The following is a 288358-nucleotide window of genomic DNA, read 5'->3' as shown; positions in this document are numbered from 1 at the left end:
ACAGGCCCCAAGAAGCTGAGGCCTCTGTGCCGATAGAAATGGGGCCAGAGCCAGGATCACCTCACCCTCCACCCAGCGCTCCTTCTCTCCAGGACCGGGATCCTGGGTGGGACGATAGTGGGGTGTGGGCTGCAGCTGTGGCTACCCAGGCTTTGCATACAGGGAGGAAATGCCCCAGTGCCCTCACCTGGGCCCATTTGTTTGAGGGGCTGTATCTGCAGACATATACACTGCAAATCTCGGATAGTGTGGACACACAGGCGGAGAGGGGTGCTGAGGAAAGGACAGCGAGCTAGACATGAGGCACCCCGGATGCCTGGCCCATTAATTCAGACCTCTAAGCCCTGGAAAGTTCCCAAACTGCCGCAGACACCATGTTTACATCAAACCCCAGTCTCCTTCCTCCTCCTGATCCTACAGCAAATGGGGGTCTCCCGGGGCCTCCCTAGTCCAGGGCTGGAAAGAGATCAGAAAGAGGAAATGAAATTAGGCAGTACACATATTAGCCTTGGGATTAACATGGGACCTTCTCAGCCTCTCATTACTGAGTGCTAAATTCTGTGAGTCTTCAGCAGTGTTGGGCTGCTCAGTGTTTAACTGACTCTCTGGGGGGGCAAAAAAAAGAAAAGAAAAAAGAAGAAGAAGAAAAAGCCCGGCTTTGCAGTATTTGCCAATTTTCATGGTGTAAATTTTTCACCAAGGTCCATTTTTCACTATCAACATAAGGTCAATTGGCTCTCAAAATTTCTGAAAATTTAGCAGTTAGGGGAGCTGGCTCCTGCAGGAAGTCCTGGTGAGGGGAACTGGGCCTTTAACACTCCACACGCTAGTAGGTCTGGGAATCTGTCTACAGGGCCATCAGAAAACGTGCGGTGGTGGCAGGATGACAGCCTCTTAGGTCCTAGGGCAGTTGGTGGCCCCTTTGCTTCCAGCGCATTTTTGCTAGTTTTGCCTGAAGTATGAAGGAGTTGCCAGTAGGAAGGACCTGAGAGCGTGGAATATGCTTGTTGAGAAAAAATGCCAGCAGAATTAGAAACCCAAAGGAAACTTAGTGCTTATCCTGTTATAAGCATGTCTTTTCAAGATATTAAGACAGTGATTTTTGTTTTGTTTTGTTTTAAAAAAGGTCTTTCATCCCTTATGTGACAGAATGTATCATAGTCAACAAAGCACTTTCACATGAATAATCTTGTTGGATCCCCATCGAAGCACTGTAGCCTGACTAGTCCCACTTCCCAGGTAACATAGGAAGACCATATCCTTTACCATCCAAACCAGGAGAGTGTTGAGACAGGCAGGGAGGTACTCATTATGCCAGGACAGAGTGAAGTGGATCCTTCCCATCATCCTGAAGGTGGGTTGGGCTGACTTTCTCAAGGTCACCCAGCAGGAAGGATGGGGTGCCACTCTTGGGCCTCACAGAGGCTTCACAAGCTTGGGTCTCTCCCCAAATCTAAGACTCCTCAGCAGTCACTCACAAGGGGTGTGCACACTCTGATCTTTGGAGACTTTCCTGAGAGCCAGTCCTGAGGGGCCATGGCACAGAAAGCCTGTGATGAGGCTGGTAGCATCAGGGTATGGAGGGCTTAGGAAGGAGACTCCTTTCGAACTCTACCAGCTCATTGCACTTTCTCTGCACTGAGCGGTTTCACCCATAAAGTCTGACCCCCAGATGCAAGCCCCAACTTTGGAAAGCTTGCTGGGAGGCAGAGGTTGGGGTGGGAGGGGGCAAGGAGAGGTTGCTTGTGCCTTTCCAGTTCTCTCTATTCCAGCCCCATGGACGCTCTGTCACTACACCCAGCCTGCCGCCTGGTTTGCAATGGGGGAAGCTGCTCCAGAAAGCAGTCTCTACCAAGCCATATTTGCCTCCTGCTTTGTGCTGGGTAGGGAGGGTGGGGTGTCCTTATCAGGGACAGGAATAGACCATCTCTGTCAGATCACTCCGCCCATCCAAGTTTGGAACCCAGTCCTCATCTTGCAGGAACTCATTAGCCAGGAGTCCAGTGCCTCCCCTGGAGGAAGAGTAAAGCCCCCTTCCCTGAGATCTCAAAGCCATGATTGCGCCTTGTGACTGGCCTAGAGTGTGTCCCTGCCTCTTGTGTCCTGCTAGACGACAAACCTCTATGCAGGCAGCCCATCTATCTCACTTAATGCTCCTTCTTCCAAGAGCCCTGTGCAGAGGAGGCTTTCAGCAAGTGTGCAGGAGTCAGACTGGGAGAAGAGCCTAGACTTGGTGTGACACAGACCTGTTATCTGACACTTTTCATAACAGTTAATCTATTCAACGCTTACTATAAGCCAGACATGGCCCTCAGACATGAAAGAAAGTGAAATCACTCAGTTGTGTCCGACTCTTTGTGACCCATGGACTGTAGTCGGCCAGGATCCTCCATCCATGGGATTTTCCAGGCAAGAATACTGGAGTGGGTTGCCATTTTCTTCTCCAGGGGATCTTCCTGACCCAGGGATCGAACCCCGGTCTCCTGCATTACAGGCAGACTCTTTATCATCTAAGCCACCAGGGAATCCCAATGGCCCTCAGACATGCCATGTATTAATTCAATTAATCCTCACTATGACCCTAGGTTTGGCTTCCCTGGTGGCTCAGCTGGTAAAGAACCCACCTGCCAATGTAGGAGACGCAAGAGACGAAGGTTCAATCCCTGAGTCAGGAAGATCCCCTGGAAAAGGAAATGGCAACCCACTCCAGTATTTTTGCCTGAAGAATTCCATGGACAAAGGAAGCCTGGAGAGCTACAGTCCATGGGGTCTCAAAGAGTCAGACATGATTGAGTGTGTACACACGAGGTTTGTCAGAGTATGATGACCCTAAGTCCCTAGGGCAGTGGGTACTATTTTTCTGCCATTTGTCAGATGGGGAAGCTGAGGTTCAAACTGGGGAAAAAATCTAGTGTAAGGGTGTGGGATATAGAGCCAGATGACTTGCAGTTATAGTCTGGCTTTACTGTCTTGGGCAATTAAGCTCCCCATGCCTCAGTTTCCCTATGAGTCAAATGGGACTACTAATAATTCCTTTCCCATTCCCAGAGGAAGTCCTGCCTCTCCCAGGGTTTCTGGGAGGATCAAAGGGGATAATAGATGTGGATGCTCTCTGTAAATCACAGGATGCTGTACAAATGTCAGGCATTAATATGTGTTGACTCGAATGCCCTCTCTCACAGTCCCCCTGCACTTCAGAACCATGGTTCTTCCAAAAACCAATCCCCTGGGATCAAAACTGGCATTTCCTAATCCCCTGCAAGCACAGAGGCAATTTGATGTCCACAAAAGACTTCTTAGGAGAATTCGATGACCTGATTAAAAAGGAAGTTGTGGGGGCAGGTGTCTATCTTGTAAAAAATATTGCCAAGGCCCTGCCTTCAGTAAGGCTGTCCAAGAGGGATTTTTTTTATCCCCTTCTTTCTTTTTGGAAAAGTATTTTAAAATTACTAAATAATGGAGAGATTAAGAAATTCAGATTAGCATAAACATGAAAATTAAAACATCCTATAATCCCACTACCCAGAGAGAATTATTCTGAGTTCCAAGTGAAGTTTCTGGTCTATTATGACACTAGATAGAGCCAGGCATGCAGAAATTCTGAGGTAATGATCCCCTCACCCATGCTCCATGCAGAGTTCCTGACCAAGAAAGTCATGTCTTAGAAACAACAGCTGGATGGGACTTCAACTGCTACTCCATTCATAAATTTATTACTAGATCTGAGACTCTGGTAAGGGTTAGGATGAAAACCTCAGGCCTAGAAGACTTAGAGGGGCTTTCTGCTCCTTCCTTCCAAATTTCTGAGATAGCTGCCACTACAGGTTAGGACCAGCCCACCTTCTGCGCCAGGGCAGGGGTGGAGGAAGCAGAACAAAGGAGGATTCACACACTTGTGGCTTTTCAATGCAATGAACTTGCCCTCTCCTGAGGGTGGCACTTTAAATCCTGGGCTTGGACCATTCCTAGAAGAAACTCCTCTTCCCTTATGGGATGTAAGAGAGGGGAGACAGTGGGAGGAAGGGCCAAAGCATGGGAAAGGGTGAGAGTTCCCTTCCCAGCAATTGCCATGGTTATTATTGTGGATAGCTGTTCAAAGTCTATTTTAATTATTTTCCTGACAAAAAAATACATTTCTACATGATTTTGTCTTTTAAATCTTAATTGATTTTATTTTTAATGGTTAATACATGCACATGATAAATAATTCAAGCAATACAAAAGAAGATTGAATGAAAAATAAATTTCCTGTCCTCCCCAGCCCTCATTCTCCTTCAAAGAGGCCCCCCATTGTTACCAATTTCTTGAGTCTTGTTAAAGATGGCCTAAAGATGTGAACACGTCTATACATCATTCTTCATGGGTCATCGTATTCCAGAGTAGGGAGGTACCGTGATTCATTTGACTAATCCTTTATTGTCACACAACCAGGCATTTATTAATAACTCTTCGACAGCATTTACATAAGCATCCTTAAGGCATCTCTTTGGATAAATACTTAGAAATAGGATTACTAGGTTACAAATTGTGCACATTTTAAAGATTTTCAGATCTTCCTGCTCAATTGTCCTCCAGAAGGATGTGCCAGGTTTCACTCATACCCACAAGGTCCCATCACCGTACCCTTTTTCTGTCATGCAGCCATCATCAGGTTTAGAGACTCTTTGCCAGTTTGCTAGGTGATAAATTGCATCTTATTATTTTTTTAATTTGCATTTCTTGGATTATTAGTGAAGCTGATGATTTCTTTAAATTTCCTTTTAGTCTATTGGCCATCAATCTTTGAATTCTTGGTTTGCTTTTCCCCCATTGATTTGAAGAGCTCTTTGTAAGTAAGACTATTAACTCTTTGTTTCTCATATTTGTTGCAAATGTTTTTTCCCAGTTTGTCATCCGCCTTAAGACTTTGTTATAATGTTCTTGGGAGAATATAATAGGTATTTCTGGATATATAATATTGGATATAAAGTGGTACTTTTTCCTTTTGCTGAGGATTAAACAAGGAAAATGAAATTGAAGGGACACAAAGAAGATTTAATGCTGACTTAGGACAGACTTTTCAATTATAGGACTTTCCAAACTCTAAAGGAAGTGACCCTGGGCCATTCATGTTCTCTCTCTGGATTCATTAAATTAGGGATGATGAGAGGCAGGAGGAAGTAAGGTCAGGGCTCCCAGGCACCCTCACCCCCAGTTTTCACCACCAGCAATGACCTGTCTTTAGATTGTATGTGTAGAACATTTAGCCTCTGGCTCATAACGTGCAGTTAGTAAACAATAGCTGTTTAGTCATTCATTCACGGAACAAATATTTCTTGAGTGACAGGTATGTGCCAGGCATTGTTCTAGGTCCTTAGGACCCTGGAATGTCTTGGCCAAGACAGAAACAAATCCCTGTCCTCTGGTGGAGCTGACACTGTAGAGAAGGGAGAGAACTGCACCTGTTGCTGGTTTTTGAGGGGCCCTGGGTGAGGATGGCTCAACTCTGGAAAGGAATTTAGAAGTTACATAGTTCAATCTCATGAACCAGATGGGAAATCTGAGGCCCAGTGACAAAGTGACTTTCCAAAGTCAAAGAGCCAGTCAGTAGTACAGAAAGAACTGGAGTTGAGGTCAATTTAGGTCAGGAGTAGCTCCCAGGCATCATTCTTCTATAGGAAGGTAAGAGCATTGCTATGAATTAAAGCACCTGACGCCCACTGACCTTGGCAGGGAGTGATAGATGGTCAGCTGGCAGTGGTTGGAGATGAGGGAATGTCCCTGTTCTGGAGGGGTTGTGAGGCAGGAATGAGGGAGAAGGACAAAGGTAGACCCTGGCTTCCATGGAGAGATGTCCGCCCACCATCCTACTTCTGGAAGCCGAGAGAGGGAAGGGGAGGACTAAGCCTGCTGTGTGTGACCAGCTTCCCCCAAGATGGTTGATCTGGGAACCAGTACAGCTCAGCGGCACCTCTCACCACCAAGCTGGAAGTGGCTGCAGTTCTGACCCTTCTCTCTCTGCTTCACTCTCCAGATGGATCTCTGGCCTTTAGTATCATAGGAAGCCACTCTGGTGGAGGTCCTTGGCCTGTCACTCTTTGGGGTGCTCAGGCACCCAGCCTGCCAGGCCTCTATCAGGGGGCATGGGGCTAGATCCCTGTCCAGGCAGACGGGAACTGGGGGGTGTTTGGGCAAAGGTCTCCGACTATGAATCCTCAGCTCACCTGATAAAGCGATAGTCCCTAGCAGGGACTTGATGAATATACAGATTCATTAATTGATAAATGATGATAATGATGTTAAGTGAGGAGTCTCAACTCATGGGGATAGGAACATGAAATGGTTTAATCTTTTTCTCCAGTAACTGACTGTGCTCTCTTACACCCCAGCCCAGAGTAGCGAGCTCCATTAACCGCGCCCTCCTGACTTGATTATTAAACAGTCTCACTCATGTTATTTAAAAGCCAATTCTGTTCATTTGAAACATGTAGCTCCCATTTAATTCAGTATTAGTCTTGTCTGCCTCATCTTTGGCATCTGGGAGGGAAAACACTCCCCTTCTTTTTAGATCCCCATCTCCTCTGACATGGGTGGTAGTAGCAGTGGTAGATCTACTGTCCAGCCATGTCGTGAAAGGCCGTTTGGGAGCTGGTTCCCTGCTGCAGGTTCTGGCCTCAGAATGCGGGCCCTTTCTGATCTCTCTTCTCAACTGCGGGCCTTGGGTACCGTTCTCTGGCCAGCAGGATAGCCCCATCGGCTGTCTCCAACCTGTTATCATGGTAATAGCTATCATTCACTGAGTTCCCGGCACTTTTCATATCTAAGCTTTCCTTTTGGTGACAACCCTGTGAGATAATCGTGTTCATCTCCCTTCACATCTGAGAAGACAGAGACTCTGGGAGTGCAGGAACTTGATCAGGGCTTCTTAGAACCCAGATTTGTACCCTGGTCTGTTGCCCCCAGGGTCCATGCTCCAGGAAGCCTGAGGAGCTGAGTGTGTGGTCAGCTCTGGATGTGTGGCAGAGCTGGCTTTTATCGTGACCTCCGAGAGCCACGCTGTGCCCCCAGTGCCTTTATTTCCCAGGAGCGTCAGGAGGGAAGGATGTGGGGCTAAGATGCATTCTACCCTAATACCCCAGAAAATATCAAATTCCCTGGGTTCGGAGCCAGAGATGTCATGGGCACATTTAGGCTAAAATGAGAAAGAATTTCTCATCCAGTGGTTCATCAGAGTTAAGGAAAGGGGTGTTATGGGATTTCTGGGCCATGCCCAAGATGCCCTAGGATGCTCACTGCTCCCCTCCCCACTAGGAACTCCTAGTGTGGTCCAGGCTGGAAAGAGGCCATGAGTCAGGGGGATGCTGGTGTGGGGAGAGCAAGATGCAGTCCAGGCATCCTCCCTGGGTCCCAGCAGCCCTGAGATCCCTCCTCACAGTGAACTGTGGGCTCGCTCCATTAGAGTAGGTCAATTATGCCAACAGAACAAGTCTGCTTTGGCAGATGGAAAAGCCTTTCTGGGCATCTCCTGGACTCATAGCTGATGTGTGCAGGCCTCACTAGCAGCTCCTGACCAGGTTCCATTCATTATTGTGAGGCAAGTACAAGAGGACCTTTTTTCAAAGGCAGACAGGGGTCCCTCCCCATGGGCTTCACTATTATCCCCTGTGCCTACCCCAGGGTGGGTGCAGACCCTCTGGTCAGCCTCTGGTTATCCTCCCCTACTCTTTAGTAAGTCTTAGGGCTTCTTTGCCTGGAGGTGGCATGGCCACAGTGGGTGGATGGCCCAAGGAAGGCCTGGGGTTTGACTGAGGTTGATGTCAGCCCCTCAGCCTTTGTTTACATTGAAACTGTCTAGTTTGAGTTCTGCCTCCATACCTTGAAACAGGCATCTATGTACACACCTCGATTCACTCAGCCACATTTCTCATTCCAGTCACTGTTGGGGTGATCTGTTTTGCACAGGTTTGGCCAGCTTCCCTCAGGTGCAACCTGCAAAATGACCCCCTTACTCCAGGTATGAGCAATGCCACTCATTATGCATAGGACACCTGCAGAAACCCATGTGGCCCTCCTGCATGTGCAACTGAGTGTGTGTGTGTGTGTGTGTTTAAGGGGAAGTTAACACATGTAGGGAAACCTATGACCAGTGGGAGTTGGGAGCTGATGGATAAATATTCCTTGTGTTTATTGTACTCTGGGACAACTGTGAACAATTTCATAAGGCTTCTCAGATGGAGCCCCAGTTATGTGTAGCAGTTGCCAATTTGATCACATACAATTTATCAGCTCCTTCCTTTGCTGTTTTGCTCATTCTGTTCCTTCCACCTGCTCCCTGGGACCACCTTCCCCCAAATCACCTCCAAGAAAGATTTTCCCTGGGTTCTGTTTCCAGGAGAACCCCAAATGCCAGACTGGCCTTAGAAAGCTAAACAAGACCAAGGAAGTCACCTGGAGCTAGGTCACTCGTCAGTAAGTCAGCCACAGGAGCTCATGGCTAGACAGTGGGGTGGTGAATCCTCTGGCTTGCAGGAGCATCACACGTACTAAGATGCCCAAGAAATTACACAACAAGGTGGCTCACACTTCCATTGCACTAAAAATGCATTTCCCTCAACACAGACTTTTGTTTGAACGTGGTGATTTCTATGACCAGTTGATTGGTAAGAAGAAATCCGGATCAATGCCATAAGTCAGTGCTAGCCCTGCCCTACAGCCCCATTCAGTGGGCCTGAGGGACAGTGTTGAGGGCAAATCCTCCCGCGGACAGATCTGTGTGTGGCGCCGTTGCCCATCTACTTGTGGGAGGGAGACAGGCTGTGATACACATAAACCTGGATTCTTGGGCAGCGGCAAATAGCTTAGCTGGTTGATCAAGGTCATGGAAGGTGCAAGATTGGATGACTGGGTACCAGGAAGTCTGGGGAAAAGGCTCTGGATGGACCTATGTAATGAGTGTGACCCTGTCCCTCTTGACAGTCCTCTCCTAGGCCACATCGTTGAGGAGTGGGGGACAGGAAAGGTGAGGGAAACTGATGTTCCTTCAGGGGACCCTCTATTGTGCAAATGGGGAAACTGCTGCCCCAAAATGGGCAGGTAACATGGCAGCAGAGCTCAGAGGAGGAAAAATCATGGGCCTAGGAGTCAGGAGAGCCAGGTTTGTATCCCAGCCTCTTCACGTGCTGTCTGGGCTTCAACTTCTCCTGTCTCTGAAGTGGATATCACCGTCTCTGATCTCCCTGACATGAGGGGTGTCTGGGGTCTGATGTGGTTTTGCTTGTATGTCTTGACAAGCCTTCAAGTGCTGTGCTGACTGAATTCTGACAGAGGGCATGAAATTAAGGACTCTGGCTGCTCAGAAATTTTCCTTTACCCTGGAGGCCTGGGTCTAGGAGATGAGGAATGGGGTAAGAGAGGAGAAGATAGGAGTTGATGGGAGATGAGCCCAGGACACTTGGCCTCCACAGAAGGTGGCATGGTAACCTGACCTATTTCCCGAGCCAGAGGGGCCTCAGGATGGTGGTCCCCTAGCCCAGGGCAGAGACAGGGGCAGGGAAGCCTGGTGCCTCAGCCACATGCCACAGTAAGACTGATGCACAGGCCTGTCCTCAGCCCCCAGACTCCAGCTCACTAAGTAAACACCTGGAGTCAGCTCATTACTCACCTCCCCTAATTAGCTCATCACTCTCCCAGCTCTCCATCCGTCTTCACCTTGCTGCCATGGGCTCTAGTGTGCAGTTATTTTTGTACTCCCCGTAAGCACACCAGCTGGCTGGTCAGTGGGGACCAGTGCAGCCTGGGCAGAGCTAGAGTTAGGGCTGGGCCATGATTGCCTCCACCTGGAAGTCCATAGCCTGCCTGCGGGCACTTCTGACCACTCGTCTGCCCCACTCGCCAGGGCAGGAGCTCCCGCCCCACCCTTGGGAGCTGAAAGGCTGAGGGTGGGGGCGTTGTAAAGAGCAGTTCAGTTTAGTTCAGTTAGTATTTATTAGGCACAGGCACTGGGGTACCTCCAAAATGCCCTTGGGGGATGTCCCGTTTCCTGGAGCACAGATGTTCAAGGGAAGATTTAGTTCATGTGAGATGTGTCCCAGCATCCGTGGAGGATGGGGCAGAGGCACTTTATCTAGTCTAGGGTCTCAGGAAAGCTCCCCAAGGACAGGCACATGGGGGGAGCCTACAAGGGTAACAGAGCTCTACCAGGCAAAGATTCCAGCAGGGGGAGTCCTGAGACCTGAGTTCCAGGGCCCAGGGGCCGTGGGTAAGCTACTTCTCCCCTCTGGTTTTACTCCTGTGAACACTGAGAAGCATGAGATGGGCTTCTTCCAGATAGATCAGGGCATCTCACCTATGCTCAGCTGGAGTGGGCCTGTGAGGGTCACTTCATCTTTACCCCATCTCATACATGCAGAAAAGCAGGTCAGAGAGGCTCAGACTCATCCTGAGGCTGCACAGCTCAGGCAGCGCCAGAGCTGGGATGTGGCCCTGCTCCGCCTGACTATAGAGTCCCTGCTGTCTGCATCCCCTGCTCCTACTCTTCCAGCCTGGCACCAGGCAGCAGGCTGGGAGAGCGGGAGAACAGTGGCCACCCCTGCCTTAGGAGGCACTCAGCGCCCTGCCTGTTAAGGGGAGGGCCAGCCCTCTGCTCCTTCCTGGCCATTGTTCTTCAGAAAATTAAGTCATTCCACTGGGCCCTTGTAAGCCTTTTTGGAGCTGGCTGTTCCCAAGGTTTGAGCCAGACTGCAGCTGGAAGTCTGTTATTATTCATTGAATCTCTCCAGGGTGGCTGGGAACATGACTTTTAATTGTCTCATCTTTGTCCATCCAAGAAAGAGACTAAGAGGCAAGAATAATCAGTATCTCATTATAGATCAGGGCCTAGAAAAGGAAACTCCTTAGCCAGTGCCCTCTACCCATGGAAGAGGGGCCCCAGCCAGGGGAGGAGCAGGCTTATTTCTTCAACTCCTACAATTCACATGCCGAACTCCACCTGCCTGAATAGGAGGACTGTCCATGGCCATTTGGAGTCCAGATGGCCATAAGCCAGGGGTTGACATATTTGGGAATGGTGGCAGTGGGGTGGGGTAGGGTGCCAAAAGAGAGGTCAGAAGACACTGGTGTGTGGGCCCCAAATCTCTCTCTCTGCCTTTCACTGCCCCAGATAGTACAGAGACCTGGAAATATAATTTAGAGATTATCTTGTCATCTGTCTCATGTCCATGTCCAAACTTATGTCCATCAAGTCGGTGATACCATCCAACCATCTCATCCTCTGTTGTCCCCTTCTCCTCCTGCCTTCAATCTTTCCCAGCATCAGAGTCTTCTCCAATGGGTCAGTTTGAGCAAACTCTGGGAGTTGGTGGAAAACAGGGAAGCCTGGCGTGCTGCCATGCATGGAGTTGGACATGACTGAGCGACTGAACTGAACTGAACTGTCATCTGTCTCTCCATCTATCCATCCACCCACCTATTCAGCAATCCAACCGTCTGTTCATCAATCCATCCATCTATCCATTCAATGAGCTAGAGAGGCACTGGCATTCATCATGCATATCATACTTTTCAAAACAACTTCCTTTCTTCTCTCATCTCATTAGGTCTTCACAACTGTTTAGTCCCACTTGCCAAATGTGGAAGCTGAGGCCAAAGAGAGGCAGCGGCTTGCTCAAGGGCAGACAGAACAGAGTAGTTTCCAGGATGGCAGCTCAGTCCAAAGTCTCCAGGAAGAGTTGTGTACAAAGGCCTGGACCAAGGGGCAAGTGAGGGCTGAAATCCAGTCCACGCTCTGCGCACTAAGTGGGAAGGAGCTATGTCTGCTTGGAGGAAGGGGAATCGTTTTCTTTGCACAAAGGCACCATCATCTTGCCAAGCTCAGACCTCAGCTGAGGAGCCTTTTTGAATTTTCATAAACAGGTTGTATGGACTATTGTCAGCCCCAAGCTCACTGGTCTGTGTCTGGAGGAGCACTCTTGGAGAGGAGGGGACAGAAGACTGGCCCATGAGGAGGGCTTTCTCTCCACCATTGCCCAGGGAGGGGCCTATGCCCCATGGCACCATGTCTTAGCCAGCTCAGAGAGGGCACAGCCCCTCCCTGCCTCTAAGCCAGCCTCCAACCTCATGCCAAATGGTTTGCTTGTATGGGGGTTTCTAGTTGGCAACTCTTTGAGGTCATATGCTCTTTGGGGACTGCCAGCTGTTTGAACTACTCTGGTTGGTAATTTTGTGTTTTGGGGCTTGTGTTTTGTTTTGATTTGGTTTTTGATCATTTTTTTTTTGAAGTGAAATTTATATATAATAAAATACACCCAGAAAAAGGTAGAGTTCTATGAGTTTTGACAAATGCATATACTCATGTAACCATACTGCAGTCCAGGCAGAGAATATTTCTATTTCCCCAGAGAGTCCTCTCTTGCCCTTTGTAGTCTTCTCACCCTAACCTGGCCCCCAAAAGCAACCTCTGATCTACTTTCTGTCACTAGTGACTAGACTTCCCTTTTGTAGGATTCCATGTAAGTAGCATCATGCATATATATTCTTTTGTATCTGAATTCTTTCACTTGGCATAATATCTCTGAGGTTAATCAGTGTTGATTCATATACCGGTAGCTTTGTAGTATTCCAATGCATAGACATACTTCAATGTATTGATCTCTTCACTGTCGGTAGGCATTTGCATTGTTTTTAGGCTTTCGCTGTTATAAGGAAAGTTAGGATAAATGTTTGTGTACAAGTCTCTGTATAGATATGTGCGTTCCTTTCTCCTGTCTAATGCTTAGGGGTGGAATTGCTGGGTCAAGGACAGTTTATGTTTGTACTTAGGAGAAAGCTTCTCTGTCCATGGGATTCTCCAGGCAAGAATACAGGAGTGGGTTGCCATGCCCTCCTCCAGGGGATCTTCCCAACCCAGGGATCGAACCCATGTCTCTTACATCTCTTGCATTGGCAGGTGGGTTCTTTACCACTAGCACCATCTGGGAAGCCCATGTTGTAGTGTACAGTGATGTCTCATTGTGCTTCTCACTTAGGGCCTATTTTGAGGGCCCACTCTTTGCCTCACCTCTCTCTTGATAGTGAGATCCTCTAGAACACAGACTAACTCCCCATTGTCACTGAAGAGCCTAGCAGGCAGCTGAGCCCAAAGCAGGAAGCACACCTTCACTGCCCTGCCTGGTCCGCAGGGCAGTTTTGAGTTAAAGATTCAGTGAACTGAATGGAGCATGATCACTCGTGGGACAGCGGCTCCAATACTAGTGGGGGCTCATGATGCACTGGGGCCTGTGAACTCTTCACAACCCTCCTCACTCTCACCCTTCCTTATCCCATTATGCAAACATGGAAACAGCCGAGGCTCAGCCAGGCAGAGGGACACCAGGTCTTCGTCCTCCCAAAACCTGCACTCCTGGCTGTGATGTGAACCACTGTGATGCAGAGTCACCTGGGACTGGCCAGGGGGTTATCACCCTCATGGTCAGCAGACAGACAATTGCTAGGACGTGCATAGAGCTGTGTTCCTGCCACCCCTCCTGCCAGCTTATCCGGCAGCTCTGGTCCCGGGGGCTCAACGCCACGTCATCTGTTGCTCCATTATCCTAAGAGGCCTCCCCAGATCCCATTACTTCACTGCTGTTATTATTTATTCATCGATGGAGCCCTCACCCTGTGGATGGGCACTTACCTTGATGTCCCTGACAGCAGGTCAGGAGCCCCACTCAGGGTGTATTAATCACCGGCTGCGCCGGCAGGGAGCCTATATCCCCCGAGACAGGAGATCATGTTGCAGACACAGAGGGCCTGTCAGCACGCTCATTTTCCCAGAGAGGAGCCCACTGCCTGGTGTTTCGGAGCTGTAGGAGCCTCAGAGAGCATCTGCGGAGGCAGGGAAACTGAGGCTCAGACAGGGGAGAGCATTCCCTAAGACCCCACATCTCACTGAAACACTATCTGGGACTCTCTCCATACACAAATGCACAGTGATTATAACTCCATGGACTTGACAGTTTCAATCTATTCTCCTATTTGATGATAATGACAATCTCTCGAGATCAATAAGGGCTTTTAATCAGATAGATAGATAGATAGATAGATAGATAGATAGATAGATAGACAGATAGAAATAGATGATAGACGTAGAGATAACATAGATACAGAAACTGAAGCACACAGAAATTAAGCAACCTGCTGAAAGCTACTGAAATCTAGGTCTGAGACCCAGCTACCCAGACTCTGGCTTCAGCCGGGAGATGTATACCTCTGTTCCTCTCTCTTTGCTTCTCATCCCCTGTGAACAAAAGGGGTCTCTGAGTGTCTGGGATAGATCCCCTTGGGAGTTGAGTCTTACGTCTTTCTGGGAGGCTAGAAAGGGGTTTCTGCTCTGCCTTGCCCTGCCCACTGTTGTTGGTCTGTCAGCTCCAGGCTCTTGGGAGGAGGTGGCTCATGGGCTGCTGGCTGGAAACATTCTGGACATACTGGTGTGGCTAGAATTGGAGATGACTCGGTCTTTCACCAGAAAGCAAATACAGACAGAATTTGATACTAAAGATACAGCTGCCTTGGAGCATGAGTCATTGCCAGGGCAACCATTCAGGAGCCATGCCAACATCAGTGAGCTCTGGGTCGCCTCAGACTTTCAAGGAAGTCTCTTCTGGCCCCTGATCACAGGGTTTTGCCCTATCTGAGCCCCTCTATCCCTGAATGAGAGTCTAGTGAAATAACAGATGGAAATGAGGTCAGCCCATGCCCCTGTTCTAAAGCCTTCTGTGGCTCCCTATTGCCCTCTATAAAAGGGGTAGCAGGATCCTGGTAGGTTGAGGCCAGCTTCTACCACTCCCTCTTACATATAGGGAAGGAAATCTGGTATTTTTTTTTAAGTTACACTTTTTACTTTTGGCTGCGCTGGGTCTTCATTGCTTTGTGTGGGCTTTCTCTAGTTGCCATGAGTGGAGGCTACTCTTCACTGCAGAGCACGGGCTTCTCATTGTGGTGGCTTCTCTTGTTGCAGAGCACAGGCTCTGGGTGCACAGGCTTCAGTATTTGTGGCACACAGGCTTAATTACTCTGCAGCATGTGGAATCTTCCTGGTCTAGGGATAAAACCCATGTCCCCTGCACTGGCAGGTGGGTTCCTATCTGCTGTGTCACCAGGGAAGACTAGAAATCTGGTATTGAGGAGCTCCTGGGCCTAGAACATTCTTTGAAGAGTCTTTTGTAAAAATATGCATTTTGTGGGCGATGCACAAAATGCATCTGAGGCTTATTGAGGAAAGATAACTGACTTAAGACCACTCTACTAGGAAGCGTTCAATACAGAAATCATACTCATGCACTAGGGCCCAGATCACAAGCTCTTTACCCAACTGAAGGATGGTGTGTGGGAGAAGGGACAGCTATGTTCAGGGTGGCTCCAAGGGCAAAGCTAAGGGCACAGGATGGAACTGACAAGGAGGCTGGTTTCAGCTTGAGCTAAATAAGACCTCCCATACTGTCTTTGTGTCCAGGATAAAATGGGCTGCTTGTGAGGGCGGTGGGAAGGAATTCCCCATCCTGGGAGGTATGCAAGTAGGTCATCTCCAGACATCTCTGGAAGTGTTGGGCACATTCTCTGCCTTGACATCTGTAGACGGCTTGTCCAGAGAGTTTATTGGGTGACCTTCCCTGGGAAGCAGCCCAGCTGACCACAATCTGTTTCCTAGAATCACCCCACCTACCACTGGGCCCAGAGTTCCCACCATCTGCTCATTCATTTGTGCATTCCTTACTCAACAAATAGCCAGCACATGTGGGAGCTCCCTTATCAGACTTGGGGCAAGGGGGCCTAAGTAGGACTTCCAGAACATTTAGAGGCACAATGCAGACCATGAAAGCAGCACTCACTGTGGGGTCAGACACACAAGCATCGTGCTTGCCCTTTACTTGTTATGTGAGGTGAGGTGAATCATTTTACTTCTCTGAGCATTAAGTTTGTTCTCAGAAAAATAAGGCCAATAATGTACACCTTCTGGTTACTGTGAGGATGAAATGAGACTAGATGACAGCTTCCTGGCTCCAGGAGGGACAGGAAAGGTGTGCCTCCCATTTCAGGCCATGGTCCCCACCCAAGGCACTTCATTCTCTTTGTGTCCCCAGCTCCTGCTGAGTTGAGGGCCTGGGCCCAGGTGGGGCTCAGTGGCTGTGCTTAGGGGACTGGGCAGGCAGTGGCTGGTGAGTTTAGATAATTTTTATTGGAGCGAGATATGGTCTGCTGATCTAGGTCAGCCCAGCCAGGGGGCAGCGTGAGCTATCTTTCAGTCCAGTGGCAAAGAGCAGGTGGCCTGGACCCTTGTGGGACTGAGGTCCTGGCTTGAAACTTTGCATCCTGGCTCCTGGTTGCCCAAAGAGGGGAGATCCAGACAGGACCCTGAGATCATGGTCTCAGAGACAAGAGCCTTTGGGACTCCTGACTCCTGGTGGCCCCAATCCCAGGGCTCTGGCCCAGGCTTGCTGTGTGGCCTTGATGAGTCCCTTCTCCTCCGCGGGGCCTTCAGTGTCTGATTGCCATCATAGTGAAGACTGAGGAAGGCGAAGGGTCAGGGAGATGCACACAAGGTAGACCCCCAGGAATTCAGCCCAACCCCCAGGCCCAATCCCCCTCACCACCCCTACCCCACCTGTGTGAGATGGAGCAAGTCACTTAATCGCTCTGAGCATTAGTTCCACCAACAACATGGGGATAGGATCTGCTTTGTCTTCTTCTCTGAGCTGCTGTGGGGCTCAAATAAACTAAAGAGACATGAGGTCAGCTTTACCTGGAGCCCCTCAGCTGGGCTCAGTCTGGGAGACAGTGGTGAGCCGGACAGGATTCTTGATCTCAAGGGACTCTTGCTGGGTATGAAAGGTGGAGCCATACTCTCAATGGGGGCTGTGGGGACCTGGGGTGGGTGTTAGTGAGGGAAGATTTATCTAAATGAGAGCATCAGGGAAAGCTTCCTGTAAGAGGCATGAGCAGGACAGATGGGCAAGGTCATGGTCAGGCATGTGCAGAGCTGGCAGGGATGCAAATAGGAACAGCAGGATTCACAGAGTGTTGGCACTGAAGCTACACAGTTATGACCCCTGGACCAGCAAGCAATCCAACAAGCAACCCTGTCCCTACCCTGTTGGAGCCTGCAGTGTGACAAGAGACAGGAGAGACAGACATTAATCAAATACTCATCAAACACTAGAGTTTTATCTAAGGGGTCCGGGGACAGTTTTTAAGGGAATAACAATGATTTCTGAGGATTTCCTACGTGCCAGACACTGTGCCAAGCTCTTTGTATGTATTGCCTTGTTTAATCATGCCTATGGCAATCACTGTCCATGTCTCTGTCTATGGAAGAGGAAGCAGAAGACCAGAGAGGTGAAGTAACTTGCCTGAGGTTGCACAGCTGGCAGGCAGCAGAGCAGGATTTGAACCCAGGCCATCTGACTCTAGAACCCCCACTTACTGTAATCACTACGCTATTTATTCTGCCTCTTGTGTGCTTGATATGGCTGATCTCTCCCTCACGTTTTGGGTTTCCCCTTCCCTCCCCATCTTTGACCACCAAGATGATGCAGCAGAACAAAGTCAATTCCTGAAAAGCTTGGGGCAGAAGCAGCAAATTATAGGTGTAGCTGGAGACCTTTGCTAGATGGCACCCCACCCTCTCCCTGGATTCCACCAAGAGTCTCTACGCCTGCTAAGAAGGAGGGGAGGAGAGTGAAAGGGCAAGACAGGAACTGGTGGGTCCCTGAGAAAGGTCCTGCTTCTGCTTTCCTGTCTCTCCTACCCCCACCCCGTGTGGGAACTCACAGGGCAGAGAGGACCTGTACCTACCCTCCCCACCCCCAGCCTCCTGGTGGGACCCCTGAGTCTTCCTCTGCCTGGCATTGCATGGGAGCAGAATAAATGCCTGTATGGAGTCTCTAGCGCAATGTGGGGAGTGGCAGGGGCCTTGCAAGGGTCATGCGGTCTGGCTGCTGTGATGTAACAACCACGGCTGGGATGGCAGAGGCTGAGATGGTACTGGAATCAGGGTGTGACAGGTGGACAGATGACAGTCCTTCTCTGACCCTGGAGCATTGGGGGACCCACCCTCCATTCCCCCATCCCAAGGCCCTTGCTGGATTGTGACAGAACACAAGGGCAAACAAATCATCCTGAACTTCTGTGTTATATTTCAGACTCCTGGCAGAACGGGGGCTTGTAGTAGAAATTAGACTTAGCTACAGAAAAATACAGTCATCTTTTTGTGCCCCTGATTTTATTGACTCAGAATCACTGTGAAAGAGACATATGGGCCACCATGAATCTGACTTCAATGGGGAAGTCAGGGAAGGCTTCCTAGAGGAAATGATTCTTGGGCTGAGTTCTAAAGAAGGAGTAGGAAAAGAGGGTGAAGAGAAGATCAGTCCTGGTGGGGAGAGAAGCATGTGGAAAGGCCCTGTGGCAGGAGGGAACTTGGTGAGAGGGAGGGAATAATGAGGTGCAAACTTTCTATTTACCCTGCTGCAAGCCAGAACTCAGACAGTATAGCTCCTGGCAATTAATGTTGGGATGCAGGAGAATGGGGCTCTCAAAACCCTCCTGTTCATGGTCTTTCATGTACTCAGACTTTGTTTCCCCCAACTCTGGCACTCCTGACACCTGCACCAAACTCAGAATATAAAGCAGCAGGTGAGGAGCCCCAGGTGGCATCCTTATCATCCTGCCGGGGAAACTGAGGCCAGAGATGGCAAGTCACTTGCCAAAAGGAACCAAGCCCATCACCTCAGAACAACTCTCAGCAGAGCTGAAGCTCTGGTCTAGAGGGAAAAGCTTTCTGTTACCAGAGGAGAGGACAGTACCCACCTGTTCCCCAGCCCTTTCCCAGATCTGAGAGGCTTCTAGTGGTCAGAGTCAGGAGGATGTGGTAGCAGTTGCTCTGCAGGGAGGTGGGCCAGCCAGTGCTCACAGCCACTCCCAAGCTGGGCTGGTCACAACCCCACAACCACATGATGACCACTTCAGCAGCCAAGAGGACTGAAAGGGATGGGCAGTCCAGCTGAGTCTGGTGCTGACTTCCCCTGCAGCACCCCAACCGGGCCTGGACCCCATGGATCCCAGCGGACTCCGGCACTCTGGGGTTGTGGGCAGTAGTGAAATGCTTGAGGTCAGTGGGAGGCTAGAAGCTCAGGAGTGCAGACAACAAGAATGGCTCCACTTGTGTGAGTAGAGCCAGCCCTGCCTCCTCCACCTACTCCTCTGCCCTCCTAGGACCCCGGGGAGCAGGTGGTCTGGTCCAGGGGAGAGGAGAGGGGGCTGGGGCCTGAGTATTAGACGCCTGGGCTTGCCAGGTAATTATGCATTAGGAGCTAATACTAATAAAGTTTCCAGAAAAGAGGAAAAGATCTCGCCACCAGGTTATTGCACATGAGGGAAATATCAGGCCCCCAAACTCTCTCCACCCCTCGCCCTTTGTCTCTAAGCAATCTGCTGCTTTTATTAATTCTGACTGGATTTTCCCAAGCTGAGGGCAGTGGGGGCAAGGGGAGATGGTACAGTGAGAGGTAGAGCAGGGCAATTTGGAGCAGACTTTGGGAAGATGGAAACACACACAGGACAAATGCCTTCCACTACTGCTTCCTCGATGCCACTACATGCACAGCCCAAGAGCATCCCTGGGGATGCAGCCCACAGCTCTGCCCAGCTCTGGCTCCTCCCTGGTGCCTCCAGAAATGTGACTGCTCCACCAGCTCTCCCTCCTCTCTCCCCTCCCAGCCCCCTCTCTTTCTCATCCCTTCCTCCTCCAAGAATCACAGTCTGAATTTCCCTCCCATCTGGATCCCACCCCAGTGGCTTGCATTCCTTGAGTTACTTAAAGTGACACTGAGATTCAACTTCTAGAGACTTTTGCAAAAAAATGAACCGAGTAAAAGGAATATTGGAAGAAGTCTAAATCTCCATCAAGAGAGGTTTGTTTGCAAAATTATGGTACAGCCATACACTGGAATGCTCTCTATATAATAAAATGGAATAATCTACATGGTATATTGTTGAGAAAAAATATCAAGGTGCACAACTGCACACATAGCATGCTACCTTCTGTATATGAACACACACATGTCCCTGTACATGCATAGAATAGGACCTAATTCAATTGAAGTTTGTTGTGGAGACAAAGGGAAACAATGTTTGGAGGAAATGCTTGATGGGGTGTCTGTTAGGTGGGAAATGCTCCACTTGTGTTTGCTGTTGCTAACATTGGACAACTAACCCCAAATTTCCTTCCCTTTCTGCCTGGATGCCTCTCTGGAAAGGGCATTTGCGTGGACAACACTTGAGAAGATTATGGGTTGTAAGTGAGAGGAGGCCATTAGAAGTTTTGAGGGGCTGTAGATAGGCTGAGACTGGTAAAGCCCTTCCAGCTCTGGCTGCAACCCTGGATAGTGCCCAGTGGTTCCAGGGCCTTAGGAGGCAGACACAGGAACCAGCACAGGGCCTGGTGCCTAGGAGGTGTTTGCAGCAAAAGGAGGGAATACTGTACATGCTGCTTCTGATAAACTATTTTTATAGCGATGCAAATAGAGGTTTGTCAGGCTGTGTGACTCATTTCCGACTCACCCTGAACCTGGTCGGGCCTGTGGTTCTAGACTAAAAGAGGCCTTCATCTGGCTCTGTCTCCTGGTGTCCTTGTTATATATATATACATATATAAATGAGCCAAAGATGACCTCTGTGGATTGGCCCCTAGGTTATCTACCTCTTCACTGCAGGCTGAGACCTGTTAACTCAAAAGCCTTCCAGCCCAGATCTCAAATTGTTACACATCCAACAGTTTTAAAAAATAGCCCAAATGATCAGATATTTAACTATTTAGGCTCTGCCTAACTAGCTTTGTCCTCACAAAACCTCATACCACAGCTGTTGACCGTTGGTAGAACAGAGCTCTCTGACCCAGAGACTCCCTGTTATGCTACAGAGTGACACATCTAGACACATAAGCCCCTTTCTTGTCTCCCTTTCTTCCCTGGAGTTCCCTTGTTCTCTCCCACTCTGAATGAGGGTCCCCTTGCCACAAACTTTGGTCTCATGCTATGAAGGCTTCCCTTCTTGAGCAGCCCTGTTCAAGTACCTTCAATAGACTTGTGTTACTGCCCTTTGTGGTTATGCACTTATGATACTTAATTTTATGTCAACTTGACTGGGCTAAGAGATGCTCAGAGAGCTGGTGAAACAGTGTTTCTGGGGCATCCCTCTGTGTGTTTACAGAGGAGATTAGCATTTGAATCAGGAGACTGTGTAAAGAAGATCACCCTCTCTAATATGAGCAGACATCATCCAAACTGTTGAGGGCATACATAGAACAAAAAAACGTGGAGAAATTACGAATTTTGTCTCCCTTTCCTTGAGCTGGGATGTCCATCTTTCCTACCCTTGGATATCAAGAGTTCCTGGTTCCCAGGCCTTCAGACTTTGGGACCTACACTAGCATCCCCCCTTCTCATACCTCAGGACTCCAACTGCATCACACCACCAGCTCTCCTGGTTTCCTAATTTTCAGGCAGCAGACTGTGGGATTTCTCGGGCTCCATAACCACATGAGCCAATTCCTCTCTTTTTGTAACCATATCTATGTATCCTATAGGTTCGGTTTCTCTGGAGAACCCCGACCTGACTTTCTCTCTTGCGTGCAAGCTCAGTTGCTCAGTCACGTCTGACTCTTTGTGACCCTTTGGACTGTAACCCGCCAGGCTCTTCTGTCCATGGGATTCCCCAGGCAAGAATACTGGAGTGTGTTGCCATTTCCTCCTCCAGGGTATCTTCCGACCCAGAGATCGACCCATGCCTCCTTCAGCTCCTGCATTGCAGGTGGATTCTTTACCACTGAGACATCAGGAAAGCCCAATTTTTCCTCTTTCCAGCCCCCAAGTCCCTCAAACTCCTGACAGTCCCTCTGCCCGAGGCCAGGCTGGAGTCAGGAAAATCCAGACTTGCCTTGTCCTGAGCTACCTGGGATGCCAAGACAGAAGAGAAGGGAAGAGAAGAGGCAGGGGGTAAAAGATATCCCAGATACCTGACCTCAGGGAAACATGGTGGCCCCAGTGTGGGAAGCAGCAGCTACTGAAGAGGTTCTGCTGTTCTGTTTCCTGGGGAAGAAGGAGGCGGGCATAGAGGAAGAGAAGGCTGTGGGCAGAGGGAGAGGGTAAGTAGGGCATCTGATATTACTGAACAAGCCAGACAGCTGCATATCCTACTGGATATCCAGCATACCCCCTGGCTACCAATCCCACAGAGAAAATCTGGCACAAGTGCACTGGCTGCTGCTGCTGCTGCTGCTAAGTTGCTTCAGTTGTGTCTGACTCTGTGTGACCCCATAGATGGCAGCCCACAAGGCTCCCCCGTCCCTAGGATTCTCCAGGCAAGAACACTGGAGTGGGTTGCCATTTCCTTCTCCAATGCAGGAAAGTGAAAAGTGAGAGTGAAGTAGCTCAGTCGTGTCCGACTCTTAGCGACCCCATGGACTGCAGCCTACCAGGCTCCTCTGTCCATGAGATTTTCCAGGCAAGAGTACTGGATTGGGTTGCCATTGCCTTCTCCACAAGAAATGGCTAAGTATGAGTGTAGGAGCAAACCACAAACCATCCAACAACAACCCCAAATAACCACAACAGGAAACAATCTGGGTGTCCATTTTCAGTATGTGTAGGTGTACTGTGGTGTATTCACACACTGAAGTAGCATACAGCTGTGCACAATAAAGGTGCCTATAGCTACACACAACGTGGACAAATCTAAAACATAGAATGTGAGGCAAAAAAGGCATTGCAGAAGAATATACGCAGAGTGATCTCACGAATATAAAGGACTGAAGCAGGCAAATTAAACATGATGGTTCAGGTGAAACCACAAAAAAGGGGCAGTGGGTAATGAAGCAGACTGGAGACAGTGGTTACCTATGGTGGGGGGAGGGGAGAACAGTTAGGGAAGAGGAGGCAGGGACCATCTAAGGCAGGGATTGTCATATGTTGATGTGCACACAAGGTCACCCGGAAGTCTTACTAACAAGCAGATTCTCATTCAGAGGATTTCTTGTGGGGGCTGAGGGTCTGCATTTCCTACAAGCTCCCAGGGGAGGCTAACGCTGCAGGTAGGGAAGCTAAGCCAAGTAACCATAATGGCCTAGCCCAGGCACACGTGGCCCTGCCACAGTACCAGACTCACTCTGGGGACGGGGGGTGCTTCTCCAAAGCATTGATGTAAATTGGCATAGCCATTATGGAAAATGGCATGGAGTTACCTCAAAACAGTAAAGATAGAGCCACCATATGATCCAGCAATCCTGCTGCTGATTATGTATCCAGAGAAAATACTATCAGGGTCTCCAAGAGATAACTTCACCCCCATGTTCATTGCAGCATTGTCCACAATAGCCAAGGTATGCAAACAGGTGAAGTGTCTATTGACAGGTAAATGGATAAAGAAAGTGCAATCTATAGTATACCTATATGGTGGAATATTATTCAGCTTTAAAAAAAAAAGGAAATCTTGCCATTTGAGACAACAGGGATGAACTTGAAGAACATTATACTAAGTAAAATAAGCCAAACACAGAAAGACAGAATAATGCATGATCTTGTTTACATGTGGAATCTAAAAAAGTTCAACTCATAAAAACAGAGTAGAAGGATGGTTACCAAAGGCTAGGGGGAGAGGGGAACAGGGAGACATTTGTCAAGGGGTACCAAGTTCAGTCACGCAGGATGGACAAGTTCTGAAGGTCTAATGTATTGCATGGTGACTATAGTTAGTACTACTGTATTGTATACTTGAAATTTGCTTAGAGAGTAAATCTTAATGTGTGCTCACCACACACACAAGTGGTAACTATGTTAAGTGATAGAGATGTTAACTGGATTGATTATGATAATTATTTCACAATGTATATATACATCATGTACACCTTGTGCTGTGTACTTAGTTGCTCTGTTGTGTCCGACTCTTGGTGACCCCACGGGACTGTAGCCTGCCAGGCTCCTCTGTCCATGGGATTCTCCAGGCAAGAATGCTGGAGTGGGTTGCCATTTACTTCTCCAGGGGGATCTTCCCCACCCAGGAATCAAACCCAGGTCTCCCGCATGAGCTTCTACACAAAACCTACCAGCTAGGAACCTACGAGGAATGTATTTCAACCATAAGTCTGAACAATGTACACCATCAAGGCTTTGTTATTGGTAAGTTCTGTGGAGGAGAAAAGTAGGGGTGATCCACATCTCTAATGGGTAGCTTAAAATGTACACCTTAAATAGTTACAATTCTTATTTGTCAATTATATCTCAATAAAGCTGAGGGGAAAAAAAAGCAGGGATGCTAGACCAGTTAGCTGAGCATCTCTGGGGGAGCAGCCTAGGCATGGACATTTGACAAAAGCTCCCCAGTAGTTGTGTTTTGCAGCAGGTGGAGGGCCACTGTTCTAACCCTGTGACACACAGATATTCATTTTCTTTTCATTCCTTTGTATGGAATAAAACAGCATAAAAAATAGCCTAAAAAATAAAATTTAAAAAGAATGTGAGGTGAAAAAGCTGAGCTGGGAGATAAGGGGCCAGAGAGGAGAAAGGGCAAGGAACCCAAAAGGATTCCTAAAAATGCCCTACCCCAATAACCAGGAAGCCTGTCAGCCTGTCAGCACAGCAGGCCAGGACTGTGTTGATGATCAACCAGTCAGTTTGCTGTCAGAGCTGGGGTCTGCCAGGCAGCAGCACTGTTGTCAAGCTGTGGGTCAGTCCATCAAGCCAGCGAGTCAGGCTGCTGTCACTGAGTGAGTCTGTTTGCTTTAAAAGTCAGCCAGCGAATCGAGCTTTAGTCGTTGTCATTGCTGTCAGGCAGTCAGTTAGTCATGACTTGGTAAGCCGACTGTCCATCAGTCAGTTGTCTGCTGCCTGTTGTTGTGAAGGTTAGTGTGAAAGGCCCGTAGGGGCATGGAGTGGCCAGGCATCAACATGGCAATTGTTAAATCAGTTAGTTGGTCAATCATAATATCAATGAGTGAGAGTTAGTCAGTGATAAGATGATCAGCCTGGCAAACAGTCTGTCACATAGCCATTCTCTGTCAGCCAGTTAGCTGGGGAGACAGTGTTTAGTCAGGGAATCCCTGAGCCTGTCAGGCAGACTAGTCAGGTGGTCAGTTTGTCAGTGCAGAGAGTCAGTCAGGCAACCCATGAGTCTATCAGTTAGATGCCGTATTAATCAGTCAACTGTTCAGTCACCCAGTCAGTGAGTCCCTGAGACAGGCTTCCATCAATCAATATGTGTGTCCTTCATTCACTATCAGCTAACCCTCGAGTCTGCCAGCCAGACACTCACTGTGCCTGTCCATCACTGCCCATGTTGGTGGGCGGGTGGGGTGACTGTGGATAGGTGGCAGGCCAGCTAGGCCACTGCAGGACAGCTGCTCCTCTCTGCCTCGAGCCGGCAGCACTAAAAGCCATGCAGGCTTGGGAAGAACTCAGAGGCTCTGCCCAAAGGCGAGGTTCTGTTACTATTATTGTCTGAGAAACCTCCCAAGGCTCCGGAAAGTGGAAAAGGCTGTCAATTGCCTACCCTCCTCTTCCCCTCCCCTCCTCTTTCTCCATTAATGAGGTTCCTGCCACAGAGAAGGGGCGCTTCCCGGAGGCCGGAATTGGAGGAGGGGGCAGGAGGTTGGTGAGCTTTTCCAGTCAGCCCTGGGCCTGCAGCTCAGTCATTCCTATTATAATCACCAGATGGGGGGTGGGAGGAGTGAGAGGGGTTGTCCTAACCAGTGGCCCTCTTCCCTTAACCTGGCCCTGCCCTTCCCCTGGGGACTCCACATCCTCCCACCCAGACCCAGAAGTCAGAGCTGCCCCTCTGGGTGAGCAGGGTGGAGCAGGAGCAAGGGATTACAGTAGGTCTGAGGGACCACGGATTTCATGTCAGCTTTTGCTGTTATCTGCTGTGACCCAAAAAGAAAAGAAAAAATATCGTCTCTGAGTCTATGTTTCACTTTCACGGAAGTTTCATGTGCATTGTCTCATGTAACCCTCACAACCATCCTGCACAGCAGCATTATCCCTTTATAGACGCGGGCATGAGGCTGGAAGAAATAAGCATTGACCGGAGGTCGATTCTGACCGGTGTGTCTGGTACCAGAATCCACCTTCTTCCTTTGCCAGACCACCTCCTTGGGGCTGACTGGGGACTTTCTGTTCTAGGCTTCCCTTTCCCCATCTTTTCCATGGAGCTGGAGGGGAGATTTCTCAGTTTCTTGTAATTTTTTTTGCTCTCTTTTAGAAGCTCTGTCCTGGACTTGCATTTGGGATCCCTTGTGCCTGGGGCCAGACTGGGAGAGACAGCAGAAGTTGGAGAGCAGCATTCCTCAGCTCTGGGTCAGCAGCGATTGGCCCACTCTTTTATAAGCTTTTAGATTTGTGAAGCTAAAAGGGAGCTTGGAGATTTCCTGGTCTGCATCCAGTCTCATTGGAGGCAGAATCCCTCCTGTAACCATGCAGTCAGCGTCTGATCTGTGCTTACACACTCTGGGTGATGGGGAGCTCACTACCACTCTAAGAAGCCTTTTCTACTGTGGGACAGTCCCGATCCTTGGCAAATCCCTCTGTGTTTTAAGCCCAATCTTTAGGTCTCAGTTCTGCACTCTGGTGTCACCCAGACCAAGCTCATGCTTCTCAAGAGAGTTGACCCTGCTACCCAGACTTGGAGAAAGACAAGATTCCCTCCTTGTTCAGGGCTTCAGTTCTTTGCAAGGGAAAGGGCAGAATGCTGGAAAATTGTGGAGAGTGCAGCATTCTTGGGCCAGTGTGGCAGACTGATGATGTCAATGGCCTGAGATTGTCATACCTTGCTGTATCCATGACTTTGAGTAGTGCTCTCCAACACTGATATATATGCTCTGGCCAGTGGGGTAGTAGAAAACTTGATACAAGCCAAGGTTGGTTAAAATGTTCATTTGGCCCTGCTTCCTCTCTCGTGGACTCCTGCTACCCATGTGAGAACAAACCCAGGCCAGCCTGCAGGAGGGAGGTGAGAAACACATGGAGCCCAGGTGACCGGGCTGAGGTTGTCCTACAGAAGTGGTCCAAGAGCATCCTCCTACTCACCACAGTCTGAGCCCAGCCACGTTGGCCAAGCCTAGTTTAGATCAGCTAAACTCAGAGACTCGTGAGACTCAGAGACTCATGAGAAATAACAGTTCATTTTTTAAGCTACTAAACATTGGGCTACGTTGTTACACAGAAATAGCTAACTAAGAAAGTCAGTCAGCCAACATTGCTCAAGTTGCAATCCTGCCTCACCCACTCTTTCCTAGCAGTCTCCTCAAATAAAGGATATAATCTCTGTCAGTCTCAGTGTTCTCATCTGTTAAATGGGTTACTAAGCATTTTCTTCCTCCTTCAAAGGAGACAGTCAAAAAAGATGACAGATGTGGAAGTACACTGCTAACTGTGAAGAGCACAGCACAGGGATGTGGGCTCAGGAGGGCCCTATGGGCTGGCATGGATGGGCTGGTATCCCTGCGGCTACATGTCAGGGCTTGGCTAAGCAGAGAGCACTGTGCCATATTAACCCAGCTCACCTTTATGACCAGAAGCAAGCCTGGTAGGCTGAGTGATGGGGCCAACTGGAGACTTATTTACAAACACAGCCCTTTCGCCTTCACTTCCTCGATAAAGCCCCATTGGCGGCAAATAAATGAGAATCAATAGGCCAGTTATTAAACCATAAATATCCCTCCCCTTGGGTCTTGTGCCAAGAGCTCTGAGGCTCTCAGCTGAAGGCAACAGAGCTGGGAGCCCCTTGCTCTGAGCCTTTCAGGTAAGAGAGGGCCAAGTGCCCCTTGCATGGGGCCTGCCCCAGCCCCCAGCCCCACCAGCCACTGCCAAACAGAGGAGAGTCTGTTGCTAGTGTTGTGGGCAAGAAGAAGGCCTGGTCTGTGCAAAGCCACCTTAAAGGACCCTCTTCCCACCACACAACACCTATAGTTTAGAAGGGAGGAGCCTTCTATGTGAGCAAGGCCCATACCCCTCTCCTACCTACACTGAGACTCAGAAGAGGACAGGGAAATCTTCCATTGCTGCATCTACACAACCTGTGGATGGAGGGACAACTCAGGCTCCCAAAGAGACAGTGACTCATTCAGGAAACACATGCCCCAAAAGTGACAGAACCCAGACTCAAAATCAGATGTGAGGCCTCTGGTCTGTGCCTTCATCTAGGATAGGAGAGGAATTGCTGTGTGCATTAAGCTCGGTAGATGGTGACTTTGGGAAAGGACACAGGTTATGAGGCAGCTGAAGGGGGCCAGGGAGACAGGAGTGGGTAACCTCAGCACTTTTTCAGGAGCCTGAGTGTTTCCTGTTTGATCATTTGTGCTATAGGCCAGGTTACCCAGAAAGTGGCTCGGAGGAGTTGGGGGTAGATGAAGGGGAGTAAAGACAGTGTGAGAGGGAAGCAGGGGCTGGTGAAATGGAGAGTTTTGTAGTTTGGTGCAAGAGAGAAGAGGACACACATATACATATACACACGGCAGGAAAGGCCACTGGTAGGCTTCCTGCAGTCCTTGACTGTGGGAGTCAGGGAAACTATGTGGAGGAGGCTGCATTTGAGCTGGGCCGTGGAGGATAAGTAGGACTCATGCTCACTTACACCCCTTTGTAGATGAGAAAGAAGCAAAGAGCAGTCCAGGAGGAAGGGCCAGAATAAACAAAGGCATCAGTGGTGGTAGTGATGATGAGGGTTACGATGGTGGCAGTGATGAGGAAGATGATACTGATGATGATGGTGATGATAGCAGTTGGCACTTGTAAAAACACTTTCTGTGTGCCATGACCTGCATTAGGTATTTTACATCCCCCACGTTATTAAATCTGCACAGCAACCCAACACTCTCTCTACTTAAGTCTCTGGCTGCTCAGTGGTTCCTGTCCATTGCCTTGTATTCAGCGATGTGCTTTTTCTGTTCCCTGAGAATGGTAGCTGAGTCTCCCATGTGTGAGACAGAGGGGAAGAGCATTGAGCGCCTGCAACACAAGTCCAGAAGCCAAACATCGGAGCTCACGCTTGGAATCTGCTTTTCACTAGCTGGGCAACCTCTCTGGTTCTGTTCTCTTGTTGGTGATAAGGGGGAAAGGTTATAATAATAAAAAGTATTTTCCTTTTCGGATACTGAGAGGCCTTGATGAGATGATCCACGACAAGCCCTCCGAAGAACAACTGGCAGATAGCACGTGCTCAGGATGAGCTGTTATTTTTATCTGCATCCTGCCTGGGACCTTACTGCATGTTAATGCTTGCCAAAGATGGGTTGCACTGAATGGGAGTGGCCACTAGCATGTTTTTCCTGACCCAGATCTGAACCCTCTTTCTGTATTTGGAAGACTTCCCACTCTTGGAGGAAGGCAGAGCCTATCTACTATTATAGAAGCTAAAAATCCCAGCTTGTCACTTCCTATCCTCCCTTGCAGCTCAGGCACAGACCCATAGGCTGAGGTCTGTCTTTGAGGTGGGCCACGAGGCACATTAGCAAGACTCCAGGAATGCCATTCTGGTGGTGGGCAGGGGCCACAGGGCAGTTACATGAGTGTCTACGGTGGAGTGGGCAGCAGGCAAGGATGCACAGTCCTATGGGCCTGGAGGCAGAGCACTGGGTGACCTCTTGTGCTCTGTGGCAATGCCCTCCCCAGACTGGTTTGGTGGCATGGTGGCTTGGCCTACAATCTGTGTTTTCTAGTCCTTCTCACACTGTTTTCTAGTTCTTCCTAGAGATTCTGTGATGCCCAGTGTACATTCAATAGATCCTATTTCTGCTCAGTCAGTGTGTATCTCTGCTGCCTGTAGGTAGGATCCTGACAGTATATAGAGGAAGGTGGAGTTTCTGTTGGACCTGCTGCCAGGCTGAGACACTGGTGAGATCCTGGGCCAGGCCCAAGGTACTAACCTGCTGCTCAGGGAAGTGGAGCTACCACTTATGCCACCGTGTGCAACCTCCCATCAGTGGACACCCCAGGCCACTGGCCTTGGCCTCCAACACTTCTGGAAGAAGACCTGATGGAGGGCTCCTCCAAAGCACTGGCCATAGACTCCAAGGGAGTCAGGTGCAAGTCCCAACAGAGAGGAGGGTGCTTATGATTTAAAATGCCCCATAATCAGGAAGGAGGCTGGTCATTCTCACTTTTAGACAGAAAGGCCTCAGCAAAAGTCAGCTAACCCAGAAATGGGATTCCCAGCCAAACTCTAGGCAGAGCCACATGGCCAACAATAGTAATTAGAGCATTTTACACTACACTGAACTCTGAATTCTCACTTCTTTATCTCATTTTTACTTATTCTATAGAGGGGGAAACACTGGCTCAGAGCTTATGCTGGCTTTCCTAAGGTCCCCCAACAATGAGTGGTAGAGACTTCCAATGCAGGTATTATAATATCAAAGATGAAAGGGACCTTTGGGGAAACTGAGACCCAGGAGGGGGTGGTCAAGAGAATCCATCATGGGGAAGCGGATTTGAACTTGTACTAGAAACAAACAAAAAAACTTTCTTATGACCTTAGGATGGAGTGCCCTGCCATGGGAGAGAGTGAGCTCCCTGTTAGCGGAGGTGTGCAAGAAAAGGTAGGGACCACTAGGTGAGTATGTGTGGAGAAGCAAGGACCTCCACACTGACTGTGGGGGCTGCCATCTCCTGGGGTATGTGGTTCACTATAAATGGGGGGGGGGGGTTCTGAAATGATGCAGGTTCTTTCGTGATCTTTCTCTGCTTTGAGTCAGTTCAGCCCAAGAGGGCTGAGACGTGCACAGAGGGTGGCTCTGACATCACAGGCCACGTGGGAGGTCTTGAGCTATCTCCAAAGGCAGAGCAGAGACCCCGGGGTCGTAAGGAGTCTGTCTCCCTACACACATACACTCACATGCACAGATGGAGAAACTGAGGCCCTGAAAGGGGAAGTGAAGGACCCCAAGCTAGACAGAAGTAGAGACAGGGTGAGAAGCCAAGCCTTTGGCATTCAGTCTAAAGAGTATGGGTTCACATTGTGGGGTCCCTGATCAGCACCCTCAGCATCTCCTTGTTGAAAAGACAAATTCTTAGGCCTCACAGACTCCAAAACTCTGGGGTTGAGCCATAGTCTGGGTTTCATCAAGCGTTGCAGGGGATTTAGCATTTAATTTATTTATTTTTAATTGGAAGAAAATTGCTTTACAGTGTTGTGTTGGTTTCTGCCATACACCAACATGAATCAGCCACAGGTATACATATGTCCCCTCACTCTTGAACATCCCTCCCACCTCCCACCCTGTCCCACCCCTCTAGGTTGTGGGACGGGGTGAGCTCGGGGTGGACTCACAGAGCACTGGCGTGAGCTCCCTGTATCATCAGCAAATTCCCACTGGCTATCTGTTTTACATATGGTAATATTTATGTTTCAATGCTACTCTCTCAATTCATCTCACCCTCTCCTTCCTGCACTGTGTCCACAAATCTGTTCTCTGTGTTCTTGCAGGGGATTATTCCAACCGCAAGTTTAAAATCACCGACATTAGTGCTTTTTGTATTACAACATTAACTGATTTGAGGCCTATGGGTGGGACATCCTTTCTATGACATCTGGCCTTATCTCACTTTCTAAATAAAAGGAAATGTGACCCTCCCTGGCTTATAGGCTACACACATTTTATTCAAATGGGGTTACTGCCCCAAGCTCAGAGAAGTAGAACAGCCTGACAAGGTCACACAGTGACATGGCAGCTAGTCTGGGATTAGAACTCACAACTGCCTGATTTTCAGCCTGGGATGGAATGGATCTCTTGGTCCTAATCCCTCTTGTCCTACCCTACATGACATCTAAGGCGCTCACCCCACCTACACAGAGGAATCCGGGCCTCAGCACTTCTTGGGCTGGCCAGCAACAGGCTTTTCTCGAAGAGCCCTGGCTGCTCTGGGCAATGTGGGCTGGATTGGTTTATTTATTGCTGTCATTAATTAGTTTTGTTGGGGATGAAAGACAGGTCCCTGGAGAAGACCAGTGCATTAGAGCCCATTATTCCATCATTGCTCTGGACTCCTCGGCAAAATGCTCAGCCCCTCTCTGCTGTCAGGCCAGTACAATTAATTAGCCTGTAGCCCAAGAGGCGGTTTTCCTGCTCTCCTTGGGCAGGGAGGGCTGTTCTGGCATCTAGTGTCCTCCAGGGCATCTCTGCCCCAATTCTAATGAGGGGGGCAGCTAGTGACAGCTCTGGGGGTGAGGGTGCGGTTTTGGGTGCCAGAGGGAGGTAGGGATTCTCTTATCCCAATAATTCTGCCGTGAGTGCATTCTACGATGTGTCAGACACCGGCGTAACTGCTTTAAGCACATATTTAATTCTCACAAATGTCATGTGACTTACAATTTAATTTGCCAGGTGAAGAAACTGAGGCTCTGCTAAGAGGGACAGACTTGCTCAAGGACCACAGTACAGACTTGCAGAGCAGGATTTCAGCCTTGGGTCTGGCTCCCAAGCCAGGTTCACCCTTTGTTCACTGGGGCTTCTCAGTGTGGCTCATGAAGCTGGGAGCCCAGGCCCTCCAGAGAGAAAGGAGGCTAAGTGCAGGGGAAGCATAGAGTGAAGCAGAAATGATGGGCTCCATGATATGCTTGCAGGCACCTTCGCTGGGCTCAGAATCAGAAGACATGAGTTCACTTCTGACTTGAGTGACCTTGAGCAGGTCCTCAGCTTCCCAGTCAGTAGAAAGATTGCATCTAGTGACATGGGTTCTTCTTCAGAGAGGCTATATAGCCTAGAGGTTCAGGCAAGGTGACTTTTCGGTGTTACCTCTCTGAGTCTCAGTTTCCTCATTCCTTAGGAATTGTTGCAAATTCTTCAGGAATTGTTGTAAAAATTAAATGAGATAATACATGAAAAGGCTTAGTACAGTATCTGACACATCACAAGGGCTTGATCATTGTTTACAAAGTTGAGAGTGATAAGTTAAAAGGACTTAGTCTCAGACCAACTTGTCTTGAGGTTTGACCAAGTTAAACCAGTAATTATAGAATCACTCTGTGCTAAGTATGTTGTTGTTCAGTCGCTAAATTGTGTCTGACTCTTTTGCAACCCCATGGACTATAGCCCGCCAGGATTCTCTGTCCATGGGATTTTCCAGGCAAGAATACAAGAATGCCATTTCCTTCTCCAGGAGATCATATCGACCCAGGGAAAGAACCCATGTCTCCTGCTTTGGCAGGCAGATTCTTTACCACTGAGCCACCTGGGAAGCCCCTGTGCTGTGTATTCACTGAAGCTAATCACCCTGTGAGGAGGAGGCATGGTTAAGTTTCTAGAAGGTAAGTATCCTCCTGTTTGCTCAGGGTGTGAATGCTAGGCTTGGTTATGCCTACATTTTACTGTGTAACCTTGAGCAGTTGCCTTCTCCCCTTAAGGCCTCAGTCTTCCCATCTGGAACATGGACAGGCTTATGGGTCAAGCAGGGAACTGCCCCTCCCTCCGTCCCCTCCACTTTGGCAGGAGCTGCCTCTCCTGAAGGCTTCACTGGCCCTCAACATGGCAGACTCAGGCTTCACCCAATGGTGGCGGCCAGGCTGCCTGCCTGAGGGTACTAAGTTAATTAAACCCTCAAGAAGCCATTTGTTAAGAGGGGAGCGATGGTATATTCAATACCAGCCAAAGATTGGTGCAAAGTAATGAGTCTTTCTTTAGCTGTGAATAATGTATTCCCTCCCATCATAGCCCCCCAGCCCCCAACTCTGAAGGATGGTCCCAGGGAAGCCTATGGCTCATCTTAATGGCCTGGATGCTGAGAAGCCTAGCAGGCTAGTGTCTCTCCAGGATTTGTCACTTTCTCCTTGGGTTTTTCTCTGTTTCAGTCCTACTCATGTTCCTCTTAACTCTTCTCCAGAAGGGATCTGGGGCCATGACGATCTCTGTCTCTCCCTTCACCTGTTCTACACTTGTTCCTTCAGCCTCCAAGGAGAAACTGAGGGCCACCATGTTCACAACCCCACTGCACATATTATGTGTGGGAGTCACAGTCCTGCCATGTAGCAGGTTCAGAAACAGCTAGGAAGAGGGAAGAAGAAAGGGAAGCGAGGTGATGGACTGACTGCCCTGACCCTTGAGGGAAGGAGACTGGCCAGGAGACAGGAGGCAGTTTGAGGTCAGCTTGGGCCGGTCTGCTCTGGTTCCTGCTAAACTTGCCCACTCCCGATCACCTCCATGTACACGCCCTGCAGAGGGCAGCCTGCCTTAGACACCAAGACAGGTGTCCAAGGACGGGACGGGGGTTGAGGGGGTAGCTTCCCAGTCAGGCACTGGGCTGATGTGGTGTGAATACTCCCTCAACTTTTCTGAGCTTTCTTTCTCTTCAAGTCCTGTAAAAAATGGAGCTGGTTCTGCTCCCCAAATGGGCTCTGGGGACAAAGGAGATCTTAACAGGGTCCCTGGGGATGGTGGAGCTGTACCCAGCTCTGCATCTTTGTCTTGTACACCCGCACCCCTGGGGGCACCTCATCTGGGCAGCTGTCCAGGATGGCTCTTTTCCTGGCCTGCTACTCATCCTGGGCTTCCATCTGTCTGTCAGTCTCTCTGTGGACACCCCCCTGCTCAATGCAAAATTCTGGCATTCACAGGCAGAGATGGCCACAGCTGAGAAGTGGGAGCCCTGGGGCCTCCCCCTCTCCAGGTGGGGCCTGGCTTTGTCCCACTTTGTGCTGTTACAAAAGGAAGCTGGGCAGGGGAGAGGAGGGGTCTGGGGCCTAGCAGGTGTCTGCCGCTGTCCTGGCAGCCAGAGCGGGGAGTGGTGGGAGGGGCTCAGGCAGCCGTCATTCACCAGCTGAGCTGGGGACAAGGCACCTTGATTGGGCCCTCAAGATAATCGCCACACACCTGGGATGGCACCCCAGTTCCCCCCACCCCTTGCAGTCACCCCTTTGTCTGTCTGGGGAGTCTCCCTCTTCAAAGCCCAGATTGTGGCAGATAGATTGGGTTGATGCCAGGTACTGAAACCCGAGAGCCTAGTGGAGGAACAGCAGTGGAGAGGGGCTTTGGGGATGGCGGTTCACAGAGTCAAGAGGATGGGGACAGCCTGGGTGATGGAAGGTCCAGGTTCCCTACTCTTCCTGTCCAAACACTGACTAGGTGGCCTGGAACAGAGAGGACCATGGTGGGGAGAGGAGGGAGACAGGCTAGGGTGTGCGCGTATGAGTGTGTGAGAGAGTGAGTGTGTATGTGTGAGCATAGCTTACACATGGATAATCACATATGCCAGGGTGGGATGGAACAGGTGGCTGCTGGATGCCCCCTCAGTCCTCCCCAGTGGTCACTACAGCCCTGGCAGGGTTGCCCATGTGCATTGTCTCTTCTAGGAGAGGCTCTTTGCTTAAGGAGCATGCTTGGCCCTTGAGGGAAGCAGGACAGATATTTGCAGAGTTGACCATCTTCAGGCAAAGAGGGACGGGAACCAATGGATAATATCTGGGCACCCTTGCTCCTTGAGGCGGAGAAGGCAATGGCACCCCACTCCAGTACTCTTGCCTAGAAAAGCCCATGGACGGAGAAGCCTGGTGGGCTGCAGTCCATGGGGTCGCTAAGAGTCGGACATGACTGAGCGACTTCACATTCACTTTTCACTTTTCACTTTCATGCATTGGAGAAAGAAATGACAACCCACTCTAGTGTTCTTGCCTAGAGAATCCTGGGGACGGCAAAGCCTGGTGGGCTGCCGTCTATGGGGTCGCACAGAGTCGGACACGACTAAAGTGACTTAGCAGCAGCAGCTCCTTGAGGAGGGGAGCAGTTATGTAGTGTGTGATACTCAGTCTTCCAGAAGAATCTGGGGGGGATCGTGCTCTCTGCACAAACCCATCATGAACATATCCTTCATACCCTTTCCTCCCTCCCTGCCTTACCCCTCACTTCCTCGCCAGTTTTCCTGGGATCACTTTCCAAATAAACAGCCTGTCCTCAAATTCTTAACTCAGGGTGGCTTGTTTGAGTACCGTAGTGGCAATGGAGGCATGTTGGGTTCAAGTGGCGTGCCTGGTGCAGGGTGAGGAGCGGGGAAGTGCCAAGAAACAATCTGCATACCTCTCCTGAGCACAGAGGGATCACAGCCAAGCTCCACATCCCAGCAGAAGGTAGAGTGGTGAGAGCCTCATCTCCTGGGGACGTCCTCGGGGTCACATTCAGCTGTGCCTACATTGATCTGGGAATGGGCCTGGGACTTGGTGTATATCCATATATTAGTGTAGACACCTGAGAATGTGGGTAGATGCGGGTGTATCTGTACATTGTAAATATGTGATATTGCATGTGACCCTGTACTCAGGCATGTGTGTGTATGCATGCATGCATGTGTGTCTAAATATTGATACTGCTAGAATCAAGGGGCTTCTGGCTTTGGGAGTCTGACCAATTGGCCCTGCCCTGCTGGCTACCCACTGACCCCCGTGGTGGCCAGCGGCACAGTCAGGCATGCCTCCTCAAGGTGGAGACTGGACTAGCCTCCTGGGTGGACATGAATGTTGGGTGTCGCAGAGTGCCTGCACTGTCCTGTGGCTCCCTGCTCTGCCTTCAGTGTATGTAGGCCAAGTCAGGTATAAAGTTGTGCTGACTGGGGATGCCCCAGCCCAGGAGCTGCAGAGCCAGGTTGCTAGGAGAAGCACAATTTCCATCCCTGTGGCTGCCTTTCATGCCCACCCCCTACCCCCCCACATCTGCATCACTCAGCCACAGCGGACACCCTGATTTCTCTCTAAATAGGAAACAATGACCTTGGCTGTGTGTCATGCAGTGGGGTAGGGGAAGGAGGAATTTCTACCCATGTCAGGGGCTAAGTGGCCAGCTTTTTCCAAAGTGAGTGGTCAACTCCTAGGGTTGGCCTCAGGGGCTTCCCCAGCATCCCTGGGGTTGACTCCTTTATCCTGGGGAGCATCAGATTTAGAATACAAATTTTTGCTCTTGTAAGAGCCTGCAGAGGTCAGCCAGGTCCAACCCTTGGGTCTCATGGGTCTCAGAGAGGGAAAGCCATTTCCCCAGGGTCATACAGGGAAGCAGATGAGGGCAGGATTAGAACAAAAGCTCCTGGATGCTGTATTTGCCTCTCACCAACCTGCTCTGCAGGTAGAATTTCATACTTCTCTGGCGCACTTGGCCCATTGCTCAGATTCTGCTACACTCCTCAGAAGCTATACAGACAGACACTCTACCTGCTAAAAGTGGGCCCCAAAGGCTCAGCAAAGATCCGACTCTCAGTCCCAGTCATTACTGCCAAGCCCTATGTGAAACCAGGGGATTAAATGAGGCACCCAGAGAACCAGAAATCTCCAGATTAACCCACATCCATTTCCTTCCCTTTCGTTTACAGCAGCCTTGCACTCCCACCTGCTCCCAGCATGTTTTGGGTCCCCTCCACCCAGGGCAGAGCGGAGAGGCTGGAATCCAAGGTGGACTGGGCCCCTCCTGGGCTAGCCAGGGGCCAGGCACACATCAAATGGAATTCCTTTGCAATCTTTACAACAAATCTGTAAGGTAGAGACCATAGCCATCATTTTACAGAGAAGGAAACTGAGGCCCAGAGAAGCTCACTCACATGGCTAATAAAGAGAAGCAGTGTGGCCAGGCAGGGTGGACACAAAACATTCTTTCCTGACTAGTTTATGTCTTCCCACCACCTGTCAAGTTTCTCTTGGGCTCCGACTAACTCTGGTGGCACCTGAGTCTTGAGATTATCTGTCTGGCAAGTGACAAACTGCCATGTAGGTCTGGGACCCTAGCCTGTCACACAGCACTGTCAATCAGACCACACTCAATCTGGCATTTCAGGACAGCTGATGACCCTGAGTCCCAGGCCCAAGGAATAATCAATGGCTCCCAGCCCTGACAGACCCTGGACCAAGTGAAGAATCACAGGGAGGAAAGTCCCCCAGGTCAGCACACAGGTGCTAGAGGAATGTGTCACCCTCGGCCGTGTACATGCCTCTTCCAGGAACCCATAAATTTCACCTGTCCCCCATGTGGGAAGGATGGGGTGTCCAGGAGATGAAGAGCCTGTCCCACTGTCCACCTTCATGACTCTGCCAGGCCAGGCAATTTTGCTGATGTCACCTCCCCGGAGACATTAAATATTGATAATGCAATAAATTTTCCCTGCACCTTCTATGACTCATGTCTTGGTGTGTGCCAGAAAGAAGACAAGGAGCCTGAGGTGCCTCCATTTAGGCTGATGGGCATCCATCCTCCTGGCACTCTGGGAGTCATAGCCTCCTTGTGCTAAAAAGGGGCTTACAGAGGTCATCGGGTCCATTCCTCTGTTGTCGGGCCCTAACCTGAGATGAGCATTCTCTGAGGAAGGGGAAATCTTCTGGTTAGCATATTATAATGATTAACCACTCTTTTTTTTTTTAGGAAGTTCTTCAAGTCTAACTGAGATCCACAGTAAGCAAGAGTCTGACAGATGAGTCCCATATCTTGACCAGGTAACTGCTCATTTCTAAGGAGCAGAGCACCTGGAGGGGCTCAATGTTCTCACCCTGACCAATTTCTGACTGCTTATTTGCTATGCAACCTTGGGCAATTACAATGCCTCTGAACCGCAGTGACCTCATCTGTAAAATGGAACAGGTAGCTTTGCTCAGACTGCTTCCCAGGACTGTGGGGAGTGGGGCTTCCATGGGCCGGATGCACAGCTTGGTAAGTGGAGGGGGGACCCTTGGACCAGTTGTCCCCAGCAGTCAACAGACTGATCAAAGAAGACAATAGATGTGGAAGGGCTTTACAAATGGAAATTGCTTTGTAAATGCAAAGTGTTGTGTGAGTGTTAGGGATAATTATATGCTTCAAAAATTAGGAGCAGCAAACATCCTTAGGAAGGAAAAGATTCCTAAATTGTTCCTTTATCCCCAGTCCAGGGGGCTCTGCATGAGTTTTTTTGGGAGGGGTGGAGAGCCCCCCAGAGTGTGAATCATGCTCCTCCTTTCCCAGCCCTTCTCTTCCCCTGGGCTTTAAGCCAGGTTTGGCTCCTGATTAAAAAGGCCAGAGAGTGAACATCTTATCAGTTACATGGAATCAATAGGCATTTTCTTTATATTTTTCAATTAAAAGAGCCGACAAAGAAAAGAGAAAAACTCAAGTGCCCCAGCTGTCAATAGCTATCGGGCAAGGGAAAGTGCAGGGCTGAGGGGAGGCTGGGACATTTGTCAATGCCAAGTTGTGCCTGCCTGGCCTTCTCTCTGCATCACCTAGACACACCCAGGAGAGGGACCAGGAGGCAGTGTATCTTCCCCAAGCATCCTTAAGACTTTTTGGCTGTGGGAACACCATCTCCTGGGCCTCAATTTTTCAGGAAATAAGCAGGATTAAACTGGTGCTGCAGTGAGAAACTAACTATAGTTGGTGATGGGTCAATGGGATGGCCATCCATTGTTATGATCAAACAGCTTCAGAGACCTACATGTGGGGTGAACTCTGGGGGTTGTTTCAGGGAAAATGACGACCCACTCTTCTCATGGATGCATGTGTGCTAAGTCGCTTCTGCTGTGTCCAACTCTTTACAACCCCATCAGTAGCCCACCAGGCTCCTCTGTCCATGAGATTCTCCAGGCAAGAATACTGGAGTGGGTTGCCATGCCCTCCTCCAGGGGATATTCCCAACCCAGGGATTGCTCCCACATCTCTTATGTCTCCTGCATTGGCAGGAGGGTTCAGGAAGCCACCTGGGAAGCCCCCCTGTTCTCATAGCCAGTGAGAAAGCGCAAAGAGAAAATGGGTTCAGGAGGCAGCAAGCAGGATGTAGGTCAGTTACAAGGAGCCAACTGGAGATGGGATGGGCCAATAGGAGACTGATTTGGTACTCATGGGGGATTTCTGCTCTCTGAGATGTCCTGGCTGAGGTGCCTCCACTTAGACCAGTGGGCATCTATTCTCCTGACACTGTGGGAATCATAGTCTTGTGCTAAAAGAGGCTTACAGAGGTCATCTGGTCCATTCCCCTGCTATCAAACCCTAGCCTGAGATGAGTGGCCCCTTTAGCCATGGGATCTGTGAGTGGCAGGAGAGAAGTCCCTTCCAGAACATGAATGTTGCTGGTGCCCCTCCCTGACCCCTCATCAGGTCCATGCACCCCTCCCTCAGGTGCTGCAAGTGTCAGCTGCTAATAGCGTCCTCCTCACCCCACGTTTCCTCCTGGGGCAGTGCTCAGCCAGGACTGACACAGGGTACAAAAGAGTCATCCTTGTCTGTCTAAAGGTGGTGCCAGAGCCCTAGTGGGAGAAGTCTGAGGCTAGACTCCAACTGCACCCACACCCTTGCCTAGATTTTCTTCCTGCCCAAATCTGCTTCCCTAACTCTGTGTCAGGGCTCACTAGAGAACATTCTCTATTCTAGCAGGTACACAAGAATCCCCAACTCAGGCTCTGCTTGCTTCTGGGAGAATCTGACCCATTCAGTTCATTCATTCAGGAGGCATGTATTGAACATCTCCTACATGCAGGGCACTGGGCTGGGACCTGGAGATAAATATGTGACCATGACTGATTAGCTTCTAGTGGGAGAGAGAAGAAACAGGTAGATAAATAAGTAACTGAGTTTTAAAAGCAGAGACATTACTTTGCCAACAAAAGTCCGTCTAGTCAAGGCTATGGTTTTTCCAGTGGTCATGTATGGAAGTGAGAGTTGGACAGTGAAGAAAGCTGAGCGCCGAAGAATTGATACTTTTGAACTGTGGTGTTGGAGAAGACTCTTGAGAGTCCCTTGGACTGCAAGGAGATCCAACCAGTCCATCCTAAAGGAAATCAGTCCTGGGTGTTCATTGGAAGGACTGATGTTGAAGCTGAAACTCCAATACTTTGGCCACCTCATGCGAAGAGTTGACTCATTGGGAAAGACCCTGATGCTGGGAAAGACTGGGGGCAGGAGGAGAAGGTGACGACAGAGGATGAGATGGTTGGATGGCATCACCGACTCGATGGACATGGGTTTGGGTAAACTTTGGGAGTTGGTGATGGACAGGGAGGCCTGGCGTGCTGCGATTCATGGGGTCGCAAAGAGTCGGACACGACTGAGCAACTGAACTGAACTGATCTGAGGAAAGGAAAGGAATGAAGTTCTAGAGATCTTGGGGGTGGGGTACTATGGAGCTGGGGAAGAGCTCTCTCTAAGGAGGTGACCTGTGAGTGTGGACTTGAAAGACCTGGAGCCAGCTGTGTGCAGACTGTAGGGGAAGGGGGTCCACGGAGACAGCAGGTAAGTGCACAGGCCCTAAGGCTGGAATAAGCATGGGGGTGGGGGAGGGCTTAAGGCCCTAAAAGACCAGCCTGCCTGGAGTTTAGTGAGAGATTGGGGATGAGGGCAGGGAAGCAGGGAGGCTGAGAGTGACCTAATCAGTCACAGCCAAGGTTTTATTCTCAAGACAATGGAGATCTTTGAAAGGTCTTAGGCAATGAAGAGATAGAATCCATTTGTACTTTTAAAAGATTGCTCTGGTGGTCCTATACAGATGGGCAAGGGTAGGGGTGGCTATGGAAGCTGTAACAGATGTTTCTGTTGCCCCTCACCACCCCCACTGCCCACTAGTGATACCAGCTACAGTTGATGAACTGAGGACAAAACCTCCAAATGCTTGCAGCTCCTCTCTGCTTTTCTCCTGTGAAGAGCTCACTCGACCTGCACAAGACAGCCTGAGAGGAGGGAGCAGGGAATTCAGGACTCAGGAGGCAACTGTCTATCAACGGGGACAAAAGTCAATAATCAAATATTTCAGGCTGCTGTCCTTAGGAGAGACTTTTCCGAGGGTAAGTTTGGCCACAGGGGTTTGCAGCAGCAGTAGCAAGACACCCTGGATTGGCTTTTCGTCTTTCCTGTCTCATCTCCTAAACATATGGCCTGCTTATACCCAAATCCTTCTCTTGCACTCTGTTCTTGAGGGAACCCCATGTAAGACAGGGGAGAGAGGATGGTGGCCTGGAGTAGGTGATGGCAGAGGCAATAGAGATCTGGAGACAGATCCAGGACATATTTTGTAAGCTGGGCAACAGAACAAACTGATGGGTTATCTATAGAGGGTGAAAGAAAGGGAGGAATCAAGGATGACTCTTAGAATTTCAGCTTGAGGGTTGATGGTTTACTGAAATCGAGGAGAATGACAGGACAGGTATGTGGCAAGAATTAAGAGGTCAGCTCTGCTGGATTAAATTTGCAATACCTGTGACACGTCTACAAGTAGATCCCAGCAGACACTTGAAGTTATGAATCTGGAGCTTGGGGCCAAGGTAAGGGCTACAGACATCAATTTGAGAGCCAGCTTAGAAATGGTATTTTAAGACATGGGCCTGAGTGAGCGCCTGGGTGAATGAGCAGCTGGAGAAGGAAAACAGGTTGAGCAGAAGAAAAGGAGTACCTCCCTCTGTCCTTCTGAGCCTGGGCTCAGAATCCCATGGGATTCTTGGCACAGTTCTTAGAGGCTGGACCCAGGAGGCCTGCCATGTACAGTCACAGATTAGGCACTGCACAACTCCTGGGAATGCTGCCTACATAAGTTGCAATGTGAAAAGGACCGCCTAGAGTTCAGTTACAGTCTTCCAGCCATTCATGCCTCTTTGTAAGACCCGAGTATGAGCAGAGCCCTACGTAAGCCACAGAGAGGAGCTTCTGAGAGCTCAGTGGAGGAGGAAATTACAGCAATCAAGACAATCAGAGATGGCTCCCTGAAGGAAGTGATGTTTGCCCTCAGGCTCAAAGAACTGAGAGAATTTTCACCTTTTGAATTGGAAAGGGGTAAGGGGTAGGTATTTCAACAGAGGACACTGCAATGGGCAAAGTCCCAAAGGCAAGTAATTAATTGCAGAGCACATTGGGGAATTTGGTTGTCTGAGGATGGTACTGATGGTATTTGCAGAGCAGCAACGGAGAAACAGACATTGAGAAAAGACTTATGGACATGGCTGGGCAGGGAGGAAGGAGAGGGTGGGAGGTATGCGAGAGTAACATGGAAACATGCATTACCATATGTAAAATAAATAGACAATGGGAATTTGCTGTATGACTCAGGGAGCACAAACTGGGGCTTGGTAACAACCTAGAGGGGTGGCATGGGGAGGGAGGTGGGAGAGATGTTCAAGTGGGAGGGGACATGGGTCAACCTATGGCTGATTCATGTTGAATTTGGTAGAAACTAATGCAATACTGTAAAGCAATTATCCTTCAATTAAAAATAAATAAATTTTAAAAGAGACAAGAAGGAGTGGGTGGAGCCTCAAGCCCTGAGCAGGAGATTGTCCAGTCTCTGCAAACTACAACATTTTTGGGGACCTAGGTTTCAGTGAAGAGAGAAGACTGAGGCTGTCATTGGCTCTCATCATTGGAGAGAGCCTTTTCCACTGAGAAAGCACATCTTGGAGAACATAACTGAAAAGCTAATTGAAGCTGTTCTGTGTTGGGCTCTGTGGACACCTAGTCCTGCCCTTGAGGTGCCAGCATTCCCCTGGGGAGACAGGCATGAGCCAGCTTAGATCACCTGTCTCTGAGAGTCGACTGACCAAAGTCCTCCCAGGGGAAATGGTACTTGGGCCAGATCTTCACAGATGTGCAGGAGAGATGGGTGTGTAGGGGAAGGGCTAGCTTTGGGCAAGACTTTGTCACTGGAAACACATTGGCCAACAGGACTCTGGGAGGCATGTCTTCATCTACTCTACACGTGGAGTAGGTTCCATGTGCCCAGGCCCTCCTAAGTGCTGAGACACAGATGTTTTGACACACTCCCTGCCCTCAAGGGGCTCTCTCCTTCCAGTGGAGACCACGGGACCCACCATGGCTGGCACATAATAGGTACTCAGTGAACACTAGCTGCAGACAAGAGCAGAGAACTATGCTGCTGTTAGCTTTACGGTAACCCACGAAAGCTTTATGTGGGTCCAGGAAGAATAGAACCCAGAAGGCTGGTGGGAAGGGATGACGTCAGGAGCTTTCCTGGGGAAGGCAAGTCTCAGCTGGCCTGGAAGGATTCAAGCAATGATGAGATCTGGGGAGGGGACTGGGAAGTTGATTCTGCTTCTTCCCTATGTTTAGGAAAGCATCACTGATGTTTCAGAACTGGGCATCCAGGAGCCATGTGAGGTGTGAGAGTATGGAAATGTATGATTTATTTTAGTGTGTAAGGGTATAAAGGCTTCCCTGATAGTTCAGTGGTAGAAAATCTGCCTGTCAAGCAGGAGACATGGGTTTGATCACTGGGTTGGGAAGATCCCCTGGAGAAGGAAATGGCAACCCACTCCAGTATTCTTGCCTTGAGAATCCCATGGACAGAGGAGACTGGTGGGCTACTGTCCATGGAGTCACAGTCGGACACAACTTAGCGACTAAAACAACAACAAGAACAACATAAAGGTATAAGGATGTGTACACAAGTGTGAAACTGAATGTGTGAGAAAGAGTAAGTGCAAGTGTGCAAGATAATGAGTGCATATGCATGTGAGAGACTATAAATGAATGTGAATGAATGAGACTATGTGTGAGTATGAACTAGTGTGAATATGCATGAGCAGGTAAGACTGCATGGGTATGTGTATATATCAGTGTATGTGAGTGAGTGTGCGAAGCTGTGAGTGTGTGACTGTGTGTAAGTGTGTGTCACACGGACACCAGGGCCGCGGCTGTGCTCGTTTCTGCAATCACTGCAATTTGTTGGATTTCATCCTAGCAGTCAATACTCCATCAGACATAAAGAAAATGAATTTCATGCCCTGCAGACATTGTGTCCAACCCAGATGGACAAGCACATGGCACGGCCAGTGGTTATGTAGCAGCAGACGTGAGACTTTGCTCATCTGGAGGGTGGCTCCTCTGGAAGGGCCCAGCTGGGCCCTAGAAGACTGCTGTGTGATTGAGGCATGGTCCCTGGCCATCTCTGGGCTTGGCCCTTACCCAAGTGAGAGAATGGCACAGAGAAACACGACTGACAGGAGCACAGTTTCATAGGAGCTCTGCTCCTCTCTCAGCTTCTGCTCTTTCCTGAAAGGCACACACACTCCCACATCTCCTGGGGGGGTCTGGGAGCCCATCTTTAGGACCTGCTCTAGCCATTGACTGGGGGCCAGGAGCATGTACAGAAGAGAGAACCTGAGTGTCAGAGACATTCCTGGTTCAGATCCCAAGGTGGCCTCTTATGGTGACAGTAATTTAAGTCACCATTTAACCCAAGCTGCAGCTGTGTTCTTCATCTCTGTTAATTAATGTATGTCTCGCAGCAGCCCAGTGAGGGAGGTGTGAATGATTCCATTTTACAGGTGAGGAAACTGAGGCTCAGAAAGCCCTGGTGACATGTTCTGAGCTGGCAAGTGGCCCTATCCCCCCTGCTGAACCATGTTCCTGGGCTTCACATCTATAGAGTGAGACTGCTGTTGCCAGCTCTGTGGGCTGGTTTTGGGATGAAATGAGGCATCATGATGGGGAAGGGGCCAGCACTGTGCCCAGCTCATGATGGTGAACACACTGTGAGTGGGCCCAGCTCCTCCATACAGGAGACCGGCTCTGGGAGAGAGGAGGGAGGCCTGGGTCTCCAGGAGCCATTGTTTCCAGCCCCAAACATTTGAGTCTGGGCGGGGAGTGGGCTGGGGCTGGGGTCCCCACTTCATTCTCAAAGGACCAAGACACTGAGCCCTCTGATGGGGAGGCAGGCATCTGGGCCTCAGGAATAAAGCCCCATGGCAGGTATCAGCCTGCAGTGCTGGCCCAGGGTCGAGGATGCAGCCCCATGTCCACAGAACCTGCTTCCTCACCAAACTCTTGAGACCTGCACAGTGAAGAAATCCTCACCTCCAGCCTGCTGATGAGTTAGATGCCCCAAATTAAACCCAGGAAGGGAGGTGGCAGTGGGAGAGTTTAATTGATTGGATCTGGTATGGCCTGATAAGCAGCCATCCAGGTTACTGGAAGGTGAGCATGTACCAATGTCTTTGTGGGCTTGATTGTGGAGTCACCCACCCCTGGGCTCTGCTCCTAATCTCCATAGAGGCCTGAGGCTGCTCTTTCCCCTACTACGAGGCCCCCATGGTCAGACTTCCTCCTTCCAACCTGGAGACAATCAACCCCAGGAGCCCTGCACGGATAACCACCTACCCTCAACACAGTCTCCTGGTCCAGCACAAAGCGCCTGTCCCCAACCTGGAGTGGATGCCTGGCTGAAGAGTACTCCCCAATCAGGGTCCGGCGATCAGGTCCAAAGTCTCTTCCCAAAGGGCCCCTCCCTACTAGAATAGTGCCGTGGATAAAGGGGAGTGTTTAGGGCATGTGGAGGACTCCCTGCAGGGATGTCCTTTGAAAAACTCAAGGCAAAAATACATGGGAAGGGAGCAAAGGTAGGCTTTTCAACAAATGGAGCTGCAACACCAGGACATCCACAGGCAAAAAATGAATCTAGATACAGACCTTACACCTTTCACAAAAATTAACACATCATGAATCATAGATCTAAATGTAAAATGCAAAACTATAAAACTCTTAGAAGATAACAGGAGAAAATCTGGATGACCTTGGGCACGGTGATGACTTTTTACATACTATGAAAGAAATAATTGATAAGCTGGATTTCATTAAAATTAAAAGCTTCAGCTCTATGAAAGACACTGTCAACAGAATGAGAAGAAAAACCACAGAGAGGGAGAAAATATTTGCAAAAGATACATCTGATTTTCCCAAAATATACAAATAACTCTTAAAATGCAACAATAGAAAACGAACCACCTGATTTTAAAAGGGGGTGCCAAAGACCAGAACAGATCATCACCAAAGAAGATATACCGATGGCAAATAACCATATGAAAAGATGCTCCACATCATATGTCATAAGGGAACTGCAAATCAAAACAAAAGGCAGCTATCACTATAAACCTACTACAATGACCAAAATCCAGAACACTGATGACAGCAAATGCTGGTGATGATGTAGAGCAACAGCAACTCTCATTCATTGCTGGTGGGAATGCAAAATGGTACGGTCACTTTGGAAGACTGTTTGGTAGTTTCTTACACAAATGAATAATTTTACCATATACCACCCAGCAATTGCACTCCTCATTATTTACCCAAAGGGGTTGAATACATAGGTCTATGTGAAAATCTGCACACAGATGTTTACAGCAGCTTTATTCATAATTACCAAAACTTGGAAGCAACCAAGATGTCTTTAGTAAATATGTGGATAAATAAACCGTGGTACATTCAATTTGGAATAGAAAAAGAAATCTATCAAGCCATAAAAAGACATGGAGTAAAGTTAAATGCATATTTCTAAGTGAAAGAAGCCAGTCTGAAGAGGCTACAGACTGAATGATTCCAACTACATGACATTCGAGAAAAAGCAAAACTATGGAGATAGTAAAATGATCAGTGGCTGCCAGGGATTCAGGGATGGTGGAGCGGGGGACATGAATAGGCATAGCATGGATTTTTAGGGCAATGAAAAGATTCTGTATGACCCTGTAATAGTGGATACATGTCATTATACATTTGTCAAAACTCGTGGCATTCACAACACCGAGAGTGAATCCTAACGTAAATTATGAACTTTGGGTGGTGATGTGTCAATATATGTTCATCAGTTCTAACAAATGTGCCACTCTGGTGAAGGATTTTGATAATGGGGGAGCCTGGGGAGTGGGCAGGGGGTATGTGAAAAGTCACTACTCAGTTTTGCTGTGAACTGAAAAATTGCTCTAAAAATAAAGTTATTTTAAAAAAATTTGAAAAATACTAAAATTTGACACCTGTTTTGATCTTAAATTCGTGCAACATGACCCTGATCATATTCCCACTGACTGGTCATTTGGATTCTGTTCTTACTGTTAAGTCGCTTATTACTATTATTACTAACGGTCACTGGGGGGCTTCCCTGGCAGCTCAGTCAATAAAGAATTCATCTGCAATGAAGGAGACCAGGGTTTGATCCCTGTGTTGGTAAGAACCCCTGGAAAAGGCAACATGCTCCAGTATTCTTGCCTGGGAAATCACTTGGACAGAGGAGCCTGGAGAGCTACAGCCCATGGGGTCACAAGAGTTGGACATGACTTAGCAACTAAACCAAACCAGGCACTGTGCTAAGCACTAAACCGTGATGATCTCATTTGAACCATGACAACTCCCTGAGGTAGAGACTGGTAACCCATTTAACAACGAGGCCCAGAAAAGTGAACCCTCTCGCCCATCACACAGGTGATGGAGATGGAGCCAGGTTTTGAACCCAGGTCAGTCTGGATCCTGAGCCTGAACCCTTCATGTCATGCAAACAGTATAGTAATGATTCAGAACTATTTCTATTGCATTTTCTCTTCACTCTCATTTGTTTTCATTATTCCTGCTTGATGCGTGGGAAGCTAGTCAGAGAGGTGAGGCACTTTGCCCGCACTTAGCTCCCTTGCAATCACATTGTTGTTTCTGGGGCTCTCTCCCCTGTCTCTGGAATCTCAGAGGCTCCAAAGGAGTGAAGGAAAATGCCAAGAATACTAAATTCATAATTGAGTAAAACCTGAGAAGAATCATTAAATCATGGTTTAATATTTCCCAGATGGTTCATCGACATTTTGGAGACATGTCAAACTCTTTGGCTTGTACATTCTGACTGTGTGGATGAAAAGTGAGTGTCTATAGAGATGCCACCTGGAGATTGGGCTATAGACTATCCATACCAGTGGTATAGATTTGAACCTAGAGTAACATCCCTCACCCTCACGGGGTCGTTTCAAGGTTATTCTACACGTGAGGCTCGAGTGAGACATAGAGGTCCAGGCATGTTACATGCATGTTACATGTCACATATACAATTGCAATGTATAAAGACCCCTGAGTTATACTGGATGTCAATTCATTTCCAGTTATCAAGGTCCAGATGCTTTATTCATGTAAAAGTTGACTCCAAAAATGTGTGCCTTCCTAGAAATGAGTTCTTGCTGCTGCTGCTGCTAAGTCACTTCAGTCGTGTCCAACTCTGTGCGATCCCATAGACGGCAGCCCCCTAGTCTCCGCCGTCCCTAGGATTCTCCAGGCAAGAATACTGGAGTGGGTTGCCATTTCCTTCTCCAGTGCATGAAAGTGAAAAGTGAAAGTGAAGTCACTCAGTCGTGTCCGACTCTTAGCGACCCCATGGACTGTTGCCTACCAGGCTCCTCCGTCCATCGGATTTTCCAAGCAAGAGTACTGGAGCAGGGTGCCATTGCCTTCTCCGGGAAATGAGTTCTTAGTTACCGCTAATAATTGCCAATAAAAGGGACTGAGATTTTGAAGAAATGGCTGATTCTAGGGCTGGGCCAAGGAAATTTAAGATCATCCTGGATCATTTTGTGATGCCAGAAATTAAGATAGTGTTAAAACAACAAGACCCTCCAAAACCAAAAAGTCACAATAGGCTTATATTTTTTTAATAAGTCCACCATAGAACAAAACAAAAACCCAAGGGGCCGTGTCAAGAGAAGAGAAGAGTCAAATTTCAAGAGTTTCCAGTGGCTAAATCTGGAACAATTTGAGCAACATGGGAAATAACAACAAATATATTGAATTCCAACTAAGTAGAAGAAATGAGGGAAGTAGAAAATCACCAATAGAACATCAAGGTAGGGATTGCTGCAGGCTGGATCCAGTCACAGTTGCTAAAATTAGTGGGAACTTTAAGGAGAAATAGGACATGTACATGGCCTCAAAGTAGTTCCCCTCACTCCAATTTATTAATTACTATGGTGGTTTTAACATATGTCCGTAATTCATTGATATTCAGGGGGTGGGTCTTAATTCCTCTCTTCTTAAGCGAGGGCTGCACTTAGAGACTTGCTTCCAAGAATAGAATATGGAGAGGGAAAAATAACACAGCAGTGGAGAAAACTGGCAGATACCACCTGAACTGGTCAAGGTTAACATCACCAATGAGAAGTCCTGTGAATGTCACATGTCATGTATCCTGATGTAATGTGATGAAATCCCAGCATTTACCAAGAGAAAACCTGGTGACATTTGAAGTTAAGGAAGATGTTGACATTGTTAGCATAAGAGAGAGGTGGGCGAAGTGTTGTGGGAACTACTCTGTGCTACCTAAAACTATTTAAAAATAATTTTTTTTAAAAACCAGGTACCTTAATCTAGATTCAGGATCACCCAAACATGGAAAGTTAAAACACTGGCCTTAAATTAGACTGTTTTAAAAGCAGCAAATTCAACCTGTTGTTCCCTCTGCAATATACAGATGTACTGCATACATGTGAATAGGTATAACTATACAGTCATAAAATGAGATCATGCTGTATACATTGTTTTATAGACTGCTTCATAGTAATCCATCTGAGTGATCCAAAAGAGTTATCACAAATGTGTGCCAGGAACTACAGTTGAGAGAGGCATCCCAGACCTTCTGGACTCTTACTCATGCTCTGCTGAAGTTCTAAGATCTTCTTGCCACACTCCTAGCATTGCTCCAGCCCCCCTGGATCTCAGAACCCTAGGACACAGGACAAAAGAACTCTGAACCAGAGGCCAAGAGACCGGGGTTCTTGTCCTTGTACTGGGGCCGTAGGCAAGTTATGCCCTCTCTCTGAGCCTGTTTCTTTATCAATTAAATGTGGAGAAAATGTCTGGCTTTGCTCCTCTCCCAGGATCCCAGGAGCATCCAAAAGAAGCCACCCATGGAAAGTATGGGTGAGTGCTATACTAGCTCTGCATCTGAGCACCAGGGTTCAAATATCTAGTCTGTCTCTTTCTGCCTGAGCAACTTTGGGCAAGTGATTTAGCCTCCCTGGGCCTCAGTTTCCTCCCTTAAAAATGGGACTGTTGTTAGTACCAACCACATGGAATCACTGTGAGGAGTGAAGGAGAGTGTTAGCATCAATGTGAGAAGGACTCTGAGCACAGTGCCTGGTAGAGAACCGCAATTGGCAGCAGATGCAGAAGTTGCTACTTGGGTGTAAACCAGATACACACAGAGTGAGCCTGGGGGCTTCCTAGCGCACCTCTGTGGTGCCCCAGATGCCTGCGGTGGCACGCAGCCCTCTCCTTGGAAGCAGCCCCAGTTGGAATAGCCTGCAATCTCCTAATTCCAATGGCTGGCTCCCAGATGTCCAGGGTCTCCTAGCCCAAGAACCAGCTCCTGAGGGCGTTGCAAAGCCACCTGCCTGGGGCAGAACCTTGGCTGGCCAGAGAACTAGGCCTATGGGGGCTGTGCTGCTGAGCGTTGGGGTGGGGGCAAAGCCAGGGGAGGAGAGGGAGCGACAGGCCATCCTCAAACCTCCTCCAGCCTCCCTGGAGATGTCACAGGCTTAGCAGGGGCTGCTTGACACATGTCGGATAAAATAAGAAAAAATAAATAACAATGTTTATAAGAAGATTAGCGAGAAGGCGGCAAAATTTCTCTAGGGAGCCTCCTTGGCTGCATCTCAGAGTGACAGCTCCCATTGCCTTATCAGAGACATAATGAGTTGCCAGGATTTGGGGTCATTAAAAATCCTCACTGTCTGGGCCCCCTCCCTTTCCTGTCGCCTTTGAAGGTTGGAATCAGGGGGTCTGGTGGCAGCATAGGCCCCCTGCCCCCACCGCACTGTCTGCCTGTCGCTGCCCCTGTTGGCTGGCGGCTGGAGGTGAGATGGTGAGGCCCAGCTTGGCGGAAATAATGGAACACGACGGCCCAATTTGTGCCCGCGGCCCCTCGGGCAGAGGACCCGTCTCCCTGGTGCGGATTAGGCTCTGTTTTATCTTGGCTGCCTTTAGAGACAAAAGGGTGGGGAGGGGTGGGGGGTGCTCTGTGTAGATGCATGTGCAACCCCAGCTCCAGACTGCACTATGAGGGAAGGAGCCCCACGGGCCTTCTTATCCAACGCCTTGCTTTGCACGCGGGAAACTGAGATCCCGGCAGGGGCAGAGGTCAGGTAGCAGTGAACTGGTGGCAGAGGATGCTTTGAACCCAGGTTTTCAGATGCCTAGCCCAATTTTGGGTGTGTTTAGTGCGTTACTGTGCTTTTGTAGAGGAAGCAGAGGAGAGAAATGACAACAGGAACATACAGACAATTCAGTTCAGTGAGAACAAATATGTATTGATCTCCCACGATGTGTAAGTCACTGGGAGAGACACAGTGGGTTCAGAAACCAGGGAGACACAGGACATGGCCCCCAGGGCCAACAGGAGGGATGGCTGTGGAAGCCAGTGTCCACAAGCCGGCATCCGTCACACCCATCCCAGACACCCTGCCTCACTCTGTGAAGATCCCTATCAGTGCCACAGAGAGAGTGCTCCTGCCTTTAATCACCTCCCTCTTTGTCAGGAAGCTTATCGCCAAGGAGCTCAAAGCACTTGTAGCGCATTGATTTTCTCAACCACTCACTGACTCCACTTCCCTTAAGAGATGGGGAGCTTTTAAGACGGAGGATTATCCTTGGGTTTCAATTTAGGAAACAGGCTGGGAGCAGCCCACGCATTGTACCACTGGCCCATGTGGTCTCTTTGTGCTCCGGACAGATACAACTCCACCTTGGAGAGTGTGGTTTGGTGAGCAGAGTGAGGCTGGATCCCAGCCCCATAATCACCCCTTCAACTGGGCACCCTTGTGCAGTAAACAACATGTCCAACTGTATGTGGCAGGCCTGCTATCAAGTCTAATTGCCTAGGATGGTCCTGAGGTCTCTCTCAGCTAGATCTCTGGCAAAATGGAAAACCCAAGAAGGTCCTCCCTATTCTGGGCAATGGGTCTAACCTCTCAAGTATCGGTTTTCTCATCTGTAAACAAGATGTGACAAGAGCCTGTGAAATAGATTGATTTAATGAAACACTAGGTGTTACTGTGTTTTATGAACTCTTAAGTGCTAAGTAAATCTTAATTTTGGCTTTTCATAAGGTTGCTTCATGGAACTGGTCACCTACATTCTCCTTCACAGTCCTATACCTACCGCACCCCAGGTTTCTCCCCAGAGATCCCAGCCCAGCCAGGGCCTTACCGGTCAGCACTCCAAGGTCAACTAATACATAGAAGCCAGGGCTGGCTGAGTTCCTGAAGTCCCCATGTCATCCCCTACCTCGAGCACACTGGAGGAAGGAAGAGAACATTTCCATTTTACAGGCAGGAAGGCTGAGTCCTATCAGGCCAGCTATCTCCACCTCAAACCTGATGCCCTTCCTCTCCCAGTTCTTGCTGCTATAGCTCCCCAGCTGTTTCAGCTGGAAGGGATCTTAAATTGCAGGGGAGCTCCAGTCCAATCCTTCTCTCCAGGGTGGAGATAATGAACAGCAGAGCAGAGAAGGGAGCATGCCAGCCCCGCCACAGGGCCCTGGCCCTGAGCACTGCTCTTTCCGCAGCTTCAGAACCTCCTCACAGGCAGTGGTCAGGGAGATGCGAATTTCCTCAGCAGGTATCAGTCTGCTTGAAAGTCTTCTGGTCTAAGCCCAGAGCCTCTGAGGTTCTCTGCTTACCTTAGCTCAGCCCTGAGCCACTGGGGCCCCAGACTGCTCCCTGAGACTCAAACTTGGGCAATAAATGGGGTGGGGGGACGGTGTAGAAGGAATGCCTTGAGGTTAGAACAAGAAATGTGGCTAGTCCCACCCTAGCTCAAGACTAGAGTCTTTCAGCACAGCTTGCTCTATCATAGGCCCAGCTGGGATGGCCAATATGACACAGGCCCCTGGTGAGGCCTTGGCTTTCACAAGACTGTGAATTCCAGGACTGACAGATGGAGTTTCCTCTCCACAGCTCATGACCCCTGTATCTCTGGTGGCCTGAGACAGCTGGCCGGGTCCTTAGCCCTGGTGCTGAGCCCCACAGTGGGTCTTTATCAACCAGGAGGGGTTTTACTGCACACTCCCCAGCAATAACAGAAATAGCAGTTTGTACATAATTTACTTCTGAAAAATAAGTGAGTCAATTCAAGGAGCCCCAGTAATCCTGCCTCTCTCTATTGCCTACATTCTAATACTGAAGTGCTTACATCCCAATACTAAAGTGAGATTGTATGGTGGTAACAAATCTGCCTGTAAAGCGGGAGTCCCAGGTTCAATTCCTGGGTGGGGAAGATCCCCTGGAGAAGGGAATGGCCACCTATTCCAGTACTCTTGTCTGGAGAATTCCACAGACAGTGGAGCCTGGTGGGTTACAGTCCACGGTGTCACAAAGGGTCAGACACAACTGAGCAACTAAAACACACACAATACTAAAGCAAGAGATTCTGATAATAATGATAATGAATCACAGCTAATACTTAGAAGGGCATTTGCTATATGCCAGGCACTATGCTGAGTGCTCTACCAACAGGACCTTTGCTATTTCTCTAACAACGCTGAGAGGTAGGGGCTACTGTTACCCCCATTCTTCAGATGGGAAAACTGAGGCTCAGAAGCATTGCCCTGTCTTGTGCTTGTACAATTGATACAGGCTTGGAAGCATGCCTGTCTGACCTCAGACCTCGTCAGTTGCTGAATAGAGTCGGGCCCCTCCTAGGAACCATCCCTGACCTGGTCCTCATGGGCAAGCGCTGTACTTGGAGGGGGTCCGGTGGGTCTGGATAGACAGGAAAGTGAGAACCAGAAGCCTAACTCCCCCTAAAGTTCTCTGGGCAGTGTCAGAGGCCCAGGAGCCCCTCCATGGTGGAGCCCCCCTCCTTGCAGCCTGTGCCTCTGAGAACCCTCTAGTACTGTCTCCTTCCCACTTCTCCCCTCATGACATGATGAGTCATGTCCTGCACCGTGGGGTTTCCGTATCTGCTCCCCGTGAGAAGCCAGCTGACAAGTTCTATTCTCTCATTAGCTTTACAAAACAGCATGGCCTCATCCTAGCTGCTTCAGTCCAGTGGAGGTGGGGGTGCACAGAAGGCCTGGTCTTCACTGCCTTTTCCCTCCCACCCCAACCAGGGTCTTGAAGCCCTCTCTTCCTGCAGGGCCCACGGGAACTGCGTATTCTGATCTGCATGGGGAAACTGAGGCTGCTCTCTTCACAGGAGTGCCCCCTCCTCTTGGCCCTGGAGAGACCCAGAAAGGCCTCCAGCCCCCATATGTCTGCAGCCTGGGAAGGGGAGGGAGGAAATAGAGCTGGGAGGCATTTGCCTTTGCTCAACAAAGCAACTCATTTCTTTAGGCAAATGAGTTGGGGAGGGAAGGACATGGCTGGAGACCAGCAGTGATTAATTAGAAAGGAAATGAGTGGTCTGCACAGACCACAGTGGGTGGTGAGGGGCGAGAGGCCTAGCAGGTGGAGGGTGGGCTCAAGGCAGACTCAGAAGGACAAGGAGCCCAGTCCTGAGCAAGCACTAGCTGTGCCCGTGATGGCCCCTGGGTGGAGGGGGAGAGGGCAGGCTGCCTGGTGTCCTGGAGCTTACATCTTGGCTGGGGAGGGGAGACTGAGCCAGGGTACAGAGGGAGGTTGAAAAAAAGAGGCAGAGGCACACAGGGAGCCAGGGAGTTTGGATGCCTGGCTCCCCCCAAAGCATGAGTCCCCCTTCCAGGATGTCCCCTTGCTCCCCACCCAGGTCTTAGGCCACCTGCCCCTCGTCTGAGACATTCTCTCCCTTTCACATCTGGCTTTGCTCCATTCAACACCTTCAAGCTAGTCTAACCCGTGTCCCAGTCCCTTGGGGCTAGATCTGCTGACAAATTATATTAAGAGAGTAGTGTACATACGGCACGTTGGGAAGAGCTAAGAGCCTGGGATAAATGCCCTGTTAGAACCACTGGGTTCTGGGAAAAAAAAAAAAAAAATGACATGGCTCCCTGCAGGCCCTGGGAGAGGTTTGCCCAGAGACTTGGATGATGTTCTCAGCTCTGACCCCACTTGGGTCCATGTCACAAAATGCTAGAGCATAGGGATTATCAAGTTTTGAATGTAGACCAAGGGCCAGAGAAAGACTGTGATGTGTCCCCAGCCACACACATCCATGGTAGAGATGGGAAAAGATTTGGTCTCCTGACTCCTGCAGGGCTCTTCACACAATCTATTACACTGTCTGCTTCAGGAAGCCGTGACAGCGGACGCAATTCTCTGCCCTTTCCTTTTAGGGTCACCCACCTCCCCTGCGAGTTCTTGGGGCCAAGCTTACAGCAACTGTCCAGTGAGTGTCCACCCAGGATGCCCCTTACAGGATGCTTCTTTGAGTCCAACTCAGATCTCCAGTCTGCTTCCCTCCCCAGCTACAGGGGGTCTCTCCTCCAGTATTTGTGGCACTCTGGTTCTTCCAGGGTTAAATCTGGCAGCTCCTCCCTCCCTCCCCACTAATGACATGTTTCTCTCCACGTGATGGGATGATGGCTAAGAATAGAGTTTGCCACTCTTGGGCTCTGCTCGGAAAATCTGCCACAACATAAGAGTTTTATGTGTCTGTGGGGCTACAGTGCTCTAGGCTCGAAACCTGGGGGTCTCTTCCTGGGCACCACCAGGCTGAGTGGCTGAGGGCTAGTACCCTGCTGGCCCCTATGTGTGGCCCAGACGGGTGCAAGAAGATGAGCCAAGGGGAACTCCCCCAGAAAAGCCCGTGACTCACACTCTGTTGGCCTGTCTGATACCCCATGCATGAGATCTTCATCATTTCACAGCTGGGCAACTGAGACAGACAAGGAAAGTGGCCTGCCTCAAGTCCCATGGCTGCTAAATGCTAGGATTTGACCCCACGACATGTTCCTGTCCTGGATGCAACATCCCCAGGATGACACAGGTCTCTTGACCCTCCTTCGCCTACCCAGTTGCTGACTTCTTACTGCCTTTTCCATCCTAGGCCCAGCCTTTGCCTCCCACGATGAAGGGTACATTGACAGATACCAAGAGCAAAGAAACGTCATGTAAGATGGTGATAATGGTGATGGTGGTGGTTATGTGTATTAAAGGCAGTTAGAAGCACAGATTCTAGTGAGTGGCTGCCTGGATTTGAATTCTAGCTCCGCTACTTACAGCTGTCTGACCTTGGGCAACTTATTTTAACCATTCAGTGTACTCATCTGTCAACCCATTCCAGTTTTATTGGCTGGAGAATCCCCATGGACAGAGGAGCCTGGCTGGCTACAGTCCATGGGGTCACAAAGAGTCAGTAATGACTGAGTGACTAAGCACAGCATAGCACATACTCATCTGTAAAATGGGAACATCCTAGTTTACAAGCATTAAATTATTACCATCTTTAAAATGCTCAGAACATGGTAAAGGCCCCATAAATCTTTATTATTGCTTGCCTTGCAGGGTGTAAAATCCCTGTGTGGTTGTGATGTGCAGAGAGAGGGCCTTGCCATGAGCCAGAGGAGCCACCTTCCCTGAGCTTCCTGTATACTAGGGCAGCCCTAGCCTGTATATATGTGTGTGTGTCTAAGCACAACTGGACAGGTGAACTCCAAGAAAGAGAAGAGACTTATCTCACATCCTATCCCCTTCACTCTGCCACACTCAGTTCAGAAACCCCCTCCACAGCATCTCTCACCTATGTTCTCTTAGGCTTTGCTCACCGGCTTCCCATGACAAGAAATGCCTTCCTCCAAAGGCTGCCTGTCACCTTGCGAGAAGTGCTGACTATTAAAAGCAACATCCCTATGCTTTCTCCTCCTCCCTTCACCCAGGAGACCCCAAGACAATACAAACTTTCTCTAAAGAACAGAGCAGTCCCCTCCCTCTCCAGGGAACTTGTCCCAGATCACCCCAGCCCACTGAGCTGTCCCCTCCTCTGTGTGTCTCCTCCATTCACAACATTTCTGCTTATCATCAGGCCTCTCATCATATGGGTCTTGTCTCCCCAGCTAGACACACCGTGGTTCTGAACAAGCTGACACAAACTGCTTAGAAGACTGCCCAGCCCATGATCAGTAAATGTCAGTCATCATAACAAGAAATACTGTCATTCTTATCATCATCATCACACTCTCCCTCACCATCACTGTCTATGACATATATGAATCAACCACGTGCAGATCTTACATCCTACACCCTCATCCTGCCAGGCAAGCAGAAGTAGATTGAAGGGTTATGGGGCCCTCACCATGTGCCAGGTACTTTCCTAAGCATTTTAAGGGTGATAACCCCATTCATCCTGGCGACCTATAATGCTTCCATTTTACAGATGAGTAAACTGAAGCACTGTGCCATAAAACATTTCACCAAGGATTACACAGCTCCAAGTAGCAGAGCCAGAATTTAAGCCTCAATTTGCTATCACCAGAGTCCATTCTCCTAACTGCCTGTCTCTCTACCACCGCAAGACTTGGTGAGAAAGGTTTGACCTTTGGGGTGTCCACATGTAAGTAAGACAGAGAGGTGCATCCTTGGGACTTGTGCTCCAATACTGAGACTCCCAGGGCTGGACCAGGAGTTCAGCTGCCATTGGCTCATCCCCCTGCTCCCATCCCTGGTAGAAGTCCTTGAAGTTCAAAGTGAGTCTCTTCAACAAGGTGATTTTGTCATGCATTCCCTGTCTTCCTGGGGCAGGCTGGCAGAAAGGGCAGTGCTGATGAGGGGACACCTAGATAAGGGTGATGTAGACCTTCCCTAGGAAAGTAGAAGCAGCCCAGCTCTGGAGACCTGTCCGCCCAACACGGAGTGACAGCATACACAGCGTCCACAGCCAGGGCTCTGTGGGCCACCCATCTGCCAGGAACACGCACACGCGCACACACTTGCACACGATATTAAAGTCATATTTTTGGTTGCTGGGAAGGCGCAGTTGTCACTTCCTCTGCCCTAGGCAACCCGCTGGCCCAGCTCCCCTTTTACTTCCCTGCCCCACCGTGAGTGCCATCCGTTTGTATTTATATAGATAAATCGGCCCAGCTAATTAAAGTTCTCTTGCTGGAGAGTGAGGGAATTAATAAAAGAACTTGGAAGGGAGCCGACCAAAAGCTGGGTGCTGTGAGCCAAAGCCAGAACCTGCAGCAGCAAAGGAGGCCAGAGGGTCCAGCCAATCCCTCTCTCCATCCAGTGGGCAGGGCCATGTGACCCACTCCCACCCTCCTCCAGGGGATGCTCTGGGGCCCCAGGAATGAGGGCGCTGGCAGAAGCTGCTTCACTTTGTGTTTTGTGCTGTGGTGCCACGCAGGCACCTTCTCTTACCCTCAGGTATGTGGTTGCAAAACTGAGTCTTGAGGAAGTGGGGAAACAGGGGCAAGGATGAGTGACCGGCTACCTGGGCTCAAATCCTGGCTCTGCTCCTTACAGCTGTGCAACCTTGCATGAGTGATTTTACAGCTCTATGCCTCAGTTTACTCATATATAAAATGGGAGCATCATAGATTTTTCAAATTAATAGGGTTATCACATGTGAATTGCTTAGAGTAGTGCTTGGCACTGGGTGAGGGTCCCATAACTCTTTGCTCTATTATTGTTTGTCTGGCAGAATGAAGGCACTGAATGTATGGTCCCTGTGGTGGTGGTGCCCAGAGAGGGGTGCTTGCCATGAGCAAAACAGCTTCCTTTCCTGACCGTCCCAGATTTCTGGGCAGTACCTGCTTATTGGCTGCTGAGCTGGGCCTCCACCCCCAACACACTCCAGACTGGAGATTCAGGAGCCACCCCCTACCCCAAGGATGCCCCTAGCTGAGCCCCCAGGATGGACTGTCTCCTCTTGTTAAGAAGCAGCTGCCCCAATCCCTGCCTGAGGCCAGAGGACTCGCTTGAGAGATTTCTGACTCAGTTCTGCAGCTGGCATTTAGGAAAGGCTGCAGCTCCCCAGGACACAGCAGGCCTGGGGCTGGTGGATTGTGCCCCCATCCTATCTCCCAGCCTCTTTTCCACCATTCTGGCCTCAAAGACCTCTAATATCACCACTGCCCTTGGGCCAAGCTGGGAAAATAGGCCACCAATTCCTCATGGAGGTGAAGGTAGCTTGGAATTGTATCCCTCACAACCCCTCCCTGTCCACATTCCCAAGCCTATGTCTGCAGAGGGCCTGTGGGGCTGGAGACCTCCCGGTTCCTGCTCTGTTACTGATGGGCGGTGTCACCTGAGCCATGTCCAGTCCTGTCCACACAGTCTGGACTCATGTTCATAAGCAGCTTTCTAGCTCAGCCCTCCAGGATTCCAAACATGGTCCCTAAAGAGCAAAGAGGGAAGAAACATCATCACAGACTGGTATCTCTTTGTCCAGAAAAGCCAACTAGTTCTGGGAAGATTCAGCTGTGTGAGGTCTTGGACTTGAGCTCAGATTCCTCCTAAATCTCCCAGAGCCTCCTCATGCCCTTAGAGAAGAATGATGGAGGCCGAGTTCCTGATGGCCAGAGCGGGCAGCTGGTCCCTTTCACCAGAACCCAGCCCCCGGGGGCCCAAGCTAGTCTCCAGAAGCCAGAGAGAGTTACCAAGTCACCAAGGCATCATCCTTCTGTCCAGCGGTTTCAGCTCAAATGTCCCCTTCTCTGACCACATGGTCAGGAGCAGCCATTCCCTGTCCATCTTTCATGTCATTTGCTTTCTTATCTCGTCTTCATGGTATTCATCTTATCTACACATTCTTCTCTCTTTGGTTAGAAGTTTGTGGTCTGTTTCTTCCAACTAGATAGAAAGCTCCTTGTCTTTTCATGGCACATCTCCAGTACCTGGCCTCCACTGAACATTTTTTAGATGAGTAAGTAAGTGACTGAGTGAGCAGAGATCTGGGTGAATCCCTGAGGGGATAGTCACCAATGCAGATGGTTACTCGCAGGGGAGGAGGAGGTCAGGCCAACTGGGCTGAGGCCGGGGCACCCAGAGGAAACAGCTGGGCCTGTTGGAGCCATCGGCCCCGAGGCTGGCGCCTCCTGTTTGTCAGCCCATGCAGGTAATGGTCTGGTCCCCTGAGCCCTAAATGAAAAGGGAAGCAGAGGGAGGGCAGCCTGAGGAGGAAGGATGAGACAGATATAACCGAGGGACAATGAGAAAGGAGGGCCGCAGGAAGAAACAGAGGGAGAGGAAAGCTCTAACAGTACACAGGACCATCACTCATTGACAGGATAGCCCCCATCCAGGTGTCTCTCTCCGGGGCTGGCTCATCCTTCCTGTTATCTCTCAGCACAGTGACGCCAGGAAAGCCCCTCCCGGCCAGCCTGGGGCCCTCCACCCTGGAAACCTCAGGGCCAGTGGAACTCACCAGGTCCACCCTTCATTGTGCAAGGCCGGAAGGTGAGGCCCAGAGAGGGCCAGGGACTTACCCAGGGTCACAGAGCAGAAATAGCTAGACCCTAGGTCTCCCAGTTCCCTGAGTAAGGCTCTTCCCATGCCCAAGCCTGTGGTAGGGGTGTGCACATCAATGCCCCCCTCCACCACTGCACCCCCACCTCTGCTCACAGCAGCCCCAGCAGAGCCCCGCTTGGGCCTCAGATACCTATTTCTGGGCAGCATTTGCCATCCAGGGCCTGGTGTCTGAGCGTCAAAGCCTAAAAATAAAAAGACAGATTGTCCACTTTGGCTGTAATTACTGCCTAAAAAGACCCAGTAGGGAGAAAGAGAGGAGGAATAAAGGGAAAAGAATCTCAGAGCTGAGTATCCATCACAGGCAGAAGGCAAGAGGATGGAGGGTCTATGGGTACATCAGTGGGCCTCTCGAGCCTCTTGCCCCCCAGCCCTTCCTCTCAGCTCACCAAGTGAGCCATCGTCCCTAGCCCCTTTGGACAAGATGGAGACAGGGCAGGCCATGGGGGTGGGTCCTGGGTGGGTCAGATGCCCTCAGCTCTGTAACCATCACCAAACAGCAGCCTTCCTGGGAAACTCAGTTTTCTCACAATGGTACCTTTCATTCACCCAACAAATACGGATTGAGTATCCACTGTGTGCTGGAGATACAACTAGAAACAAGACAGGCAAATCCATCCTCATGAGATGCACATTTGTCACGTGGGAAGCAGACTTAACTTCCTCGGGGATGAGAAACTCCTTTAGACAGGGGCTAGGGCAGGCCTGAGGACCTGGGCAGAGCATTCCTGGCAGGGGAAAGCCCTGAGCAGAAATGAGCAGGACATGCTCAGGGGACACAAGAAGGCCTCTGTGTCTGGAGCCCATAAGCAAGGGGGCGAGGGGACCAGTTAGCAGAGGCAGGCAGAACCCAGATCCAGGGGAGCCTGGCAGGTCCTGGTGAGGGGTTTGGATTTTGTTCTACATGCTGTGAGAAACCAGAGGAGGATGGTTAAGGATGGAGTGACATACACTGACTTGAGTTTTACAAAGATAATTCTGGCCACCATGTGAACAGATAGAAGTGGAGGGCCCATAAATAGGCTATTCCAACAATCAAGAGGGGAGATAACAGTGGCCTGGCCTGGGATGAAGACAATGACAGTGAAGATAAGAGGATGGTTTAGGGATAAATTCAAGAGTTGAACTACAGATTGAATGCAGTGGGGAAGAATTGCTGATAAGATTTGGGGTAGTTACGGGTACATTGAAAGTTCTGTTTTAACCATTTTGAATTGAGATGCCTGCATGGTTATATATCCACATGAATACACCAGGCAGGTATTATGGGGCAAGTGTGGCACTAAGTGGAATGGTTGGGCTGTAGGTAGAAATGTGGAAGCCATCAGCAAGGGGTTGGTCTCTAAAATCACAGACCTGGGTGAGGGGATCTGGGAGGAGAGTGTGGATAGAAAAGAGAAGAGGGCCTCAGACTGAGGCCAGGGGTTCCTTGACTGACAGTCAGAGGTTGGGTAGTTGTGAAGTCCTTGAAAGGGACTGAGAAGGCAGTGAGGTAAAAGGGGCCAAGGGAAGAGATTCTCCAAAAGGAGAGACTGTCCCAACTGGGCTAGATGCTGCTGAATGTAGAGGAGGATGAGGACAACAACAGGGAGACTGGTTGGGTCACTCAGGGTCATTGAGGATCTTGACAAGAGCCAATGTTCCATGGCAGCAGAGAGGAGAGAATGGAAAGGGGGCAGTGGAGACAGAGGCTGGAGACAACTGTGTGACACACTCTGCTGTTCCAATAGCTGGGGGAGGGGGGGGTGTGGGTCAGGCAGGAGAACTAGAGTAGAGCCAACCGATCCCATCATGAGAGGGGTCTGAGAGACAGGGCAGGACAGGAAGCTGGGAGGACCAGGGGAATCAGGGAGGTCAGGGAGTCAGCTGTGAAGCACTGTGGACATGAGGGGCGGAGAGCAGTATCCATTTCAGGCTGCACTGACTGTGGAGTGGCTGACCCAGGGCTGGAGGGGCTGACAGGGGGACTGAGAGTGGGCTCACTGGGACTCTGGATCCAAAAGCCACAGGGCTAGTGGTGGGTACAGGGCTGCTCCTCTAGGGGCGGGGGGGTTTGGGAAAATGGGGACAGTCAGGAAAGGCAGTCTAGGTGGGGGACAGCAGATGGTCCAGAGCCCCATGGGAGGGGGACTGGCCTGGAGAAGAGGGAGCCCCAGCCCCACTTCTCACCCTGCAACTAATGGGAAGTGCACTGGGCTTATTTGTCCTGAGGACCATCCCTAGCCTCTTCTGGCTTTGCTCTGTGTCTCAGGAGATTTGAACCCTGTGAGCTGTGTCTTCAAGACCCTGGCTCAGCAGACTTCAGACCCGAGGGGCCGATGGGAGGTGCTGGTGGAAGCTGAGGGTAGAAAGAAGGAAAACCCTGGGTGTTGCTCCTTCCTTCTCTGTGACTCCAACTCCTGTGGGACATGCCTGTGAACCTCCAGCCTCTTCCTGTGTCCCTGCAGCCTAGGATGGCAGCAGCCTCATGGCATCACTAATTGCTGCATTGCTCCACATCCCGTTTGGACTCTCGGCTCCTCTATCACCTGTGAAATGGATTCCCTGCACTTAATCTCCCGTTGTAAACACTTGAGGGCCCTTCTCTTTTCCTCATTAGAGCCTGACTCCTACAGCAAGTGGCTTGGCTTCTTTGAGCTTGTTTCTTCACCAGTAAAAAGCAGAGCTACCATGAGGAATAAATGAGATAATGACTAAAAACATGAGCCTGATACATGCAGAGCAGTGCAAGTGGGTGCTGGAGGAAGCTCAGTGTTCATTCATTCCACACTCCTTCAGCTCCTGCTGTGGACTATGGGCTGGGGACACTCCAAAAGCCATGCCTTGCCCCTGGGTTGTGGGCCTTAGCTCCTGGAGGAGCAGGCAGATGCTTCAGTCTGCAGGCTGGGAAGGGTGGCTGGGGGCTGGGGTGAGGGGAGGCGGGTCTTCCTGGTGTCCTGGCCCAGTGTGATAATGCTAATGACAAGGAACAATACACATGGCTACCCTTCCCCCAGAGCTCCCCCTGGAATAGCACCTGCAAAGAGCTTTACCTGCCTTTCTTCTTCCAAATCTCAGAGCAATCCTAGGAGTAAGGGCTATTGCATCCCACCTTTCCCTTAGAGGGGATGGGGGATGAGGTGCCCAGGAATAGGAGACAGCCAGACCTTGGGAATAGGAGGTAGATGAGCAATCTGAGAGTGGAGGGGGGCAGGGATGCCTCAAGCACAGTAGACTCCTTTACTCAAATGGCATCAAAGCAAGGTGGGAATGGTGGCCTGCCCTGGACAACTGCAAGGTGCGATCACAACCTGCCCAGAGGGAGGTGGAGAGGGGGCTTTGGGGGATGAAGTGGAACTGCCCCCACAGCAGGCAAGGTGAACCGGCTCTGGCAGAGGAAGAGGGTAGCACCCCACAGTGACTGGGGAGCTTCAGCACCTGCCCCTCGGTGTTAGGGGTCCGACAGCAGGAAGGCAGGTTGGAGTCATGAGGGGCCAACCCAGCAGGCTGCTCTAACCCCTCATCCCACTGTTGGCTCCCAAACAGGCCTGTGGCTGCCAGAGTCATAGCAGATGAGCCACCAAAGCCCGCCCAGGGCCTGACCCTGCGCTGACAAATTTTGGAAACTCCACAAGCTTGGAAGGCAGTCAAATACCAATAAAAAAAACAACTCCCTCCTTGAGCCCCAGGGCATTTGAGATATTATCTTTGTGGTTTTCCGTTCTTGATTTTCATTAAAAATAAAGTGTCCAATGAGAGCATTCAGTGCAGTGTGGCACCTCCGTACGCCTCAATTTCCTCATCTATAAAATGGGCCTATTAATTCTCCTGGCCTGCCTTCTCCCCAGGGCCACTGAAAAGGTCAGATGAGAAGAGATGCAGGAAGGCAGACTGTGAGTGTAAGCGTGGGGTGAGGGTACACTCAACTCCGTTCTTGAGGACACACCTTGTTCATCTGTGTGCCCTTCCCACCCCAGCTCCACAGCATCACAGTGACTATCAGCTGAATGCAGGTTGCTCAGCCCTCCTCAGCCTTGGTTTCCCCTTCTGGGCACTGGAGAGAGTGCCCATCTCTATTTCCCCAGATGCAGGCAGCATTCAATGATGGGTGCAGAGGAAGAAGACAAGAGGAGATTATAAGATGTTGGAGGGTCCCCTCTGTGTTCAGAGCATGAGTGGCTCCCCTGGAGCTGAGCAAGGTAGCGGTGCTGAGGCTGGGCTCCCAGAGAGGGATGCTCTGGCTGTAACCCCAGCCCAAATGCAGCAAGAATGCATACCCTCCACACCCTCCCCACCTCACCAGCCAAGCAGCACCCTTCCACTGAGTGCTGCTGAGGACAAGGCAGAGCCCTCTCTCTGAACCAGTGCTCCGTCCCCAAACCCCCACTGCTCCACCTGCTGATGGATGGGCGGGGCACAGGGTGTCAGCAGCGGGAGATGTTCGTAAGCCAGAAACTTCTATCAGTCCAGGCTCAGGCCCACCCTTGGGCAGACTTGTTCCTCTGGACTGTCCCCCTCCTTGACCCACTCCCCAGCAGTGTCAGCCCCACCCATGTGACATGACAGACCTTCCCTGAATAGCCATGAGGCTCTGAGAGCCCCAAGCATCCGCAGAGTTTATTGAGCCCCACCCCCAGCATATCTGGAGGACCCCAGGCCCAGGAAGTTTGTTATAGGGCCGGTCTGGGTTTTCCACTGGGATTTTTTCCCCCGTCTTTTTCCTGCTGCTACTGTAATCAGCCCTCAGTCACCTTCTGGCAGCCACAGCTGCTGTTGTTTAGACCAGTACTCCTGATGTCACTCACCAAATAAATAGGTAATGATGAAAGCGAAGAGGACCATTGCACACCTTTAGCCAAGTACCCTCTATGTTCTTTGCATAGGATGTCTTATTTATCCCTCACGATGCTATATGAGCAGATTCCATTATTATCCCCATTCTATAGATGAACAAATTGAGGTTCTGGGAGGTTACATAATTTGGTGGAGGCCACTGAGTAAGTGATGCAACCAGGATTCCAGCTCATGTCTTCTGGACTCCATGACCCCCACCTCATGTGGCTGGGGCATAGGGGAGCCTGGGTTAGGGGCTGCAGCTGCTGCTGGGTGCTCATCTTTTCCCTCAATAATCACTTAAAAGTTCCCGTTCTGTGCCAGGCCCAACACTAGGTCTTGAAGATACGCTGATGAATAAAACCCCAGTCCTAAGTCTCAAGGGGCATAAGAGTCCCAGGGGTGAGGTCAGAGAGGCAGGGTTTTAGATAAAGAACCATGCAGTTAACCTTTAACATGTCATTTCGTCTGTTCCTCCCCTCCCCCATCTGTGAAATGGGCCTCAGAGCCTTCAGCTAATGAGCTAATGGCTGGGACCTGGGACGGCTCTGGGAAGCGTGTTAAGTGCTCTACGTCCCTGGCCCCATTAAAGCCATTATCTGCTAGCTGGGTGTCACTCGGCAAGTGGACTCCAAAGTGGACCACAGACAGGCACCTCACCTCCCGGGGCTGTGTGGAGAAGGCCACCCTCCCCTTTTAAAGTGGCTCTCACCTTGGGGCACACCTCCCTGATGTGTCTCAGGTAAGCCTCCCCCCAGCTCCAGGCCCCAGTGAGCCATTGAGGGAGGGTGACATGTCACTGCTCAGGCCACCATCCTGGCGTTTCACTAATGCCTTCTAATGGGCCCATTTAGTAGCCCTGTCTGGCTGTTATTCTGGCTGTTATCGCAGCAGCTAATTGCTGCTACTCCTCCTCCGGCCCTACTCGGGCCTCTGCAATCAGCCAGCATTAACTGCCACAGCAATGCCACAGCGACTCTGCGATTCTATCCAGCCCAGCTCCCAGGCACTCAGCCAATGACAAGCTTCTCCAAGCCTCCCCTCTTCCCCTGGCCCCACATTCTTGTTATTATTTCCAGGGGCTCCTGAAGCACCCTACACTGAGCAATTTCAAGGAGCAGGAAGGAAAGCAAAAGAGGGGGCAGAGGCAATAGGTACAAGGCATCTTGACAGGCAGGGGTGCAGGGAGGCACCTCAGTGGCCCTGCATAGGCGTGAAGGTCAGGCCCTGTCCAACTGCAAGTTCTCCCCAGCATGGACTCTGGGATAAAGGTTTGAATGCAAATGGTTTGTTCAGGATACGACCCCAGGAAGCACCATCTGAAAGGATAAAGGGGAGACAGGAAGGAGTGGGAGAACACCATGAAAAAGTGGGTGAAGGAGCTGCCCCACAGGGTCCCTCTGAGGAATGATGTGGAATGGTCCTGGAGTTTTCTCACAGGAGAGGGAGGGAGCCTGTATGTTTATCCCAGGGCCACTCTTGAGGTGTCTGTTCTGGGCATGGGTGAGGCAGAATCCTGTTAACAGCCACTGTGGGACCTGACTGCCAGGACCTTTGGGGCAGTCATGGGCAGTTCTGCTGCAGGCTCCCCAAGTAACTGTCCAAAAACCGACTTGGCCCACCTTCTAGGGTGGTCTCTGGGCTTACAGAAACAACAGTGAATTAGGGGTACCGGCCCTGGTCATTGGCTGCAACAAAATAATCCTAGCACCCAAATCCAGGGAGATATTGGTACTACCAAGCACTGGGTTTGTCTCATCCCTGGTCTTCCTTCTGGCTGCCCTCTCTGCTGGACATGTCTTCCCCTGGGGAATCCATGGCAGCCCTGGGCTCAGTTTCACCCTGCATCCTCACAGGGCCAGTAAGAACACTCAATGGACCCTCTGGAGTCAGAGGAGCTGATGCTCCCTCTGACAGGGGAGGAGGAAGCACACAAACTGTGCCCCACCCAGGTTAGGACAGTCCCAAGAGCCAACCTGTATTAATGAATGTATGTTGAATGAGAGTGTGAAAGAGGCAGCCAGTCTAGTAGTTAAGAACACAAGCTCTAGAACCAGACAGACAGGGTATCCCATGGACAGATTCTGGCCCCCTCCCTTACCAACTTGGACAAGTTAACCTCTCAGAGTCTCCATTGCCTCCATGGCCCATAAGATGGGCCAGATAAGGTTCTTTAGGGGTGCATGTGAGGATTAAGTGAAGTGACCCAGGTCCTCTGGTATCATGTCAGCACACAATAGGGCCTGGTTAATGGCAGATATGATGAGCATCATTTTCCTGGCCCAGGCCACCTGCCTGGCCAGCCAGGGAAACACTGCTGCTGGCCCTTGGCCTCCCATCTCATCTCAGCCTGGCGGACTCCCCTCATCCCAGCAGCTGGGTGGGTCAAGCATGTGGCCTCACCATGAGGACAGTAGAACTGTCCTGGGTGCCTCACACAGAGGGGCAGTGGGGGTCCTGGGGAGGGCAGGCAGAGCAAGGAGAGGCTCTCCCTGCCACCACAGGCAGGTTGCTTATGTTTACAAGAGCACGTGATGCAACACAGGGGATGAAGGCAGGGTATCTTCCTATGTTGTGCTGATGTGTCTGATAGTGACAGTCCTGGGGCTGGTGATGATGCATCCTGACAGCCCCTTTACTGCTGGGAGCCTGGAAACAAGGGTGTTGAGCATGTGAGAGCTCCCAGAACACCCTCCTCCCTCAACTCCCACTTCAGGGAGGAAGTTGGCTTTAGTATTGGCTGGGAGGGGACCCTCTGGGATAGACCAGCATCTGCTGCTCCCTCATACTCTCCACCTCCATTTACCTGGGATGGCTGCTGTGCCAGACTGGCCCACAGGCTCAGGACTGGCATCAGAGCAAGACTGAGAAGCAGTGTGATTGTTTGCCCCACCTCGCAATCCCCCAATTTGATGCAGGCCCAGAGGAAGAAGAGATTAGCCTGGGTCATCCTGCAAGGTCATGGCTAGCCCAGGCTTTCAGACCCCCAAACCAGGGAGATGGGTAGACATCCAAGGGCAGCCTGGGTGTCCCAGGCCAGCTCTACCCGCAAGGATCTCCTGAACCCATCTGCTTTCCACTGCTCCATGTGCTGTTAACATCATACCAGGATTGCCCAACTTGAAGAATCCATGGGGCAGGGGCAGGCTCCAACCAGCCCAGGTCCTGTGGTCCCAAAGCTCCTAACATTTCCCCGCTCCAGCCAGACCTTCCTAACACCCTCTCCTTACTGACAGCCAAGGCAGAAGGCTGGCCCTAGAGCCACACCTTCAGGGCTCAATGGACAGAATCTGACAAGGACCCCAGGGAAGCCACCATCCAGGGCAATGTCATGCGGCCACAAGAGCCCACCCTGCTCCCATCCCTGGCCTGAGCAGAACTGGCCTCTTTCACATGCCCTGGCCCCTCCTCTAACACTGTGCACTTCCTCACATCCCTCTGAGGCAGATCTTGTCTCTTTACGCATCAATTATTAATTTGCTCCAGCTACATTAAGCCTGGGTCAGTCTCTTGGTTCCTTTGTCATTCTCCCTGGGGTGGAGGTGGGTAGGGGAAGCAGTGGATGGGAATAGAGGAAGCTAGATCAGACAGTTTGAGAGGAGTCAGGACTCCTTCTGCCCATCAGACATCCCAAGTGCATGAAGCCTGACCTAGGGGCCCTTTAAAATCATCAGATCTAACACGTGGGAAAATTGAGCTCCAGGGATGGGAATGTACCTGTCAAGGGCACAGGTTGGTCAGCTGATCCCAGAATACTTACTCATCACTCTGCTATGTGGCTCTGACCCTCTCTTTTCTGCTTGGCATCTTCTGTCCTGCTCCTCTAACAGACCTATATATGCCCTACGAGTCACATGAGGTCAAGTGGAATTTCTAAAGTCACAAGCAAATGATGTACAAAGCAGGCACTGCACTCTGATGGCCAAGAAACAGTCCATCCAGCAGACCAGTGTTTCCCAGTCCTGCTCATATAAATGTGTTTTGGCAGGTCCTTCCCCCAAAATATCCCTGTGAATAAGTAAAGAAATGCTTCAAACCGTATACCCTTCTCACAGAACCACAACATGCATCAGGGTGTATAAAGGCTCTGAGAAGTTCTACAAGGGAGAAACCTGTGCAGCTGTGACTGATCTAAGGTGCCCCAAATTATTTGATGCCAGAATGGTCTAGACTCACTGTATACTGCAGACCCCAGGCCTCGGTGGGTTTTGGGGAACCTGTGAAGGGGCAAGTCAAGATCCTCACCTCCCTCCTTATACACAGACACACACACACACATCTGGTAAGTGGGAAGGTAAAGGAGAGACCTGGATAATGATTCCCAAGGGGAGAGAAACTAGAACAGAAGCTTGGGTTCCCTGGTGATAGCCTCCCTGGCTGTGGGGTTTGAGTTAGTCACTCAGCTCAATAGGCAAGGTGATGGGGTGGAAAGTTCTGGGATTCCTAGACCTCACAAAACTGGTTGCAAATCCATTTGCTTTACCAACCATAATAATCTCAAGAAATACAGATTTCCCCTGCTGTTGGAAAGTAGAGCATTCCTATGAAACCTTCCATAAGGTGAACTGGCGAGAAGCAAAGAAGCAATTACCTTAGGACACCTCTTGCAAATGGATGCACAAAATAAATGGAGATAAAGCACAGATGCTCATGGACACAGTTCAGAGCTCTGGGGCTTGATGCTGAGATGCAGAGTGTGGTCCCCAGGAAGGAGCTTTCTGGGGCCACTCTGCTCTGGGTGCGATGCCTCTGTAACAGCATCAGTAAAAGTGAACACTATTATAGTTTTCCACCTTTTTTTCCAAAAAAGCAAAAATCCTCTTGGGACTTCTTTCAGTTAAAGAAAACAGGTACTAATGTAGGTCTTCTGTAAAAGTGAAGTGGTGTAAAGCAAACTTTTGAAGAGCAGGGGATATCTATGGTTAGCATGAATTGAATTTTTCTAAACGCCCCTCTCACATATTGTCTTGCATTATCCTGTTGTTTTGTTTGTTTGTTTGTTTTTCCAGTTGGGGAAAACTGAGACTCAGCAAGACCTAGTCACTTGCCCAACGTCACATGCATCTCTGGAACTTCAGTAGCTTGGCTCCAAAGTCCACACTGTTAACCATTACAGTGTGCTTGCTGCCTCTAGGAACAAATAATACATCTCTCTGGGCCTCGAACAACAGACTGATTCCAAATAGGAAAATTAGTACGTCAAGGCTGTATATTGTCACCCTGCTTATTTAACTTATATGCAGAGTACATCATGAGAAACCCTGGGCTGGAAGAAGCACAAGCTGGAATTAAGATTGCTGGCAGAAATATCAATAACCTCAGATATACAGATGACACCACCCTTACGGCAGAAAGCAAAGAAGAACTAAAGAGCCTCTTGATGAAAGTGAAAGAGGAGAGTAAATCTGGCTTAAACCTCAACATTCTGAAAACTAAGATCATGGTATCTGGTCCCATCACTTCATGGCAAATAGATGGGGAAACAGTGGCAGACTATTTTTTTGGGCTCCAAAATCACTGCAGATGGTGACTGCAGCCATGAAATTAAAAGACGCTTACTCCTTGGAGGAAAAGTCATGACCAACCTAGACAGCATAATAAAAAGCAGAGACATTACTCTGCCAACAAAGGTCCATTTAGTCAAGGTTATGGTTTTTCCAGTAGTCATATATGGATGTGAGAGTTGGACTATAAAGAAAGCTGAGCGCTGAAGAATTGATGCTTTTCAACTGTGGTGTTGGAGAAGACTCTTGAGAGTCCCTTGGACCGCAAGGAGATGCAACCAGTCCATCCTAAAGGAAATCAGTCCTGAATATTCATTGGAAGGACTGATGCTGAAGTGCCAATACTTTGGCCACCTGATGAGAAGAACTGACTCATTTGAAAAGACCCTGATTCTGGGAAAGATTGAAGGTGGGAGAAGAAGAGGGCAACAGAGGATGAGATAACCATCACTGACTCAGTGGACATGAGTATGAGTGAGGGAGTTGGTGATGGACAGGGAAGCCTGGCGTGCTGCCGTCCTTGGGGTCGCAAAGAGTTGGACCCGACTGAGTGACTGAACTGAACTGGACTGGGCCTCGACTTCCACAGCTGTCAAATGGAGAATACAAATGCTTCTTTCTCAGTCCTGTTAGGAAGAGCATACTCCCAGACAGTGCCTGGTACTAGTAGGGAACCAACAAATGGTAAATTTACCCCTGTTTTCTCCAACAAAATGGACTGAGCTTCCTAGGGTTCTACTGTCAGGGCCACTGAGGTATGTGAAAGGAAAGGCCAGGGAGAGGGTGTCAATCTATTCCCAGGTCTGCAGGCTGACCTCCTGCTGCAGCTGAGGGCAGCCTTAGGTGAGCCCCGGCTCGAAAACACATTTTAAGGTCCCTTTCTCCTCCCCATGTATGAAACGAAGTTTTGAAATGAGAGGGGTCAGGTGGAAATAAATATCATTAAAATCCACAGCACGTAATGGTTTATAAATTGTGACACATAATTCAACTGGTGCCTGGGTCACTGGCTCTCTCTCTGCCACCACTTCTCCAGCCCTGCAGCCTGCATGAGTCCCTGGTGAAGTAATAAATTGAGAATAAGGGATGCCATGCTAACTAAATTTCACTTGTCGGCTTTAAGCTTTCATGCTGTGTGTTAAGTCTGCACAAATATCACAAAGCATATATATGTGTTTGCGTGTGTGTGTGTGTGTGTGTGTGCACATATATTCATACATAGATTTGTATATATAAATTACCCTGCTGTTATGCAATTCCCTCAGGACAGAAAAACCTTTTCTGGCAAGAGTCTTGTTTTTCTAGCCTTATTGAGGTTTTGGCAGGTTAAGTCTTCTTTCTTTACTCCCCAACAGCCCTCTCCTCTAATTTAGGATCTTCCTGTGGCTTAGTCCAAGAGTCCTTCTGGAGAGGAAGATCTCAGGGGTCATCCAGCCCCACCCTTTGCTTCCAGGCACCAAAATTTAATTGACTCCGAAACAGAAATGAAGACCTTGCTAAGACAGGCTGCCTGGGGGGGTGGCTGCAGAGTAGCTTAGGAGCCCCACAAGCCTGTGTCTTGGGGAAATCTGAGACCCAACCCTGTACTGGTGTGACTTGGGCCCTTGCACAGATTTTGAGGGCAGGTCAGCAGCTCCTGAATCAGGTATTTTGGCTTTCCTTTTGCATTTAGTTATAAAACCAGTAGTTCTCAAGTTGTTTGACCCAGTGAACTGTGTGTATATATGCGGCTTTGGGGAAGTGAGTGGTAAGGACCCCATATTTTTTTCACTCACCAGCTTTGTGACCTTAGGAAAGTGTTTTAACCTCTTTGAGCCTCCTTCGTGTGTAAAAGAGAGGGTGGTTGTGTGGGTTCAGTGTGGGGTTGCCAAGCATAGTGCCCCACTCTCAGAGAGGGAGAGAGCCAGTGCCATGGGCTCTAGTATCTAGAGGCAAAGACAGCTGCCTGGGGGAGGGAGGCATGAGTCCCAACCTGGCCCATCAATCCTGTGGACATGAGGAACAGCCTTGCCTGGGCGGTGGGGAGGGAACAAGTCTGCGTTCATTCTGGGTAATGAAAAGTGTCATCAGTAAATGAAGAATCTCCTAATTACCCAGGCGTCCCTGGGAGGATTTGTGAGGCCGCAGGCAGTAACTGAGGTCCTGGCGTTGAGGGGCAGGGAGGAAGAGTGTGGCAGGCTGGAAGAGTATGGCCAGGAGCCTGTATGGAACAGGCTCTGACCCCTGGAGACAGAGGCCCAGCCCCTGGGAAAGAGCCATAAACCAGTGGTCCAGAGCTGGAGCTGCATGCCTGGGGTGCACCCTCTGAAAAGTGGGGAAAGTCCTCTATAAACAAGATGGCCCTAAACATCACTTTGTTCTTTCTCATACCAGTTTCCCTACCTGTCAGTGCCCATTATGATGATGACTACCTGGTCAATTGGGAGGGTGGGGTACCAGGGTCCAAATATACTCACCAGACAGCAAAGGGCTCACACCCTTGGGACAGGTGAGTGGCAGCTGTCCCAGAGAGCCCACCTGAATGACTCAACTCAAACTCAATATATTAACTCTGCAATTTCTGGGTGGCCTTTTTTTTCCCAGGAGGACTTTGGGATCGTCAGGATCATAACTGAAGTCCCCTTTGAACCTCCTGAGTCTCTGCAGAGACAAGCTGGGGCCACCAGTGTCCTGTTTTCTGACTGTGGTTGTTGATTAGTGTATCCCCAAAGGGCTTCCATGGGGAATTGGGAAGAGAGGGATAATGGAAGGCCATCTGTGTGAGGGTTCACTTGAAAACGCTTAGCTGTGTGGCCATTTTAAGACATTATTATCACATGATATTTTCCATTAAGATCATCATTATCACTGTCCCTATTTGCTAGGTGAGAAGACTGAAGCACAGAGCGGTCACTGACTCACCCAAGGTCACACAGCAGTGCCCATGTCTCTGACTCTCCTCCTGAACCCTGTGGCCTAGTCTTCTAGATCTACCATCAGTGTCTTCTCTTTCCTCTCCTGTGTATGTCAGAGTAAGTGAGGCTCACTGGTGTGCCCCTCTCCCATTTTATGGACAGGGAAACTGAAGCACAGAGCAGGACTCTGTTAGGTGAAAGCTGGGCCGAGATGGGACATAAGCCTCTGCATTCACCCCTCCTCTGTGCACCTACACCCACTGATCATCTGTCCAGTTCCCTGCCCTGCTCCCCCAGCTTCATCTCTCTGCCCGGGTAGGGTGGTCGAGAAGACCAAGTGCAGAGAAAGAGCGATGACAAACGACTGCCCAGAAGAGATAATCCACTATTAAAACACGCCTGCTATTCTAATTATAAAGGAGACCAAATTGGGTTTAAATTGGAATTAATTGGATGCTCCCTTATCCATGCCATCTATCTTGCACTCACCAGCCCTTCTGGACGGGTGGGATGGAAGAAAGCAGAATCTCATCTTCTCCGCCACTGAACACACATCTCTGAAGGCGACCTGCATCCAGCCCCCAGCCCCCAGCCCCTAATCCCTTTAAACGTTTCAAGGAGCACAGACAATGGGAGCTAGGGTGCCTGGAGCCCTCCTCTGCCTACCTCGCCAGAGGGGGATGAAAGGGGATTAGGTGACTTTGGGAAGCGGTGGGAGGGGGATCACACCCCAAAGGACCAAGACTGAAGGAGGCAGGCGGCGGGTCAGGCCAGCTCTGAAATGCATGCTGGAGTGTTGTAGTGGGCTGGGAGATAACAGATCTGTACACAAAGCAAGGCTAGCTAGGGAGAAAGCTGGGGAGTGGGGCTTGGCTGAAGGGTCCTCAGATTGGATGGACTTGATGGGGAGGAAAATGAAGCCTTCTAGCAAGCAGAATAGGGTTCCAAGGCCAACTCCCCTGAGTCTACAATAAATACTTAGCTCCTTGTAAGGGAAAGGTGAGACCTGCCCCACCCAGAAACCATTGTTACCCTGTGATCCTTAGGCAGTCCCTCGTCCCTGTATTATTACAGAAATTCCTTATTCAGCTTGGCTGGGCATTCAAGGTTTTTGCCTTACATCATTAGGAACCTGGTCAGCTACAGTCCATGGGGTCGCAAAGAGCTGGACACGACTGAGCGACTTCACATTCACATTCATGTTCACATTGGTTAGTCAAAGCACTTGCTGCTCTTCTAGGGTCTCATACTGGTGACCCACAGGCCACACTTCATTTGGCTTGCCTATGGTTTGTTTTGTTTTTGTCTTGAAAGCCCTTGGTTGTTTTTGGTACTCTTTTCATTTTATCCATCCCCACTTTTCCTAATTTAATCTTGAAACTGGACTGCTTCACTCATTTACATTACCTACCTGGCTCTGACCATCATATGAGTTTGCAGTCCCCACATGCTCAGCCAAACCATGTGCTGTAGCTGATCTAGCCTCTCCACTGCCCTTTGACCTCATCTCAGCCTCCTTGCACCTTTACTATACTACACCTCCCCCACAACACAGTCCTCCAAATCTCACTAGTCCTTTAAGGCCTATTTCTAGGAGGCCATCATCTCTGGCCTTGGGCCCTCAGTGTCTGTTCTTCTCATGCCTCAACAACAATGTTCTTTAGGTACTCCTCCTGGTCTCCCTTTGAGTCATTCCCTTCCTGGAGCTATCTTATTTCCTTGGGTTTGTAAAACACGTCCTGGGAAGGACTTACTCAGTATCCCAACTAAAAAAGCAAGTTGCCAGAATGGGAACACAGAAAAATCTGAGCAATTGCCTGGTATCCAGTTATTAGAGGCTGAAGGGGCTTTCTGTGTGCAGAATCATGGACAGGGCACTGTGAGCAAGATGGAATGGGAGCTGCCCCAGGATGATCTCATGTTCTCTGGGCAGCAAACTTCTGCTGTGAGCGCTACCCTCTGGCCTGCTTATACCTTTCCCATCTTAGCACTCACCTGTTTCAGTATTCCACACTGCTGGCCAGCCCACTTCCTGGTCAATGTGACCCTCAAGCCACACACACATACACACACACATACATAGATGCACTCATGTATACAGAAACCACCAAACACGGATATACAGACCACTGTACCACTTTCCATCACCTAGAATTCTGCCCTCTCCACAAATACCCCACATCTAGAATTCTGTTCCCAATACATGTACCCAGAATTCACCCCTCTACCCACATCTAAAATTCTGATTGTGTGACTAGGACACTCCATTCTTCCTTATATATCAAGAATCTTTGCCCCACCTCACTATCTAATGCTTTGCAAAGTCTCCCCTTTCCTCACTCACAGAGTGATGCACCCCATGTCCATAACATCTCCCTCTCCCTTTATTATACCCACATATGGCCCCTACACCCAACCAGATTTCCCATCTCAAATCCCAAATCCATACCATAGGAGGAATACTACCTTCCCACACAGACATGCAATATGAGCCTGGAGAATTCTGAGCCCATACTGCCTGCCTTCCACCCTTAGCAGTGGCTTGCCCTTCCTCTGCCCTAGGACAAAAATGCTTTAAGGCTTATAGTTTTATAGTCTGACTGAATAAAACACACATATGTAGGGAGTTACCATGATTCACTTCCAATGTAGGGGGTGGGGAGTGCATTTTCTTTTCCTTTGTGTTCAAAGTGAATATTTTCTTAGCTTTCTAATTCTGAGCTTGGTTGATGGAACATTTTAGGCAAGCTGAGATTTGGCCGGAATGCTCAGAGATCTTAGCTCCTCTCTGCCAGGAGGAGAGGTGGGGGGACCAGAGTATTGATCTGGGAAAGAGTGTTTTTAGCTTCTAGGTCTTATAAGCTGTATGGATATCTTGCCCTCTCTAGCCACAGACTCCTATACTAAAGCATCACTCTTGAACAATGTAATCTGTGAGACAGTAAAAGGGACTGGAACCCTCTCACTCAGAGAGAGAAACCAAAGTGGGTTGGGGGGTGATGCAAACACAGGCTTCAGATTTCTGAAAGTCAGAAGATGAAAGGTGAGTGACAGCTGGTATATGATTTTGAGGACATGAATTAAGTGAATTAATGTGAAAGGGAGAGAGGGCAGGAGGTTTCCAACATGGTTGGTGGGAGAAATGGGAGAAGCTGACATCTGAGGGAGCTTCAGTTGATGAGGCAGACAAAAACTGCCACCAATCAACTATGTGTCCAGAAATTCTCATTGAGCACTTATCACTTGTTGGGCTTGATGTGAAGAGCCTGGGACAGAAAGATGAGGCTGCTAAAATCCTGTCCCTGAGCGAGGAGGATTGAGAAGCTGGGTGGTATGGGGTTGTGGACTTGTGGGTGCTCAAAGATGCACAGGGATCAGTAAAGGCTCCAGGGAAGAAGGCCATTTGAACTGGGCTTGGAAGACTATGGGGGCTTTGCTGGCCAGTTGAAGGAAGGTAATGAAGGTGGGAGGTACTGTGTACATGAAAGCATGAAGGAACATGGTGATTTTTGAGAGACCATGCTAAGTTGTTTGGATTTGACCCTTGAATACAATGAGGAACTCTCCAACTGATGGTATGAGGGTTAATTAGCAGGTGTAATGTCGAGGCAGGAGACCCAAGGGAAACTGTGATTCAGAAATGAGGGTCTGATCAAAGGCCACAGTGGTAGAAAGAAGGGCATGAACACACTTCTGAACTAGCCTTGGTGCCTCCCAGGCTGTGGAGGTGAGAGTAATGGTGGGGCTAAAGATGACTCAGATGTCTTTAGCTCAGGTAACCAATGGATGGGATATACTTAGCATTTTGCTCAATAAAATGAATGAAATTGGCCAGGCTTAATACTGGCCAAGTGTACGCTACCTCTCACATCCAAGTCTCAGCATCTCTCCCAAACACACTGATATCGGTAAAGAGGGTACAGTTGGGGCAGAGTTTCAACCCTCCTCTAACTTCCCAGAAAGAAAACAAATCTATGGTTACCAAAGAGAAAGGGTGGGAAAGAGATAAATTAGGATTTGGGGGTTAACATATACATACCACCATTTATAAAACAGATAACCAACAAGGACCTACTGTATAACACAGGGAACTATACTCAATATTTTGTAATTACTTATGAGGAAAAAGAATCTGAAAAAAATAGATACACTTACATGTATAACTAAATCACTTTATAGTACACCTGAAACCAACATAACATTGTAAATCAACTCTGTGTGTGTGTGTGTGTGTGTGTGTGTGTGCGCACACGTACACATGCTCAGTCACTCAGTCATGTCTGACTCTGCGACCTCATGGACTGTAGCCCACCAGGGTCCTTTGTCCATGGGATTTTCCAGGCAATAATACTGGAGAGGGTTGCCATTTCCTACTCCAGGGGATCTTCCCAACCCAGGAACTGAAAAAAAAAAAAAGAACATTTTAATCTTTGGCAACAAGATAGAATTGCCAAAGGTACATACACTGGGAAGTAAGAAGCATGATTCTTTTTCTGCTGCAACATTAAAAAACCTTTTCATTAAAATTATCACATAATAAAAAGTATGAGTCTTGGGAAAGGTTGGATAAGAATGAAAGAATAGGACTTCCCTGGTGGTCCAGTGGTTAAGAATCGGCCTGCCAATGCAGGAGAAACAAGTTGATCCCTGGTCTGGGAAGATTCCATGTGCCTCGGGGGAGCTAAGCCCATGTGCCACAACTACTGAAGCCTGCCTGCCCTAGAGACCGTGCTCTGCAACAAGAGAAGCCACCCAAATGAGAAGCTCAGATACCGCAACAAAAAGTAGTCCCTGCTCACCACAACTAGAGAAAGTCCTCAAGCAGCAATGAAGCCCCAGTGCAGCCAATAAGTAAATAAATAAAATTTTTGAAAAGAATGCAAGCTTAAGAAAAACCACCTCACCTCTGCGCCTAAGGAGGCTTCAGCACCACGGACAGCAACACATCCAGAATGGTGCCTAAAAATGTAGTCATGAAGCACAGTGGGGCTTGAAGATATCTGTGAATCACCTACAATTTGTGCACAGATGTAACAGATTGAGTCATTAGGAATTCTATATTGTAGGTGCTTTAATATTATTCTATCTATCCTCAGGAAAAGATAACCTTGAAAGCAGAAATCTTGCCCAACCCACCCCCATCACAAACCACTGTATTTTTGTACCAACCCCAAGTAAAGAAAACCAAGCCCCATTGAGGGTCTAGGTTTTGAGTGTGACTGTGGGACTACCAGATCTTTTCATGAGAAAAAGGGAAGTGGGAAGGAAAAACGTATGTTGGAACAGAGAAGAGCAGAACAGCCTGGCACCTGAGTGTTACTGAGCCTCTGTAGCTTGTGAAAAGAACAGCATTTCAGGCTCCTTGGGAAGGGAGGATGTGTGGACCTGAGTCTATTCCCAGGAAGTAGGACTTCCAATGGGCTGGCTGTTTGGGTGGCTGTAAGGACTGGTCACTGAACGGTAAGGTGAAAGTCATTATGAACTGGCAGGGAATGGGTGGAGCCTCTATCAGAGGAATGGGTTGTAACTCAATTCAATGCTAAACAAGGAGGAACTGAGGAGAGACGTGACTCCCTACACCTAGCAAGCATCATGACCTGTCCAGGACTCTAAGCCTGGGGAGTTTGTTCAGACTGAGGCTTAGGAGAAACCTGGAGAGTTACTGATATTGCTTGGTAGGTGCTGAAGCTGAGTTTACTTTTCTCAGAAAGAGTAAAGAAATGTGTACTATGTATATTTTGAGCACTGTGGAATAACTATTCTCTAATTTATTCATTCATTCATTTACTCAACAAATATTGAGTTGAATAAATGATGTTGTGGCATGCACTGAGTGTGGCCATGAGGAAAACTAGGGAGTAAAATTTCACAGTCTCTATGCTCTTGGATATCATCTAATGAGGGACATTGACATTAGTCAAATAATAACAGTAATAGAAGGGAAATTGCAAGCATAACAAACATTTCTGAGAAGGAAAGTTACCCAAAAGTATGCTAGAAGATTGCACAATGAGGGAGGAGTGTGTTGGCTGGTCTGTAGATAAGGGAGGTCTCTGAGGAAGTGATGTTTGAGCTGAGAGGTGAGGAATAAGGTCTCAGTCACAGAAAGAGTTTTGTCACTAGCACAAGAACACTGATGAGCTACTGAGAGGCTTTGAGGGGAGTGGGAGAAGGGGTGGCATCATGATTGAATTTTCATTTCGGAAAATTCACTGTCTTTGCCTGTGAAGTGAAGTGAAAGTTGTTCAGTCGTGTCTGACTCTTTGCGACTCCATGGACGGTATAGTCCATGGAATTCTCCAGACTAGAATACTGGAGTGTGTAGGCTTTTCCTTCTCCAGGGGATCTTCCCAACCCAGGGATCGAACCCGGGTCTCCTGCATTGCGGGTGGATTCTTTACCAACTGAGTTATGGAGAAGGGAATGGCAACCCACTCTAGTATTCTTTCCTGAAGAATTTCATCGATAGAGGAGCCTGGCAGGGTTACAGTCCACAAGACCACAAAGAGTCAGACAGAACGAGCAGATTTTTGCCTGGGTCCCATTCAAGTGAAGGACCTGAAGTAAGAACTCATGTGTAGGCAATGATCCTAGGTATCAAAGATGAAAGACCAGAGAGAGTAAAAGAGGGGAGGAGAAAAAGCTAATACAAGGGTGTATTATTGAGTTATTCTCACCCATATAAAACCAGAACTGATCACACTGGGATCTTCTGAGGAGGACAAGGAATGCCTCTTGAAATTTTTCACATGATGGTCCATAGGGAGAACCAATTCTACATTGACTCCTATCTTTCTATTGGCCCCAGGGGTGTTGACTTCCCTCTGACATGCTTCCAGGCTGCACATACTCCCTGCCATGTAGATCTCTGCTGGTGTCCCACACTATGGCATCAGAGAAGCCCTGTGTGGCACTGGAGAAGTGCAGAAGCAAAAATCATACATCGTGTATTTGAGCTAAGATACTCAGTGGAAACCATGCTAGAAATGTTCACTGCAATCATGACAGGCATCAGAGAGAGGCTGAGAGGGCTGTTCAGTGGGTACTCGGAGCTTCTGGTACATTCCTTTAGCCACATAGTCTATTTCAGGTGAGGGAGGAGGGTGATTTGGACCATAGACACAGATGGTGGCAGTGCAAACAGAAATGAGCTGGGGAGAAGTGAAGATGGAAGACTTGGGCAACAGTTTGGAGGCTGAGCCAAGAGCACTGGCTGATGGGTTGGCCATGGAAGGGCGTGAGGAGAAAGTGGAAGCAGGAATGACTCATGGGTTTTTAGCCTGAGCAGCTGAGCAGATGGTAGAAGCTCTGCTTGTAGAGTTTTCAAATAAAGGTAAATGGAAAGAAGTGTCCAATGAACAAGGAGATGCATGGAAACCAAGAGAAGAAAGAGCTTCAAAGACATGGCTAACTGTGGAGGAAGATGGTATGACAGGTTGAATTATGCCCCCTGTCTCAAGATATCCACACTTTAATTTCTAGAATCTGTGAATGTTACCTTATATGGTAAAGGATGGGAGGCTTTCCAGATGTGATTAAATCAAGGATCTTGAGATGGAGTGGTCATCTTGGATTATCTGGGTAGGATCCAGGGAGATTTGACATAGACAGAAGAGAAGGCAACATGAGCAGAGAGATTGAGCTTGGAATGACATGCCATAAGCCAGGGAAGGCCAGTAGCCACCAGAAGCTAGAAGAGGCAAGGGAGGACCTCTCCACTAGAGGCTCCAATGGGAGAATGGTTCTGCTAACATCTTGATTTTGGTCCAGTGAAATTGATTTCAGACTTCTGACCTCCAGAACTGTGGGAGGATAAATTATTGTCATTTTAAGTCACCAAGCTGGTAGTCATTTGTCACAGCAGCTACAGGAAACTCACACAGATTTGAATAGACAAGTGATCACAGAATTTAGAAACATGGAAGTCATTGGGGGTTGAATGCAGGGAATGAAGGAAAGGAAGGAATCAAGATATCTTGAGTTTGGGGCTTAAATAAGCAAACAGATGATGGTTACACTTACTGAGATGCAGAACAGGTTTTGGGGAGCAGGATCAAAAATTCTCTTATAGCCATATTAGGTTTGAGAAGGATGTAAACATCACTGCAGTTAAGAACATGACAGCCAGATGAACTACAATCCCAATTGCTCCTGCAGGACCTTGAAAAAACTATGGGGACAATGCTTTCCAGTTTACACATGGAATGAGAACTAGAAAAGATACTTTGGCCCTTATCTAATGCATACTGAGTGAGCATGTACGTGCCCAGGGAATTCTTTGCTGTGCCAGAGTGAGTGCCAGTTCGTGCCAGGGGTGTTGCCAGGCATTCCAGAAATAGTAGTTAGTGCCAGGGGGTCCCGATGAATGCAAAGCCAGTTAACTTGATGCTGCAGATGTAGAAATGCATGCCAGAAGAGAGATATATTGGCTGGGGTAATTAACAATATGTTCCAAAGGGGTAATATTAATACACTGAGGAAGGGATGAAAATGAATTCAGAGAGTGACTGCATATGCCAGGGGAGTCACATGGCACATGGTGGAACTGAAGGAGCCAAGGAATAAACATGTGGCAGGCTTTCATACTGCATTCATACAGCAGGAATGAGGTCTCAGCTGCCAGTGCCAGGTAGGGGCGAGCCAGTACTCATGTTCCAAGAGCCCAGGGCTACTGAAATCCTGCCTTACACCTGAGTCTTCCTGCTTCAGAGAGAATTGGCATTGAAAAGACCTCTCTTGTCTCTGGGACCATTGCCATGTACCAGAGAAGGACAGGTCCCAGTTCAGAGGGAGTCAACTGTCCCAAGAACCAACTATGGGAGATCCCAGGAGACTCATGGCTTTCTGATGCCCAAAGGTGTGAGGCCCCAGGAATGTGCATCCCAGAGAGGCCTCCCACAAACTATTATTTGTTTCCAAGTCTTCCTCTTCACTTAGCACACCTGAGGTGGGGCTCCTTGATTGCTCTTATCCACCCTCAGGAACCGGTGAGGAGAGAAATGTGAAAGGGAGACCAGATGCCTGTAAAATCACCATCAGGCCATAAGGATTTGCTGAGCACTGATTGTGGGTTTGGGACTGAGCTGAGAGCTCAGGAGGACGGTGAGTGCCAGGAATAAAAATCAGCAAATCATATAGTAGGGAGATGGGGTGAGCAAGAATGTGGCAGCGTGTGGCAGCCAACAGCTTTCCAGGTGATTTCACTCTCACCTTTTCTTTTTCTCTGTATATTATGTATGCTGGGCAGGACTTCTCCTTACCTTCATTTTATAGACAGGGACACTAATGCACAGGAAAGGAAAGTGATCTGTTCAAGGTGAATGGATCTTGGTCTCTCTTCCCTGGCCCAGCACTCTTCTCTTTATAGCTTGCATCCCTGGGGAAAAATTAGACATGATCTCAACATTGTATTCTCGACATAAACTCTACCTAGTCTTGGTGTTTATGTTTTCTGACAAAACGTGGTCATGGTGGAGAGTTCCAACAAAACGTGGTCCACTGGAGAAGGGAATGGCAAACCACTTCAGTATTTTTGCCTTGAGAACCCCATGAACAGTATAAAAAGGCAAAAAGATATGACACTGGAAGATGAACTCCCCAGGTTGGTAGGTGCCCAATATGCTACTAGAGAAATGCATAGAAACAGCTCCAGAAAGAATGAAGAGGTGAGCCAAAATGGAAACAACACCCAGTTGTGGACATGTCTGTCTGATTCTGTAAAGAACAATATTGCATAGGAACCTGGAATGTTAGGTCCATGAATCAAGGTAAATCAGAAGTGGTCAAACAGGAGATGACAAGAGTGAACGTCAACATTTTAGGAATCAGTGAACTAAAATGGACCAGAATGGGTGAATTTAATTCAGCTGACCATTATATCTACTACTGTGGGCAAGAATCCCTTAGAAGAAATGGAGTAGCCCTCATAGTCAACAAGAGAGTCCAAAATGCAGTACTTTGATGCAATCTCAAAAATGACAGAAAGATCTCTGTTCATTTCCAAGAAAAACCATTCAATATCACAGTAACCCAAGTCTGTGTCCCAACTACTAATGCCAAAGAAGCTGAAGTTGAACGATTCTATGAAGACCTACAAGACCTTCTAGAACTAACACCAAAAAAAAGATGTCCTTTTCATTATAGGGGACTGGAATGCAAAAGTAGGAAGTCAAGAGATACCTGGAGTAACAGACAAGCTTGGCCTTGGAGTAAAAAATGAAGCAGGGCAAAGGCTAATAGAGTTTTACCAAGAGAATGCACTGGTCATAGCAAACACCCTCTTCCAACAACACAAGAGATGACTCTACACATGGAGATTACCAGATGGTTAATACCGAAATCAGATCGATTATATTCTTTGCAGATGAAGAAGCTCTATACAGTCAGCAGAAACAAGAGCGGAAGTTGACTGTGGCTCAGATCATGAACTCCTTATTGCAAAATTCAGGCTTAAATTGAAGAAAGTAAGGAAACTACTAGGCCATTCAGGTATGACCTAAGTCAAATCCCTTACAATTATACAGTGGAAGTGACAAATAGATTCAAGAGATTAGATCTGATAGACAGATTACCTGAAGAACTATGGACAGAGGTTCATGACATTGTACAGGAGGCAGTGATCAAAACCATCTCCAAGAAAAAGAAATGCAAAAAGGCAAAATGGCTGTTTGAGGAGGACTTACAAATAGCTTAGAAAAGAAAACAAGCTAAAGGCAAAGGAGAAAAGGAAAGATATACCTATCTGAATGCAGAGTTCCAAAGAATATCAGGAGAGATAAGAAAGCCTTCCTAAGTAAACAATGCAAAGAAATAGAAGAAAACACTAAAATGGGAAAGACTAGAGATCTCTTCAAGAAAACTAGAGATACTAAGGGAACATTTCATGCAAAGATGGGCACAAGAAAGCACAGAAATGGTGCTTTCTGGACCTAACAGAATCAGAGATATTAACAAGAGGTCACAAGAATACACAGAAGAACTATATTAAAAATATCTTAATGACCCAGATAACAATGATTGTGTGATCACTTACCTAGAGTCAGACATCTTGGAGTGTGAAGTCAAGTGAGCCTGAAGAAGCATCACTACAAACAAAGCTGGTGGAGGTGATGGAATTCCAGCTGAGCTATTTCAAATCCTAAAAGATGATGCTGTTAAAGTGCTGCCCTTAATATGCCAGCAAATTTGGAAAACTCAGCAGTGGCCACAGGAGTAGAAAATGTCAGTTTTGATTCCAATCCCAAAGAAGGGCAGTCTCAAAGAATGTTCAAACTACTGAACAATTACACTCATCTCACACGCTAGCAAAGTAATGCTCAAAATTCTCCAACCCAAGCTTCAACAGTACATGAACCAAGAACTTCCAGATATTCAAGTTGGATTTAGAAAAGTCAGAGGAACCAGAGATCAAATTGCCAACATCCACTGGATCCTAGAAAAAGCAAGAGACAAAAAAAATCTACTTCTGCTTCATTGACTACACCAAAGCCTTTGACTGTTGGGATCACAACAAACTGTGGAAAATTCTTAAAGAGTTGGGAATACCAGAGCACCTTACCTGCCTCCTGAGAAATCTCTATGCAGGTCAAGAAGCAACAGTTAGAACTGGACATGGAATAACAGACTGGTTCAAAATTGGGAAAGAAGTACGTCAAGGTTGTATATTGTCACCTTGCTTATTTAACTTATATGCAGAGTATATCATGTGAAATGCCAGGCTGGATGAAGCACAAGCTGGAATCAAGATTTCCAGGAGAAATATCAATAACCTCAGATATGTAGATGACACCACCCTTATGGCAGAAAGTGAAGAGGAACTAAAGAGCCTCTTAATGAAGTAGAAGGAGGAGAGTGAAAAAGCTGGCTTAAAACTCAACATTCAAAAATGAAGATCATGGCCTCCAGTTCCATCACTTCATGGCAAATAGATGGGGAAACAATGGAAACAGTGAGAGACTTTATTTTCTTGGGCTGAAGAATCACTGCAGATGGTGACTTCAGCCATGAGATTAAAAGACGCTTACTCCTTGGAAGAAAAGCTATGACCAACCTAGACAGCATATTAAAGAGCAGAGACATTACTTTGTCTACAAGGGTCCATCTAGTCAAAGCTATGGTTTTTCCAGTAGTCATGTATGGATGTGAGATTTAGACAATAAAGAAGGTTGAACACTGAAGAATTGATGCTTTTGAACTGTGGTGTTGGAGAAGACTCTTGAGAGTCCCTTGGACTGCAAGGAGATCCAACCAATCCATCCTAAAGAAAATCAATCCTGAATATTCATCAGAAGGACTGATACTGAAGTTGAAGCTCCATACTTTGCCCCCTGATGTGAAGAGCCAGCTCATTAGAAAAGACCCTGATGATGGGAAAGATTGAAGGTGGGAGGAGAAGGGGCCAACAGAGGAGGAGATGGCTGGATGGCATCACCGACTCAATGGACATGACTTTGAGCAAGCTCCGGGAGATGGTGAAGGACAGGGAAGCCAGGCGTGCTGCAGTCCATGGGGTCATAGAGTCGGACACGGCTGAGCAACTGAACACTAACATTAAGTCATGATGTATTAAGTTTTTTCCCACTGCAGTGGGTCTTCGTTGCTGCATGTGGGCTTTCTCTAGTTGCAGTAAGTGGGAGTTCCTCTCTAGTCGTAGTGTGCAGGGTTCTCATTGCAGTGGCTTCTCTTGCTGCAGGGGATGGGCTCTACAATGCACAGGCTCAGTAGTTGTGGCATGTGGGCTATTTCCTGCTGAGAAAAAAGAAATAAACCAGTGAGCCCAGCAATTGTTGCAGCTTAGTGCCTTGAAAGAGTTGTCAGTCCTCAATGCAGGGAGGAGGAATCCAGTTGGAGACTAGTGGATTCCTTGGGTTAAGGGGGGCAAAATTAAGCATCTGTTGAGATATAGGCAGCTCAAATTCTCAAGGAAAATGTTACACCAAGAGAGAACCCTGGAAATGTACAGAGGGGCCCTCCTAAAAATTCAGCAGAGTACTGATAAGTGCATGTATATAAAGAAATTATCCATGGCTGAGGGAATAAAAACAATATAAAAAGATTAGGAAATAGTTCCCAAAGTTCGCACAGAACCAGAGGTTGGGCTTCTTCCCACTGCCAGACTGGAAAAGCTAATAATTCATTGATTATTGGGTAGAATATTCAGGAATCTCTTGCCTCAGTAATGGGGAATAATGAGCCCTAGACTGAGCAACTGCTCCAGATCTGCCTAAAAAGTCATAAAATCAAGATTCAAAAGGATCAGTTCTTTCCAAGTAATTTAGCTGCATCATCCCAAGGGGAAAAAATCAAGAATAGTTATAGGAATATAAAAATAGCCAGGACTCAATAAGGTAAAATCCATAATGTCTGAAGTCCATCAGATTACCAACCATACTAAGAAAAACATGATCCATATTGAGTAGAATCAATCAATGAACTGGGCCAGACCCAGAACTGACAACAATGTTAAAATTTGCAAATAAGAACATTAAAGCAGTCATTATAACTACATTCCATATGTTCAAAAAGTTAAGTGGATACACAGATGATAGTTATGTTAAAAAAAAAAAATGATCATCTAGAATTGAAAGCTCCAGTGTCTGAGATAAAAATCTTGGTGCCTGAGATGGGGTTAACGACAAATTAGACGTGGCAGAAGAAAATACCAGAGAATTTGAATGCATAGTACTAGAAAGTATCCAAAATGAAACATACAGAAAAAAAAGATATTTAAAAATACAAGAGCATCATTGAACTGTGGGGCTTCAAGGAGAGTAATATATAAGTAATTGAAATCACTGAAGAGAGGTTGGGGTTAGAGAGAAGAGAAAAAGTATTTGAGGAGATAATAGCCAAAACTTTCAAATTTGATGAAAACTATTAACCCATGAATCCAAGAAATGAAAAGAATTCCAAGCACATGAAGAGAATTGACCCCAAGGCATATCATATTCAAATTGCTCAAAACCAGTGATAAAAAGAAAGTCTTGTCAGATGAAAAGACACTTTAGAAAAGAAAAAATGGTAAGAATAATACTGCAGATTTCTTATCAGAATAATGGAAGCAAAAATACAACTTTTTAATTGCTGGGGAAAGTTGTCAACCTACAATTCTATGCCCAGTGAAAATATCTTATAAAAATGAAAATGAGACAAATATATTTACAGATATTCAAAAGTTTAAAGAATTCATTGCCAGCAGGTTGCAGTCTGAGAAATGTGAAGAACATTCTTCACACAGACGGAGCGTGACACCAGATGGAAGCATGGATCTACACAAAGGAAAAAAGAGCACTGGAATGGGTAACCACATTAATACAAATATTTTAAAGCTTTTAACTATGTGAATATCTTTATTGTTTGAACAAAATGGTTATAATATATTGTGTAAAGCATATGACAATAACACAAGGGCCAGGAAGAGAGAAACAGAAATGTATTATTGTAAGGTCTTTATAATATGTATGTAATGAATACATTAGAAGGTAGACTGTGATAAGTTGGCAATAACTATAAACCCTAAAGTAAATACTAAAATAATAAAACAAAGAGTGATACCTAGCAAACAAGCCAAGGATAAAATTGTCTCAAAAATAATACTCAATAAATAAAAAAGAAGTAAGAAAAAAGTAAAGACAAAACAGACAAATGGTTTAGTGAACTAATAACAAAATGATAGACTTAAATATGACCATAGCAATAATTTAATTAAATGTAAATAATCTAAACACCCCAATTAAAAGGCAGAGATCATCAGAGTAAAAAGAAAAGCCCAATTATATGCTACTTACAAGGAATACACTTTAACTATAAAGACACAATTAGGTTAAGTGTAAAAGCTTTAAAAATATAACATGGTAACATGAAACAAAAGAAAGCTGGAGTGGCTATTTTAATATCAAACAAATATCTCAAACCGAAGAATATTACCTGGGATAAAGAACATCAATTAAGATGATAAAGAAGACAATGAAGGAGGAGTAAATAGCAATACTAAACATTTTGTAATTAATAACAGAGCTTCAAGATGCATGAAGCAAAGACAGATAGAACTGGAAGGAGAAATAGAGAAATCCACAATTATGGTCACTACTTCTCTCTTAAAAATAGAGGGAAAGGTAGACAGAAAATCATGAAGGAAATAATAGATTTTTAACAACCCTATTAACCAAACTGACCTAAATAACATGTATAGAACACTCCAAAAAACAATAGCAGATTATTGATTATTTTTAAAAGCACATAAAATGTCTATAAAGGTAGATCATATTCTGGGTCATAAAACAAGCTACAATTAATTTAAAATAACTCAAGTCCTACAAAGTATGATCTACCAAAGCTCACTTGAGAAGAAATAGACATCCTGAATTACCCTATACCTATAAAAGTAGTTGAACTCCTTTCCATAAAGGAAACTCCAAGCCCAGATGACTTCACTGGTGAATTCTTTTTCTTTTTTTTAATTTATGTATTTATTTTTGGCTGTGCTGGGTCTTCAATGCTGCATGGGCTTTTCCCTAGTTGTGGCGAGCTACTGTCTAGTTGTGGTTCATGGGCTTCTCATTGCTGTGGCTTCTCTTGTTGTGGAGCACAGGCTCTAGGGCATGCGGGCCTCAGTAGTTGCTGCACGTGGGCTCAGTAGTTACAGCTCCTGGGCTCTAGAGCACAGGCTCAATAGTTGTGGCTCATGGGGCTTAGTTGCTCCGCAGCATATAAGACCTTCCCAGATTAGGGATCAAATCTGTGTCTCCTGCATGGGCAAATGGCTTCTTTACCACAGAGCCACCAGAGAAGTCCTTCACTGGTAAATTCTCAGCATTTATAGAGGAAATAATAACAATTCTACAGAAACTCTTCCAGAATATAGAAGAGGAGGGAATATCTCTCAATTTCTGTTATGAGGAAAGAATTACCCTCATACCAAAATGGAAGGCATTATAAGAAAGGAAACCTATAGTTCAACATTCTATAACAACAAAAAGCAAAATGATTTAACAAAATGTTAGTGAAGTGAAACCAGCAATATATGAAAAAGGAAGTACACTGTGACTAGTGTAGCTTATTCCAAAAATTCAAAATTGTTCTAAGTTTCAAAAATCAATCTCCAAATAAATAATTAACTCATATATAAATCATGAAGTGGTTTATAAAATTATGTCTCTAAATTTATAGGAAATTTGTAAACATAGAATTCTAATTAATTGTGTTTCTGTATAATGGGTATAATGATCTGAAATGTTAGTTTTTCCAAGGCATTATGTAGTTATCTCAAGTCTCCACGTTGGGGATGTAATGTACAGCACGGTGACTATAGTTAATAATGTTGCATTATATATTTGAAAGTTGCTAAGAAACTCAATCTTAGAAGTTCTTATCACACAAAAAAATTGAAATTGTGTGTGGTGATAGATGTTAACTAGACTTCTTATGGTAATCATTTCATAATACACACATTTATGAAATCATTATGTTGTACTTCTGAAACTACATGAAGTTACACATCAAGTTTACTTCAATAATAGAAGTCTTTACAAAAAGAAAATCCATATGATCATCTTAATAGATATAGAAAAGGCATTCGAGAAAATTAAATAGTCATTCATAATTTTAAAAAGAAAATTCTCAGTGAACTAGGAATAGAAGGAAATTTCCTCAATCTGATAAGGAGTATTTGTGTAAAACCAACAGCTAACATCACATTTAATGGTGAAAAGCTGAATGTTCCCTCTTAATATTGGGAAAAAACTAAGGATTTCCATTCTCACCGCTCCTACTGAACATTGTAATGGAGGTCCCAGCCAGTGCAAGCAGACAAGAAGAGATGAAGGCATACAGATTGGAAAGGAAAAATTAAAACTGTTTTCTTCACAGATGACATGATCATGTCTAAGAAGAAAATTTTAAGGGATTAAAAAAAAGCTACTAGAATTGATAACTGACATGGTCACAGGATTTTAAAATGTATTGCTTTTCTATATATTGGGAATGAATAATTCAAAATTCAAATTTTAAAATACTATTTCAATAGCAAAATATATTAAATACTTTGGAATAGATTTAATAAAATATTTGCAATTCCCGTACAATAGACTCTTTCTCAGAGAAATTATAGAAGAACCAAATAAAGGAGAGAGATAACATTTTCATGAATCAGATCGTTCAATATCATTGATGTCAATTTTCCCCAAGTTGTTCCATTGGTTGCATGAAATCCTAGTCAAGTCATCTTGTTTATTTGTAGAAAACTCACAATTTGATTCTAAAATCTACATGTATATGTAAGGGACCTCAAATGCTAAAAGTTTTGGGGAAAAAAAGAACAAAGTTGAAGGATAACACTGTTTTCAAGCCCCTCTGGTAGGGTTTCTCTGGTGGCTCAGATGGTAAAGAATCTTCCTGTAATGTGGGAGACTCAGGTTTGATCCCTGGGTCAGGAAGATCCCTGGAAAAGGAAATGGCAACCCATTCCAGTATTCTTGCCTGGGAAATCCCATGAACAGAGAAACCTGGCAGGCTACAGTCCATGGGGTCACAAAGAGTCAGACACGACTGAGCAACTAACACTTTCCACCTCTGGTAACTACAAATCAGTTCTTTTTTATGAGCTTGTTTGCTTGTTTGGTTGGTTTCTGAAGTATAATTGACCTACAAAGCACTTTGTTAGTTCCTGATACACAACATAGTAATTCAATACTTCTATACATTTCAAATGATCACTATAATAAATCTAGTTTCCATCTGACACAAAATATAGCAGTTATTGATTATATTCCCCTAATTGTACATTCCATATCCATGATATTTATTTTGTAACTAAACATTTGTATCTCATAATCTCCCTCAGTTCTCTCCTCTTCCATCCCTCTGCCCTTGGCAACCACTTGTTTGTTCTCTATATCTATGAATGTTTTTGTTTAGCTATGTTTGTTCATTTGTTTTGTTTTTTAGATTCCACATATAAGTGAAATTATACAGGATATGTCTTTCTCTGTCTGATTTATTTCACTCAGGATAATACCCTCTTGGTCCATCTATATGGTCACAATGGCAAGCTGTAAAATATTTTAAGGCAATTATATTTTAAAGAGATCAAAAATTATTTTTAAAATGTCTTTAATATTTATTCACATTTCTGCATTTCCACCACTCTTGATTCCTCTATGCAAATTTCTACCTGGTATGTTTTTCTTCCTTGAACAATTTCCTTTAACATTTCTTTTGAAGGATGTTTGCTGATGATGAATTCTCCTAGTTGTCATCGAACCAAAAGGCTTAATTTTATTTTCATTTTCAAAAATAATTTTAATGGGTATTAAATTCTAGGTTGATAAGTTCTCTTTTAGTATTTAAAGCTTTATTTAGTACCTTCTGGACAGAATAACATCTCACAAGAAGTCTGTTACCATTTCTTTGTTCCTCTATCTGTGTCTTTTTCTTATATCTGCTTTTAAATTTTTTATTTTATCACTGATTTCAGCAATTTTATTTGTGTCTTGGCATGGTTTTTTTATGTTTCTCTTGCTGTGGGTTCATCGAGCTTCTTGGCTCTGTGGATTTATAGTTTTTAGCAAATTTGGAAAGGTATTGGTCATTACTTGTTCAAAAACATGTTTGTCTCCTTTTTATGTGTGTATTACATTGGATTGCTTATCACACAGTTTTGTGTATTTTTTCTGTTTCTGTTTCTCTCTGTGTGTGCCTTGTTCTGGATCATTTTTATTCCTGTTTCCTCAAGTTTACTGTCTTTTCTTTTGCTATGTCTAATCCACGATGAATCCCACCCAAAGTATTTCCAGATATTGAAAATAAAGTGTAATTTCAGATATTGAAATTTTCATTTCTAAAATTTCCATTTGAATGCTTTTTATATCTTCCATTTCTCTCTCCTAACAGTTATAATTTCTTCTCTTTTCTTGAACATATAGGGCATAGTTATAATAGTTGTTTTGACACCCTTGTCCACTAATTCAAGCATCACTCTAATTTCTGGCCTATTTCTAATGTTTGATTTCTCACCTAAAATGGATATTTTTCTGCTTCTTTGCATACCTGGCAGAATCATGGCCCCCAAGAACACTCTATGCTCTAATCTAGAAAGCAGCGGATGTATTACTTTACATAGAAAAAAAAGTACTTCGCAGATATAATTAAGTTTACTAATCATTTGACCTTAAAATAAGAATATATTTGATTACCCAGGGTGAGCCCAACATAATCATGAATCCTTAAAGCAGAGGCAGAAGAGTAAGTCAGGGAAATTCAGAGCATGAGTAAAATTTGATGCATCATTTCTGATGTGTAGAAAGTATGGGTATCATGACAAGGAATATGGGAAGCCTCAAGGAGTTCAGGGCAGCCCCTAGCCGACAACCAACATGGAAATGGGACCTTAGGCCTACAACCCTAAGAGCTGAGGTTAAGCTGGGAAGACAATTCCAAGATCCAGAGAACTAAGCAAACTGGCATCTTGATCTCAGCCTTGGGAGATCATAACCAGAGTACCCTGCTAAACTGTGCTGTGCCTGGACTTCTGACCCATAGAAACTGTAACATGATAATTGGGTGTTGTTTGAAGCCACTAAGTTATTTGTTATGGCAGCAATAGAAAATTAATACATCTGGCTCAGTGGTAAAGAATCTGCCTGCCAATGCAGGAGCCACAGGTTTGATCCCTGGATCAGGAAGATCTCCTGGAAAAGGAAAGAGCTACCCACTCTAGTATTCTTGCCTGGGAAATCCCACGGACAGAGGAACCTGACAGGCTACAGTCCATGGAATCACACAAGTGTAAGACACATCTTAGCAACCAAACAACAACAATTTTTGGTTGGATGCCAGACATTGTGAATTGTACTTTGTTGGATGCTATACATTTATGTGTTCCTATAAATATTCTCAGTTTTGTTCTGAAACAAAAGTTATCTGAAAATAGTTGGATTCTTTCAAGGTTTGCTATTTTATCTTTTAAAGGGTGATTTCAGAGCACACTTTGCTCTAGAGATAATTTAACTCTACGATTCAGGACGCATTTCTCAGGACTCTAGCTGACGTCTCCTGTATTACAAGGTTTTCCTACTCTAACTGGGGTGAATAAGAACAATCCCCAGGCCTGTCTGCACTCTGGAAACTGTTCAGTCTGTTGCTCTCTAGTGGTTTTTTGCCCAGTGGTTTTCACATGTGCTCGGATGAGTTCTTAGCCAAAACCCCAAGAGAACCCCTCTGCTATGTTCTGGAGTGCTTTCTTTCTTTGCAGCTCTCACCTCTCCAGCACTCTCCCCCACAAATTCTAAACACCTTGGTCTCCTCGAACGTCAATCTCTGTTTTCTCAACCCAGAGTGTAAGTTGAAGACATTGTAGGACTCGCTGTGTTTGTTTCCTTTCTCTAAGCAATTTCTGTCCTGCCCTGCCAGTTGTTCAACATCTATCATATCCTATATTTTGTCCAGATTTCTGGTTGTTTAAAATAGAAAGGTGGATTCAGTTCCTATTACTCCTTTATGGCTAGAAACAGAGTCTCTGGTGGAACATTTTAAATATTGAAGCATGGATCCCATCTTGGGGTGTCCTGGGGCAGACCTGGGCATCTTTAAAAGCTCTCTTAGTGGTTCTAACGTGCAGCCAGGGTTGAGAGCCACTGACCTGGAAGAACTGGAAAGTGAAACCAGCTAGCCTGACGGCAAGGGCTCTTTCCACCCCGTGGCACTTCCATGACTTTCTCATCTGATATCAGAGTTTAGGCTGCCTTATGCTGGATTCTGTGGAGGTAGGACCGACCCATGGGCCAGGATGCCCTAGACAGTGTGGGGCTCAGTTTGCAACTTTCCAGTGACCCTACTGAAGGGCTGTGGGCTGAGGGGCCCCTTCTCACCTTCTCCTCAGATCAGAGCCCCTCCTGATATTCAACTTCCATCTCTGCTCCTGCTTGAAGCTGCTGATAAAAACACTACTGGCCTCTTGAATACCCCACTCACTCTCTAAAGATGGGGAGGCATCGGTTGCTATGGAGATGGACAACTGGTGCTATTTGGTTGGGGCAGGTGGGCAAGGAGAATGGCTTCCCTGGGATCTCCATTCCCCTCACATCTTGAACCAGGGAGTCTGCATGTGATAGAAGAGGGGAGAGGTCTCAGGATAAAGTCATAGAACTGGGAGGAATCCTTAGAGACTCTTTGACCATACTTTCATTGTGTTGATGAGAAAACCAAGCCCAGAGAAGCAAAGGGACTATCCCAAGATCATTCAGAGACCATGGTGGGGCCGGGAGGGGGCACGTGGATAGCCAAGTGCCTTAACTACCTGTCTACCTCTCCTAGGAGCAGGAGTTTGTGAAGGGGCCAGGCAGTGTTAAGTGATCCCTCAGTAGGCTGAAGCAGGTCAAAGAGCTCCGCTGTACACACTACTCCTCTGGAAGGTTGAAGGGCTGCTCCATCCTGGCTCACCCTCCCTTTCAGGGACCTTGATTGAGCCATGTGGTTCCCTTGGAAACAGAGCCGCTTGTCTCCTGGGGTCAGCAGCACTTAATCTGCGGTTACTGCAATCTTGATGTTAGTGGGGGAAGGGACCCCAAACTCTCTTCACATTCCCATACCACCTTCCACACCACTGCTTCATGAGGTACACGCACTTTCCATTCTCATTCTCACATGCAGCTTCCCCACATGTGGAATACATGTGCATGTATGCACACACACACACACACACACACACACACACACACACACACACACACACACACACACACTTTCTTCTAAGCTCAAAGACCTTTTAATGACTCTGTTTTCTAACCCTCAACTGAAAAGGAACAATCATGTTCCTACCAGTTACCCTCCCCTTGTGCCCTGAGGTTGCCCAAGAAGTAGAATTGGAACACACTTTCCTTCATATGCTATTGCCACACAGTAGTACAATCAGATTAGGAGTAGGATGGGGGAAACAGGCCTGATGATTCATTTTCCTTGCCCCTCCACCTCCTGAAAGATTCCAATGTCTGCCAGGAAAGTCCAGGCTATGTTGGGGCATTATTTAGGACATAATGAAGTTTTTAAAAATCTACAATTATAATTCATCAGCATATACTGTGCTCCTGGTAGAGTCCTTTGAGGGCTGGCTTCCTATCTAATCTCTACCGTGGCTCCCTAGCACCCTGGTGACCAACATGAGTGTGCTGAATAAAGCTATCCTGGACTTTAGGAAGGCAGAGATGAAAGCTTTCTGAGCAAAGATGGATATGGTCCCATACCCTGTGCCCTGATTCTGACTGGTGAAAACAATTAACTTCAAGGAAGAAAAGGAGAGGCATCTAAAGTGTCAACTAAAGTTTACCAGGGACCCAGGCAGAGGATGGAAGAAGACACATAGACCAGGGCAGAAAACAAAAAGTGTGAAATGAACCTGTAGTTTAGAGGATAGGGTCTGAATGAAGACAAACTGGGGGAAGAAAGAATCTCACCCAAACAATAGAGGCAAACAACCCAAATGCAACAACAGGATTTGTAACCACTGTAAAGTCTGGGTGGTATGGAGTTAAAGCAGGATGGAGAAAGAAGGATCCTTGAGTCTTGTCTGGTGTCCTTCTCCAGCAAGAAGAATGATCAGGAACCTGGCAAAGGGGCTGCTGGTGAATATCTGCATAGCTATGTGATCAAATCCCTAAAGGCAAGGACATCTTGGTAGATATTATTAAACTATCCTTTGCAAACTGATTGCAGCAACGTACACTTTCACCAGCTACATATGTGAGTGCCCATTTTTCCATGTCCTTGCTGTCACTGGGTTTCATCAAATTTTAATTTTTGCTAATTTAATAATATACAGATTTAACCTTGTTTTGCATTAATGTGAGAGATTAAGCACATTTTCATATGCTTACTGGCCTTTTGTATTTCTTGTTTCTATAAACTGCCTGTTTAAATCTTCTACTCATTTTTCTCTTTTTCTTATTGATTTTTAAGACCTGTTTGTATGACAGAAAAATTAGTCTTGTTCATATTTGTGGGAAACATTATTGTAATTAACTTTTACTTTGAAGGTCTTCCACAGATATGCTTTTAAATGTTTATATGGCCAAAGAAAAGGATTTTTTTCTTTATGGTTTCCAGGGAACTAACTGCTTTAGACAAATTTGCCTTCTAGTATGCTCTAGTTATCTTTGAAATTTCTGGAAGAACCAATGGATATGTTTGTAGAAGCTGAAACAGCAACCCTTGAAAAATCATGGAAAACTAATGAGGGGTAAAAGGAGATCAATATATATCCCAGTTTTCCAAAGAAGAGAGATTCCAGAAATGTTAGACAAGTTAATTTTATGCTAGTTCCAAGTAAAATTGTAGAAATGATCATTAAGCACGTAGTTTGTGGTCAATTATCAAAGGGTATGTGGTCATCAGGAGCTGGTCTGGGTTCCCCGGGAGGTCATGACAAACATGCTCAGTCCCCATTTTTTGTCAGGGTCCCGGAGAGATGAATCAGAAGATTGCTGTAGACCTAAAACTTCTGGGTAAGCATTTGATAAAGTCTCTCAAAACTTCTCTGTGGAGAGGATTTGAGCCAGATCCATAGCTGGTTGAACAGCTATGTCCAAAGAGACTAATTAATTAATCAATATTAAATTGGAGGGCTCTCTAGAGGCTACAGTGCTTTCTCTGAAAGACTTGATCATGGCTTGTTTAATGCTTTTATCAGTGGCTTGGATAAAGGCACAGAAGGCCACTTATCAGATTTACGGAGGACTAAGACTGGGAGAGAAAGCTAATACAATGAGATGTTGGAATCAAGATACAAAAAGATATTGCTAGCTTGAAACAAGGTTAAGAGGGGTAAATGTAAAATGTGCTTTTTTGTTTTTTTGGTGGGTGGGGGTGGTGGTGTTGTGAATAATTAGAGCTTGGAAGAGATATGGGTAAAAAGCAGTAATTCGTGTGGAAAAGATAAGCAAATTCCAGATGTGCCTGGTTGTGGAAGAAAAGCCTTAGGACCCTGTGGGGACTGATTGTGCTGGGCTCCGTACTGCCCTCATGGTGGGGAATGGTTCTAAGATCAGGACATTCACCTGGAGAAAATCCAAGAGGACAAGCTACTGATACTAACCATGGCAGGGCTGTCCTGAGAACAGAGAGCAGATGATGCTTTTTGGCTCCAGTTGGGTGAATGAGATCCAGCTGGTACATTGACAAGGAGGAAAACTGAGGTTCAAAGAGAAGAATTATCTAAACAGCAGACGGCCCAGAAATCAGAGATCCATGCCTGAGCTGGGAGACGACTGCTGGCCCAGGTGCAAGGCAGGAACAGATCACTTTGCTATAGGTTTGGAGTCTACCCAAGTTCAAGGTCACCTTCAAATGCAAATACAGCATCAAGATAAGCCCCAGTACCCATCCCTGCCAGCTTGCTACCCTAAAACCTCTACTAGGTAGAAATCCTAGATCCTCATTGTGCTTCTTAGATATATCTCTCCTCCTTATTCCAGTCTTTGTTGTTGTTATTGTTCAGTTGCTAAGTTGTGTCTGACTCTTTGTGACCCCAGGCTGTAGCATGCCAGGCTTCACTGTCCTTCACTATCTCCCAGAGTTAGTCCGAATTCATGACCATTGAGTCAGTGATAATATCCAACCATCTCATGCTCTGTCACCCCCTTCTCCTGCCCTCAATCTTTCCCAGCATCTGGGACTTTTCCAATGAGTTGGCTGTTTGCATCAGGTGGCCAAAATATTGGAGCTTCAGCTTCACTCCTTCCAATGAATATTCAGGGTTGATTTCCTTTAGGATTGACGGGTTTGATCTCCTTGCAGTCCAACGGACTCTTAAGAGTCTTCTCCAATTAACTAAATACCGTATATATGTTCTAGTATACTGTATTGGTGTTTTTCTTTCTGGCTTACTTCACTCTGGAAGCATGTAAATTATCATATGTGAAATGAATCGCCAGTCCAGGTTCAATGCATGATACAGGGTACTCGGGGCTGGTGCACCGGGATGACCTGGAGGGATGGGATGGGGAGGGAGGTGGAAGAGGGGTTCTGGAGGGGGAAATCATGTACACCCACGGCGGATTCATGTCGATGTATGGCAAAACAAATACAATATTGTAAAGTTAAAAAATAGAAAATAAACTAAAAAAAAAAAAAAGAGTCTTCTCCAGCACCACAGTTCAAAAGCATCAATTCTTCAGCGCTCAGCCTTCTTTGTTGTCCAACTGTCACATCCATATGTGACTACTGGAAAAGCCATAGCTTTGATTATATGGACCTCTGTAGGCAGAGTGATGTCTCTGCTTTCTAATATGCTGTCTGGGTTTGTCATTGCTTTCCTTTCAAGTCTTGGGAGTCCCCAAAACATTTTGGGGTCTGATACTACCTCAGTCACAGAATAGAGGCTCCTAGCACCCAATACCTGGTCCCATTTTTAGGGAACTTCTGAATTCCTTAAAGGGGAACAGGACCCAGAACCTCCCTGAGCAGAGACTGTATTGGCGAGGCCTTGGGGTGAGACTGGCTGGGAGGGGAGCTGACTTTTAATAAAACTTAATCTTCTGTCCTTTCAGGTACCCCCTTTCTGTGGCTAGGGGCTACTCACATCATATGAAACTCAGGGTCACAGAAAAAGTTGCATCACAACCTTCAGAATTATCTGGCCACAGGAACCATAAACCACAGATCTCCTGAGTCACCCCCAGACACAGCTATTGTTCAGTCCACCATGCCAGCCTTGGAGCTCCTGAAACCCATTGTCCTTACAGATATGTTTGAAGACATGGTCAGCTAGGAAGGTCCCATTTCCCCAGCCAGCCTCTGGTCCTGCATTTAACACACCTGACACACACCACTTCCAGTCACTTTCGTCACACAGTCACTTCCTGCCATACTCAGCAGCCCAGAGTGCCCTTTCAGTGGAGGGACAGCCCAGCAGCCCCATCTCCCACCATCATTTCCACACTCTGCTGGCATCTGCTTCCTGCTTCCTTCCCTTGCTCCCATCCTCCCTCTCTGCCACTGTCCCTTCAGACCCAGGTCTGCTCCCAGCTCTGAAGTCACTTCCCAGTGCCTCTGCCCCACCTGTGAGCTGGAGGAAGGGTGCTGAGGATCTTATAGGTTCTTTTCTGACTCGTTGGTCTCAAGCTTTCAGAACCTCAGTTTTCTCTGTACAAAATGAAGATGACCTTTCAAATTTCTTTTGCATCCAGCATCTAATAGCTTAGCATCTTATATACTTCTTCAATTCCAAGATCCAAACAACAAATGGACTGTATGTATGAACAGCCTACCAGTTGCCAGTCTCCGTGTGTCTTTCAAACCTCTGGAAACATGTGGTAGTGTTCGCTCAAGGGGAGACTGAGCCAGTGCTGAGAGGTTATGTAACTTGCTCAAGGTGAGCAAGCTGGCCCATGGAGAGCCAGAACTGAAGCCAGGTGGTGGTGTGGCTCAGGGTACACACCCAGCTCCCATGTACCAGCATGGCTCATGCTGCCTGAAGATCCCAGAGCTCCGGGCTTCCACATTATTTGTGCTGATCAGGATTTGGGGTCTAGAGAATCAAAGAAAATTCTTCTGTCCTGATAGCTCCAAGCTCAGAGGAGTGATGATGCCCCACACTGCCAGTCAAGGGAATCTCTGAGGATCTCCTCTAAAAGCCATTGTCCACCCTAATTTGTTCCAAGGACAGGATAACAGGAGATTGCCTTCCTAAGTAGTAGGAAGGATTCAGGTTAGGCAAAAAGGTATGTTAAAAAAAATTTTTTTTCATTTTTGTTGAAGTTAAACAGTCAGTACTGATTGACTGTCCTGAGGACAGTCTTGTCCTTGATCGTCACCCTTCAGTCCAGCTCCCCAGAGGCTGCCATGTGTCACGCTTCTAATTGCTCCTCCAGGTAGTTCTTTCATCTTTCCGAATGAAATGCTTTCACGGTTATTTCTTACTGATGTCAGCCATTTTTTATTGACTTGGACCAAGAATTTCTGACAGGATGTGGACAAGTGCCCCAGGTTTAGGAAGGGAGGTGAGGAAGAATGCCTTTTGCTAGAAGAGAGGGGTTGTGGGGCCAGACCTAGGAACAGGGGGTGACCCATTTGTATAATAGAGGGACAACCAGGCTGAGGGGCAGTCTATGGCCCCACCCCCCAAACCTGAGGCAAACATGGTTCCAGGACTTAGTGAGCACCTCTCTCCTCTTAGCTAAGATAGAAAGCCAAACACATTCCCACCCTCAGGCCTGCCTGGGATGCCTCCATTCCCCCACCCCCACTGGGAGCCCCCTTGCTGCTTCTTGGACCCATGTCTAAATGCCACTTGTCCCTCAAACTCTAGCTCAGAGCCACCTCCTCCAGGAAGCCTTCTTGCCTTCCCTGGCCTTCCCTTTCCTCGAGTGTCTGAGGCTGGGCCATTGGAGCAGTATGGCTCATACCCCTCAGTTCTCCGCCAGATTATGGGTGCATATCCCTGGTCTGACACCAAGGCACCAGGAAGCAGAAACCTGACAGCTCATTGGCATCCCCTGCCCTGCGCTCAGCCCCTGGCACAGGTGAGGGCTCAGGACTCGGGGCTGAGATGATTACCACAGGATCCCCTGGAGACCCCAAAGCAGGGAGGAAAGGGAGTCAACTAGATCTCAAGTGAGTCCCCGGTTCTGCTGCCTGAGGTTCTGGAAAGAATAAAATGTCCAAATCTCCTTTTACGATTCACAAAGCACTCTTACAACCACCCTGTGCATTATGCATTGACAACATTCCAACTTGAGGGATGAGTTAAATGAGGCTCAGAAGTCCCATAGCTGGAGGAAGCAGAATGGGCCAGAAGACCAGGTCGTCAGACTCATTCCTCTGTCATGGGGCCCTGTCCAGCCAGCCCCAGTCCCCACACAGGAGCAGGGTTTGAGCAGAGGCTGCTCAGGACAGCTGCCAAATCGTGCCGGGGAGGAGCCACCTGTCCTCAGACTGACCTGAGGCGAGGGGCCAGCTTTTCCCTCCCCATTCCCTCTGAGCGTCAGGAGACCCTGCAGGGTCCCATAGCTCTCAAGGTCAGGCCCGAGGCCCTGAGATCCAGGCTGTGCTCAGCTCACCCGTAGGAAACACTCTCACAAGTTCCCACCTCTCAGGGTCACATCTGTAGATATATGGCTGTCTGGGGGGCTGGGCTCTGTCTAGGTCTGTGTCCAGACGCAGGTGTGGGCTCGCTAGTCTTCAGGCATCCTGTCTGCTAGCAGGTGGGGCCCTGTCGCCCTCCCAGGTGCTGGTTTGGCCTGAGGTATCTGAGCACTGTGGACTACAGATTGTGGGCGGGGCCAGGTCTAACGGTCAGCGAGGGGGAGGAGCCCGCACTACAGCCCCGCCCACTGCACCTGGCTTCCAGTGGCCGAAGGAGCTCCCAGATATGGCTGCTGCCAGTGTCTGTCCCCAGCTTGCCACAGCTGCACCCCTTCCCCAGGAGACCCTCCAAGAGCAGCAGGTAGGTCTGGCCCAGGCTCCTATAAAATGACTGCTTTTGCCCAGGGTCCCTGTGCGGGTGAGACCTGGTGTGCGCTCCAAGAGCGGAGTCTCAGTTTCCCCTCAGTCCTGTGGGGTTCCTGCAACGCAGCCCCACTGGTCTTCAGAGCCCAGTGCTCTGGGGGCTCCTCTTCCTGGTGCCAGACACCCCAGGCTGGGGAGTCTGATGTGGGGTTCAGAACCTTCACTCCTGTGGGAGAACCTCTGCACTGTAATTCTTCTCCAGTCCGTGGGTCGCTCAAGTCTGTGGTGTGTGATTTGATTATACCACGAGTCCACTGCTCCTGCCGGTCTCACTGTGGCTCCTTCCTTACGTCTTCAGTTGTAGATCTTTTCTGGTAGGTTCCAGTCTTTTGCATGGATGGTTGTTTTGCAGAGAGTTGCGATTTTGACGTGCTTGTGAGAGGAGGTGCATTCAAGGTCTCCCTTCTCCGCATCTTGGCTGACAGACACCTGTTTTCAGTCAACCATCCAGATGCTTCCAATTAGCCATTGTGCACTGGGCATGCCAAACATTTGATGGCTCAAACTGCCCCATCCGCATGGCTGAGGTACTGCCACCCTCAGCCTGTCATCCATCATTTTCTGTGACAAGAACCTGGGTGGGGGCTCCTTTTGGGTCCCATAGGCAGCAGGTTTGAGAGGGGGTTAGGCACCTGGTGCACCCTTGCCTCCCTTCAGTCCTCCAGAAGAAGAAAGCTCTGATCATCCTGTGGCCCTTCACCTGCCCTGCTCCCCCTCCAGGTCCGGCAGGGAGAGGACGATCTAGTGCTAGTTCCTGGCCAGTTCTCTGGAGGCACAGCCAGCACAGGCAGATGCTGGGAGCAGGCACATCCAGAAGCATGAAGGAAAATCAGTGTCCCATTTGTCCGAGGACTCAGACTTCCCACGTCATAGACATGAGCGTTTCACCACCATCATACTGCTTTGTTTGGAAGGGAAACTGGAGGCCTGGGGAGGGAAAATCCATTTCCCCGTGACAGAGCCTGATGGTCCCCACCCCCATCCTGCGCAGCCTCGAGCTGCCTCTTGGCCCTGGGGAGGGTGCTCCTCACCCGCCACTGAGCCTGGAACATGAAGGGTAATTTCCTCCACCATCTCTCCCTCCCCCACACCCAGCAGCTCCAGACAAGCTTGGCAGCTGGAGTCCCAGGGAGCGGCTGAATCCATCACCGGGGTCAAAGACAGGGCCTGGGGTATGTGTTAAAACAAGAAAACCAATCAGAGCTGAAAATGAAAGGCAGTGGAGGTGTGAAGCGAGGATGGAGACTGCCAGACGGGACGCTTGGGTGGCTTGCGGCCCTGGGTGGCCAGGTGGTTGCTGCCCACACACCTGCCCCCAGTTGGTGGGAGCCCTCCTCAGTGACCTGCCACTCCAAGAAATAGGTGGCCAGTGGGAACCATGGGCCTGCCTCTCTCAACCTAAAGAACAGGTCCCTAGTCCAGGGCTGAAGTGACAAAGGGGTGAGGGAGAAAGAATTTCTGTATTTATCAGTCTGTCAATCCTCAGGTACCTCTCAGAGTTGGTACCCAGATGTCCCCTGTTGTGACACCCAGGCTGAGATAATCCCTGTTCGTCAAGAGTGATCTGTATTCTCAGAGACAGAGTCCATGTGGCCTCTAGATTCCAGACTCCAAAGCTCCCTCTCTGTCAAAGCTGGGGGTGGGTACTGTGGGGATAACTGGCCCAGGGAACAGGTGGTGAATACCTACCAAGCATGGGTCCCGGACCTGGTCTACTTACCATTTCATTGAGTTCAGTGTCACAACTGGGAGAAAGATAGTATTTTTGTGCCCACAGACTGGAGCTCCCAGTGCTAAAGTGATTGTCCAAGGTCACAGACTGTGGAGGGACAGAGCAATGAGTGGGGAGCTGGGGGTCAATGGGAAGAGACTTTCCCTGCCAGGCACCCAGTCTCATCTGCACCATAATCACAGTCCAGGTCTTCCTGAGGGGCCAAGACCCTCAAAGTTCAGTGCCTGGGGCAGGCCCAAGTACAGTGTCCCCTTAACAAATACTGACAGAGCACATACTGTGTGCTGGGCACACAGCCATAGTGGAGTCAACAGTGTCCTATCCCCATGAACATTACCACCCAGAAGAGTACAAAGCACTGAGTCCTCCCCTTAGTGTCCCCTCATTACCAGTCCCCCATGGTGGGGCCCCACATCAGGAAACCACATCAGAGAAGCCCAGACCATCAGCCCCAGGTCATCGGCCCCTGGTTGCCCATCAGGATGATCGCTCATCCAAGCTCCCATTTTACAGAAGGAGCGGGTGGGATCCACTGCACACAAAGTGGGCAACTGAGAGGGGCAGCCTCCTGAGGCTCCCGCCACCACTCCTGACAGGGTCCCCTCGCCCGTGAGGCAGCAGTGGGTCTTCTATTTGTTGGTGCCTGGCTGAGGGGTTAGGCTGCACAGGGAGAGAACTAAAGATGGGGGTGGGGGACATTAGGATGGGAGGCTGGTGCCCATTAAGATGGGGGTGGGGGACATTAGGATGGCAGGCTGTCAGCCTGGGTGGCACGTGGAGCCCAGGAAACAGAGTGGGCAGAGAGGCATGAGGAAAGCACATCATGCCAGGAAGCCAGCAAGGACAGGGCTGGACTGGGGGGAGCTTGGATGCTGGGCTGGGCTGGCAAGATTCCTGTCTTCAGGCTGGGGGCGGGTGGGGGGCGAGTTGTGGTGGGCTCTGTAAACTTCCATGGATAGAAGAGTCTGGTAGGCTGCAGTCCATGGGGTTGTGAAGAGTCGGACACGACAGAGCGACTTCACTTTCACTTTTCACTCTCATACATTGGAGAAGGAAATGGAAACCCACTCCAGTGTTCTTGCCTAGAGAATCCCAGGGACAACGGAGCCTGGTGGGCTTCTGTCTATGGGGTCGCACAGAGTTGGACACAACTGAAGTGACTTAGCAGCAGCAGCAGCAGCTGGGCCCTCAACCTCTCCCTGCTCAGATCTCCAGACAAGAGAGCAGAGCCAGGTGGCATAGTCAGGCTGACAAGGAGACCGCCTGCTCTCAGAGGAGGGGAGCAGTGGGCCCAGGCTGAGCCCCCGCTTCCCTTCTGCCTGGCCACCTCTGCCCCTACCTCTCCAGCAAAGCCCGGGAGAGGACCGGCAGCCACTCTATTAACGCAAAAATGGGTGGCCCGCAGCTGCTGACACTGGGGTTAATTAAATCTATCTCCCCATCAATTCTCATTCAGCTACTATCGACAGCCATTAGATGGGTGATAGAGTGACAAGGAAACAGTAATAGACTTGTCTTAACCCTCACGCTGTGTGGAAAGGGGGCACCGTGCTTGGGTCTCCCAGGAGAATCATCCTCCTGCTGTGGTTCCCAGCTCCCTCCCAGGTAGAGTTTGGCTCCTCAGAGAGGCTGTTCTTCTACCATCTGGCAGCCAGCCAGATGCACTTCACTTTTTATTCATTTTGCAAATTCCTCCTGGGTTTCTCCTCTGCACCATCTCAACAGGTAGAGAAGACAATGATCAGACTTGGGCTGCCCCTTCTCTGCACTCAATCCAGCCTTTCCTCTGTTAAGTCAAGCCCACCCAAGGCTGTCTGTCCCCTCTCAGAAGCTTCAGGCCAAGCCCAGCTCCCATAGTCCTGGTGGTCCAGGTCGCCCAGTCCCTCTGTGGTCAGCAAAATAATGTTTCTGCAAAGATGTCCATGTCTCAATACCTGGGACTATTACCTCACATGGCAAAAGGCACTTGGCAAATGAGATTAATTTTAGGATCTGAGGTGGAGAGACTATCCTATATTATCCCGGCAGGCCCAATGTAATCACAAGGGTCCTTACAAGGAAAAAGACTAGCAAGTCAGAGAAGATGTAACAGTGGAGGCAGCATCAGAAACATGTGATATAAGAAAGGCTGCACCAGTCATTGCTGGCCTTGAAGTTAGAATGAATGTGGGAAGACTAGGCAAGGCAAGGAAACGCATTCTCCTCTGAACCCAGGCCCAACACCTTCGTGTTAGCCCAGACAGAACTATTACTAGACTTCTGACATCCAGGGTCATAAGAAAATTAATTTTTGTTTTAAAACACCAAGTTTGTGGTCATTTGTTACTGCAGAAGTAGGAAAGTAATGGCCCTTATCCCCATCCTAAGTTCTACCTACAGCTGTGTTTTTGTTGCTCAGTCACTAAGTCATGTCTGACTCTGCAACCCCATGGACTGCAGCACTCCAGGCTTCCCTGTCCTTCACTGTCTCCCAGAGTTTGCTCAGACTCATGTTCATTGAGTCGATGAAGCCATCCAATCATCTCATCCTCTGTTGCCCTTCTCCTCCTGCCCTCAATCTTTCCTAGTATCTGGGTCTTTTCCAATGAGTTGGCTCTTTGCATCAGGTGGCCAAATAATGGAGCTGGAGCTTCAGCTTCAGCATCAGCATCAGTCCTTCCAATGAATATTCAGGGTTGATTTCCTTTAGGATTGACTGGTTTGATCTCCTTGCAGTCCAAGGGACTCTCAAGAGTCTTCTCTGGCACCACAGTTCGAAAACATCAATTCTTCATTGTTCAGCCTTCTTTATGGTCCAACTCTTACATCCATATCTGACTACTGGGAAAACCATAGCTTTGACTATATGGAACTTTTGTTGGCAAAGTGATGTCTCTGTTTTTTAATACATTGTCTAGGTTTGACATAACTTTCCTTCTAAGAAGCAAGCATTTTTTAAGTCACCCCAATTCACATCTCCCTGACTTCATACATGCTGTTCCTTCCACCCAAGAGACTGCTTCTGGCTAGTTGACAAAATCTTACTGTGAAATTCTACCCAGTACCTCCTCTGTGAAGCCTTCCCTGGTTTCCCTTCTGCATGGACAGCCTCATACATCCTCGTGCCCCCATTGTACTTGCACATTCCTCTCACTGAGTGCTGCTCAGTTTTGCATTCAGTGTGAAATTCTTTAGCAGAGAGTTTTATCCATCTTCACAAGCCCTGATCCTCTCACACATGACAGTTCAGTAAACATTTGTAAAATGACCACTGTAGGATGACCTGGTCAGTTTTGTGCTTTGTACGGAAGCAATAGAGCAAGGTGGCTGAATACGAGTTCATGCCAATTTTACATCAAATGAAAAACTCAGATATTAAACCTTAAATATCCATGCTGAAGTATTTAAAGTATACAAATATCTATAATTTCTCTTTAAACACATCAAAAATTAGATGGAAATGTATAGATAAGTGACAAAACAAGCTTAGTGAAATGTTAATAGTGTATCAGTGTTCCCTGTAAAATTCCATCAGCTAAGCTATGTTTGAATTTTTTTCATTGGGGAAAAACATAAACCTGTGATAATTAATTCTGTGTCAATTTGGCCAGGCTAAGGGATGCCCAGATAGCTGTTAAAACATCGTTTCTGGATGTATCCATGAGGATGTCTCTATAAGAGATGAACACTTATATAGGTAAACTGAGCAAAGATCTCCCTCACCAATGACTGTGGGCATCATTCAACCACTTGGGGGCCTAAATAGAACAAAAAGGGCAGGGAAAGATCTACATTGCTCTCCATTTGACCTGGGACATCCATCTGCTCTTTCTTAGGCCTTCAGCTCTGACTAGGACTAACACCATCAGCCCCCCTGCTTCTCAGGGACTGAAGCTTGGGCTGCAGCTACACCACCAGGTTTTCCTAGTCTTCACATGGCAGGTCATGGGATCTTCAACCTCCATGCTCATGTGAGCCAATTCTTTATAATAAGGATCTCTCTATATATACCCCTTTGGTTCTGTCTCTCCTGAGAACCCAAAAAACCCTAGAACCAGAAAGTCTAAGATCAAATCTTGATTCAACCACATCCCAACCATATAAACTTAAGCAAATTGCTTAACCCCTCTGGGCCTCAGTTTCCTCATAATATGAGACAACAGCACCTTCTATGGTGTTAGTATGAGGACTCAATGAGCTAATGCATGTTTGAACACTCAGGAGCACCCTAAGTGCCCAGTGCATCTTAGTTATCATGCCATCTCTTGATAAGCCTCATATTTCCTTCCTTGCTACCCTAGAAGGGTCACCAAGTGAAATGGCAGACACTTGGAGTCTCTTGGTGGTCCAGGAAGAGTTTCAGTTGTCACTGGGGACAGAGGAGAGAGAAAAATATCTGCCAGTCAGCATATTTTCAATCTGAATGAAGGGACTGAGTCTTCCCAAACTACACACCCAGCACTTGCTGGGCACTGCTGCTGCCACCTCCTCGGAGTTCTAGGCAGAGGGAACATCCCAGCAAGATATAAAGGCATCAGAAGGGATTCTGGAAATAGCAGTAGTCAGTAGAGATAACCAGACCCTGTTGAACAGAGCATCTGAATTTCTACTAGGAGCCACGGGTTCTGTTGGGGAAAACCATGTTGTCGTGTGTATGGAAGAGTTACACTTGAAATATTGAGAACGGATGGGAGGGTAATGGGAATGGAAACCCAGAGACCACCAAGGTCAACTAGGACACTCTTGCAGCAATCCAGGGTAGACAGAGTGGTGGATGGAAGATCCATATGTGACTATCCACTTCCCGATCTACAAAAAGAATTCTTATTCTTAGCCTTGACCCCAAGTCTGGCATTTCTGGTTCACACCTGCTATTACATTCAATCAGAGGCCTTTTGCCCCCACCTAGTACTGAGGTTTTCAAGAAGAGGAGTAATGTCAAATCCTTCTATATCCCACAGACTAAGTAGGTACTTAGAGAGTAAGAAAACCCCTGCTAAAATGAGGGAGATAAGTCTGGTGGGGTCTGACTGCTCATGAGAGGGGTGGAGAGAAGGAAAGGTACTGATTCTTATGGTTCAAGTTGCCACAGCCCCCAGGAGCCCTAGATGGGAGGCGTCAAGTAAAAGGACAGAACAAGACCATTCCTCTCCTCTGGGTTTGGAAAAAGATTGAAGAATTGAGCCCCTTGCACCCAAGCTCTGAGCCATCCAGGTAAGGCACAGATGGGAATACAGCCTCTGGGCCAGAGGAGCAAGAGACACAGAGTAATCAGGGACAAGGGTGCGCTTAACTCCTGGTGGAGTTTCTCTAGGATAAAAATGAAGGGCCCTCAGAGCACTGAGTCTGATGGTCAAGAAGAGTTCTGAGCATAGCCAGGGTGTGAGGTCAACAAGACAGACAATACTGCAGGTAACTGGTTTTAGAATGGCTAAAAAAGCTAAGATCAGGCTTCCTAGGTGGTACTAGTGGTAAAGAACCTGCCTGCCAATGCAGGAGACAGAAGAGAGGCAGATTAGATTCCTGGATTGGGAAGATGCCCTGAAGGAGGAAATGGCAACCCACTCCAGTATTCTTGCCTGGAGAATCCCATGGACAGAGGAGCCTCACAGGCTATAGTCCATGGGATCACAAAGAGTTGGACATGACTGAAGCATGCATGAAAAAAGCTAAGGTCATTTATCTATAGGTTCACGAGCAATTCTAACCATGCTCCTATAGACTCTGACCATGTGTGGGTATTAAGATTAGACAGCAAACAAAAAGGAGCTGGCTTTTAAAAGGTTTGCTGTATGTGACAGGACATACAGACCTTAGGGGACAGTCTGGGCCTTCAACCTATCTAGAGAATGGGGTAGTAGCTTAACCATGGCCAAAGAACATGATCCAGAGCATCTTCAGTGTTGTCACACCATGGCCATATTGATCAGAAACACTGATTTAAGTAGAAATAATAAGAATATATAGCCCAGGTAATGACTCAGATAACAAGAATCAGCCAGAATACCGCCTCCTTCCCTACCCCCCAAATCACAGCCCAGAACTGCTCCAAGATCCCACTGTTGCACCTTCAAGCACAAGCTGTAAAATTAGCTGAGACAAGATGAAGATGCTTTCAGGTAAGACACTGGCACATCCAGAGGACAAACGTCTAGACAGAGGGGCAAGTTCACAGTAAGTCATCCTTAAATGTTCACTTTAGTTCACCCCCTTTTACTACCTAACATCAACATCCACTCTTCCTATACTTCAAGGAAATGTGATACAATGGTTAGATACCCATCCTCTGGTCCCCTAGCAAGGGGAGTATCCAAGTCAGCTATATTCTATTATAATCCAATATGAGGTAATACTCAGCTTTATCCCAATCCTGTCATATTGTGACCTATGGACTAGAGTGTCAACTGTCCCCATCATACCTTACATAAGGTAAACTTATCACTGCAAAGAGGATAAACACAGATCATTGTAAGGACATTTTATTAAAACAAGTACAAGGCCATGGTTATTTGTGACCCATCTTCCAAAACAGACTTCATTATTCCCTTTGCTTTAAACTTCAGCTTATTATATGGTGGAATGACCCACACCTTCGTTACTGAGAATCATACTATTGATAGAACTGCTAGCAGAGGTTTCTGTGGTCTACTAACCCACCAAAGTATGAGATGTCTTGGCAGGGGATTGCCTGGATTGTGCCTGTACACCCCCTGCCTCTACTGCATAGAATCATCTTGTTTTCTTAGATAAGAGCACCCCAGCCAATATTGTAAACCACCCTCCTTTCCTGTTCAAAGTAGCAGAGAAATGACTACAGCCTTTCTCTACTTCTATTTCAATGATTGTATTATTTAGTTAAGTCCTCTTTTACCTGCTAATGCCTCTAAACTAGCAGAGTCCAGAAATGTAGAAAGGGAAAATTTAATGAACAAGACCTTTGTTACAGTGAGGAGTTCTCATTCTTTTCCACCATCCAGTGTCTAGATCCAAGCAACCTATCTATGAGGGAGCCGCCACCCCATTAGTCTCTGGTTTAGACCATATACCACACCGTCTGATAGTGTTCCAACCTCCCGGGTGCTGAATCCGAGGTAGCACAATGATGGGAGTTTCCATGGACCATTCCATAGTCCTATAAGGCTGGCTGCTTCTGGGAGGTGGGATGCATGCAAACACAAGAGGATTCCATGGGCTTCGGCCTATTGATTTATTCTAAGAAACTAGTTCCTTCATCAGATGCAGTGGATGGAGGATATTCAAGTTTGTGGATGGTTTTAACATACTTGGTGGGCAGGGAAAGGTAAAATTCCTTGGATTTATCTGTTCCAGTAATGGCAAATAGCTCTATGAGTTTGATGAAAGGAATCCACTATCAGGTAGCTGACTGTGTTCCTAAAGTTTATGTATTGATACTTTATCAGGAGTTCAGGGACATTGTTGCTGGCAAGTTGGTCTCAGTAGCTGCAGCAGCGGCAGTCCTTATGAGAAGTTTAGGTTGATCCATGCCTGGTCTTGATCTTGCTCCCATAATACTTCATTCATGAGTCTTTTAAGCAAGCACTGGGGTACTTGAAGAAAGAGGCTGATCAATCAGAGGGCAGACCACCTAGCTCATCTAACTGAGAACCTTCTCCAGAGTGGGGCCTTTGTGAGCATTCTCAAGGGATAGCACCACAATTTGGATATTTTTGAAGAATCTTACCTATGTACTTCTTCCCTAAGCCTCCTTGTCACTAATCATACAGTCTTGCTCCCAAGTCCATGACCGGCAGTGATAGCCTTAACCTTTTGTAGATCTTTTAGACCATGTGCCCTTCCAGGCAAGAGATAAAATGGCCTGCCCAAAGTCCTGCCTGTTAGAAAGACTTCCTTTTCCATGGTCCTTCAAGGTCACCTTGAGTGGGGCTAGAACACTATCTAGCCGATACTAGTATATTATCTACACCCGTGTCTAGATTTTGCTCCATGAGCTAGGAATGGATTGAAGTAGTAGGTTTAGTCATTATGTTAACCAAGTCCTCATGTAATTTAAATGTGTTCTTAAGACCTACCTGGACCTACTCTTATGTAGGACTTCCATCTGATGGACCACTGGGCATGCCTAATGATGGCTGGGTACATTACAGCTTATTCTTATAGACAGTATCCACTTTCTACCAGGGACAAAATAACAAAGTACCACTTCAAGAACAGTTACTTGCAGAAGGCAGCCCTAAAACCTTAGGAGAATCTCAGTGGACATCCCTATCAGGGTTTCCCAGGAGTTCTATAATTCACTCTGATTTGCTATAGACACTTGGACACCAACACTCTACTGGCTGCTGGAAACCAAGGGGCAGAGCTGTGTCCTGTTCTGGGTACCACTCAAAGTCAGTCTTTTTAGGTCACCACCGCAGTCAGGACAAGTATGGCACATGCTGTCTTCAAAAACCAAAGCTGCCTACCGAGTGTTAGACTTCTTACTGAAAAGAGGATGTAAGGAAGGCCCAGGAGCAGTGTGTTCGCTGAAGCATGGCTTTGGGTGACAAACCACTCCCTTTGAGCAGCATGAAAGATGCTGACAGACCAAGCTGAGTGGCCGTTGGGCAGCTTAAAGCCCATTGTTCTCTGTGACTGTTCTGTTTCCACATACCACAAGCTGTGAGAATCTCACACCTTCATACCAGCTGAATTGTCACTGCCTTCAGCCCCTACTGGGCCAGAATGCAGTCCATTTCCTTTAAGGTCCAGTTCCTTGCCAGCCAGTCCAGCTTGCAAATCTCTCAGGCAAGGTTCTTGGTTATAAGGCAATGAAAACCTATCTTGGCCAATGTAAACAGCGAAAGGAACTCATGAAGACTGGGGGTAGCTTGTAGAATCCTCAGGAGAGCTGAAGTTTGCCACACAGCAGACCTTTCTGGAGAGAACACTTCAACCCCACCAGTGGATGCTGGCTTCTCTAGCTGACATTGCTTATGTGACAGATGTGGCCAATTTCAGGGCCGCCTGAAGCTTGATCTTTTTGCAGTTGCCACAGTTAGCAGAGAGAAGGTTATCGTCCAGAGTCCTTGAAGCTTTGTCTCATTGGCTTCTATTACAAATCCAGGGAGAACACATCGATGGAGCCTGAGTCCTGTGTCTACATTCTACCTGCAAGAGGGGGCATCCAAGTTTGCTTCCTTAGTGCCAAGTGGGTGCTGTTTCCCACTAGGACCAAAATATTAAAAATCCAAGCAGAGGCAGAGGGATCAGGCAGTAAATGGTCAAAGACAGCCAGCATGGCTAGTTTATCTGTACAGCCTTGACCTCCCCAGGTTTGGCTCTCACCTGTTCACACAGAATGGAAGTTCCTTGCCATCTCTGCCACACCTAAGGGAGGGCCACAGTCCAGACTCCAGACAGATGATGCTCTACTGGTTTTCTGCCCTTGGGAATGCCTTTTTCCATAGAGCCACTGAGGAAGCATCCCTGAAGCCAGATCACAGCCACCATGAGAGGGCCAGCTTCCATGCCAAGGGCCTGAGCTAGCAAGGCCACCACCACTAGGGTCCCAGGCAGTGCCAGACTCTGAGTAGAAAACAGGGTGTGGGAGAAAAGGAAGGGCTTTATAGCCTGGCTAGTATGATACCCAGGGATCTAGTTTGCAATGTTCAGCCCTGCTCTTTGTGACCATAGCATTTCCTGTTCCACCTGCAACACTTCAGCCATAGCCACATGCTAGTGCGGAAGTAGGGATATAGGATATGTCATCTGCTGCTTCAGGGCCCATCTCTCCCCACCCCCAGGCCATGGGCTCACAAGTGAACCTCCTGCAGCTGGAGGCTGTGGTATGCTGGCCCATGCCTTCATGCCTGAAGGCCCTGATCTACTCATTCCTGGCCTTTAGCCAAATGCAATTGCTACATTTTCTGTCCTTCATGTTGGCTGTGGCCCAAGTCTTCCTACCATGTTTCCCAAGAATTCTGGAACATACAGAGGTGAAGCAGAGGTCAGAGCAATGGTCCTGGTTACTGAGTCTAAGTCTCCCACCATGGTGATATTTGTGCTGAGATGTTCTATCTTTTTAGCACAAGACTCTAGCCCCTAGTGATGCTAATGGATGCCCTTGGGACCTTACATGTGGAAATGGAAGGCACTGTATGGTGTAGGTTCGATACATGCAGAGACCCAAATTTCAGTGTACATATGGAATTTTTACCTAAATAGATGTCTGTGCACTGTAAAAGGACACAGGGAAAGCTTTGGGCCTCAAGTGAGAAGCCACTTCTGTTGAGTGTCAGAGTCTTGCTTCAGCACCAGGTTCACAATCTATGTGAAGCTAACTGCAGGTTCTCAGATGGAGTAGGAGCCAAGTGGGTAGCCAGGTATGAATCCACACTAGGGCTGCCAGTCCTGTGGATGGAGGTGACTTGGCTGTCTCAGTGTATCTGTCTAGAGCCATTGTGTGCACCAGCCTGGTCAGATGGGTACAGAGTTTGCTTGGACTCTGCTTGCTCAGTCACTTGCTTGTCCTAGATTCTACTGAAAGGACCAAGTCAGGAGCCACTCACAGAGAAGGCTGATGCTCCCAGGAAAAAAATAGAGAGATCCCTGGTTCTTGTATGGCAATTTCATGCCTTCTGGGAAGATCTTTTGGCTGCTTTGTAGTAGTAACTGGAATCTACTGATTGTTCAGCATCCTGATGTGATGACCAGCTGCAGGGCAACCATGATCAAAATGATGCATTGTGCTTTGCCTGCATACAGACCAAGGGCCTGCATCCAAGCACAGTGGTCTCCAGCTTCAATTCCAGCTCAGCTGCTGATACAAGTTCTGTTTCAAACACAGACACACTTTTGACTTGAGACATCTTCTACAAAACTTCTGCTACTTTTGTACTACTTTTACTTCTAGTAGAAGTAGTACTACTTCCAGTGCCTTCTCATAACTGCCAGTGTTCCAGGCCAGATAAGTCCACCCAGTGACCTTTCTTGTTCTCCAAAGGAAGTCCACAAATTGGGGATATACAAGCATAAGATGGCAGTACCTCCTTCCACCACCTTGGTCACTATGTTTAGGTCTGGCTATTGTTGTTGTAAAGGGCTGGTTCTCCCAGTCCCAGTCTCTTGCCTCCTGCCCACCCTCCCACATACCCCTTCACCCCTCTGAAAGCCTCAGGTTGGAGAAAGGCACTCCTGTGTTTAAGGATTATTGTTCTTGTGGTCTCAGTCTGGGGCTGAAGCCAGGAGTATGTGATAGCTTGGACAGGCTTCATTTATAGTGCCCTCTGCCAGAAACAGGTTCTAGATCTGTGTTCTAGACCCCCCCACTGCTAGGACTTCACTGGATCAGAGAAGACTTTCTGAGCAACACTGATCTTTCTGTGGGCAGATAGAGAAGTCAGGAGGCCATAGAACCCAGGAGAAATGCCTCAAGACTTCTTTCTACCAAGGTCTAGCACTAGTGGCCTATTTCTACCTCCCAGATGATTACATTTCAGTGCTTGAAAGCATGACTAGGACACCAAATCCTAGTTTGGTTGAATTTGACTAGTTTATCAAATCTCAGCTGGGGAATGTGAGATGCTTACATAGACCTGTCCCTGTCTTGTCCATGAGAGCCCTCTGGCTCAAGCCCTCCAAGGCAAGATTCTCTCTAGCAACCATGGATCATGCTATGATTCAATTATCCTGTGTTCTGTTCCATGCTTGACCAAACCTCACATTTATAGGGAAAACCTAGAACTTCTAATATTAATACTGTCTCAGCCTCTTCCCTACCTTTTCCAATTTTGCCATTTGTGAACAAATTCTCCCATCCCCAGAAATGCTGCCTGGATCCAGACAGATCCCAGAGATATCATCCCTTCCTTCTGCTTATCACCTACACTCAACTGATGCTTTCTGCCTGGGTTGTTCTTCCTACTTGAGCCTCAGCACATCCTACGGCTAGAATTGCAAGAAGTCTGTGGAGGTCCTGTTTCTACACTCTCCAGGCCTACCATGCTCACTGCCTGGGTGTGCTAGTTTAGAAGGCCAGAGGCAAACCAGCTTGTACATGGAGGTAGATCCATGCTCAGTATTCCCAGACACTGTTCTATTATACTTTGAAGACCATTCCTTTGGAGATATGGAAAGGGTGGGGAGGGTACAAGGCTCAAAGAGATACCAGTCTGTACCCCTTGCCCTGGCTATGCATGATATTCTTTGGACAGCCTTAGAATCTGGGCCACGATCAACCACCACTCTATCCCAGAACCCTCTGCATCTGGGCTTTGTCACCCTTGCCAACCCAGGCCAACCGATCCAGCTGCTGAAGCCCCAGGCACTGCCTAACCCAGGGTCACAAGAAAGATACATATGCCACTCCTGGAGAGCCAGTGCCCACAGCAAGGCTACAACTTTCTCTTCTTGCAAATTTAGGGAACTTCGTCTCACTCTTGGATAGAAAGGAAGGCTGTCTAGATGTAAAACTAGTACATTTGACTCACCTATGAACACAGACCCTGGTTCAAGGAGGAGACCTGAGGTCTTAATAATCACAGGACAGGTACTGGCAGCAAAACCAGAGGGGTAGACTGCCAGAAAGTGGGCCAAAGCAGCCTGAGGGGCAGCAGCCAGACCAAAATGTCAGAGGCAACAAGTAGGATATAGTAAGGAGTCCAGGTACCAGGCTGCAAGAAGAATGTTAGTCAAGTCTGAGGACCAAGAGAGGAGGGTGGAAGAGAAAGATGAAGGAGCCATGGAGAACATATCTTATGGGCAGCAGGGAATTGGGATGGATCCTGGTATACAGAGAATGCTGAGGTACAGAAAGGCAGCCAAAGGCTTGATCCAGGGTCCCTACCCAAAGCAGGCAGGAGTCAGGAACCTACTCTGGATGGACTTTTAGCACCTCAAGGTCAAGTTCAAGAGGAAGTATGCATGGGAGAGAATGAAGGGGAACCAGCAAGGTTGAGTAGAAGATGAAAACCTAAGCCATGTTTCCCCTCAGAGAGACCCTGCCATATACAATGTCGTTTGTTGAGCAGATACGGCCCTGTGAGCCATTGTGTACCTGAGTGTGTATTCCTGCTTCCAATTAGAAGGTAAGCTGGGGGGGTGTCCAGCCCTGCAAGAGGCTATGCAAGGTGCAGGCACTCCCCAACTTATGCACAAAGCTTCTCAGAGATGCTCTTCCCTGGGGAGAAATGCAATTCTGAGCCCTGAATCAGAGCTTTCTGGTAAGCCTCCCATGCTGAGTTTAGGCTTTACCTGGTACATACCTGTTACAGCCCAGGGATGTCACATACTACTATGACCTGTCATTCTTTACTCTGAGCTCCCTAAAGGCAGAGATTTGGCTCTCTTACACTCCAGGCCATGACAAAGCAGATGTCCGGTAGTTGTGTGTGCAGTTTCTATAGAAGATAGACCTCCCCAGGAAGTTTCTCAGGTTGAAGAGACAAGCAGGTCCCTAGGTGATGTGTTATAGGGTGACAGACTTGGAAGGTCTGTGGGACAGATGTATAAGGAGGCTTCCTAAGTGACCTTGGCTGTTGATCCAAGCAAAGTAAAGTAGGACAGAACAACTCCTGGAATAACTATGGCAGGACAGTTGTGACCAGGCTATGGGCCAACTCTGGTCTCTGTCCAAGGGAAGACCAAGTGTTTGCCTTCTGTGATCTTCTGGTCAAGGTGTATTCTTGGAGTCTCATCTTCTCTAATGGACTAAAGCAACAGTATTAAGGGACTGTGGTCTCCTCATGATTTCTACTAGCACCAAGCATGCCAAATTCATGGTCTACTGCTTAGGTGATATTCCATATACACAGCTGCATGACAAGTGGCAAGATCTTCCTACATAAGAATTCTAAAGTAACCCCTGGGGCCAAGAGTTCTTAAGAGACATGACCTGGGAAAAGAGGCAGGAAAGAGAGGTGCTTACACAAGTAAATTTAGTGAAGGGGTGGCCCTGACAAATTCCAGCTCCATTTATTTCTTTCAGCCAGAACCTGACCTACATGTCTAAGGTGAAAGGTAAACAGATTTAATTAGTTAGATTTATAGACCTTAGATGCCTAACCCACTAGATTATGAGCAACAGATGAAAACTAGGACTCAGAGGCAGGAGAGGAAAAACAGCTTGAAGAGAAACCACCAGCCCAACTGGGATCCAAATGGACCTCATGAGACAAGTCCCAGTGCCTGGCATAGCTGTGAGACAACACACAAGCAGACAAAGTGCCCAGATGCAAGAGCCATGGCTGCCATTGCCTTCATCTCCATGGTTGGCATGAACAGAGGTCTCAGGTTAAAGGGAAGGTGAACAAGTTCAAGAGAACCAGGAAGAAGGTTCTGAAGACAATCTTCCACATACAGCATTGAGCGGGCCAGAAGCCAGGATGCTCATAGCCTGGTTCCCCAGATGCCACTACCTACTGCAGTTAAACTCTGAAGAGATGGGAAATGAGTGAGAAAAAGCACTGGGTCAAGTCCTGAACTGTAATAAGGCCCCGCTTTCCATCTAGATTCTAGAACAAGTTCTCTCCAAGTTGGCTCCTGGGCATCCTGGAGATGCCTGCCTCAGACTATGTGTGGCTTGTTTCCCAGGTATCTACCTTGGTCCCTGGCCTCAGACATCCACCAAGGCAGATCCCAGAAGGCTTCCATGGGGTAAGATCAGCAGCCAGCTTCTAACTAGCCCCTCTATATCATTAACACAGTGACAGAAGCTTAAGGGAAAGTCTAATGCAAACACTTCTTTCTCAGGAGGCTTATTTTAATAAGATGTCCTTCTCTAGCTTCAGCTTACCTGCTGCTGGATACTTTCTATCCATAGTTATAGGGTCTAGTTTAGAATCTGCTTCTAAACTAGACCTTCTATCATTGTTTTTTAAGACATAACTGAGCAGCCCATTCTCCATCTCACTTTGTGTGCCCCAATCTTATAATCCTCCCCTACCTTGATATTCTTCCTGAGGGCTCCAGTAGCCTACAGGTAGTTATCCCCTAAGGATAATTCCATTGTCATCTCTATTGCTCAGTCTCCAGTTATAAGCCCTGGGCAGAAGAGGTGACAGTTTACAGAATTCCTTCTTAGGCCTGCTTCTCAGCTTGTAGTCTGATTTCATGCTTGCCAATCTTCTATTTCCATCAGTACACCAGTAACTGCCTCTAGCCCAGACTGTTCCTGATCTCCAGGGAACTCTCTTCCTGCTGGACATTCTCACTTGAGCAACTCAAACCAAGATTGCCCTGTATTGAATTTGTTTCTGCTTCTAAGGAACTAGAAGGATGCCTCAGCTGATGTTATGCTGTGGACCTAAAGATAACCACTAGATGACCAAAAGCTGTTTTCTGCCTCTCTCCTTTAACTAACCCTGTCCTACCTCCTAAGAATTTCTTGAACCCATCTATTTCACTCTGACTTCCCTACCCCAAGTTTTTTTCCCCCTCTCACCTGAGGAGCTACAACTTTTTAAGAGGTCACCAGAACTTTTCACTGAAGTCCCAGCCAGGCTCTCATCTAAAATCCTGAGTTATTTTTTAAAGATAGTCTTGTCTGGTCATTGGTCTCCTGCCCCTGCTTAAATCCCTTTTATAGGATCCTAGCATTCAAAGTCGGAGAAGGCAATGGCACTCCACTCCAGTACTCTTGCCTGGAAAATCCCATAGTCGGAGGAGCCTGGTAGGCTACAGTCCATGGGGTCGCTAAGAGTCGGACACGACTGAGCGACTTCACTTTCACTTTTCCCTTTCATGCACTGGAGAAGGAAATGGCAACCCACTCCAGTATTCTTGCCTGGAGAATCCCAGGGACGGCGGAGCCTGGTTGGCTGCCGTCTATGGGGTCGCGTGGAGTCAGACACGACTGAAGCGACTTAGCAGCAGCAGCAGCAGCATTCAAAGGGCATATAACAGAGTCTTCAACTCAGCCCAAGAGATCTGACATGGTCTGACTCTGGCTTAAGTTCCTATAGTCAATCCCATTTTCCAAGTTGGGGTCATACCACCTTTTTATCTAGCATCCGTATGCCTGGATACCTTTAAGTCAAAAACAGTTAATAAACCAATACAGACAAGCCACTCACCGAGGAACCCTTAGAAATTATGAAATTGCTACAAGATACTCTGTCTTCATTTCTTCAGAGAAACTCACAAGACTAGGCACTTGAGCATCCATCCCTATCTTCCAGGTTGTCCTGGGGTCTGAGGAGCCTGAGACAGGCTCCTTCCCCAAGGCAGTTCCTCTGCATCCCATAGTGTTCTATCTGGACTTAGGAAACTTCTCTGATTTTTAAGTGAGCGTGGGCCTTAGAGCTGTGGGAGTCCAGTGGGCAGCTGGCCTAGAGGTACCATGGTGTAGTCGACTATTGGAACATGTTTATGAATCCTACCTGGTTGGTTTGGGACCATCCTCAAGGCCTGACAGAGACACTAGGGAATGCCTTGAACTCAGCTCATCATCCTCAGTCACCACTACACACCCCACACTCTCAATAAGCCAACTGAAAATGTAGTCTCTCAAGATCAATATAACTATTCTACTTATACACCATGTTTAGGCCTCAGAGAGATTAGCATGTCAGGCCTCCCAATCAGGCCTAGTCTTATTTCCATAGACATGGCACCTGAGGTGTCAGGTGTATATGAAAGAGGTGGGAAGTAGGAGGCGATACCTCTAGACTTATAAGTTCAGTCCTTATTCTGGGCCAGCCTTGAGTTTCTTCTTCATAGTCCCTCACACTGCCTTTTTTTTCTGCACTATAAGGGGTGTAGCTCCTTCCTGCTCAGACCCCTGCATGCCACTGACTTAATGCAGTAGCTTCTCTCCTGTTCATCTCCAACCCTGGGGCAGGTCCTCATATTTTAGTCAGAAGGATCTATAATGGAAGCCATTTTCTAGGATCAGGACTGCCTGCTGACTTCCAGATGAAAGTTTCTAGATGGACCTGTCCGTATTCCTGCTGCCTTGACTCACTATACGCAGTACTATAAAAGAGTTGACAACTTAGTAAACAGACTTCTTGCTAAGATCTCCAGAACTATGCCTGTGGCCAGGCACCTGCTGGGTAGCCTCAGACATTACCTATGCCCCTAATGCCCTCAAAAGCCTCAAGGTTCACTCAGGTGTTGAAGACCCCTGGGATGACAATTGTCAAACCTGACTTTAATGGAATTAAGGGATGATAATCACACTGACAAATCTGTGCTGGGTTGGGCCCTGGGAACCCAGGCTGTCCAGCTCCCCTAGCCTGGGAGTTACTAGAAGAGAGGAACCTAAAAGAATATACAATAGAGAAAAGTATTCAGCCACCCTGCTCAGTACTACCAGCTTTGGTCACCAGTTAGGTAACACTGACAGAATGAAGCAGGGCAAAGTCTAATAGAGCTTTGCCAAGAGAACGCACTGGTCATAGAAAACACCCTCTTCCACCAGCACAAGAAAATACTCTATACATGGACATCACCAGATGGTCAACACTGAAATCAGGTTGATTATATTCTTTGCAGCCAAAGATGGAGAAGCTCTATACAGTCAGCAAAAACAAGACCAGGACCTGACTGTGGCTCAGATCATGAACTCCTTATTGCCAAATTCAGACTTAAATTGAAGAAATTAGGGAAAACCACTAGACCATTCATGTATGACCTAAATCAAATCAAATCCCTTACATTTATACAGTGGAAGTGAGAAACAGATTTAAGGGACTAGATCTGATAGACAGAGTGCCTGATGAACTATGGACGGAGGTTCATGACATTGTACAGGAGACAGGGATCAAGACCATCCCCATGGAAAAGAAATGCAAAAAAGCAAAATGGCTGTCTGAGGAGGCCTTACAAATAACTGTGAAAAGAAGAGAAGAAAAAAACAAAGGAGAAAAGGAAAGATATTCCCATCTGAATGCAGAGTTCCAAAGAATAGCAAGGAGAGATAAGAAAGCCTTCCTCAGCAATCAATGCAAAGAAATAGAGGAAAACAACAGAACGGGAAAGACTAGAGATCTCTTCAAGAAAATTAAGAGATACCAAGGGAATATTTCATGCAAAGATGGGCCCGATAAAGGACAGAAATGGTATGGACCTAACAGAAGCAGAAGATATTAAGAAGAGGTGGCAAGAATACACAGAAGAACTGTACAAAAAAGATCTTCATGACCCAGATAATCACGATGGTGTGATCACTCACCTAGAGCCAGACATCCTGGAATGTGAAGTCAAGTGGGCCTTAGAAAGCGTCACTACGAACAAAGCTAGTGGAGGTGATGGAATTCCAGTTGAGCTATTTCAAATCCTGAAAGACGATGCTGTGAAAGTGCTGCACTCAATATGCCAGCAAATTTGGAAAATTCAGCAGTGGCCACAGGACTGGAAAAGGTCAGTTTTCATTCCAACCCCAAAGAAAGGCAGTGCCAAAGAATGCTCAAACTACCACACAATTGCACTCATCTCACACGCTAGTAAAATAATGCTCAAAATTCTCCAAGCCAGGCTTTAGCAATACGTGAACCGTGAACTTCCAGATGTTCAAGCTGGTTTTAGAAAAGGCAGAAGAACCAGAGATCAAATTTCCAGCATCCTCTGGGTCATCGAAAAAGCAAGAGAGTTCCAGAAGATCATCTATTTCTGCTTTATTGACTATGCCAAATCCTTTGACTGTGTGGATCACAATAAACTGTGGAAGATTCTGAAAGAGATGGGAATACCAGACCACCTGAGCTGTCTCTTGAGAAACCTGTATGCAGGTCAGGAAGCAACAGTTAGAACTGGACGTGGAACAACAGACTGGTTCCAAATAGGAAAAGGAGTACGTCAAGGCTGTATATTGTCACCCTGCTTATTTAACTTATATGCAGAGTACATCATGAGAAACACTGGGCTGGAGAAAGCACAAGCTGGAATCAAGATTGCCAGGAGAAATATCAATAACCTCAGATACGCAGATGACACCACCCTTATGGCAGAAAGCAAAGAAGAACTAAAGAGCCTCTTGATGAAAGTGAAAGAGGAGAGTGAAAAAGTTGGCTTAAAGCTCAACGTTCAGAAAACTAAGATCATGGCATCTGGTCCCATCACTTCATGGGAAATAGATGGGGAAACAGTGGAAACAGTGTCAGACTTTATTTTTTGGGGCTCCAAAATCACTGCAGATGGTTACTGCAGCCATGAAATTAAAAGACGCTTACTCCTTGGAAGGAAAGTTATGACCAACCTAGACAGCATATTGAAAAGCAGAGACATTACTTTGTCAACAAAGGTCCATCTAGTCAAGTCTATGGTTTTTCCAGTAGTCATCAGGTGACAACCCCAACAGCCTCACCACAGCTCCTGCCTCCTAGGGGCTGCTTTGCCCTGGCCTAGAATGGCCTGTGGGGCAGCAGAAGCCTAACCCTTGGTACTGGTACCTGTTCTGCCTGCCTGATTATCAACCATCAGTCACTCAGGAATTCTCCCTAGGGAAACAACTCTGCAAGTTTACAGGTGGGCCAGGGGGGAATAGAAAGACCCAGTAGCAAGGTAGGAGAGTTTTAGTCTTCACTCCTGATAAGATCAAGGTACCAATACAAATGGGTAACAGATTTGTTTGAGCTTTTACAATTAGAAGAACCCGTAAGACAATGTAAGTGCCAGAGAATCAGACTAACACCTGGCTAAACCCCTATACATTGAAGAAGCGTAGAAGCAACAACACCAAAACATTAAGTGGATACCAAGTGTTGGTTTTCCACAATTTTGGCTTTATGAATTTTGTGGCAGAATGTTCAAATTCTTCCCTCTAAAATTCTAGGCCGAGATCTAGTTTTGTACTTTCTAAGAAGATGTCATCTTCATCCACTAAGTGTAAGGAAAGAGTTCTTACTAGCTTGAGAATTCTGTAGAAAATCTGGTGTTCTAGTTTCAGCTTGCATCACAGTAGAGACAGTCTGAACTCTCCTCCATGGGATTGTCTAAGAAGTAAGTAGTGGGTCCTTGAGACAAGACCACATGGTATCTTACCAGAAGTAGAGAGAAAGCAAGGCTCTTAAGCCCTGAACACAGCCTGGGCCCTAGGGTAACAGCTCTGGAAATCTGGATTTGTCCCAGGAGCAGTAATGGCTGTCACAGCCAAGTCAGAGATAGGCAGAAATGGAGTTGGTTGGGAGCGTATTCCCCTGTCCACAGGGATCATGTATCAGTCCAAGTAATGCTAAGTTATGGTCTCATAGCTCAGTTCTAGATGGCTTAACACAAAGGTTTATTTTCTGCTCAAGTCTCATAAGGTACAGTAGTTTGTGCAAGGCTCTTTTACTAGTACAGGCAGGAATGGTCCATCAGAATACACAGCTTCCAGGGTCATCTCTGCACAAGAACTTGAGGAAAGCACACCTATCCTTCATGGCCCTTGACCAGAAGTGACATCATTTCCACTTATATCATGTCAGTGAGGTACTCCTGTGACCTGTGATGATGTTGAAGGGAAAGAGGGCATAGAGATGGTCACTGATCATCCACTAACAGCAGGATGTCCAGTTCCTGTCACAGGCATTGCATGTTACACTAACAGAAACAGCATCACTACCACACTGGCTGAAGAATTCTTTGAATGAGAAGAACGCTTGCCTGCCCTCTCCTCACTCCCTGGCCAGGGGAGGATAGATGCCAGCAGTGGCCTCACATGTTGAATTTTACCTGTCACCTCTAGTACTAAATGTATTTGCACAGAAGGACCTTTTAGGGTCAGCAACATTCAGGAACAGCCTTGAGTACGGAGGACTCAAAAAGTCAATCTGTTCCTTTGGGCACAAAGTCATCATCAGGGCAACACCTGCCAGAGGCTTTGGCATAGTCTAAGATGCTACCTCACCTTCTAGGAGCATGTGTCCTCAGCAGTCTCCATGACTTAAGTTCTCACTAAAACATCAGCACATGAAGGTGGAATCCGGAGGACCTGCCTCGGACGCCCTATGGGTGCCATCAGCATCAGCTCCACATAAGCCATAGCCAGTCTGAGCAGGATTCTGTGAGCCTGCCTCCAGGAGTTGGCCTGACCCTCAGCAGCATTCTTGTCACAGCAAGTCTGCGAACACAGCCTCATTCATCTGGAGGGCAGAGGCCGTCCTCTCATTCACTGCTACATCCGCTGCCCAAGGTGGTGCTGCAGTGTCAACATCTCATGCACACTTAGTGGGTGTGCACCAGCACAATCAACTGTGAGTTCCATCTATTTCAAAGTGGCTGATTTCCCCGGGATAGCACCCCTGGAGACCTCTCAGTGAAAGCACAAAAGCTCTTTAAAGAGAAGCTACTGGAAGTTAACTAGGTCCTCACAAGCTTGATACAGACTATGCCCATGATTCCAATGGTACTTCTACCTCTGTTTCTGGGTGGTGCAGCCTGTGGTGAATAAACCTAAATCTGAACTCACCCATTGGGAAGTTCATTGCCTACATGTCAAGTGACTAGGTGCCATGACCTAGTTGGGAGGCAAGAGCCTGCATCTAGCTTATGGGAAGCAGTGATGAGGTTGCCTAGTTGAAGCAGCATTAGTAAGGGGAAATACCAATACAGAACTATCCGAAACTAGCCTGATGGCCCTAGAAATCCTAAAGTCAGAAAGGTGAGAAAAAGGACAATAGTCCAAAAGAGCCCATTTCACGGGGCAGCAGAGTGTGAGTAGGAGGGGCCCAGAGAGAAGAACACCCTGAGTCACAGGCAGAGAGCAGAGCTTTCTTCAAGGGCTCCCAGCAAGGTGAACTCATCTGCTAGAAGGCTCAGCAGCTCAATGACTCAGCAAGGTGCTAGAAGACTCAGCAGCTCAATGACAGCATCTGTGATAGGAAAGAAACCACCCAGAAGGAAGTGACATTGTAGACCATCTAGAGATTGACCATCATGAGCTAGTCAGCCCCACATAGCTGCATATCCAAGTATATTTTGTGTTTTACCTAAGGTAGGTAAAAGTCTTTCAAAGAGAAGAGACTGGATTGGACTTTAAGGATCTCAAATAACATATCTGCATCATCTAGAAACCAATTCTAGACTAGACCTTCAGGTATTAGAGGGAAATCATGATATTTCACCTCAACCAGGGTATGTTGGACCAATGGACCCAATATCCAAGCTTGAAAGGATTCTAGAAATAGTTTTCTTCATAGACCCAGGAAACGTCTTGTATGTACTTGTATATGTCCCTATCAATGGGACAGTCCAGGTCCCATTCCTGGCCATGTTCTCCATGTAGCTGTCTCCTTTGGTACCATGGGACTCTTACTTTGTTTAGCACAAATCCACTCTAGTGACTCACTAGCCTTTGTTAATTCCCCTGCAATGGCATTCTGAAGGGCTAGGAGCAAGAGTCCAGATTTTTCCTTGTTACCTATTGATATGGACAGCTTGTACCATCAGAATTCCCATCAGAATTCCAGTGCTGCTAACTATTTCCTTGGAGGTCCTATTTCCTTCCTTAGCTTTTGGGTAACATCTATGAAAATGTAGCCTGCCCCTGAGGGATGGTAAGTATCAACCTTCCAAGGTGGACCCAAGGGAGCTAGCCACCCTAGCTGAGTTAGTCCTTTAGGATCCTGAAGTCCAGACAACTGAACTGCCAGCATAGTCCAAGGGACCCTAATCTCTTCCAATGAGACATGCTTAGTCCCCCAGGTTCTGGGTCGCATAGAGGGAGATATATCAGGAAGAACCCTTACACTGCTTCCTAAGATCTCTTGCCACTTAGCCCTAGAACTGTGAAGCCAATCCATTGTCCATAGACCAGGGATGCCTAGAAAAGAATATGCCATCACATCTAGACCTCTGGCCGCTGGCCTTATAGTACCAGCAGTTTATAAACAATTTATGACCTAGTATGCCTCCTGTACCTATCAGTTCAGCTTCAAGGAGAAGTGGCCCAGGGGCATACCTATGCTCCAAATTTGACTCTCTTTCTCAGGTTAGAGAATAAATGAAAGTTTTAAGATCTTATGATTAAGACAATTCTCATATATAGCCTAGAAGTCAGTGCAAGGTGTTAGAGTTGTATTCGCACCCACACCTGCTTGTCCAGACACTGGCCACATACTTAGATGTAAAGCAAAGAAACTAAGCACATTTACCAACAGTCTATCCTGACAGACTGTGCCAAGGTCTGTTCTACTCATATTGTGAAATGATCTGTGGAAAGGTTGATACTATGAAGAGCAAAATCCCACATTCAGAATTACAGAAAACCACCCACAGGACTAGTGACCTGTGCTCAGAAGGTCAAAGAAGAAATACAAGCTATATCTCATTCCCATGCCACAAGTCCCAGCAATGGGGTGCCCAGTTTCTATAAGAAAAAAAACAATAACAGGTTTTTAGTTTAAAAGAAGAAACTGGACCACAGGAAAGAATCATACTGGGCTCAACAGATCAGAGAAGCTGTCTAAACTACACCCTGTCCTCATGCCTCAAGCCCCAGGCGCAAGGGTGCTAGGTTTCTACAAAAGACCCAGGTTTAGATCCTGCAGGAAAGCTGGACCACAGGAAAGGATCAGACCTATGCTCAGCATCAGAGGCAAGCAATCTAGTCTCTATCCTGATGTCACTCATCCCAGGGATGGGAGTCCCAGGTTTCTACGGTTAAAGAAACTAGGTTTTAGATCCAGCAGAAGAGTTGGACCATAGCACAAGATCAGACCTGTGCTTAGCAGACCACAGGAGTGATGTAAACTACATCTCATCCTGATGCTCCAACTCCCAGGGACAGGGATCTCAAGTTTCTACATGTTTCCACAAGAGAACCCAGGTTTCGGATCCAGCATTTACGTTGGACCACAGGAAAGGATCATCCTGGGCTTAGCAGATGAGAACCAATATAATCTATATCTCATCCTGATTCCTCAGCTTCCAAGGTAGGGGTCCCAAACTTCCATTAAAGAAACCAGGCTTTAAAAAAAGAAAAAAAAAAAGAAAAGAAACCAGGCTTTAGATCCAACAGATAAGTTGGACCACAGGAAAGGATCAGACCTGTGCTTAGCAGACCAGAGGAACAATGTAAGTTACCCTGCATCCTGATGCCACAGTCCCAGGGACAGGGATCTCAAGTTTCTACAGGTTTCCTTTGTAGAAACCTAAGTTTTCGATCCAGCAGATAAGTTGGACCACAGAAAATGATCATCCTGGGCTCAGCAGGCTAGAGATAATGCAAGGTAAGCCTCATTCTCATGCCTCAAGTCCCAGGTTCCAACATCCAGTTGTATTTTTCTCTGAGTGTACACCCTAGGGAGCATACATGGAAGGTGAGAACATCGGGGCACATGAAGCAGTCATACCTGGGCATGTCCCTAGCCTGAGGCAAAGCCAGTGATGGCTGTCTTCTTTAGCGGACATAGGGATCTATGTGACATATCCCCAGATTGGTCCAGTCTATCTGGGCGCAGGATATCAACTCATCTCTCAATCAGAAAGCCAATCTGAAACTTGACTTTCTCCTAGGGACAGAAGATGCCTAATAGCTGGATACATATGATACTTTCTTTAACCTGCCCCGTAACATAAAGGAATTCCCATTCCCACTCATGTTTCTGAAGATGCTAAAAGCTTTTCATCTAAAAGTTAGGTGTCCCAGAGATACTAGGATCTCAGAAGCCTATGAGGGTCTCAAGGATACCCTGCCATGGTTAACACCAGCAGAGCCAAGTACTTTCCCATTTTGGGGGAGTGAGATGCCTTGGACTGACAGGGCTCCTGGAGCTCTCTCCACTCAGCTAGTGTGTTCAAGGCCTCAATAGTGGAAATGTCCTTCACTCAGCACCATGCCCTAATGCTGAGCAGTTGTTAACCTGCTGAAGCTGCTACTCTAACTCCATAGTTCTACTTTAGAACTACTCTTGTTCCCATAGGCTTCTGAGTCTAAAGTAAGGAGAAAATATGGCAAGAAGATATGTTCTTGGGCTCGTTTGTCTGTTGAGGGGACTACAGCAACAGGGACCTGATATCACAGTGGGGAATGCCAATAGTCATCAGTGGTCACAAATCTGGTTGAGATTCTGATGCATCTAGTTCTGTTAGAAGGCTTCAGTTACACCAAGAGAAAGTGAAGAGTGAGCAATTGGGCATAAAATGGTTCTTGAACACATTAAGGACTTCACAAAGTCATAGATCCCAGTGCAGTCGATTCTATAGCCAGGACAAGGAAAGAAAGCTTGGGAAACATGCCAATGTAACCAAGAAGGGCTACAGCTGTACTGACCTAGACAGAAATAAGGAGAGAGGGTCAGACGTTTTGGAGGCAATAGCACAGGACCTGGGATGGGGCAGCCTAGAGGCCAGCCCAAGTGAAGAAAGTTGTAGCATCTCTGGGAGCACTTCAACACAGAAAGTGGAGAACAGAAGCAGATGCTGCCACCATGGAGAAAAATCTGGTGGGTGGGGCTCACAATCAGCAGGGGAAGGGCAGGGAGAAATGCTGTAAGCAATCAGATTAAGACAGTCTCTCCCAGCAAATTTCTAGTCTACAGTACAGTATGTTCTCAAAGATGGCAACTGTGTGAGGTGATGTATGTGGTGGGTTGATTGTGATGATTACAGTGGAAGTCATGTTGTATACTTTATCATTTGGCTAATTCTACCTCAAGACTAAGCTTCTGGGGAAGAGGTAGCTATCATTGTGTCATGGAAAAACAAATCCATAGGAAGCCCTCATGACAGAGGGAGGGGGAAGTAGTGACCCAAGAGTAAGAGAATTTTAGGCCATGTGATGCTTTCTAGAGTTCTTTGTATAACTGGTCACCATGAGCCACATGCTCAGCCTGCAACTGCCATGATAATTCCATGTCTGTTCTTAACAGGGACAGTACTTAAAAAACAGAAGCTCTGAAAACTTTAGGCTTATCTCTTGAAACAGCCCTTCCTTATGTAGGTGATGGGGGGAAAGGGAGAGACTACCCTAAGATACATGGTTGGTCAAAGTCAAGTAACGTATCTAGTTTCTGATTTACATGTAAAAAGCTTGGATGTTGCCACTGTCCTGACAGGTTAAGCTGAGCAGACCATAAAATGGTTCTTGGACCCAAAGGAAGGGAGGATATTGAATTAAGCACTGTGTACCAGGGTTGGGGAGACAGACGAATATAAGGAGCCACAGTTTACCCCAATAGAAACTCAAGAGCTGCTATGAGAACCAGTGCTGGAATAGGACAACGAAGTGTAACTATGTTGCTGGAGGCTTGGTGCAGAGACAACCCTGTGAGTTAAAGTCTCCAGCGGAACCCAGTCACAGGGGGCCCATAGTATCATGACATTTCCCTCCAAGAACTTGACCAGGCTTCCACAGTAAATAGGGGCTTCCCTGGTAGCTTAACTGGTAAATAATCTACTTTCAATGTGGGAGACCTGGGTTCAATCCCTGGGTCAAGAAGATCCCCTGGAGGAGGGCATGGCAACCCACTCCAGTATTCTTGCCTGGGGAATCCCCATGGACAGAGGAGCCTGGCGGGCTACAATCCATGGGGTCGCAAACAGTCGGACACAACTGAGTGATTAAGCACAGCACAGCAAGCTGTGGGACATCAGGTTGTCAGCCAACCACCTGAAGCTAGCTGAGAGATATGGAACAGATTCTCACAGCCCTCAGAAGGTACCAACATCTCCATCTCAGACTTCTGCCTTCTAGAACTGAGACAGTACATTTCTGTTATCTGAGTCACCTTGTTTGTGGTACTTTGTTTTGGCAGCCCTAGCAAAGAAATATGCAGGAGTGAAATGATTGAAGAAGCAAGAGAGTCCCTGTCATAGTCAGGCAGGGAAAAGCCTGGGACAGCAAGTACAAGCTCTACTTATACCTATTCCTCAGCCAGGGCACTGGCCAGGCTCCTGGGTATGGACTAGTAGTAGAGAAGTCAGGGCTTAAACCTGACTTTTTCTGACAGACCACAAATGCCAAGAGCCTATCCTATAAATATCATGGCATGTTTAAATGGGGTCTAGGTTCCAAGAAGAACTTCATACTCAGAAGATCAAGAAGGCATCTTATCAGAACCCAAGAGAAGTTTCCTTGGAGGAACATACAAGTCCTAGGCTCAGCCAAGTAAGTAGCAGAACAAGAAAGGAATCTGAGGCTAAGCTTCAAGCAGGATCAGGGCAAAGAGCCAGAATGTGGTAGGAGCATCAGAAGCCATCCTTTGCAGCCACTGGGTAGAATGGTACTTGGGCTTAGAGCTAGCCAATTATGTCAGCTTTACCAACTACCTGAGCTAGGGAAGGGGCAGGAAGAGGGTCAGATAATACACTCAAGACTGCAGAGCTCCATGTCCTCAAGAGGGTGCAGTTCAAAGATGGCCAAAGCCCCAGGACCATAATTCCCCACCTTGTCCCCAGGAGATACATTCCAAGTGCCCCAGTGGATGCTTGAGGATGAATTGGTAGTGAGCCCTGTATGCACTGTTTTTACCTGTACATACCTATGATAAGATCAATTGGCAAACTTATGAACTTTAGTGTACTGTCAGAAAGTTGTCAGTTTGGTTTCTCAGAATGTATTACATGAACGTATAATGCATTTAACATCTTTTCCATCTTTTTTGTTTTGTTTTGTTTTTTGTTTTTTTTTTTTTATAAATTTATTTGTTTTAGTTGGGGGCTAATTACTTTACAATATTGTAATAGTTTTTGCCATACATTGACATGAATCAGCCATGGGTTTACATGTGTTTCCCTTCCTGGACCCCCCACCCACCTCCCTCCCCATCCCATCCCTCTGGGTCATCCCATTGCCCCGGCCCTGAGCCCTTGTCTCCTGCATCGAACATGGAATGGTGTTCTGTTTCACATATGATAATATACATGTTTCAATGCTATTCTCCCAGAACGTCCCACCCTCACCTTCTCCCTCAGAGTCCATAAAATTGTTCTATGCATCTGTGTCTCTTATTCTGTCTCGCATATAGGGTTATCGTTACCATCTTTCAAATTCCATATATATGCATTAGTATACTGTATTGTTGTTTTTCTTTCTGGCTTACTTCACTCTGTATAATGGGCTCCAGTTTCATCCATCTCAGTAGAACCGATTCAAATGTATTTTTTTTAATGGCTGAGTAATATTCCATTGTGTATATGTACTACAGCTTCCTTATCCATTCATCTGCTGATGGACATCTAGGTTGCTTCCATGTCCTGGCTATTGTAAACAGTGCTGCGATGAACACTGGGGTACACGCGTCTCTTTCAATTCTGGTTTCCTCAGTGTATATGCCCAGCAGTGGGATTGCTGGGTCATATGGCAGTTCTATTCCCAGTTTCTTAAGGAATCTCCACACTTTAGTGTACTGTCAGAAAGTTGTCAGTTTGGTTTCTCAGAATGTATTACATGAACGTATAATGCATTTAACATCTTTTCCATCTTAAGCACTTATCATGTACTATGTTCGTAAGCTTTTGGAGTTAGAGACTCAACAGCAAGACTAGCAAGAATGTTGCCTTCACATCACAGACAGATTACCACAGATCTTAACAACCTCAGATTAGAATTTCCTTCCTTACATCAAGAACTTTCACCATTTTACCTTTTATGGGAGACACTTTATGGATTCCTTGGCATATCTGAGTATCAGCATCGTTACTCATGCTCTTTGAGGCCATTATTAGATTAAAGGTTACCTAAACATAAGCACTGCGGTATCCCACAGTTCATCTGATAACCAGGAGATTTCTGCGTGACTGGAGGGATATGTTGGACAAAGATGATTCATGTTGGTGACATGATCATGCTCCACAGAACACACAAATTATGAACTGCTTTTTTCTGGAATTTCCCATTTAAGATCTTCAGACCATACTTGACCACAGGTAACAAACTACAGAAAGCAAAACCACAGGAGGGGGAGTGGGGATTCCTATACATTCTTTGCCCTGAGCCAGTTTTGTATATCAGAGATTCCACAAATTTGCACTAGCAGCTCAGAGTTAACTCAACATCCATGGCATGAAGTTAAGTCTAAGTCATTCTACTAACATGACTTCCCCAGTCAAAGCGTCCCTCCCAGGATGAAGGCATAGTTGCAGCAAAGTACATTTCTAAAAGTTCAAGCAGCAAGCTGAATGAGCTGTTCCCACTGAAGGACTAATACCGTTAAAGTGCCAAATGAAGCCTCAAGTGCCACCTGACCCTCATGGGCAGGAATTGGAGTGAATACACTGCATTTATCCCATCTTTTCCAAGGGCCATGCAGAAGAATAAGTGTTGGGTGGCTAGTAGCAATGTGGGAGTGTTTCCCTGCTGGGGTTATCAGACTTAGAGGGGAGAGAAGATCCAAGTTTCAGATAGCAGGTAATATTGTAGTCTGAGCATGTCTCAGACATCCTGCGTTTGATCTGTCAACCCTACCCGGAAGACAGTGGTCACCTGTGCTTTCTTGCTAAACAGACCTAAGAAATCACGGGAAGAGAAATGTCTATGACCTGCCTGCAAACATCCTCACATGGAAGTCAAGATGTTCACCAAACACATTCGGGATATACAAACTTGAGAGGCTTCCAGTTAACACAAGCCACCATGAGAGGACAAATAGGGCACTTCCAAGGAAACAGTGAAGTTCCCCAAAGAACTCCAGGGCCTATGAGCTCATACCCAGAACAGCTGCCTTCTACCCTCCTGGCCACAGGCAGATGGCATTTTCTCTGGGCCCTCTACTTGAAGTTTCCTGGTGGTGACAACCACTTTGTGAGTTAGTATGAGGCAACACTAAATAGACTGCTTTTCAAACTTCAGTTAGTCATCCATTACAGTTCAGGCTGGCTGCACAGCCTGGATCTTAACTGTGCTTCTGAAGTAATGGCAAATTCAGTAACTCTTAGCCAGGAAGATCTCCAGCTGAGCATTATTGAATTAAGGTGAAACTGAGCTTTCTTTTTGACTGTTTTCCTATTCAGAAGACAATTGCAGGAGCAGTTCCTTCTAAACTGCCATGCAGTTTGAATTGCTGAACTGCTGGGTTAAGAAAAACATTGAGGGGACAAATATGTCTACGTGTGATAGTCACTATTAATACCAAACCAGCATTTTCTAGTTTCCCAAACTAGAGAGTTGTGCAAAATTGACTCCAGGGCCAAGACAATAGACTGTTCTAACGCTACCTAGAACAGTTTTGTTTTCAGTACTTTAAGTCATACCAAGTAAAAACTACAGGTATTTAATGAATTAAGATACTATCCTTTTCTTAAAAAGTACTTATGGTTAGGGCATCATTTTGGTTATATCTCCAGCTTCCCTGGTGGCTCAGATGGTGAAGAATCTGCCTGCAATGCAGGAGACCCATGTTTCAATCCCTGGGTCGGGAAGATCCCCTGGAGAAGGGAATGGCGACCCACTCCAGTATTCTTGCCTGCAGAATTCCGTGGAGGGAGCCACCTGGCAGGCTACAGTTCACACGGTCACAAAGAGTTGGACACGACTGAGCAACTAACACTTTCACGTTTTTCAATATGGTCACACCTCAATTTAGAAAGACTAAGCTGGCTAGCAAGATTCCTTAGTTTTATACTTAGTCCTGAGTAACCAGGAGGACACACCTGGTTGACTTGTCTCTTTCATTTCAGGTTCTCAGTCACTTCATGATGAAGAGCTTCCCTCCACAGAATGTAAGAAAATCACAGGACTTGGCCCTTGATAGGGGGAGAAGAGAAACTTTGGGTAAGTAACCTTTGCACTTCAGTTTCTCTAACTGTAAAAGTAACACATATGCATGTGTTTAGGATCCCTGGAATGTGTTAGTCTTTAAAACATCTGAGATACTGCCTCAGTTTTCATGTGTGAAGTAGTTACTTTCTACCTTAAAGGAGTAGAGAATAAGCTGTTAGACATTTGAATTGCTTACTACTCACTCTAGCATGAAAATTGCATTCAGATGCTAGTTAACACCCAGCCCATGAGCTCCATCAGTTATTCTATGAAATGAGTATTCCTCTAAAATACCTGGGCATGATAGCATAAAAAGGGATGGGCAAAACTTTATCTTGGATATTTTACTTTGGTGATTTGCCAGGGATATTTTTACCTATCCCTTGAGAGAGGATGTTAGGGAGCTTCTGAGAATACTGGCAGTGATTTTTGCTGTAAATGCCAGTTACACAGATGTTTACTTTGAAAGTTCATCCAGCTGTATGCTTGATTTGTGGACCTTTCTGCATGTATGTTTTCCATACACACAAGGATGGTCATAACAGCCATATCCAAAGTAAAGTGAAACTGCAATTCAAGGTATACTCATAAAAAGCAAAGAGTAATAGTCAGACTGTGTTACCACCAACAGAAGGAGTCACAATCTAGAAGTTGGGGTACTGATAGTTTTGTGTAGTCATACAGGGGTTAGCATTGTGAGACTGTAAATGTTTACTCAATCTTCATAAGCAGTTTAAATTATAATACATTTCTTCTATTCACTGGTGAACTAACTTTGGGCAGCCGTGGGACTGTCTCTTACCTACGGTACTCTTACCATGACTTTGAAATGGAAGATGGTATGAGTTGCACCATCATGTTCCAACTTGCTTTCCTGCTTTAGATGGAGCAAGGCAGCTAACAATTGCTATGTCACTTCCCTACTTAACCTTTGCCTACAAGTCTACTGGACCCATCCAGACACTTCTGTACAGATTGTGTCTCTGCCTAAAACTAGCTAGTGACTAAAGTTCCCCATTTAAGATATCTGATTTGCTTTTAACCACTAATGTTTAAGATTGGGATGGTCAGCTTAGAAAAACTAAGAAAACAAAGTAAGCAACATTTCATATTCAATGGTATGATAGGTTGTGTTAGTAACACTTTGGCGTTTTCACAAACCTCAGCTTCAGTGGCTGATACGCTTCACACATCACATCACTACTCAGTATATGTGTTCCTGGCTCATCTCTCATGTTCCTGTTCAGGGACTGGGGTTTCTTCCATATTGTGGCTTGACCCTCCCTGGAGTTCTCACCATTAAACCAGTAGATGTGGGGAAGGAAAAGATGGTGAGAAAACTATGGGCTAGATTTACAAACAACTTGCATTTCTGGTCTTGTTCTACTGGCTAAAACTTAGCTAGATGTAAAGGAGGCTAGGAGCTAGTCAGCCTCGGCACCCAGGAGGGAACTCACATGCAGGAAGCACTAGCCATCTCTACCCCAAGTGTATACTTTGAAGGTGTTTAAGAAATCTGAGATCTTCCCAAAGCCAAATGTCTTTAATATACCACACTACATCCTGTTTAACAGAACAGATTTTGATTAAGAATCATTGAACCGAAGCTTTTAACTTGTTTTACCAATATGGAAAGTATGTTTTTAAAAGAGATTGCTTGTTTGATCTGATCAGTAAGAGTATGAAGTAACTTTAGGAATCAGTACCAACATGTCCCTGGTGCCTCAGAATTGGTTCTCTGCATTCTGTTAGCATTGATAGTATTAAGAACTTCTAGAAAGCTAGTGTTAAGTTTGTTTTAACCTGACAGTACCCTTTTGGACAGATTTCAATCTGCTTATTTTATCAAAGGCCAACAGTTATGACCCCAAGCAGCTTTGACCTGCCTGTTCTGTGGACATCTATAGAATCTGTTCTTGAAACTCACTTTTGAACATCTGAAATGCCATGCATTCTAGTTGCTATGAAACAGTCATCTCCAGGAGCCTATGCTATATGCTTAATCTGACTCCCCATGGATCTTTCAGTCTCTGTCATTAGCTTAATAGTTTTTAATAAAACCAAGTCATTCATAGTTAAGATACGGAAACTGGTATGTAGAGGTAAAGAAGAGTGCGTTTATGCTGGTTTTTTAAAAATAGGGGATAGCTCTTTAGAGATGAATGAAAAGGATTGCAACTTGGCAGCATTTAGTAAGTGGAACTAGGTGACAGTCAGTGCTTGTTAACCTCAACAAGCAACAAGAGAAGGTATATACCTTTTGTTGTTAGTACACAGCTACCTAAGTAGTCTTGCCAAGAAATAAACTTGAATCTCACCTCTTAGAGCCAACTACAGACTGTAGGAAACACAATGAAAAGAGGAACTTACAGTAAATCAGAGATGCGATTATACTCCCAAATGTAGGCAATTCTGTAGGACAAAAGACCCTGTTGAATTGCAAGGAAAGATGAATATATTGAGATGTTAAGACTCCAGCCATCATACTATGCAAGCCTTTTTTGGATCTTAGTTCCCATCAAGACTAGAATGAACTAGAACTGGTAAAATTTAAACTCTAAATATAATTGACAACTTAGTTTTGTTTAGATGTGACTAGTATTGTTAGGATTCCCCTCCCCCAAAACTTCCTGAGACATACTTAGGTATTTATAGAAAGTTTAAGGGACACATTTTTACAAATAGGACTATTCAGTCTTCTGTTTCTAGGACACTAAAACGTGATAGCCAATTAGACATCATCCTCCCAAGTCCTTTTGAGACCCTTTAGCTTCCCTAGTGGTAAAGAATCTGCCCTAAATGTGGGAGACCCAGGTTCAATCCCTGGAGAAGGGAATGGCTACCCATTCCAGTATTCTTGCTGGGAGAATTCCATGGACAGAGGAGCCTGTTGAGCTACAGTCCATGGGATCGCAAAGAGTTGGACATAACTAAGCAACTAACACTTTCTCTCTTCAGTAGTAGGGGTGGGGAGGCTTCCTGGAACAGGACCCAGAACATCGCAGCCCACTGTTATCTCCAGCAGAAGATTAATACAGCTTAGGTCAAAGCAGCAGAGCTCAAATCAGGCTCTTTCAGCTAAGCACCCTGTTTCTCTGTCTACCTCAAGCAATAAGATCCTGCTTCTTCCCTCCCCTACCATAAAAGTAAGGGACCACCTAACAAAACATGCAAGTGTAAGGCACATGCCCAAGCTTCTAGGGAGCATGTAACAAAGAGGCTAGTGCATCTTGATTTTCTCCCATCCCTAGCACTCACTTTTGCATTTGTGGTCAATAAATGGGAAGGCAGGTGTGAGAGAACATTGCACATCTACTTCCCCTCAGAATGATTTGTTCCCTCATTCCTTTCAATAGGAAATTCATCACAAGTCTATAGACTGACCTCTAGTTTACCCTTTCCTAAGCAGTAGTCTCTTAAAAAGGCTAATTGTCCACCTGTGTCATGGACCCTTTGCTTTCCTGTTTTAGGCAGAATCATCTTAATTTTGGGTTGCTTTCCCATTGTTATTTATCGAAATAAAATCTCACCTTTATAGGACACCAGAAAACACCCTATTTCTTCCTTCTATTGCCAAAGTGTTAGAATTGGCTATGTGCCATGCCATCTTCATTTCTTTAGTCCAATGAAGTTTCCAATTACACTACTAAGTAACATCTATGGATACTAACTTACTCCTGTTTGGTAGGTCCAATAGATGCTCCCATTCCATTCACCTTACTAAGCCTTCCACATTGATTTCTTGAAGCTCTCCTTTGCTACCACAAATTGTTTTTGCTCTTCAGCATACATCATCTCCTGTTTCTCAGTACCCCCTGCCAGTATATTTCTCAAGACATTAAAGTTGGGGGTCCTCTGGGCACCCCATTTTTACAGACGGGCTATTTCTGAAGATATTTGGTAATTATATTCTAGACAATTCCAAGTATTTCCCTTCCTTACTTTGGGGAGCTCCAAGTTCAGTTTTCCAATTACCGGACTGTTGTTTCTACCCAGATGTCCTGTAGGCAGTGCAAACCAAGCTTGCCCAAAACTAAGTAATTTTTCCTGTGACTCCTCTAGCTAGTATGGTTTTCTAGCTCATCAACTGAGCATTTATACTTAAATTTTGATTGCCTAGTATCTCCTTAATTGTTCCTTCTCTCCTTAAACGTGGTCACCAAGACCTGTCATTTCTACCACTTAAATCTTAAACTCATCCATTTTTCCTCTTGTCTGTCATCACTTCTAGCTAACACTGCCTTCTTAGCGTGGACTTACCCTGCTCAGCCCCCACAGTGCTTCCTGCCAGAGCGACCTCTCAGGAAACTGATGGCACCTATTTCAGTGGCTATGCTAACATGGTCTTGAACTCCGCGTAGGAGTCAAGGATTAACAGATGAGTCATTCTAGCTATCTTAAGCATATGTAGGAACACAAGTTTGCAATATCTTTAAGAGACTTCAGGCTAGCTATTGAGAGTTACCAGAGCAGTATTCGAGAACTTGCCAACAAGGAGAGCTGATACCTTTGCCATGATCTAGAAGGTGGGGAATTAGAACTGCCTAATTTGCCTAACACCTACTGGAAAAATAAGCAGTATCCCTAGATCCTGGCTTGCTGAGAGAAGACAGCCTCAGTTGCATCCAGTTAGCAGAATATGACTACATATAGAATCTTAGTTATAAGAATGTGAGAAACAAACTCTGGGAAATGAGTTTTCTATTTTCTGCAGTATAGGAAGCAAGTGGAGTACTCAGTAAGGAAAGGGGATGTACCGTACTTACTATATAATCGGACCTTGCCCCAATCTTCCTATTAGCCTTGTTTTGTGCTTCTCATCTAAGATTTTAGTTACACTTCCATCCTAAAACCTAGATTGGCTTTTAAAGTCAGTTACTGGACCAACCTGGAAGGTTGGAGGTATAGGCATCTAAGGTTTCCCAAATATCCTTCAAGACTCACTTATGAGGCGAGGTCAAAGAACAGCAGGTCCTAGTATATCTAGATATTTGTCTACATCCTAGCAGTCCAATTTTTGCTCTAAGACCCAGGATAATTGTGGTTTCGTTTCTTTAGGGTAGAGGAGCTATTCAAAAGACCTGAACCCTCATGGTCAGACAGTGGATGCTTTCTGGTCACGTAGCAATTGTTTTAACATTGAGAAAATGCCAAGCTGACTAAAAGCAGTTGTGCTATTTTATATTCTCACCAGCAGTGATGCAATTTCCAGTTTGTCTACTTCAACATTTGTTTTCATTACTCTTGAGAGTCCCTTGGACTGCAAGGAGATCAACCAGTCCATCCTAAAGGAGATCAGTCCTGGGTGTTCATTGGAAGGACTGATGTTGAAGCTGAAACTCCAATACTTTGGCCACCTGATGTGAAGAAATGACTCATTTGCAAAGACCCTGATGCTGGGAAGGATTGTGGGCAGGAGGAGAAGAGGATGACAGAGGATGAGATGGTTGGATGGCATCACTGACTCAATGGACATGGGTTTGAGTAGACTCCAGCAGTTGGTGATGGACAGGGAGGCCTGCCATGCTGCGGTTCATGGGGTCGCAAAGAGTCGGACACGACTGAGCGACTGAACTGAACTGAACCTAATCTGTGACACTTGCACACTGCCTGTGTCAACCCATTTGGGTCCTTCAGTGCTGGGTGTGCCCCCCTCTCTCCCTGACCCTGTCTTTACTCCCTGTAAACCATGCACCTGAACCCTACTCCTAAGAGTTTGGCTGATGCTTTTATTGGTAGCAGTTAAAGGTAATCAAGCATAGGGTCTTAGAATACAGGTTTACTAACAAAATTTTGTGTTTGGCAGCACTTTCCTACCTAAAGACTTCCCAAAATTAGATACTTTGTTTCATTGTAGATCAGCACTGATCAGTCACCTTTTGTGGTCAGTTTTGATGAAGAACACTAACTCTGAACCACAGATTTCTCAAAAAAAACAAGCTCTATTTTCTTTATTAGTAACTTTGTATCACCACTTATATTCAATTTTTGCTTAACTCTTAAGAAGTTTTGTATCGCTGTAATATCCTCAATTTTGCCTTTTAGCACCCAAAACCTAAAATATTTACTATTTTGGCCTTTGTAGAAAGGGTTGCTGACTCTATTCGAAGAGAAAAAAACAGAACAATTCTAAGCCTGCTCTGATATTAGCAATGTAATTCATTAAATATAGTATCCAATTTTCACCTCTAGAAGATAGTGTAAGATCTCACCCAAACCCAGGCAGGCAGAATATTGCATTTGAAAATGTGATGATAAGGCAAATTCAAAGTAAGGCCATTTTGACTTAAGGAACAGAAACCTGACAAGAGCCAATTCAGGCTGGAAGGAGTTGTAAGCCCAAGCTCAACGTGCTTAGCTAATCCGGCTGCCTTCATTTGCCATTAAGTGGTCTCTTGTGGTTTCCCTAAGCCTCTCATCACTAACCATTTCCAAAGTGAAGATTCAGTCATTAAGCAGGCTGTGAAGACACCACACGTGAATGAGCAGACAGGCATGGAGGTACTGTCACATCACAGCCCCTGCAGCCTTATTCACTAGCACAACTGTATTTTCAGCTTAAGTGTTAATTCCAAAAGTTAGCTACTGCTAGTTACTTACAAGACTAGTTCACTTGAGAATTGGCAGGTCAGGTGGAAGGAGCTAATAGCTGCATTTAAAAAAAACAAACTTGTTAAATTTACTGTCAGTCATTAAATACATCTCAAAGAAACCAGTGGGTCAGACTTTCTCCATGAGACAATGTTTGGTCTTAATACTATGGCATTGATAGAAAAAAAAAAGGTAGATTCAATTACATGTCACCTTTTACTCCACTCTGCAAGTTACAGATGTTTATAGCCTCCTATGTTCATGGAACTTCAGTGAGAAGGCATATGTATGACAGAAGTAGCCATCATTTTCAAGTCTTTAGACACAGCAAAGTATCCCCAGAAGTTAGCTTTGAGAAGTCAGGTTTATGTATTCCTCACCATAGATGGATTACATGTGTAGTTAGAGTTCTATTCACCATACTTATATTTCATATAGAAGCCCAAGGTTGCCATAGTCTCCTAGAATGCCCAGGAAGTTATTGAAGTTCAGAAACGAAAGAAAATACATAGCCTGAAGATATTTCAGAGAGGTCATGGAATTATGGTCAAGACTACAGAGAACTCTGGGAAGTCTACAAGATCACTGATCTGAGGCCAGGAGATTGGAAGCCCAGCGTTTGACCATAGCAAGTATTGATGGTCAGGATAGAAGGAGTAGTACCAGCAGTGGTTCTGCAAGTACAACTGCAGAAGTTAGAATTTCCTACTTTTATGTCTGTTTACATTTCTAAACTAAATATGAGAGTAGAAAAAGGAATAAGGCTTGACCTTGAGGGTAAGAAGTCATTAACACCCAAATCACAAGTCATAACAGGATGAGACTAGAGAAGGATGGAGCAGAAATATTCGGGCTTACTTAGTCATATCAAAATGAGACTGGTGGTTGCACTTAGTAACAAGGAATGTGTCTGTGTCCAGCAGTCCTGTGGGTAGGGAGACGCTTCAGACCTCCAGTGCGAGGCATTGAGAGGCTCTCAGTTCTTCATAGCATAAAGATGTGAGCAGCACTGAATGCCCGCTATACCACTAGCACCATCTCCTCTCATGCAGCAGCAATGTGGTGGAGTCTCAGAGTCTGATTGGATACGCTCCCTCTCTTCAGCATAATAATTTCCCCCAGATTGAGTTCCTAGTTCTAGCCTCACCCCACTCCCATGGCTTCAGAATGGAGTGAGACTCCCAACAAGTCTCCAGTGCTGCTCCTGGGGTAGCCCATGAACTAAGCACAGGCCACATAGCCCTACTCAGGGCCCCTCATCGACTCTGGGTGATAGCTCTCCAGGCTCACAGCACGCATTGCAAACCCAGACCCAGCTTTCCAAAGCCATGTGCTGTCTCCAATCATTTGGCATTTGATATTCTCACGATAGCCACATTCCTGAAACTACTAGGAGTCTAGGAAGCACTAGACATCAAGTTTTGACATAGCTGAACTAATACAGATCAGGCCACTTGGTTCATAGTTCAGTTCAGTTGCTCAGTCATGTCTGGCTTTTTGCGACCCCATTGACTGCAGAACGCCAGTCTTACCTGGCCTTCACCAAGGGACAGACTAACAGACCCCAAATCAAATTCACATGCACCATCGGTAAGAACTGGCCTTCTACATGTTCATGAACTCAACTTTAAGTTCAATTCAGGTCACCGAGTCCCTGGAGTTATTGATTTGTTCCTTTACTTCATGTCTCACCCAGAACTCAGGTAAATAGCATTGGCAGGGAACACAAGGTCCTCTGAATAAACGAAGCTGAGGCCAACTCTCTCAAAAAGAGAGACCATCTTCCCTATGCTGACCTGAGAGGCTTTAATCCCAAACACAAGGTCAAGGGTGAAAACATACCCCAAAGTCCTCTTAAAAGCAAGGGGACCAAAAAAAAAAAAAGGAAAAAACAAGGGGACCAAGGAACCAGGTACTCTGCAGTCAGGGTGGGGGAGGGGTTGGGAGAGTAGACAGCTTGCCTCCCCTAGAGTGGAGCCTCCACCTTAGGAACAAGCCAAGCATTACTAGGGCTCCAGTATTCTTACTCTGCTGTGCACCCAAGGCAAAGGCCCCAGCCTATACTGGGGCTGGGGAAGGAGGGAGCCCCACATGTCAGCTGCCCTTCATATATACAATTACGGCTCTGTCTCAGACTTGAGAGGGAGACTTCACCCCCAAGACCCAAAGACAGTCTGGAGAACTTAGGGTCCTTCTGCTTCTTAAGTTCCACGCAATCCAGGGGGAAAACCATGGCATGCAGGGATGTTCTGGGATTATTTGGATCATGATTATTTGGGTGAAAACCAGCTCTAGCATGTGAGGAGATTAAGTCGTTGCTGTCCACAAGAAAAAACACTGAGCAAACTAGAGTCAATGATTTCTTGGGTCCATTAGAAAACCAAAGTCCTAGGGCAAACCACCATGCCAAAATTTACAGATAGAGGAATATACAGAATCATAATCAACATTCAGAAGATCTGGGAACCAGGAACTGGAAGAAACTCTTTGACAGGAACTAGAGGCCAAGTTGCTGGACTAGCTTGAGAGTGAGAGATTCTAGAGGCCATAGTAGTAGAAGGCCCTGTACTTCATGGGTTTCTTACCTTTAGAAATACCAGCCTCTCATGATCATCAGAAAAATCCTTTTTTCAGGCAGGTAGAAGGGAAAAGCTACCACTTTGAAATAGACATCTGCTTTATGGAGGGTGCTCTGGGCGTATCTTCCAAGGGCAGCTATGTTAGTCTCACCTGACCCAGGGAAAGGATACTAGCCAGATCCAGTCCCTCTAGCTTTCCTGTCTCATAGGAGCTGAGGCAAGAGGCCTAGATGTACTTCTGAAGATCACAGCTCAAGTAGTCAGGCTTGCTACAAATCAGACTATACGATGCTTTCTCTCTTTTCTACCCCTCACCAATGTGGATTACAACACATTGATCTGAGCCACAAGACCCAGATCCTATTTAAGAAGGTGTTCTTAGGGGATAGGCAATAGCAAAGGGGAAAAAAACTAGGGCCTCTGGCCCCTGCAGCTACCCTCTGCTCAGCCAAGTCCAATTATCGGTTTCTATCACCAAATAGTACTAGATTTTACCAAGCATTCACAAAACATGCGAAAAGGCACATAATGTCTGGAAAGAAAGCAAGTACCAGAATCAGACTTAGATTTTTGGAATGAGAATCAGATAGGAAATTTAAAGTGATTGATTAATATGTTAAAGATTCAAATGGAAAAAGGCAACATGCAAGAACAGAGGGGCAACACAAGATGGAAATTCTAGAAATGTTTAAGAGGAAGTGCTAGAAGGACTTCCCTAGTGGACTGAAATCTGCCTTACAATCCAGGGGACTTCGGTTCGATCCTTGGTCGGGGAACTAAGGTCCCACATGCTGTAAGCCCGCTCGCTCCAGTGCCCACGCTGCAACCAAGATCCAATGCAGCCAAATAAACTATTTTAAAAAGTAAATATTGAGGTTAAAACACTAGCAGAAGTTAAGAATGCATTTGATGGATTCATCAGTAGATCAGATACTGCTGAGGAGAGGAATGAAAACTTGAAGATAATGTCAACATAAGCTTCTTAAATGCAATGAGGAAAAAAGAAAAATTGACTCATATCCCTGACCAGAAGGTCTTCAGTTAGTCCTCTTCCGCATAGGCCTAGAAGCAAGTGTTCTAAGTAAGAAGGATCCTGGACCAACTCTGCATGAGGTTCTCCATTCCCAAAGCACCAAAGTCCTGTCTGTGGCTAATGGGCAGAGCAGCAGAGCCTTCCCCAGTTCTCTGTAGCGATCACTACTTCTCTGCCTGTATCTGGTAACCAGCTGGGGTTACCCTGCCAGGCCTGGTTCTGCAGGTCAGTGCTGGCCTCTCTGCCAGCCATCTTTCTTGGAATAGGAGGTATGCCGGCCCTAGATCTCTGTACTTGTCTTTTTCCCCATAGTTGTAGCATGTTCTTGAATTCCTAGTATCCTAGTGCTGCTGCCCAGTTTCCAGCATATTCTGATACCCTAAGAGTTTTGAAGGCAATGAGATGTTAGAACCATAGATCTGCTGTTCTCCCTTACAAGAATTCTCACATGGAGGCATATTCTAAGTTGCCAGCTTCCCCAGACTTGTTAGTCTCTTTCTGAAGCTTCAGTACCTGCAATCTGAAGTATGGAAGGCTCTGCTGCCTTCCAGAAAGCCATTTCAGTTACCCTCACATAAACCTGGTACTCTTCTGCCTCAGGCCCTGCCTGTGCAAGATGATCCCAGGTAGACTTTAAACCTGGAGGAGGAAATGGCAACCTACTCCAGTATTCTTGCCTGGAAAATTCCAGAGACAGAGGAGCCTGGCAGGCTACAGTCCATGGGGTTGCAGAGTCAGACATGACTGAGCACACACACACACATGTACATAGACCTTATACTAATACTTACCATGGCCTCTTGTTGAAGCAAGGGCAAACTAGGCAGTCAAGAGTCACCAAAAGTGGTCTCTTAAAAGTCTTAGCTGGCAGAGTGCAATGTGGATTCCCTGTGTGTGTGCATGCTAATTCGTTTCAGTCATGTCCCACTGTTTGTGACCCTATGGACGGTATCCTGCCAGGCTCCTCTGTCCGTGGAGTTCTCCAGGCAAGAATACTGAAGTGGGTTACCATACCCTCCTTCAGGAGATCTTCCCAACCCAGGGACTGAACTCATGTTTCTTATGTCTCCCGTATTGGCAAGGGGGTTCTTTACCACTAGCACCCCCTGGGAAGTCCAACCTGGGTTTCCTACCCAAATCAATACCCATGCTTTGCAACAGGAATTTCCCCTTGTTAGTAGGGCAGCATCTTCAACTCACTTATGATCTGACTTTAAAAGCTAGGAATTCTGAAGATTCAGGAGAAACTAGGTGAGAATTAGAATAAAAGTTTCAGCATCATTGGACGTTAAAGCCCAGGGTTTTTACAAGTCAAATAAACAAAAAACCCATAAATGATTTTTATTGAAGAATCAAGAGGCAGAACTGATAAAAGCTAAGGGGCAAGGATATTTTGAGTAGGCATCAAGATGCTGTGATGTAGGGTTCGGGAACAAGACTAGGAGGTCCAGGTAATGCCTAGTATATATGTAAGCATGAGGGCTAGTGTCTAACATAACCTGAGCCTAGAAGGGACTTGGGAGTGGGAACAGCTCCTGTGACCCACTGATAGGGACCAGGGACGTTCATGCTGCTTGCAAACTGTTAGTCTACCCTGACTTGATCTACATGGTCTTTGATCTTATCACTGATCATCTCCACTCCCTTCGCCAGCAGCATCCAGGGAAGAGGCCCCATGGTCTAATTAAACTGACATTGACCTTCCTTCTCCATGTCAAGATGGAGTAGCAGGTACACAGTGTTTGTTCTACCTATTCCCTAGGAGTTGTTAGGTGGACAAACAGGCACATAAGGAATCAATCCTTCCCTAGTCTGCAGAGACACTGGCGCCTGCTTAGGCCCTACCCTCCTACACTGGGAGATATCTCCTAGGTAACACAATTTCCTCCAGTTCCCAAAGCAGCTTCCCCAGCTCACAGCCCTACTTCTCTGTCCTCCCTAGCATTGTAGGTTTCACTGCCTCCAGCCCAGGAGGATGCTGACCAGCTTCCTTCCTCAGGGTAATAGGTACAGCAAGACCCAGGATCTTTAACAAACATGACTCAAGTCACTTCCTTTCATCCATATGCAGGGACTTGTGAGATCATGTCAAGCATAGAAGACTCAAGAGGAAGAGAGAAAGGGACAGAAGTTAAGGTGTCCAAGAATTTCCTAAATAAGACAAGCCCAAAGGTCTAAGTTCAAACTTTCAGGCTGAATAGATTATTCTTAATCTATTCAGGCATGTCAGTTTAGGTAACAAATCCCCAAAAGAGCCTAGAAGAACTGTGCTAAGGCTGATGGTCGACTTTCCCACAGCGAAAGAAGCCAGGACATAGTTGGAATGACGCTTTGACAACGAAGAGGGCAGAAGTCAGTCCAGAACTCTATACCTGCCAAAGACATCCTTCAGAATTTAAGGTGAAGACAAAATGTCACCAGCAGACTCACAGTAAATACTGAGTTTGGCCAGAAGGCAAGTGATTCCAGATGGAATCCCAGATATCTGGAAGGGGTGAAGTACCCAGGAAAAGCATATTCAGTAAAGTCAAGATTCAGAGAAAAGCAGTAGGACCATGTAAGCAAAGCTGTAAGAACCTACATGGAACACAGCAATCCCTGGGTGAGGTTAAGCTGCATATCAAGTAGTCAGTTACTTCGAGTTACTTTCTGTCCACCTCAGGATTAGAAGACACTATGGGAAGCCTCAAGTCTTTTAACACAGAGAACTGAAAGCCTGCCACAACAGTAAAGGCAGTTTAGTCCTTTGGCTCTTGCAAAGGGCTTTGCATCTTCCAAAGAAAAGTTGTACAGGCAAGTCCCTACACTGTGCTCTGGGTCTCCCCATTACCCTGTTATCTGTCATGAGACAGAAAGAGGTACCAAGAGAGGGTCTGAATGTCCTCACAACTTCTCAAACACTCCAGTGACCTAAGACATCAGAAAAAGTAAAGAACCAGGAAAAGACTGGCATTAAGATCAAGAGCAGACAGCCTTACCCATGAGGCAGAGAAGGCAAGGAGTACCTTCCAAAACACTCAGTTAAAAGCATAGTACAAGAAAGCAAAGACCTAGGAATTTCACAATGGACTTAGTACATTTTATTAAACACTTGTTTCACTTCTGTGTGCTAGGACTGCCAGAACCAGGGCAGCCAAATTTGTAATCAACTGATGATACCCTTTGAGACTTTTGGAAAATGAGGGGTTTGCATCTAGTTTCTGCTCTTACGGTGCTGATCTCAGTTGCTAGCTACCCTCTGTCAGGATCTGGACCAGAAGAGTGAGCTAACTGAGAACACAGGCAGCCACAGGATGGGAGATGGTGTGACCTAAAGGGGGTGGTTCTTCCAGGATAGGAGGCAGCCTGGTGGCTGTGGAGGAATTCAGAACCAAGGTAGTTGGAATTATGTTCCTGCTTCTCATCTACAACTCTGGGAGGGAGCTTGCCTCATACCTGCAGCAACTCAATTTTCTAGGCCAGGGAAAAAGTCAAGACCTGGCAGAATCCATGAGCTAAGGAAGAACAGGTGGGGAATTGCTTGACAATGGACCATCTCCCCTCTGCCACCCTCTCCCCATGGCTGGGTATTTACAGTCTCACTGTTCTATCACCCCTTATGCCTGGCAAGTAAGGGCAGGCTCTGCCCTAAGAAAACCTTTTATGGAGTCACGACTGACTAGTTGATTTCTCAGCACCAGAGTGCTTCACCCTAGGGTTCATCTTTCCTCCCACTAGGAGCTCAATGAGCCCTATTCTGGCCTCTCTGCATAGATATTGCTGGAAGGATTCAACACCTCCAGGGAAAATGAGCTCAAGCCAAGTGAGACGTTAGGAATGCAACTATTCCAAGATGGTTAACTGCACCAGATTTCAGAGGTAGAAATAACAGATCAGACCAAAGACTTTAAATGTTCAGTTAGGCATGAAGATAGTTAAAATGAAGGCTATGTCTAACAGTCCCATCACTTCATGGCAAATAGATGGGAAACAATGAAAACAGTGACAGATTTTATTTTCTTGGGTTTCAAAATCACTGCAGATGGTGGCTGCAGCCATGAAATTAAAAAACACTTGCTCCCTGGAAGAAAACCTATGACAAACCTAGACAGCATATGAAAAAGCCAAGACATTACTTTGCCAACAAAGGTCCATCTAGTCAAAGCTATGATTTTTCCAGTAGTCATGTATGGATGTGAGAGTTGGACTACAAAGAAAGCTGAGCACCGAAGATTTGATGCTTTTGAACTTTGGTGTTGGAGAAGACTCCTGAGAGTCCCTTGGACTGTAAGGAGATTCAACCAGTCCATCCTGAAGGAAATCAGTCCTGAATATTCATTGGAAGGACTGATGATGAAGTTGAAGCTCCAATACTTTGGCCATCTGATGCAAAGAACTGACTCACTGGAAAAGAGCCTGATGCTGGGAAAGATTGAAGGCAAGAAGAGAAGGGGACAACAGAGGACGAGATAGTTGGATGGCATCACCAACTCAATGATGTGAGTTTGAGCAAGCTCTGAGAGTTGGTGATGGACAGGAAGCCCTGGCGTGCTGCAGTCCACGGGATCGCAAAGAGTCAGACACGACTGAGCAACTGAACTGAACTGATGTCTAAGAGACTGAATTTGGCTAAGGAACAGGCAAACCTACTTGGAGCATGAATCAAAAAGCCTCCCAGAAGGAAAGATCAAAAGTAGTTAGAAAAGCCAAGACATGGAAGCTGGACGAACCAGTAGTTATGACAAAGGAATCTTAGAGACAGGAATGTCTGAAGGGACTGCTCAAGGTTTTGAGATATTGAGGACAGAGTGAAGAGGCCCATAGAGAAGGGAGAGGTAAGGAAACCCAGCCCTATAGGAGTCGGCTCTGGGATTCTTACACTTCAGAGCCTTCTTAGACTCTAGTTGTTGGAAGTTGGAGGAAGGCACGTCACTCCAGACCAGAGTCAGACTCACTTCTCAGTGAATATGAGTAGAGGGGTGAGGCCAGGCTCCCTGAGGAGGTGGCCTTCCAGAAAAGGGAGCTAGGAGGGGGGCTCTCCAAGCACAGAGGGAAAGCTGGGGACCCTGCCTCTGCAGGCAGGACAGCATCTAGATCTCTGAGCAAGGGCCCATCATAGCCACATGATGGACAGAAGAGCACCCTGGCTCCCTGTCAGATGGCAGGAGGCACTGGTGCCAGCGTTGCCTGGCCTTTGAGGCCCCAGCTGCTGGCCTAAGGCCTGGGAGGGCCAGGGCAGCCCTGATCAGACTGCTCCAGCTAGGGAGCGGGCACCTGCAAAACTTTTGATGCTGCTTACCCAGCTGCTTCCACTTAGTTTTGGTGGCAGCCTCACTCCAGTCCCTCACAGTATTGAGTCCTTTCCACACATGGTCCACTCACCCTCCTAGCCCTTAGTTCTTTCACCATGAAGAGTGACTCCAGCCTCCTCAGCTTGACCTCAGCCCTCAGTCCTGTATCTACCACAGTCTGACTTCTCTTCAAAGAAAGGGGTGTTAACACCCTGCATCCTTGCGAGGGAGAAAGGACCCTTTTCCCATCTGCAGCCTGTATTCCTGCCACTGCCCTCCTTGTCCCCACTTGGTGAAGTGGGGCCATTTACCTGCCTTCAGGGATCAGCCAGTGTCCAGCCTCTCTTCACAGGAGCCTCCTCTGCTAGCCTGAAGGCCTCAAGGCAGCATAGGACCCATCCCATTCATCCTTGGCACTGGCTTCTGTTGTAGAGCCAGGATCCCACTACATGGATGTGGGAACCTCGGAAGCCCAGTGGGATAGTGATGAAGGATGTGTTCCCACCACATGACTACTGGTTGGAAGGGGACAAGGCCACCTAAGAAGCTCTGCTTAGGACCTTCACCCCAGCCTGTGGGCTTTCGCAAGTCCTTTCCCATCTAGCCACGGTTGGTTCACACGTCACGCCCAGGAAGTCAAGAGCCATTTACAACTGCCCCCAAAGTCAGAGGGCCTGCTCTGTACTGGGGACAAGTGGGGAAGGAGACAGAGAACCATATCCAGCCTCTGAGGGCTCTCCTGCCAAGAAGGCATGTATGAACAGCATAGCTGGAGCAGTGGCTAAGTATTGCTATGACAATAGCAAGACATCCACACTAGGGATCCTGTGGCCATCCCTCCTCTCTACCAGGCCCTCTGGTTTAGTTCCTTCAGCTGTGAGCCACGGCATAAGACTCTGGCTGAACATGTCTTGAGTGTATACAACTGAGGTGACATCTCCTGGCTTCAGCCCAGACATACAGAAATCTTCAGGTCCAGGCTTCAGGGCCTCCCTGGCCACAAGCTTGTTTTCCTCACCATGCACTTGAAGACAGAATAAGAGAATTCTGCCTACCTGGATTTTGGGACAGCTGGTTGTGCAAGATGTGGGTCCCACACACGAGGCCTGAGCACAGGACCCGGGTCTCTGCAGAGCCCTTTGTGTCAAGCACACAGGCACTGAGCTTCCTGAGCCACAGATGAAGCTAGACAGTGCCAGATTGGAATTCTCCCAGTAGACACCAGGGGTTCAGGTGAGACCGAGGCTGCTAGGGAATTTCATGTCCACGTGGCCATTGGCTCCTTTACAAACCAGTCAGTGGTTTAGGGCCCCTAGTCTCCTTTCCAAATCCCAGCCTTGCTCAAAGAAGGCCCTCAGTTCTAAAGACCCAGCCCAAAGCTTGTGCTCCAGGTGCAGGGGTGTCCTCCTCTGGGATCCCACCTGTGACATCACCTGGACGTCAGAAGGAGTTGCTAATGGAGGCCCTCCCAAGAACAGAGATGCAAGACTTTGGTCATTTCACTGACCAAGCCCAATACTCTACCTCTTTCCCCAGCCAACCACCCAGGGTCTGCCCAGCTCAGAAACTCAGGCCCAGGCCTTCTTAGCTGATCAGTCTGCCCCAAGTACCTAGAGTCCAGGGATGTCAGGTATTGCCCCTGGCAGCCACTCCCTCCACCCACAGGGGGTGTGTTCCAGCCACACTCCAAGGCCAAGATCAGGTTCCCATCCAGCCCAGATCACAGGTGCTGGCCCAAGCCCCAGCTTCCCTTCTCCTCCCGACTCCACCCTTAGCTGGAAACCCTACACAGCAGTGCACCAGGGCCTTATCATCCTAGCAGTTCTTTCCTCCCAAATGGTCGGGAGGCCCCCAAATAGGCTGCTCTGCTGAGCACCAGATCTATGCTAGCTCCTCCAATCAGGACTACCCTCCTCTGGGGGAGGCTGCCAGGCCCCATCCAACTGAAGCAGGAGGTATTCAGGTGGGGGGGGGGTGGCGTCCAGAATGCTGACAGAGGCAGGATCTGGATGTTTCTCCAGGCCAGCAGCCTCCCATCCTGAGCACTGGCCACTGGATGACACCAGGCTGAGGTCAGGCTGGCTTTCAGAGATCCCGCACAGCCTCTTACCGAATTCCGAGTCAGAGAGGCGTAGTCAGTCACAGGTCTGGTGTCTTCTCCCGGTCCAGAGCAAGCACATCACCTGAAGGGCCGACCTTCAGCCCTGCAGTCAGGAGACCAAGTCCGGTGATCCAAGCCTTCAGTCAGAACTTCATCCTCATCAGTCACCAGTGTGCATGCATTGCCTTGGCCATGGCTCTCCTAGAGTCAGTTCCACTCAATCCCAGACCAAAGCAAGGGGCTAAAGAGATCTATGTGAAGCCAGTAACCCTCCTGGGCTGTGGTCAGTGGGTAAGGAGTCCAGGTAATATCCTTACCCACTTTGGCCTGGGATTGAGTGGGGGAAGATGTGTCCCCCAAGGGTTCTGCTAGGCATTGGGGAGCACAGTAGCTGGCAGCCGGACTGTCTGGCAAACCAGCTAAGTTACTGCATGAAGGTTTTTATAGACCCCTGATCCTACTGCTACTTCTAGAACGCTGGTTCTCAAGCCTTTAAATACATTAGAATCACCTGGAAGTCTTGTTAACACATGATTGCTGGGCCCTATCCCCAGAGTTTCTGATTCCATAGGCCTGGGGTAAGGCTGGAGAACCTGCATTTCAAAGATATTTCCAAGTGCTACTAATATTTCTAGTGTGAGGCCCACTCACTGAGTTCTAGAGTTTTCAGAGATGAAAAGGGCCTGTGCCTTCCACTTGAATGAAGGTACAGGTGGAATTGGGTTTATCAGAATAGTTTTAATGCATCCGGGTTGATCCTGGGATTGGATAAGGAGAGAAACCTGCCTTAGTCTTGAAGGCCTTTGGGGACACCTAGCATCAACAAACCCTGGGGTACTGATGTGTCTTGGAAATGAACCTGTGTCTTTCCCACTTCTGGGCTTCCTAGAGTGGAGTTGCAGCAGATGGGAGAAGTTAGGCAGATGAAGAGGGTGAGGGAGTGAGAAGAGTACATCCTAGATATCAAAGCAGATGGGCCTTACGCCCAACTCTGCCCTTAGCTCCCTCAAGGGACACCAGAGAGTTACTTGCTGGGGTCGGACCCCATCTGTCATTAGTTCAGCCAACCTTTATTGAGCACCTGTTGTGAAGTGGGCACTTGTTGCATGCTGGGAGGTGGTGGTTAAAGATGCAGCCCTTTGCCAGGAGGAGTTTGCAGCCTGTGGGAGAGTGACAGGAAAACAGGGGCAAACACAGGTAGCAGTGGGGAGCCCCTCCTGTTGCCCCCAGACCCGAAGAGAAGGAGAGGCAGCCAGAGGGGAAGGCCAGCCCAGTCATTTTGAGGCAAGCCGTCTCCCCAGTCCTAGAAAACAAGCTCACCAGCTTTCAGGGAGAAGAGGTGATAGACTGAAATTAGACACAAAATCAAGTTTTAAAACTTATCCTCCCTGCCCTGGTGAGGCTCATTCTGAGGCAGATTGTGGGTGATGTATTTTATTGTTTATACAAGCTTATAGTTTACCAAGAGTCTGGGAGGTGAAGACACTAAGGCTCAGGCTCCGTCTGACCAATTTAGGCCGACTCTCTGGGGGCAGGACCCAGGCATCAGGAGTTTCTCTGCACAGAACCCTTGTTGGTTGGAGAATCACTGGCCTGGATTAGAAGGAAAAAGAGATCAGCGGGGACAGGGCTGTTCCAGACAAGGGAGGGACAGTGCAGACAGGGGTCCTAGAAAGGTGAACCTCCCAGTGTGACTACTGGAGGAGGAAAAAGGGAGACAGGTTGGAAAGGGGGTTTGGGGCCCAGTTCTGCAAAGGACCTTCCTTGAAAACCTGAGGGGTTAAATCGTCACTTCATGGCTAGTGGGGAGCCACTGAAAATCTCTGAGGAGGGACACAAGTGATGAAAGCTGAATAACCAGCCTCTGCTTCCTCCTGCCTCCTCTCTCCCTCCTAAATGTTAAGGAATGGGCTTGAGCCTCAGGAGCCCATTCTTTTGGAAGATGCAACTTTAGGAGGACACTGATGGAGAGACACCCCAAACCGAGAGATCAGAGGATGACAACCCATCAGAATTGACTCCTGCCCCTTTACCATCACTCAAAATTTCCTGTGTGGCCTTGGGCAAGTGGTTTAGTGTGTCTGAGCTTAGTGGTCAAAGATAGCTCTCCTGCCTACCAGGAATACAGACAATGGGCAAAAGTGTGCTTTGAAAAAGTGAAAGCCGTGTCCAGAAGTAAGGTACATTTAGTATCGTTTGCTGAGTCCAGCTGGGGCAGGAGGTGCTGAGGGTGGGGGGCCAGGGAATTCAGATGATTGGGAGAACATTTGAACAAGATCACTTCCTGTTAAGGCCCAAACCTGGGAAAAAGAAAGTAGAGTGAACACATCTATTTTTTATGATCCCAAGCTCGAATGTGAGAAGACAGTAGCAGGGTTGATATGGATAGAAACCAGATGAAACATTGATAAGAACTTGATGAATAATGCAGGAGGGGCCAAGCCGCAGATATAGAGACAGGACCCTAAGGTGCCCCTCTCAGACTCAGCTTACCTGGAAAAATGCAATTACACATGTGGCTTTAAGAGGAACTAAGGGGCTGGGCCTGGAACAGGGAGGAGTTTCCTCTTCAGAATTCACACCTGTTTTACTGTGTGACTTGGACATATGGTGTCACCTCTCTGGGCCTCATTAGAGCTACTTTTCCTTCTCCCCAAATTAGGCTAGAACGCAGACATTTGCTTGGGTTGTTAATACATTGCTCTGATTAAGTTGGCATCAATATAGGTCCATGTGCTGTAAACTGGTAAGACGAGTCTAAAATGAGTGATGAGAAATAAAAAAGCAATTTTTCCCATTGATTTAAAAAAAATTGAGCTATGGAGCTTTTCTGGTGGCTCAGTGGAAAAGAATCTGCCTTCAGTGCAGGAGACAGAGGAAACTCAGATTTGATCCCTGGGTCAGGAAGATCCCCCTGAGGAGGAAATGGCAATCCACTCCAGTATTCTTGCCTGAAGAATCCCAAGGACAGAGGAGCCTGGTGGGCTACAGTCCATGGGGTTGCAAAGAATCAGACACGACTAAGCGACTGAACACACACACACACATAGTTGATGTACAGTATTGTTTTTCAGGTGTACAACATCATAGTGATTCACAATTTTTAAAAGTTATACTCCAATTATAGCTATTATAAAATATTGGTTATATTGCCAGTGTTGTATAATCTATCCTTGTAGCTTATTTATTTTATACATAGCAGTTTTTACCTCTTAATCCTCTGCCCCTTTCTTGTCTCTCCTCACTAATAACCACTAGTTTGTTCTCTGTATTTATGAGTCTGTTTCTTTTTTGTTACGTTTGCTTTTTTTAGATTCCATGTAAGTGATGTAATGCAATATTTGTCTTTTTCTGACTTATTTCACTTAGCATAATACCTTCCAAGTCCATCCATGTTGCTGCAAATGGCAAATTTTCCTTCTTTTTTATGGCTGAGTAGTATTCCAGTGTGTGTGTGTGTGTGTGTGTGTGTGTGTGTGTGTGTGTGTGTGTGTGTGTATCACATCTTCTTTATCCATTCATCTGTTGATGGACACTTCGATTGCTTCCATATCTTGGCAATTATAAACAATGCTGTTATGAACATTGGGTGTGTATATCTTTTTGAATTTGTTCTTTCTTCCCCACCCACCCCACTTTGGATATGTAACTGGGAGTGGAATTACTGGTATGGTAGTTGTTTTCAGTTTTTTGAAGCACCTCCATACTATTTTCCGTAATGGCTGCACCAATTTACATTCCCACAACAGTGTAGGAGGGTTCCCTTTTTCCCACATCCTTGCCAGCATTCATTATTTGCATTCTTTTCAATGCTAGCCATTTTGATAGGTGCGAGGTGGTATCTCATTGCAATGTTTAAAAAAGAGAAATTTAAATAACCAGAGTCCTTCAGAGTGATTCGACTTCCAGGCCCCTCTTGGCTTCAGGCCCTGAGACTCAGCCAGCAGGGCCCCTCTCCAGACAGGCAGGCAGCCCCAGGGCAGCCCAGCTGCCCTTCCTGCCTGACCTGCCTAATCCTAGCTCCTGGCCTGGGTGAGTCCTTTGAGCCCTACCTCCAGGGACTGGATTTCCCCTGATAAAAAAGTCCCTGTGACTGTATAGCCAGGGAGCAAGCCAGCAGCCTTAACCAGAAGTCCCTTCCCCTGCAAGGCCTCAGTCTCCTCCAACCCTCCCCAACCCCACTATTTCCCCACTGTCAATTCTACTGTAGAAGGTCTGGAGCCACAGCCTCACCTCATCTTTCTTTTTCATCTCTTTTCCTTTTCTTCTTTAAAATTGTGTTTTTAACCAGTACCTCCCATCAAACAACCTAGTAGCAAGCAATGCAGGTCACCTTATTTTAACGATCACCATGTTCCTCTCTCCAACCAAGATACCAAGGAAATGAGTGGTAATTAAGAAGTTTGTCTCCTCTTCATATTTTCTTTTATACACAAATGCCTACTGAGTACCTAATATGAGCCAGACACTTCCACATATGCCGTCGGCCTGAATTCTCATAAGTCCTGCCGAGGAGAAGGGACCCCGGCTCTGGGAGTCACCAAGCTGACAGAGCCAGGATCCCAGAACTGTGCTCTTCCCTGCAGTCTCAGAGTTCTGCCACTTTAGGGCTAAGCTCCACTGCTGGCCTCAACATTCCCCTCTGGACAATGGGTGTGGTATGCTCTGCCCTGCCCCCATCAGGATGGTCATGAGGAGTTCAGGAGGCAGCGGTCCTAAGAGCCTCACCAGGCCTCCCTGTGGCTTCATCCTAGCTCTGCACGTGATGGGTTGTTTTCCATGGCTCTCATTCACCCCTAGCCCATAGAGGCAAGTTCCACTCCAAGGAGTGGAACATGGACAGCCACATGCCAAAAACCTCAAACTTACTTGGGGGCAGAAGAATGTGGTAAGAGATTGAGATTTGGAACTGGACACACTTAGATTTGAATTAGGGTTTTCACATTCACTGTCTTTCCCTGTGTGACCTTAGGTGAATTGCTTACCTTCTCTGAACCTTAGTGGGCTTTTTGCTCATTTTTTTTCTCTTGTAAATGGGGATCATGCTTTTACCTCACAGGATTGTTGCGAGGCTTTGATGTGATAGTGAAACAAGTTCAACAGGGAGAGGACCCACCTGTGTTGTTAGTGTTAGCAGCAGCAATTTACCAGAGACAATTCAGCTCTAGAGAGGTTGGCTTCTACCCAACCTGGAGGGCCTAGTTACCAGAGACCAAAGAGTCCCCATACCCAGGTGGTCTCACTTGTGAGGGGCTTCCAAAGAGTGACTGCAGGGCTGTGGCCTACAGACCCTGGTAAAGCCTGGTGGGCATGTGGTGCCATCTCCTCCTCTAGTTCGGGGAGGAGCCCAAGCTCCTATCCCATCCTCAAAGTGTCTGGCCCAAGTGCTTGCCTCCACGGCAATAATGACCACCTGAGGCATTCATCCCATCAGTCTTGGCTTGGAAAGTGCTCTCCTGACTTTCTAAGGCAATACTATACCTGCCTCCTAAAGCACTATGAAGTGTGATGGGGAGAAGTAGGGAGAGGGTGTTAGTAGCCTCATATTGCAGGTGAGAAAACTGATTAGCAAGTGAGCTTGTGGGATTAGAACTAAGTGAGATGGTCACTGCCCACAGGGGTGGGCTGTGGGGCACTCCCTGCCTGTTTGTGTGTTAGAACCTAGAGGCAGGTCCTGCCTAGGAGGGACAGGGGAGCAGCCCTGAGGCCTGGCCTGATCACAGAGTTCAGAAGGGGCAACTCTGGGAGGTGGACAGAACTGACCTCCCAACCTGACACCCCCACTCCTCTCCTTCTCGGCCAGCCCAGCTCTTCTCATGAACCACAGGGGGTCCTGTGGTGGGAGGAATGGTGAGCAGGCTCAGGGCCAGGACCGAGGCCTGCATACATTAGAAGAAACACAATTGTGCAGAGAGCTGTAGAACATTATTGCCTGTGCATTATTGATAGTTATCGTAGTCTGTGAGCCATGAATTATTGACAGGACCAAGAGTATGGAGAGGCAGGGGGCTGCAGCCTGGGCCAAGGGGAGGGGGCTGGAACCAGGCTGTACAGGATGCCTGCCAGGGAGCGGTGCAGTTGGTTTGGGCAGGAGGACCCAAGTTGAGAAGGGTACACCTATGCCCATCCATAGGCAAGAGAGTGATACCAGTGTTCCTCTCTTTCTCTCACTCCTCCTCAATCTTTCCTTGAGATCCCCCTTCCCAGGGCCAACATTTCTTCCCTCCTGCTCCTTCCTCCTCCTCCTCCACTTCCTCCTCCTGTTCTCTGACCTGGAAGAGGACCTCTGGTGGACTGGTTGGCATCCAAAAGAGGCATCAAGGAAAACTCAAGTGCCGAACATCCAAGTGCTGGGGGCACTGTGTCCCAAGACAGGGCAAGCTAGGAGACAGACATCTGGGTGGGGTGGACCCAGTCGTCCTGGTAGGCTTGAGAAAGCCATCAGGCGTCTAGGTGGAGGTGGGGAGGATGTTTGTTATCACAACCATGGCTAACACTTGGTGGGCACTCTATGTGTGCCAAGAGCTTCAGGCATAGTCACACTGTCCTCACAGCAATGCTATGGGAGAAGTACAGAGAGGTTAAGGCAGTCATCCAACATCACACAGCTAGTTTTCATGGCAGAATCAGGATTCGGGCCCAGGTAGTTAGGCTCCAAGACTGGACTCTTTCTTACCCTTCACACTGGGTATGAGAGTGACTGTCAATCTGTCTGAAGGGGGAGATTAGGAGGGGTTTTATTTGCTTTTTGCACTTATCTCTCTTTTCCAAATTTTCTACAATGAATATGCATTGCTTTCGTAATCAGAAAAAACACACACCACAAATTACTTTTTTAATAGCATTTCCCCTCCTCCCAGGTCCCTAGATGCCTCTAACCTGTCCCCTCCTCGACCACTCAGCAGCCCCAGCTCCATCCTCCTAGCCCGAGGGAGCAGGAGGGAGCAGGCAGCAGACCCTACATGTACTCCCTCCTGCAGGTGTGTCCCCACCATCTACCTTGTCCATGTCCAGAGCTGTGACCACAGGCATTAGGGTATGGGGCTCCCTCCAGCCTCTCTGCTCAGCCGGCAGCTTCCCCTTTGGCTCCTCATGGACTAAAGGTCAGCACCAACCACCCCCCACAGCAGCTCTATCTGCCCCTAGCAGCCAGGCTGGCAGCTGGACCCAGGGCCAGGCCAGCACTGTGGAAGGTAACCTTGAAGCCATTCCCAGCCCTGCCCCTGCCTCCTGGAACACTGTCTCCACCTCTTGATACCAAATTCCCCTGGATTAACTAGTGTTCTCAGACTGGATCTGCAGGGACACTGCTTTACATTCATCCTCACAGCTTCAGGTGAAAGCTTCTCCTATGCCTCACCACTCCTGGCTCTCCCCTGCAAAGACTGGGCAGATCCAGGAGGGAGTCAGAACCCAGGATATGGGCAGAGGAAGGCTGGGGCCATTGCCATTCTGCACACCCTGCCTGCCCACCTCACCACCTCCTACTCAGGCCCCCAGCACCCTTGGGACTTACAAAATCCATTCACAAGGCTGATGGCAGGGACACTTAGTGCAGCTAAGAGATGGCCACTCCTGTCTTGCTAGGTCAACTAGCCCACGTGGTCTTGAAGTATTGCTTTTTAAAAAAAATGTATCTTACTGAAGTATAGTTGATTCACAGTACTATGTTAATTTCTACTGTATAGCAAAATGATTCAGTTATACATATATATACATTCTTTTTCATATTCTTTTCCATTATGGTTTATTACAGAATATTGAATATATTTCCCTATGCTATACAGTAGGACTTTGTTGTTTACCCATTCTATATGTAATAGTTTGCATCTGCTAATCCCAGTCTCTCAATCCTTCCCTCCCCCACCTCCCCTTCTCCTTGGCAACCACAAGTCTGTTCTCTATGTCTGTGAGTCTGTTTCTGCTTCATACATAAGTTCATGTGTGTTGTATTTTAGATTCCACATATAATTAATATCATATGGCATTTGTCTTTCTCTTTCTGACTGACTTCATTTAGTATGTTAATTTCTCAGTCTAACCATGTTGCTGCAAATGGCATTATTTCATTCTTTTTATGGCTGAGTAGTATTCTGTTGTGTATATGGAATGACATCTTCTTTGTCCATTCCTCTGTCAACTGACATGTAGATTGTTTCCATGTCTTGGCTATTATAAATAGTTCTGCTATGAACATAGGGGTGTGTGTATCTTTTCAACTAATAGTTTTCTTTGGATATATGCCCAGGAGTGGAATTGCTAAATCATATGGCAACTCTATTTTTAGTTTTTCGAGGAACTTCCATACTGTTCTCTATAGTTGTTGTTGTTGTTCAGTCGCTCTGTTGTGTCTGACTCTTTGTGACTCCATGGACTACAGCACACCAAGCTTCGCTGTCCTTCTGTATCTCCTGGAGTTTGCTCGAATTCATGTTCATTGAGTTAGTGACGTCATCCAACCATCTACCACCCCCTTAGTGTTGGAGAGTTCCCTTTTCTCCACATCCTCTCCAGCATTTACTGTTTATAGACTTTTTGATGATGGCCATTCTGACTGGTGTAAGGTGATACCTTGTTGTAGTTTTTATTTGCATTTCTCTAATAATTAGCAATGTTGAGCATCTTTTCGTTTGCTTTTTGGTCATCTATATGTCTTATTGGAGAAGCATTGCTTATGTTTCCACACTCAAGTGTCCACTGATGGATGGATAACTGGCTGACCAAATCATGATGTATTCATTCTACAAAACACCATATAAGCATTGAAAAGAGTGATGGAGATCTTTGTCTGTTGACCTCCAATAACATCGTCATAATAATGTTAAGGGGAAATCAAGTTGCATCCCAGTGTAAAGAATATACCCATTTTTCTTTCTACAATATATTTTAACCATGTTTATGTAAACTGACACCTCTATATAATCTTAGGACTTCATTGAGGCATTCACCAAGAGACTGTTAACAGAGGTCAGGAGGTTGTTCGTCTGCAGTGACTAAGAGCAGCCAGGAGGAAATGAACACATCCTGTTTACTAGTCCAAAAGGAGAGGTGATAACCTACCATAATAGTTACCACTTTAAAAAAGAACTAAATGTGGTAGGCACATTCATACCTCCAGGCTCTAACAACAACTAGCAATTCTGTGGCTGGGGAATGTGTCCCCCAGTGTTTATGCCTCAGAGCAGGGTTCCACTCCAGGGAGTGTCAGGCATACCTTTATCAACTGCTGGCCACTGGTCATCATAGATGGTGGCTCTGGGCTTCTTTGCAGAACTGACCTTGGCTCTGGGAAGATCCATTCGTTGCTTCAGTAGTTATGTCAGGCACTTCCTATGTGCCCAGCTCCCTCCCTGGAACCTTCTATCACATTCCCATCCCGTGCAGTAAAGGATTGAGCTGATGACAGAAACCACTGACCCACTCATAAGGGACTAAGTCTATGTGTTCTTTCAACTCATCAAGCCCCTGAGAAGTGCCAGACCTTATGCTGGGTGCCTCCATTTCCCTGTCTTGACATGGTTGTGTAACTGCTGTCTGGGAGGAAGAATGGGACAGATAAAAGAACAGCCAGGGATGGGGTCAGTTTAGTTCAGTCGCTCAGTCATGTCCGACTCTTTGTAACCTCATGAACCGCAGTACGCCAGGCCTCCCTGTCCATCACCAACTCCTGGAGTCCACCCAAACCCATGTCCATTGAGTCGGTGATGCCATCCAACTATCTCGTCCTCTGTCGTCCCCTTCTCCTCCTGTCCTCAATCTTTCCCAGCATTAGGGTCTTTTCCAGTGAGTCAGCTCTTCACATCAGGTGGCCAAAGTATTGGAATTTCAGCTTCAGCATCAGTCCTTCCAATGAATATTCAGGACTGATTTCCTTTAGGATGTACTGGTTGGATCTCCTTGCAGTCCAAGGGACTCTCAAGAGTTTTCTTCAACACCACAGTTGAAAAGCATCAATTCTTCGGTGCTCAGCTTTCTTCACCATCCAACTCTCACATCCATACATGACTACTGGAAAAACCATAGCCTTGACTAGACGGACCTTTGTTGACAAAGTAATGTCTCTGCTTTTCAATATGCTGTCTAGGTTGGTCATAACTTTCCTTCCAAGGAGTAAGCGTCTTTTAATTTCATGGCTGCAGTCACCATCTGCAGTGATTTTGGAGCCCAGAAAAATAAAGTCAGCCACTGTTTCCACTGTTTCCCCATCTATTTGCCATGAAATGATGGGACCAGATTCCATGATTTTAGTTTTCTAAATGTTGAGCTTTAAGCCAACTTTTTCACTCTCCTCTTTCACTTTCATCAAGAGGCTCTTTAGTTCTTCTTCACTTTCTGCCATAAGGGTGGTGTCATCTGCATATCTGAGGTTATTGATATTTCTGCCAGCAATCTTAATTCCAGCTTGTGCTTCCTCCAGCCCAGAGTTTCTCATGATGTACTCTGCATATAAGTTAAATAAGCAGGGTGACAATATACAGCCTTGACGTACTCCTTTTCCTATTTGGAACCAGTCTGTTGTTCCACGTCCAGTTCTAACTGTTGCTTCCTGACCTGCATACAGGTTTCTCAAGAGGCAGGTCAGGTGGTCTGGTATTCCCATCTCTTTCAGAATTTTCCACAGTTCATTGTGATGCACACAGTCAAAGGCTTTGGCATAGTCAATAAAGCAGAAATAGATGTTTTTCTGGAACTCTCTTGCTTTTTTGATGATCTGGTGGATGTTGGCAATTTGATCTCTGGTTCCTCTGCCTTTTCTAAAACCAGCTTGAACATATGGAAGTGGTAGACCTGTCCAATTTGGAAATGCATATGTAACAAAGCTATTGTTTTTTGTAAACCAACTGCAGAAAGTTAGGTTCTAAGAGATTTTGGCTGGCAGGTGTCATGGGAGACAGAGGGAGAGTGTAAGTGCTTCCTTGAAAGAGTTGGAGACCCTGACTCATACAATGCTGGGACCTCACAGTACACCATCCAAGCTTATGATCCAGAATGGGGCAAAAGTTCTCCCAAGGGGAAGAAACTGAGAGGAAGAGAGAGCTGGTCCTTTTTTGGATGGGTGACTGACAAAGGAAGAGCTGGTGGTGATATGGGGGCCCATATGATCTAAGGTACATGAGTTTGAGCAGACTCTGGGAGATAGTGAAGGACAGGGAAACCTGGCATGCTGCAGTTCATAAAGAGTCAGCCATGACTTAGCAACTGAACAACAACAACAGTGATCTTAGGGGACCTCAGATCCCCTTTGGATTGAATGTGGCATCTATAGGAATAGGTTTGGCGCATGGCTGAGTGAAGCTGAGATGTTAATAGGGGGCAGCTGCAGGCATGTGCTGGATTTGGTGAGCTCACCATGCTGTCCCCTCAGAGATCCCTGTCTTCAAAGAATAAGAAGATCCCATTGGGCAGAGGCAAAAACTGAGACTCAGAGAGGTAGGGGGCCCAGAGTTAGAATCAAGACAGGGGCTGTCCTGAGGTAACTACGCCCTCTCTGGGTGAGCCTCAGTGCCTGCTATGGCTCCCATCCCCAACCCAAACTGCCCCTCTCCCTACTCCTTAGTTCAGCCTTCTGAAGAAGGGGAGCAGGACTCTGTGGGTCCTCCCCCTCCCACAGGCAAGAGGGCACAGAGCATCCTGTCTGTGGGACCAAGGTATAGGGCTGATCTGGGTATGAGCTCTGCTGCCGGCTTTCCACGTGGTGACAGATGGCCCTCACGGGCTATGGGGACAGGAAAAAACAGACGACAGTGAGAGCCAGGGACTGTCAGGGTGAGGGTGCTCATCCCTGACACCCTCTGCTGGTGAAGGTGAACCCGGTGGTATCTGGGGAAGGGGCCGTGTTTAGAGGTGTGGACAAGAGAAGAGGACACCCGTGTGAAGGGACAGAAAGGCAGTAACCAGGTGTGTTCAGGAGAGGATGGAGGTAAAGGGAACATGAGCATGAAGCTGGAGGATAATTCAAAAGTTAGCCTATGTCTGTGTTGTCCAATGTCACAGCCGTTGGCAGCGAGTGCCTACTGAGCACTTGATGTGTGGCTGGAGTGACTAAGGAACTGAGATTTCATTTTTAAATTGTAATTTATTTTAAAAATTTTAATTTTAATTCATTAAAATCTAAAATTAAAATTTTTAATTTTAAAACTGATACTTGATTCACTCACTGGAAAGCTTTAGTATGTTTAGAACAACATGGATACTTTTCTGCTGTGAATTTTATGAAATGTAAATACTGATCAAGTGTTTCTGATGAAAATGTAGCATCCAAATTAGAGAAGCTTTAAGTGTCAAACACATACCAGATTTTGAAGACTTAGTATATTAAAAAAAAAGAATGTAGTATTATTAATAAATTTTATATTGATTACAGGGTTATGTATTGAAATATTTGAGGCATATTCAGTTAAATATATCCAAATTAATTCAATGAAAAAATTTTTAATGTAGCCACTAGAAAATTTTAAATTACATACGTGATTTGAGTTATATTTCAACCAGACAGAGCTGAAGGTCTTGATCACTGGCCTAAGTTTAGCTTTAGAATATGCACTATCCATTAGGTGGCTCAGATGTGAGTGGCCCTGGGAAGTCTTCCTTGCTGCCCAAGAATGAGTAGGGCCCCTTCTGTGTGCTTCCAGAGCACTCTCATCCATTTCAACGTAAAGAAAGCACTATGACTCTAAGGCTTTATTAGTGTACTTTATTTAAGTCCAGAGTCTGTGACTGGGGTGCGTGAGTTGGGGTTCGGCTTCTAGGCTCTGCTGTCCCCCCTCCCACCCAAGCTGTCAGCAGGCACAAGCCTAGTGTCCTAAATCCAGCCAGGCATGAAAAGCAGGCATCTCCTACCTCTCCCGCCTCCCTGCCTGTAGCCTAACAGCAGCACAGACAGGCCCAGGACAGGCACTGTCAGCCCAGACCTCTGCAGGCTTCCTGTGGCCGACTGCTGGCAGGGGGCTCCCAGAGGGAGTACACCGTGACACATCAGACCTGTCAGCTCTGATGCTGTAGAAGGGATACACAGGCCAGTAAAATATGAGCCCAGTTGCTGCCTTGCATAGTCTGGGCCTGGGCCACCCGCTTGCAAGGCGCTCCCAGGCTCCAAGGCCTGTCAGAAACTCCCTAGCCAGAGGGGACAGGAGGTTGGGGCCATGTCCTCTCCAGGCCAAAGGAGGAACCAGATCAGCTGGCCTGGCCTGTTAGTTTGCTCTCTCTTCTTAGTTTCCCTGGAACATTTTTATAGGGCAGGTTTTCACCCAGTCCTTAAAACCACCTTTGACTTGGTCTTTGTCACAGGGAGAGAATCAGAGGCCAAATTTCTGGCCAAGGCAGCTTCTAGGGGCCGCCATACTAGACTGGAATTGCTATGTTGCTTGAGGAGGGTCACTTTGCTTCTCTGTGCTTGTTTGCCCAAATGGGAGGACTGTCCTAGAATCCCATCTGATATCCCATACCTGACATCAATCAAACCTTTACAGAAGGAAAGAAAGCTAGGATGAGTTGTATATATGCAGGCATGCAGAGATAAGAGATTCAGTCACAGAACCAATACCCAAGAAGAAATGGCTGCCTTTATGGAAAGCTAGGTTTGCAAGTCAGTTGGTTAAGTGAAGGCTGCAAACATTGTGCTTCCCCATTTCTCTTTAAAGACTCCTCTCTCTCTGAATACTTAGGACATCTGCCTCTCTGTACAGGAATAGGCCCATTTTATTCATTTCTTTACTCAACAAACATCAATATAATATTGGCATTATGACAATGCTGAAAGTCCACTAAAATATATTATTGTCATTATCATCATCATCTTCTTCTATGCCAAGGACTGAGCATACTCTTCCCCGAAGACCACGTTCTTCCTGGGGGAACTATCACCTACTGAATATTCCCTCCCTGGACCAAACTGTCCCAGAGACGATGCAGATGATGGCTCTACAACCTTACAGAGGGGCTATCCACTGCCCCCTCTATCTTTCCAAAGTCTCTACACACTCATGCCCATTACCCAGGATCACTGAGGCTAACAAACGTTTTTCTTTTAGTAATTAAACCTTTTCTTTGAATAGACCCCAATGTGTAAATCAGCTACACTGAAGGAGGGGGTAAGGTTGTGGAATCCTCCTATCCAACATCCATTCTCCCCAACTCGATGCTGTGGCAGCCTCTTGAACATCTGTGCAGAACCCCAGGACTCCCTAGAACACAGATTGAAAATCACCAAGGTGGAGAAAAGATTAGGAGTCAGACGAATTGGGCTATACAGCACAAGTCATTGTCTTGCTGTGTGACTTCAGGCAACTTACCACCCTCTTTGGGCCTCAGGTCCATTTTAGTCAGATGAGAAGGGTGAGATGGGTGAATCTGAAAAGATGGCCATAACCCTACATGGGGAAAAGAGGGAAGATAGATTACCACGAGCATAAGTGAGACAGTGCCTCACCCGTCCTGAAACAGGCAACCTGAGAGCAGCCACATCTCTTCAGATGGCAGTCCACCCTCTGGATTGAGTCACTGCATACGAGGAAGTTTTGAGGTCCTGCAAAGACACTGCTGCTGCTGCTAAGTCACTTCAGTCATGTCCGACTCTGTACAACCCTACAGACGGCAGCCCACCAGGCTCTTCTGTCCCTGGGATTCTCCAGGCAAGAATACTGGAGTGGGTTGCCATTTCCTTCTCTGATGCATGCCTGCATGCTAAGTTGCTTCAGTTGTGTCCGACTCTGTGCGACCCTACAGACAGCAGCCCACCAGGCTCCTCTGTCCATGGGACTCTCCAGGCAAGAATACTGGAGTGGGTTGCCATTTCCTTCTCCAGCAAAGACACTAACTGCCCCAAAATATGTCTCCTCAAATCTTTCACAATGTCGAGAATTCCACCATTAACAAATTGCATCTCTTTGGATCCCTAGTGTTTTATGTTTCATTCAGATCTATGCTTCACTCTCTCATAGAAGCTATATAAGAGAGATGGATTTCCCCAGTGGCTCAGTAGTAAAGAATCTGTCTAATAATTCAGGAGACACAAGAGATGGGGGTTTGATCCCTGGGTCAGAAAGATCCCTGGAGAAGGAAATGGCAACTCCAGTATTCTTGCCTGAGAAATCCCATGGACAGAGGAGCCTGGCAGGCTATAGTCCATGTTGTGGCAAAGAATTGGACATGACTTAGTGACTAAAAAACAACAATGTATATAAGAGACAGAAACAGCTCATCAGCTAAGACCCTGGAGAAGATGAACTGGCATCTGACAGAGGTGGGCTTGGAATGACAGTCAAGGAGGTCAGCCCCAAATCAAAGACCAACTTTACCACCACCATCATTTTCACCAACAGATACTCTGGCAGACAAACTTGAGATTTTAACCAACTTCAGGGTCAACCCAGGGCAGCCAAATTTCCCTACAAACTCACCTCCCACCCAGGCCCCATGCTGTGCTGAATTAACTCCACCAGCAGCCACTCTCTGAGCACCTGCTGTGCACCAGGCACTGTTCTCTGTGCCTGGGATTCATCCATGAGAGGACAGACCAGGTCCCTGCCCTCAGACGAAGTCACGCAATAAACAAACAAGTCCCTAGCAGACTGTGCAAGTAGTATGATCCGGTTTATGCTTTAAAGGGTCACTGACCACTGGATGTATTTTTAGGAAGACAAGAATGGACACATTTGCCCAGGAAGCTGGAAATGGGCCTAATAGCCATCTTGTCTAACTGGGGGCATCTTGTCCAAAGCGGGAAGTGGCAGCAGCCTGGTGTAGTGAAGACGATTTAGGCTGACTGGTCTCATCCTAAACCCCAACCTTGACATCATTCACTGGGTGGCCTCACTGGAGTTCCTCAGCCTCTCTGAGCCCCACCTCCCACATCTGGTAGTACAGTCTCCATTCTGCCTCAGAGGGGCCTATGAGTGTGGATGAGAAGATTTGTGCAAAGAGCCCAGAGCAGGGTTGTTGTTTAGTCGCTAAGTCATGTTCAACTCTTTCGCCACCCCATGGACTGTAGCCTGCCAAGCTCCCCTGTCCATGGGATTCTCCAGACAAGAATACTGAAGTGGGTTGCCTTTTCCTACTTCAGGGTATCTTCCCAAACCAGGGTAGAACCTGAGTATCTTGCATCTCCTACATTGCAAATGGGTTCTTTTTTGTTGTTGTTTTGTAGTCATTTAAAATTTTTTTTGTTATTTTCTTGGCCATGTCACACAACATGTGGGATCTTTGTTCCCTGACAAGGGATTGCCCTTGAATTGGAAGCACAGAGTCTTAATCACTGGACCACCAGGGAATCCCAAATTTATAGTCTTTAAAATTCTCTCTAGTGGTCTTATCACAAAAATGAAACAAACTGCCCTATTTTGACTTAAATTGTTAAACTGTTGTTCTGTGGGTAATAGAATAGGAGTTTCATTATTTTTAGACCATGGATTGAAACTCTTTTTGTAAAGAGCCAGATGGTAAATCTTTTTGACTTTGTGTATTATATGGTTACTACTCAACTCTACTCTTGTACCAAAAGCAGACATAAGACAACATGTGGCAGGTGAGTTCTTTTTAAAATTTTGTTTTAAACTGGAGGATAATTATGATATTGAGATGGTTTCTTCCATACATCAACATGAATCAGTCTCAGGCATACACATGTCCCCTCTCTCTTAAACCTCTGTCCCACCCCTCTAGGTTGTCACAGAGCACTGGCTTTGGGTTCTGCAGGCAGATTCTTTACCACTGGGCCACCAGGGAAGCCCTCAACATAGTAAATGCTCAGTAAACAGAGTCATTATTGTTGCCATAATCATCTGGGTGACCAGATCCAGGTCACACAGGAAGCAAACAGAGAAGCCAGGACTGGACCCCAAGCCTCCAGTGCCCTGCCCACACCGACTAAGAGCATGTCAGCTAGCAATGGAGTTTCCACATTAGACGATGGAGGCTGGACAAAAAATTAACAGGATGTTATGCAACTGACTAACGTCAGGATAGTGATTTAAAAAAACAAACAAAAAAAAAGTGCCTAAGAGGACACACTGTCTTCACAAGCTGCTACTGCTTCCCAGCATGTTTTTCCCCTGAAGTGAGCTTAGTGGGAGGCACAATAAATTACTGTTGAACAGGAAAGGCCACCCCTGCCTGGGGAAGCCCTCTGGCCCAACTAGAGCCATGAGGAAGGGAGCTTGCTTGTCTAGTAAGAATCCCCAAAGACTGCAGGAGAGTCCTTCAGCCTGCCCAGGCTGGGAGAGCCCCAGGGAGAACAGAGGCCCAGTTGGGGGCCAACGCACTGGCCACTGCCTCCGGCAGTGCGAAAAGAAAGGCTTTGGAGTGACCGCTGAGCCTGATTCCTGACCTTCCCGTCTTGAGTCCGCTTTTCCCCAATGACTGTGAGCCTCAGTGTCTTTATAAACACAGAGATGGCAGCATCTTTCTTGTGGGAGTAGGGCTGCAAGAATCCCAAGGGACCAAGTATTGCAGAGCCCAGGAGAGGCTCAAGACTTGTTCGCCCCTCTGAGGGTCCAGGTCCCCACTTTGGAGCGTGAGGGCAGAGGTGATTCCTGCAAGGTGAGGGCAGGATGGGACTGGGGCAGTGGGGGATAAAAGGAGAAGGGTTGAGGGAACTAGCAGTTTCTTCTCTGGGTGGGGCAGGGGCAGTAGAGCCTCAGTTATGAGGGAGTTCAGGGAAGAAACTCAGATATTAAGGGAGTGCAGAGAGGGGTGTAGCGGACATGCTTGTTGTATATTAGGGTCGTTATAGTAACTCTTTCTAAAGGGGGTTGTTTCCTTTCCTAGGGCTGCAACAACAAAATGTCAAAAACTAGGTGGCTTAAAACAGTAGACATTTATTGTCTCACAATCTGGAGGCCAGAAGTCTAAAATGAAGTGTCAGCAGGGCCGTGCTCCCTCTGACACTGGGCAGAATCCCTCCTCGCCTCTTCTTAGCTTCTTGGTTGGCAGTCCTTGGAGCTTCTTGACTCACAGCTGCATCACTCCAATCCTATGTCTTCATGTGGCCTTCTCCCTATGTATCTTCATGTTGTCTTCTGTCTGTGTGTGTCTCTGCCCAAATGTCCCTTTCTTGTAAGGACACCAGTCTTATTGGATTAGGGCCCACCCATATCAAGCAATATTATTTTAAGTGATGGCTTGGAGGAAAGATGAAATAGCATCATGAAGGGACTAAAGCTCCTACCACGCCCCTTTTGTTGTTGCCACTGGTAAGAGAGAGGTCTAAGGTAGCCCCTCCAGGAGAGGCGAGTACTCTGACCTCAGACTGGAATAATAGTGCTGAAGGGGAAGGACTGGGTGTCAGGCACTGTACTAGTCAAGTCACAAAGCTCATCTCATTTCCTCCTCCCAGTTGCCCCATGAGAACTCTTTCCCAGGTAGGAATCATGCCTATTTCCCAGTTAGGAAACTGAGATTGAGACAAGCAAGGGGTCATGTTCAAATGCACACAACTGTCAACGACAGGAGCTTAGATCCCAATCCAAGCAGTCTGACTCCATCACCTCTGGGTTTCACCACTAAGTTATGTTCTCTCTGAGAGAGAGAATCACATGGTGCTCTGCCATCCTCAAGCCCTTGAATTCCAAGGTCCTGCCAGAGTTTGCGGAGAAGGCAATGGCAACCCACTCCAGTACTCTTGCCTGGAAAATCCCATGGACGGAGGAGCCTGGTAGGCTGCAGCCCACGGAGTCCCTAAGAGTTGGACACAACTGAGAGTCCTTGCTTTCACTTTTCACTTTCATGCATTGGAGAAGGAAATGGCAACCCACTCCAGTGTTCTTGCCTGGAGAATCCCAGGACGGCGGAGCCTGGTGAGCTGCCATCTATGGGGTCGCACAGAGTCGGACACGACTGAAGCAACTTAGCAGCAGCAGCAGCAGCCAGAATTTGATCCAAAGGTAAACAAAAAGTCCACCTGAAACTGCAGCCAAACCCATTCCCAGCTCATTAACGAGACTGAAAACCTGCTCATGGCACTTGAGGGTGCCAATAGAGCTAATTATAGGTGACTCGATCTAATTAAAGCTGAAGCCCAACACCAGTCAACTCAACCCAGGAAGAATCTGATTGATCTGCTGCTTACCACGGACAGAGGAAAGAGTTTATACTCTGTGTGAAAAACATAAGCAAAGAAAGCAAAATTACATTTCAGTCCCATATTTTTTTTTCTAGGTAGTAGTCATTAAAACAATTGTACATATGAGGAAATAAGAAAATTTGCAGTGGTGTGCTGGAGCTAGCTCTGCTCTTGAGAGCCTATTGTGCACAATTTTTTTATAACTGTGTTCAGTTATGATATGTTGGTAACTTGAACTCAGGTCTAATGGGAATATTCACACAATGAAAACTGGCAAACACCACAAATAATGACTGCCGCTGCTGTGTCTTTTTTTCCACGTTGCCACTCTCCTCTTCCTTCTCTTTCTTCAGAGAGCTGGTTGTTAAACATTTATACCACTGCAAATATGATCCATAATCAAGAAGAAAACAGTCACTACAAGCAGATCCTCAGATGACCTAGTTATTAGAATAAGAGGAATAGGATGTTAACAGAATTGTTGTAAATTCACTTTAGAGACTATGTATAGGAAAAGATGGGCATAACAGGTGAATAGATGGAGTATTTCAGGAAAGAAATAGTAACTCTAAAACAGAAATAATAGAAAAAATGTATATGAAATAATTCACTTATAGACTTAAACATTTCAAAAGAAGAGATAAGTGAAACTTGAAGTTAGGTGACAATTATCCAAATAAAAAAAGAAAAATAAAACTGATATAAAAATAATGACTGGAGCCTCAATAACCTGTAATAATATTAAGTTGTCTGATAAGTATTTGGAGTCCCAGAAGGAAAGGATAGATAATGGGGCAAAAAACATTTTGTTTGAAAAAATAATGATTAAATGACGAGAAATATTAACTCAGAGATCTAAGGTGCTCAATGAATCCTAAGTGAAATAAGCAAATAAACAAGGAGAAAAAACAAACAAAAAAACTCACACAACCTAGATATATCATAGTCAAATTGATGAAAGTTAAAAATGAAAAGTATGGTAGTTTTCTAACATGTCTACAAATTCTTTGATGCCCTTCCCTGTAGGAAAGTGAAGTCGCTCAGTCGCTCAGTCGTGTCCTACTCTTTGCAACCCCATGGACTGTAGCCTACCAGGCTCCTCCGTCCATGGGATTTTCCAGGCAAGAATACTGGAGTGGATTGCCATGTCCTTCTCCAGAATATCTTCCCAACTCAGGGATTGAACCTGGGTTTCCCACATTGTAGGCAGACACTTGACCATCTGAGCCACCAGGGAAGTCCTTCCCTGCAGGAGGTTATGCCTAATTTCTTGCCCCTTGAATGCTGGCAATGACAAAATACATGAAACGTGGTTTTCAAGACACCAGACATCAAAAAAATGAAGGACGGGGGTTCCCTGGTGATTCAGTGGCTAAGACACCACTCTCCTGATACAGGGGGTCCAGGTTTAATCCCTGGTCAGGGAGCTAGTTCTCACATGCCTAACTGGGAGTTTGCATGCCACAACTAAAGATTCCATGTGCTGCAACTAAAAGATCCCACATGTTGCAATTAAAACCCAGTGCAGAGAAATAAAAAATAATAAAAATAATTAAAAGAAGATGGACAGTGATTCTTGAGATATGGGAAATGAATGAAGTATATCTGATGATTTCCTCAGCTTACTTACTGTCTTGACAATACTTCTAGGCTACAGTGCAAGGAGGGGTATTTCAAGCAAAGCCTGGAAGATATCCTAAGTTGAGGACACAGAGCTGTGAGTCCAGAGAGATTAAGTCATCTAGAATTCACAAGACAGAGCCATAGCACTAGAGAGAAGAAGATGGTACAGAAAAAGAATCCAAGAGATCTGCAGATATTGCCCTTTGAGTATTCAGCAGAGTACTGATCAGCAAATTCATCTGAGGAAACTACCTGAGGCCAGGGTAGGAACCAACCAACATGATTTGAAGGAACAGTACCTAAATGTCACACAGGGCTGAGGTCAGGAACAAGACAAGGGTGCCCACTCTCACCACTCTAATTCAGCATAGTAGCGGAAGACACAGAGCAATCAGGTCTCCCCCCCAAAAAAACAGAAAGAAAGAAAAACTGACTGGCTTAGTGCCTCCCTTCTAATAAATAATACGGTAGAAGGGAGAGTGTGTCTGTCAAGACTAGGTCAAGAGGTGATGCTCACTATTGGATCACTCACTCTGGGGAAAGTCAGATGCCACGCTCTGAGGAGACTGCAGCAGACCCATGGAGAGGTCCACATGGTGAGAAGCTGGAGCCTTCTGCCGAAAAGCAGTATGATCGCTCCTGCTGATGCCATGTGAGTGAAGCACTTTGGAAGTGTGTCCTCTGATATATCAAACCTTTAGATAAACTGTAGCTCCAGGCAACATCCTGACAGCAATCTCATGAAAGATATGAAGCAAAAAACATGAATGAAGTTGCTCCCAAATTTCTGGCCCACAGAAATTACTAAAAAAATTAATGTTCAGTGTTGTAAAACACTAAGTTTGGAGGTAATTTATTACATAGCAATAAATAATGAATGCAAAAAGAAAGTCTTAGAGCAGATAGAGAAAAGTGACACATTATATTCAGAGGAACAATAGGAACACTGACTTCTAAAAAGAAACAATGAATGCTAGAGGATAATGGAACAAGATTTTCACAGTGGTTGGGGGAAAAGAATCTTGTCAACCTACAAGTCACTATTCAGCAAAAGCAGTCTTCAAAAATTACAACAAAATAAAGCACTTTTCATAGTCATGTTATGCACATTAAGAGAAATAATAAGAGGATATTCTTCAGGCTAATAGGAATGATGGTAGAAGGAAAGACAATTCTATGAGAAATGCATCTGTAAAGGAAATAGAGTTGTGAGTAACAAATAAATGGTGTTAGGAAAACTAGGTAACTGCATACAGAAGAATGAAATTGGACCCCTATCTTATACCACTCACAAAAATTAACTCAAAATGCATTAAGACTTGGACATAAGAATCCAAACTGTAAAACTCCTAGAAGGAAACACAGGGGAAGAGCTCCTAGACACTGGCCTTGGTAATGATTTTTATGGTGTGAGACCAAAAGCACAAGCAACAAAAACAAAAATAAGTGTGACTACATTAAATACATCAAACTAAAAAGCTTCTGCACAGCCAAGAAAAAACTCAACAAAATGAAAAGGCAACTTATGAAATGTGAGAAAATATTTGAAAATCATATATCTGAGAAGAGTTTAATAGCTAAAATATAAAAAGAACTTGTATAACTCAATAGCAAAAAAAAAAAAACAATTTTAAAATGGGCAGAGAAACTGAATAGACAGTTTTCTAAAGAAGACATGGTGGTGATGGTGGTGATGGTTTTAGTTGTAAAATTGTGTCCAACTCTTGCAACCCCATGGGCTGTAACCCACCAAGCTCCTCTGCCCTTGGTATTTCCCTAACAAGAATATTGGAGTGGGTTGTCATTTCTTTCTCTATGGGACCTTCCCGACCCATAAATTGAACCTGGATCTCCTGCATTACAGGCAGTCTCCAGCATTGCAGGTGGATTCTTTATGATTGATCCACCAGGGCAGCCCCTAAAGAAGTCTATAGATGGTCATTCAGTACAGAAAAAGGTGTTCAACATCACTAATTATGAAAGAAATGCAAATCAAAATCACAGTGAGCTATCACCCCACACCTTTTAGAATGGCTATTGCCAAAAAGATAAGATAACAAGTACAAACAATGATGTGGAGAAAAGGGAACCCTTGTACGTATATATGATGGAATATTATTCAGTCATGAGAAAAAGGAAATCCTGCCAGTTGTGACAGTGTGGATGTGTCTTAAGGGTATTATGCTAAGTGAAATAAGTCAGACAGACAGATGTTTTATAACCTCACTTGTATGTGGAAACTAATTAAGCCAAATTCATAGAAACAAAGTAGAATGGTGGTTGCCAGGGGGTGTGGGGTGGAGGGAATGGAGAGATGTTGGTCAAAGGGTACAATCTTCTAGTTGTAAGGTAAATAAGTTCTGGAGATCTAATGTCTAGCATGGTGATTATAGTTCCTAATACAGTGTTATATACTTAAAAATTGCTCAATAGCTCTTAAATGTTCTCACTACAAAAAGAAATGGTAACTATGTGACATGATAGAGGTAGTAATCATTTTGTAATACATAAAGGTATCAATCAATATGTTATACACTTTAAACTTACACAATGTTTTATATCAATGATATCTCGAAAAATATTATATAGGTTCTTTCCAGTAAAATCAGGCAAGAAGAAACAAAAGGCAACCAAATCAGCAAGAAATAAATAAAAGTGTTTATTTGCAAACAAGCTGATGGTCTATGTAATAAATCTGATGGAATCTACAAAATCTAGAAGATTTAATGAGTTTGGCAAGGTCACAGGATATAAGATCAATATATTTAAATATCAGTTATGCAGTACTTCTATATACTGGCAAGAAACAATTGTAAATTGAAATTTAAAAATATAACTTGCAATAGTGTAAAAATATAAAATATTCAGGGATAAATATGATAAAATGTGTGAATACCTGAACATCAAAAACTGTAAAATATTGCCAAGAGATATTAAAGAAAAGCTAATATTGTTAAGATATAAATTCTCCCAAATTGGTGTGTAGATTCAATACAATTCTAATCAAAATCCCAGCAGGCTTTTAGTTGAAATTCACAAGCTGATTCTAAAATTTATACAGAAATTCAAAGGAGTTAGAATAGTCAGAATTACTTTGAAAAAGAAAAAAGTGGAGAACTAACACTACTTGATTTCAAGGCTTACTTTAAAGCTAGGGCAATCAAAACAGTGTGGTAATGATACAAAGATAGACAAATAGATTAATGGAACAGAATGAAGAATCCAGAACTAAGCCCACACATAGATGGATAATGGATTATTTTTACTAAAGTGCAAAGGCAAATCAAGGGACACAAGTTAGTCTATTCAACAAATGGTGTTAGAAAAATTGGGTGTCCATGTGCAAAAAACATATGAAAGAGAAAAGAAAAAAATGGAGTTGGATCACTACCTTGTGCCATATACAAAAATGTATCTCAAAATGAATCATAGACCTAAACGTGAAATGTAAAACTTATAGAAGAAGACATAGAGAAAAATTTTTGTAAAAAAAGAGATTTCTTAGATATACCACGAGAAACAGTCTATAAAAGAACAAATCAATAAACTGGATTTCATCAAAATAAAAACTTCCAGCCTTTGAAAGGAACTATTAAGAGACTGAAAAGACAAGGTGCAGACTGGGGGAAAATATTTTCAAGTTTATAGCTGATAAAGGACTTAATACCCAGAATATCAAATCTCAACAATAAAAAAAGAAATAACCAACTGAAAAATGGACAAAAGATTTAAACAGATTTTTCATCAAAGATGATGCAAAAAGTACATGAAAAGATGCTCAACATCATTAGTCATTAGAGAAATAAAAATTAAAATCACAATGACATATTACTACATATCTGTTAAAATGGCTAAACTTCAAAAGACTGACCATGCCAAACATTGGCAAGAATGTGAAGGAACTGGAACACTCATGCTCTACTGATGGGAATGTAAAATGGTGCAACCACTTCGGAAAACTAACAGTTTGTCGGTATCTTAAAAGCTTAATATACACAAATAGTATAATCCAGATATTCCATTCCAAGATATTTACCCAAGAGAAAATGAAAGCATATATCAAATATGAAGACTTGGACACAAATGTTCATGGAAATTTTATTTGTAATAGCCACAAATTGGAAACAACTCAAGTGCCCATCAACAGGTGGTTGGATAAATAAATTGTGGTAAATCCATACAACATACTACTACTCAGAAATAAAAAGGAATACACTATTGATATATTCAACAACATGGATGAAGCTCAAAATAAGTATGCAGAATGAAAGAAACCAGACAAAAAAAGAGTATATATTGTATGATTCCATGTTTATAATACTGTAGAAACTTCACACTAACATGCAGTGACAGAAAACAAATTGGTGTTTGCTTGGCAGTGATAGAGAGGAGAGTAGGGTGGGTGGAGAAGATTACAAAGTCACATGAGGAAACTTTCAGGAGTGATGGATAGAGTCACAATCTTGATTATAGTGCAGGCTTCACATATATATCTCCAGAATGAATACATTTTTATATGTCAAATATATGTAGTTTTTAAAAATGAAGTTTATTATATGTCAATCATATTTCAGTAAAGCCATCTAAATTTTTTAAGTATATACTATGATCCATATGTACAATGAATCTAAATTCACATTGATTTGCTTGCCTTTTATCTTATTGCTTAAATGTAACTATCTTTTTTATTATCAATTTTGTGCTGTACCATATAAAACAAGTTTTCTTAACATGTAAGAAAAATTATTGTTGCTATATTCATATCAAATAAATAACCTGCAAAACAAAAACTATTACCAGCAATAAAGAGAGACATTACATTAAGTTAAATGGTCAATCATCAAGAAGACTACTAAATGTCTAGGTTCTTAATAATAGAGCTTCAAGAGACATGAAGCAAATATTCACAAAATTAAAGGAAGAAGTAGAGAAATTATATAAGAATATTTTAACACTATTCTTTCAGCATTTGATAAAATAATGAGATTAAAATTTTTGTAGGGATATAGAGTCAAACAAAATTATCAATTTGTTAGTTGTTTTCAACTAACACTACCTAATTGACATTTTTAGAATATTACAGTTAACATTGCAGAATGGACATTATTTACAAATGCATATAGCATATTCATCATGATAGATCATCCAGAAAACAAATTCTAATAAATTTTAAAGGATTGAAACCATGAAAAGTTTGCTCTGTGACCACATTTGAGTAAATTAAACATTAATGACAAAAGGTATCTGGAAAACATTGCATATTTGGAAATTAAACAGCACACATAAATAATTCATGGGTCAAAGAATAATCCCATGGGAAATTAGACAATGTTTTGAACTAAATGAAATTGATTTGAGAACCTTTTCTTTCTTCCAGTGTAAGTATTCAGTATGATAAATTTCCTTCTCAACACTAAGATGCATTTCAGAAATTTTGATATTGTGTATTTTCATTATCACAGTTTTAAGTATTTTTAAAATTTATTTTGAAACTTCCTGACTGAACCACATATTACGTAATTATTTAATTTGCAAGTGTTAGGAGATTTTACTGGTTTTTTTTTTCTGTTATTGATTTCCAGTTCGATTCCATTGTGGTCAGATTTCAGACTCTTTATGATTTCAATTCTTTAAATTGAGATTAATTTTATAGTCTAGGGTATGGTATATTTTTGTGAATTTTCCATGAACACTTCAAAGAATGTGTATTTTAGTGTTTGAGATGGAGTGTTTTACAAATATCTATCAGATCCTATTGGCTGATGCATTGCTCAGTCCTCTGTAAACTTGTCCATCACACCGCTTCTGTTTAACATTGTACTGTAGATTTTGGTCAGTACAATAAGACAAGAGAAATAAATACAATTCATAAATATTGGAAAGGAATGAATGAAATGTTTTTTATTCATAGATAATAAATATGTATGTGTGGGCTTCCCAGGTGGCAGTAGAGGTAAAGACCCCACCTTCTAATGCAGGAGACATAAGAGACTTGGGTTCGATCCCTGGGTTTGGAAGATCTCCCAGAGAAGCGTATGGCAACCCACTACAGTATCCTTGCCTGGAGAAACCCATGAACAGAGGAGTCTGATGGGCTACAGTCCATAGAGTTGCAAAGAGTTGGACACAACTGAAGTGACTTAGCATGCATGCAATATATGTATGTACAGAATACAAAGGAATTGAGAATAAAACAACTAGTACAAATGAGTTAATTTAGTAAGTCACAAATCAACATACAAAGTCAATGGTTGTTATTGTTCAGATGCTCAGTTGTGTCTGACTCTTTGCAACTCCATGGACTGCAGCATGTCAGGCTTCCCTGGGCTTCACTAACACCCTGAGTTTGCTCAAACTCACGTCCATTGAGTCAGTGATGCCATCCAGCTATCTCACCCTCTGTCATCCCCTTCTCCTCCTGCCTTCAATCTTTCCCAGTATCAGGGTCTTTTCCAATGAGTTGGCTCTTCACATAGGTGGCCAAAATATTGGAGCTTCAGCTTCAGCATCAGTCCTTCCAATGAATATTCAAGGTTAATTTCCTTTAGGATTGACTGGTTTGATCTCCTTGCTGTCCAAGAGACTCGCAAGAGTCTTCTCCAAACCACAGTTTGAAAACATCAGTTCTTCAGGGATCAGCTTTCTTTATCGTCCAGTTCTCACATCTGTACAAGACTATTGGGAAAACCATAGCTTTGACTATATGGACTTTTGTTGGCAAAGTGATGTCTATGCTTTTTAATACGCTGTCTATGTTTGTCATAGTTTTTCTTCCAAGGAGCAAGCATCTTTTAATTTATGGCTGCCGTCACCATCCTCAATGATTTTGGAGCCCAAGAAAATAAAGTCTGTCTCTGTTTCCTTTTTTTCTCCATCTATTTGCCATGAAGTAAAGGGACTGGATGCCATGATCTTAGTTTTTTGAATGCTGAGTTTTAAGCCAGCTTTTTCACTCTCCTCTTTTCACCTTCATCAAGAGGCTCTTTAGTTCCTCTTCCCTTTCTGCTATTAGGGTGGTATCACTGCGTATCTGAGGTTACTGATATTTCTCCCGGCAATCTTGATTCCAGCTTGTGATTCATCCATCCTGGCATTTCACACGATGTACTCTGCATAGAAGTTAAATAAGCACGGTGACAGTATATAGCCTTGATGTACTCCTTTCCCAATTTTGAACCAGTTCATTGTTCCATGCCCAGTTCTAACTGTTGCTTCTTGTCCTGCATACAGGTTTCTCAGGAGACAGGTAAGATGGTCTGGTATTTCCATCTCTTAAAGAATTTTCCACAGTTTGTTGAGATCCACACAGTCAAAGGCTTTAGTGTAGTCAATGAAGCAGAAATAGATGCTTTTCTGGAATTCCCTTGCTTTTTCTATGATCCTACAGATATTGGCAATTTGATCTCTGCTTCCTCTGCCTTTTCTAAATCCAGCTTGTACATCTGGAAATCCTCAGTTCATGTACTGCTGAAGCCCAGCTTGAAGGATTTTGAGCATTATCTTGCTAGCATGTGAAATGAGTACAATTGTGCAGTAGTTTGAACATTCTTTGGCATTGCCTTTCTTTGGGATTGGAATGAAAACTGACCTTTTCCAGTCCTGTGGTCATTGCTGAATTTTCCAAACTTGCTGGCATATTGAGTGTAGCACTTTAACAGCATCATCTTTTAGGATATGAAATAGTTCAGCTGGAATTCCATCACCTCCACTAGCTTTATTCATAGTAATGCTTTTCAAGGCCCACTTGACTTCATACTCCAGGATGTATGGCTCTAGGTGAGTGGTCACACCATTGTGGTTATCCAGTCAATGGTATTTTCAACAATTACAAAATGAGATAACAATGAGATTTAAAATATTTTAATAGCCAAAAATCCATAAAATATATAGAAAAATATTTAATAAAAATGTATAAAGCCTCTACACTGAAAACTATAAAACAATGCTGAAAGAAATTAAGAAAATAGAGAGATATGCCTATCTGTGGATTGGAAAACTCAGTATCAAGATGTCAGTTCCCCTTAAATTGATCTATATATTCAGTGCCCTAAATTGATCTATATATTCAAAATCCCAATGGCTTTGGTACAGAAATTAACAAGGTGGCTCTAAATGAAATGCTAAAGATCTAGAAGACCAAAATCATATTGAAAAATGTGAACAGGGCTAGAGGGCTTAAAGATTAACTGTAAGCTTATAGTGCTAAAGATTGTGTGATATTAGGATAAGGATAGACAAATGGATTAATGAAACAGAATAAAGGGTCTAGAAATAGATCCACATTTATACAGTCCATTGATTTTGATAAAGGGGGCAGAGAAATTCAATGGGAAAAGGAAAGTCTTTTCAAAAGGATGGTGCTGGCACAACTGGATAATCATACAGGGAAAAAAAAGTGAACCTCAACCACTACCTCACATTATACATTTTAAAAAATTGGATATAGACAGACTTAAACAAAAAGGCTAATTACTATAAAACTTCTGAAAGGAAACAGAATATCTTTATGACACAAAAGGCAGTAACCATAAGAGAAAACAAAAAGTATAGAATTGATCTTTATGAATTTAAAATAAAACATTGGCTCTTTGAAACACGCTTCACAAAATGAGAAAGCAGCTATAGGCTGGGAAAAAGTATTCAGAACACATATGCCTGACAAAGGATGTGTATTGAGAATGTTTAAAGAACTCTTACAAATCAATAATAAAAAGACAAACATCTCAATAAAAATTGAGCAATCGGTTTGAACAGATCCTTCATGAAAGAAGAAATACAAAGAGTTAATAAGCACATAAAAAAGTGATTAGCATCACTAATCATCAGGAAAGTGCCAGTTAAAACTAAACTGAAATGCCACTTTACACCCACTGGCTAACACTAAAAAGCCAAACAATATCAAATGCTGGTGAAGAACAACTGGAACTCTCATCCATTGAAAGTAGGAATATAAAATGTTATAATAACTTTGGAAAACCGCTTTGGCAGTTTTGTATACAACTATACATATACCTACCTGATGATCCAATAATTTCACTCCTATACATTTCCTGCTGAAAAATAAAAATATATGTCGACAAAATAATTGCTCAAGAATATTTTTAGCAGCATTATTTATACTAGACTAAAATGGGAAACAATCCAAATGTACATCATAAGTGAATGGATAAACAAATTACAGAGTGTTCAAATAATTAATCCTCTTCAACAATCACAGAGAATGAACTTCCATTACCACAACACCACAGCACCCTAGAATGAATCTGTCATTATGCTGTGAGAAAGAAGCCAGACACAGAAGACTACATATTATTTGATTCCTTGTATGAACATTCAGAATGCTGCTGCTGCTGCTGCTGCTAAGTTGCTTCAGTCGTGTCCGACTCTGTGCAACCCCATAGACGGCAGCCTACCAGGCTCCCTGGTCCCTGGGATTCTCCAGGCAAGAACACTGGAGTGGGTTGCCATTTCCTTCTCCAATGCATGAAAGTGAAAAGTGAAAGTGAAGTCGCTCAGTTGTGTCTGACTCTTACCGACCCCATGGACTGCAGCCTACTAGGCTCCTCCGTCCATGAGATTTTCCAGGCAAGAGTACTGGAGTGGGTTGCCATTGCCTTCTCTGGAACATTCCGAATGAGCAAAACTAATCTCAAGTGTTAGAAATCAGCCCAGCGGTTGCCTCTGCACAGTGAGGACTGACCAGGAAGGAACAGGAGGGAATGCTCTAAGATGATGGAAATATTCGAATCTTGATTGGGATGGTGGTTAGAGCATGTTTTCCCTTGACAAATGTCATAGAACTTTATGCTTAAGGCCTAAGCATTTTGCTATATGTTAATTACACCTCAATCAAAAAATTTTTTTAAAGAGAGAGAAGAGGAAGCATTGGCAGGAATGTAAATGTGCTAGTTCTTTAACTCCCTTTCCTCACAGTTGACCTTCTTCACCATTGGTTCCAGCTGGTGACACTAACAAGGCAACAGCAATCTAAGTCCTGATTTCTGCACATCTTTGGGTGATGATGTACTGGGCAGCGTCCATTGGAATTTTTAATAGCTCTCTGAATTTGGAGCTGAAGTTTTCACTTGTTTAAATATCTCTCACCAAACAACTTAAGCAAACTACTTGAAAGAAAAGGTAAAATTCTCAAAAAGCTTAGCCATGTTGAGATAGAATATGTGTAGGCCTTCACTCTGACAGCCTCAAGTCCTGCTAAAAGATGTCAGCAACGATGAAGAATCATCAGGAACAGCAACTCTAGAAGCAAACAATGAAAAGCTAATAGGTCCAACTTCATAATTCAGAGTGGAATTGATTTTATAGCAAAAATGCAGAACAGAGGAGACCAGATGAGTTAATGGCTGATATTGCAAGAAGAGCAGAGGATCAGAGGACCTGACAAGGAGTGCTCCTCATAAGGAAAGGTTTTCACTACCCCTTCCCTTTTACACACCCTCTCCTTTCCTATCTTTCTTTCCTTTGCTTCTCCCTCCAATTAAGATCTTTCGTGCCAATACATCCCAGGGGACAGAGTTCACAACTCAGGTACCTCTTCTTCTTCCTGCTCCTGTGGGAAGCTTGTATACTAAACCTCAAGAATCCTTTCCACTGAAGTTTCTTTGGTGTATGTCCCGAAAACAATAGTGAGTTATCTTCAGGCTGCAAAGGAAACTGCTCCTAAAAACTCAAAACCACAGCAAGAAACACAGGGATTTTTGTCTCTCTTCCAAGTTCATTTTGAATTCTCCCTCAGTCTTAGTTTAAGAAACTGCTATAACTTAAGTGGTCATACTTTTGCCCAAATGAAAGCTTTACAGAATTACAAGTATCAAGATAGTGTGTTGTAAATAAAGTTGTTGTTGTTCAATCACTAAGTCATGTCCAGCTCTTTGTAACACCCTGGAGTGCAGCATGTCAGGCTTCCCTGTCCTTCATTATCTCCCAGAGTTTGTCAAACACATGTCTGTTGAGTCGGTGATGCTATCTGACCATCTCATCCTATGCCACTCCCTTCTCCCTTTGCCTTCAATCCTTCCCAGCATTAGGGTCTTTTCCAATTAGTCAGCTCTTCACATTAGGTGGCCAAAGTATTAATATTAAAGCTTTAGCAACAATCCTGCCAATGAATACTCAGGGTTGATTTCCTTTAGGATTGACTGGTTTGATCTCCTTGCTGCCCAAAGGACTTCTCCAGCACCACAGTTTGAAAGCATCAGTTCTCCAGTGCTCAGCCTTCTTTATATTGCAACTCTCACATGTGTACAAGACTACCGGGAAAACCATAGCTTTGACTATACCGACCTTTGTAGGCAAAGCGATGTCTCTGCTTTTTAATACACTGTCTAGGTTTGTCATAGCTTTTCTTCCAAAGAGCAAGTACCTTTAAATTTCATGGCTGCAGTCACCGTCCACAGTGATTTTGGAACCCAAGAAAATAAAATCTTTCACTGTTTCTGTTTTTTCTCCATCTATTTGCCATGAAGTGATGGAATCGGATGTCATTATCTTAGGTTTTTGAATGTTGAGCTTTAAGCCAGCTTTTTCACTCCCCTCTTTCACTTTCATCAAGAGGCTCTTTAGATCCTCTTCATTTTCTGCCATTAGAGTGGTATCATCTGCATATCTGAGGTTTGTTGGTATTTCTCCCGACAATCTTGATTCCAGTTTGTGATTCATCTAGCCGGGCATTTTGCATGATGTACTCTGCATGGAAGTTAAATAAGCAGGATGACAATATACAGCTCTATTGTACTCCTTTCCCAATGTTGAACCAGTCCATTGTTCCATGTCCAGTTCTAATTGTTGCTTCTTGACCAGCATACAGGTTTTTTAGGAGACAGGTCAGGTAGTCTGGTATTCCCATCTCTAAGGATTTTCCACAGTTCATTGTGATTCACACAGTCAAAGGCTTTAGCGTAGTCAATGAAGCAGAAGTAGTTTTTTTTCTGAAATTCCCTTGCTTTCTCTATGATCCAATGAATGTTGGCAATTTGACCTCTGGTTCCTCTGCCTTTTCTAAATCCAGCTTGTATATCTGGAATTTCCCAGTTTACCTACTGCTGAAGCCTAACTTGAAGGATTTTCATGTGAAATGAGCACAATTGTACAGTAGTTTGAACATTCTTGGCACTGCCTTTCTTTGGGATTGGAATGAAAACTGACCTTTTCCAGTCCTGTGGCCACTGCTGAGTTTTCCAAACTTGCTGGCATATTGAGTGCAGCACTTTAATAGTATCATCTTTTAGGATTTGAAATAGCTCCACTGGAATGCTATCACCTCCACTAGCTTTGTTCGTAATAATGCTTCTTAAGGCCCACTTGACTTCTCATTCCAGGATGTCTGGCTCTAGGTGAGTGATCACACCACTGTGGTTATCTTGGTCATTTAGACCTTTTTCATATGGTTCTTCTGTGTGTTCTTGCCACCTCTGCTTAATTCCTTCTGCTCCTCTTAGGTCCTTACCATTTTTATCCTTTATCATGCCCATCCTTTCATGAAATATTCCCTCAATATCTTCAATTTTCTTGAAGAGATCTCTAGTCTTTCCCATTCTATTGTTTTCCTCTATTTCTTTGCATTGTTCAGTTAAGAAGGCCTTCTTATCTCTCCTTGCTATTCTCTGGAATATTAATCTCAGTGAGTGAATTATTTACATTATATTGTAATTTCTAGATAGTTTAAATATTGTATTTAATTTGGTTAATTGTCCTTATTATATGAGCAATTCTGAAATTAGACTATTTGGGGTTTCTTATTTTTTTAATTTTTATTGAAATATAGCTGATTTATAATGTGTTAATTTCTTCTGTACAGCAAAGTGTTCAGTTATACACATATACATTCTTTTTCATGTTCTTTTCCATTATGGCTTATCACAGGCTATTGAATATAGTTTCCTATGCTATAAAGTAGGACCTAGTTGTATATCCATCCTGTATGTAATAGTTTGCATCTGCTAAACCAGACTCCCAGTCCTCCCCTCTCCCGGCCCCTTCCCCCTTGGCATCCACAAGTCTGTTCTCTATGTCTGTGAGTGTCTGTTTCATAGATATGTTCATTTGTGCCATATTTTAGATTCCACATATAAGTGACATTATATGGTATTTATCTTTCTCTTTCTGACTTATATCACTTAGTATTGTAATTTCTAGGTCCATCCATGTTGCTGCAAATGACATTATTTCATTCTTTTTATGGATGTATAATATTCCATTGTGTATATATTCCATATCCTCTTTATCCATTCCTCTGTTGTTGGACCTGTATGTTGTTTCCTTGTCTTGGCTATTGTGAATCGTGCTGCTGTGAACAGAGGAGTGCATGTATCTTTTCAAATTATAGTTTTGTCTGGATATATGTCCAGGATTAGGATTGTTGGATCATATGGTAGCTCTATTTTTGTTTTTTGAAGAACCTCCATACTGTTTTCCATAGTGGCTGCACCAGTTTACATGGCTACCAACAGTGTGGGAGGGTTCCCTTTTCTCCACACCCTCTGCAGCATTTGTTATTTGTAGACTTTTTGATGATGGCCATTCTGACCAGTGTGAGACGGTACCTTATTGCAGTTTTGATTTGCATTTCCCTGGTAATCAGCGATGTTAGGCATCTTTTCATGTGCCTATTGGCCATCTGTATGGGAAATTAGACATCTTTGAAATGGCAAAAGGCAGTTTTATATGCCAAGGGCTATATTTCATAGTTTTAAAACAAATATGAAGTGCCTTGATGTTTTTCTTAGGCAAAGTACCTTGGTGCTTACCTGAATACATTTAAATTGGAATGTTTATTAAAAACACAGAGTATGAGGAAGCGTAAAAGGTCTGTCTTGCTATTTTAGACTGTACCCTGTTAGACTGTACCCTGCAAGACTCTAACCTGTTGGACTATAGCCTGCTAGACTGTACCCTATTAGACTGTACTCTGCTAGACTGTACCCTGTTAGACTGTACCCTGCTAGACTGTACCCTGCTAGACTCTACCCTATTGGACTGTACCCTGCTAGATTGTACCCTCTCCCCTCTGTCTGGATAATTTCCTACTGAATTCCAGAGAAGAACTGGAAGAGGCTGGTAGCATGGCCTGGTCATAACAATGTGGATTTAAAGCTCAGAGTCAGTACTTACCAGCTGACCTTAGGCATGTCCCTTTCCCTTTCAGAGCCCCAGTTTCCATTTAATGGGCCCATGTTTAACACCTACCTCCAAGAAAAATGGAAATGAACAATGGGAAATTACATTGTTAAGATTAAAAAAAGAAAAAAACTACATCTGAGAGCTGCGTTGAATGTGCAGGCTCTGGCACCAGGCTGCCTAGGTTTGAATCTGGCCTCCATCTCTAGCTAAGCAGGGAAACCTGTCATACTTTTCCTATTAAAATGGGGATAATCATTGCATCAACCTCACTGGTTATCATGGAGATTGAAGGAGCCAATTCACACAGCACCCTTGGCACGGTGTCTGGCTTGCTGCAGTCTCTTTAGTATATGTTAGCTGGCTTTTTTATTTTTCAAGACGGCAACCCCTCCTGTAAGGACTGGTTGGTGCTGCAGTCACAGCTGTGCACTGGGAAGTCCACAGGCACCTCTTGACTCACCACATCAGCACCTGGACCCAGCTACTCCCAATCACACCATCCACATTCCTGATCCTAGGCCTTCCTCATCATGTTCCCTCTGCCTATAATGCAATCGTCTTTCATGTTTACTTTTTCCGTCTCACCCCTGGGTCTAATCCTCAACATTACCCCTTCAGAACACTAAGGAAACCCCCTCCACCACTGCAGGCAGGCCCCAGGCATGGTAGTCTCAATCAGCAGCCTGTTCCAGCTCTGTCTTCACCTGCTTTTTCTATGCCCCATAACCCACAAGCAGGACATACTGCATAATTTATTGGACCCAGTGCAAAGTTATTTGGAACAGGGCTTCTTATTCAAAAATTATTAAGAACTTCAATATAGACAAATCCTAACCGAGGGATATTCTACAAAATACCTGATGAACAATACTCAAAACTGTTAAGATCATCAAAAACAAAGAAAACCTAAGAAACTCTTAGAGGAGCCCTTAGAGTCCTGACTACTATGTGTAATGTGGGATCCTAGAACAGAAAATGGACATCAGGTAAAAGCTAAGGAAATCTAAATGAATCTTAGTTCATAATAGTATTTCAATATTGGTTCATTAATTATAGCAAATCCACCACACTAACGTAAGTTATTAATATTAGGGGAAAGAGGGATGAAGGACTATGGGAACTTTCTGTGCTATGTAATTTTTTCATAAATCTAAAACTGTTCTAAAACTATTTTTTTTTTAAGTAACAACAACAAAGAATTTTGAGAAGGCAATAGTGGAGTAAATTGTGCAAGACAGAGACAGGATTTGAATCCAAATCTGCCTGATCCTAATAAGAGCCCAGTCTTGATGACTCAGGCCACATAGTGTGTGTGTGTTAGCTGCTCAGTCACGTCTGACTCTTTGCAACCCCACGGACTGTAGCCCACCAGGCTCCTCTGTCCATGGGATTTTCCAGGCAAGAATACTGGAGTGGGTTGCCATTTCCTTCTCCAGGGGATCTTCCTGACCCAGGGATTGAACCCAGGTCTCCTGCATTGCAGGCAGATTCTTTATCATCTGAACTACAGGGAAGTCCTGTATAGTGTGTGATTCCACTTATATGAAATTCCCAGAACAGGCAAATCCATAGAGACAGAAAGTAGATTCCTGGTTGCCAGGGGCAGGGGGAAGGGAGGGGAGCATAAGGAGTGACTGCTTAATGGTATGTGGTTTCTTTTTGGGGTAATGAAATGTTATTGAATTAGATAGTGGTGATCGCTGCACAACAATGTGAAGATACTAAAAGATACTACATTGTACGCTTTAAATAGTTAAAATTGTAAATGTTATGTTACCTTGATTAAAAAAAATATAGTAAGAGCTTGAGATCCAGTCTGCCTGGATTTGATTCTCCAGGGCCCCATTTACTAGCTATCTGCTACCTCGGGCAAATTACCTCTCTGTGCCTCATTTCCCTCATCTGATAAATGAGGTAGTAACAGTCCTAGCTCATAAGGTTGCTGTCAGCAAGATCCAGGCGTTTGGGAGTCCATCCCGGCCTTGAAGGGTCAAGGGAGAGAGTATGAACTCATCCCCAAGACTTCCCACCTAAAATTTTGCAAACAGAGTGGTCTGAGAGCCCCCTCCCCAGACAACCTGGAGTGGAAACCCACTCTTGGGCGGCCCCAAGGTGGAAGCGGAGCGCGTCTCCATTCCAGACCCACCGCTTTAGGAAGCAAGCCAAAGCAGCCACGGAGGCGGTGTGAGCTGCAGCGCGCCACCTAGTGGCGCCTTGGAGCACAGCGGTACCACCCGCTGGGGAAGCCGCCAACCAAAGCCACTAGCCACGCCTGCAGGGAACCCCGGACAGCTGCTCCTTATTATAAAATAGGTGGCGTATATTCAGCCAGATTAGGGGCTTTCTGTATATACTTTTTAATCCCACGAGCTAGTTATTGTTCCCATTTTACAATTGATGGAACTGATGGTTGGAAAGGCTCAGCAGCCAACCCAAGTTCTCCCAGAAAGTAAGAAGAGCAGCCCTGAGTCTGGTGTTCATCCATCGGCTCAGCTCCAGATTCCAGAACTGTCTCTGATGCTCTCTCCTGATTTGGGATAAATGAGGGTAACCCAGGGAAGCACTACAAACCCCACTAAGGGTCAGAACTAGCTCTCTGAGACTGATTTCAAAGCAACTGCATTGCACAAAGTCTGCCCCACCTCCAACCTCAGGCCCTGTAGAACCCCCTAGGAAATGGAGGGGAGGTGGGAGGCTCCTTCCAGGGCTCATCTGGCAAAGCTGTAGGCCCTTTAACCGGTAACCCTTCCCCAGCCTCACTGATGCATCCACTTAACCAATATTTATGTATGCTTATATACACACAGGACAGTCTGAGGTGCTGGATATATCGTGGTGAGCAAGAAAAGGGGGGCCTGGCCTCCAAGACTCTTTTATTTATTTATTTATTGGCCATGCCATGTGGGATCTTATTTCCCCAACCAGGGCTCCAACCCAGGCCCCATGCATTGAAAGCATAGAGTCTTAACCACTGGACCACTAGGGAAGTCCCTCATCCTCTTTCTTAACTCACAGCAAGACCTCTTCACTGTGAGTCTGATGGCACTGGGTTTGGGAGCACCCTGGTAAGTCTTAATCCAGCTATTCCAATGTGTCATCCCAGGGCCAGGACCTTGCCCATTCTTCACCCATTCTGGGGAAAGGTGTGAACTGAGGTTAGTGTGACTCCCTCTGAAGTCCTTTTGCTGCCCCCCAGTTGAGGGCTGGCATTTAAAGATGCCCAGGCCAAGGAGCAGCCACACCCCCAGTGGTTATTTACCTGCAGCTGTCTAGGGAAGGGACATTCTCCCAGACACCGGAACAGCAGGGGAGCCGGTGCAGAGGAGTTATGGAGGAATCCCAATGTGGTAAGTCTCCTATCCCGATGTGGGAGTCCTGGAGGCAAAGAAGGGTCCAGGACCTCCAATGGGCATATTTCTAGGACCAGGGGAAATGGGATGGGGATCAGCAGAATAAGAGGAATGGACTGCTCTGCTCTCCATTTGCTTGCCCAACCCCCGCCCCCAAGACCCCTTCTCTCCAGTTAGGAATTAAAGTCATGAAATCTGACACTAGGACTAGAAGGGCCTGCCTGGTGCAATTACTATCTAAACAGCAAAGTCGTGTGCACTGGAACTTTTTTGAAAAATGTCCAATATCATATTGGTCTTCTGGTTAAGAGAGAGAGCGTGCCTGTCCTGTGGTCCCTGCCTGCCAAGGCTCTACTGAGGTCCCCGCTGAGTTATCTAGCAAAACGCACTTGACCTTGTGCCTATGCCAGGGACTGACAGTTAGTTGCTGGGCCTCAGTACATGTACCTATATGTGTTGCCTGGTGGAAGTTAAGTATCTAAATATCTATTTGTCTCTAGTGTCAACTGCCTAAGAATGTATTTGTACTTTTGGATTTGCATCCCTGTGTGTGTGTCTGTGACAAGGTGTATGTGTATACTTTTTAAAATCTTATGTTTTAAGTATGTGGGCCTCTCTGCAGGTGGGTGCCTATGTGATGTTTCTGGGTCATTTTGCACTTGTATAGTTTCATTGTATGTTTGCTTGTGTGTGTACCTTTGTAGGTGTGCCTATAACTGTCTAGGGGTGGGTGTGTGTATGTGTGCTTGTACTTCTGTGGCTAGGTGGGGCTGGCTGGGTGTGATGAGCTATTGACTCCCTCACCTACTGCCCTTGCCTGAGCCAAGCTAAAACTAACCTACCTGTCTTTGCACATGGGGGCCTTTCTTAGTTGGCCTAAGTTCCTCCCAGGGAGTCCTATTCCGCCTTATCTACCCTCCTGATCCTGGGTGCCTGGCCAGGAAGGGCTGGGAAGGTGAACTGATTCACAGACCCCCTTCCCTACATGTCCCAGACCCAAGCTGTGGAGGCAGTCTGTATGGATGGGAGTCCTGGGCAGTCCTTCCCTTCTCTGTCCTCTGGGGAAACAGCTGAGGCAGGCCCTTGTTTCTTCTCTACCTGCCCTCATCCAAAAGAAAAACCCTTTCCAAGCTGCAGTTCTGGCCTCCAAGTTCTTCCACCTCCAATCTAGGAAGCGATCCTGGGAGCACTCACCATATTCCAGCCTACCCCCTACTGGCCTGGCTGGACCTCCCTCTGCCTTCTTTTACCCCTTCTTGAAGCAGCCACTGCCTCTGTATTGGAGGATTGATTCCAGATCCCAGCTCTGGAAAAACCCCAAGTAGTGAACAGACCAGGACTAGAGGAAGGGAAATTCCTGCTGGCTGCCCTCCTTTCTCACCCACCAGCCCCAGAAGAGGTAGGAGGGTGGAGGATCCTCAGCTCAGCATTTCTTTCCAGTCCTATCTCTCTTGCCCTTTGACTCATCCACTCATTCACTCAAAGCTATGTGAGTGAATGGGCAAATGCCTTCATGTCTCTGTGCCTCCATTTCTTCATAGGTAAAATGAGATTACAAATGGTACTTACCTCCTAGACTTGTTGTGAGGATTAACTGAAGTGATGCATATAAAGAGCTTAACCTGGTGCCTGGCACATAGAAGGACCTTGCCAGCATTAGCTGATCCACCCCTTTTAATGTCACTGGGTTTCAATCTGAAGATACTGCCTAACCCCCCAACTCCACCTGGCTCCTCATGCCCTTTGGCTCACTCTTGGGTGGTCAGGATTTTCCACCAGGAATCAGATTGGCTGAGAGGAGAGATCTTGGGAACAAAGCTTGAGAGATTATTGACATTTGTACTGCAGTTTCCATAGTTTGGCAGGGGAGGCACGCTGCATTGCATGTAGGATCTTAGTTCCCCAGACCAGGGATTGAACCCATGTACCCTGCAGTGGAAACACAGAATCCTAACCACTGAACTACCAGGGAATTCCCTCCATACATATTTTAAAAATTCAATTCTGCCGTGCCGTGCCATGTCGTTTCAGTGTGTCCGACTCTTAGTGACCCTTATGGACTGTAGCCCACCAGGCTCCTCTGTCCATGGGATTCTCCAGGCAAGAATACTGGAGTGGGTTGTCATGCCCTCCTCCAGGGGATCTTCCTGACCCAGGGATCAAACCCGTGTCTCTTTTGTCTCCTGCATTGGCAGGCGGGTTCTTTACCACTAGCGCTACCTGGGAAGCCCTACAGTTCTACACCCTCTTATAAAATTGTTATTATCATTTTTCTCCATTTTGGAGATGATGATGGAGTATCAGAATGGTTAAGTAATGTGTTCAAGGTCACACAGCAGGCAAGGGGCAGAGCCCAAATTTACACCAAGCCAAAAATGGCTCCCCCATGCCCCACTGTCAGTTGGGATGGGGGTAACATCCTAGGCCCTGGGTGCCACAGGAGGTTCAGCCGGGTCTGGTCAACAGTTCTGCCCAGGGTTATGCCAACAAGTAGGGCTAACCAGGATGATCCAGATTCACAGTCAAGTTCACAGAGCTGTAAGTTCCAACTTAACCCGGGACTTGAGGGTTTGAGATTTTTCTCATTTAAGGAGCGTTTTCTGGGAAAGAACCGCCATCGCCACCCCGTTTCTATGTAGAAGACATAGATTCTACGTAGTACAGACCAGGGAACCAAAAACGACAGAGTCCTGAGTTTAATCAGAGGAGAAAGCTGACACAGCCAAGCCAAATGGAAGTGCAAAAATACGCTTCCCTTAGTTTCTGGGAAGGAACACTGGGCAGACTCCGCTTCCAGTTTCGATCCAGAGGCCGAGTTTTCCAATGCTCCGGGGCCAGCGTCTCTCGAGGACCTCCCTGAAGGACCCCCAGTTTCGCTGAGGCCGCGCCCAAGAGGCCGTCGGTCACCCCCTAGAAAGGCCCCCCGCCGGCTCCGCCCCTGCCCACCCGAGGCCCCGCCCCGCCCCGCCCCGCCCCGGCTGTGCCTGGTCCTCCTCAGCTCCAAGACTCGCTACGGTGAGCGAGCGGCAGCGCTCGGCGTTGTGACAGGAGGCTGGGGCCGGCGAAGACGCCGGAGCCGCGGGCAGCGACTGGGCGCAGGAAGGCGCGTACTGGGGTTTAGACCGCGCGGCGTCAGCCGCTGCGAGCGCCGCTGAGCGCTCTAACCTTCAGTCGTGCAACTTCGTAGCCAGGACGTGAGAACCCGGGGAGCGCTCGAGTCCCGGAGCCTGAGGAGCGCAGAGAGGGGCGCGCCGGAGCCTGACCAGAGAGCGGACGCCAGGCACCCGTCGCGCTCGGAGCGCTCAGCAGCCCTTTGCGAAGCGTGGCTGCCTCTGCCCCAACGGAGGGCACGAGCTGGCGCGACCGGGCGCCGGGGAGGACGGCGAGGAGGAGGCGGCGGCGGCGGAGACGGCGGCGGCGAGGCTGGGGCCAGGGAGAGAGCCCCGGGGGAGAGGCGCCCGAGCCGGGCCGAGGGAGCATGTGGGCCCGGAGCGGAGCGCGGGGCGCGCTGCTGCTGGCGCTGCTCCTCTGCTGGGACCTGAGGCTGAGCCAAGCAGGTAGGGAACGATCGGGCAAGGGGGAGTGGGGCAAGGGAACCCTGGCGCCTCACTTTGCCCAGAAGTTGAGGTGGTCCATCGTTCCGTTAGCGCGCGTAGGGAAAGAGGCAAGGGCGCCCAAGTTCGAAGGTAGATTTCTCTGCCCCACCAAAGTGGGCGATGGTGCAGCCATCTCGCGCGGGGTGCGCAGGCCCTCCAGACCCTGCTTGGAAAGGTCGCTTCTTTTCCCTGGAATGGTATCCGAGTCGGGGTCTGCGCCTCCTGGAGGACCGGCCTCCAGGGGACCCCTGGTTCCGCGCGTGCTTGGCAGCGGCTCATAAAAAACACACACACACAGTCGCTGCACAGGCCAGGTGTGCGCTCGCTCCCGGTTCGCTGGCAACTTCCTAGTCCAGGTCCCGGCTCGCCCAAGCTCCTAGCGCGGCACCGACCGGAATCCGCAGACTAGAAGGAGGGAGCGAGAAACCTGGGGAGCACGGGAAGCGCTGGTCCGCTCCACCAGCCGGATGAAGCCAGCTTGCAGGGTTTTGGTTACCGATGAGAATAGGGCTGAGTCTTACACGTACAGTTTTTCCCGAGATCTTGGGATTCGCGGGTCTAGAAGAATTTTTTTTTCTTTTTCTGTGTGTTGGTGGGTAAGGGGAGGAGCACGTACCTATCTGCCTAGTTTCTTTTTAAATGAATCACTGACATTCTCCCCGTTTGGGGAATCTACTGGGTGCGCTCGCCAGGCTCCTACTCTGGACCCACCAAGGTGCCTTAAGGGAGTCGGTGGGCTAGTAAAAATTAAAGCCCCTATTCAGCCTCTTCCGCCCTGGATGTGTACATGTCTCGCTGGTCTGTAGCTGGGCCCGGCACGGCCGACTGGGCTGCGTCTTCCTGGGGAGCAAGGTGGCCGCATGGGAGCCATCCACCTCTCTCGCTCTCTCTCCAGAACCGAAGCACTGGGCTTTCGAGGTAGGGTGGGGAAGGGCCGCATCCTGCAGAGTCCTCTGAGTTGAGGCTGAGAATGGGGCAGGAAAATTGGTGCAGAAAGTGGACAGATGACGCAGCTCCCCCCCCCCCACCTTCCGCTGAGGTGTTGACGTCCGCCGCCCTCCTGCCCCCCCACCCCCGACCTTCCCACCCCCGCCTCCCCCCAATTTGTAGTCAGAGATTCTTCAGCCTGGAATTAATGATTCCCACGGCCCAGGCCCAAGTAAGGACTTGGTTTTAGCACATACCCCCCGCCTTTTTTCCCCTAGCTCTATGTTGTAAAGTTACCACACAATCATTTGATCCACGTTAATTATGATTTGGGCAGACTCTGGTATTTAAAGCAGTGTTTTGAAGTTGGAAGGTAATGATGGGGGAGGGGGCAGGCTGCTGAATGACCAACTTTGTTTTAAAGAGTGCAGTTGGACGTGGGAGGTGCTGGGCTGGGGTGTTGGTTTCTGGTTTTCGGGTGTTTGAGGGGACGTGATTGAAGGGTTGGGTGAAGTCTCTGTAAATGGCACAAGGGCAGGATTAGGTCTTGGGAAGCTGTCTTTGACAAGCAGGGCAAGGGTATAAGGATAAATACCGAGATTACTGAGGGTGGGGGGTCTGGGTAGGCAGGAGAAAGACAAGACTGATCGGCCTGGAGTTCTCCAGAGCTGCAGAGTAGGCTCCGCTGGGAGGCTGGGGGTGGTCCGCCTTGCCTGCTTAACAAAGCATCTGGCCTCCACCTTCCCCAAAAGAAACCCCAGGCCCAGGGCTTTGATGGATTTGGGCACGATCAGTGCCCAGCCAGAAATGGCCTCTAATACTGGGCTTTGATTTCTCACTAGCAGAGTAGCACTGGCGTCGGAATTGTGCTCATTACTTAGCGCAGCAGGGGTTGCCTGCCCACCAGCCTGGAGAGGGGCCAGCCGGTGGGATCAGCCTGCTGCCTTCCCTTTGCCCTTAGAAGCCTGCCTTTAAGACAGAGAACATGCCCCTTCCTCCTACACAGCCCTTGTACTCTAATGTACAGAGCAACTTTCAGAATATTCATTAGGTCTTCCCAGCAATCCCCCATGAGCTCCATTGCACAGATGGGGAAAAAAAAAAGGCCAAGATGTTGCCTTTCCTCCTATCTTACCTTCACGTGACCACAGATTGCAGATTTGTATCCAAGGCTCCTGTTCAATAGCCAGGCTGATTCAGTCCACTTTGAATTCCTGCTTATGGTCCCATCCGTGGTCTTTCTTGGGAGTCTCCAAGCTCTCCTGAATGGGAAGGCTCCTCTCTGTCCTTTCCCCTACTCCTATTCCCAGTGGATCTGGAAATGAGTTCCCTTTACAGGACTGAGAATTTTTTTTAAGCCATAAAATTTGATGGTGGAGAAATCAAACCCAGAATCATAAACTCCAGACTCTTAGAAGGAGATGTCAGTAAGTGACTGGCAGAGGTTAGCCCTGGGAATCTCCTCCCACCTATCCCTCAGCCTTTCCTGGAGCTGTTAATGAGCCCTTCCTTGGCCTCTGGCTGGGATGGTGGAGAAGGAACCAAGGTGTCATGATAACACTTCTTTTTAAGGTGCGGTTAAAATCGGAGTTTTCCTAGTGTTTTTGCTGTGTGTGTATGTGTTGTTGGTGGCCTGTCTTTGTCTTCCTGTACACTATACTAAATGCCAAGTTCACTTAAACAGATGGAAAATCAAGAGTGTCTTAACTCTTTTTCTCATTAAAGTGAGAGTACCACTGCAGGGGAGGAATTCTGTATGTAATTTCTCTCCCCACCCCACAAATTGGGAATTCCATAGGACAAATTAATTCCCCTCTCTTCCAATCCACTTATTTAACTGCTGAAGCTTTGGGACAGGCCCTGACCTGCCCAGGACTACACTTGGACTCAGAGAGAGATCTGAGATTTGCACTCAGGCCTCATAAACCTCATTCTTGTCAGGACTCCTTTATTCCACTTGGGCTGCAGACTGTCCGCATGGGTCTGGGATTGAGATTTTGAAATCAAGGCCTGGCTAAGGCAGGAAGCTAAAGATGGAGTCGGTTTGGTAACTGAGTTGGGCTGGACTTGCAGGGGCGAGACTCGCAGGGAGCATGGACCTGGGACAGGTGGAACAGGGCTGGGCCAAAGGTCAAGGTGAGACCCTGAGACCAGGCAAGTGCCCAAAAGTAGCTTCATCCCTGGTCTTCCAACACTGATCCTCTCAGTAAAAGCCCCCACCTGCCCCTGGTGAGATAAATCACAATCCAGGCTCCCTTGGTCTGCAGGACTACATATTAGCATTTTAAAGCTCTTTACTGATTTGTATGGAGGCTTCCCTGATGGCTCAATGGTAAAGAATCCATCTGCATTTTAGGAGCTGAGGGTTCCATCCCTGGGTGGGAAAGATCCCCTGGAGAAGGAAATGGCAACTCACTCCAGTATCCTTGCCTGGAAAATCCCATGGACAGAGGAGCCTGGAAGGCTATAGTCCATGGGGTCACAAGGTGTTGGACACTCATTTGTATAGCTGGAGGTGAAATAGGTTTTTACATTTTTATTTTGAAGCTTTAGGGGCTCATCTCCTGCACCCATTTTGTTGTTGAATTTTTCCTGGACTGAGGTACTGTGACCTGTTCCTGGCTGTCAGAGCAGGCTGTCAGGTCTGCCTAGCACTTCCTTACCAGCAATATCTTCTAAGGAGGGTTTGGACTTCGGCGATGAGGCTGAAGGGGAGGTGGATCTCTTACATTCCAAGTGCTTGGTTGGTATTTCCGAATGGCCCATCCTGGAGCCTCCTCCCGGGCCTGCTGGTCAAACATATGGTCATTTGAACCTTATGGCTGGGATTAGGGTAGCAAGGAAGTATCTTGGAGCCTCCTGAGGCCTGGAGGAAAGGGTTAAGGAGCAGGGGTCATAGGCTGGGATTTAGGGGTTGCCTGTGGGGTTGGTTGTAGGGAGAAGCTACTCTCAAGGCAGGGAGAGAAGGATTCAGACACTAAGGCCAGGGCTGGCGCTTCTGGCCTCTTCTTCCTCCTCCTCCCCAGTTCCCTAAACAGCTTCCACAATGGAATCATTAAAGCTGTGAAGGCAAAATGAAACCAAACAAGGGTGTTCTGTGCTTTTCTGTTTCTTTCCTTTTTTTAAAGGAAAACTTAAAGTACCGTAATTAGAATAATATGATGAAGGGCAGTTTCAGGAGGGTAGGGGGAACGTGTGTCCTCCTTTTGATTTGCTCCTGAAGTTGGGGACGGGGCGCCACCTCCTGCCCCACCATGAGCCTGCGCTCAGCCGGATGCCGCTGGAGCTTGGGGAGTTTATCCCCAACCCGACTGGGTGACCGAGGGCCAGGTGAGCCCCTGCTCTGGGTTTTTTGAGAGAAGCCTGGCTTCTCGCTGGGAGTTGCGCGGGCGGCTGGATTGCGCTGGATTCGAACTCCGGCGGCCAGCACCAACCGCTCCAGTCACTGCGCCCCCTCTCGCCGCGCCCCCGTCTCTTCGACCCTCCACTTCTGCGAGGCTAATGGCAGCGAAAACATTTGCTGAAGTGCAAGCATAAATCAGCCGCCTCCCCGCTCCCTCGACCCTACCCGCTTTGTTCCCTCTTCCTTCTCTTCCGAAGCCCTGGGTTTCTGGAAGCTCCCGAATTTACCCTTGCGGACAAAGCGGCCTGGTTAGCATCTCCGAGGCTGGCGCTGGCTGGGCTGATTCAGCTCGCGGGTACCTGGGGGACGCACGGATCTCGGCACCGACACCAACCGCTCCCCCTTCCCTTCCTCTCCTGCGTACCCCCTGGTCCTCCTTGGCCGCCTCACCACCACCCCCCCCTTTCCCCTGCCGAGGAGCCCGGGATCGGGCCACGGTTAAGAAGTGAGCTCGCGGAGCTTCCTTCTCATCTCCCAGAACAGGCTGACCCCAACGCCTCACAGCTTCCCCGCCCGCTCCTGCGCGGCTCTTTTCGAGAAAGGCAGGCTGTGGTGTGAAAGTGTGCGTGGAAGAGTGGGTCGGGGTGGGGGTGAGAATGTGTATGAAGGAGGTGGGCGGAGGTGGGAGTGTGCAGTGGGTGGTGAGGGTAGGTGTGGTGCTGCTTTGGGTGCTGGGTGTGTGTGGGGGTGAAGTGTGCGGAAGGGATAGGGGTGCGTGTCTTGAGTTGTGCGTTTTGCATACGGGATGGCGGTGCTTGTGTTTGGGTTGGGGGGGTAATTCAAGTGGGTGCAGCTTAGTGTGTTTGTGTGTAAATAGGTGTGTGTAGCCTGGGGACAGTGAGTCACCACCATACTAGGAAAGCTCCGGTGTTCTTAGGAGGTGGGACCTAGGTGAGTGAGATTTGATCCATTTGGTCTGTATGCCAGGTTGTGGAGTTGGAAGGGCAAGATGGAAAGGCAAGTAGCTCCCTCACTTGAGGGCAGGTGGAACAGATTGGCCACAGACAGACCCTATAGCTAGCTAGACCAGGAACTTGGGTGACTCCCCCCAGGAGGACAGGAGTCCGAGTCCTGGGGTCTCTTGCAATCAGCTTCCCTAAAACAGTGGCAGGTCCTGTGGTTTGAAGGTCTGCTCTCTGCTCTGGTCAGGTTCCTGCTTCAGCCCTCCAGGAGGAGTGGGGTCCTCGGGAATTTGCTAGGGAAGAAGCAAGCCGAGCTTGGATGAGTGGCATCGCCCATGGAGAGCAACATGGGCAGACATGGCTGGGCCTGGGACTCTCCGTGGATGTAAAAGAGGACACAGGCACGTATAGATACATACATGAGCCCTGGACTCCGCTGTTCCTCATTTCCCTGGTCACACAGGGCTCCCCTGCCATCCTTAACTCTAGGATAAGGTGTGCTGTTATAGACTAGAGAGACCTTTAGGAAAATCATAGTCCCACCGATAAACTTATTGTTTAACAGATTATAAAACCCTCTCATATGTAAGACCTCAGTTTGTCCTTGTAAGAACCCCACTGGGGAGGCAGGTGCCACTTAGGATGCGCACCTCAGACCTGGCTCAGAACCAGAGCAGCCCTGGCCCCAGCCCTCAAGGTGGTTACTATGTGTGAGGGATGCTGATGTCCACTCCAAAGAATGGTAAGTGACATTCTGACAGCCTCTGTGGCAAGTGAGGGCAATGACACTCCAGCTGACCTTTGAATAATGTGGGGGTCAGGGGCACTGACTCCCCAGCAGTTGAAAATATCTTTGCTACATCAGCCTCAAAACTAAAGAAATTGACAAATGACCCACCCAAGAGCAGGAAGCTGAAATGGTTTGGATAGAATCAGGACTCAAAACAGTTCTTTTGATTCCATATATTGTAATCTCTAATCAAACATAAACTCATCCCCAAGCTTAATTTAAACATCTATAAAATGAAAATACAGGCATCATGTTCATTGAAAAAAAATCTCTACTTTTATGTGGACCCACACAATTCAAGGCCGTGTTGTTCAAGGGTCAACTGTCTATCAGGGAAGAGAGCCTTGGTGCTTCCTGGAGAGGGTGATGTGAGCCAGTTGACTCTCTTTTTCGGGTCTTTCTAAGAGCATTGCTGAGGAGGAGACAAGATGGGGACAGGGGTGCCCACCTGAGACTTCTCCCACTCTGAAGGTGGCCCTGCCAGCATCTTCAAGGCCTCCATCCTGTGTGGACACCAATCCTTGGTGAGCCAGCTTTCAGCCATATTTCCATCCTGGCCCTCCCAGGTTCAGCTGAAGGGGTGGTGCCCCCTCAACTACCTCTGAGTAGTTGCAACCTGGGGCTGGCACTTGAGAGGAAAAGATTTCTTATTCTTTGATTTGCTCTCTGTGGTTCTTGAAGATGGAGTGAGCCCAGAAAACACTTTTTAAGCAATGATAGGAATTACATTGGGGATGGAGGTGTGGGAAGGTATACTGTTTTGCCTTCTGCCAGGCCCCCACCAAAGAACACACACAGAGTAGGGTACAAGCGAAGGACATAATCCTCAGCCCAGCTACTGCCATAGCTAGTTGGAGAGGGCAAGCTCAATTGTCATCACCTCTAGGAACCCCCAGCCCCTCCAACCCCTCTCCTCACAGAGGCCCCTCAGGACCTCAGCTGCAGGTGCGTGGTGTGGCCAACTGAGGTTCTGACGAGATTAATATAGGTCCCCAGTATTGTCACTTACTAACCCTATGGCCTTAGGCAGCTCACCTACCTCTTCTTTGCCTCCATTTCCTCACCTATAAAATGAGGATAATGATAATTTTGTCCTCACAGGGTTGTTTTGAGGATCACATGACCTGATATATGATAAAGCACTTAGCCCAGGGCCTGGCACACAGTGAGCTCAGGGAGCACTCAGGCACAGCCCTGTGATGCCAGAGACGACCCCCTCCAGAAAGCCAGGAGGTTCAGGGCCTGGAGCCTCGGCAACTCCTGCCTTGGGAATTGGGAGGTTCTGGTTTTTGCTCTTTCTCTGCTGTGTGACCTTAGGCAAGTGACTTCCTTCTCTGGGTCCCCTCTGTAAATTCAGGATGGGGGAAAGGTGGAAGGATGATCCATCCTTAAGGGGTCTAGGATTTTTGGTCTGATTCCATCTGAAGAGGCCCCAGCAGCCAACAAGAGACAGAGGTAACCAAGGCCCAGAACCACTGTGTTTACAGAGGCCCCTCTCGAAAGTCAATATATTGACTAGAATGCCCTTGTGAGCATTATGCGGCCCTGGGTCTCTCTCTCTCTAAAGCTATAAATCACCCTCTGGGACCTCAGTCCCTTTTTCCTGTTTCATAAGCATCTTCTGCCTCATAGATGGAGAACCCCAGATGCTATGCAGGGCTGGGGAGGCAGAGAAGGTCCCCACTGGCAAAGGCACCCCGAGCATATGAATAAAGAGGCACTTGCTCCCTCTACCCTGCCACCCCCACCAGGCTCAGGGAGGCCCTGTTGGGGGGGGTGTGGTAGGAAGACACTGTCCAGACCTGGCCATCCCACTCACTGTTCATTTCTCAGGGGTGGAGTGTAGTTGAACTCAGGATTGGGGGATTAAGAATCCTGTCCCAACACCAGGTATTGGAACACAAATACACTCAGTCCTAAAACTTGGGACACATGGACATTCATTTGATATGAGGAAGTACTGGGTCAGAGGTGGGCAAAGCACTGGCCTGACCCTCGTATTGATTTGTGTTGCTTCTTGAAGCAACACATGTGCCAGGCTTGTGGTGCTGGAGTGGGGTCTGGCATGATGTTTAGAGGGTGGGCTGTGCAGTCAGACTACTTGGGTTCAAATCCTGGCTATTCTAGCATTTGGCTGTGTATCCTAGAGCAAGTTACCTATCCTCTCTGAGCTTTAGTTTCTTCATTTGTAAAGGAGGAGTGGTAACAGTGCCAATCTCATCAGATCCTTGTGGGGATGAATGAAATAATGTATGCAAGTTCTTTGCACATTCTAAAGCACTCAATAACACTCACTGTCCTCCTCCTCCTCATTGTTGTTGGTGCCAAGTATCGAGTGATACAACAGGAAGTCCTTCAGGTATTGAGAGAAGGCTCTTGTGGACCCAGGTGGTTGATTAAGGAAGGCTTCCTGGAGGAGGGAAGGATCGTGCTTGACTGGGCTTGAAGGATAAGCAGAGCTCGGGTGAATAGAAAGGGCATTCTTGGTAGGGGGTGTATATATTAAAGTGTGGGGTGGGAACATCTGACATATCCACCCGTGAAATGAATTTTGAATTCAGCCATCTGATCATCTGATAAAACAAGACTTCGGGAGCCGGGGGTCCCTTCCTGGTGGAAAGAGCCAAGGCTTTGGAATTAGAAGGATTTGACCCTTACTGAGTGGCAGGGCTGTGTGGCTGAACCTCCGTGTACCCTAGTATCCCCATCTGTGGGGTGGGGATGACCCCCCCTGCCTTCCCAGGATGGTGATGTGACATGAGATAGACATGGGGTCCTGGCACAGAGCAGGTTCCATTGATTTCCTGTGGCCTCCCTCCTGCTTGCCTCCCTCCTGCCCCTAGTCTGGTTGCCCCCTGGCTGGGCCTGGGCCCTGCTTCTCTCCCTGTACATCTCTGGGCAGGAAAAAAGGGTCAGAGAGTTCCTGGTGGCAGCTTCCTGGTTGACCAGAGAGTCAGGGAGACGGGCAAGAAGGAGGCCGCCTTTTCTGTCCCTACTTACCTGGGCCTGGTGGATATCAAGAGATATCCCTAAGGTCTGGGAGGAACATCTTCTGCTGAGATCACCCAGGAGCCTGAAACCCCCAGAGGCCTTGAGTAGCGTCTAGAGGCATTACTGGCATCAGGAGATGGAGCTGAAGGCAAGAAGCTCTATAATGCAATCAGAGGCGCCCGCCTGCCCAGCCTGGGCACCCATGGAGAATGAAGAGCTTACAAGAAGTTGAGCAGGGATTCTAGGAATGCTGTTCCTGGCTCCCTCCCCCATCCCACCTTTGCTCATTCTGTGACACTCTGCAGGACAGAGTGAGACTCAGAGACAGGACTCAGGTGTGACATAGGGTGGAGTGGGAAATGCCTTGTGGAGCAGCTTCCCACCCTTCGATTTCCTTGTCATTCAAGCCAGGGCCCTGGGGGTGAGAAGGCAGGGTCAGTGAGTGGAGGCAGGATGAGGTTGAAACAACTAGATGATGGGAGAGCAGCTGTGACACTCCATGCCTAGGGAGACTGGGTATGATTTGTCTGATTTTACTCAGTCACATGTCCCTGGTACACAGCACCATCCCAGGCGCAAAGAGAGATCTTGATAAGCATTGTAGGGCAAATGAATGAGGAATTCATGCAGGCCTTCCTCACTCAGGAGGTTGCTGTGACTCACTGCCTGCCACACCTTGGACTTGCTACTGTTTTAACAGAGTCTCACTGCTCTGCTTATAGCCCCCACCCCACCCCCGCTTTGCCTGCTTCTCTCCCTTCATTTTCTCCTGCTTTCCATCTTTGATCACTTACTGTGCATGGGGTACCATGGAAATCAGAGCCAAGTCTTCAGTGGTCAGAACCCTGAGGTAGGAAAGAATTTATTCATGAAATCCAGGGGAGCCACAAAGAACTGATCAAGGACTGCAGTCAAGTGTCCTTTGTGCCTGTGTTCAGAGGAAGCAGACTGGCAGACATTTACTGGGCTGGTAAACATTGTACTTACCTGCAAGGTGGCCTTCACGAGGCCCAACTGGCTGGTCCAGGCCCTTTAAAGATGTTTGTTTACAGTTTGCAGCCCCAAGCCCATTGATCATTCCCCTCTACCTTGCTGTCTAGTGGCTCAAGACAATGTCCATTGCAGAGACAGTGGTCCTGAGATCTGGGAGTAGACAAGGGCTGAGACAGTATATCTGAAAGTTCGTTGGCAGGGTCTTCCTGAAGACCTCAGCCCTCCAGAACAGCTGCCACCAGCATCTTGGCAGGAGCTGGGTTTGATGCAGGGGAGCAGTTTTGGCTGCAGAGTCAGGCTAAGGCAGGCTCCCCCAGCACTGCATCCAGTGTTAACATTCAGAGAGCATCCCTGGGAGATTAAATACCCCTAGGCGCTTAGCCGAGGCAGCAGTAGTCCGAGCCCCACTGCCACCTTCACAGCTGGGCACCCGCTGGCTCTTGCCAGCAGTCCCCAACACTGATCTGGAACTCCTGCCTGGCAGCACGAGATAGCCAGAGCTGATCCACGCATCTGATCTGGCCCTACTTTTTCCTGCTGTTGCACCCTGCTCTGTACAGATGCACACATACAAAAAGAACTCTTAAGTTGAGGATCAGGAAACCTGGATTCTAATCCTAGCCATGCAGCTAATCTGCTGTGTGTCATTGAGCTAATCCCATTCCCTCTCTGGGCTTCAGTGTCTTCATCTGTCCAGTGGAAGATGGTCTGCCCTTCAAGTCCTGGCTCTGATAACTAGCTGTAACTCCCCTAGCCTGCATCGCCTCACTGTGAATTGGGGCCTGATTGGTTGTTGTTGGGAGGATGAAACGAGATGGGGCATGGTCAGTAAAGGTCAGCTCCTTTTTATTTCTACCTGGGAGGAAATCAATCTGCAAACCACTGATTACATTCCTCCTTTCTTTCCAATATTACCCTATTGACACATCGAGTATTAGACTTAAGGTTCAGGATGGCCCACAGGCTAACTTGATGATCTGCCTGGGGGTTAAATCAAGAGGGGAAGCCTGCATTGTCATATGCATTTGGAAAGAGTACTGGACTAGGAGTCTGGAAGCTACAGCCCTGAGACTAACTCTATCTTTGTGTGACAAGCAAATCACTCTCCCACTCTGAGCCTCAGTTTACCCATCAGCAAAAGGAATAAAAGAAGCCGAATGCTAGGCAGGGCTCAGGGAGAAAATGCCTGGATAGGTGCTTTGGAAACTTCTCCAAACTCCAGGGGCTGCTGATCTGAGTAGGAAGGAGGCCCAAACAGCAAGGTCTGTCCCCAGGGGCTGTGCAATACGTCCTGGGAGCTGCTCACTGTGGGGCAGGTAGGAGAGGGCCCGCGTTTTCACTTCCCTAGCTGGAACCTCCCGCTGCGGGTGGGCCCTGGCTTCTCCCTTTGGCCTGGCTGGTCCTGGCTATTGAGCTGGATGACAAGAGTTTGGGTCGCTTCCCATCCCTCTCTGCTCCACACCCCAGAGCAGGGGAGGCTGGGGTACCACGTCAGGGAAGGTTAGTGTCAGTGCTGGGTTTGATGTGTCCGAGCCAGCACGCCATCTGCCATGCCCACCAGAAGTTACATAATCCCTCGGCTGGCTGCCTGTTCTTAGAAAACAGAGCAGGCAGGACCAGCAGATAGTGGAGGTTAGTGTTTTCTTCCCTACACTCTGTTCCCTCACAGCCCACCACCTCCCTGGACCGTCTTCATTTTCCAAGTTGTTCCCACACTGTCTGGAGCCTGAGACATAAATGCTGGAACTGAGCCAGCCTGAGGTTGGAAGGGGACGAGGCAGTCCTTGAGGGCTGCTTGCTGCCTGGCCTGGGGGCAGCCTGCAGGTGCAGGCAGTCCTCACAGCCTCTCACATCTTTCCTCTGCTGAGCTCAGGCAGAATGGACTGAGGAGGGCAGCTCAGGGTTCAGGAAAGTAGGGGCAGACCCTCCCCCCAGTTCCTACAGAGGTGTTCCTCTTCTAACACCTTATCAAATAATAAGCATTTTAATTGTATCTAAATAACAGTTAAATAATGCTACGCATGTATTGCTATGGCCTTTATAATCACTGAGACCCAAAATTCAATCCTGTCTCTTTTATTAGCTAGCTGTGTGATGTTGGTAAGGCAACTTCACCAGTGTTAGCCTTAGTTTCCTCATCTATGAAATGGGAATGATAAAGCAATTCATTCACTTATCACTGAGTGATAAAGGGGTTCACATTAGTATCCTGAGGATCAAATCAGACAATAATGCGTGTAGAGGACAGAGAAAGTGTTCAATAAGTGGTAGATATCATCACTGATATCCAATTCCATCCCCCCCCTTTTGAAGACAATGATATATAATGACTAAATCTTTTTTATTCTAGAAAAGCAAAGTTGGTTCAAGATTAATCCATTAATATTAATAATATGTGCCAAATTAGTATCATATACCGTATTAATGAATCTAAGGAAACAAAATCATGTGATTATATCTATAAATGCTGAAAATGCCTTGGACAAAATTCAACATTTATTCATGATATAAACATTCAAGAAAATAGGAATGAAAGAATAGTTTTTAGTGTAATAATACTGATATGTTGTTGTTTAGTTGCTAAGTTGTGTCCTACTCTTTTGCAACCTCATGTACTGTGGCCTGCCAGGCTCCTGTCCATGGGATTTCCCAGGCAAGAATACTGGAGTAGGTTGCTAGTCCCTTCTCCAGGGGATCTTCCCCACCCAGGGATCAAACCCATGTCTCCTGTATTGCAGGTGGATTCTTTACCACTGAGCCACCAGAGAAGACCCATATATATATATATCCTGATCCTAAAGCCAGTATCTTGTTTAATGAGAAAACACTAAAACCATTTCGATTAAGATCAGTATAAAACATGGACACCCACCATTTTTCTTATATCCAACACTGCTAGAAATATTAGCCAATGTAATTAAACAAGAGAGATCAATTAGAGGCCCAAGAATGAATAAAGAAGTAAAACTATCCCTACTGATGTTAAAACATACTATAATCCCTGTATAATTAAAATAATGTGAAACTAGTGCTTAAATTGTCAGATATAAGAGAAAGCCCAGAATTAGACCCATATGCATATGAAAATATAGTATATACAGAGGTGATATCCCAGATCACCGGGGTAAAGAAAGACTTTTAAATAAATGCTGCTTGGACAACTGAGTACCCATTTAGAAAATGATAATCTTTGATTCATATTTTACACCAAACAGAAAAACAAACTTTAAATGGATTAGGAATCTAAATGTAAACAGATGTATCATACAGGTAGTACTAGATGGAAACTCAGGTGAATTCTCTTTAATGTTGGGGTGTATGCATGCGTGCATACTCAGTTGTTTCTGACTCTTTTTGACCCCATGGACTGTATCCTGCCAGGCTCCTCTGCCCATGGGGATTCTCCAGGCAAAAATACTGGAATGGGTTGCCACACCCTCCTCCAGGGGATTTTCCCTACTCAGGGATTGAAACTGCATCTCCTATGTTGACAGGCAGATTCTTTACCACTGAGCCACCCGGGAAGCCCAGTGTTGGGGTAGGGGAAGGCATACTATGACTCAAAATCTAGAGACAATAAAATTAAAACTTGCTAATTTTTATTATATAAAATTAAAAAAAAAATTTTACAATAAAGCACCCTAAGGAAAGTCAAATACAAATATTTGACAAATTAGAAGGAAATGTTCATAATATATGCTACAGACAAAAGACTAATATCCCTAATACATAAAATACTCTTAAATATTGAGGACCAAAAAACTTGATTATAAAGTAGGAAAAGGGGACTTCCCTGGTATTCCAGTGGCTGACTCCACACTCCCAACATTGGGGGCGCAGGTTTGATACATGGTCAGGGAACTAGATCCCATGTTCTACAACTAAAGATCCCGCAACTAGACCAGGTGCAATAAAAATAAATAAAAATAATTTTTTTAAAAAATGGGAAAAGACATGAACAGATAATTCACAAAATAAGATATTAACAGTGACACTCAAACACATGAAAAAAGATGTTACAACTCATTCATATTTAGAAGCAAATTAAAACAACTCTGAGATACCACTTCTCACAAGACTAGAAAAAATTAAAAATTGTGACTAAACATTCCACTGGGGAGGCAGTGGAGAACAGGCACTTTCAGACACTGCTGTTGGAAATGCAAATTGGTGCAGTCCTTTGGAGAGCTAATACAGCAATACTTGACAAAACTTCATATATGGTTTATTTTTTGGCTGAACAGTCCTACTTCTAGAAATCTACCCTTAAGGTACACTTTTATCAATATAAAAATACTTATGCTCATGGTGAATGATTACAGCATTATTTGTAATTCCAAAATGTTGGAAGTAACCTGAACACCCTGGTAGAGGAGCTGAATAAACTGTGATACAACCACATATTGGAGTACTATGCAGCTCTGAAAAATGATCCTAAAACTCTCTAAGAACTGATATGGTGAGATCCCTAGGACATACTGACAAGTAAAAGTAAAAAAAAGCAAAGCACAAAACAGTATCTAAAGGCTGCTACCTTTCATGTAAGAAAGAAGTAGGTATAAGACCAGGCTGGACCCAGACCTCTTTTCTCCTTTTTTCATGGCTTCTTGACAACGTTCTGTTTGCTCATCAAATGCCCAGTTCCGGTCTGTTTAAAGATCTGAGTAGTGAGCCCTGCATGGGGAGACAGATTTCCTGTGCTGTCCTTGAGGAAGATAGAGAGGAGAGGGGCAGGACCCACAAGTCGCCTGAATTGTGACTCCTGGCTCCATATGGTCCTGCAGCCCCCTGGGACTCACTTTCTTCTTCTATTGAATGGGGGATAATGAATCCTACACCATTGGCTACACAGGCAGGAGGTGGGACCAACATCATAGTTATTCATGTATGCAAAGGGCTTTGCATGATGTGGAATATGTTATTTATTAGCTACTTAAATAAGGCTCTGCACATTGCTCCTTGGGGCTCAGGTGGGTATTAGATCCTCCTTTCCAGTCCCTTGTGACATACATGTGCATGCACACACACTCCATTCTGTACTGTACACCTCCATTCAGAGCTGTGGAAGATGAGGTAGTTGCTTAATTTGTTGTTTCCTTTACCTGTGAGGGTCCCATCCATATACTCTCCACTGCCCATCATGTGTGTTTCAGGCCCACTGGGCCCCCGGCCTCCCTTCTGCTCTTGGGTCTGCTCTTGTGCCCATATTGGCCAATTTGAACCCATTGTGCTATTTAGTTCTTAAAGATTGCGGGCAGGAGGAGAAGGGGATGACAGAGGATGAGATGGTTGGATGGCATCACCGACTCGATGGACATGAGTTTGAGCAAGCTCCAGGAGATGGTGATGGACAGGAAAGCCTGGTGTGCAGCAGTCCATGGTGTTGCAAAGAGTTGGACACGACTGAGTGACTGAACTGAACTGAATGTCTCTGGGAGGAAGACCCTAGCAGAGGAGCAGAATGGGGCTTGGAGAAGTGAAGTGATCCCTGCTAATCTCCCAGCTTTGGAGTCAGAGCCTAGTCTAGATCTAAGCTTAGCCTCTGGACTCCAAATCTAGTGCTTTTTCCAGGATCCCTCTCTGCATCCACTCTCCAGGGCTGGGACCAGGTTTTATCCCCTGTGTACTTCCCTGGATGTCCCAGTGAGCGCTGGCTGCTTGGTGATAATTCATAGAGTGATTGGTGAGTGGACAGAACTTGGAGCTGCTTTGTGAAATGCAGAATCCCCCAGCCATGTGATTCTGGCCTCACTAAAAGGGCTTTTCTCACATGTTCCTCCCCATACACCCATATAGTCATATGTTCATATGGGAGCATGGGGAGGAGCCTGCAGGGGTTTGTCTGTGCTCCTCAAGCCCCTTCAGGTCCAGTGGTCTAGGGGAAAGGGCCAAGCCAGACATCTGTCTCCACAGAGCAGAAGGGGCCTTGGGCAGGCTATGGAGGGCGTAATTGCCGGAAGGTCATGGTCCAAGCCCTGAGAACTCTGCTTGCCAATCAATAAGTTGTTTATTATGCCCTTGACAGCATGTTCCTCTGCCCCACCCTGGGTCCTTGCAGCTTGCAGAGGGAAGGGTAAGACCAGCAGAGAGTCTGGCCTCTCCAGGGAGAGGGGCTACTGGGAGCCAGAAGTAAGCCATCCTCCCGCCTCCCCATCACAGCCCACTGGACCAGAGCGGCTGCCCAAGCCCTCGGGCACCCTGATCACTCCTGAAGAAAGCTGGCTGAATGGAAGTTCCCAGGTACTTGGGCATCTCCATCTCACTGCCCTGGACTTCCTTTCCAAGGCTCCTTTACAGGAATTGTAGTGCTTTCAGGGAGGGTGCAGTCCTAGGAGAAGGAAATGGCAACCCACTCCAGTATTCTTGTCTGGAGAATCCCAGGGACGGTGGAGCCTGCTGGGCTGCCGTCTATGGGGTTGCACAGAGTCGGATACGACTGGAGCGACTTAGCAGCAGCAGCAGTCCTAGGAACCACAGCCTGGTAGACCTTAGAAAGGGTCTCATGAGGGCCCAGCGTCCCCTTCTTGAGCAGGAGCTGGTGGTGTCAATGAGTCATGTGCTGTTTTCGGCTCTCCTGCCCACCACATGTCAATATGGTGCCCATTGCCCACAGGTGTGGAGCACTGCATGGAAAAAAGCACCTTCACAAGTGAAGCTGAGCTTCTTAACAACTCCAGGATGTCATCCGGCTGAGTGCTTGCACCCCGGGCTTACAGCTGGGGGATCTGAGGCACAGGGAGGGGGTTGACATGCCCAAGTCATCTCTGAGCTGGCTCGGTTGCTGCCTGATTTTGCACTCTTACCAGCCCTTCTCCACTCTTAACGTGGCTGAGAAAGATTAACAGGCATTCTAGATTCTTCTAGATTGTCCTTCCAGGGCAAAAACCTGTCTTACTTCCAGGTTTTAGCCCAGGAAATTCAGCAGGAGATCAAGAGGAACTATCAGGGCTTTAGCAGCATGCCAGGCTTCCCTGGTCCTTCACTATCTCCCAGAGTTTGCTCATGTTCATTGAGTCAGTGGTGCTCTAACCATTGTAGTCCATGGAGTCACAAAGAGTTGGACATGACTTAGCAACTAAATAACAACATTGGTGCTTTAGCTCTAGTTGGCCCAAGAGGGTAGTGGGTACAGCTGTTCAGGAAATAGGAACTCTCCTCATTCCGCACTGCATGGCCTGGGAGGGAAGCTGCTGACACAGGCCCTGGCCTTTCAAAGGTGGGAATGAGGGCTGAGCAAGAACAAGCAGTGGCTGCTTTTCAGTGGTGTGTCCACAGAGCAACTCGGTGACCCAGCTTGCCTCTCCAGGGCAGGGATGTTTCAGAAACAGCCAGCCACCTTCTCTCTGCCCACACTGCCCTCCCCTCAACATCTTGCTTCTGATTCTGAGTGCCTGGGCTACCCACCCCCTGCCCGGGATATACTGTATCTTCCCTTGTATGTTCACCAAGGGTGGACAGCAGAGATCAGCCTTCCACATAAGGGAAATTCCAGATCCCACTAAATTCTAAATTCCACAGCCTTATCTGACACCATTCTTTCTGACCTTTGATGGGCTTCCTGGTTTGGGAGGAAGGACCTCCCCACCCTCAGAGAGACAACCGGGGGGTCCACTTTCCTACCACCCAAGCCCACCCCACCGACCGCCCCCCCCAACAGTGTGTCATGACCTGGTACTGTGGCTGGAACACACAGGTTGTTGATAACAGAAAAAGAGCAGCAGGGAATTTGGGGGAAGGGTGGACGCTGGGCCTGAGAGTGACTCATGTTGGAATCATGGTCCCGTTTAACCCTTTGTGAACTGAAATATCACACCAGTTTCCTCTCGCTAAGCCACGGTTTCCCCATCTGTTAACTAAGGGGGCTGGACCAGGGAACTCAGAGGATGCTGTCAGCTCTCAGGTGTACGTTTTCTAAAATCTGTCCATTCCAGCCACCTGTTGAATTTCCTGAGAACCCAAAGAGGGCAGTTGTGACACCACTAGCCTCCCCTCAGCATTTCCTGTCTAGACAGGTCATGTAAATAAGGGTTTTGATGAGAGTGTGGGTCTGCAGCTGACAGGAGACGCAGCTCCCACGTCAGTGAACATGGCTTTGTACAGGGTACTCTCACCACTGACATCCACGCGGTGTGCTCCTTCCTGCCATCTGGGTCCCAGCTGGGATGTCCCTTGCCCAGAGGGTCCTTCCCCACTGCCACTGCTCTGCCTCGTTTACTTTTTTCTTAGTGCTTATTACCATTGGGAATTATGTTTTGTGTATGTACTTATGTGCTTGCTGGTTCATCGTCTTTCATCCCTCTAGCATGTCCACTCCATGAGGGTAGGGCCGTGCCACTCTCTCAGTACTGTACCCCCTAGATCCGGGACAGTGCCCGGCACAGACACAGTGCCCGGCACAGACTGGACCCTTGATGTCCAGGTGCCCAGTGAATGAATAACTGGGGTTGTACCTAAGAATCACCTGAAGGTTTTTTTCAAAATTTACATGTGTGGCCTTTGCCCCTAGCGGCGCTGGCTCAGGAAGTCTGGGCATATGCATTTAGACAGAGCACCCCAGGTGATTCAGATGCACACCTCTTGTTAAAAAGAGAAGAACCTGCTGGTTCTTAGCCTTGGCTGATCACTGGGATCACTGCTGCCTGGTTCTCACCCAGAGATTCTGACCTAACTGGACTTAGAATCTGGCCTGGCCATTTTGCGCTTTAAAAGCAATTCCATTGGTTCTGTTGTACTGCTAATGTAGAGGCCCCAGAACCGTATCTTCTCCGAGACCTCTCGGATCCAAAGGTCTGTGATTCTTGGAAAGCCCTGCAAGGTTAAGCCGCACTTTCTTCCAAACCTCCTGTGGGGGTCAGCTCCTTGTCCTACCCTCCTGCACAAATAAAGAAAGTGATAACCCTGCTTGACCCTCGTGGACGAGTTGGGAGCATTGCTCGGGGTCCCACAGCCCCTCTCCAGTGACTTCCCAGGAGTGACTGGTGGCTCCCTGCACTGTCCCACCTCCTTTTCCTGGCAAGATTTCGGCTGAGCTGTGTTGGAACCTGTCTCTTCCTCTCCCCTGATAGCACACAGTTTTAAATAAGATCTTCATTTACCAGAAGTTCACACCACAGCTTATGTGTTATATGAGAAGCAGCAATCTTGTGTTCGTGGGGGAAATGCTCTGGGATGCGATTGGGGGGCTGGAGGAGGAGAAGCTACTGCAGAGGGGGTGCAGGAGGAAGGAGGAACCCAGGGAATCCGAGCTGGCACTCGCCCCAGCCCTGGCAGTGCCATGCTCCTCTGGGCTCCACGTGATGGGTGGGGGAGGTGCCACCACTCTGCAAGCTGACCTCATGGCCGCTGGGGGGTGGGGAGGGAATGTCATGTCCACACTCACTCTGCCAACTGGTGCCCACAGGTCTGCTCCGGGTCACTTATGTGTCTTCCGTTGGTTAAGTGGGTGCTCTTGCTGTTGACTGTCAGCCGCCTCCCACCCTGCCTTGAAGACTGGGATAAGGAAGGGGTTTGGTGACCACAGACAGATACCACTCCTCCCCCATGGCCATCCCGCCTCCCTTCTTCTCAGCCCAGACTATGCAGCATCTAAATCAATAAACAAATTCCAGTTGCACAGCACTTAAACATTTCCGGGGTTTTTTCCATGCAGTCTTCCCAGCTGCTCTGTGAGGTGGGTGTGATCACCTTGCTTACTCAGGGGAAGAAACTGAGGCGGGGGTGGGAGGTTTGAGTACCTCAAAAAAGCAAAGCTGTGACCTTGTGCCAAAGATTCTTCTCTCCTCTGCCTGCACCTGGAGGGGGACTGGAGGGCAAGGCAGGGTGCTGTTGCATCTCAGTGGTCCGCGGAGTTTTTAATCCTGTGGCGTTTGTTTGTTCTGGTGGCGTGAAAGCTGAGAGACCAAGGATCAGGTACCAGAGTGCCCTGTGCCCTTGAGCAAGGCTGCTAGTCCCTCTGGGCCTCAGTTTCCCCAAAAGTGAACCAAAAGAATTGGAAAAGATGGTCTCTTGGGAAGGTGTTGCCCTTCAGCTTTTCCTTGCAGGTGTTCAAGTGCCCTGGCAGGGGGGAGATGTGGAGAGAGGGTCCTGCGGTGGCCCTGTCATGGGGTCCGTGGTACAAGGACAATGAGCTGGCAATAAATATTGAGTTGACAAGATGCTAAGCCGCATCCCCAGCCTCTGAATAAATAAAAAGTTGCCCAAAATAACAGCCCGGAAAATGCTGGGGCTCCAGCCAGCTCTCACCTTCGCCCCTCCCACTGGCTGTGCCTTTGTGCCTCCCCTTCCCCCTCTCTTGTCCGTCACTCACTCCAGCCCCAAAGGTGGGCATTGTCCCAAACTGGCTTTAGCTCATGGCCTGCCCCCTACCCCACCCCACCCCCAGCTGCCACAGCAGCTAATGAGGACCAGGTCCTGAAGATGACAGCTGGGGGACAGGCCAGCCAGGCCCTCATGGGGCTGGGGGCAGGAGTACACAGGGAAGCATGCCTTTAATCCCCAGTGCCAGCCAGAAGCCTTTCTTTGTGGATACTCCCTGGCATGTCTGGCCCCCACCCTGGGAGATGGACTAGCCAGAACCCAATAGGAGGCTGTTCCACTCACTACTTCTGGCTGAGGCCACCAAGATATTAGGACCAGAGCGCACATGGGTGACCCCAGGGTGTTTCCAGATAGATGGCTCACACTTGGTTTGATGTTTCTCTGATACGTGTATGAGTGTTTCCTGTCCCCCACCTATTGGGTCAAGTATCAAGTTATGGCATATTAGAGCAAAAAAGCGGAGAAGGCAATGGCACCCCACTCTAGTACTCTTGCCTGGAAAATCCCATGGATGGAGGAGCCTGGTAGGCTGCAGTCCATGGGGTCGCTAGGAGTCGGACATGACTGAGTGACTTCACTTTCACTTTTCTCTTTCCTGCATTGGAGAAGGAAATGGCAACCCACTCCAGTGTTCTTGCCTGGAGAGTCCCAGGAACGAGGGAGCCTGGTGGGCTGCCGTCTGTGGGGTCGCACAGAGTCGGACACGACTGAAGCGACTTAGGAGCAGCAGCAGCTAGGGTCTCTGCCCTTAACCCCAGTGACTGCCCTTCTCCAGGGTCCTTCTTTGGGGCCCCACAAAGATGACGCCTCATCTTTGGGGTTTAGCCCAGCCCCAGAGGAGAAAGTCCAGGCCAGGACATCAAGGCTCCCTGGTGCTATATACTCGGTTTATGGCCTACCCTGGGAAAACATTGCACCATCAGGAAACCTGCTTTCCACTCCAGGAGAGGGACCACTGCATGTGGGGAGCCAGTGCTAAGATGCAAAACCTCTTGCATGGGGTTTCTTTGGGCTTCCAACCTGTGTGAGAATCAGTGGGAAAGCCTCCTGGGTGGAGAGACCAGACAGAACATAGCCCCCTTTCGCATGGCCCTTGCGGGTTTCCACAGACATGTCTACGGAGGATGCCAGTAGTGCAGTGCAAGAGGCAGTGGGGCTTTTAATCTCCATTCTACAGGTGAGAGCACTGAGGCACAGCCAGTCAGGAACTTGGCTGGAGTCTTAGAATCCAGCCAGTTCTGGGCTGCAGGGTCTAGGGACTCACCTCAGTGCCCCTTCCCTCTTCTCTCGGGGAGGTCCCAGGGCCAGTCTGAACAAGTAGGGCTTAAGAGCCAGGCTAGAGAGGGGAAGATTTGGTTCTAGACCTCCTCCCAGGCAAGGCCAGACTCCCACTGATTCCGTCTCTACTGGCCCAGACCAGACCCGCATGGCCCCTCCCCTCCCCCTCGCGCTGCAGCTGCAGGGCCCCTCTGCTGCAGGACTCCTGCCCTGCTGCTGCTGCTGCCTCTGACATTCCGCCCCAGAAGATAAGGATCCTGTCTGGCGCCTGAGTGCTTTTTTTCTCCTGCTTTCCGAATCTGTTCCCTGATTATCTGCAGACAGCCCCTCACTAGGGGGCAACCTGGGAGGGGGCTCAGAGCAGAGAGAAAGGCATGGGGATGGAGGGAACCAGGAGCCTGCAGCCACCCATCTGGGGTCGTGGTGGCCATTGACTAAGCCTCCACTGCAACCTGAGCACCCAGCTCAGCAGAGAGCTTAGGACTGCTTTTTCTGGGTGGACTGACCCACTTAAGTGGGAAGAAGGGGTACGCGAGCTAGGGGCCCGGGATGGGGACAGAGGGTGGGGTCACTGCCGTGGTCAGCGTTCCTCAGCATTGGGCCTGGACAATACCCAGAGGGGATGTGGTGGAGGCTGCAGCCAGCCAGACGGCCACATCCTGTGGGAGACGCTGGCCCTTCCCAGGCCAGACAGAGTCTGAGGACACTTAGGGACAGGAGAGGGAGGGTACTGGAGGGCTCCCAGAGCCCAGCCTCCAGCTCCGGGGACTGGTGTCAGAGAACAGCCAGGGCTAGCGTGGCCCCCTGGCCTTAGCCTGAAGAGGAGGGGCATCCCCCTCCCCTGGGCCTAGGGGTCTTCCCTGATGGCTCAGATGGTAAAGAATCTGCCTGCAATGTAGGAGATCCAGGTTCGATCCCTGGGTCGCGAAGATCCCCTGGAAATGGCAACCCACTTCCATATTCTTAGATAGAGGATTCCATGGACAGAGGAGCCTGGCAGGCTACAGACCATGGGGTCGCAAAGAGTCAGACACAGCTGAGCACCATCACAGAAGCCCAAAATTCTCAGGCCTGGGCTTCCCTGGAGAGCATCCGGTTATATCAAGCAGTGTCCAGACAAGGAGACCATTCAGAAAGAGAAGGGACTGGGTTCTTCTCACACTCTAGCAAGTCAGATGCGATTCCATCTTCCAGGGGTCAGGAGTCTGCACTGTGGGCCCCACTTACTAGGATTTGGGAGCCCACACCACACTTTACTGCTAACATACTGTGTGACCTTGGACAAGTTCCTTTCCCTTTCTGGGCCTTAACATTCTTCCACTATAAACTGGGGAGGCCGCCCATGTGGAATGAGGACACATAGCCTTCTCTCAGTGGGAATGGGAGAGGACAGCAGAGGCCTGAGTTCACAGACATCGCCTCTCTAAGCCTTGTCAGACCTCCAAGGGTTCTTGTGAAGACTGAATGAGATGTAGGAGGTGATACCGTGGCTTGGAATAGTTGCTCCCTGAGTACAAGGATGGCCAGCTGTTAGCAGCACAGGCTGGGAAACCCAGGACTGGCACAGCTGCTGCAGGAGCCTGGGCTGTGGAGAGTCAGGAGGCTGAGGGGCCAGCCCTCTCTCTTCATGAGTGTTTGCTTGTGCAGGCTTTGAAAAAGGCCCCACACCTTCCCTGCCCCCAGCCTCCACTGGCCATCCCCTCCTCCACACCCCTAAAACCATTTGGGGGAGGGGAAGCAGTGCAAGATCATTTTTTATGGCTTCCTGGCCCCAGAGCCAGAGGGCTGAGGATCGGGTGGTGTGGGCTGGATTCCTGAGCCTCCCCCTCTGAGCCTTCAGCTCATAAATATGAAGCCCAGGGCTGGGAGGAGTTGGCCGTTAAGCTGTCAGCGGATTGCCCACTTAGAAAGTCGTAAACCATTTCTCGGAGCTCCTCGGAGCTGGCCCAGGTCTCTCCCACCCCGCCCGGATAGGCAGTGGACTCCTCTTCTGAGTGTGCTGGACTCCTTCTGCCCAAGTCCCCATTTAAAGTGGCCAGTCACTCCCGCCACTAGCTGTGCCTTGGTTTTTCCTCTGTGCACAGGAAGTCTGGGGAGATGGATGGGGAGGCCCAGGCTCACGGGTCCCTGGGGCTCTTTGAAGGTCAGTGGAGATTTCAAGAGGTCATAGAAGGTTCTGCTCCTGCATTTCTCCTCCTGAGAACAGGGAAAACCCCATTATTTCTAATTCCCTTCTCTGTGTCTAGCCTAAGTGGACCCAGAACCTGCCCCAAGGAGTTCTCAAAATTGCAGTTAGGGAGAGAAGATGGATGCCTAGGAAGAGAGAGCTCACATTTTCTGTAGCTCAGAGGAACAGTGTTTCCAAGGCTGGGATGCAGGAAGTCTTCCTGGAGGAAGCAGGTATGTGGGGGCAAATGGGGTGGAGCACAGCTCAGAGTCCAGGGTGAGTCTGGAGAGGCAGAGGCCAGTAGCCAGCGTCTGAACTTGGGGGCTACAGGGAGCTTTGTGAACACATCCCCTGAGGATACCCTGTCAACTTGCACATTTGAGGATAGGCTCTGGCAACAGACTAGGCTCAAATGCCACCTTCTCCACTCCTTAGCCATGTGTCCTGGAACAGGTTAGCTTATCTGAGACTCATCTTCAAACTTGAAATGGAATTAATAGTGATCCACTCCATAATGACCATAGTCATAACATTTAAATGAGAGCTTATAGTTCTACTGAGATGGATGAAACTGGAGCCCATTATACAGAGTGAAGTAAGCCAGAAAGAAAAACAACAATACAGTGTACTAATGCATATATATGGAATTTGAAAGATGGTAACGATAACCCTATATGCGAGACAGAATAAGAGACACAGATGCATAGAACAATTTTATGGACTCTGAGGGAGAAGGTGAGGGTGGGACGTTCTGGGAGAATAGCATTGAAACATGTATATTATCATATGTGAAACAGAACACCATTCCATGTTCGATGCATGAGACAAGGGCTCAGGGCCGGGGCAATGGGATGACCCAGAGGGATGGGATGAGGAGGGAGGTGGGTGGGGGGTCCAGGAAGGGGAACACATGTAAACCCATGGCTGATTCATGTCAATGTATGGCAAAAACTATTACAATATTGTAAAGTAATTAGCCCCCAACTAAAATAAATAAATTTATAAAAAAAAAATAAATAAAATAAATAAATTTATTAAAAAAAAAAAAATGAGAGCTTATAGAAGAGAAATCTTGTCTCAGTGGTCAGGGTTCTTTGGAATCTGGTAGACTGGATCCCAGACTCAGTTCTGCCTCATACCAACCATGTAGCCTTGGTGGTTAGTTCACCTCTCAAGGCCCCATTTCTCCCATTTTGAAATGGGGGTGAGAGTAGTGAAGATTTGATGTTAGCTGTTAACAGGCACAGTGTGTCCACAGCGGCTAGTGCAGAGTAGATGCAGGGTCAAGTGTGTGTTGGGAGCCCCTGCCACCAGCCTCACTCAGCCTATAGGTTCAGGAAGGGACAGCTTTATTGGGAGCAGGAATGATCTTTACCAGGGCTTCTTAAGTCCTTTTTTCTTTCTTAAGAAACATTTAATGCTTACCCTAAGGCAAGTTAAAAACTGTAAAACACCAGCCAGTCCATTTTTCTGGTTTGTGGCGAGGGGGTTGGGGGAGGAGGGATGGTAACCTGAGCTGGTTAGGCTTGGGAAGGTGGGAAGAGGCCCTGTCGGGCAGGTAATTGGGGGTGGAGGGGCCTCCTGTCTTTTCCCACAGGGGGCTGGGAGAGACCTGGCTTCCACTGCTTCATCGCCTCATTAACTTCACCACAAATAGCCCAACTGCCCTGTAACTCCCTCAGGCAGAAATCAGGGGCTGTTCAGAAACTAAATAAATAGGAGAATGATCATTAAAAATAAGACGGCACTGGTGGCCCCCACCCCAGGTGGAAAATCTGTTTCCTGCTGGAAACACCAGTCTTGGGGCCATTTGGAGTCCTGGGAAGGGACTGCTCAGGAAACTAAAGGGTAGACTGTTGTGGAGAGTTCTGACTACTACTGAAAAGTGTGCCCAGGGGGGCAAAACTGTCGGTGGGTCACTTCCACAGAGCTGCTTTTGTCTTCCCTGGGCTTCCAGTGACCCCAGGCTTTGCATCTCCACTCATTCACTACCCCCCCTCCCTGCCCACCTTGACCTTGCCAGCTCCGCCTCTCCCCTCCCCACACATCTTCAGTCTCCAGCTGGGTCTCCTCCAGCTCAGACTTAGAAACTGAGACCTGATCACTTATTTCCCTGCCCTTGAGCTGCCCTGGATGGTCACTGGTGGAGGAAAGCTTGGGTTCAAATTTGAGTGGCCTGTCCGCCAGGCACCCCAAACCCCACTCTCTGTTCCCAGGGTGGCGATAATCCAGGAGGAGCTGACTTACTTCCTCTCACCTTGCAGACACCTAGCAGTGCCGGGTTCACAGGGCAGTGATGACTTTGGGGGTAGTAAGGTAGGTTTTGGGCTTCCCTGGTGGCTCAGTCAGTAAAGAATCTGCCTGCAATGCAGGAGACCTGGGTTTGATCCCTGGGTCGGGAAAATCCCCTGGAGAAGGGAATAGCAGCCCACTCCAGTATTCTTGCCTGTGAAATCTCGTGGACATAGGAGCCTGGTGAGTCCATGGGATCGCAAAGAGTCATACATGACTGAGCGACTAAACCACCACCACCACCACCAGGGTAGGTTTTAGCTGCAGCTTGGGAAGGGAAACCATCTTCCATAATGTAGGGTCAACAGAGACCCTCCCCTCAGTTGAGCCTAGTCATGGGGAGGGGTGCTGAAGCAGCAGCAGGTTCAAGGTGTGAATGAGGCTGACTGTAGCTGTCTTGTTAGCAGGGCCTCAGCAGGGCGGTGGGACAAGGGACGGCAGGCTGTGAGTCCCCATCCTGCTGAGCAGTGAGGAGCTCCTCCACCCACTGTGAGTCACCAGGCTGCCCGATCACTTCACTTGCACCCCCACTATCCTTGATGCTACCACATAGGAGCCTGAGGGTGACTGAGGACCCCCAAGAAGTGTCCACCTCAGGGCTGGTAAACTAATTGTTAGTGCTCAGAAGTGCATGGCATGCCTTTCCCGGTGCTAATACTAGTATTTGGTGCTAAGCTGGACTCTACCCCACCCCACCCCATTCTCTGTTCAGCAGCGCAAGAGCAGGGCTCCCCAGGTGGGCAGTGGGCAGCAGACTTCTGGGCTATGGGTGATTGCGAGTGCCAGACGGTTCTTGGGTGAGCTCAAATCCCAGATTTCTCAGGTCAGCTTCACAGGGTTCTACCCTGTTTTGGCAGGTGCACCCTGTACGTAGAGTTGCCCTCCAGGGGTTGCCTGCTTTGAGAGGGAGACCGACCTTGGACTCCTAGAAAAATGAACAGGTGTCCCATGTGGGCTGCTTGGAGGTGAGAGCAGCTGGGCTCTGGGGACTTCAGATAGGGTGAGAGGGTGGCACATGAGATTCTTTCCCTTCTGAGCCTGTGTCGCTACCCTTTTATCTCTCCTCCCTGCCAAAGGCTCTGGCTCTGACCCCCCACACACACACCCCCACCCCCCCCGCAAAGAGCCCCAGAGCTTATGAACCATACTTCTCACATGCCAACCTCTGCTCCTCACCCCGAGTGGCACTGTCACTTTCCTACTGGTGCCCTGCTACGTTTGGGGATGACTTGAACAGCTGTTGATATCAAGCCTAAGTCTGCCTCCTTTGGCGTCCACTCTCTGGCCCTGGGCCAGCCACTTGCCACTAAGGAAGCAATAGTTCCTCTGCTGATGTAACCTCCTGAGTCCCTGAGTCTTACCTTCCCCCAGGATCCCAATAACCCTAGAAAGGAATGAAGGCTCTCAGGGCATGGGCAGTGCCCACAAGAACCAGTGTCCCGGCCATGGAGATGATGGTAATACCTGTGATCCTCCTCTGCTAGGCTCCAACATGGGAGCAGGGCCAGCAAAGTGGGTGCTGGAAGGTCCAGCCTTCATCCCTTGTCCCGCATTTTGTGTCCTCAGTCTCCAGCCTTCCGAGGGGCCCACACCATCGCTTCCTGTTAGGGTCACGGCCAAGCAGAGACCAGCAGCAATGATTTCTTCCCTGCCTGGTGGACGGCTGTCTCCTCTCTGACCAAGACAAAGACCTACCCTCTGTGCCCCTGCCTGCCCCGTATGTCCCCTAGTACCCCTCTAGCGGCAGGAGAAAGCAGAAGGCATATGTGATATTTCTGGCTGCTCTTCTATCCTGAGGGCACCTCTGTCTGAGGAAACGGAAGCAGGGTCCTTTGACAGCCCTTAGAAGTAAGAGGCCAGCTCCTCTTTGGCGGGAATTCCTGCCTGGAGCGGAGTTCAGGATGGCCTGCTTGGCTTCTTTTCACTTAGCAGCCTGGGAGTCCAGGATTCTATGATTTTTGTTTGTTTTGTTTTGTTTCAAGGCTTGATGTTTCTTAGAGTCCATCATCTTGGTAGCTTCCATGTGTGGCAGTAACAGTTCTGTGCCCTCTATGTACGTTGACCCCATTGCTTCTGAAAGCCTCCTTAGGTGGGAACTCTGTCTCCATCTTCAGAGAAGCAGAGCATCTCATACTCCGGCAGCATACCTGCAGACCCCCCACCCCCACAATCACCACGCTCCCACCGTTGCCTCCACTCTGCCTGGCTGCCTTCTACAGCTCTCAGAGCCTATGTCTTGGAGCCCTGCAGAGAGGTTTCCCAGGCATCCCCAAGAAGCCTGAGGGGTCACAGATGTCCAAGGGACCCCCTAGAGAGACTTAACAACTGCATGGCAGCAGCGAGAGCTCCCCCCACATATCCTCCATGTTGCCTTGGCTCGTTGCAAAGACTTTTGAAGCCTTCCTCAAAGCCTTCCTCAGACATTCCACATCTGTACTGGACCTCAGCCCTCTGGAGTCAGAGAACCAGCTGTGTCATGGAACCTGGTGGCTGACCACGGCCAAGGTTCGTGCTGGCTCTGGTGACCTGATCTGCGCAGGAAATGAGCCAGAGGCCACAGAGAGCATGTGAACCCTAGAGGTGCCCTTGAGGGTGGCCTTTCTGTCCTTCCCCACCCTGACCACCTCCTGCTGAGCACCTCGCAGGGAGCCCCGTATTATCTGAGTGGAGGGAAGGCCGGGAGAGAGGGGAAGTGTGCTTATTGGGTATATCTGGCTTTGTCCCTAGAGCATGGGCTGGACTTGAACAGTAACAGTAGTAACTGGCACCAAGCCAGAGGCCCATCTTCTTCTTAGCCTGGCACCTCCCCAGGAGATCTCTATCTTTAAATCACAGGCTGTCAGAGCTGGAAGGAACCTCCCATTACCATTGCCCAAGTCGAGGCCCAGAGCCTCCAAGTGCCGACCAAGGACACAACATCATCATGGTGCTCCTGGGCCATTAGAGTGGGTTAAAGCCAGGTTAGTCTTAATAGCAGACTTCTAACAATGGGCATAATCAGAGCCCAGGCCACTGCCCTGTCATCCTGTACCTCACCTCCAGTGAGATTACAGCCCAGACAGGATGTGGGGCTGGCCTGGGTTACAGCCCAGAGAGGAGTGCCTGGGAGTCCCTGGCACTAGTGAAATGCTCACATGGGGTCTGGTGCTCCAGGAGGCTGCAGAGAAGCCCATCATGCTTATCCGCTTTGCTTAGGTCTCAAGCCCTTCTTCCTGGACTGACCACAGCCAGCGCCATCCCTGTAGAATAGAGTAGGGAGGGCCCAGGGAAGGGGGTAAGTTCAGGGGGCCAGTTTGGTTTGGCCCTCCCTGTCTCCCTTCCCACGTGGCCTCCCTGACCATGTGCCAGGCCCTGTGTTTGGTGCTTTCACACAGGAGCTCACCTGATCCTGCTACAAGTGAGATGATCACCTTGGTGCCGATGAGGGCACAGAGGCTCAGGGTGCCCCACTTGACAAGGCCAGAGACAAGTGAAACTGATGCAGAGGTGCTGCGAGGTCCCCGAGTTACTGCCACCACAAGAGGAAGCTTGCTGAGGGAGAGGGGAGACCACCCTGGGCTTCTGAGGGGCGATAGTATCTTCATTTGGTTCCTGCATGATCCAGTCAGGAGACCCCCTCTTCTGCCTGGGGTGCCGGGGGGTGAGTGCAGAGGGTCTGCTATCTGCCCGGCCCGCCCCCTGAGAGTGACAGACAAAACGTGCAGGCACCAGCTTTGCTGCTGGGACATGGTGAGAATGCCTCTCAGGCCCTTGTATATCCATTGTCTCCCATGAGACCTCTGCCCCCAGAAGAGGGTTGGGGCTTTAGCCTACAGGTCACGGGTGCCCACGGCCCTCTACTGCCATGTCTGTTCCCTGCAGACCCCTGGGTCTGAGCTCTTAGGGGCTCCCAGAACCCGCCCCCCCCCCATACACACACACACAGCACCTCAGGGAGGTCTGGGCGAGGGAGAGCAGGCCATGTGTGCTACCCACTCTATCTTGGGCTTGGCCCTACCAGCAGCAGAGCAGCAGATAGGACTGTGGAACACCTAATGAGGATACAGCCCTTCCACTGAGGAGTCTGGGGAGACAGCCCTTGGCCAAGCAGGAAGGGCCTGGGCTTCAGTCTGGGTTTCCCTGTCTGTGCAGGGCACCCTCACACCCTCCTCTAGAGCAGCGCTGTCCAGGGCACCTTCCTGCAGGGTGGGGATGTTCTCTACTGTCCAGGACGGTAGCACAGCTGCAGGTGGCTGTTGAGCACTGGAATTATGGCTGTGCAACTTAGGAACTGGATTTTTCATTTTAATTAATTCAAGATTAAATAGCCACATGAGGCAGCCGTGTTGGATAGCACAGCTTTGAAGGTTCCGGGAAGATCCATTTGTCCAGTAGGCACTCAGTCAGGGCTGGTCCCCTTCCCTGCTCCCCCAAGGGGCTCCTCACAGACCACCCCACCTGAATGGCAAGGTAAGAGGACCAGAGAGTCTGGGGTAGACTGGAAGGCTCCCTGCTTATCTCAGAGCTTTCCGCAACAGAGAGGGAAATAATAACCATGGCAATTCTGATCACGTGGGGCAACTTCTCCTGTGCCTTGTCATAATAACATTTGTTGGGTGCAAATGAAGCACCAGATACTGTGTCAATTGCTGGACATGTCATGCTGCGTAGCCCTTGGAGCTAAGCATTGCTCTTCCCAATTTGTAGTTGAGGACACAGAGGCCCAGAGAGGTGAAGCAGCTTGCCCAAGGTCACACAGCTAGTGTGATCAGGATCTGCCCTTGGGTGTGTCTGTCTCCAGAGTCTGTGTTCTTTTCACAATTCCATGTTTGTTTACCCTCCACTATTCTGCTGTGGCCAGCACTAGGCCAGGCATCTTTGGGGACAAGAAATTGCACAGGCAAGGTCCCTGCCCTCCAAGTCTCCTTCACACATCACTCCCTGTACAGAAACAGTAAAGGGGGTGCCCAGGCCCCATCAGCAGGAGTGTCTGAGCCCAGCCTTCACAGAGTGTGGCAGGTCTGTCCCTGTAGCCTGGCTTCCTGCCCTAGGACCACTCAGGCATTGTGGCTACACCCTAAACCTGGATGCTGAGGTTTGAATCTTAATCTCTTAAAATGATGCCCAGCACTGGGCAGGTTTCTGGCTCAAAGTAAATAGCTGTATGGATGTTCTCTAATGTTCTCTCTCCAGTGAGCCAGGCGGAAGAATCACATCTCTCATTTTCCAGAGGAAACTGAGACCTGGAGGAGCCTCGAGAGTCACCCCTGTTCATACCCCTGCTCAAAGCAGAGCAGGGTGGCCTCCCGCCCTCCTGACGCCATCTCCAGGCTCTGACTCCTGCGGCTGCTTTTCTAGGATAACCAGGGAGCAGGTGGAAGGAAAACACTCAGCTTACATACTCACAGGGGCAAGTCATCAATATAATAACATCCCAGAGTGGGGAGGAGGGCAGCCGGATGCTGAGAGCAAGGATGTCCGCTTCCGAGAGCCTGCGTTCTCAGCCCTGCTGTGAGTCAGGATCCTGCGGGTCACTGGGACTGCCCTGCATGTGCGCGTGTGTGACGCTCCACGTTAGCCAGCCGACTCGGGGCTTGCTGCCGTGGCAGCGTGTGCTGTGGGTGACCGCGGCACACAGACTGTGTCCAGCTTCCTCTTGCCCTCCCCAACCCGCCTCCCTGTGCTCCAGGAGACAAATGTCTCCCAGATGTTTCTCACTTCCTGCCTGGCTCCGTGTAGTGTGTGTGTGTGTTTATTTTGGACAGCCCACTAAATAATAACCATTTTAAGAAAAGCTTTTCATAACCCTGTTCCCACGAGGAGTCAGAGTTCAGGAAATAATCCCAACTCTATTCACTATTGTCCCCAGACTCTCTTCTTTCTGACCTTTACTGCCCCCCCACCCCGACACCCTTGGGGACCACTTTTGAAAAGATTTCTTTTTATTCTACATGACGTATCCCCTCTCTGTGATGCTGGTTCTCTGGGAAGCTGGGGCTGGGTGAAGAGTGTGGGGAAGCTGGAGCAGAGAGGGAACCTGTTAGAGCTCTGCTACTCGAAGTGTGGTCCCAGGACCCGCATCCCCTGGGAGCTTGTTAGAAAAGTAAAGTCTCAGCCCTACCCCAGATCTCCTGCATCAGAGTCTACATTTCCACAAGGTCTCAGCTGATTCCTACCTACTTCAAGTTCAAGAAGTGGTGATCTGGGCCCAGGCTTTGTTGATGAGGAATGGGGGCTGACTCTAGGGGTGGAGGGCCTTGCCATCAAGCCTTCCTTAGCACAACCAACTTAGGGTCTGGTGGTACAGTCTAATAGGCTCTGAGCCCCCAGCAGTTGGAGCCTGGTTGGGCCAAGGGCAGAGGCAGCCCACGGAGCCCCTGGTCGGGGGAGTCAGGCAAGCCGATTCTTCTCCCAAGAGTCATCCCAGCCCTGGCAGCCAGGAGGGCAGCAGGCTAAGTGCTGCTCTGGCCATGCAGCATGGAAGAGTGGTTTCCGGCCAGCCCTGCCCTCTGTTTATTGGGCTTAATTTGTCCCTGCTCTGTCCCCAAGTGACCTGTGGGATCACTCCCACATCTCAGGTGGGATGCCACAGGATTTGTATTCTCCTGTCCCTGTGTGGCCTGGCTTGTGGTCCTGCCTTCTGTGAAAACAGAGAGAGTAAGGTCAGCTCTGAGCGTCCCAGGTGGCGCAGTGTTTAAGAACCCATCTGCCAATGCAAGAGACGCAGGATACACAGGTTCCATCCCTGGGTTGGGAAGATCCCCTGGAAGAGGAATGGCAACCCACTCCACTGTTCTTGCCTGGAAAATTCCATGGACAGAGGAGCCTGGCGAGTTACAGTCCATAGGGTCACAAAGAGTTGGACATGACTGAGTGACTGAGCATGCACCCACGGTAGACTCCACTTGCCTCATGGAGACCTGGGGAACTTGTGTCTGTGACTGCCCCATAAACTGTCAGACCTGACACTTGCCCTGTGCTTCTGTCTCCCCTCCTCTCCATCTCCCAGTAAGGGTTTGCAGAGGCAGGGCATGACTGGCTCAGGATGGACATGGGAGATGCTCGGAGAGGCCTGAGACCCAGGCTTGGGCTTGACCTCAGCTGGTTAAGCCAGGGAAACAAGACTCTTACCTTTGGAAGGTTAAGGAAAAATCAGACCCCAGTGCAGGAGACCACCAAAGAGCAGAGGCTGCCCCCTCAAGCAAAGATAGAGCTGACAGGAGTTCCTTCATGGATAAGGTGGGAAGGGGTTGCTGCAGGCTGGGAGGGGTGAGATTCTGAGGGGAGCGAGGGATGTGGCGAGCTCCCAGCAAGGTGGAGACCCCAGAGGGAGAGGATCCCAGAGGGCTTCTTCCAGAGGGATGGCTTTGTGGTTCTCCAAGCCCAGGAAGGTGAGGTCCTCATGGGGTGGGGGTCAGGATGGTAGAGGAGTCCTCGCTTGATGGTAGTGTTCAGACGGGGGATGCCCTTGTGTGCACTTGGAGATCCTTCACTACAGAAGGTGACCAAGTCACATGTCAGAGTAGGTACACAGTAAATATTTCTTCATTGATAATCAGAAGATAAATGAGTAGGTGAGTGACAGGAGGGAGAGAGGGAGGAATGGATGGGCAAATGGGTGGAGGGAGGGGGGAAGGCAGGAAGGAAGGGAGGGAAGAGAAGGTTAGCCATCCTGACCTTCTTCTGCATTTGTCACAACCCTTTCACATCCGCCATCCTTTTGACCCCACACTTGCCCTCTGAGGGAGAACAAGCCACAGTATTTCTCCATAGACAGGATCAACAAGACTAAGACCCAGACCCAGGAAGGGGAAGCTGGCAGCCACCTGACCAGCAGCAGCCTCCCATGAAGAGTTTGCTTGTGCTCCCCACTGCGAGGCAGGCTTGGCACTGACTTGTCCACACTCCCTTGCCCGTTCCCTGTAGGACCAGGGACCCAGCCTGCCAGCCATCCACAACCCGTCTGTCTGGTCATGTTCCTGCTGCTTGGAGTGTGCCGACACCAGCCTTTCCCCAGATGCCAGCGCAACCCCAGTGAGAAAGTCCATGGCCCTGACTGTCCACCTGAGGCAGGTCGGGATCCAGCAGGGCTATCCAGGAAGCTCATCACTGAACATTTATTGAGCACCAGCTGTTTGGTGGTAGTTCCTTAAGACAGTAAGGACAGTAAAGGTCTGTTCCTCTGGCAAAGGTGCACATGGTATCTGGGAACAGAGAGGTCACATAGAGGTGTGCACACAGCAGCTCAGGCTGTGGTGTGAAGGTTCCAGACATGTAGGAAAGGCTTTGGGGGCAGATGCCATTAGAGCTGAGCCTGGGGAGGATCTGGAGAAGGTGCTGTCCCATCTGGCCTGCCTGGCCAGCAGTTCCCCACCACCCTGGCTGGGTATCGTGCCGGAGAAGAGAGAAGAGGTCAGTCAGCAGGCCTGTCTTGTTTCTCTCTCGCCCATTGAGGTCTCTGCTCTTGGATGAGCTCCCACACATTGCAGATACTGTCAGCTGGGGACCTTGCCCTCTGCGAGCTTCCCATCCCTGACCTTTGCATGTCTAACCTGATGCTTACTCCCCAGCCCAGCATAACTGTTTCAGAGACCCAAGCCCAGGCCTCTCTCTGCATCCCTAGCTACCCTGCCCTGGCAATTGTGAGCAGTACCTATATTCCCCAAACTGGAACCCGTGCAAGTTTGGGAGTTCTGTGCCACCAGGGTCTATGAGAAGCCAGGCAGCAAGTTCCATAGGTGTTAGACAGAGGGCCTGAAGAAAGACATGCTTCCTTAGGTTTGCCTGGGGTCTGATGCCAGAGGAAGTAAGGCTCCCCTTAGTGAATTGGAGACCAGCTTGTTTCTGGGCGACCTCTCTTGAGATCTCCAAGAATAGGATAAGAGATGGGGAATACCACACATGCCATTAGCTTGCTGTGATCACCTTCCTCTTGCATGCCTTTGTCTTCCTCCTCTGTGAGATGAGAGGTGGACTCAGCGGCCCCTGAACCCCTCTTCCAGGATTGGCTTGCCGCATGTGTGATGTCTCAGGGATAAAGATCCAGCTGCACCCTGAGGACTTGTCCGTGGGCCCTGGGCCCCTGGACAAGCTCACAGCTCCTCGTGACAGAGACTTTGAGAAGCAGAAGACAGTTAGGTTTCCCCAACCACCGCCCTGGGTGGGCAGCCTTGCCTCTAGCCTCAGCAGTGCTTACCCAAGCAGGAATGCCCTGGGAGGCTGCAGCCAAAGAGGAGGAAGGAACAGAGGGAGGCAGACAATACAGACAGAGCCCAAGGAGAGGAGTCCTGGGGCAGGAGGGGTCCTCCCCTCCCTGGGCTCCACCGGGAGCCGCACATCCTCACCCCATCCCAGAGAAATGAACCAGTGGGGAGGCCAACCCTCCCCTTCTTCCCCTGAGTTAGCAGTTTTTCCTCTGGGTGTTAAACTCAGGCTCTTCCTCCCTTTTTCCTCCCATTCCTGACTGCCTGTTAAATATTTGGGCCTAAAAGGCTTCAATTATCCTTTAATTTACATTAGTAATTTATGTATTAGGCAGAATGGACACGCAGTTAGTCTAACAGCCCCCAGTAGGCTGCCTAGTATCTGCTGTACGCGCTGTTCTTAAGAATCTCATCATTTTCCTTTGCAGCCCAGGGTCTTTGTTTTAAAAGCGGCTCCTATACATGCACGTTTATACAGGCCTGTGCACTTGTTCACAGGTGCACACAGGAGGAGGCCTGAACTCACAGCCAGCGTGAACATACACCCTCTTGCACACACACACACTGAGGCAGAGGATACAGGTTTTATACACACACACACACACACACACACACACACACACACACAAAGATATAAAACACAGGACCCAATGCCCTGCCATCTCCACTCCACCTGTACATTCTTCCTTTCTCCTCCAGGCAGTGATGTACACATAGGCCTGGATATCCATCAGTTGAGTTGGCCAAGTGGTCCCAAACATAGCTCCTTCTGGCAAAGAGGCTGGGGGGAGGGGGGTGCGGTACCCAGATGGTGTTCAGGTGGGCCATTCTATGTGCTGGTTTTCCATCCCTCCTTGAGTGACCCCAGGGCAGGATGCACAGGTGAGAACATGATGGTGGCCATGTCTCCAGCCCGCTCACACATCATGGGCTGGCACCAGCTCCAAACTCCTCCTGGGCATCTGAGGCATGCTGCCCACCTGGCCTTGGCAGCAGAGCCTTGCAGCCTGGGCTCTGGCAGCCTGTGCTCTTGCCCTGACACAGCCAGGCTGCCAAGGGAAGTGCTTTCAGGACTGCCAGCTCCCGGCTGCCCTTGAGTCCTGGTCCAGCTGCTCCAGCGCCAGTGTGCAAGGGCTGGGGGCTCCTCAGGGAGTGATGCCAGCAGTGACAGAGAGTAACGTCCCTTGTGTGTGTGTGTGTGTGTTTCCCAGCTCAGCAGCAGCTGAGGTGGGCCCCGAGCCCTGTTGGAGGGCACCTTGTACCTCTGCTGAGACCATGCTCTCCAGGCCAGGCTCTTAGGATCCAGAGCTGTCCTTGAGGTTGGCTTCCCAGCTCTCATCCCTAACTTTAGGAGAGCCCCCCAGTGTGGTTCCTGGCCCCTCCCTCACATCATCCCCCATGCCACCTGTGTGGTCCCCAAAGCACAAGATGGCAAGGAGGCAGGTAGCCCAGTGGGCATTTCACACATACAATTGGTGAGATGACCCATTATACAGAGGCAAAAACCAAGGCTATAGGAGGTGAGGCCACAGAACAGAGTACTTAGAGAGGCCTCTCGAAAGGTCCCTTTTAGGATTCTGGCCACATATCCCAGTATCAGTGGGGCCTTTTGAAGCCCAGATTTCTTTCTTCTCATACTGGTACTCAGGCTGTGACCCTGCTGCTTGGGATGGGGTAGGGATGTAGTTCCTTCCCAAGCACCTGTGCAGGCCCAGGAGAGCAGCCCAGGGGAGCCAGGTGGCAAACTGTGTGGGCCATAGGTGCCCATCTCCTTGCCCCCATCCAGGTCTATCAAGGCATAAGCTCCTGCCACTTCTGAGCAGGGCAAGGCCACTGGGAATCTGTGGGCCTGCTGGACCTGGGCTTCCTGGCTGCTGAAGGCCTTTTAGCTTGTGGAGACCCCAGGCCCTGAATGTCTTTAGAATGTCCCCAGAATGTCTTTAGTCAGGGGGCAGTGCCAGTGGGGCAGATTTCAGAGCCCATTTTACCTGGTCCCCAGGAATGATCCTGACCATCCAGTGGTTATATTGGATCCAAACAGGATGCCCTTCCTTGGTTGGCATGCTCTCAGGTCTTCCTGGGAATCCCTACAACGGCCTCTCCCCAGTCCCAGCCTCCCTTCTCCCTCATCCGTCTAGTCTTGCTTGGATGTTTGGGTGCTTCCTCAAGTCCCAGTTTAATTCCTGCCTCTCCCAAGAAGTCTTTCTTGATAACCCCAGCTTCCTCGAAACTGTTTAGCCCATTTCTCAAAATAGGGCAGCAGTGGCCAAAAAAAGAAAAAGGTGCATCTCAGATGGCTGTTTTGAAAACCTGAGGGTGACTATGTGGTGTGTTATGCTGAGGCGAATTCCAGGATCACATCCAAACTCATTTGTAAAGGTCATCATCAGTTGGTAATGTCTGCTGTGGGCCCAGGATTGGAATGTGGTGGTACTAATGCCAGGTATTTGCCATCACTGATCCAGGGCTAAATCCCAAAGTCTCATTATTACTCTAGTGGTTTCATGAAGGGTTATCCTATCTCCCTCCTGACTCCCAGCACCCCAATATAGAGGATAACTTTTCATGTGAACAGAGCATACATCTCTCTTTCCCACAGATTCTAACATAGGTCCAGATACACAAAGAAACTGAAGAGGGCAATCCCTATAGCATTCTAGAGGTGGAAGGAACTCCAGTCGATCAAGTTCAGGGATGTCAAATAGGTTTCCTCTTGCCTACCAACTTTGAACAAGCGATAATGATTTCCAGGAGCTGTGCTTGTTCCGAGGCTAAGATCAGGCTCCATCAGAAAGTGCCACAATCGATTAGTGATGTCTGCCATGGGCTCTGCCGTGACAGCAGTAGTACTGCAGTATTGCTGTGCTGTGCTGTGCTTAGTCACTCAGTCATGTCTGACTCTTTGCAACCCCATGGACTATAGCCCACCAGGCTCCTCTGTCCATAGGATTCTCCCGGTAAGAATACTGGAGCAGATAGCCATGCCCTCCAGGGGATCTTCCTAACCCAGGGATCGAACCCAGGACTCCTGGATTGCAGGTGGATTCTTTACATTCTGAGCCACCAGGGAACCCAAGAAGACTGGAGTGTGTAGCCTCTCCCTTCTCCAGGGGATCTTCCTGACCCAGGAATCGAACCGGGGTCTCCTGCATTGAATGCAGATTCTTTACCAACTGAGCTACCAGGGAAGCCCACAGTATTGCTATCTGTTTTATTTCAGTCTTCCAAATATACTGATGTGGAAACTAGGACCCAGGAAGGGGTAATCTGTCAGAGGTCATCCCTTTGCTTGGTTGAATGATCAGAGAATCCTGGCTCCTGCTAAGGGAGTCAAGGTAAGGAAAGGAACTTTTCCAGCACATGCTCATAAATTTCCACTTGTGCTTACATACTCACCTTCTCCCGGAAACACATACACTCGTGTATGCACTACTCCCAAGTGTACCTACATACATACACATATACATTAACACATACAAACATACACACATTCTGCCTTATCACCTGGCAAACCTCATCCTTTCTCAGCTGGTGAGCAGGACACAGCAACAGCCCAAGGAAGCCAGGACAGACCCATCGACGCTGTGTCTATCTGAGGCTGGTCCCCAGTCTTCGTAAGACTTCCTGCAGTTTTTACACTTTTCCCTTTTTCCCTTTAATATCATGGGTGGTTGGTTGTGATAGAAACACTCTGTAAATGGCATTTAAAGATGAATTGAATTTTCTTCTGCCCACTGTCCTGGACTTCAGACTCGCAGGCTACAGAGCCCCTCCTCGTGTGCAAGAGCGATGTTCCATTTGCCCTTCAGTGGGAAACGAGAATCCATCCTGTGCTGGTGCGTGGTGAGGGTGACCTGCACTTATCAATAAGTTCGCTTTTAAATACTGTCCCTCCAGATCCTTTCGCTTGTGCCCGCCAAATGATGGAAGTTGCAGTGCGTACATGGTCCCTATATCAGCTCCATCCCTCTCTGAACCTCCTGCTGCACAGTCAGTCCTGGGCAAATAAAGGAATGAATGAACCAAGGAGTAACTCCTGTCCTGGGAGAATCTCACAGTTGCAGAGTGGTTCACAGGTGGGGAAGAAGTAGGGATTATTTATATTTCTTCAAGTTTTTTCATTTCTTTTTTGAAAAAATCCATAGGCTGGGAATGGATATTTCAAGCCAGTCATTTCATTTGCCCTCATATTGACCTTACTTTTCTGGGACTTTGCATATTTAAGTATATCAAGTATGCCTGTTTTTATAAGTAAACAAGTGACATGTAGTGCTTTTTTTTTTTTCCTCCTTCAACAACAACAAAAAAAGAGACTTGAGATCTGGGTTAAAATAATTACCATGTATATTACAATATATCCCTAGTGTCTGTACTCTCTGTCCAATGTTGTCTTCAGCAGGTCTGAATCTTGAGTTTCATCTCTCTGGGTCTAGTTCCTTCAGAGTTGCTTACTTACTGTGCTGTGTGACTGTAGGCTGGTCTGTTGCCTTCTCTGTTGTTGTTGAGTCATGTCTGACTCTTTGAGATGCCATGGACTGTAGCACACCAGGCCTCCCTGTTCCCCACCGCCTCCCAGAGTTTCATGGGAGAAAGCTTCAAGTTCAGAGTTTCAAGTTCATGTCCACTGAATCAGTGATGCCATCCAGCCGTCTCACCCTCTGTCACCCTCTTCTCCTGCCCTCAATCTTTCCCAGCATCAGGGTCTTTTCCAGTGAGTTAGCTGTTCACATCAGGTGGCCAAAGTATTGGAGCTTTAGCTTCAGCATCAGTCCTTCCAATTAGTATTTAGGGTTGATTTCCTTTAGGGTTGACTGGTTTGATCTCCTTGCTGTCCAAAGAACTCTCAAGAGTCTTCCTTGGTCCTCAGTTTTTCATCCGTCAAATGGGATGACTTTGGGCCATCAATGACAGAAGAACGGGCTACAGCAGGCAGCTCCCTTCTGTGGCTGTGTATCAGGGCCGGGCAGGGTTTGACCTGCTGCCTGTAAGGGGCCCAGCATCAGCCCCAGAGCACTGATAACAGCAACCTCACGTGCACAGCCTCAGCTGCTCGTGTTACAGAGTGCGTTCACCTCTCTCATCTCTTTCTAATCTCATGGTCACCCTGTGAAGGTGGGACTTGTGTCACATTGTACGAAAGAGGAAACCAAGGCTCCAAGAGATTGCTAATAATAAAAGCCACTAGCAGTTTTCCCACTTTTATTATGTGCCCGGTGCTGTGCTAAACTTGTATTAAATTGCCTCCATTTAGTCCTGAGAACAATGCAAGAGGTAGGCGTCATCTTTCCCATTTTGCAGTGGAGGAAATGGGTTCAGAGTGGTGAAGTGATTTGCCCAAGGCCAGACCCTTTCTTGGGACTTGCCTCAATAGACAGCACCTGTGTGGCTTGAGGCATTAAAGTAACACCCAGAGATGGGGGAGGAAGTGGCGGGGAAGGCAGTGGGGGTCAAGGGAGCAGAGAAGGTTTTCCTGGAGAAGTTAAAGAGTAGGAGTATAGCAAGGCATGAGGCCAGGGCCCCAGTGTCTAAGCTCAGCCCACCCTGCCCCTCTTAGTTCTTTGCCTCTTGAAGGCTCAGACCTTTAACTTCTCCTCCTCCTGCCCTGCCGCCCCCGATCTCTCATCAGCTATAGGCTCTGGACCTGTGCCCTCTGTCCCCAACACTTGCTCACTGTAGACTCCAGCCTTGTGCTAAATGCTATGTCACTTTAGTTGTGTCTGACTCTGTATGACCCTATGGACTGAATAGCCTGCCAGGCTCCTCAGTCCATGGGATTCTCCAGGCAAGAATACTGGAGTGGGATGCCATGCCCTCCTCCAGAAGACCTTCCCAACCCAGGTATCAAACCCGCATCTCTTACATCTCCTCCAGCCTTAGGGGATCCCCCAAAGGCCCAGCCCTCCCTAGCATTGAGTATCAGAAGGGCCACACCCCCAGTGCGGCCATACTAGGCACCCCATCAGCAAGGCACAAGTGCCAGAATAGACAGTTCCCTGAGTTTTGGCATTCTGCCTGCCCTTCCTCCAACACCATGCCCCAGAGATCCTGATGCAAGGAGAAGCAATGGCTGAGCTTCCCAGGAATGAGGTTTTCCTTCCACCACCTCCTTTTCCATTTCCCCTGCAACAGGTGGGCAGGCTTGTGGGGAAGGCCAGGGTGGCAGATGTCAGGAGTGGCACTGTTTGGGTCTTTCCCTGGACAGCTTGGGGCTTGCCTCCCTCCTGCTGGGCCCCTGCCAATCTCCCTGGCATTTGGATCAAAGCATTTCTAGGGTGTCGGAGCTGTTGGGTTCCCAAAGGCTGCCAAGGGGAGGAGGGGCAGGAGAGCTGGGCAGGGCCATGAGCACTCTCCCTCCCCAGGGACATCTCAGCCTGGCAATTCTCCAGGGGTGGCCCTGGTGGCCAGAGTGATGGCTCAGGGATGTCTTTCAGGAGGTGTTCAGGGAGCACCTGTCCTAGGTAGGGGTCTCTGGCTAGGAGGGGGCGGTCCCAGGGACCTCCTCCCTGCTCCATGTATGTCCTTCCTGCCCACTGTACAGTGCCATCCGCAGTTCAGCAGATGGGAGACTGGTGCCGAGAAAGAGGACAGGATTTGCTCAAGGTCACATTGAGTAAGCAGTGGTGTTGGGACTGGGCTCCAGGGTTTCTGACTCTTCAGTTCAATGCTCTTTTCACTATAGCAGGTGGTTATGCAAATCAATGTAAATTATATGTAAATAGATGTGGCTCTCTACACCTAGGAGCTGGAGTGGGGGGTGCATTTCCTAGGGGATGATGGGGATCTTCTCTCTTCATAGACTATCAGATCTGATAAGGCAAATGGATCATCCTACCCACCCCAAGGCCAGGGTCCCAGTGGACTGTGGTGATAGGAGAGGAGTGCAAGTCAGCTCTGGCTCTGGGACTGTGAGTACCTGGCATTCTCCGGCTGTGAGGCCAACGACGACGCCAGGAAACAGCCAGAGGAAGCCTTCAGGATGGGCCCCCAGAGTCTACAAGACGCCGTGGGCTCAGCACAGGGAAGTTTTCTCACGCATCCTGGGAAGGCAGCTTGTTCTCCCCGAGCCCCCTGGGTCCCCATCAATAAGCCAGCCTGAATGGAGAGGCTGGGTTGGGGGAGAAGATTTATTTCCTGGCTTTGGAACCAGCCATTCTCCCTGCCCCCACCTTCTTCCTGGCCAGAGAACAATGGGGCATCCCTAAGAGGCCTTCCTGGGGCGACAGGTGCAGAGAGCAGGGAGGATGGCCACTGGCCTCCACAAGCTCCCAGCCCCTCGGCTTTTAGGCATTTGATGATCCAGAATGCAGCCTGAAGGTCACTTGCTAGAATCCCTGGGGCCCTTTGAAAGAACACCAGGGGTTCTCTGGCCCTCTCTCCAGTACCTCTGGTTCTGAGAGGCATTTGTTTGTTGTATAAGTCCAAACAGTGTTGCCTATTGCCCCAGATAATGGGAAACAAAGGTCTGAAAAATAATCTGGCATAATCCCACCACCCAGGCTCAATTGCTACTTGCACATTAGTATGTTTCCTTTTAGGCTCAGGCCCAGGTTTGTCCAGGTTTGTTTCATGGTATAATACAAGTTAATGCTTCCCTTCACACCCTGGCCTCCTTATTTAGCATGGTTCCATGGATCTTTTTTGTGCCATTACATAGACTTCACACATAGCACCGTGATAACCTGAGAATCATTCACGCTGCCGATGTATTTTGTTCACCCCCTCCCATCTTTAATTTATTCACATCCCTCCCCCTCCGTTGAATATTTTAGCCTGGTAAATAACACTGCAGTGAACATCTCTATGCATCCCAGAAGTGGAATTTGTCTGTATTGGTCAGTAGATGTGGAGCAAGGTTATCCTCAGTTCGACCTAAGTCCCGGCAGATGTGCATGAGCACAGGAGGTGGTAACAGGTGTTTCCCAGACAGCGCAGACTCCCAGACTTCACCAGGTGCTCGTAGTTATGGGGGCAGGGAATGTGAATTGGAGACACAAGGAGTGCAGGGCTTCCACTTCCAGAGTCCCTAACTTAGAAACAGGGCCCCCAGGGACCTGTCTTAAGGATCGGGCCACTCCTTGTTGATAATTAGCGCCATCCATCTGCAGTCAGATCTGCAGTGAGCGGAAACCCTTTAAAGCAATTTGCTCTGTTAATATCACCCCTGTGATCTCATTTAATTTTTTCAACCAAACTTTGTTCACCGAGGATGCCAGAGGCTCCTGTGCTCTCCCAGCCTGGGCTGGGTTCTCACCCTTTCCAAACAGTGGGTCTGATTCCAGCAGCTCTGCATTGTTTTGCCTCTGGCAGACTAGATTCTAAGCAAAAGCGCTGTCCCTGTCCAGCTATAAGAGGGAAGAGTACGGTGTTAAAGATGTTGGCTTTATAATGTAAATAAATTAATTAAAAAAAAAAAGATGTTGGCTTTAAAGGTGGGCAAGCACTCCCAACTCGGAGCCCCCATAGAGGGAAGGCAGGTGATTATTTACTGAGTCATACTCTGTGGCATTTTTGTGTTATGTGTGGATGGGTCTCAGGTAATGGGTCTCAGGTAATCCTCCCATGAACTCTGTGGGGTTGGTGTATTATCACCTCATTTTACAGACCAAGAAACTGAGGCTTAGGGTCACAATGACTTGCCAAGGTCCCTACCATGTCCCTTTCCTTGAGTGATCACCGGATGACACTCTGTAGGAACCTGTGGTTCCTGCTCACGGTGTCATACCTCAGAGGTGACAGCATGAGTGGCTGTGTGCTGGCCAAGCCCCATGCCACTGCCCCTCACACAGCCCCTCCAGGCCTGGCCCCAGCTTCTCTAGGAAGGGAGACTCAGCTGAGCCAGCAGAGCTTCCAGGCTGTCCGCAGCCAGGCTGGGAGAGAGGGAGCCACGGTAATTTATGGCCACCTCATCCCCCAGTGCCCTGCTCAGGCCAGTGTACTTACTGACTAATGGAAGCCCAGCCCAGAAGGAAATAATTCTGCCAGGAGCTGAGTCCAGTGACAGGGGGCAACCACCATTGCCGTGGGGTGAGGACTGGATAGGGAACAGAGGGAACTCAGGCAGAGGCCAGAGACAGAGGCACATTGAAGGCTCTGAGAAAACAGATGGAGCCAGACAGGGACTCGGGGGTGCAGAGGGTGGTACTGTCTGGCAGCCCAGTCCCTGGACCAGCTTCTCCAAGGCCCCGGGAGGCGGGGAGCCAAGAGGTGAGCCAGGAGCCCAAGGTCCCAGATGCCCACCAGCACATCAGTCTGAACATTTGGTGGGTTTTGATATTCATAGAGCATCAGAACTTCTCAGCTAACCTCTCAATGACAGAGGGACAAGCAGGGGCCCAGAGAGGGTCAGGGACTTGTCCAAGGTCACACAGCAGTCGATTCCTGAGCTGAGACGAACCCAGGCTCCCTGCCTCCTTGGGATGTCACAAGAACACTCCAGCCAGTGTGGAGCCTAGTGGGGTAGAAAGGAAGACCATGAAGAAGGCAGAGAGAGTGAGGCAAAGCAGAGAATGTGGAGTTGGTAGGGGGCAGTCAGGGTCCAGGGAGAAGGAGGGACATGTGGATTAAGGAAGTTTACTAAGAAGGACGATTGGGACAGCCACATGAGTGGGAGGGGAAGGGGGGCTAGTGTTCTCCATCCTGGCAGGGGCAAGTTAAGGAGGGACCCTGGAAAGCCACACCCTGATGGATCCCTCTGTTAATTAGCAAGTGTCCCTGAGGTTCTTTGCCTAGCACTGAGGAGCAAGAGGCAATGGTACCTCTAGATCTTGCCTTGTTTCTGCTGGCATCTGCCAGCCAATGTGCTTGCCCTCCTGGTGGGCAGAGAAAAGCCCTGAGGTTGAGCCCCAGCTTTGCCACCAGCTCAGCCTGTGAGCCAGGCCCACCATTTACTTCTCTTGAGCCTCTGTTTCCTTACCTGTTAAATGGGATCATCTGCCCAAGGAGAGAGTGAATTGGGCAGTTTGGGCTAAGAGGAAGTCTAAGCGAAAAGGAAGTGCTGGCCTCATGTCAGGGGTCTAAGGACCCTCAGTGCCCCTCTTGGACCCCATCCCCTTCCAAACTCACCCAGACCAGTCTCCTAGTGGCGAGTGATTCTGTGAAATGGGTCCCATCTGTGAAATGGGCAGAATCAAGCCACCTACCTGGGCTCCCGGCTCCCCTCCAGCCCCTGGCAGGAAAGCATCCTCGGCTGAGAGGTGAGCTCCCGCCTCCTCACGCCAGGTGCTTCACAGAGGGGTGCGTGGGTTTGGAAGGTGTTGCCCCTGGCTGGGGGCCCAGCAGCCATCTGGGACTTGACAACCAAGGCTGAGAAAACCACCCACGCCTGTTGCAGGGCTGGGATGAGGCTCGGTCCCCTCCCTAGAACTAGGATGGGCTATGGCCAGGTGTCTGGGAGAGTCTGCCAGGTCACCTGGCTATGGCAGCTTTCACCAGACACCTAGCAAGCCTACTGTGCACCAGGCCTCTGCTAGAGCCTCTTATACGTGTGATCTATCGAAGGTTGCCAAGATCCTGATACCCAATTTACAGACGAAAAAGCAGAGGCCTGGGGACTTGAAGCGACATGACCAAGGACAGCGCAGCTTCACTGGGGAACTGTTGTTGTGCTAAGTATTCCACATGTGGTCCCACTCATTCCTCCCAGTTATCCTCTAGGCTAGGGGCTGACACAGGTGAAGAAACCAAGGCCCAGAGAGGTAAAGCCTTGTGCCTAAGATCCCACAGCTGCTAATGCTGAGTCTCTCCTGAGTGTGTCTGGCTCTTTCCACCCAGAGCAAGGCCTGACCCTCCCTATGCCTCAGCTCCAGCCAGGACTCCCCACTTCTCTATCTAGGCTGGAGGAACCTATGCGCTACCTCATGCTGGTCTCTGGACACCAACAGGGCGGGGGTGCGGCCCTCGTGGTCTCAACCATTCTTGCTTCCAAAGTGTCCAGAGGCCACCCCATGTCCCTCCAGACCAGGCCCCTCCAGGATGCCTGGCCCCTCACTGAGCTGTGAGGAAGGGCTGGCTTCCCTCGTGCCTTTCCCAGAGCCCTCCCCTCCTGCCAACCCAAGAGCAGCAGGACGAGCCGTGTACTAGACAGGTCTCCTTTCAGAGGAAGAAGTACTTCCAGAAAGAGGAGGGAACTCGTCCAAGGTTACACAGCAGGGGCATTCCAGAAAATCTTACTGAAGCTCCCTCAGAGAAAGGGCAGGAGGAACCAAGGATGGGCTTTGCCCAGCAGGCTCCCACCCACATCCATCTGCCCCCAGGGTCCCCACCCCAGTCCTGGCCCAACATTGCCTTTTCTCTTGGAGTTGATGCCTAGCTGGGCAGAGGATTCACCTGATGATTAAAGACTTCTTCCCCAGAGAACCAAGCATCCAAAGCCCCTCTCCATCCTGCCTGCCCAGGTACCCCCAGTCACCTCCCTGTCCAAGAGGCCGCTGGCAGATAAGAAAAATAGTCCGAGACTCAGGGCAGGTGGCTGCATGGGGCCAGGTGAGCCAGATGTCACCAGATTCGCACAGGTGAGCTGGGTTAGAAGCGGGCTAGCCTCACCTTGTGGACAGGGTGGAGGGAGGGTAAATGTAGCTGTTTGTTAGAAAAATCACAATGAGTAATCTTAGCCTTGGACAGCCTTTTATAGATTATAAAGCACTTCTCATATCTCTAAGAAGAATGCACTGTTCACCCTATCTGAAGATTAAGAAACCAAGGCCCAGAGAGGTGAATTTAGTATATGGACAGGACTTCAACGTAAACCATGTTGGGCATGAGTTTTCTGAGCAGCCCAGCCAGATCCTGTGCTGATTTCTTGCACATTCATGACTCTGTTTACCTGAACTATGAGCCTAGAAGATTCCTGTGGCTCTCCCCATTTTATAGAGAAAGAACTTAGGGCATGTAGAAAAACCTGTGGGCACAGGGCCTCAGCCACAGCCAAACTCAGCCAGGGCAGTGGGCCTGGGCCCTCTGTCCCACTTTTGACCTTTAGGGGCAGACAGCCCTGGGCAGCTCCAAGGCTGCCCACCTTCGATGTGGGAGAACACTGTCTGCTGGGGAGGACGCCTGGAATAGCATGGTTTGGGTTTAAGCCAGAGCCTGTAGGAGACAGACAGACCTTTGTCACTGTCCCTACTGGTGGACAGAGGTGAGGGCATGGAGGGTCAGGGGTGGACTCTCCTGTGCCCAGTCCTTTTTGTGGCCCAGCATAGGGGTGGCCACTGCTCCCTCTTCCTGCCTGAGGATGGCTTCTCCAATCATGCCAGTCATCTTCATTGCCCTTGTTTTCATGCCTGAGTCCCAAACCTCAGCTCAAGAAACCACTCCTAACACATCCAGTGTTCCTTTCTCAGGGCCCCACCATGGGGGCAGCACACAGGGGTGTTCAGGGCTCTCCCCTCCCCACAGTCCCGGGGAGGAGGTGGCAATAGGTGGAGGCTGGAGAGGAAGGCTGGGCCTGGGAGTTTATAGGCCTCAGAAGGCTCCGGGTGTGGCCTATAATCTTGCTGGCTGGCCGCCCTGTTCCCTAATTAAAGTGTCCTTTTGAAAATGCCCTCCGGTCCAGGCCTGGAACTGCTGGGTGAGGCAGAGGCACCTCCCAGAAAGCTCAGTGGCTTTCACACCTTCCCTGGAGGGCCTCTGAGCTCAGGGCCTTTGGTCATCCTAGTGAGGCTCGGGATGGGGGCTGGAGGGCGGGGTCACGTGAAAGTGAGGACCTCCAGGTGGTGCCCATCCTGTCGTGGTCCCTGTCCTCCCAGACCTACCTCTTTCCAACACCCCTTGCTGAAGGCAGCAGGCCATCCTTGTTTAAGAGGCTGGGGAGCCTGGATCAAAGGCGCTATTGAAGAGGCTTGTCAGAGCGGGGGGCCGTTGAGGGCAGAAGACGTGGGGAGGAGGAGGAGGAGGAGGTAATGAGGAGACTGAGTCACCGCAGGCCAATTGTGGTGAGTGGGCAGCGGGTGGCTGGAGCCAGCTTTTGGGGCTGGGAGGCACGCCCAGCCAAGAGGCCCAGGAAGGGGCATGTGGGCAGCTGGGGGGTCGTGTGGGGAGGTTGCTGCTGCTGGGCCCCCTCTGCCAGTGAGCAAGCCTGCTTCCCCACAGCCCCTTATGAAAGCCTCCTTCTGGTCAGGGCTGCAGATCAGCCAGCTGGGTCAATACTGCAGGGCCTGCAGGGAGCCTTCAGGAAGTCTTTTCCACACAGGAAGCCCTGAGTTAACAGGGCTGGGCTGAGGGTGCAGTGGGAGTGATGGGTTGGCATCCACAAAGGCTAGGCCATTAAGGATTAAGAGCCACTCCATTACTGGGGCAAGTCACCCCAACTCTCTGGGCTTCATTTTCCCCTTGGGTAAGTGAGAGTGAGTGGGAATTAATCAGATCAGGGACGATGGAATCTTCTTCATTGCTTGATTGGTATGGCTATGTGGTCCTGGACTGAGAAGGAATCTGAGGTCTCGTCCAGACCTGCCATGATTGATGATCAATTAGTGATGTCTGCCACAGCCTTGAGGTGGGCCAGGCTGCTGTGTGTTTGCCCCTGAACTAGATTTTCTCTAGACGTCTCACCGGCTAATATCCTGAGATTCTGAGACTAATAAGACCACCCACATCCTGGCTCTGCCTCTGGATCCTGAGATGTCAGTGGAAATCAGAATCCCGATTTCTCCATCTCTAAAAGGGAAAAGAGGACTCAGCTGGACCTCTTATGCCTTGATCTGCAAAACACATCGTTCTCGGGATTCGCTGAGCCCTTCCTTGTCCTCCACCCTGTGCCCAGTGCAGTGAGGGGCACAAGATGGAATGTACCCACACTCCAGAACCTTCTCCCTGTGTGGGCCTGGCTCAAGCCTGGGATCTGCCTCTTACTGGCTGTGTGATCTGGGGCAGTTAGTTGAGCACCAAACCTCGGTTAGTAACACAGGGTTGATGTTGGCTATGCCCATGAAATACGACTGTGCAGAGCCATTAGCTGGGCCTGGCAGAGAGATCAGCGCCGAGATGGGGCTGCTGATGAAAGGACTGCAAGAGCAGCCTCAGCCTGTTTCTTTGCCCATTCCTGACCTCGACTTTGGATGGGCACTTCTGATGAGGGTGGGGCCAGGGGAGGTTTGAGGACAGTTTCAAAGCAGCACTGGCCAGACTTTCGGCTCTCCTCGGCTCTCCACTCTTCTGAAACCGCAGCTCCAGCCCGAGCTGGCTTCTCTGTAAACTCCCAGTCCCTCCCTGTAACCAGCCCCATAAAAAGGGAGCAGGGCAGGAGGGAGTCCGGCTGCAGACTTTGTAATTTGGCTTGGGGGCGGCTCCTATTCGTTTTAACCAGGCTGTAATTACAGCTGGCACCCAACACCTCTCATTACTGGAGCCTGGAAGGAGGACTCTAATTATAGCATGCTGGGTCCCGGCTGGGGCAGTGGGGGGCTGTGCAGAGCTGGGGGCTGCGAGGCCAGCAAACAGCCCTTGTGGGTAGAACCACCCTGGGCCCTGGGTACCTTCCCTAAGTCTCCTCATTTCTCTTGCTTCCAGAGCTGTCCATGGGAAGGGTGGGACACAGGTTGAATCTGGGGTCCACCTTCAGGGAGAAGAGGAACCAAAGGAGCCCTGAAGGCTCATTCATTCATGTAAGAAGCATTTATTGACCATCCGCTGTGTGCCGGGCCCACACTGGGGGTCATCAGTGGGTGCACAGGTGCCATCCAGCCAGGGATGGCATCCAGGCAGAAAGTGTCATCGTCCTGCTGAGAACAGCTGAATGCACTACCTATCCTGAGCCTTGAATGCCCCCAGTCACTCCCCTGGGACACCCAGCCTCCCTTAGTACAGCAGGAGCTCTGGGACCCTGGCCCAGGTCCCACAAAGGTGGTTACATGTGTCTGCCCCTGAGACCCCAGAGTCTGGTGGGGACCTGGCATTAAATAAGGAAATATACAATGAGTATATAACTAAAAAAGGGGATAAGAGCAATAAGGAAAAGAAATACCAGACAAAGAGCCAGGGCCCCAGTGTGGTTGGGAGGGTGCAGTCAGGGCCAGGCTCTCTGAGGAGGTGACCTTCAATGTAAGACCTGAGGATGGAGGGATTCAGCCATTGAGGGTGGAGGAGAGGGTAGGTGTGTCCACTGGAGGCCAGGAGAATGGAGGCCTGCAGTCTGGGACCTCATACTTGGAGGTGTGCCCACGCTGGGGAGCAGCCTGGACAGAGCAGGGATTTCCCCTGCACAGGGTGCCTAAAGCGCTGGACTCTGTGTCTGTAGACTTGCAGTCCAGGCCTCGATCTGCCAGAGTGCCGTGTGACCTTAGGCCAGTCACACCCTTTTTGCGCCTTGGCTTCCCCATCTGTCCACACAAGGCCTCTTCAGGCCACAAGTCCTCTCTGCCTCCACCCCTGAGGAGGTGAGGAGACGGAACAGCCAGTCCTATTTCAGTGCTATATTTTGAGATGCCCTCATGGTGAAGCCAGGGGCCCTGCAGCCTGGGTGGGGGTGGGGGCCTGAGAGCTCCAGGCTGTCCCCACGAGTTATTAAGAGCCACACGGAAGCAGACACAAAGGGCATTGTCCTGAGCTGGAGTCAGCCCCTAGCCCCCCAGCCGAGAACAATTGGGGAGGAAAACCTAGGCCATTTGTCCAGCACAGAGTGTGGCAGTGACGGCGGCTGGGAAAATGCCGAGTATTTTTCAGCTAAAATTAGCCACCTACTGAACCTTTACATCAAGGGAACCCTGAAGCCTCCATTGTTTTGAACTGGGGATCCCAGGGGGTGTGGGGGCAGGGAGTCTCCGGATAAGCAAGTAACTGTCTCCTCTCCCAGGATCTGGACTAGCCAAGGCCCGGCCAACCCTAACACCTCGAGGGTGCCCAGTAAGGAGGGGCAGGCAGAGGGTATATGGACAGACATAGGGGGCAGGAGTCTGGCCATCCAAGGTCACCAAGTGTGGGTGGCTGACACAGCCTCTGCTTCCCTGCTGGTGACCTGATTGGACCCTGGGCTAAGCTGAGGGGTCTAGAAGAAAGCACAGGAAACATACGTAAGAAAGTAACTCTTCATCCTTTCTGGAGGAAGCAGCTAGAGTAGGCTTCTGTCTTTGCTCGTGGTGGACAGTTTCTACACTGAAGTCCCAAACCTGGCTTAGAATCTTCCCTCTGCCACTTAGCGACTGTGTGAGTTGGGCCAGTTACTTATCCCCCGAGCGACTGTGTGTAAACAGTGGAGGTGGATAGGGTTGTTGGAAAGGTAACTAGATGAAGTAGATAGTAACAATGGTAATTAAAAAGAAAAACTATAATACAGCTTATACTCAATAAACCCTTTGGATGTGCCAGGCACTGCTCTAAGCAACTTGCATGTATAGTGTATTTCCTAGAAGTATTATTGCTCCCATTTTGCAGATAAAGAAACTGAGGCCCAGAGAGGCTAAGTAATTTGCAAGAACAGAGGTGCAGGTGATGGCTATCGTAATCTTGATTACCACACGCTGGGGCCTGATTCAAGCAAAAGCAGCCGGCACCGTGCTGCCATGTAATTCCACTATTCCTCTTGAAAGGTCTCCAGCTGAATCATAGAAGTGCTCAGGGAAAGGAGCTGACCTGCATTAACCACCATTATGTGGGCTAAGTGTTTTATGTTTCTGTCGGGAGGCACGGGAGCAATGAGCAGCGGACCAGCGGCAGCACCTAGGAACTTGTTAGACGGGATACATTCTCAAGACCTGCTAAGTGCAAACCTCCGGGTGGAGGCAGAGGTTTTTACCAAGCCTCCAGCTAATCCTGGGACACGCTGCAGTTTCAGAACCACTGGCACAGAGGTTAACAAGTATGGTCTTAGGGTCAGGGAGATCCAGCTTGAAGTGCTGATAACCCTGTTCTGTGACCTTGGGCAAGTTACTTAACCTCTCTTTTGCAGGTTCCTTACCTGCAGTCTGGGGATCAGATTTAGAGTACCTGCCTTGATGGTTCTTGGAAGGATTCAGGAAGGTGATGTACGTACACCGAGTGATTTGTGCAGTGCCTGGGAGTGGGTTAGTCTGAAACAGTAGCTGTTGTCGGTCAAAGGGAAGGTGGGTCTTTGTGACCAGGGAAGCACATGAGTTCCAGCTGGAGTGCAGCTCCCCTGTCCAGCGCAGCCAAGCAGAGCTGAGGGCACAGTTAGGAAAGGTAATCCTCTCCCAGACTGAGGAGGTAGGCACGGCTGAGATGGACGTCTCCTCCCCGCCTGGCTGGTCCCTGTCGTTTTGCCTTCAGTGTCAGCCAGAAAGACAAGTGAACTATGTGCAGCTCTTTCCTCCCCCCCACTTTCTCAGGGAAAGAGCAAAGTCGTCTCCAGGGAAACCAGCTTGGAGAATTACAGTCTAGAGACAGGGTAATCCTCACACCCTGGACTCATGAGATCGGGGACACCCTCAGCTCCATGCCAGTGGCCTTGCATTTTCCAGGGGTAGGTCCTGGCTCTTGTCCTTATCACCTGTGTGCTTTTGATGGTTCCTTAGAGGCCTCTGGGGTGATGTGTGCTGCCCTCCATGCTTTTCTCCCCCAAGGGGAGGCTCCTGGGGACAGGACAGACAGAGTGAACAGCTGACAGCCCCATCTCCCTTACCCAGCCTCTGGGCGCCCCAGGCTCCTGGCGAGAACCTCCCTCAACTATCCCCAGCCCCCTACCACCACCCGAGCTATCCACAGACTTTAGTGTCATGTCACACTTTCACACCTTTGGCCCCAGCTGTCCCTGTGAGGTGGCCTACAGAGATGTTGTGCCCATTTTACAGATCAACAAGCTTGAGGCCCTAGGAAATGAGCTGGTGGCCAGCCCTGGACTGTTCTAGTGTTTTCATTCCATGGAGCCATGCTTCCATCCTTTCTCTTTTCCCCTCTCAGACTTCTTCATCACCCTTGAGACATCCCTGGAAAAGAGTGACAAGTTGAGTGCCTGTCCAGACTCAGAGACATGGGACCCCTCCTTCCCTTGAAGTGACACAGTAACAAAGTTGGGTTGACCCAGATCCTGCTTACCTCTGAACTATGCTCTTTTTCATGCTGTTCTTCTAGCTCTTTTCTCCCCCTCCCCTCTCTGGGGCGCAGCCACCCCTCCCTAGAGAAGGGCCCTTTCATAGTGTACATGGCTGTAACCTCACACCCTTCCTCTGGCTCCAAAAGCCGAGGTGAGCAGGCCTAGCCCTGAGCCAAGGAGGCCCAGCAATTACATCAGCAGGTGCAAACAAGCAGGCAGGGGCCAGGCCCAGCATCCCACGGGGCTGGGGGTGGAGCTCTATCCGCCCCACTCATGTCTGTTTCATTCCCTCCTTCCAGCTTGCATCAGCCTTTTGCAGCTCCGTGTCATCACGGAGTGGGCTGGGCAGCAGCTGGAAGGGCAAGCAAGGTAGGGGGTGGGGAGTGGGACACCTGGCCAGCACCTGGAAGGTAAAGGAAGATCCTGGAGCTGTTGTTCAAGATGTCAGCCACCCTGAGAAGGTATGCCTATTGTTTCTCACTACACAAAGAAACCATGAAAATTAGCAAACACACAAGACAGCCCAGCTGGCAAAACAGTGTCATACTTCTGACCTTGATGTTCCTAACAACCCTGGAGGGTGAAGCAAGTCAAAGTGGCCCCATTTCCCAGAAGGAGAGATTATGGTCCAGAGGGAAGTGGTTTACCTAATGTCACCTCATGAGCCAGTGGAAGCACCCGTGTGCTTCAGCCCAAGAAATACGAAGGATTTTAGGAGCCTGGAGGATGAGAAATCCCTATAGTCATCAAGGCAGAAGTAGTCAAAGCCTACTTCCTGGAGGAGGTGGACTGACTCCTTGACAGAGAAGGAGAGAGCTACAGACAAAGCTGTAGATTTCCTTCTACACTGATGGTGGGTCAGCAGGCAGAAGGACCATCACGTAACTGTGGGGCTAGGCTGGAAGTGGACTGAGCACGAGCCTGAGAGGCAGGGTGTCTGGGTCCTTAACCTTGACTGTTTGTTGTGAGCTTCCTGTTGGTGGAGGTGAAGCTTGGTCATTGCTCTCCAGACCCTGCTATAGGCATGATGGAGGGGAAGCACTTAGGAAATATTTGATGAATGAATGGAAGAATGGAGGTGAGCCCCTGCCCATTGCCCTGCCTGCCTCAAAGGGCACCTGCACGGCCATCTAGGCCTTCCTCTGGGCCAGTGCCACTGGTCTTCCCACGTCTCCACCCCTGACAGCTCAGCTGCTCACCTGAGCTCAGGGCTAGAGTGTTGGAACCAGGGAGAGGCCAGGGCAATAGCTTTTGGCTGACTGCCCGGATACCCACATTCCAGTCCTAGCTTTGCTTTCAACCCTCTGTGTCACCTGAGACCAGAAGCTCCCCACCTCTGGGCTACAGGGAATTCCCAGGAGCCTAGTCTGTAAGGGCTACCTTCCATGGGGCCCATGGAGCCTTAGCTCAGTGCCAGCCTTGTGGAAGAGGCAGAGCAGAGTGTGGTGGAAGGCTGGAAATGGGTGGCCACCTTCCTCCCTTGCCCCTGGGGCCCAAGTAGGAGCCCAAGTGGATTCCAGGTTCAGAAAAGTACAAGAATCCCACACACAGCCTCTCCCACCCCCACCCCCCATCCCCAACTGCTGGGTGCTCTCAAACTTCTCTCTCTCTGTCCCTGTCACTGTGACTCCATCTCCACCTCTCTCTTCACTTCGCCCGGCTTGTCCCACACCCCATCTCACAGATTGACAAAGGCCAGAATCCAGGCAACCCTCTTTGTCTCTCCTGGTTGCAATTCTCTTTATGCCAGTGTGATGCCAAGATACCAGGGGTTCTACAGCCCCTGACCAGCCTTTTGCACTGGGACAAGCCATAGCTCCCCTCTGGCCTCAGGCCTCCCTCTGGAAGTGAAGGGCTTGGACTTCCAAGCCCTTGGAAGTTCTAAGGGCCCCACAGCCCAGGGGTCTGAGCCACCTCCTAGTACCGCCTCGGTGCCCGCAGCCAGCCCTGGGGCGGGGTCTGGCCAGGCGTAGTGACGGTGCTGATGGCAGCGGGCAACAATTCCACAGTTTTTCCACTTTGCAATGTTTTGGCAGCCTAGAGCAAGATGCTGGGAAGGCAGGGGAACTTTGTGCCTTGGGGCACTCCAAGAACAGTCCCGACTCTGAGCTTTCCAGGGTGGCATGGGGACACTTTGCCTGGAAGGGCAACTTGGACATAACCCATCAGGAAGCCCCAGGGCCAGAGGCTATACACCTGGGTGTTTTGACTTTTCTAGGACATGGGTACAGGATACTTGTGTCTTTCTTCCCAGCGCCCAAGCATGCAAAGAGATCCTAATGTCAACTGTCCAGCGGCTGCCTGCACCAGCTTTGCATCCTGCGGCTCCTCCAACTACCTGGAATGCTGCGCGGGGCAGTCAGCCCAGCTGGCAAGCACCCTATGTGATGTTTGTGACTGGGAGAGGGAGAGAGGGATGCCTGGTGCCCTTTGCTTGTTTAAAAGGTTTAAAAGTCTTCAGTTAACAGCCTTGAAAGAAAGTGTAGAATACAGACTGTGTATGGTGAGACCTTGCAGGTCACAAAACGTGCACATCTAAGAATGTTAGGACCAGCTGGAGCTGGGAATGGGTGATTTTTATCTTCATCATCGCTTTTTCCTAAATTGTAGTCAGAAAAGGCCAAGAAAAGTACTTTCATCAGGAAAAAAAAAAGCATTTTTAAAATAGAGTCCTCACTCCCTCAGGAATCTAGAGCCCAATTTCTTTGACTAGTTCTGCTGCTCAGATGCTGTGTGATCTAAGACTAACACATGCCCCCTCTGGTTTCCGTCCTAGAGAGCAGTAATTAGATGGTCTCTGAGGTTCTATCAGTTGGTGGCATCCTACAGGACGGAGTTTCCAGAAGGACCGGCTCCCATGGCCCAGGTTAGCCCAGTCTGTGTCCACCACCTCTGGCTGCTCCCTCCCACACCCACCTGCCACCTTAGGTATCTCCAGACAGCCTGGGCAGCGTAGCAGGAGAAAATCTTGTATCCTCAGTGAACCCAGCTAAACAAGCAAACAGGATTTCCAGGCTCTCAAGGAGCTTGCCTTTCAGAGAGTAGACCTGTCCAGACAGACATCAAACAATCAAATACACAGAGAAGGTAATTCCAGAGAGAGATGAATACTGTCAAGAAAAACAAACAGGACAATGTGGAGATAGCATTAGGGAGGGTAGAGAATGAATTTACATTGGGTGATCAGGGAAGGCCTCACTGGGGAGGTGGCAGGTGGTACCTGAACTGAGATGTCAGTGACAGGAGTCAGCCACAGGAATATCAGGAGACAGGCAGGGAGAGGTGGGTGCTTTTCGGAAGGAGAGAGCAGCAAAGATCCTGACATGAGAGTAAACCAGACATGTTCAATGGCAGGAAGCACCCTTGGGTGGCCTGGAACCTTTGAAGTCTGGGGGTTCGGTAGGGGTTCAGACTTCATTCCAGGTGCAAATGGAAGCCATTGGAGGGTGTGAGCAGGGGAGTGATCTATTTGGATTTTGTAAGATTGCCCCAGCTGTTGTGAGAGTGGATTCGAGGGAGCAAGAGGGGAAGAAGGGGAACACAGTGAGGTGGGGTCTGGGCTGGAAGATGTGGGTTTGGAGACTGTAGGAGGTTGGTCATACAGTTTGAAGCAAATCTTTTTCTTTTTTTTAAAAAAAACAAACTTTATTTTGTGTTGAGATATAGCCGATTAACAATGTTGTGATGGTTTCAGGTAAACAGTGAAGGGACTTAGCCATACATATACATGTATCCATTCTCCCCTAAACCCTCTTCCTATCCAGGCTGCCACATAACATTGAGCAGAACTCCCTGTGCTGTACAGTAGGTCCTTGTTGGTTGCCCATTTAAAATATAGCAGTGTGTACATATCCATCCCAGAGAAAGTGGGGACTCCCTATGTGGGACCCAAGCTATTGGGTGTTTGGTGGAATCTGGTATTGCAACTCAAACTCACTCCATCTAACTCTGGGTGGAGGAGCAATGACCAAATAAAATAGGAGGTTCCTCACAGGCCAAAATCACTGCCATTGCCTTAAAGTAGATGTCAGCAGCCCTGAGAAAGGAGCCGCGGTCCCAGCCTGGCTGGGGCTCTCTGGGTGTCCAGGGGAGATGGTTGAGGCTTCTGACCCTGAGCGAGGCATGGGTGGTTCTGCTGGTGTGAGCATGTGTATCTGAGTGTGACATCCTGGGGGCTGGCACCAGGCTACCAGTGGGCCCTTCCCAGGCTAGGCTGAATCTCTGGTTGGGGCACCCCATACAAGTCCAAAACTTGTCAGGCCCAGACAGGAAAGAGGGCCAAGTGCTGGAGTTAGGAAGTTGAGGCCCTCTTCCCTTCCAGAAAGCTTGTGGACTCAGCTGCTGCCCAAGGATCCCTCAAGGGGTATTGTCAGCCAGAGGAGGCCTGTGATTTAATGGGAAGAACTTTGTTTCTTGGTAGCTGAGAGCCTGAGCTTGCCTTTTCACTTCTCAGTGATGAGAAGTGATGAGCCTCAGTTTCCTTTGTGAAATGGAATGCCTGCTTCACAGGATTATTATATTGATGATATTTATTATCCCATTGTGTACTGGATAAGTGGTTATTATCTGGAGGGTGATGGATGAGAGGGTTTTGCATTCCTTGTCTAAGAGAGGAAGAGGAAGCAGAATTCCCCCTGCTCAGGGCCCAGACCTCTAGGCAGAGGGACTAGGACTGGAAGGGGAACTGAAAATTAGCCCTAGAGGGACCAAGGCCCAGGCCAGGGGAGCCCAGGAGCCAGAGGAAGGGTCTAGGAGAGGGGAGGGGTTCTGGGCCCATAGCTGTGGAGTACAGCTTCCCAGATACCACTGAGAGTCGAGGGCAGACCAGCGACCCGGGAGCTGAAGTGTCCTCTCTCTGTTTCGTAAGCCGTGTGGCCCTGGGCTTCATGCCAGGACTCTGTGCCTGCCCTGGGGCTTGTCCCTAGCCTCCCATGAGATCCATCTCTTGCCCCAAGTCCTTCCAGGGGAAAGATTTCTCAGGATCAGCCAGACACCCCTTTAGGATGTAGACGACTGCCCCAACTGGCCATCTTGATGAGGCTATTTCCTGTAGCCAGCAGAGGAAATGATGTCATGGGCACAGGCAGGTCTGCAGAGGGTATGGGAAAAGGGCTGTGCAAGCGGCCTCCTTTGTTAGGAAGAACTTGGCGCCCTCCAAGCCCACCAGCCCCCATCCGTCATCAGTAACAGCCATTGTAGCCACCTCTGAGGGGAGCCCCAGCCTGAACCCCACAGCCGCCAGAGGCCAGGGCCAGATGGAAGAAGGGCTTTGTGTCCAGGGAGGGGCCCTTGCATATGGGGTTTGTGTGTTTTAAAACATAATAATAAGCGGGCTCCTCTCCCCCCACAACTCTCCCCATACCCCACTGAGCACATCCACCTCGCACTGAATGGAAGAGATTTTCCATGCAGTGGGAGGTCAAGTCTGGTTAGAATTAACCGGTGTCCAGGGGCTAGAGAAAGACTGTGATTGCTGATGATAAATGTGCCCAGCATGGAGTGTTTCTTTCTCCCTCACCTTCTGCCTGCCCCCCATTCTCCCTTCCCAGTCCTGCCCCCCATTGTGGGCACCATCCTGCACCAGCCAGCCCTGCTCAGCTACAGATGCCTGTCCCCTGCAGTTGAGCCTGAGGGACTCAGGCCAGACCTTGTCACCCATATGGGGACAAAAACCAGGAGGCGGAGGCATCAAGGCCCTCTGTACTGAATCACTGCAGCCTCTGAGGTCTCTGTCCTATTGGACAGGGGTGGGCCTGGCTAAGATGGACATAGTGAGTTTCCATCCCAGGCATGGGACATACAGAGCCCAAACTTTTACCCATAGCCATGCCATACTGTGCTATCTTCCTCATCCCTGAATCAGAAATGGGGCTCTAATTCAGCTTGGCTGTTAATTTGCTGTGTGATGTGGCATTGGTCACTTCCCCTCTCTGAGCTGGTAGAACAGGTTTCAGGACTCCCCATACAGGGCTCAGCTGGAGAATCCTTCCTGCCTGGCATTTCTCCATGTGGCTGGCATGAGCTCTTCCCAGTTAATAGAGCACATTTGCATCTGTAGGCTCAGCTGACCTTCACCACCACACCTCAGAACTGACAGGGCAGTACTTGTTAGTCCCTTTCTCATAGATGGAGAAACTGAGGCCTTCCCAAGGTCTCAGTGGCAGAGTGAGTGTTTGAACTGGTCTGCTGGCTGTCAGGCCAACCCATTCCACCATGTGCCCATCCAAGCTTGACTCCATGCTGAGGGTTACCGTAAGGGAAGCGCAACCGCTCTGGTGTCCCCTAGCAACTGGTGGCAGTCTCCCATCCAGGGATGTCTGAACTGTAGTTTTAGTCCCTTCCCCCCTCCTCTCAGGTGTAGCTCTAGTAAATATGGTTTCTTTGTTATTATTCAGTCACTAAGTCATGTATTATTCAGTCACTAAGTCACGTCCGACACTTTGCGACCCCATGGACTGCAGCACGCCAGGCCTCCCTGTCCTTCACTATCTCCTGGAGTTTGCTCAAACTCATGTCCTTTGAGTTGGTGATGCCATCCAACCATCTCATCCTCTGTCACCTTCTTCTCCTCCTGCCCTCAATCTCTTCCAGCATCAGGGTCTTTAATTTACCTTTGTCCTAAAGTACCTTCCTTCATCTTTAAGGCCCCCGGACTCTGTTTATTCTAGTGGCTTAGATTCTGGTACCTCTTAAATAAGCCCACGGTCTTGACTTCCACCCCATCAGACCTTCCACTTGCCAGGTGTGTCTCCACACTGGGCACTGCCCAAGCCCAGCCCTGGGAAGGAGCATGCAGCCTGGCATGGATCCTGCTGGCAGGTAGAGACCAAGCTTAGACTCCTGTGTCCTGCAAGCTCCACTCCCCTCCCACCACATAGGTACCCTGTCCTGAACATCATGGGGGACACCAAGAACAGTGTGACGTGCTCCCTGCTTTCTAGAAGCAGCCATCCACCTCTACCAAGGAACCTTCGAGCTGCCCAAAGCAAGAAGGTGCCACCAGACCCCCATCCTCGTCACCTCCTCTCCCTACATTTTAAGTGGATTGTGAGCAAAGTGGAACTTGCCCACAAGGAAGCCAGATTGGTAACGAGGGCATGTAGAATGGTGCCTCGTGAATATCTGAGAGAAAGACAAGAAGGCTAGGGCAGGTAGGCAGAGGCTGGGACACCATCATGGGGAAGAGGAAATGCACTATTTTGCGTGACCTCTGAGGTTGAAATTATAGCGATGGCTGGAACCTCTGACGGCAAATTTCAGGTGAAAGTAAGGAAGACTTTTCTGTTAGATCTGTCTAAAGGAGAACCTAGCTGAGAAAGGCAGTAGTGAGGTCTCCGTCCCTGGAGGTATGTGAGTCAAGGTTGGATACAGAATTGATGGGGGCGGGGTGGGTGTTGTACAAGACGGCCCTTGGAGTAACCTCTATCCCTGTGAATCAGTGCATCCAAGTGAGATTAACTGATAGGAGATCCCATACAGGCAGGAATAGGTAAATGAGAAGTGAGGGTTTGAATGGTACCCACCAACAACAGATAGTTCCTCCTCCTCCCTCCCCAGCCTCCCCACAACATTGAGCCTTAGGGCCCCAGTAGGTGCTGGGTCTTTGAGCTGGAATAACAACGGCAAGAAAGTTGACCCCACTTTAAGCAAATTTGCTTCATGAGAAAAACTTTATCCAACAGAGCCGTGTCCTCTATAACAGATTCCCCATCAAGCCGTCTTCAAATATCAAAATGTGGGAACCAGAGTGCTGCTCAGGAATTTGACTCAACCAACTTCCTGATTTTACAGATGGGGTTCCTGAGGCCTGAGAGGAAGGCCACATGGCAGTGCCAGTCCCCAGCTGGGGTGCAAACCCAGTGCTCCTGACTTCAGTGGTTTTTCTTTTCCTGTGTTTGACTGTCTTTGGTTACATCTATGTAAGGATGCTTCTTCTTTCATACCTTCGTTTTGGATTAGCTGGGCTATTTGTGGATGCAGCTGTAAAGGCAGGTTGCATTTTTGCAACTATAGGTTCAAATGCATTCTGCTATTGGAAAACTACACTTTATGTGAGTCGTTTTCCCACCAGGAGGAAGTCCAGATCTGGCCTGGCAGTGGCAAAGCCTCCTCAGGGACATCCTCTTAAAGGTATTTTATTCTCCCCTGTGAAGATGGGGCAGTGGGGAGAGCAATAGTGAAGCCAGGGAGATGGTGACCGAGGGGTACAGCTCTGAGCCTGTAGAAGTGGCTTCCTCCCACTGACCAGGTGACTCATGCAAGTCCCTTGATGCCCCATGTCTTCATCTGTAACACTGGGAGATAACGCTCACCTAGGCAAACTATTTGCAACATCCCCCAAATGGTGGACATAAATGCCAGTTCCCAGTATAGAAGTCAGATTCAGGTATCCAGCTGCCTGAATGTGCTTCCCAACTCTGCTATATAGTTTTACAGCCCTGTGCCAGCTACTTATAAACTCTCTTGGTCTCAGTTTCCTCATCTGTAGTATGGGGGTAATAATAGTACCTATCTGATAGAGATGTAGTTATCATCTCTAGAGGGATACGGTTCTCAAATTGTGTGCTTAGGCACCTTAGGATGCTATAGCAAATTCACAGGGGTACTGTGGGCTATTTTTAATCTTCAAAGAAACACAGCGATACTGGACAGCTGCCAGATACTGCAACAACTACTAGCTCAAGATAGCTTACAATTTTAGCATCACATCACACTTCTTTCCTTTACATGGCACCATGCCTTTGCAAAGCTGGGAATTTTGGCATTTGGGAGTACCCCAAGGCAAACTCTGAGGGTAGCAGTGTCCGCTATGATTCTAAGATTTGAGGTATTGTGCCGTGTCCAACAGGCACACGTACATCCTCGTTATAAGTCAGTGTGGCCATTTAGGAGTGGAATACTATTTTTTCTTTTAATTTATGAGTATTATTTTTTCTTATAGGCTTCCCAGGTGGCACTAGTGGTAAAGAATCCGCCTGCCAGTGCTACTAAGTTATTAGGAGATCACACATGCACACAGACACGTAAGCTGGTTGGATCTAACTACTTAAGAAACAGAACCATTAGGAATTTCTTTTGGCTTTGGGGTAGAATTACTGGGTAAAAATGACCAAAACACTGAAGACCAAAAAAGTTTGGGAAGTTCTCTCTAGGATTGTTGAGGGGCTCAGTGAGTTAATTGAAAATACCTTCTAAAAGCCTCTGGTAGAGGAAGCACTCAGGAGCTCCAAGACTTTATTCTTCTTTTCTCTCTAAGCTAGAGAGGGCAGGCTCAGGTGGCCCTCCCCAGGACCCCTGAGGAGCCTTCCTCAGCCACTAAGGCCCAACAAGCCCTTGGCCCAACGCAGGGCCAAGGAGGAGGGGATGTGTCCACTGGTCAGGACTGGGGCCCAACTCAGCTGCTACCCGGGGCTGGCAGCACCCCCCCACACACCTTTCATTTGTGTTCACTGAGCACCTACTCTGTGCCAGCCAGCACCTAGTCTGCTCATGGGTCCCTGGGGGTAGGAATCTCAGGTCGGCCCTTGGTTCTTCTTCCTTGTCTCCTGAAGGACGCCTGGGGGCTAGGGACCTTGAAAAGTGGGCAGTGGCTACATCTAGAGCCACTGGCACTGCCCTGAATGACAGGGAGGCAGTGACGAGAAAACCCAGGCATCCTCCTGCCAAGACTAGAGCGGAGTCTTTGAGCCAGGGTTGAGAGGAGGGGTGGAGCAGGCAGGGTGGGGGCCCTGGGGCCACCAGACTCAGGCCTGCTGCCCTAATGGATTTCTATGTTTACTTTCCTCAGTCGAGTCTGCACCTGCTTTATAAATGAGCTGCATTAGGGTTATAAAACAAAGTCATAAATGCACCTCGCAGTGCCACATAGAGCCAGGGTGCTGTCACCTGGAGGCTGGGGGCTGCATAGTTAGAAGGTAGGGCAAGTCTGTAACTGCACCCACGAGCTGCCCTTGTGGCCCCCATCCCCAGAGGGAGGCCCATTCCCCCTGTTTCACAGATGAGGTGCCTGAAGCCAGTAAGGACTGGTTGAGACCCAGGGGAGTCTAGATCTGAAGCCTGAGCCCTGTCCTACACTCCTCAGTCCCAAGACTGATGCAGGATACTGTGGTGGGAGATGGGTGTGGAGTCCTCTTGGCTCCACCCCGCTCTCCCTAGAACTGCCTGGCCTGGCGGGAGGGCCACAGTGAGCAGCTCTCAGGCCACAATCTCCAGCTCCCTGGGCACTGTGTCATCTCGCCAGCAACTGCCCACACTCCTAGACCCTAGACTGGCAGTTTACCTACAGAGAAGGTGTCTCCCTGCCTGGCAGAGGGAAGCAGGTATGGGGGAGTCCTGGCCTGCCTTAGGAATCCACAGTTTAGATGCCCACTAACCAAGTGACCATGCATTAGTTTGGATGGACTTCAATTACCCCGTCTTTGAAACAAGAACAAGTCTAGCCTTGCTAGCCCTCTGGTGTGCGTGTGTGCGTGCCCAGTTGCATCCGACCCTGTGCGACCTTATGGACAGTAGCCCACAAGGCTCCTCTGTCCGTGGGTTTCTCTAGGCAAGAATACTAGTGGGTTGCCATGCCTTCCTCCAGGGGATCTTCCTGACCTAGAGATTGAACCTGTGTCTTCTGCACTGCAGGTGGATTCTTTACCGCTGAGCCACTGGAGAAGCCCAGTCTTTTGGTGAGAGAGCCCCATAATTGTAGAGACCTGGCCAGTGTCAGGGTCCATTAGGATTCTCAGGTGCGGGGACACTCACAGTGTTATGAAGCTACTCTAGGGATAGGCAGCATCCCAAACACTGAAGTCTGATTTCCTGGGTTCAAACCTTGGCTCTGCCTCTCACTAGCTCTGTGACCTTGGGCAGGTTGCTTAACTGCTCTGAACCTCAACTTCCCCATCAACAAACTGAGGACCAATGTATCATACCTTACAAAGTTGTTGCAAGAATTCGGTAAGTTAACTGTGTAACTGAAAACATAGAAGCTAATTCCAGGGAAGCATTCGTTGCTATTTTGATGCAGCAACTTGTACCTATGGTGCTAGACCTCTCCTAGGCACTCATGCACGTTTATCTCACGTGATCCTCAAAAGAGCCCAGAGAGAGAAAGTGTGTTCACTTTTCTGTTCACTTCAGAGACAGAGTAATGAGGTTGGAGTAATGAGACAGAGTAATACGGACTCTCCTTGGGTCACACAGAACATACCAGATGGAGCTGGATTCCTCCTTCTTGCTGGCTTCCCCTTCGCTCCCCTAGGCCATGCACACACACCCCACCCAGAGCTCAGAGCTGAGAGCCAGTGACAACCCGTGCGTTTTCTCAGAGCCCATGTCTTAGCAGGAGCGCATGGTCCTCCAGGAGATGACATGGCTTAGACATGTCGGGCACATGTTGTTCATTCTGTTCTTGAACTAGGTGTCCCTTTGGCACCTCTGCCCATAGGGGGACTCCCTAGAGTGTGTTCCACCCTTGGCCTCCTGGGACCCCAGCTGCACTTGAGGGACTGGAACACTGGGACAGGGACAGGCATGCGGCAGGCTGGCAAGGGGCTGGGCAGACACACACCCTTGCAGCTTAATTCGCTGTTTCCTCGGGAGCAGTTAGCAGAGGAGGACAAGCCCCCCACCGCTAGTCCCCAGCCAGCTGATTGTTTGGCACTTGGCATTGGAAAGTCAATTTTCCTAAGTGGATTGTAAACCAGTAGCCTAGCCCGGCCTGGTTTTCCTCCCTCCCCACGCTGATGGTGGCCAGGCCCCTCTCCCTTCCTGTTTGTCTCACCTCCCGAGGTGCTGTTCTTTCCAGGGAGGTGGGCAGGGCCAGGGTTTCCATTTGGCCCCTTTGGGGGAGGAGATGGCTGCCGGCATAGCCTCACTGACTTCCCAGCCTCCCCGTGTCCTCATCCATAGGCCACGGGTGTGGATTTGGCTGAAGGCAGTGGATCAGAGCCACAGACCAGAGGAGGGGAGGGGCTGGGGGGGAGGCTGCAGGGAACATGGGCTGCCCCTCCACGTTGCTGCCTGCCTTGGACTTCCTGGAAGAGGAGGCACTCTGGGAACGAGCACTGGGGAGCCCAGCCTGGCGCTGCCACCTCACCTCAGCCCACCCCTCACCCCTGCGGGACCTGGCTCGTCTTCCTATGTCCATCAGCCTGCCTGGCTGGGGCTGCAAAGGGCAGCTGTGGCTTCGGGGCAGAGCTGGCCAGGTTTGCGCTCCAGCCTCAGGCCCATTTCCAGCTCTTCACATGCTGTGGCATCACCACGGGAAACTGGAGGGAGGCCCTGGAAGGCCAGTGCAGGGGATAATGGAGAGGACTGGAGAGGGGTGTCCTTGCCCTGATGGATTGCCTCACCTTCCTGGGCTCCCCTGTCTCCTCCATCTGTAAAGAAGTAGACTCGCATAGCATCATAGAGCTGGGACTGGCTCCAAAATACAAAATCCTAAAAGCAGGGCACAGTGGGGAAATGGAGGCCCCAGAAGTGCCAGACCTTGCCTAGGTCACCGCGGGCGCCCTGGCAGGTCTCCTCCAGCTGCCCACCCCTCTGCTTCCCCCCACCTCCTCTCTCTGTCACAGCCCCCAGGGGATGGAAGGGACCTGGGGCCTCCCACCTGTGGCCTCACAGAGCCTTCCACCCTCCGCAGGCACTGACTCGGGCAGGGAAGAGCTCCCCGACTCCTTCCCATCGGCGCCAGCAGAGACGCTGCCCCACTTCCTGCAGGAGCCGCAGGATGCCTACATCGTGAAGAACAAGCCTGTGGAGCTGGGCTGCCGTGCCTTCCCTGCCACACAGATCTACTTCAAGTGCAACGGCGAGTGGGTCAGCCAGAGCGACCACGTCACCCAAGAGGGCCTGGACGAGGCCACTGGTGAGCCTGCGCCACCCCACCCCCACCCCCCACTGGCACCCCCAGGTCACTCCAAGCCCAGAGGGCTCTGGGCCTGGCTCCACACTGGCTCCGCGTGAGCCCTCACACAGCCATGGTCCCCCCAGGGCCTCGGTTTCCCCTCTGGGGTTCACCCTGGATCAGTGTCTTCCCAAGACTTGGCCTCTTGCCCTGTCTGACTTTGGGTGACCAGGTGAAAGAGCACCACATCGCTTGCTGAGTGCTTGCTCCCTTTTCCAATTTTTTTCCATCTTCTGCTTGCATCAGAGAGCAGGTCCAGTCCAGCACTAGGGTTCTTTCCCCCTCTCCCCAGCACCTGCTCTGTTCCCTGTTGAGAAAGAGGAGCTGGTCCTGTCTCACAGCCCTGCCCCCAGCCCCCAACCAGAATTCTAGACCAGGTCCTCTGGGTTTGTGAGAAGTGATACTGTTTTCTGTGGATGATTATGATGCAACACTTTATTCATAGAAATTAATCGTTTTAGGTTTTCTTTTTTTAAAAAAAAACAAACAGGTTAGGGGCGGAGAGGACCGGTGAGTGCGGTGGTACAGGTGTCCTTGGGTGAGGGTAGCAGGAAGTAAAAGAGGAGGAGAAGAGAAAATTAAGAAGGCGATCAAGCCCTGAGCCTTTGGAGTGGGAGCACTGACTCCAAGACCCTGGACTTCTAGAGAACTAACCCTAGGGAGTATCAAATAGTGAGAACTCACACAAAGGAAACCACTTGAATATAAGACCAGGCATCACCCAACCACCAGTAGCACCCTGTTGTAGGATGCCAGGGTGCTAAACCACAAACAAAACAAAAATACAAAGCCAATCATCAGCAGACAGGATTACCACCTCATTCAGCCTTGTCCATCTGAGGAAAAACAAACAAACAAAAACAACACAAATCTCACCCTATAGGAAGCTTACACAAACCACTGGACCAAACTTAGGAGGGCAGAAACCAAAAGGAAGAAATAATTCAACCTTGAAGCCTGGGAAAAGGAGACCTCAAACACAATAAGTTAAAAAAAAATAATGAAAAGGCAGAGAAATACTACACAAATGAAGGAACAAACTAGAAACAGAGAAGTCCAAATAAATGAAGAGGAAATAGGCAAAACTACAGTCATCAGGACAGTATGGTACTGGCACAAAAACAGAAATACAGACCAATGGGACAAGATAGAAAGCCCAGAAATGAACCCATGCACCTATGGGTACCTTATTTTTGATGAAGGAGGCAAGAATATACAATGGGGCAAAGACAGGCTCTTCAATAAATGGTGCTGGGAAAATTGGACAGCTACATGTAAAAGAATGAAATTATAACACTTCCTAACACCATACACAAAGATAAACTCAAAATGGATTGAAGACCAGAAACTATAAAACTCTAAGGGGAAAACATAGGCAGAACACTTGATGACATAAATCAAAGCAAGATCCTCTATGACCCACCTCCTAGGGTAACAAAAATAAAAACAAAAGTAAACAAGTGGGACCTGGTTAAACTTAAAAGCTTTTGCACAGCAAAGGAAACTATAAGCAAGGTTTTCAGACAACCCTCAGAATGGTAGAAAATAATAGCAAATGAAACAACTGACAAAGGATTAATTTCCAAAATATACAAGCAGCTCATATAACTCAATGAAGAGGAAATAGGCAAAACTACAGTCATCAAGACAGTATGGTACTGGCACAAAAACAGAAATATAGACCAATGGAACAAGATAGAAAGCCCAGAAATGAACCCATGCACCTATGGGTACCTTATTTTCAACAAAGGCAAGAATATACAATGGGGCAATTGTATATTGCCCCCATTCAAAACAACCCAATCAAAAAGTGGGAAAAAGACCTAAACAGACATTTCTCCAAAGAAGACATGCAGATGGCTAACAAACACATGAAAAGATGCTCAACATCGTTCATTATTAAAGAGATGCAAATCAAAACTACAATGAGATATCACCTCACAATGGTCAGAATGGCCATCATCAAAAAGTCTACAAACAATAAATGCTGGAGAGGGTGTGGAGAAAAGGGAATGCTCTTGCACTGTTGGTGGGAATGTAAATTGATATAGTCACTATGGAAGATGGTATGGAGATTCCTTAAAAAACTAGGAATAAAACCACCATATGACTCAGCAATCCCACTCCTAGGCATGTACCTGAGGAAACCAAAATTGAAAAAAATGCGTGTATCCCATTGTTCATTGCAGCACTATTTACAACAGCTAGAACATGGAAGCAACCTAGATATCCATCAACATATGAATGGATAAAGAAGTTATGGTACATATACACAATGGAATATTACTCAGCCATAAAAAGCAACACATTTGAGTCAGTTCTGATGAGGTGGATGAACCTAGAACCTAATATACAGAGTGAAGTGAGTCAGAAAGAGAAAGATAAATATCGTATTCTAATGCATATAAACGGAATCTAGAAAAATGGTACTGAAGAACTTATTTACAGGCCAGCAGTGGAAAAACAGACATAGAGAATAGACTTATGGACATGGGGAGAGGGGAGGGAAGGGTGAGATGTATGGAAAGAGTAACATGGAAACATACATTACCATATGTAAAATAGATAGCCAACAGGAATTTCCTGTATGGCTCAGCAAACTCAAACAGGGGCTCTGTATCAACCTAGAGGGGTGGGTTGGGGCTGGAGATGGGAGGGAGGTTCAAAAGGGAGGGGATATATGTATACCTATGACTGATTCATGTTGAGGTTTGACAGACAACAAAATTCTGTAAAGCAATTATCCTTCAATAAACAAATAGAAAAAAAAACAGGTTAATAATACTAAGTAAATAACCATAGAGGTGGTGCTAGGATGTCACCTGAGTCCTGCAGGAAAGAAGGGTGATGGAAGTGTGGGAAAGTGAGGAGGAAGCGTGAGATGTGTGCAGGTCCCCGGGCAACCCCCACTCCAGGCAGGAGGCAGAGCCCCAGGCTCCTCTCATCTCACGGAGTTCAGCCCCTGTTTACAGTACAGGACCCTCGGGGGTGGAAAGCCTTTCCCAGACTCAGGCCAGCGAGGGGGGCCGTCCACTCTGGTCACCTGTGGGCGGTCAGCTTTAGGCAGCCCCAGCCAGCCCCAGCCTCCAGGTGGTTCCTTCATCCCAGATCCTGCCTTGTCTTTGATTTCATTTTTAACCGCTCTTCCCTGATCTTTTCTTTCTCCTTCTTTTTCATCCTTTCCCTCCTTCCTTCTGTCTCTCCTGCCTCTCCCTTCTCATCCCTGTCTCCTTTTGTGTCTGCCTTTTTTATTTTTTCTTTTAATTAACTTTTATTGGAGTATAGTTGCTTTATCATGTTGTGTTAGTTTCTACTGTATAGCAAAGTGAATCAGTTATATGTATACATATGTCCCCCTTTTTTTGGATTTCCTTCCCATTTAGGTCACCACAGAACACTGAGTAGAGTTCCCTGAACTATACTGTAGATTCTCATTAGTTCTATATTTTATACATTGTCTTTTTTCTTTATGTTTCTCTCTTTTTGTGTGTCTCTCTTTTTCATTCTTGTGTCTCTCCCCTGACATACTCTCTTTCATTCTCTCTCCTTCTTCAACTTCTATTTTTCTATGAAAAGCTGACAGACTTCAGAACCATTCAGGCTTAAAATCATACTCCAGAATGTATTTCATGCCATTCAACACTATATCCTAAAAATTGGTTAAAATGGTAAGTTGTAGGTTATGTGTATTTTACCAAAATTTTTTTAAAATTTTCAAGAATTTAAAAAGTTAGATTTGGAATCCCATTCTCACCCAAAATCTTAAAATTAAAAGAGTTTTTAAAAGGGAAAAAGAACCTGTATCCCAGCTGCCTCCATGCTCTGGCTGTGTGACCCTGAGGAAGTCATTCAACCTCTCTATGCCTCAGTTCCTCTCCTTATAAACTGGGATATTAACAGAAGGTCCCAGTGAGGATGGAACCAGGTGGTGCCTGCACAGCACTGAGCACACTGCTGGGACTCAGCAGGTGCTTAATAAATGCCCGTTTCTTCCATCTTCCTTCTGGGTTTTTGTTGGCCTCTTTCCTCTGGAAACTTGTTCTTACTTCTCTGTCACCCTGACCCGCTCTGGCCCTGAAGAGCAAAGAGACAGTGTATCCTGCTGGGGCCCCTTATAGACCCTGTGACTACTGGTAACAGAGTGGTTCTTCCTCCCCTGCTACCAGGCACACAAGCCCTGCCTATCCTAGAAATCAAGGCACTGTTGTCCCCATTAGCTACAAAGAATGGACAATGGTCCAGCAGGCCACACCCTTGGCAGCATTGTGGCTGGTTCCTCCTGCTCCCACCCTAAGCCCTCCCTGGCCCTCTCTGAAGCCCTGGAAACACAGAGGATGACAGAGGGGGCCAAGAGAGGTGGGCAAGCCAACCCATTAGCTCATGCCAGATCGAGGCAGGCAACCCAACCCTGGGTGTCCTGATCAGGCACTGCCTGTCGTGCCGGGGGACACCTCGTCTGGGGCCCAAGTCCGGAAGACTGAAGGCCCCTGGCCTCCTGTCTGCCTGTTGGTGACCACTGCCAAGGTGTCAAGCCCTACTGGGTGGTGGTTGGCCGGCCAATTCTTGGGTGCTCCTGAAACCTTCTGGATGGATGGCCTCCTTGAGAGAGGCCATTCCTCCAGGCTCCCAGCCTGGTAAGTAAAGGGCGGGGCCCCACTCTCCTACCCCAGGCCATGCAGCATCTCTTGAGAGCAAGCACTCCAGGCAGCACATGCCTGTGGGCCAGCGCCACCCCCCCCCCCCCAAAACCTTCCGCAAGAAGCCTCTTCTCCCTCCTGGTGCTCCCTGCCAGCAAACTCCCAGCCCCCACCCCCAATTTAGATCTCCTGCCATCAGGAGGGGATTCCTTACTGTCTCGACTCCCAGTGCAAGGGCCCCTCTACCTTAGGATGCAGGAGAGTTAAGGCAATGATTTCACTGGGAGAGGTCCAGAGAGGTGTCATTTATTACTGGGCAGAGCTCTAACTGGGGCAAGATGCCTAGTAGCTGATCTCAGCTTTGCTGGCAACTTGCTATGGGACTTTGGGCCTGCCACCTCCATCTCTGAGTTTCAATTTCTCCCTAGAATTGAATGAGATCCATATGAGCTGCCAGAGTAGATGTGTGTCCAGCCTGGTCTGGGTGCTGTAATTGCCATGACTCATTTAGAATTTACCTTGAGTGTTTTACTCTGATGAGGGAACCAAGGCTCAGAGAGGCTAAGTATCTATAACTTAGCTAAGGTCACACAGATGAGGAGTGAGGGTGGGGCTAGGATTCAAATCTGTCAAGAACCCGTCCAGTCCTCCACCTAACCACCATGCAGTACCACAAGGTGTACACTCAACATTCCTGCCCTCGAGGGGCTTATCAGAACCCTCATGCAACCAAGAGAGGATGAATTGAGATACCTGATGTCAAGGAGGAGAGACAGGGCAGTCAGGGAGGGCTTCCTGGAAGAGGCAGTCTCAGTTCTATCACAGGCTTTGGGAGGAGCTTCAGATAGACAGCCTCATCCAGGAGGCTTCATCCCTTACTTGAACGTAGAGCATTTTGTTATTGAGGGAGCAAAGGCAAAAGAGTAAATGATTCCTTTTGTGTGTGCTGGTGGATCCAGTTATCTAGGAAACCCCTCGGGCCCCAACAGGGAGCCATTGAGAGGTTGGAGGATTCCCAGGAAAAGGGGCCTCCTCTTAGCTTCAGCCCCACAGGCTCCTGAGCCATGACCAGAGAGAGACCACATGTTTACCTCATATTCATTGAGCTCACTGACTGTCCCAGGCCCTGGACCACAGCAGTGAACAGGGCAAAGCTTCACCTCATTCTCCTGCAAGAGATACAGTTAATACATGAACATGTCAATAAATAATACAGTTTCAGACCGTGGTTAGTGCCATGAGGGAATCGAGCTGGGTGGGGAATGATAACTGCACAGACCAGTGTCCAGTGCACCCATGGGAGTGCTGAGTGGTACTTTGAGAGCTGGTGGCAGTGGACCAGCATTGAGGGGCTTTCCTCCAAAGTGAGACCTAGCCCAAAGCGGATGGTGACTGAGAGTTCACTAGACACAGAAAGGACAGAAGAAGAGTCCCAGGCAAAGAACTGGATATGCAAAGGCCTGGATATGCAAAGGCCCTGTGACTAGAGAGGCTGGGGGAACATGAGGGCCTCAAAGATTCCCAGTAAGGCTGCAGTAGATAGATCTTAACAGGACCTGCAGGCCACATGGGGGCTCTGGGTCTTTACACTGAGATGATGGGGACATAGCAGGGGAATGGTATGCCACTTGTACCTTTCAAAGCACACACACTGTCTGCAGGGTGGAAAGTGGATTGAGTGAGGGCAGAGGGCTTAGGTTAGCCAGTACTGTTTCCAGGTGAGCTGCAGTGATGGCTTTGGCCAGGCTCAAAGCAGAAGAGATGAGAAAAATGGAAACGGGAGGCAGTGGGAGAGGAACCCCCAGGACTGGAGGGTGGGGAGGGGTGAAAAGGAGTGAGATATCATGGTCCCATATCCTGTGTCTCCTGTCTTCTGACCTGGCCCCCCATCAACGACATCTCGCTCCTCCTCCCAGGCCTGCAGGTGCGAGAGGTGCAGATCGAGGTGTCGCGGCAGCAGGTGGAGGAGCTGTTCGGGCTGGAGGATTACTGGTGCCAGTGCGTAGCCTGGAGCTCTGCGGGCACCACCAAGAGTCGCCGGGCCTACGTCCGCATCGCATGTATGCTGCCCGGATGCCCTAACCCCATTCCCTTGGGCCCTTTCCCCTTCCCCCATGGATCCTGGAGAGAGAGTTCTACATATAGACATGAGGTCACCAGCTCAGAAGAAGGCTCCAAGACCCAGAGCCTGTGCCACCTTTGGTGCCAGAATTTCTAATGGCCATTTTTTGCCTACTTATTTATATAACAAAGCCATCAGCTTCCCTAGTCATCGTGTGCATAGGATCCCAGAGTTAGGGAGGGAACTTTGTTCCCCTAAGTCCACCTGGTGAGGCTCCCATCTTGGAGAAGAGATCCCCCTGGTAAAGGCCAGGAGTCCTGGTGAAATTTCCTTGGTGTGCACTGCCATCTCGTGGCTAGAATGGGGCACTTCAGGATCCTGCTCTGCCTGACTGGCCTCCTCCCTGCCCTGGCCTGACGGTGCCATGGAACCCTTTCCCTCTCCCAGACCTGCGCAAGAACTTTGATCAGGAGCCTCTGGGCAAGGAAGTGCCCCTGGACCATGAAGTTCTCCTGCAGTGCCGCCCTCCGGAGGGGGTGCCTGTGGCTGAGGTGAGTGAGTACATGGGAAATACTGGGCATGGCAGAGGCCACCCAGGTATGGTATTTACCACCAGCCACGGTAACTCAGCCTCCCAGAGCCTTCCCATTTCACAGATAGAGGAAAGAACTGCCATCTCTTTAGAACTCGGCACATCCCAGATCCCAGCTGGGCCTTCCATGGGCATAATCTCACCTCATGGATGGGGCAGAACTGGGGAAGGAACCCCCAGGATTCCTTGGGCTGACCCCAGGCTCGGTCTCCTGCAAGGGAAGTGGCTGCACACACTGTCTCCCAGAACCCAAGAACCCACCTTTATGGACACCAAAGAGCCTCACAATGCATGTATCTGAGTCCATTACATCTTCTTGTACCACATGTGCATCCCTGGGTGATGCCCACCTGTCCCCTCACTGCCCTGCTTGTATTCCAGACCTTCTGCCGCTCTCCCACTGCACTGGTGGTCCTGGAGTCAGAGCAGGGCATGGGGAAACATCTCAGCTTTGCTGCCAGGGACCTCAGTAGCACAGGGTTAGGGAAGATGGACCCCTGGGCTTCCAGCTCAGGATCAGACATCAGAACTTTGGCTCTAATCACTCCCCCCAGCCCAGGCCACCATCTGGAAATGAGCTCAGACACCGTCATGACAGGTACCCTCATGGGGCTCCCACATGTGCCCAGCACCTGGCACAGTGGTCCTCATAGCAACCCATGTCATCCTATCTTATGGCTGGGAACACAGCACTGGGACAGGGGAAGTGGTCAACCAGGGTCACCCAGCTAGCGAGTGGTGGAGCTGGGATTTGCACACCCAGGTCTGCTAAAATGGGGACCATGTTTTTAATCACCTGCCAGGCCTCTTACCCTGACTAAGGGAGTCGGTTTACAAAGTTAATGATGAAGACATGCATTTATTTAGTACTTACTGTGAGCCAGGCATGTGCTCCACACTTTCTATATACGGACTCATTTCATCCTCACAGTAGCCCTTTGGATAGTGCTACTGAATATCAACTTATAGTTGATGAAACTGGGGCTGAGTGGAAGTCCCTTCCCAAGGCTGCCAGCTGGTAGGTGGTCGTCTTAACGACTGTGTTCTACAGTGTCCGGCACAGTGCCTGGCCTCTAGAGGCCCTGCATCCTGGGTCACCACCAAGGTTGGACATGGATAGAACTGCTGTCCTGTTTAGTTTGGCCTTCCCCACCTACCCCTTGCAGACAGGGCACACTCTCCGAGGTGCAGGGATCAGGCACTGGGCCCTCATAACCCCAACTCCTCCCCTGTAGGTGGAATGGCTCAAGAACGAGGATGTCATCGACCCCACCCAGGACACCAACTTCCTGCTCACCATCGACCACAACCTCATCATCCGCCAGGCCCGCCTGTCTGATACGGCCAACTACACCTGCGTGGCTAAGAACATGGTGGCAAAGCGCCGTAGCACCACGGCCACCGTCATTGTCTACGGTGCGGCCCGGAGTGGGTGGTGGCAGGGGGCGGCGGGGCGCATATGGTGGAAGTGGACGGGAACCTGGGGCTATACAGCCCACCTGACCCTGTCCTACCCAAAGGCCAGCAGGACCCTGGTGAACAGGTGGGGAGGAGGAGGCCCAAGAGAGGAGAGGTAGCTTCTCCAAGGTCACACAGCAAATTTAGTGGTGAGGTCAGACACTCCTGGACCCCCAGCCAGGAGCACTCATCCCTTTTCAAGCCGTTTGCTTATCCCTGAAGAAGACCAGTTCTCTGGGAGTAGGGACTGAGTTAGGGCCCACTTGGGATCCCCATCCCCATGGCCATTGTTCTAACAGAGTTCCAGACTGCTGCTCAGGCCCCTCAGCAATTCCTTGCTGTCCCCTTGGGTGGGAGGGCGGAGCCATGGCTGAGATGAGTGTTGTAGATAGAACCCTCTACTGGGTTCTAGTTATAGACACCCCCATTCCTCACAGGGGGACCTTGGGTGCCAGCCCTCTCTGGACCTCTACTTGCCATTGTACAGAAAGGCAGGGAGTCATTGGGTCCCCTCTGGTGCTGAATGCAACCCCAGTCTGCCCGCTGGTGTCTGAGTCCCCAGCCTTGATGGCAGAAGAGGTGCAACTCGGGAGGGCCAGTCCTCAGCAGAGGGGCCTCCTCAGGGCTTTGGGATGGGGCCTGGGGGGCCCACAGGGTGAAGAGCCAGGCCAGCTGGGTGATACCTACTACCCTCGCAGTGAACGGCGGCTGGTCCAGCTGGGCAGAGTGGTCACCCTGCTCTAACCGCTGTGGCCGTGGCTGGCAGAAGCGCACGCGGACCTGCACCAACCCTGCCCCCCTCAACGGAGGTGCTTTCTGCGAGGGCCAGGCCTTCCAGAAGACTGCCTGCACCACCGTGTGCCCAGGTAAGGCCACAAGCCGGGTGGCACTGCACCCACGCCCAGCCCTGCCTTCTGTGCTATGGGGTCACAGAGTCAGGACCACTGACTTCTCCCCTTCTGGGCTTGTCCTGGGACCCACAGCTGGCTGACCCTGCTGGACCAGATGCCGTGACCTCTAACCTCTTGTTCTGCCCTGTGCTGTGGGAGAGACGGAGGCAAAGGCTCTTGGGGATAGGCTCTCTGCCCTCCAGGCTGGGGTTTCTCCGTGTCAGCCCCCAGGCCAGGGTCCCAGAGGCACCCGGAGTCAGAGTGCCTGTGCTCCTGCCCTTGACTGCTCGGCACACCTGGCTGCTGACCCCCGTCTTGCTGCAGTCCTCTTTTCCTTGTGTCTTGTTCTGTATCCCCATCGGTCGGTCTGTGTTCTCTCTCTCTGGTGACGTGTTTGTGTGAATGTGTGGTGTTTTTCACCCTGGGTTTGTGCCTGTGTGTGAACCTTGTGCTGAGTCTGTGTCAGTGATCTTATGTGTGTGTCTGGAGCTGTCTTTGCCCACCTATGTTCCTCTGACTCTCATCTGGCCCATGGCGTGGATTTCTCTGAACGGCCTGTGTATGTCTTGGATTCCTCTTTCCCTGCTGTACTCTGTGTGTGCGTGCACTGCTGTGTTGTGCACATGTAACCGTGTGTGCAGGCACCTGTGCATGCCCGTGTCCCCATGTACCACATGCTGTGTCCCCACAGTCGACGGCGGGTGGACGGAATGGAGCAAGTGGTCAGCCTGTAGCACTGAGTGCGCGCACTGGCGCAGCCGCGAGTGCATGGCGCCCCCGCCCCAGAACGGAGGCCGGGACTGCAGTGGGACCCTGCTCGACTCCAAGAACTGCACTGATGGGCTGTGCGTGCAAAGTGAGTCTTAAGAGGGCAGGGTCCAGGGTGGTGGCTCTGGAGCCAGATAAGCCCCCCACCCAGCCCCCACCGCCTGGCCTGCAGTGAAGCAGCCCCTTGGGGCCCTGCCTGCCTGCCATGCTGTCATCTCATCCACGCATCTCCCCGTCACCCTCTCTACCACCCTCTCCCTGTCATCTGTGTCATTGTCTTTCTTTCCCTTTATTTCCCTCGACAGATAAGAAAATTCTAAGTGACCCCAAAAGCCACCGTAAGTCCCATTTCATGGCTATCCTCTTTCCTCTGGGGGGACCCCTGGTTTTCCTTGGCTGGTTTTTTCAAGGGGTGGAGTGCAGGGCAGGGCAAGGGGCAGGGAGAGTTGAAGGTGCCCCCCTACAAGCCCTGTGGGGCTCCCAGAGCCCAACACTGCATGTGGCATGGTCTCCATCACGGTCAGACAGGCAGACCCTCAGCTGAAAGAAGGGCCCCCGAACACTATCTTGACCTTGCCATTATAGGAGAAGAAACTGAGTCTCAGAGAGAAGGGACTTACCCAAGGATCCAGTTAGGATTGGAACCTAAATATTTGGCCAGAGCTTCTGCTCCTAGCCCCACCCCTCAGTTTTCCTCTGTCGGGTGGGGCCAGCAGGCAGGCTCACACCTACCCCTCCCAGTGCTTCTCACTGTTCCCCCAGCAGCCGACTGACACCGCCTAGGGCCCTGGGGACACCCGCTCCCCAGGGGCTGTGCTGCGTTGCAGTGAAGCCGCTTGGGCAGATTGGCCTGTGGTAATTAAGCCACAATTTCCAAATAATTCCAGAATTATAAAATCAGTAGTGAGGCCCTGAATGCAACTCACAGGGGGGGCAGACTGGTAACTGATTAGATACTGTAAATCACCAGGCAAGTGACCACCCCCCATGATAGCAACGATGTGATAAGGCAGAGCCCCCAGAGAGGTGGGAGCCCAGCCCTGGGGACTTTCTCTGGCAGCTCTCCTGGGGAGCCCAAGAATGAGGAGAGATGGAGGTCCGGCAGGTGGTGGAATCAGGCAAACCTCAGGGCTGAGGGCCCTGCCCTACCTTGCTGAAGCTCAGGCCTCCCCTCAGTTCAGGCAGGAAAGCCGGCCTCCCTCTCTGAGGGCCCCTGGGGGTTGGGGGAGAGCAGACAGGGGCTTCCCCGAGCTCCCAGAGGAAATGGGGTGGGGTGGGGGCAGCCGTCTTGGCTCTGCTGTGCTGTCCAGTGTAGTAGCCGCTAGACATGTGTGGCTTGAAAATTATATTTATCTTAGCTGAAAATAAATATGTCTAAAAACTCTTTTCCTCAGCCAAGTCAGCCGCATTTTAGTTGTTTAATAACCGCACGTGGCTGGCAGCTGTCATGGGAAACCGTGTAGACATGGGATACGCCATCATCCTAGAAAGTTCTATTGGACAGAACACCTCTACCTGGCTGCCTGCTGTTGCTTCTAGCTGTACAGCAGCCTGCCCTGCCCACTGTCCAGAGCGGGGTGTCCTCCAGCCTAGCAGCCTGTCTGGGGTGGGGAGTATAACCTGGGGTTGCCTCCCTGAGCCCCTTCCTTCCCTTCCAGTTCTCCCTTCCCTTCCCTCCGCTCCATCACCATGCATCTCATTCTCCTCCTCCTGCTTCCCCTCCCCCTCCTGCCCTCAGCCCAGAATGGAAGTGAGCTCAGAGCAGCTACTTGCAGAGATTTCTGGGAACCAGGACCTTAGGTCCTATGGAGATTGCTGCAGGCTGCAAGTGAGGCCCTGGATTTACTCCCACCTTGGACAGGACACTCTGTGGCCCCCTGACTTTGAGCCACAGGCCCTGTCACCTCCTGGGCAGAGAGCAGTGACTTTACTCTTGGGAGTGTCCACTCTAGGAGGGCCTGTTCCTCTCCTTACTACACTGGGAAGGAAGCAGAGCATGGGGGCAGGGGCATTTAGACCATTTTACTTATAGAGATGGATGGTCAGGGAGGTTCAAGGCTTGCCTGAGGTCACCAGCCTGTCTGGCAGGGCTCAGATTTAAACCTAGGACAGCGCCAGTCTGTCCCAGGCCCTGCCTCTCCCCGGGGACCAAGGGAATCTCTGGCTCCCCCAAGGCCTGGGTCTCTGCCCCCTGCCCCTCACTCGGTCCTCCTGTCCCCACAGTCCTGGAGACCTCAGGGGACATGGCGCTGTATGCAGGCCTTGTGGTGTCCATCTTCTTGGTGGTGGTTGTCCTCATAGTGGTGGCGGTGGTGGTGTACCGCCGCAACTGCCGGGACTTTGACACCGACATCACCGACTCATCCGCTGCCCTCACCGGCGGCTTCCACCCAGTCAACTTCAAGACTGCAAGGCCCAGTAAGGACCTGGGAACACCTGGGGTGGTGGATGCGGGCAGGGTCCCCAGGGGGCTTGGCAGCCAGACCAGCCAGACCAGCCAGACCAGAGCAGAGGTGCCTGACTCCCTCTTGAAGTTTCTCTAGAGTATTTTTTTTTTTTTTTTTTTTTTTTTTTATAAATTTATTTATTTTACTTGGGGGCTAATTACTTTACAATATTGTAATAGTTTTTGCCATACATTGACAAGAATCAGCCATGGGTTTACATGTGTTCCCCTTCCCGAACCCCCCACCCACCTCCCTCCCCCTCCCATCCCTCTGGATCATCCCACTGCCCCGGCCCCGAGCCCTTGTCACATGCATCGAACATGGAATGGTGCTCTGTTTCACATATGACAATACACATGTCTCAATGCCATTCTCCCAGAACGACCCACCCTCACCTTCTCCCTCAGAGTCCATAAAATTGTTCCATGCATCTGTGTCTCTCATTCTGTCCCGCATATAGGGTTATCGTTACCATCTTTCAGATTCCATAGAGTATTTTTTAATAAAGATCACTGGACAAATATGGATTAGAGCGATGCAGGAAAGAGAAGAAATAACTCAGGTGGCAAGTCCCTAAGCTTCCTGCCTCAGTTGGCAATGGAACCTTTCAGAGCTGGAATTTGGGTGGGATTTTGTACAAGAAGGGCCCCCAGCAGTAGCAGAGGGTGGGATGGGGCCAGGGAGGCACTGCAGGCTGAGTCTGACTGCAGCCCCTGCCCTGCAGACAACCCACAGCTCCTGCACCCATCCGTGCCTCCCGACCTCACTGCCAGCGCCAGCATCTACCGCGGGCCAAAGTACGCCCTGCAGGACTCAGCCGACAAGATCCCCATGACCAACTCGCCGCTGCTGGACCCGCTGCCCAACCTCAAGATCAAGGTCTACAGCTCCGGCACCACCGGCTCTGGGCCAGGGCTGACAGACGGGGCCGACCTGCTGGGAGTCCTGCCGTCTGGCACGTACCCTGGTGATTTTGCCCGGGACACCCACTTCCTGCACCTGCGCAGTGCCAGCCTCGGCTCCCAGCAGCTCCTGGGCCTGCCCCGTGACCCAGGGAGCAGTGTCAGTGGCACCTTTGGCTGCCTGGGCGGGAGGCTCAGCATCCCGGGCACAGGTGGGTCCCTGCTCTGCTTGCCCATCAGCCTGGCCTCAGCACGTTCCCCTCTAGACAGTCTAACACTCACCCAGCCGAAAATAGAACTTCCTGGTCCTACTTCACAGACATGGAAAGTGAGGCCTAAGGGGATAAAGTGATGATAAAATGAAGACCTGGGGTCCAGGTCTGCCGCTACCTCGCTAGGGCAGGGGAACTCTCTAAACCTCAATTTCACTATCGAGTAAGTGGGAAAGAATACTGCCGTGTAGTCAACAAACCTACAGGGTGCTGTTAAAAAGGCAGGGCTCCCCAGCTCAGGTTGCATAGCCAGCAGTTGACAGTTTCCCAGTGTCATACCCTGAGCTAGGCTGTGGCTGGAACCACCCCTTCAGCCTCCAGGACTTTGGGCTATCTCTATATCCCATTGCAATGCATCCCCTGTGCGGTCCCTCTGGACAGCCCCCACTGCGGTCAGTAACCTGGCCTTTCCTGGCACCCAACCACTCTCCCCATGCCTTGCTGGTGACCACCAGGATCTCAGAAGATGTCTTTCTCTCCCTATTCCAAGCTGGAGGCCAACCCCCCATCCCCTGTGCTAAGCTCTTGGACTCCTTCTAGCCCCTCCCTACTGACCTCTCTCTCCTGCTAGGGGTCAGTCTGCTGGTGCCCAATGGAGCCATCCCCCAGGGCAAGTTCTATGAGATGTACCTCCTCATCAACAAGGCAGAGAACACCCTGTGAGTAGAGAGACCCAGACCCAGCCTGGCTGCCCCCTGCTTGGCCTGTCTCCCTGCTGCTTGCCCACCTTGGGCTCAAGTATATTCCTTTCTAAGCCCAGTGCCAAGACCAGACATAGTTCGCCAAGGAAGACATTGCTCTATATTTGTTCCCATTTAAGTCATACAAAACCAGCTCAACAAATCATAAAACTGAAAGCCAGATGACCAGCTGGCTACAATATGACAAAGAGCTAACATCCTAACTATGTGAAGAGGTTTGGGAGACCCGTAAGAAAAACTGAACATCTCAGTACAAAAATGGGCAAAGGATATGAGCGAGTGATTCACACACACACTGTCATACATACAGATGCATGCACACACACACACCGTGGCCAGTAGGTTATGAGAAAATGTTTGACATAATTTGAAATCAAAGAAATAGTAAAAGAAAGAGCTATGAGGTACTGGAAGTTTCTCTGCTCATGAATTTGCAAAGATATTTTCAAATGTCATAGTACCTTCATCGGAGAAGGCAGTGGCACCCCACTCCAGTACTCTTGCCTAGAAAATCCCATGGACGGAGGAGCCTGGTAGGCTGCAGTCCATGGGGTCGCACGGAGTCAGACATGACTGAAGCGACTTAGCAGCAGCAGCAGCAGCAGCACCTTCATATTGGCAAGAGTGTGGGAACACAGCCCTCCCATGGCGTGTTGGTGGGAATGTGGATGGGTACCAGTTTTCCAGAGGGCTTTTTAGCAGTACCTATCCACAGCATCTGCAGAGTGCAGAACCTTTGAAAATAGGAGCAAAGATTTGGGTATGAGAATGTTGCGATGTGATAGCAAAAATCTAGAAATGATCTCAAGGCCTGTGCCATTTTTCCTTAACTCTGGGAGCCCCAGGGATACAGAACTGCCTTCTCTCACCCTAGCAGCCAGGGCAGCGGGGAGCCCAGCCCCGCTTCCTCACTGCCTCCCTCTCACCCTCCACCCTGCTCCAGCCCGCTTTCAGAAGGGACCCAGACAGTATTGAGCCCCGCAGTGACCTGCGGGCCCACGGGCCTCCTGCTGTGCCGCCCGGTCATCCTCACAGTGCCCCACTGCGCCGAAGTCAGTGCCAGCAACTGGATTTTCCAGCTCAAGACCCAGGCCCACCAGGGCCACTGGGAGGTGAGGAGGCAAGGCTGGGGGGCCTTGGGATCTGAAAGCCCCTTTCCTCCTGGCCCAACCTGGATGGACCCCCTCCAGGGCCTTGGCTGACCCGGCCACTTCACCCCCACCCCCCGTGACCCTACAGGAAGTGGTGACCCTAGACGAGGAGACCCTGAACACCCCCTGCTACTGCCAGCTGGAGGCCAGGTCCTGCCACATCCTGCTGGACCAGCTGGGCACCTATGTGTTCACGGGTGAGTCTTACTCCCGCTCGGCAGTCAAGCGACTCCAGCTGGCCATCTTTGCCCCTGCCCTCTGCACCTCGCTGGAGTACAACCTCAGAGTCTACTGCCTGGAGGACACACCTGTAGCGCTGAAGGTAAGGCCAGACCATGGACGCCCGCACAGGCCCGCACACTGCGGGTGCCTCACCCACAGCCAGCCCACTGCATGGTACCTTCCAGTACTCCCTCCCCGGGATCATGGCACCTGCCAGGCACCCTCTGCCACCATCAGCCTCATCCAGTCATTCCTTCTTTCCTCAAACATTGAAATGGCATCAGACCCTCGCGATACAGAGATGAGTCGGGCACAGTTCTGCCCTCGCCAAGCTGCGGGCTAGAGGTGGAGACAGACCTGAGGATCACTGATGTGGGGCTAAGGGAGCATCAGCCTGGGGATGCGGGCTGGCAGGGCTTGGTTGTTGGGGAGGGAGCCCGAGAAGACTTCACAGCCTTCTCAGAGCTGACCTTAGCCCTAAGCTCTCAAGGACAGGTGGGAGCTCCAGGCAGAGAAGGGAGAAGAGCATTCTGGGAGATGGAGCAGCTTATGCAGAGGCAGGTGTGGTGTTCTGTGTGCCAAAGCGTGCTGGGGTGTGAGAGGTGCGGCTCGAGAGATGGCAGGGCTCGGCCTCCCAACAGTCTTGGGGTCATGCCAAGGAATTCAGAAGCCGTCCAGTGGGTGGGGGCAGAGACCTGGTGGACACCTATTCACAGGTGCTCTCTTGAAAGCTTCAGTGTGGGGATGGATAGACAAAAGGCTGGGAGGCTGCAGCCAGACCTTGAGCTGGACCCTGGACAACAGGCAGGCAAGGGGGCTGAACTCTGTTTAGTCAGTAGAATGGACAGAAGCAGTGACCAATGGGAAGAGTAAGGGGAGGGGAGGAAGGGTCAGGACTGACAGCCAAGCTCCTAGTGTGTGCAGAACAGTGGATAGTGCCCCTAAGTGAGGGGGGCCATGGCAGATGAGGAGGGGTTCAGGGCGGGTAGAGAGAGAAGGATTTTAGCACCTACAACCTGGTAACAGCAAGTGTTAGTACCTCCCTGTCCCTCTTGCCTCTAAGACCCTGTCCATTCTCTGCCCACCCTCCCACCGGTTCCCAGGACCTCAGTCTCATCCTGACAGACAGTGGGAGAGCACAGACCCTTAGCCCTGTTTAAACCCCTTTTCCTTCTCCATCTTTCCATCTACCGCCTCTATGAAGCCTCCTTCTTTCCTGTGGCTCCAGGCCCCACCCATGGTCTGTGGGCTCTTCTAGCTCCTTTGCTTCCTGGTCTCATGTGACTCGTCTCAGACTCCAAGTTGCTGACTGATGCAACACAGGTGAAAAGGCCTCATGGGAGAGAGTCTCCTCCTGGGACCAGGCTGACCTGAAATTCCAGGAGGCCCATAATGGGTTAGAGGCTCCTGGGAAATGTTCTTGCAGCCTGGATCTCCTGGTACTAGGGCACTGGCTAACGTCCAGTTATGGACAGAGAATGGAATGGAGATCAAGAGGGAAGTTGCCACATGTTGGTTTGATGTCATTCTTTGTTTATTCAGTCTCTGTCCATCCATCCAGTCATCCAGCCATCACTCACCCATCCGTTTATCTTTTCTTCTATCTGTCCTTCTGTTTATGCACCCATCCACTTGTATTTTCATCTACACATCATTTTGTTTGTCTGTATCTATCCACCCATCTATTTGTCAACCCGTATATTTATCCATCCATGTATCTATTTGGTCATCTATAAATCCATTCACCCATCCACTTGTCCCACTATCTGTCCATTCATTAATCCATTTTTCTGTCTATCCATCCATGCATCCACCCACACAGTAAGTTTTCTTTGAGCACTTACCAAATGTCCAGTCCTGTGGCTCAGATGGGCCCCTGCTCTCAATGTTACAGCCTGGTTCCCTCTACCCACATGTGTCCCCAAGTCTCAAACCTGCAGCAAGAAAGAGCCTGTTGGCCAAATGTGATGGGCTCCCCTTTCTCATGGCTCCCTGGCCCACAGGAGGTACTGGAGCTGGAACGGACCCTGGGTGGCTACCTAGTGGAGGAGCCAAAACCCTTGCTGTTTAAGGACAGTTACCATAATCTGCGCCTCTCGCTCCACGACATCCCCCATGCCCACTGGAGGAGCAAGCTGCTGGCCAAGTACCAGGTGAGGGCTGGGCCAAAGGAAGGGGTGGGGTGGAGCTGGGGAGGGGGCTGCCCAGAGAAGACCAATCCCTCCTCCCTACCTTTTCTCTCCGTCCTGAAGCCATGGTCCCCACACCCACCCTTGTGTCTCTCTCTTTCTCCCCCTGTACCCCGCTCATACACTTCCGCACACACTGTCTATATACATCATCTTTACAGAGGTCTTACCATCTCTAAGAGCATTCATGCCTGCCAGGTTGTCCAGACTAATCTCTGATGGTCACATCCCTCTGCCCATGCCCATCTGTGTGAAACTATTGAGTCCACAAGGCTTCCCGGTCCCACAGTCTCACACACACACACACACACACACACACAGTCATATATTCAGACCCAGTCCCACAGTCACATACACACACACACAGTCATATATTCAGACCCAGTCCCACAGTCTCTCACACACACACACACACACAGTCATATATTCAGATATTCATACCTGGTCCCACAATCTCACACACACACACACACACACACAGAGTCATATATTCAGACCCGGTCCCACAGTCTCACACACACACACACACACACACACACACAGTCATATATTCAGACCCAGTCCCACAGTCACATACACACACACACAGTCATATATTCAGACCCAGTCCCACAGTCTCTCACACACACACACACACACAAACACACACACACAGTCATATATTCAGATATTCATACCTGGTCCCACAATCTCACACACACACACACACACACACACACACACACAGAGTCATATATTCAGACCCGGTCCCACAGTCTCACACACACACACACACACACACACACACACAGTCATATATTCAGACCCAGTCCCACAGTCTCACACACACACACACACACACACACAGAGTCATATATTCAGACCCGGTCCCACAGTCTCTCACACACACACACACACACACACACACACACAGAGTCATATATTCATATATTCAGACCTGGTCCCACAGTCTCTCACACACACACACACACACACACACACAGTCTCACACATACATACACACACACACACACACACACACACAGAGTCATATATTCAGACTCATGCCTTCTTGCCTGTATACTCCCTTTCTCAGTTGGCGGGCCCTTGCCCAGCTCTTCTTCCTCTGCCTACCTGGATGGGAAGGTCCTAGCCCTCCCTGAGGCTGGCCCCCTTCCCTGCTTGCGCCTCCATTCCCTGAGGGCAGGGCCAACTGGTCTCACCTCCTTAACCCTGCCTGCCTCCCCCAGGAGATCCCCTTCTATCACATTTGGAGTGGCAGCCAGAAGGCCCTGCACTGTACCTTCACGCTGGAGAGGCACAGCCTGGCCTCCATGGAGCTCACCTGCAAGATCTGCGTGCGGCAGGTGGAGGGGGAGGGCCAGATATTCCAGCTTCATACCACGCTGGCAGAGGTGAGGGCCAGAGCTCAGACACCCCGTGGGGCTGGGCGCTGCAGGGTGCAGACCCCAGGCTCCCCCTCATCTGGGGGAAGGGCCACCTCCCACAGAACTGTGCCCTCACCTCCCATGTCTGAGCTGGGACGTGCTCACTCTTGGCCAACAGCTGTGACTTACTGAGTGCAAGCACCTGTACCAAATCTCACCAGATCTTCACAACCACCAGGGAGACAGATACAAGGATCCCCACCTGGGAGATGAGAAAAAATATTTAATGGAGGGCAGGGATCGTGGATCTTGTATCAGGCCGATGCTCGGCCCAAGCCTGTAGTTTTCCATCACTATAACCCAGATTGAGGTTTATAAAGGCACCCGGGGGGACAGTGCCGGGGCCTCCCCTCAGTGCAGTGTAGAGAGTGCTGAATGTAGTCTAGACCCACCCCTGTCACTGACTCAACATGTGACTGTGGATAGTCACTTCCCCTTTCTAGACTTCATTTTTGCTTGTGTAAAAGTGGGTCCACGTGGATGAGACTGTGGCTGAGGCCCTCGTGGCTTTGTAGTCACGAGACAGCATCAGCACTGGCTGAGGCCATGCATTAGCATGTGCACCCTGAGGCTCAGGAAGGGTGTGCCACCCCGGTCCTGGAGAGCTCACCTTCCAGGGGACGAGGCCTTTGAGCAGCTGGAGCCCACCCAGAGCACAGAGAGATGCCGAGTCTCTGTGTCTGAGACTGAGACTGAGACTGCTGAGTCTCAGTCTCCCCGAGCTCACAGTCCCTGGGCAGGAAGGATGGAGGGACAGATGCCCAGTGGCATCGCACACAGGAGCCCTCTCCCCATCTCACCCTTGCTCCCTGTCCTTCCAGACGCCCGCTGGCTCCCTAGACGCCCTCTGCTCCGCCCCCAGTAGTGTGGTCACCACCCAACTGGGACCCTACGCCTTCAAGATCCCCCTGTCCATCCGCCAGAAGATATGCAACAGCCTGGATGCCCCCAACTCACGTGGCAACGACTGGCGGCTGTTGGCACAGAAGCTCTCCATGGACCGGTGAGTGTGGGGACGGTCTGCCAGGCCAGGACCACAGCTGCCCCCCTTCCCAGTGTCCCCACAGGGCAGGCAGCCTGATAGTGGTTCCTTGAAGAGCATCATGCTCAGAGAGTCAGCTCGTGAGAATCAGGTCGAGCCAGGATACCAGCCAGCTGTGATCAGCAGCAGCAGCCCTGTGCCCAGGACATCAGATGTTCTGGAAATGCTTGCTGGGTGACAGAATACATCCTGGTATCAGAACTCTTCTGGAGAACTTAAAATGCTGGATAGATATAATGGCAATAGTCATCCTCATTGGGGCTCAAAGAGGAGCAGTGTATGGCCTGGGGCCATACAGCCTGCAAGCAGAGGGGCTGGGACTCAGACCCAGGATTGTGGGAGCCCAGAGCCCACAGTCCCAGTGCTCTGGGGAGGTCCTCCCAGGGGCCCCTCAACCTATGGCCCCTGGGAGGGGCTGAGCATCTGGGGAGCCCAAGGTCCTTCTCCTTCCCTCCATCAGGTACCTGAACTACTTTGCCACCAAAGCAAGCCCCACGGGTGTGATCCTGGACCTCTGGGAAGCTCTGCAGCAGGACGACGGAGACCTCAACAGCCTGGCGAGTGCCTTGGAGGAGATGGGCAAGAGCGAGATGCTGGTGGCCATGGCCACCGATGGGGACTGCTGAGCTGGCCCGCACCTGTGGGCTGGGAGGGACCAGCAGGAGGCGGGCACAGGCAGACCCCGGGCAGCCTCCTTGGGGGCAATTGGGCCTCCTCTGCCCCCGAGCTCACAGCCAGAATCGCCCCTCCTCCTCCTCCCCCACCTTGCCCCACCCACAGACCACAACCAGCCTTAGGAGATCCATGGACTTCGTTGTTGGGAGGACTCAGCCGTCCTTCTCCACCCCATGCTGTATCTCCTGACCTCAGACCTCTGTGCAGGAACCGGGAGGGGCGGGGCCCTCTGGAGGCAGCTAGGGGAACAAGGAGGTGGCCCTCCCACCCTCAGCCCCGAGTGCTCTTGGGACACCTGTTTTAGTTGTGTTCTTTACTCTCTTCCTTGGTTACTGATTCTCCCTCCCTCTCCGTTCACACCGTTTTCCTCTTTGAAGAGTCAAGTACAACTCAGAGAAACTGCTTTCTCCTGTCCACAAGTGAAAAGGAAGAGGAAAGAAAGAAAGCTTCCAACCGCTAATAAGGCTCAAAAAGAAAAAAAGAAAAACACCAAAACCACAAGGGAAAAGAAAACCCAGTTTCTTAGGAAACGCAAATGATTTATTATCCAGATATTTGGATAAGTTCTTTTTAAGAAAAAAAAAGAAAATGAAAAAAACAACACAAAAAAATAGAAAACGCTTTTCTTGAGTGTGGGTAAGTGTGGGCCTGCTTGTGATTCTGGCCAGCAGCCTCTGTGTGTGTATGTGTGTGAGAGAGAGAGAATCAGGGAGAGAGAGACTGAATAGGAAACCCTTTGCTGCTAATGATTCCATCTTAGACTAAATTCTAACAAGCCCTCAGCTTCCGCACTTCTACAGGGTCAGATGAGGTCTGAGCTTGGTCCCGTGTTTCTTTCTGAAATCTTAAACAGATGCTGAATCAGTAAAGCCAAGGAGGCCTGACGTCTGGCGTGGGGTGGGGTCCTGCCTCCCTCTCACAGCCCCAGGCAGGTGCCCCCATGGCTCCTCTGGGTTCCCAGGAATCCAGATTAAAAGGACCTGGGATGGAAAATGTGGGTGGGCCAGCGCAGCCAGGGAGTACTATGGTCTGGGGGCTCCTGGAGAGGGGACGTGGCCCAGAGAGGGTCCTCACAGAGAAAGAAGTCAGGGATGAGAATCCCCTGTGGATACCTCTCTTCCCCCACCCCAAGGTGGGGCCAGCTGGGACACCCCAGCCTCTAGACCAGGTGGGCTGGAGCAGGTGGGCCTTCTCTTAATGCCCAGGAATACAGGATCTGCCCTTCCCTAGCAGATTCCCTTCCATTTCTCCTGTAAAACAGAAAGGGAGGATAAGACAGGCTCTCCTGCTTCAGAAGCCTGAGCTTCTGGGGTTGCTGTGGCTTTGAGGAACTTGTGAGCAGCCAGCCCTGTGGGCGGCATGGGAGGCAGGGAGGCAGCTGGTCTGGCTGTGCTTTCCACACCTGCCTGGAGTGGAGGAGGAGGGGTGGAGGGCTATTTTCCCAGCTCTGATCTCCCCAGGCACCTCCCTGTAACCCTCTTCTCATTCTCCTTCTGTCTGGGAGAGTCTGAAGGAAGCTTTGACCGGCAGGGTGGAGACGGGTGTGGCATCTCCTCGCCAGCCAGCCTGTTCCAGGATGTTCTGAGGGCCATCAAGGTCCCTTTCCAGCCATCTGGTGATAGCTGGAACCAGACTCTTGAGCTGGCACAGAGGCCACATCAAAGGTCTCTTCTCCTTGGCACCCAGGCCAAAGCAAATGCCAGCTCTGGGCACTCACCCCAGGGCTTGCCCCAGCAGGTCCAGGAGCAGCTGCTGGGACCGGCCTGGGTGTATCCTGGCCTTTGAAAGTCTGGTCTCCTGGGAGAAAAGCAGGTTAGGGGGCTGTAGTCCCAGCCAGTGTCCTAAGCCTGGCGTCCCAGCCATGTACTTGGGGGGATGTGGGGACAGTGAGATTCTTACCACCCCCTAGCCCCTTGGGGAACCGGCTGCCAGCCGTTGAGGGCCTGCTGGGTTTGAGAGAGATTCTTTTTTATCAGGGCTGCTCAAGGGGCCAGGCCTGCATCAGGCTTGAGCCCCTGAGGCTGAGACCACAGCCTTTCACTTTTACCCCAGTGCCTGTGTGGACGTTGCCGCAACAAAAGCAGCGAGACTTCCCTGCCAAAGGTGCCATCCACCTCGGGCTCAGTCTCCCTGCCTGCTCCTAGTCTGAGCCATGTGGGCCTGTGTGGTCACATGAGGGCAGTCTGGAGTCCAAGGACCAGCGTTCAAGCTCCAGCTTTGCTATGAGGTCTCTGTGTGACTTCAGGCATGTGACTGCCTTCTCAAGGCCTCTTTTCCTTTTTAGACCTAGAAGGCTCTGCAACTGCTGTCTGAGGCCCTTTGGTCTCTGACACGTCATTCTAGGCTTCTGAGGTGAACCCTGGTGGGTTGAAGTTGACTGTGGTCTGTCACGGCCCTCCTCCCTGCCCCTCGTCCCTCCCTGCCCCTCCTCTCCTCCCTGTCCCTCCTTCCCTGCCCCTCCTCCCTGTCCCACCCTCAGAAGCCTGCTTCCTTAGCGCCCAGCGCGGGAGCTCTTGTTGGATGAGGCCAGGGCAGCCACCTAGGTGCCATTTCTAACCTGATTTCCAGAAATTGTGTACCAGGGCCTGGAGCACAGAGCCAATTGGCTAAATCCTCCTGGGAGGGCTCAAACCGTCCAGCTTTATAAGAAAAGCCTGGAAAGGATTTGCTGGCTCCATCAATCTGCTTGGGCTACTGTGACTGTGTCTGCAGACTGCCCACCTCAGGGTGGCATGGAGGTTTCTCAGCTTATTCAGGCCTGAGAGGCAGCCCCACGCAGCCCGAGTACATTGAGAGCCACAGATTAAGTGCCGCTGCAGGGCCTACGCGCTGTGTTGACATCTCTCTCGTCTCTGGGGTGTGCTTGCACATCTGTGCCTGTCTGCATGTGCTTTTATCAGTGGGCACATCAGCGTGCCCCTCCGGGAACGTGTCCCCACCTGTGTGTGTGTGTGTGCCCTCCTCGAGTCCACCTGGGCCGCCTGGAGGTTGCCCTCTCCAAGTACACAGGGTCAGTCGGTGTATCTTCTACGTGCCTCTCCCTCTGCCTTCTCTCGTAGGGTTCTGGGCTCCAGAGGGGCCCTGCCCTCTCCTGGATGCTCCAAGGCCCTCTGGTCTCCTTCCCCCAGCAACCAGGCAGCTGAGCCAGTTCCCTTAACAGGCCCTCTGGGGAGAGGTGACCAGGAGCCTGGGTGCAGGGAGTAGCTCTCCTGCGGGCCAAGGGCTGTACCACCCACCTGGGCAGTGGACATGGTTATATGCCCGAGGGCTGCCGGGCTGGCCCCAGTCCCACCTCTGTTTATTCTGTACTACAACCTGTAAATAACATTTAGCATTCCTATTGTAACAAAATTAATTTTTATGAAATAAATTATATTTCCTAGTCTAATAAAAAAATCAGGTTGTAGTCTGCTGTCTTTCTGACTGCCTTTCTGTCAGCAGTTGGGAATGATCTTCCTGTTTTTCTCAAAATTCCATGAGTTTGGGGTCAAGGGGTCATTGCCAGAGCTCTCTGAGCTGGAAATGATCAAGTACAACTGCCTAATTTTATATAAGGGAAAAGTGGCCCAGAAAGGACTAAGAACTTCCCCGTGGCCACACAGCAAGCTAGAGCCCATGCTGACTCTGATGGTAGTCCCTACTCCCCAGCCAGTGCTCTCAGTGTTACGTAAGCATTTGTGGGATGTGTTCAGGGGTCAGTCATTTGAGCCCGTCATGGGCTAGGTGATGAGGGGGAGGAACAACAGAGGCGAAGCCCTCAGCGTCCTTGTCTGCCTGTGACACATTCAGAAGCATGTTTCCCAGCTGGGGCCGAGGCTGAGGTCAGTTGACAGCACTCACCTGAGACAAAATCATGCCAGCAGAAAGGGAATGATGGCTGGGCTGGGCTTGTGTGACTTTGGGCCCATGGCTGCCATGATGGTTTGGCAGATTATATACTGAACAAGAAAGCCATATCTAAGGGGGAAGGTGGTGCCTATCCCACTCAGTTCAGTTCAGTTGCTCAGTCGTGTCTGACTCTTTGCGACCCCATGAACCATAGTACGCCAGGCCTCCCTGTCCACCACCAACTCCCGGAGTTCACCCAAACTCATGTCCATTGAGTCGGTGATGCCATCCAACCATCATATCCTCTGTCATCCCCTTCTCCTCCTGCCCCCAATCCTTCCCAGCATCAGGGTCTTTTCCAATGAGTCAACTCTTCCCATGAGGTGGCCAAAGTATTGGAGTTTCAGCTTCAACATCAGTCCTTCCAATGAACACCTAGGACTGATCTCCTTCAAGATGGACTGGTTGGATCTCCTTGCACTCCAAGGGACTCTCAAGAGTCTTCTCCACACCACAGTTCAAAAGCATCAATTCTTTGGCGCTCAGCTTTCTTTGTAGTCCAACTCTCACATCCATACATGACTACTGGAAAAACCATAGCCTTGACTAGACGGACCTTTGTTGACAAAGTAATGTCTCTGCTTTTTAATATGCAGTCTAGGTTGGTCATAACTTTCCTTCCAAGGAGTAAGTGTCTTTTAATTTCATGGCTGAAGTCACCACCTGCAGTGATTTTGGAGCCCAGAAAAATAAAGTCAGCCACTGTTTCCACTGTTTCCCCATCTATTTGCCAAGAAGTGATGGGACTGGATGCCATGAGCTTAGTTTTCTGAATGTTGAGCTTTAAGCCAACTTTTTCACTCTCCTCTTTCACCTTCATCAAGAGGCTCTTTAGTTCTTCACTTTCTGCCATAAGGGTGGTGTCATCTGCATATCTGAGGTTATTGATATTTCTCCCGGTAATCTTGATTCCAGCTTGTGCTTCATCCAGCCCAGCGTTTCTCATGATGTAGTCTGCATATAAGTTAAATAAGCAGGGTGACAGTATACAGCCTTGACGTACTCCTTTCCCACTCAGATTGAAGATTTATGTATTTATTATACTATGAGATATTTCCAGCAGAGGGCAGTAAAGGGCCTTGTTCTAGCAACATCAATGTGTTGGTGTTAATTTTCCTATAGATGAAAATGTCTTTTTTTTTTCATTTTAACAGTTTTTAATGAAAGCTGTAAACAAGATGACTATTCCTGCATCTTCTCAATTGTTTCTTCCTTATATTTGCCCTTTTCCTTTCCTACTTGGCGAGATTTGGCTTTACATTTGAGACCGTTTTTGCGGTCTTTGTCCAGTTTTAGTCTGGTGATAACCACCTTGCTGGGGTGAACGCCCACAGTTGTGCCGTTAGCCTTCTCCCGCTGCACTCGTTCAATGTAGATGACGTATTTCTTCCTGTAAACCTGGACCTACTTTGCCAATTTGCTGCCCTTTGTAATGCCCTTGTACAACCTGAACTTCATCATCCTTTCAGATGTGCATGGATCGACTGTTGTACTTCTGTCTTAGCTCTTTAGAAAGAGGAGAAGACATAATTTTCCTGAGAATGTGGGAAGTCGCATTGAAATGCCTTTTTCAATTCTTGCTTCGGTCAGAAGTCACGAAGGGATTGAACTTCATTTTGGCCGCTGGAGCTACAGCGATGGCCACAGAAGGGAAGAACTGAAAATGTCTTGAGGGAATTTTTTTCTAATTTACACCAAGGCGCCATACAATCACAGCAGCTCTGATCCCCTCTGCCCTGTAGACTTCAGGTCTCCTTGTGTGAGCTGGGTCTGGTCCCAGCATTTTTCCAGCATGCATTGCCTATTCTGCAGGTGAATTCTGCAATCTCTAAATTCTGGGGTGAGAGCACCCTCTGGCTTCGTGGTAGAGAGTCATAGCACATTAAAGGCTCTGAGAAGGCCTATGTGAAGATGCTGATCTCATAATATAGGGTGTCCTACATGTATTTGGCCATGGGATACTTTCTATGTTTATATTTAAATTTTTTACTGTAGTATAGTTGATTTACAATGTTGTGTTAGTTTCAGGTATACAGCAAAGTGAATAAGTTACGCGTAATATACATTCTTTTTCAGAATCTTTTCCTGTACAGGCCATTATAGAGTACTGAGTGGAGTTCCCTGTGCTATACAGTAGGTCTTTATTATCTATTATGGGGCCCTTTTCTAAACCTTTCATGCCCTGAAGGGTCCTGACAGCTCTGACTTGCAAGATCCTGTGGCTCTGGGGTGTGTGCCAAGGATGGCCTGGCTGTCCTTCTAGGGGTAGGGAGCACCTGTGGGTTGGGTCCTCTGGGAGCTTATGGCCTAGTGGGGAAGGTGGGATAAACAAGGCACATACACATACACATACACACACATAGACCTACAACTCAGGCTGTCATCCTTTCCTGGAGTCCAGGAGTACTTAGAGCCATGGTGTGTGTGTGTGTGTGTGTGTGTGTGTGTGTGTGTGTGTCTGTGTGTGTGTGTGTGTGTGTGTG

General features: G+C 48.5%; 1 protein-coding gene, 2 long non-coding RNA genes and 1 pseudogene across 10 annotated transcripts; 2 read left to right on the top strand and 2 right to left on the bottom strand.

The window, feature by feature from the left end:
* The first annotated feature begins 102618 nt into the window (after positions 1-102618).
* Positions 102619-285391, top strand: UNC5B (unc-5 netrin receptor B). Of its 8 annotated transcripts, XM_081567251.1 has the most exons (20): positions 102649-102746; positions 135018-135111; positions 250434-250523; positions 260289-260513; positions 267106-267249; positions 267699-267802; positions 269079-269259; positions 270000-270167; positions 270883-271047; positions 271265-271297; positions 273183-273377; positions 274131-274520; positions 275152-275239; positions 276225-276393; positions 276521-276754; positions 278658-278807; positions 280073-280237; positions 281092-281273; positions 281773-281869; positions 282365-285391. In XM_081567251.1, exons 3-20 carry the CDS (start codon positions 250448-250450, stop codon positions 282524-282526), a joined length of 2928 nt encoding a protein of 975 aa, XP_081423377.1. In that variant the 5' UTR covers positions 102649-102746; positions 135018-135111; positions 250434-250447; the 3' UTR covers positions 282527-285391. The 8 variants fall into 8 exon arrangements, with proteins under 8 accessions (XP_081423385.1, XP_081423346.1, XP_081423369.1 ...); XM_081567259.1 differs by lacking the exon at positions 250434-250523 and having other exon boundaries at positions 102619-102746; positions 274131-274373; XM_081567220.1 differs by lacking the exon at positions 250434-250523 and having other exon boundaries at positions 102619-102746.
* LOC145536953 (uncharacterized) lies at positions 197884-199181 on the bottom strand. Its single transcript, XR_014076099.1, has 2 exons — positions 198993-199181; positions 197884-198148 (listed from the first exon to the last, which is right to left on the bottom strand). It is a non-coding gene; the product is annotated as an uncharacterized LOC145536953 (long non-coding RNA).
* Positions 199246-238090, top strand: LOC145536959 (uncharacterized). Its single transcript, XR_014076102.1, has 5 exons — positions 199246-199327; positions 199915-200068; positions 225668-225884; positions 236216-236287; positions 236520-238090. It is a non-coding gene; the product is annotated as an uncharacterized LOC145536959 (long non-coding RNA).
* Positions 285392-287057: 1666 nt separating the features above from the next.
* LOC145536918 (large ribosomal subunit protein uL24 pseudogene) lies at positions 287058-287490 on the bottom strand (annotated as a pseudogene).
* Positions 287491-288358: the final 868 nt, after the last annotated feature.

Source organism: Giraffa tippelskirchi, chromosome 2, assembly GCF_054371585.1.
Source record: "Giraffa tippelskirchi isolate mGirTip1 chromosome 2, T2T-mGirTip1v1.2.pri, whole genome shotgun sequence".
NCBI lineage: Eukaryota > Metazoa > Chordata > Mammalia > Artiodactyla > Giraffidae > Giraffa > Giraffa tippelskirchi.
The sequence above is the reverse complement of the archived record's forward strand: the minus strand, read 5'-3'. Positions and strand labels throughout refer to the sequence as shown.

Bases quoted from the DNA above. Each gene is read 5' to 3' on its own strand.
- UNC5B (XM_081567220.1), top strand. From the start codon at position 102,672: ATGGCTGCTGCCAGTGTCTGTCCCCAGCTTGCCACAGCTGCACCCCTT. The intron at 135,112-260,288 runs GTAAGTAACCTT...CACCCTCCGCAG, and splicing joins GGGGAGAAGAGAAACTTTGG to GCACTGACTCGGGCAGGGAA. The intron at 275,240-276,224 runs GTGAGTAGAGAG...ACCCTGCTCCAG, and splicing joins AACAAGGCAGAGAACACCCT to CCCGCTTTCAGAAGGGACCC.